This window comes from Myotis nattereri (genome assembly GCF_964212035.1).
Source record: "Myotis nattereri genome assembly, chromosome: 4".
NCBI classification, from domain to species: domain Eukaryota; kingdom Metazoa; phylum Chordata; class Mammalia; order Chiroptera; family Vespertilionidae; genus Myotis; species Myotis nattereri.
Window position 1 is genome coordinate 5,414,887 of NC_138079.1, and position 288,358 is coordinate 5,703,244.

Here is a 288,358-nt window from a genome sequence, read left to right on the forward strand (position 1 = left end):
ACTGTGCGTGTGTTCTGTGATAAATATGGACGGAGGGACACCCACAACGGGCCACAATTCTCCTCAGCCACTGGAAAGGACCCATTCTGGTGCTACCTGCTGTCATTATATGGGTTTGGGTTTTCAGAGGAAACTTTTTCATCAATTAAGTAATTAATTCACAAATTAATGAATTAACGGAAATTTGTTGAGGATCTGCTGTGTCTTCGTTTGCACTGTGCTGGGCATTGAGCTTACAAAGATGAGAGGGAATGGTCCTAGCTCGTGATCACACGGGGGCAAAGACACACAGGAACCGTGACAATGTCATATCATGACTTTAAGGCAAAGTATCATCGGGATTAGTCGCTTTAAGCAATAAAAGTCAATTTGGCTAATTTCAGCAGAGAAGAAATTGATGAAAGGCTTTAGAGAGCTCACAAAATATCTGGGAGAGTCAAAGAACCAAACATGGAGGCCACGAGACACCCTGCATCTCTATGACCGGCAGCTCCAGAAGCTGAGAGCAGCCCCTCCCTGGCCACCAGCAGCCCCAGAGCAGACGCACAGCAGCATCTGTGCCCTCACGTCCTTGGCTGCTGGTTTACAGGCAGAACTGAAGCCTGTGGTCAGTTGCAACCACGCCCAGTTCATGTGCTGGGACGTAGCCATGGGTAGGAACAGGCTCTGCCTCAGAGAGTGGGGTGTTCCCCAAATAAAGGAGGGGGTTCTGCTGCTGGGCAAGAAACACACACACACACACACACACACACACACACACACACACACAAGGATGCCTTAAGGAAGAAGCCCCAGGAAGGGTAACGTAAAGGAAGTCCACTTAATGTGGTAGCAGAGAGTGAGTAGGAATGTGCCAGACCAAGGAGCCTGGAGAGCGGAGAGGACATTTCCAAGAGAGGAAACAGCATGTTCAAAGTCACGGAGCCATGACAGACTACGGAACATGTGGGAGTGACAGATACCCTAGGTGATGTCTCCTTACCTGTCTCAGCTGGAAGCAATTGGGGGTTGGTGTTTACTCCTGAAAGTCAAATACAGGGCACTTTCACAAAAAATAATAGGCACCTACCTGTAACACTTCATTTTAATTAAAAACGTATGTCTGTAGGGCCATTCATCAATCTTCTGGTCCAAGGCCATGGCTGTTCCTTTGAGTGATGGGTCACTGATTATAGTTTCATGCTGCCTAGAATTCTTAGGGAATGCACCCTATAACACATCCTCTGATCTTTGGAATTCTGCTTTTTTTTTTTTAAATGAAAAAGATCTTTCCAAAAAATCTAAGTGCAGTTGCCTAACTTTCAAAGACACCTGCTACTCCAATCTTCTGCCATCACCTTTCCAACCCTATGCTAGCAGAATTCTTGCAATCTGCCTTTATCAAGTCTTTTCAAACCATTCAAGATTGTTCTGATCAACATCAGTCTTCCTTTATATACCCATGTTTCATCAGCTTGCATCACAGCATTGCAATAGCAAGTACAGCTGGCCTACATAGGTTTGGGAACATACACGACGGACTGTACAGGATACACAAGAGGACAGCCACGTCTCAAGGTGGCCCCTTAGTCTGATGGCCCCTCCCCAGGAAACTGAGGGCCGGTTCTTTGTCTACTCTGGGTAAAGACGTGGCTGTCCTCATGGAGAAAATGGCAAATGCTGGGCCATTTGGCAGGTGGCTGAGTGGAAACCATCGGCGGGCATCTACTTAGCTGAGCAGTGGCTGAGATGACACTTGGCAGAACTGGCGGGGGCCATGGCTAAGCAGCTGACATGCCAGTCTAAGAGTTTGGATTTAGTCTGCAGGGGAAGGGGGTACTTGGGAGAATTTTAATCAGGGGTGTGGCATAATAAATTCCCAGGGTTTATGGAGGAATCCTAATGTACCTTCTACTTACCCCTCATGTCCCCACACTGACGTGTAATTTCCTAATTTGTCTGATTCCCCTTTGAACTTCTAAGCACTCTGGCAGAGAGGACAATGACTTATTGAGATTGATGCCAATTGCTAAACACGGTCTCTAGCATCTAGAAGACAGGCAATCATAAATGTGGAGTTAATGAATCAACCATTCGTGGATGACATTGTATCTGTCCTTGTGTTTCCTGATGGCCATTCAGGATCGGAGCATGCCAGGCCAGGATGCTCAGGCAGGCAGAGGCAGGCACTGCATCCCTGAGAGGATAGTACATGTGCACTCACGTGGAAGAAGTCGGTTGTCTTCCCCATCCCCAGCTGCACTCTTAACCACTGTGACCACAGAAGTGGGGAAGCAATAGGGTGGGGTGGGGTGGGGTGGGGTGGAGCGAGAACTTTCCAAAGTTTCATCTCTCTGATGAATATCTGCATTGTCCTTTTGTTTGTTCATGTATTTACCTTATTCTAGATCAACTTCTACTTCTGAATGTTAATGGTTTGCGTCATTTGTGTGGGATTTGTGTGTAGCTTGCAATGAGGCAGCTGTTCAAAGAAAACAAAGCCTGGTGAGTCCACAGAATACACTCACACTCCTCACGACACGGGTAAATACCCAGGGCAAATAGCACGCCAAGTTCCTGCTGTTTGAAAAACAACATTTCAGTGCTGAGTTCTGCAGGAGCATTTGCATTAGTCTGGTGGCTCCTCCCCGGGAAATTGAGGGCCGGTTCTTTGTCTACTCTGGGTAAAGACTTCTCATCAAGGAGAAGGACTTGCAGGGGCTCCGAAGGACTTTTCCTTTTTACTACATATTAGTTTCTGCAAAGTCTAAACTGTGCTAGTCATCAGACAGAAATGCAAAATAACCAGGAAACATTTTAATATTAAAATAAAGATACTGTTATCCATTGACAACAGCACAATAGTAACTTGCTAGCCTGAATGTATATTAGAGAAAATACAGTAATCTTTATTATCCATCTGACCAGTAGGTTGGATATAAAGGTACATATGTACTCAACAAAAGAGGCATGGGAGGCTGAGAGAGCAAGTCAATCTTCCTGGAAGATTGAGTAAAGCACACATGTCAAACTCAAAGGCTAACACGGGCCAAATAAACAAGGTTTAAGTGTATAGGGCCACAAAGAAACAATTTTCAGAGAAACGTGGGTTTATTTTGATAGAGACATGCTGAATATAAAGGGCTAAAATAAAGGAGTCATTGTTAACATGAAATAATAGAACATTTTAATAAAAATTAATATCTTTTCTTGAACGTTAACTTACCAGACACTGAATAACTGCACAAATTAATAAGCATAACACAAATAAACCTATTTTTCTTGTTCTCCAAAAATCAAATATTTCCTGTGCGCACACCAAACAAGTCAGTCCAAGACTAATGATGTGGCCATCGGCTGCTAAAATATTCGCTGCTGGTATTAGTGGAGAGAAATGGTGCGCCTGCGGTAAGGCGCTTAAGGAACATAAATGCAACGCGATTATAGTCATCAGTCATTATCGAACGTTGTACTTCATTATTAATAATTATGTATAACAGGATATTGTAAAAATTAAGTTATAAAAATTTTATAATGGTTTTGGTTTCTTCCATACCATTATATTGGCTGGGCCACAAAAATATTCCTTGTGGGCTGCATGCGGCCTGTGGGCCCCGAGTTTGACATGCTTGATGTAAAGGCTTTAACTTGTAAATTGGGCCTTGAAATATGAGCTAATGTAGTGAATAACGACTTATCTAGTTACTGTTTCAACCCCACCTAGGAGAACTGTAATTCATTCTGGCCCTACCCACCCAGAATTAAGGCAGACACCACAGGTTCCAGGGCAAGATCCTCAACAAGAATTCTCTGACATCAGATGCTACTTCTTACTTGGGGGGTTCCCAGGCCACTTGTACTTCTGTATTAGTCAGGTTCTCCAGAAAAACAGAACAAATATTGCGTTGGGGTGTGTGTGTGTATGTGCGTGTGCGTGCATGTGTGTGCGTGTGTGCGTGTGTGTGTGTGTGTGTGGTGTAGAGAGAAAAGCGAGCTTTATATTGAGAAATCAATTCATACCACAGTGAGGGCTGACAAATCTGATATCTACGGGCAAGCTGGCAGGCTGGCATCAGCAGGAGTTGAATTTGCAGTCTTGGTCTGGATTCCACAGGGCAGGCCAGGCAGGCTGGACCCTCAGACAAGGTTTCTGTATGGAAGTCTTGAATTTATAGCTAGCTGGTTAAAATGCAGGTCCCCGTGACCTCCTCAGTTTCAGGATTTACTGGAATGACTCACAGAACCCAGGAAAGCTCTACACTTTCAATTACAGTTTTATGATAAAGGATATAAACCAGGAGGACCCGCCAGATGAAGGAACACATGGGAAGGAGTCGGAGGAGAAATGCTGAGTGCTCTCTCCTCTCCTCCTGGAGTCCAGGAGGGTCACCCCCCACCACATCCATACATCAATGTGTTCACCAACCATTGAGCCTCCATGTTCAGAGGTCTTATTAAGGTACACGATACAGATGGGCTTGATTGCGTCACTGTCCATGGGCCTGAGCTCCATCTCCAGCACCCCTCTGCTCTTCAGGAGGCGGGCTGGCCCAAAGTTCCAAGCCTCTAAGCAGGTGGTTGGTCTTGCTGGTGCCCAGCCCCCATCCTGAAACCAGCTAGGTGCTCCTCACCCTGAGTCGCCTCCTTCCCATGGTTTAGTAAACCATGTGGATTTAGTCACATTATCTTCTGATTAATTTCCCCTCTACTACGAAGCAAGAAAGTACCTGCTGTCTGTGGTCAGTTCACTGGGCTACGGTAAGGTACACTCCAAATTACAAGGAAATACTAGAGCCCTCACAGCAGCACTAAAATTACACTGATATTTTTTTTCTTCTTCTTCTTTTTTAAAATATATTTTTATTGATTTCAGAGAGGAAAGGAGAGGGAGAGAGAGAGAGAAACATCAATGATGAGAGAGAATCATTGATTGGCTGCCTTCTGCAGACCCACACTGGGGATCAAGCCAGCAACCCAGCATATGCCCTGCCTGGAATTGAACCGTGACCTCCTAGTTCATAGGTCAATGTTCAACATTGAGCCATGCCGGCCGGGCTACACTGATATTTTATATGCAGTGAATGACAGAGGTATATAAAAGCACACTGTAGAGATGAGCATCGCCCCCAGGCAGGCCCGGCAGGGCTGACCGCGATGATTTCACTGACAAGCCTAATGAACACAGCTAACGTGAAGAGTGTGTCTCTCCTATGGGCTGTGAAGAGAGAGTTCAGAGAGGGCCTTTCTGTTAGTCCTCTCCAGGGACTATTGGCCAAAGAGTATTATGGTCTCATTGGCAAGATGAATACGATTAACTGTCAGCCTAATTTCATTAAATACTCAATCTTCATGCCCTTTGTTCTGGTTCCAATGGCCAAAGAACCTCATAATTATAATTAGCTTTCCAACGAGAGATCTGACACTAGGGCAAAACTTTTCTCACTTAACAACATGAATAATGTGTTCCAGTGTGTGTGAGAGGACATAGCCACAATCCCCACAGAAAGACCTCAGTTCTACACTTCTCCAACCTGGCCAAGAAATATCTCACTCCATGTGGGCTACCCAGACCACCGAGCATGCCTCTGTGGAAAAAAAAAGGGGGGGTGGGAGGGAAGGCAATGGGGACTGCTATTTCAAGCGTCAGAGAAAGCTATTTGTCCACCAAATTTTGTGCTCTCCTGATTTAGATAGGTTTTCACTGGCAATAAGGCTTCCTGCCTGGAATTATCCTTCCCAGCCTCCTTTGCTCTCAGATGTAAACATGTGACTAGTTATCATCCAAGCAGAAGTGATGGGTGTCACTTTCAGACCAAAGGATATCATCAATCACAAAGCCCTAGAGATAGCAGAACCACAGAATGAACCAATCTGCCACCCGGAATCACTTCATGAGGGACGATGAACAGCAGATGCATGACGCTATCTCATGAGTGAAAAATAAATGCAATGTTGTTTTGTTCAATATCATTTCATCATAACATTGATGAGACGCTGTGGGAACTTAAATTTTGTTTCTATCAATTAGCCTCTGGTAGAATCGGTTTCATTATGTCATTTCAGTTTAAGTCACAGAACCGAACATTAAGTGGGGACTTACTATATTGTGTTTGAGCTTTTATAAATGTGAGGGTTTATTTGTTATATCAGGTGGCATTACCCTAACATACCACATGTACATTCTCTTGCACTGCTTAAGAGTATCAGGGAATAAATGGCTAAAAGCCACCTTGAACTGAGTGCTACACTGTCATTCTCTCACATCCTCCAGCCCAGGTGAGGTTCGGTGACCTGGTCTCAACAAACATGAGAAATGGATTCTCCAGGGCAGATTAATGACTTGGCATTGCAGTTTTAGCATCAGTGCTCTGAGCTTGCTCAACTGAGGTCTCTCTTAAGTTAGAGACCAACTCTCGGTGGGCTGACACAGATCTTTGAGTCCAGAAGATCCGCAGGACTCAGTCCTGGACTAGGAGAAATGTTCTGATGCCACCATGCAAGGCCTCTCGGAAGTGCTATTGCTCTCCTAACCGTACCTCCGAACCTGGGAGGCACAAACGTTGCGTTGTATTTGATGCTTCCTTTATACTCTATGACTTTAAAGACAAGAAGAGGATGGCCCAGCTGTCAAAAATCATAAATTATGATGGCCAACCAAAGGTAGGCAAATAAGCTAAATGCACTGCAAATGTGCAAGCTGGTATATCTCTACCCTTGCTACTCGAAGTGTTATTTGAAGACCAGAGGCATCAACATACTGGGAGGTTGTTAGACTGAAGTTCTGACCCTTCCCTCCCTCCCCCGCACCCCCACACCAGACTTCAGAATCAGAATTAGCATTTTAACAGGATCCCCGTGATCTGCGTGCTCCTTAAATTGTGAGAAGCTTGGCTTTTTCCTTCCATCTCCTCTCTCGCCCTCAGCTCTACATTTTTTCCAAGACAAAGGGCCTTGGAAAATGTGTGTAATCAACTTACAGACTTTCTTGTATCCTGAGAAGCAGTTATGAGGAAGAGAAATGGGTCTGAAAGCCGGGCATCAGCTGCCTCGTGGAGGAAACCTAGAATGGGTTTAAAAGACTAAAAATAGTGTCAAAGTCCTGGGCTTCCCTGCAGCTCCAGAAAGTCTTCCGGGTTCCAGTAGGCACTTCCCTTTCCTCGTGCCTTCTCCTCCATCCTCACGGCCTGATCCAGCAGGTGTGCCCACTCCCGGAGAGCCCAGCTTCCGACCTGGTGGGCCAGCTGGTCTCCCCCACCTTCCTTTCCCACCTGATGCACTTATGTCCCCTGTTGATGCACGTGTGGGAATTTTCTGAGTTTATAGCCCTGTTTTAAAATATTAAAATAGCCCCAAAGTCATTAAGTTTTAGAGGAAAACCAACTTTATTCATAAAGTATTCACCAAGAGAAACATTAAAGCAAACTCAGGAAATTCTACAGTGAGACATCCCTCCAATCCTTTCATTATCATCTCCTGCTATAGACTCCAAAGACAGTAAACCAGGGGAAGGTGTGGGGAGCAGCTATGGTTACAACTGTGAGAGGAAGAGCTATAACAAGAAGCGCATTAGTTCCCTAAGAACTACCTCCCAGCCCCACTACAAATGGTCATCTTCTTTCCTTCCTTCCTTTCTTCCTTCCTTTCTCCCTTCTTCCTTCATTTCTTTCTTCCTTCCTTCTTCCGGTTCTTCCTTCTTTATTATTTAAAAACATATAAATATATCCTCAGGCATTTAAGGAAATGAACCTGTTCCAGGTAATTAAGTAAGATAACTGGAGATCTATTGCTTTTACAATTCCAGATGGTTCAGAAACTTTGGTTCACACCTTATTAAAATCTAGAGCATTGGACTTCTTTCAAACTCATCCCACTCTCCAAGAGTCCCTGATTTCCAAAGGAATTAACAGACAGAAGTCATAATCTCCAGGATTTTCTCATCATTAAAATGAAATAGGCGTCGGTGTCAATAGAAGCACTAACACCAGCGTAATAGTTCAAAAAGTCTTCTTCTGAAACCTGAGGAGGGTAAAAGGCAAGGGAAAAAGAAGGGAATGGTGTCAAAATAGGGGAATCACAGTAGAGCATTTTACATTCTTCCTGAACTATTTCCTGTTGGGCTTGATTCGCCCCTGGCAGGTAAGCTGGGTCAGGTGAGTGGGGGCTGGCTTGCCTTCCCTCCAAGTGGGCTCTCGGAGGCGGGGCATCTGCAGGAGCCACCAAAGACCTGCCTGCCCACTGGCCAGCTGCAGCTCCCCCAGGGCCATCCCATGTTTGCATTCAGATAAAAATTACTATAATGAAGAGGTGAGCTCCTCAGGCACACTTTCGGCCACTCAAAGCCACTGCATGGCTGGTGGCTGATGTCTTGGAGAGAGCAGACATGGAACATTCCCATCTTCACAGGAGGCCCTGCAGGGCAGCCCTGCTCTGGAGCATACTTTCTGTGAGCATACCGGTGCCTATTATTAATACTGTAGAGTAGAGCAGTTACTAGCTAAGGGAACAGGTAGGGAAAGGAAGGGAGTCTAGACCACACACCTCGGCAGGGACAGAACAAGAGAATGGGACACGTCCCAGGGTCCTTGGGCATTGAGGAGTATGTGACGTGATGCCTGGCATCCAACTGCAGGGCACAGGGACTAGCCTGTGGGAGTTGCTAGAAGGCAAACTCCCCCAACTTCTCAATTAGCCAGGATAAGTGTGAGTGCTTCATGGTGGCCCCCACGCCTCCTACAATGGGCAATGGAGTTAAGAGCAAAGACCCAAAGAGCAGGAGTCAGCCCTAGGCTCCATCTCTCTCTCCTTCACCTTAACCTCCCCTGTTGCTTAACACCAACCCATAAAGTAATACTGTTCCCCACGGGCCTGGAAGGGCCAACTCGTCTTGGCTGTCATCACAAGGGTTTTGTGGGTAATTACAGTTTGTTCTTTTAAGAGCATGAGAGAGTACAATTTGAACAGGGCTTTATCATTTTCAGCGAAGAACTTTTATCACCTGTGACTGAAAGGTCACCCAAAGAACATTTTTAAATGGTCCAAAAGCACCATCTGGGAGGCAAATTTTCAAAGAAGTGTGACATGTAACATGTTAGCTGATAAGAAGAAATAGATTTGGAAAGTTTAAGGCTGTTTCATACAAACCTACATGAACTTTCTTATTGCATGAGTAGCTAATGTTTCAATATGTAAATTGAGGAAATTCTCTTAAATCAGAACCATGTCAATGGTGAGGCACAGTTGAAACGGAAAACATGACAAGGTTGGCATATAAACTAAATCAGTGGTTCTCAACCTTCCTAATGCTGTGACCCTTTAATACAGTTCCTTATGTTGTGGTGACTCCCAATTTCATTGTTACAAATTGAACATAATTAAAGCATAGTGATTAATCACAAGAACAATATGTAATTATATATGTGTCTTCCGATGGTCTTAGGCGACCCCTGTGAAAGGGTCATTCAACCCCCAAAGGGGTCGCGACCCACAGGTTGAGAACCGCTGAACTAAACTTAATGGCTTAAAACTTCTCCATCTCTGGTTCCTAAAAATGATGTCCTAAATATTGCCATTAGAGATGAGTTCTTGTTTTCAATGCATGAAAACTTACCACTGGGAGCTATGTATAGCTGTTTAAAGAAAACATTTTTAAATTTATATGACAGATATCTTGGAAATTCTGCTTTATCATGGTTTTTTCAGCATAATTGCTATTCAATTTCTATTTTCAAATACTACCAAGAGCTGGGCCAGAGTGACTCAGCTGGTTGAGCGTCGTCTGTGCACTGAAAGGTTGCCAGTTCGATTCCCGATCAGGGCACATACCTGGGTTGCGGGGTTGATCCCTGGTCAGGGCGCATACAGAAGGCAATTGATGTTTCTCTCCCACATAGATCTCTCTCTCTCTTTCTAAGCAGGTACTCGGATGAAGGTTAAAAAAAAAATACTATCAAGATAAGATTTACATGTAGGAACGCCTCCCTATCTAGAAAGTAACTAGTGTTACAGTTATGCAAATAAAGCACTGTTGACTAAGAAGTGGCCTGGAACTGTTTTAAAGGGCATGTGGGAAATTTTTATGAACAGCATACTAATTGCATGTATATGCAACTAAATATCTCCATGTACCTGTAGAGCACATATGAATGTAATGAGGTATAGCCCATATAATTCTTTTCAAATTACTGAAAATGGCCCCCCCACACACACACCTTTTTTAGTATAGATGAAACAAAAGTAAATTTTCACTCAGACTCTATCTAAATGAGCTCAATTAGTGGAGCCTGAATTAATGGTAATTTACTATGCTCACTTTGCAGCTTCAAAGACAAGTAAATGGATGTTGAATGATATTGCTAAATGAGATTTTAGGCATGACTAAGTATGAAACTTGTGGGATGATGTTTGAATTCCCAGTTTCCTTGGAAATGAAAGGAATGACCTGGGTTTGCTCAGGCAATGCCCGACACTTGGTAATGGCCTACGTTCCTATAGCACTTTATCCCATCAACCTGGAAACAGGCCGAGGCTCCCTAGGACCCTGGGCGAAGCAGCCACTCGGCCACCTGGCATCTTCTCTCCCTTGAGGTCCCCGTGCTGAAGTCTCTCTCAGAGCACAGATTAGCATCAGTTCTGCAGGTGGCCTGAGCGTTTCTAGGAGACCAGCAACTCAGACCTTTCAAGTTCAAGATCAAGATGTTCCCAGAATCAACACCAGCCTCTGAGTGCCAAGCATTAAGGTCAGTAAAGAAAAAGTTACTTGAGTCTTGTAATGACAGGATCACCAACTAGACACTCAGATCTCGCTTCATTTCAGGGGCTTCAGCTCTGGGTCCTCATGAACTGACTACAGAGCTAGCGCAGGAGGAAACAGGAGATGAAGGATAGTTCCATGGGCAGCGCCATGTAACGCTGGGTGGAACCCTTTGCACATTTGAGCTGCTTGCCCCTGGTCCAGTGCGAGAAGCAAGACCAGCAGCTGGAAGTCCCTGGTGCTCACAAGAACTTTGGTGAAACAGAAATGACTGTTAATACTCCATAGAAATAATAAGTAAATACATTCCATTTGTGATGCGTGGGGAGAAGAATCTAGAACAAAAGAAATAGTCGATTACATGTTGAGATGGCCTTTCCCCAATGCAGTATACCTTTCTGGTGGTTGCAAGTTCCTTTGTGGAAGCCTCGCCCCTGGCCGGCTGGCTGCTCATGTTTGCAGGGCGTTCCCTCCCAAAGAACACCTTCCACTCTGCACTGGCTTTGGCAGAGCAGGTGTGAGAACCAGACAAGCAGCCATGCTATTCTCAGAGAGGAAGAGCTGTTTCACCACAGCCTCTCACCGCACCCTGAGAGGGCAGAAAGGCCGCCGCTCACACAGGCTTCTCAAACCCCCATCAATCATCTGCTCAGGTTTCTCAACAGATTCCACCCAGCATCTGTTTTAGAACCCTTACTTTTAGGGGATTTGTTTCGTGGGGGCTTTTTAATCACAATAAAAGAACTATCTCTCTCCAGCAACGTTGTGCAGTTTTCATATAAGCAACTTGGACAAGCAAAACTGTGCTTAGAGAGATTGGCTTTCAAAAGGAGCAATTACACATAAATAACATTATTCGCAATCTATCAGATCCTGGCGCCTGTGTTTTTCCTGGAGCCAGAAACATTTCTAAAATTTGAAATGCTGTTGCCTCTTTCAACAAGGCCTTAATTTAAAAGAACAGCCCGTAATTTCCAGGAAAGCAAGTTTGATGACTAATCTTGAAAACTGGAATTTGTGAGGTTTTTCATTCTAAGCCCAAAAGAGATAAGCGTAAATCCAGAAAGGTATACTACTCAGAGGGTGTTAGTAGAATTTCGTGAAGGGGGAGGAGAGAAGGCACCCACACACCATCCAAGAACACATTGGTTACATTAATCTCTCCACCTGATTAAACACCAGCAGAACGGACGTCATCCCTAGGCAGCCTGATGCGGGTTGTTCTTGTGGCTCAGTGAAGCATCCGCATTGGCCAAGAGACGCGAAGGGCCAACTGTCTGCCTCCAAGAATAGAGGGGGCTTTCCTTGCCTCGTCTTGATAGATTTTCTACCTTCAGCAAATGTCCTACCTCGTTCCTCAACACTCTGCCATGTGAAGGGCTCGCACAGTCCTGGCTGCTGACGCTGAATGAGACTCAGAGAGGGGAGTTTCAGTACCCATGCTTTCCGCCTCTCTGATCGCTTAACAACCATGGGCTGTGAGTTTGGTTTGAAAGCCAGTAGTTTTGTTTGCATTTATTCTAACTCAGTGATGGCGAACCTTTTGAGCTCGGCGTGTCAGCATTTTGAAAAATCCTAACTTAACTCTAGTGCCGTGTCATCTATAGAAATTTTTTGATATTTGCAACCATAGTAAAACAAAGATTTATATATTTTTTAATATATTTTTATTAATTTCAGAGAGGAAAGGAAAGGAAGAGAGAGATAGAAACATCAATGATGAGAGGGAATCATTGATTGGCTGCCTCCTGCACACCCCCCACTGGGGACAGAGCTCGCAACCCAGGCATGTGCCCTAACCGGAATCGAACCCGGGACCCTTGAGTCCGCAGGCCAATGCTCTATCCACTGAGCCAAACCAGCTGGGGCAAGATTTATATTTTTGATATTTATTTTATATATTTAAATGCCATTTAACAAAGAAAAATCAACCAAAAAAATGAGTTCGTGTGTCGCCTCCAACATGCGTGTCATAGGTTCGCCATCACTGTTCTAGCTCATTGCTCTACTGCCAAGGATAGAACATGGCACATAGCAGAGGGTCAAGTAATACTTTCTGATGGGATGTATTTTCAACCTAAAACCATGATGCGTGCAAAGTCAATCTGCAGCCTACGTAGAGGGGCCCAGCCCAACATGACCCCCACACATGCCATCAAGTCACAAAGAACAACACACCATCCTCCAAAGTGCTACCAGGGTCTGGGAAGAAATCCTATCCAGGTTTGAATGTCTGTGTTACGATCAGCCCCTCGGACTGGCTGGAAGAATTCTGCCTCAGTCTACAACTCATCCCAGTGGGTCTTAGATTTCCCATTTGCGTTATGAATGGAATTCCAGCGGATGTGAACCAGAGGCTGAGTCAGGGTCCCCTCCATTCTTGCCTAGGTTTGCCTTTGGGGGAGTTAGAACCCAGATTCAGCATGATATTAGTGGCTTGTTCTGACCAAACCTGACTCTCAGAATTTTTACATACATTGTTCCTGTTTCATAAAAAGCTGCTAATTTCTTCCTCTTTTCTTCTTTGTTTAATTCCTATTTGGGGTCCAGGCCCAAAAGGTAAGGTTTTCAAAAGGGTTGCTTAGGAAACTTTCTTGTGTTGGATCTTCTGACCCAAGTGCTTACGTTTTAAATTGATAATGGAGTGATGTTTAAATTGTGCAAGTTAAATAAACCAAAAATAGATCCAAAAGTATTAACAAATGATTTTTAATGGCCTTTCTCTGTTCCTCCCACTAGGCCAGAAATCACAGATGAGTCTCAGAATAGGAGAGGCGTGATCCTTGCCTGTAATCTTGCTACGGAGGGCGAGAGGCCGTTGGTGAATCCTTGCTCGTGGGCTCAGACCAACTCTGCTAGAGGGGCGGTGACTGAATGTGACCAAATGCACTGTGAGGCACGGGTTATCTAAGATCTGAGAGCTCTGCCCTGGGCCCCAATTAGACAGGAAGCACAGTACAACGGGGAAGACGAAGCTGATAGCTGCAGCCCAGTCCTCGTTCAGAATCACATGCTAACTCTACCGCCCAGTTAAGCAGAGCCATGAGTCATACCCAGAATCAAAGACAGAAATCTATCTAGAGCAGTAGGCTTGAAATCCACCGTGTCCAGGAAACTGGGGACCTGGCTGTAGCCACAATCTGCATAGTGCAGGCTCCATAGAACATGGGTATCTCTTCTACACATTTCTTCGTCATTTCTTCCAGATTTCTACATCATTTCTATATCCTCCCTCATGACATTTGGCATCTTCTGACCTGCCAGCCTTGATAGAAGCCTAGATAATCAATCCAATGGAAACCCAGACTTGTGTAATTAATTCCAGGGAAAGAGGAATTGTAGAGAAGTTAAATTACAGTTAACTACTTAATATCTTTGTTTCTGCCCTAGAGCACGCTGTTGGCATGGGAGAAACAGTGGGATGAACTTGAACTCAACTATAATCCTGGTTTTGAGCTGATGTTTAATCACTTGGAGCCATGAGGCTGTACCCAAGGCCCTGGCCCCCAGTTCATACATTTAGAGCTTCCAGGCGGTTCATATCCTCAACAAAAATGTCCCTCTTGCAGCCTGTAATGAGGGTGAGAGTTTAGCTTCTCAACAACAAACAAAGTCATTGAAGGTGTCCCCCTTAATACCTGCTATAATTCACCTCTGAAAATATCTACTTCCACCATTTTTAGGTCAATGTATATCCTGACTTCAACTTCCAAGTCTGAGAAATAAAAAGTAAACAAGTGAACTGATACAAAGCATGGCGGTTATGTTCAGACCCTCAATCCAGAGTCACTTAAAGATATAAGATCTTAAAAAATACCATTGTCCCGATCCATGTCCCCAAACCAGGGAAAGAGGAGAGAGAAGGGGGGGGGGGGGCGGCGGGGGGCGTGTCCCCGAGGAAAAAGATAGACTGGTCATTACGCCCAGCACTGTAGCCAGAGGGCTGGCGAGTGCTTATCTCTGGCCCAGACACAGAACACAGCGCGAGGGCTGTAGCTCAGCATCTACTTCCCAGACGCTGAGGGTGCCTGTGCGCAGAGGACTTCCCCGGGGAGCTGCTGGCACATGAACGACAGGCATGGAGCCGGGAGGAGAATGCTTTGAGCCACGAAGCATCAGGAGGGACAGTCTGCTTTGGAGCATGGCTGTGACCTTAGTCTGTGTCACACCGACCTCCCTGTGCTGGTGGGAACGTCAACGCTGTTGACCAACAGCCAGGAGAGGAGGGAGGAACAGTCCTCCAGGCGAAGGCTCGCTGACATGGTCTGCGCGCTCACAGGATGACACGTCCCCACCGTGGAGAGCACAGCCCAGCCTCAAACGTCAACCACAGAAGCACTGAGAACAGTCCTGGCCCTGCTGCTCAGGGAAACGGCCCCCCGCCTCACACCAGCCTCTACAATGACCCCAAAATGTCATTTTAAATCCACTCCCCTAACCAAAGCTTCCCTAAACTGTGGTCAGAGAAGCAAGATTTGGTTATAGAATTGGGGGCAAAGCATGGTCTCCTTCTGGTCCCCAAATTGGGACTGAAGCACTTAAACATGGACAGTCATAAAAACAGGAATCCTCCACCTAGAAATGAACCGTCTAAAAGGAGGTGAAGATAGGCTGTGGGTGCCTGGGTGGGGTTATAGTGAAAATTGTCCCATTTTTATCACTGGCCAAGGAAGACACCTCATGTTGATTGGTGTCATACCAATCATATCAGCCTGGCTCTAGGAGCTTTTCAGGTTTGATTTCAACTCATTTCTACTTTAGAGCTAAGGAAACAAGCTCAGAGAAGTTAAATTACAGTTAACTACTTAATGTCTTTGTTTCTGCCCTAAAGCACGCTGTTGGCATGGGAGAAACAGTGAATGAACTTGAACTCAACTATAATCCTGGTTTTGAGCTGATGTTTAATCACTTGGAGCCATGAGGCTGTACCCAAGGCCCTGGCCCCCAGTTCATACATTTAGAGCTTCCAGGCGGTTCTCATCATGATGATGAAATACACATCGGTGTCGATGGACGCGCTCACCCCTGCGTAGTAGTTCATAAACTCCTCGGGGGTCACCTGCAGGGGAGAGTTAGAAACAGAAACAAAACTTTGCTTCTGGCCGGCTCAGCGGGGCCCATCTCCAGGACCTGCCAATGAAAAGGATCTTCCAGTCGAGGGAGCTGAGGAGTGGGTCTGAGACGCTAAGAACAAAGTGAAGTGAAGGGCGGTGGGTGTGGGAGGCACAGGGGAGAGAGGAAGAAAGGCTTGCAAATGTTCAGATCCGTGGCCTGAATGGAAAGTGAGATCCGGTTCTCTCTTTCTGTGCGAGCAGAAGCCCGTCTGTTCAGATAAGTGAGCCTGAAACTCAGAATAAGAATCAAGAGTGTTTAACTGCAGTTGATACTTTCTCTCTGTGACACACCAAAACAACCCCTCAGGCCCTTGTTTCAGAGCGAGTAATGTTTTACCTTTCAAAACGTGGAGTTCTGTCCTGTGGGTAAAGAAACCATTTCGAGTTAACCATGGTTAGAAAATTCATAAAATATGTTCGGGTTATCTGCATACACTCTGTAACATCCTTACGGTATTTAAAATTATGAGAAAAAATTTCTATAGGAGATAGACTCATAGTCCCTCAAAGGCCAATGTCATCCAGAGTTTCAAAAATACTTATAATGAATATAACATTCACATATGCACACATGGACACTTCAAAACCTCAATATTTAAAAAATAAGAAGTGAAAGTCTTCCCCCAGTCAGGGTGGGGTTGAGGGGGAGAGTCGGGTGAGGACGGACAGCTTCACACATTATTTGGTGGCTTCTGTGCCTCCACCCAAATGGCTTCTGGCACCAGGCTGCCCGAGAGTGGAGGGTAGGGTGTGGCTGCAAGACCTATGACATCATTCCGTGACTGCGGCAAACCCCAGTGACTTCATGCTACGTGACAGCTGAGCCTAAGCTATTAAAAGCTCACCAAGTTGAACATCAATCTTGGCTAAGGAGTGCACCAACTTTCTTGTCTGATTCTAAATTCTTATTTGGATACCAACTTTATTTTTTAAGCATAACTGAGAAGACTGGCTTCAAGGACAGCTATAACTTCACCAAAAGAAGTCTTAGTGTGTAAAACAACTCAATTTGAAAACGATGAATTAGGGGCTAATTGTTCTCTTTATAAAAGAATTTACCCTGGAGTTCCTTGACCTCGACAGGTCCTTGTGTGTTTAAAATATGACTCAACGCACAAAAGTTTAAATCACACCTCACTTTTCGGACACATTTTCATTCTGTCTAGTCAATCCCTGCAAAGCCCTTAACACAATGCCCCGTAGATAACAAGTGCTCAACAAATGGCGCCCTGACCCATAGTTATGCTAAATGAGATTAGTGTGTGCATTACAGTCAGCAGTTAAACACAGGCACTTCTGAAGCTTTTAGAGGCAAGAATCTCAAACATGAATGTGAATAAGAGTTATCTGGGGCACTTATCACAACTGTCAATCCTTGCTTGAGCTCCACCACGGCCCTCCCCGCCCCGAAAAAAAATCAGATTCTGTCGTTTATGCCATGCAGCCAGCAATTTGCATCATTAATAAAATAAGTAAATAAAATAAAAAGAATGATGACCATGCACAGTCAGAATGGAGTAGCAACACAGGGTCTGTGACGGTCAGGTGAGTGAGCGCTGGAACTGCTGCAAACCCCAGTGACCTTTCTGGGCTTACCATGCACGCTAAGGCAAATGTCAAAAGGGAGAGGGGTGGGAACCCGAATCAGCTGAATCACAACAACTGGCTGCGCTGACTGGGTTAGAGCCCAGGGCAGCGAGGTTTCCCGTGGCAACGAGGAGGAACCACCTGCAGAAGGGAGGCGAGCACCCCCGGATCCAGGTGGCGTTGGGCTAATTTGGGGAAACGGCAGTTGACTATTTTTCCACAGATCAAAGAGCAGCGATATTAGAAGAAAACAGAGTTCTGCTATCTCTGTCCCCAAGCATTTGCTCTATGGAATCTGGGACCCTCCCCCCTTGTTTTAATCTCCCCCTGCAATCCCCTGAGTCTAACGTGGAGGACACGTCTCTGTCCCCGGCAGGAAGATGCCAGTAGAAAGACAAGAACGTGCTCGCTCCTATCCCACTCACCCCTGCTAACTGGACTCCCCAGGAGGCTTCGTGGAAAAGGTTGGGGAAAGTCCCTTCGAAGGGGAGGCTAGTTTCCCCTTCCTATCACCGCCATCTCTTCTTCCCGCCCACTGTCCCACTAATCCTTCTTGTGTGGCACAGGGTTTGGGGTGGCCTCCCCAGGGGTCTGCCCCCACTGACTATCAACCCAGGAGAGAATGCCCTTCCCCCAACACCATGGCCTTCCAGACACCTAAGAGCAGAGCTGGTTCTGGGTCCCAAAATCCATTGATGGCTGTGGATAAGACTCATGGCATTTTGGTCTCAGTCTAAACATAATTATAAAGATATAATTCCTGCCCAGCCAGTGTTGCTCAGCAGTTGAGCATCGACCCAGGAACCAGGAGGTCAGGGTTTGATTCCTGGTTCAGGGCACATGCCTAAGTTGTGGGTTCGATCCCCAGAAGGGGGTGTGCAGGAGGCAGTCCATGGATGCTGTTCCTCTCTCATCGATGTCTCTGTCTCTCTCTCTCCCTCTCTTTCTTCCTCTCTCTCTACAAATCAATTTAAAAATTAAAAAAAAGAAAAGCGATAAGTGCTGAACCTACCAAGCTATGCATTTGTAACTTGAAAACAGGAGTTAATGGAGAGGGGGTGGTTGCTTTTTTTTTTTTGTCTCTCTCTTCTCTCTCTCTCTCTCTCTCTCTCTCTCTCTCTCTCATTTTTATTGAATGCATTAGGGCAATGTTTGTTAATAATATAGGTTTCAGGTATATCATTCTACAACACATCATCTGTATATTGTATTGTGTGTTCACCAACTCAAGTCAAATCTCCTTCCATCACCATTTATCAGCCCTTTACCCTCTTCTACCTCCCCCCACCCCTCTTTCCCTCTGGTACTCATCATATTGTTATCTGTGTCTATGAGTTTTGTTTTTGTTTGTTGTTGTTTTTTGGCTTAATTCCTTCACCTTTTTCACCCACCCTCCTCACCCTCCTTCCCCCTGGCAGCTGTCAGTCTGTTCTCTGTATCTATGAGTCTGTTTCCATTTTGTTTGTTAGTTTTTTTGTTAATTAGATTCCACATATGAGTGACATCATATGGCGCTTATCCTTCTCTGACGGGCTGATTTCACTCAGCTTGAAGTTTACTGTGCTTTAGAAATGCAAGCTAATTACAAAGTCTACTAAAGATGAAATCAGAATAAATGCTGGCATTCCTTTCACTAAAGCTTCCCTTAAATGCCATTTCCGCAGAGCAAAGTGTGACAACAAATGAGAATGTGTGTAAAACAGCAGTGTCCTGAAAAGCCCTGTAAAAAGCCCAAAATATTGAATTATGGTCTCATTAAATATGTTTTTATAGTCTAGTTTGTTGGAAAGTGTCTAGCTGTGTGTAGTACATATGGTAACATGAAATGGAATGTTTAATCCAAATACCCCATTCTCCTGTGGATGGGTAACTAGCTGTGGGCAGATCCCCTACTGACATATGTACACACACACACACACACAACACACACACTTCTTACTACTGTAGTCTTCAACTTTCTAGGTAGTCACTAAGGATATATTTTACTTCTATTCATAGCATCTGTAACATAAGTATTTTTAAGGCTTTGAGCCTACTTCCTATATATTTACAATTCCAAATTGGACAGAAGAAATTCCACTTGGATTACGCACTTACTTACCAATCCGTCTTTGTCATAGGGGGAATCAAAGTTATCCAGAAATTTCCGGAACACTTGTTCCTCAGACCAGTCTCCGTTCTGGTACTTGGGATGGTGTTTCACGTTGTACACCCCCCGGAGGTCTTCAATGGTTATGACGCCGTCTCCAGTCTTATCTAACTTGCGGAACGCTTGCATAATCACCTCTCTTCTGGCTCTGGACATTGGGGGCTGGGTAAATAGAAAAGGCACGCACAGACGAACACAACCAGAGGAGCTCTTTTGTACCCCACGTGATAAACTATTCCTCTCCATGATGTGTAATTAGAGGAATTAATTAGCTGTGTGCCATGACATGGTTTGCACATGAACGCCCCCCAGGTCCCTAAGTCTGCTCTGCCTCTCCCGCCCATCACCTTCACAGAGCACTCCCCGCTTCTAAAAACAAAACCTCACGCTGGCCAACCCAGACCACATGGAAGTCACACTGGCCAGGCCCACTGGCTCCTGGGCCACTTACTCTCAAGGTGAGCAGAAACTCATTGAAGTCTATTGTTCCATTTCCATCTTTATCGAACCTCCGGAAAAGCTCCTCTGCCTCCTCCTTTTCCATGACCACCGCATAGTCATTTAACCCTTTCACGAATTCTTTGAAATCAAGAGTTCGGTTATTATTGTCATCCATGATTCGAAACACTCTGAAGAAAATACACACACACAATTTTTTCAAAAGTCACAGAGCACAAGACTTATAAAGAAAACCACTCTCAGGGCTTTTCAAGGTGAAATACAGAAGTCTTCGGTTCTTCCCCGTGCCCCCCTCCTGAACCTGGCCAGCCTCTTCCCAGCATTTCATAAAAGCAAAAAAAAAAAAAAAAATGTACTTTGGGGGGAAATGTACTGTGTAATTCCAAGTAAATGACATTCTGGCAAAACTATAAAAACAGTCAAAAGATGGGGGAGGCAACAAAATGGGTGAAGCATGGGGGATTTTACAATGAAACCGCTCTGTGTGGCATATGGTGGTGGATACATGACATTACGCATTTGCTAAAGCCCATGAAAATGCACAGTACAAAGAGTAATCGGCCCTAATTGGTTTGGCTCAGTGGATACAGTGTCGGCCTGCAGACTGAAGGATCCCAGGTTCGATTTCAGTCAAGGGCACATCCCCAGTAAGGGGGTGTGCAGGAGGCAGCTGGTCGATGTTTCTCTCTCATCGATGTTTCTGACTCTCTATCCCTCTCCCTTCCTCTCCATAAAAAAATCAATAAAATATACTTTTAAAAAGAGTAATCAGTAATGTATATGGCTTTTTAAAAAATACTCAAGAGGCCAGGGGATCCCAGACAGTGACCAGTGAATCTGACTGCACTATAAAGGTTTGAGACAAGCTCACTGAAGGGCGGGTGGGTGAGGGGCTGACTTAACCAACTCTGGAACTGAATCGAGTCGGTAAGACTACAGGGGCAAGGAGCTGCACACAGCCCTCCCCTCTGCTGATAAAGGCACTTCCCATGGAGATGAGCTAATGACTGGGCCCTGCTGTTCGGCTGTATTGGAATTGAACAATTAAGTAAATGGATGGCAGGTGGGGGGAGCCAGGTTTCTCACTGTGGGAAAGGGCATGAATCGATAAGCTAGGGGAGGAGGCCAGAATGATCTGATTCACCTGGTAATAGGTTAGAGTTGGAGACATCCGTATGAGCTCCAGTTTAGTTTGACATAAGCACTGATGATTACATATAACATTTATAGAAATATAGATAAATAGATAGATTAATATACACATGTATATTTCCTTGTTCTGTCAGCTCAGAGGACCTAGAAGTGACACGCCAGCAACAAGAAGCACCTCTGGAGCCTAGAGCTTGGTGCCTAATACCAGTCTCCAATAACCGGAAGTGGGCTTCTTAGAGAAATTGCTGACTCGAAGATGGGGGCAGAATATATGTGAGATGAGCTTCAGTATCTCGTACCCGAAAGTAAGAAAGTGCCCCAAACAAACACACAAAACCCTACATAGATGTGGATACGTCAATGGGGCCCAGGGCCAACAGAAAGAACTCCTAAGATAAAACTAGAATAATCTGAGCAATAAAATAAAGTAGTGTTGGGTTGTAACCTAAAGTATGAAATAAATACCCATGAGTCCATATTGGTGTAAGCAAATGGTTGAATAAATAAATGTGGGGGAAGAGACAGCTTGCTCTTAAGGAAGAATTCCAAATAGATTCTGTTCACGCTCTGCCCTCGAGGAGGAAAAGCATAGTCCCCTCTGCCTACATTTTAGGGGCTTCACATAGAGACTTCCTTCCAAAGAACACCATAGGCAGAGGGAGGGGAGCCGGACAGACACTGTCTCAGGCAGGTGATCCAGGCCAACACCAATAGTGAGAAATCAGGTTGACACCATGCATCCTTGAGAGGATACTGTGGTCCCAGACAACCGTAATCCCGTCTAATCGTGAGGGGAAAGGGGGAGGGACCCCCACTTGAGTTGAGGAAAGATTCAGGGAAGGGCAAGACCAGTAAACGGGGAGGGGGCAGAGGGCACAGCCCAGCAAAAGGCCAAGGACGAGATAGTGCCTGTTCACAGTAGACTGGCTCTCAGTGGAGGGGCTGGTAGGGTGTGGGGTGGAGATGGCGGTGGCAGCAGGAGGGACTGGACTGGATGGCCCAGGAGAGGAAGAGGGGGTGGTGGCCCTGAGGGGTCTGTGCCAAGGACAATGAGGTGGACCCAGGATGAGAGATGCCAAGGTTGAAGGGATATACATGGAAGGGAAGTGGGCGGGGCTTCCCATTGGACTGTGACAGCCTGGCCACCGGGTCCCTATGCCCACAGACCTGGGCTTAGGTGAGAAAGTGGGACTGTTGAAAATGACACTCCCGGCGCTCGGCACCTGTGGGAATGAAGCCGCCCACAGCCTCCAGGTGTGGGTCCCTGTGTAGTGACTCTCGGCCTCCTAGTCCAAACTCCTCATCAGCCCTGGAAGAGCCTCATTCCCATGGGAGTCCCCGTGAGTCACCTGTGAGTCCCCGGATGTGCACAATGCCCAGGGCAGGCACCAATCAGGGGGGCTTACAATCCTTCCCGCGGGGCTTCCCAGTCCCAGGGACTCCTCGCTCTAGCAGAGGGCCGAGACCAGGCCCTACAGAGCTGGGGCCCGCCTGGCGCTGAGCTGAAACCATCCCACGGGCGATTTCAGGGCCCGGGCAAGTGAGCGAGACAGGACCGCCTGAGAGCGAAACCACATTCTACAGCCATGTCTCAGTCACTGCCCTCCCCCTCCTCCAAGGCCCTGTGGTCGCAGCTTCTGGAGCCGCTCCCTGTGCCGCACTTTCTCAGCGCAGACATGGGCCCGGCCGAGTCTGGGACTAAGAACCAACCATGGTCCAAGGGATCGGTTCTCCCACCCTTGGCATTGACGAGGCGGGAACCGAGAGCCCAGGAAGAAGAGGCGTGCTCAAGGCCACACCGATGTCCGCCCCGCCTGGCGTGTCCCGCCTTTCTCCTCCATGTCCCACCACCGGGCCCGGGTCCTACCTGCCAAGTCCTTTGATGCCCGCGGAGCCCCGGGCCAGGCACTGCAGCCGGAGCCGCTCAATGGGGTCGGTGGCCGTGGTGAGCTTTTTCTTGGCCTGGACCGCCATCTCTCGGTCGTGGCGCGCTGTCCCCGCCATCTGAGAGGGAAGCCACAGCCCATCAGCAGAGCGCCGGCCTTGTCACCTGCCTCTGGCTGGACATTTATCTCACTCACTTCCCAAGGACACCCTCCAACCTCCCAGATTTCCCAGGCTTAGGTGTGCCTGTCACCTTCTTACTTACTTCTCTGGTCCTGAGGAATCTGATTTCTCCAACCTGGACAATAGCTTCAAACATGCGGCCATTCCTCCGTATGTTTTCACCTTTCTGAGCTCCCTGCCACCCCTTCCCCCCACCCCACCCCCAACCCCCCACCCCCACCCCACCCCCCGCCACCCCACCATCACATGCAGCCCTTTTCTCTCAACTCTTTTTGAGCCAACCTTCTATGCTGTATGCTTTGTTGTCGTTGTTGTTAATCCTCACCCAAGGACATTTTCCCATTTAGTTTTAGAGAGAGTGGAAGGGAGGGGGAGAGACAGAGAGAGAAACATGCGGTGAGAAACACATCGATTGGTTGCCTCCCACAGGCGCGCCCTGACCAGGGCTGGGGGTCCAGCCTGCAACCGAGGTACGTGCCCTTGACCAGAATTGAACCCAGGACCCTTCAGTCTGGGGGCCAATGCTCTATGCACCAAGACAAACTGTCTAGAGCTATGCTTTATTCTTTTCCTTAGAATTCTCCATTTTTCCTTTGACTCCACATCTAATTTTCTCCTTTTTGGTCCAGCCGTTCATTGTTGTTGCTTCTGCCTCCGCTGAGATTCTCAACACTGATTCCTCCAGCAACTAGTATGTCTTCCTTGATTAACAGGTTAGTGTCCATTTAACACCTGACTGGGTTCTCAGGACAGAAACAAGGTAAATAGACACCATCTCTCTCCGGACAAACAGATTTATCTTTTTTTTCTCCTGTTTTGCTTGTTTTAAATATGCAGAAGTGGGAGGGAGGGTGGGTGTGGCGAAGCTGCAGCTCTTTGGGGTCCCTGAGCGATGTACAGAGTCCTGCAGGTGGGCCTGGGTTCTGAGAACCCCCACGATAGTGCAAACCCCGGGGCTGGGAGCCTGGAGACCCGGGTTCTAGTTCTGAGTCGTGCACGAAGGCACCAGGCACCAGGGCAGGAGTCTGTCCCAAAACGTATCACTGAGATCACAGCACTGCACACAGCTTCCCTGACTGCAGAAAACCCTGTCCGAGCACCTGGGAGTCTGCGTGGTCACAACAGATCCTACCCAGCCAGGGCCTGCCAGGCCCGAAGATGCTGACCCTCCGAGGCACGTGGCCGCAGCGCCCCCTGGTGCTGGCATCGCGTCTGCGCACCCCCGGGGCCAGGCGCTCTGTGGGTCCATTGCTTCAACAAGTGTCTGCAAAGGCTCAGGGCGTGCAGCGCCCGGTGCTGGGGCGGGAAAGAGCCCGTGAGGGACGTTGCCCAGGGCCTGCAGGAGGGGGGGCGCCACCCACCACTGAGCTGCAACACGTGGGACCAGGCGGCCACCCGCTGGGAGTGGGGCTTTCTGAAGCCTCAGAGGAGGGGTCTGCCTTCATCCTAAGAAAGGGGGAGCTCTTCGGGCTGGGGTCCTGGGGAAGGAGGAAGGAGGGGCAATGTGTATTCCCGAGCGCAGGGGCAGTGATGAGAAAATGGCAGGATGCAGGCGTGTGAGTGGGACTGGAAAGTTGGGGGGTGGGGTCCTGGGCGAGAGAGAGTCGTGGAGATGGGGAGCGGATGTAGGGAGGGGAGGTGGGAAGGGGAACTGGAGACAGGGGAGCCTGGGCAGATCACACGGAGCCTGGGCACCGGGTTGGAGTTTGGGTTCTGTGCTGAGCGATCTTGCTGGTGGCTCCCCACCCCGCACCCCCACCCCGTGGCCGGTGCACAGGGACAGTCACGGAGCGATGCAGTGCAGAGGCCTGGAGAGGGGGGTGGCACAGGCTGGAGGGGATGTGCCATTTCAGTCTCACAGCCAGGTCCCAAGTAGAGAGAGAAAGAGGAAAACAGCAGCACAGCCCAAGCACCCTTTGTGGCATCGCACCAGGTCTCCGTCCCGCGGTCCTGGGCGCAGCTGCCTGCACTACCAACGCCCGCTGCCTGGTGTGGAGAAGCACTGTGGGCCATGGAGATCTGACAGTTCGTGGAGGCTTGTCTTCGTGACTCAGCAGAGTCCATGGGAGTCCTCTTGCTGAATTCAGGGGCAGGTTACTGACTGGGAGAGGGGGAACCACTCAACCCCCAGGCTGCACTTTATTGGGTTGTCTTTGGTGCCTCCTAGTGGCAATGAACTGAATTACACATTCTAATCTCTGCCTGCCCCCCTCCGCCCCCCAAGGCTGGGTTGAGTCTACAGCCAACAACCTGCAACACAGAGGGTGGTCTTAGGGCCAAAGAGGGCGCCCCCCAGGCATCCATAAAGGGAAAGCACCCCAAATCCTCTCTGATGCAAAATCCAAAGGAAACCTCTCACTCCGCCCTCTGAAGAACACCCCACTTTGGTTTCTCTGACACTACAGCCCAGTTTTCCTCTCTCAGGAAAAGACAGGTGGTGGCATGAAGGCGCTGAAGCAGGTGTGGTGAGTTCAGAGGAGGGTTGGTCTGTGTAAGGGCAGGGGGGCAGGGGGAGCACAATTAGGAATCAGGAAGGCACTGCAAGCACGTGGGTGCGGGAGGGAGCCAGGTGAGTCCTGTCCACCCAGTGAGGAGGGAGAGCAGGCTCACCTGGCTGGGCAGGGAGGTCCCTGAGCAGCCCTTTGCAGGCCCTGCTTGGGGTGCTGAGATAGACGGGGGCCAGCGTGCACTGGGAGGAAGTGCCCTATTGAACAGATGACATAGCCCCGCCTGTGAGAACTACCTGCAGAGCAGTCCAGTCTCCCCAAGGCCTCCCCCGCCTGGAAGCCATGGAGCCCATTCCCCCACAGCCAGGCCTTGCAATGCTTTCCCTTCACATTTTCAGGCAGCACCTGTGCCATTGCATTAGCCATTTCAATAGCCAGGGCCTGGAGTTGCTGTAATAGCACATGTGATCTCAGAAAACATTCTGCTCTTTACAGAGAAGAGAGGAGAGCGCCAATGTAAAGAGCAGGTAGCTACTGATCGCACGTGCCAGGCCTCACACCGGTCCCCCGCAGCAGGAAATGTTTTTGCTGCAAATGAAGTTCACATCCAAGTCAGCACGATTCCCGCCCCTGCTGGCTCTGCCCTGACCTGCGCATAGGGCCCAGTCCCGGGGGACAGCCAGACCTGCGGGGCTTTCCTCTTTCTCTCTCTGCTTGGGACCTGGCTGTGAGCCTGAAATGTTGACTCAGACTCAGTGGGGTTTGTTGTACTTGAAGGCAATGGCTGCCACCTCTTCTGACTCAGTTCGTTCAGTAAGTTAGCTATTACTACACGGTCGGTGATGAAAACTGGGGGGTCCGTAAGGAGTTTCCCCTGAGACAGGGCCCCTCTGGAGTAAACATTCGGACCCAGTGCTCAGCGTGGCCCCGCAGGCGGCGAGGATGTCCCGGTTCCGAGTCGGAGAGGAGAGACTCAGTTTGAAAAGAGGGCCGGTTTCTGCTGTAGAAAACTGGAAGCCCCAAAGAGATCTACGGGCAGGTGTGCGTCAGTGTCCACATGGGAGTTCCTCCATCGAGCCCCCCTGTTCTCACTGTCATTCGCTAATTAGTAATATCAGTTAGTAATACCAATAATGAAAAACAGCAAGCGGGAGGCCAGACGTTCTAAGCGTGGTCATCCGGGCAGCGTCCCCGGGTGACTGCAACTCTCACGCTCCCCAGGGAGAGGCGGGTCCATTCCCTAAGTCCCTGGGCGGAGGGATGGCACAAAGGGGAGATGGGCACACGCGCAGTGAAGTCCAGGTGGCAGAGGGGTGGGGCTTGCTGTCAGTCTAGCCTGGGAGCTCTGGGGGTGGGGCGGGAGGGTGGACCCCATCAGGATCATCAGCACATCACCTCATGGGGTGTGTTCTATCAAAATTGACGCCCTATTATGGGATGTCAACAGGGACCCCGAAAGCCGGGCCACTTGCCGGAGAATGTGCCACAAGGCAGGGGCCGGGTCAGGACTGACATCCAGTTATAAGCGGTCGCACTCGGCAGCTCCGCAACGTGCTGGCAAATCGCTCTGGGAATTCAGAGAAGGTCCATGAAATGAGAAGAAGGAACGAGCCGGCTTCAAGGACGAGTCTGCCTGGCGTGCCGGGAAGATTTTACCGCGGAGAGAAGTGGGGGACATGAGTGCAGAGCAAAGCCTGACACCCACAGGCCCTACACATCCTAAACATGCCCCCCACACCCCTCACCTCGGGGTCCTTCCTTGAGTTTCCAAAACCTTACGGCTCACTGTGGACTCTGACTCACTGACTGGGCAATTTCACGTAGTCTCTTCCTCTTGGAGCCATAGCTTTGGGTTTGTTTGTTTGTTTGTTTGTTTAAATAAAGTGATGTGTCCTGTGTGTGTTTTTAAACTTAAACTCAAAGTTACTGTGCCGATTATCTTCTATTCGTTTATTCTTTTCCCAAACGTCATTTCAAACGTTGTTTCTGCCACGTGTAAATATAGGAAAGATTTGGTTTGGGCTTGGCTTGCCAACTCCCACATAAGAGTTAAGCATGGCTCTATGTCGTCTATATTTACCACATAAGCTTACTGTGGAAATAAGAAGTCACTGAAGTCCGGCATCTCACCAAAATTTCCTCTGCACCCAAGTGCGTTTTCTTAAGATGTTTAAAATTCAGGTTTCAGCCATGTCGATATGCAGGTATTCCCAGAGCCCATCTCTGTGAACTGTAGTCTTTTATTCTTCCCACTGATCTTTGGAATATGAATTAAGTCCTTATTTTAATGTTTATGATATGGCCCAACTTAAGAATGTTTCATTGATATCGTTGTTATAAAGTATTTACTTCATACAAGTTCTGGATATTTCACATTATTCATTCAACCAGGGGTGGGACTAGACTAGGTAAGGTAGGTGCCTAAGGCACAATGTTTAAGGTGGCCCTCAATCTCAAGATTGTGCAAATGGCGGCCTTGCACTTGCCCAAACCTGAAAGTGAGTGTTTTCTTAAATAGTTTACCCCAGGTACCTACCACGCCTCCCCCAAGTCCTGGTACTAAATTCAATATATGTTTATTGGATGCTTGTTATGTGCCACACAATAGCAGTGAATGAGACAGCCAAGGTCCCGGTCAGGCGTTTACCCTCCTCAGGGTAGTCTTAATTGTGTTGAATTTGAATTACAAACGTGTTCCAGACACTGCCAGCTGGCTGATTCAAAGGCCATGCCAGCCTCCTTTCTTCGATACATTCCCGTTTCAGTTGGAGGCCTCGTGAAACAAGTTCTGGCCAAAGAGATTCACCTGGAAGTTCTGAGGGCTCAGGGCAAGTGTTCCTATCGCTTTGCTTCCTCCTGCCTTGAACAAAAATGCAATGTCTGGAGCTGTGGCAGCCTTTATGCAACCATGAGGGAAGAGCCAAGAGAATCACAGACACCAACTTAGAGGCCTCGTGTCTCTGAGCGTCTGAGTCGGTGTAACCAGCTGCCTAAGGTCACACTCCTGTCACGGGAGAAACACAAGCTTCTATTTGTTGGCTGCATTGTTGGTCGGGGCCACTGTTACTTGCAGCCAAAGGTTTCCCTAACTGTAACAATCGGCAAAGGCTCCCTCCTGCGGTGTTTGGGTTGGCCCTGGTGACTGACCTTGGCCGGTGAAATAACTAGCAACCCAGCGTGGGGAGAGGTTCAGCCCCCTCTTCTCTCAGTGGCATTTTATCCACATTTAGGAGCCTCTCGGCATTTCTGGCTACGAAAGAGCGAGAGAAACTGCTTAGCATGGTACTCAGGGACCCACACAGCTAACACAATGTGCTACAGACCCAGGTTTAATAAAAGTCAGAGGCCCGGGGTGACCGGTCTTTGTCATGATCTTCCCCTGGGTGTCTCCTGCCCTAGCTGCCTCTCCTTGCCCTCCCCCCACCTCCTTCTTCCCTCTGCTCTGCCTTCAGTCTCTAGGGTTTTTCCCAAGAAATTACTGGCAATCTATTTTGAGTCAGGCAGCCAGGCAGGTGGAAGGTCTTAAAGAAGCAGAGTGAGAGAATATCTAAACTGCAGGAAGGACGCACGGCTTAGGCTGGGTTTTTTTTCTGAAAAAGAACAAAGGAACAGAGCTCGTCCTGAACTTGCAGGTTTCATGACTAAACTCTCACAAACAACCAACCCAGCAGGTAATTCCAAAGGCCCCGTTTTGTTCGGGGTCCAAACCTGCTGAAAGGACAAACCCCACTGGGCCTCGTCCTCCACCAGCAGATGATGGAGAGCCACAGCTCTGGCTACCATATGGCTTCTGCAACATGAATCACCACAATAACCTATGTGTAACTCTTTTACAGTCACTGGGAATTCTCCTTTTGGAGTCACTGGTCTGTTGAATGTTTATTTTATAGCCACTTAGAAACCCAGTCCATTGTTTGCATCCTTTCTGCTCTAAACTGAAACTTGCAGAAAAAATCAAGAAGTGCTACACAGCAGCGAGGTTCTGGGGCTCCTTGATTCCCCTGGCCTCCCCTGCTCCCTTTTTCCACTGGCCTCCCCAAGACCGTCTCTTGCATTTTGTCACCAGCCAAAGCTGGTCTCCTCTGAAAGCTCAAAATTCAGCCTCCAGCTCCTGCCACCGCTCAGTGTCATTCTCCAACCACAGGTGCTTGTGACCTTGGGAACTGCTAGACTCCTGAGCCTACATTTTCATCACAGCCATTGCCTGCCTTGTTCCTCCTCCCCTCCCCGTTCTAGACACTTGCGTGCATCATTCTGACCACTCCTTTCCAGCACCTTCTCTCTCAGTCTTCCCTGTGAGTCTCCCTCCGTCCCTCATTTAACCTGCCTGAGCTCAGTGTTATCAATGGTCACCCAAGCTGGTTACGGCAGTTCCCCCACACACTGCACACTCCAGTACCCACCACACAGGGGCTGCTGAGTGATGTTCATTTCCTTCTCCTTCCCCGAATGAAATGCATGACTGTACACCTGCATCTCACACCTCTTCCCAGAGATGAGGCCGCCAAGAGCTCGCATCAACCTTTAGAGTTTCTCTTTGGAAAGTACCATCTATATTATTATTATTATTATTATTATTATTATTATTGCTATTATTGTTATTATTTAGCCAAAACAAAATAAAAGTGATAAAATCAGCATAATAAATTTGTAAAAGTTGATTTACCTTAAATGCTAACCTGTTGCCACCAGTTGCTTGGAACTGAAACTATGGACGCTCTCTCCTGCATCTGGAAGACAGGCCCCTCCCCTCCCCTTTGCCTCCTCCCTCTTACCTATCCTCACACCTCCTGGCCTGCCCTCTCCCTGCCCATTGGCTGGCCAGGAATACCTGCTGCAGACTCACAGCCTGAGTGGCTCAGCTCGCTGTCAATCCTTAGTCGGGCCTGGCCTTTTCTCAAGTTTACAGTGTGGTTGCCTAGGAAATCCAGGGGCTGTGAGAGTCTGTTTGCCCTAAGAGAAAAGCCAGTGGGAAGCTTCAATGGCAACTGTTTGGTTTCTAGAAAGGCATCGGAACTTGCCTCCCATGTTTTATCAGAGAACTTTCAGCAAATTCTCTGACTTCTCTTAGGCACCCCCTTCCTGGCCTCCTGTTGTCCCCGCAGGGCTCACTGCCAGGCTGTGTCAGCAAGCAGCACACGGGGGAGCAGGCAGGTGCAGTTACAGGGACTGAGTCCTCCCCCCCCCCCCACCGCCCCCCAACACACACACACCCATCCACTCGCCCATAGGATGTCGTCTCCCCCTGTGCCGACCATAAGACTGCAAAGACTTTCTTTTAGAACTTTTGTAGGCTCAGCATTTATTTTTAGATCTATGATTCGAGTTAATTTTCGTGTATGGAAAGCAACAGGCAATGTCACCTGTGTATGTTATTTAGATCAAGTCCCATTCTGATATACTATTGTTCCAGTACAATTTGCCGGAAAGATTTTACTTTTCCCACGGAATTCTCTTTGCATCTTTGTCAAAAACCAACTGAACATCCTCATGTGGGTCTGTTTCAGGATTTGTAAGATGTGTCTGGAGCGGTAACTAGACACAAGTCAGAGGGGCCTTGGCTTCCATGGGATGGAGCCACCAACGGAATATTCCACCTAAAGGAATATTCTCTACCGCAGGGGGTAGGGGAGGTGGCAAGTGGCATGTTTCCTAAATCAAGACGGTCTGGGGCACCACCACGGCCCCCGCACCTGAGGCCCCAAAGCCTTCCGTGTGGGCTCCAGGGTTTCTGTTACCTCACCTCTGACCATGGGAACCTGGAGAGGGGACCTGTGACCACTGGGACACAGCATCGCCTGTGGAACCAGGCAGGCCCCTCAGGACCAGCAAAGGAGGAGCTTCGCAGGAGGGGACTTGGGGCAGAGACGAGGGGGGTCCTAGGAGGGGCTGTCCCTGCCTCACTGGGGGAGAGGACGGGCTCTCTGAGCTTTGAATGAGATGAGAAGGAGATGCAAGAGGTTGGTCCACAATGGAAGAACTGGCCAAATAGCTTCTGTCCTATTCATCAAAAGCATAAAAAGAAGAAAGGGGAAATAGAAGTCCCTAGACAGGGGGATGAAATAGAGCACTGAGTCTAGGGACAGGGAGTGCGGAGGAAAGGGGGCTGTCTGGTGATGGTTTGAGCCTGAATAGAGGGGTTCATGGATGAGGGGCAAGTCAAGAAGCCAAGGTCAAATTCATAGACATAGGAAGTAGAACACAGGTTCCCAGGGGCTTGGAGTGGGGACGGGGAAATGGGGAATTATTGTTTAATCAGGGCACAATTTTAATTTGGGAAGATGAAAAAAGTTATGGAATTGGATGGTAGTGGTGTTTGCACAAATATATGACTGTACTCAATGCCACTGAACTGAATACCTGATGGTTCAAATGGTCATTTTTATGTGATGTATATTTTACCATAATTTTAAAAAAGAAGCCCAAGATTGCTGCATAAGACTATCTAAACAGAGGCAGGAGAGAGCGAGAAACCATTCTGGTGCCATGGCCCACGTGGGGGTGAGGGAGACCCCAGGGGAGGCCTGTGCTGGGGGAAGTCTTCAGAGAACCAGCGGCTCCCCAGCACCCCTGCAAGTCTGCTCTGCGCATCAGGCCTTCTTCAGCTTCCTGGCCCCACACAGCCCCCAGGCCACTAGGCCCAGCAGCTTCCCACAGAGCCACACGGTGCCCAGGGCGACCCCCAGCAGGAACAAGAAGATGTCCAGCAGGTACTGCTCATACCACGGCTGCTGGAAGGCGTGGGGCTTGAGGTGGGCCGCTCCCCCGGTCTGAAGGATGTGGTCGATCCAGCCCACCAGCCGCTGAGCAGGGGTCAGGGGGTGAGAGCGCCTGATGATGCTGGCGGCCACTGCTGCCGACTTGTAGCTGTTGGCAGATTCGCACACACACACACACACACACACACACAATGTGCAAATATATATATTGTATATATATTTGTGTATGTGTATATACACATATAAACTTATAATATACACATGTTCTGTTTATATAGACCTGTATATATGCATGCTATATATACACACACACACGGGCATATACATGTATATGTATGCACACTATATACATATGTATGTATATATGCACATTCTGTATATATGCATATGCATATACATGCTATGATCAGTTTGAAGGAATGTCAAAGGTCAAATGTTAAATATTCCATCAATTCTGAGGCCAAAGCTGATTCAGACTATCACAGAATAAATTTCTGAAGGATTTCCAAATTGGACTTTTCTTGAAATTTTCATGTCCTAAATGAATTTTAAATCATTAAAAAATAAATTTTAAATTAGCAAGGTCTTTGGATTATAAATCCTGGAACAATAAATAATTCTATAAACTTGAATTATGTTTGTTATTTCAATTCTTATTCTTCCTTGTGTTTGTTATTTACATTTTTACAAACTTTGAATGAAAGACACCTAAATTTGGGGCCTGATAAACAAGAAAAATGGAGTCACAATTTACAACATGGAGATTTGAGCAGCAGGCTTAAGGGTGTTGGGCGCAGGCCAAAGTTGCTGTTTGGTCATGGTAAGTTTAAGATGCCTGCTTGACAATGAAGAAGAGATGCCAGTTAGCAGGGTGATAAGATGTACTGCAATTAGCAGAAAGGTTTGGGTTGCAGATAGCAATTTGGAAATCAGCATAGGTCTATAGAGGGTATTTCGAACATGAGACTGGGCAAGAACCCCAGGAGTTAAGCGTAGATTAGAAATGAGTTGAGACCCAAGGCCCAGGCCCTGGTGAGGAGCCCTACAAAGTCTGGAGGCTGTGGAGAGGAGGAACCAACCAAGGAGACAGGGAAGAGCAGCCACTGAAGGGAGGACGCTGAGAGAGGATGGTGTCTGGGTCAACTGCAGTCACCGTTCAAGGGCAGGCAGTGACCCGCTGGGTGAATGATGCTGATGAGACTTGAAAAGGCGTCCCTGGCTTTGGCGGCGTAGGAGCCACTGGTGACCTGGGTCAGAGCTGCTTGGTGGAGTGAGGGAGCCTTCCTGGAGCGGGCTGATGAAAGAATGCGAAGGAGGAAGCGTTGACAAAGAGCACAGGCTTTACAGGGAAGGAGAGCAGAGATTGGGAGTATATCCAGAAGGCAAAGCAGTGTCAGGATGGTTTGTTGTAAGTCGAGGGCCCTTCAACGGTGAAGTTCTGGACTCTGATCATTGTCCTGTGGCTCTGTGGGAAAGTGCTTCGTTCATGGGAGACACAGGCTGAAGTCTTTAGAGGTAAAGTATTATAGTGTCTGCAACAAATTCTCAAAGGATGCTGCCATTGATACACAGGTATAACGTTCGGCGAAACACAGAGAACAAATATGGCAAAATGTTAATACATGTTAATGTAAGTGAAGGGTATACAAGTGCTTATTGTATTATTCTTACAACTTTTCTGGGAGCTTGAAACTTTTCAAAATAAAAAGTTGAGGAAAAACAACTTTTGAGAGTTATTATAGCAAGTCGCTTTTCAGTTGGTGAAAGTGTTCCTAGAGAAAGAGAACGGCAATCATGCAGGAGACAGTGGGGCAAGTCGCAGAAGCAAACGCTTTGAGTGGGTGAGAGGATGTGATCCTCTGCCCCCGGGCAGGGCCTGGTCTCCACAGGGGACACACAAGAGCGGGCGGAGTAGAGGGAGGCAGCCAGGGAGGCAGCAGGTTTGGCACGTAGGCTGGTAAATTTGGTGGTGCGCACATGCTGGTGGCTTCTCTTTTTTTTTTTTCAGTAAAATAAAACAAAGAAGAGATACACCAGTGATGGCGAACCTATGACACGCGTGTCAGAGGTGACACGCGAACTCACTTTTTTGGTTGATTTTTCTTTGTTAAATGGCATTTAAATATATAAAATAAATATCAAAAATATAAGTCTTTGTTTTACTATGGTTGCAAATATCAAAGAATTTCTATATGTGACACAGCACCAGAGTTAAGTTAGGGTTTTTCAAAATGCTGACACGCCGAGCTCAAAAGGTTCGCCATCACTGATGTAGACTAATTATGAAACACATTATGGAGGGAATCATATGGCATAACTGGGGTTGATCAGAGAAGGCCTCTCTGCAGAGGAGATATGGGAGGTGAGAGGGAGAGAATGTTCAGGAACAGCTAAGGACAGAGGCCAGTAGAGGAAAGAAATATGAACATGAAGAGATAAAAGGAGTCCCCACACACCCCACAACTGGTTAGAATTGCATATTATGCATATCAAGAGAACAAAAACTCTAAGAGAGAAACTCTTGTAAAGTTTCTTTTAAAAATAAAATTCTCCCTATCATCTGTCCTAAATCCCTCTTATCGAAACCGAAACAGAAGGCTCATTTGTCTACCTTGGCGTTCAGTGGAAATAGGTCCATTGGCATCTTAACGCTGAGTTTAGTTTATTCGAGGGGAGGGGACCCTCTGGCCAGATCTACCACATACCTCTTGTCTCCGATGACTTGTTTCATCTTAAGAGCCAGGGTCTCCGCCTTGAGCTGTTCGATTGGGATGGCGACGCCTAGATGTTTGGCTTCTACTCGGACTAAGTTTCCAGGCTGGTCTACAAAGAGAGGAATGCCCACCATGGGCACGCCATGCTGGATGGATTCCATCACACTGTTCATCCCTCCGTGGGTGACAAACAGGCGGATGCTGGGGTGAGCTAGGACAAAGAGGAACGAGAGGAAGGATAAGGCCTAAGAAGGAATTTCCAGAACTCGGGACCGCGGCATTGTCAGGGAAACGTGATGAGGGAATCTACAGGCATCTGGGAACCAATGTGAAGAGGCAGTTGCCTGGGAGACGCTGTGAGCACCCTCAGAAGCATGGGTCTAAGACCTGAACCAGAGACCAGCTGCAGCCGAGAATGGGGAGACAGAATTAAGCTCAGCGTCTCCCAGCGCTCATCCATCTACCCGTGCGGCCTCCCTCCACATCGTCCTTAAGCAGGGAGTGTGCCTTATGCCTTAGCAATGCCAGTCCCAGTCCTACTGTCCCTCTCGCATTTGGAGCAAAATAAAGTGTTGAGGAAGCATTGATCCAGCCCGGGAACCCGGAAACAATGTGCTTTTGTAGAGTGCAATGCTCTGGCTCTACCCCAGGCCAGCGAAATACATGTGCAGGAGGAGAACCAAAACCTGTATTTCTAATTCACCAGGACACTCAGATCCCACCTGCCGCTATGCACAGGAGGTGTCCCCAGAGGGCAGCACAGGCCAGAGAGGAAGCCCCTTGGTGACTGTCAGGACAACTCAGGACGATGAGGGATACTGTCACACTGCAAGGCCACCTCGGGTGAGGAAGAGTTAGCTCAGTGTCTGTGTGTAATGAGCAGGCGGCTGGAGCCACTGTGCGGCAGCGACTTCCCTCCTGTGGGCACAGGTACATCCCAAAGGACTATGGGCGCTTCTTGGGGGGGGTGGGGGGGGGTTGGCTGATCTCGATCCCCTGCCCATTGCAAGTCACCCCTCTGGAAGGTGGCTAGTGGCTGTAGATACCTGGGCTGGGCACAAATGAATGAAGCGAGCCCAGAATGCCAAGCTTTCCTGGAACTTGGCCTTTCGCTAACACACGCTTTCCTTTCACGTGATGGCAGAGTGCCCAGGGAGGGGTAAGAGCTGCAACAGGCCCTAAAGAGCAAGTAACCGGAGCGAGAAAGGCAGACATGGCAGCTGCCAGCAGAGAGGGTGCCCTTACCCAGGAGGTCAGTCTGAGGAAGCCAGTCCATGATTTTCACATTCGCCGCCAATTGGACGTGTTTGGGCCAATGAGAAGGGCTGCACTTCCATATCACCCCGTGGGGCAGCTGCGCAAAGGCCCTGTGCATCTGCTCCAGGGCCTGCTGGGACTGAGCAACGTTCACTATGGAGCCCAGGGCCACGAGCACGAAACCCGCCTCGCCAAACTGGGCGATGAAGTCCTCGAGTTCCTGGAGAGAGCGGAGACGTCACAGCAGAGGCACCCTGCTCACGGAGCACACCTTCCCCGTGAGCTCTATGTGCCTCCCTGTGCGGGTACACCCAAGACTCCCCTTCCTACGGGTTCCCATCTACTGCGGCTGGATGGGCTGCAAGAGAGTTTTCTGAGCCTCAGTGTCTCAGCACCACAAGAATGGTCCATCCTTTCTCTCCAGGCTTTGGAATTTGATGAGTTAAATTTCAAGTTCTCCTCTCAGGGGTCAGGAAGGAAGACAGGAGGTGGTTGTGATAGCACCCTCCAGAGGACCGTGCTAACCTGCCCTCCCCCTGCACTGTGGGCTCCCCCAGAGGAGCCTGGGAGATAAGCCGGATCCCCACGTGGTCAGTAGCTGGATCTCTTCTACCCCTGCTGGGGAAGCAGCAGAAATACATGGGGCTGGAAGATGGTTAGGGAGAGAGACTCAGGATCCGTGAGTCACCATTTACACAGTGAATCTCAAGTGCTTCTCCATTTTCTCAGTTCCCAGTGACCTATGTGGGCTATGCCATAGGCAAGCTGTGAAGTTCAAGGGTATCTGTGCTCCCCTCAACCTCCACTCCACCCAAATGATGTTCTCAGAGTGGGCTTCCCAGAGGGCCTTTCATCACTGTCTCTACATTTCCCTGCTCCCACAAGCTACTCCTCGAGGCAATGAAACTACTCCTTTATCCATTGTGGTAGTAGCTATAGGGTAAGGGAAGGCCTGATTTGGGGGGGGCGGGGGGGGAGGCGCTGATGGTAGATCTCTAGAATGCATAAAAAGCTACAACCCAGCTCAGAATGTAGAGCATCAAAGACACAGAAGTAGCCGGTCCTGCATGGCTCAGTGGTTGAGTATCGACCTATAAACCAGGAGGTCAGAGTTTGATTCCCAGTCAGGGAACATGCCCGAGTACAGGCTCGATCCCCAGTGTGGGGCATGCAGGAGGCAGCCGATCAATGATGCTCTCTCATCATTGATGTTACTATCTCTCTCTCCCTCTCCCTTCCTCTCTGATATCAATAAACATATATGTTTAAAAAACAAATAAAAACAAACAAAACCCTGAAACTGGAGGCAGCATTTGGAGCCACCAGAACAGCTCACATAAAAAGACCAACAACACCACACGGTGGATGTGGAATATTTGAAGCTCTGGTGCTACTGGGGGCAGCATAAGACTTGTATGGTCGCCTTGGAGAAATGTTTAGCAACTTCTATGTCTGTGTACAAAGGATTTACTTACTTGAGGTATAGGTTCAACAGGTTTGGCCATCAGACCTCCAACATACACAGTGTTAGGAAGCAGGGGCCGGGCAAAATCAAAGGCGAAGTCAGAATTGACAAACCACAGCTCTGCTTTCTGTTGAAGATGAAATAACACTGGCCTAGAGCCTGCTGGGAAATTTTCTCTGATCGTGCTATCAAACTGCGCATGGATGTACCATTGCCTCAAGGAAGAAATAAAGAACATCAGAGAGTTCGTCACTCGGCCCCAGAAATCCATGCGGTCCGTCAGGGAGGAGTGGAAATCTGGAACGTAGGACACAGGCTCGGGCAGCCCAAAATTCGTCACCCCAAACGTGGTGCCGAGGACGGCCACAAACGGCCTTGCCAGCTTCTCAGCGATCAGGAAAGCGCAGAGATCTAAACCGTCCACCACCACCAGGTCGAAACTCGCATTTTTTAAGGAGCCCATGAGATCTGTCCTTCTCAGCAAATCACTACACTGATTGGCAAAGAGCTTCATTATGTTCAAAAGGTTTGTAAGTGGGTTCCTGAGAAAGAAAAAGAAGTGAGAGATGTTCAATATTCATGGCAAGTGCTCATCTGAAAAGTCTCGAAAAATCTGACTTAGCACAGGAAGAGGAAGCACGTCTGGCAGCCGCCTGCCCGTCATACTGCTCGCCCGAGAACTGCCTGCTCCAGATCTGGCGTTTTTATGGCCTCCAACTCCACCGTGCCATTTCCTTGTTTTTGTCTTTGCTACAATTCTCTCTGATGCTTAGGATGTTTCTGCTCTCTTCCCTCTTGCTTTCTTCTCCTCATTCTACCATCTTTTGGTGCCGTGCCTGCTCTGGGAGATGTTACCAGCTGTGGCCTGTGGCCCGGATCTCTCTCTCCCGGCTGAATGCTGAAGCTCATTGATGATGCTCTGTATGACCTTCAGTTCTAAGGTAACCTTGCTCTCAATGTGCCCATGGACGGGACTTGTTTTCCTGGGGATGTGAGCATCTTAATGACATGAACACACATGGAGGGACAGCATCGCCCACCCCTAAAAGCTGTGTGCCAGGGGCATCTGCCAGGCTCTGGCTTTCAAAACTTGGGCCGACAGATGTCTTCACACTCCATTGGCAGAAAACCCTGCAAAAAGGTCACTGTGGCCTGGCTCCCCTTAAGGGCCAGTGAATAAGTACTTTTCTCCACCCCTAAGGCCTCTCCTGTGACACAGATTCTTAAAACCCCACTGAGGATTCACGTCCTATGTCAGTTTTGACTAGAGGTTTTACTTTGTTTTATTGGGAATCTATTTACTTTTCTTTTAATAATCAAGGGTTACAATTACACAGCACTTGGCAAATGCCCTAGCTAAGGGATCTCACACTGAAGATTTCATGGCCCAGAGTATTGGCTGGAAAGTGCTATTCCTGCTTCCCAGGCCCAGGAGCTAGGCAGTCACTTCACGAACTGAATGATGGGCAGTCAGCCGTGTGACCTCCTCTGGCTAAAGCGAAGGCCCCACCTAGAACCCGCAGGAGAGAGCCCTGCCCTGTGTCCTCTGGAGGGGAACTGGGGGAGGGAGAGGCAGAGACATGGCTTGGGCAGGGGCGGTCTCTGCCTTGACTGTATACTTTCTGGGAAGCTTGCAAAGACACCTATGGCTGTACTTCACCATAAATACTTTACATAAGCCATTCCGAAGGTGGGACGCAGACCTAAGCATTCTTTCAAAGCTCCCCGGTGACTGCAATGTGCAGGCAGAGCGAGGATTTCTGTTCTGGAGGCAGAGGGACGGCGAATGTGCATTTTCCCCGCATAAGAGCGCAGGGCATACCACCACTCACACGTTTTAAAATTAAATGGTTCAGCTATTCTTAAAGCTGAAAGAAAGAAAAAGATGGAATGAACTAATGTTGGGACAAAAGCTGTTACGATGTTTGTTTCAGTAAAGACAATCTTTCCCTTGAGGATAATTACTGATCATTATTGGGGAGCAGTGAGAGGAAGTTTTGTTTTTGTTTTAGGGTTTGTTTGTTTTTTTGTCATCTGAGCAGAGTGATGGGCAGGGCAGACTTCTTCGAAAAGGACATGAGACTGTGAGGGGAAAACGAATGTGAGCAACTGCACAGGCAGCTCAGGACACAGCAAATTTGACGAGGCGGTTCTGATTGGATCATTTCAAAGACCAAATACAAACATATATATATGTTAAAGAAAACAGACAGCTAGTTTAAGCCAGAAAGAGAGTAGTCTAAGGAGGCTTCTTGAATTCAATGCTCAATTTGGGATAATTTTCCTAATTATTTATGGGACAAATCAAAGGTTTCAATGCCTGTCAAAAGTTAATCAAGAAAGATGTGACATATCTCGGTCTAGTATTTTTAGTAAATCTCCATCTTCAGGTAGTGCCATGAGGTTGACCTGTGGCTACTGTGCTTCCACGTGCTGCACACTATGGCAGCGTCTGTGGCTCCAGCAGCAAGCAAGGAAAATATGGCCTTCGGCCTCACGGAGTTTACAGTTTAACAGGGAAAGCAGGTGTTCAGCAAATCATTACAAATAATAAATTAAATATTAATAAGTTTTCTAAGTATTTCAAAGGAAAGAGCTAGGCATTGTGAATGTGTAGAAACAATCAAACTAGTCTAACAGTTAGCACGGTGGTTCTGTCAATTTAATATAAACCAGTGGGGGTTCTTTAAATTCAGCTTTAAAAAAACACAACCACTTCAGGTAACACATGGGGTAGTCTTGAGAACTGAGGGCATGTGTTATAAATTTTTGGAAATTAGCACATGCCAATATCAACATTCACTAACATGGGAGAGAAAAGACTTGCAGAGACACAGTGCGCGGGCCTGTGGGACGTGCTCTGAAAGTGTGTGTTCCCTGCACAATCTAGTCGGAGGAGGGAGCAGAGGGCGGAGTTGGGGTGGCTTGGTTTGTCTTTTCAACCTCTTTCATTCTCTGCTCTGTCTCTAACACCTACATTGCCTGGCACATAGTAAGTCCCCAAAAAATCTTTGTAATGAAAAAGACAAAGCACAAAATTAAGTGGTAAGACAGTGGTATAGAGAAGTTTGGAGGAAGAATTGGAGTAAATGAAATAGATTTTATGGAGGAGGAAGTATTCAAAAATGCCTTCACTGGGGAGGAGCATCATTTAGCAGAAATGAAGGAGGAGCAAGAACATTCTCATGAACTCAGACAGGCATGGCTTTCGTTTCAGTGATTTCGTGCTTAAAGTGAGCAGTTTCTTGTTATTTTGAGTTTCAGATGAGTGGCCTCATGACTTACTCTCTGTAAGGCTGAGAATGAGTCCCAGAGTTCTGCATGGAATGAACCGTAAATAGCCAGGCTCAAGTTCTGCAAAAATCAATCTTTGTAAGTGATCCCATCATCAAAATTTATGAGGACAGAAAGGAACAGAAGGAAGTAAAATTGAGTTTCTATGACTTTATCCAGCGATGAAATGGTGAGTTGCCCATCACTGTCCCTGAACTGGAGAGATTAAAGGTAAAGGGAAGCATCTTTTAAAATTTATATTTCTACTCATTCAGGCTTGAAAACTGAACATGCTGGGAATATTAACCAGAGTGCCATATCCCCAAGACTGCCTGAAGTGATTGATTCAGTGATGATTGAGATATTTCTATTCATTCATTCATTCATTCATTCATTCAAATTTCTCAAATAATAATTGCTTTACTTTAAAAAAAAAAAAAAACTATTACCTTCCCAGCAAAGCTTCCTTTGTAAAGAAATCTAAATTTTTCTTGAATTCCTGTTGAAAGTCTTCAGGAGGAGACCAATGGACAGTTTGGTATGTTTTCTCTCTTTTAAAACCTAAGAAGAGAGAGAAGAGAAAATTTAGTCATGCATGTTAAAAGGAATGTTGAAACCCCAATTTTAGTCCTTTCACTTATTTCTCAGGATTTTTTCTCTAAAACATCTTATTGAGATATAATTCACATATCATAAATTCCCCTTTAAAAAACTTTACAGGTTTTTAGTAAGTCTGCAGGGTTGTGCAACCATAAGCACAACCAATTTTAGAACATTTCTCATCCTCAAAAGACATCTCAAACTTATTATCAGTCACTCTCATTGTTCTCTTACTTTTATTTTGTTCTTTACGGATCTAAAGTCTTTGTCTAGTAAATCCATTGTCTGGGCTTCCTCGTGGACAGTTTCTGTTCACTGCTTTCTGTTGGCATATTTTCCTATTTCTTTGTATGTCTCATAAAGTTTTTGTTGTTGTTATGATTTCCCCCATTCCCAGTTTATTCTTGTTGCTGTTCATCGTTGATGTTGTTGTTACTGCTGTTTAATGACTTTCCTGAACTAATTCTGTAAAACCTATTTTGCCTGTCATGTTTAGTGATGGGAGTCTCTGATCAGTTAGTGGTCATCTAATCTAATTAGGCTGAAATTTCCTCAAATGACGTGCAACTATAAGTGCCCTAACCCTTGCCAGGGGGCTCTGTGTGTGTGTGTGGTGGGCACACTTTCACTGCTCTGGGAGGAAGTTTATGACGCTGCCAGAGCCTTCATCTCCTGCCTGCTCAGAGGCTCACAGTGAGCCACTAGTGAGCAGCTAGGACCTTCTCCTGAGCAAGGCACATGACCATCTAGATCCCCAGGAATGAGTCAGAGCTGTTCAAAGCGGCATCTTCTCAGTCATGTCGCAATATTGGGTTAAACATTCTGAGTTTACATTAGGATGACTGTGTAAAAATTATTCATTTTTAGGCCAAATAGTATGTCGTCATGTGATTTCTTTCCATTTGTGTCCTTTCTTGGCCCTAGAATTAACAATCACCTTCCTTTTTCATTTGTTTCACTGAGTTTGTTTTCTTTTGTTTTTATGCCTGTTGGTCAGTCTCAACTCCCTCCAATATTCTCTCAATACAATTTTCAATTTGGTCAACTTATTGAATAAATTTTTTCCAGGAGACGTTCCTCCTAGATCCTCCCATTGATTAAAACCAGACAACTGCTGACCATGCCAACAGCAAATCTTCCACTCTTCTGTTTTGCCAATTCTATTCTCTAGCCCTTTGCCTTCCTCTTTCGCGGTTCACCTGTTGTTCTGATCAGCCTAAATCCTGTCGTTACTTCTACTTTTTGAGAAACTTAAATTTATATGAAAAGGAAAGCCTTTGAGATTGTTTTATTGCTAAATCTTGTTGGTTTTCTGGGTGCAATACCAATGCCAAAAAGTTTGATGTCATTCTGAGTCTTATTCATTATTGAAATATATGAAAACGTTTAGGTTATTTTTATTAATCATTGGTATTCTGAAATTTTGCCATGATTTGCCTCGCCATAGGTCTTTATTTTATTAGTCTTTGTGTTGGGGCCCTTCAATATAAAGACTTGTGTGTTCTAGTTCTAAATTTTTTTCTTGTATTGATTTTCTGGTAAGTTTCTCTTGCAGTTTCACTGCCTTTTTTTCCCCTGGGATTCTTACCAGTCAGAAAAACATTTTGATCCAATCTTCACAAACTAGAGGCAAGATTTTGAGCAACATAAATAAAGCAGCATTTTATTTACTGAAATGTGTGTGAAGGGTTTGCCTGAAGGGGCTGCGGATGCAGTGAGGGGGTGAGAGATAGAGGAATACAGATGAGCAGAGCCAATAGCATTTCAGACTTCCTTTGGCTAAGGTCATGGTCTAAGATGGACCTAAACCAGTACCCATATCTTTCTTCGTTATAGTAATTCAGAGGACTAACATGAAGTTTTGCAGGACATTTAGCATGTACAAGGCACTCACAGCTTATCATCTATGGAAGGAGGGTCCAAACACTACTGTCCAGTGTGGTCCCCCTTGAGCACTTGAAGTGTGGCTAGTGTGAACTGTAAAACACACATCAGATTTCAAAGATTTAACATAAACAAATGTGAAATGTCTCGTGAATAATTTTTATAGTGTTTACATGTAGAAATGATATATTTTGGATATATGGAGTTAAATAAAATATATTATTAAAATAAGTTTGACCTGTCTCTTTTTATTTTTTTTTTTAATTGATTTTTTACAGAGAGGAAGAGAGAGAGATAGAGAGTTAGAAACTTCGATCAGCTGCCTCCTGCACATCCCCCACTGGGGAAGTGCCCACAACCCAGGTACATGCCCTTGACCGGAATCGAACCCGGGACCTTTTAGTCCGCAGGCCGACGCTCTATCCACTGAGCCAAACCGGTTTTGGCTGGCCTGTCTCTTTTTAATTGTTCATGTGGCTTCTGGAATTTTAGCAATTACATTATGGAGCTTGTATTTGTGGCTCACGCTATAATTGAATTAGACAGTCCTAGTCCACAGAATAAGATGATACCTGGTGGGAAATGAAGGTCACTCTGTTGAAGGAAGCTGACATCGTGCCCATGATCTTGAAGAATCTGAGACACCCGGTCCATCAGTAGATAATGGCTTCCCCCTAGGAGCAAGGCTTCCGTTTTGTGAGGTGCATGGAGAGAAAAGCCAGGATGGTGTGGTAGGGGCTCAGGGGAGCTTCCTGGCTGGAGGGTGGGGCCAAGGAACACTTCCTTCCTTTCCTCACTTCCTCTGTGGGCCTGGCGCTCAGGACCCTCAAGTCCTCATAGAGTGTGACTCCCACTCTCTGAGGCCCCACCTCTAGCAACCCTCCTCTAGTTCCCCTGTCCTGTGAGGACCTGCCCATGGGACTAGCTCAGAGCATCCCTCCTCCTAGGAAATAGTCTCCATTTTATGAAGGGCCATGTTCCTTACTCATGCCCTGTGTGCACAGGGTGGTAAGTCTGTGGCTTCTCATAGCAGACACATCAGGGCTACTGTTGAGACCCTCCTCCCTGGCAGTGTTTGCCACAGAGAAAAGCAGAAAATGGCTAGAAGGTGACTCCTGGAGGCAATCATGCGGGGAGGGACATTGAACTAGAAGGTCCTTGAAGTGTAAATATGTTTGGCAAGAGTTACTGAAGTCAGGCATCTTGGGATGCCTGCAGCCCGCCCACCAGGCCCCTGGGGAAATCTGCGGGCCCTGATTTGCATTAAGGAACAAGGAGGGATCCCCAGAAAGTTGATCCTAGGACTGCGGCCCAGGTAGGCGCGCTCCTGTCTTCCCAGCTTGCTCTCAGCTTCAGGGAGACCCCTTGCTTTCCTAGGGGCCGCTTTCTGCAGCCGACCTGACAGCCCTGGGGAGGAGGGGTCCTCTGTGGCCTGCACCCAGGAGCGCGCTCAGACACTCACCATACAAGACCACGGTCAGGATTCTGGCGCCTTCCAGGAGCGGGAGCCAGGACCCCAGGAAGGCCAGCAGCAGGGCCCGCTGCCCAGGCATGCTGACTCGGCCGTGCCCAGCGCAGCCGAGCTGCAGGCAGCGCGCCCACAAACAGGCTGACCTCCTGCTCCCTCGTCCCGCACAGCGAGCTCTGCAAACTCCTAGCTGGTGCGCCCAGCGAGCGCGGTGCCTGCTGCTCCGGGATCAGCGCTCAGAGCTCAGAGCCAGCGGTCGGCCAGGCTACCCCGCCCCTTCTCGGCCAGTGACCCCTGCTCTGCCGGCCTGTCCCCTGGATCCCGCCTGGGAACCCGGGCTGGGGAGTCACGTCCATGACACGCCCCGCCTCGGAGTGGGCGGGTGACAGCCCTGCGGGTCAGCAGTGCCACGTTAGGACGCCCAGCCTGCCTGCGGTATTCGCTATTCCCGTCCTCTTTTCTGGCTCTTTCTCCCGCCCTTGGGGTGCCCCACCGAGAGCCCTTCTTACTAATTCTTGGAGTGACACACACCTTATCTCCCGCCCGCTCCGCCTCCCGGGAAGGGACCTGGAGGTGGTGTTATGACAGCTGGACCAGGAGCGCGGGTCACTGCGGGACGGTGACCGCCATTCACCACTTACCTTCTGATGCAGCACAGACTCACTGAGCACCCGCTGGGGTCAGGCAGGTGGCTCTGCGCACATTCCCCCGGAGCTCCTGTCGGCCTGGGGAGATGAGCACTGGCGTGAGTTAGAAGTTAGGTCCTGCTGCGTTCCAAGGCGACCTCCAGGTAAGGACCTGGAGGAGCCCGCGCTGCGGCAGGCGGGTGCCTGGCGTTTCTCAGGGAATGGGCGCTCCTGTGGGCAGCACTATTCCCGGCATTTCCAAGCCCATGCCTTGGTCACCGCCGCACTGCCACCCTGAGTACTGTGTTGTAAGCCATCCGCCCCTCCCCACATTCTCTTTTCAATAAAACCGAGTCTGGTGTTGGTATCCCAAACACCATACTAAGAGATGCCACTTTATTAGCAATTCCTTTTTTTTTTTTTAAGGTAGAAGAGAACTTGTATTTAAATGGTGCCCAAGGGCGATGCATGTGTTTTGGCACTGATTTCCTCCTGTTCTGTTTTCTCACCGAGGAAAGGATAATAGCCCTAACCTTGGAATGCTTCTGCGTGGCCCTCGGGGGCTCCGTCTGAGCTCTGCCCTGTCCTCTGCATACGAAACGGCCTGTGCGTGCAGCTACTTCTCAGCCGGCGTCTTCCCTGTAGAGCATGTAAGAACCACAGGCCTCTTCTCATTGTGTACCGTCTCGGCCTCCCTCAAGGAGTCCAAGCCAGCGAGCAGGGTTTCTGCTACTACCCTTCTCTTAGAAGCTTGGAGCTTCCAGTTCATTTTATTGGGGTTTATGCCATTAGAAAAGCCACCTCACAAATTGTTTTCCGATAAGCTCTTCACCGGGGGCTTCCTGGAGATGCTGTAGGGCAGGGCCTTTAAAATTCTTACATTCTGAAAGTCCTTATGGGGATTTGAGGCACCATGTCAATGTTTCTACGGTCTTAGGGGTTTTATCAGTCTTGGCTTCATGCTTAGACCATGTTTTCCTGGAACGCCCTAGATTTGATGTTATCTTTATCATCAATTCTAATAATTTGTGTATTTTTGGATCACCCACATACATAACTATGTCATAATAAATAAAAACCTGTTTCTTCTTTTGGCCTTTTTTCTTGTCTTATGATTACGGAACATACAATGTTGAACAGAAGTGGTGATGGTTGGCATCCTTGCCTTGTTCTGGATCTCAAAGATAAAGACTGGAGCATTAAGTCTCTCTCTTTTCTTTCTTTCTTTGTTTTTTTGTATGTCGTTGTCCACCATCATTTGTTCAAAACACTCCTTCCTTCATTGAATTGCCTTTATTCCTTTGTCAAAAATGAATTGACCGTATTATGTGGGTATATTTCTTGGCTCTCTATTCTATTGATTTTTTTCACCAATCCCACACTGTCTTGATTACTGTAACTTTATACTACGTCTTGAAGTTGGGCAGTGTCAGTCCTCTGACTTCATTCTTTTCCTTCTGTGTTGGGTCTTCTGGGGTTTTTGCCTCTCCATGTAAACTTTATAATCAGTTTGTCAATACCCATTAAATAGCTTTTGGAATTACATAGAATCTATAGATCAAGTTAGGAAGAACTGACATATATTTTTTTTCATGCAAAAAAAAAATCAAATTTAATGGTCTAAAGTGCAAAAGTAGAATAAATTTTAAAAAGCAAAAGAAAATTAACAGAACCCCAAAATGTCAAGGCAGTTATGAAGATAACTTTGAGAGTTAATCTTTAAAACTGTAAGTCAAAAGTCTTGTGTGCTTGTTGTTAATAGATAACTGGCAATAAATAAGTACTTTTCTGCAGTGTCCACACGAAAGCAAAGTTTCAAAACGAAATCTGACTAAAATAGAAAAAAAGTCTAGTGCTCACAAGAAGGGATGTGAGAAATACAATAGTCAAATGTTTGTGTAATTTAAAAAGAGCCGTTTTATTCATTTGAACTATGTTACATGTTCTTGGAAATTGAAGGATTATGAACAATAGCGTGGGGCACCATGCATGCAATGGGTGACAGGCATTTGGGATGTCAGGGCAGCAACACTTGCCCAGGCGTGCCTTGAGCTTAGCTCTGACTTGGGCATATATGGAGTTTCCTTGAAACCCTGGGGTCCATTCCCATTGGCTCCTGGGCTTAGGAACAGGTTCATGTCCTCCTCTGGGGGGCCAGGCCCAGCATGTAGCCCCCTTCCTGGTGCTGGTCCCCCTCAGGCAGGCCCGTGGACGTGTCCGGGACTGAGTGAGCAGGAGGTGGCAAAGGGAACTACCTGGGGCAACAACTTACTGCCAACCAAAGTAGAAATCTCTTAAAACGTGGATGTGGTTGAGAAAATGCACATTCAGCATCTAAGAACTGACAACCTGACAATTTTGAGTCTTGCTATCCATGAACATGGAATCTCTATATTTAGTTGATTTCTTTCATTAGAGTTTTGTGGTTTTCCTCTATATATCTTACATCCTTTCTGTGAAATGTATACCTAAGTTTTTCATTTTAGGGGTTGTTCATGTAAATGCTGTGTGTTTCTAAATGTCAAATCCCACTTGTCCATTGCTGGTATATGGGAAAAGGATTGACTTTTGCTTAGTAACCTTGCATCCTACAAACTTGGTATAATCGCTGATTAGTTCCAGGAGTATTTATTTTTTGGGGGGGATCAATTCTTTTGGATTTCCTACATAGACAATCATGTCATTTGCAAACAAAGAGAGTTTTATTTCTTCCTTCCAAATCTGTGTACCTTTTATTTTATTTTCTTGTCTTGATGTATTAGGTAGGCTATTGTAAGTGGTATTGTATTTTATTTCAAATTTCGATTGTTCTTTTTGGTATATAGAAAAGCAACTCTGTTTTCTTGCTCAGCCTGACCAGAGTTCATCATTTTTATCTATCTTTTCAAACACTCAGCTTCTGGTTTTGTTGATTTTTCCTGTTTTCAATTTCGGTGATTTCTGCTCTAATTTTTATAACAATTACTTATTCTAATTATAACCACAGGATAAAGTAACATGGAATCTAAAGTATATCTTAAAACATTTTTTATAATATCTGTTAATAGTTTTCTAAGAAACAAAGAGTGCTTCAGTCTACTTACAAGAATTTAATCTCAAAAATGGTATGGTGTAAAATGCATAAATAATTAGCAAAATTCTTAGTAACTTGTAGAAATGTACTTTATTTCATGCAAAGCTACATAATTTTCTATATTTTAACAGCTATTCAATTAAACATTTCAAAAATCATTACATCACAATAAATTAAAATACTACAGAGCAATTCCAAGTCCATGAGTTTGTCAAAATCAAACTGAGAAAACCTTATACATAGATAAGGCCAAACAGCTAATTTACTTATAGGTAGCACTTTGCCGCTTTTTCCAAATCAATTTGAAAATGCAGTGATTACCTGCAGAGAAAAACAGTGAAATCTACAATCCACTGATCAGATAGAAAAACATTTGCCACTACATATCAGGTAGTAATGGCTGATTAAGGATTATTTGGCATCATGCACCAAAAATGAACATAATGAACATTTTGAAAAATTATGATCAGATACATATTTGAAAGACTTATCTTTTATTCCACCTAATCCACTGAATTAGATAATCAGCATATACTTTATTAATGCAACACAGAAATTAGGCTTTTGGTGTACTTTGCTTGGGTACTTGTATATATTAAAAGAGACTGAAGAGATATAAGAACATTTCAAATTCACGCTGGACTACTGAACTTTAGAATATTGCCCTAAGGAAATAGGTTCTGGGCAGAATTTATCTGGGAAAGATGTTTTAAATTACTTAAAAGAAATATTACAATTAGTTACTTACAAAAACATTTTATAAAAATTAAATACCAGGAAGTAACAACATCAATATCAGAACTTTTTAACGCTATAATTTATAAATATATATTAGATTACAGTAAAAGACAGTTCCACATGTTCCCTACCTTCTAAAATAAGAAAAATTCTTCAAGCTTGTTTTCAAAATATGGAAAAAAACAAATCCATTGGATTGCTTTTAAAAAATACATACACAGTCTCTCCCCTACAATTTGGTGTAGCAAGTAGGGAAGATGCTAGCCAGCATTCTTTTGAGAAAGACAGTTCAAAGTGACAAGGTTGATAAGATTTATGTCAATTACATCAACTCTAAATGTGTTGTATGGTCAGATTAATACATTTTTCCCTTCATATGTCTGCCATAGAAAATGATATTGTGTTTCTAATCTGAAATTCCACTTTACAGGAACTCTCTTTTTTTTGCACTAAACACAGTAAAATCTCTTTTTGCAAAAATAATTTGAGATCAAGATAACCAACCACAAAAGAAAATATTTTCAGGAGAAAACGTTAATGCTCCCCAGGGAGTGTATCAAAAACAAATGTCTTTTAGAATATCAATATGAAAAGAGGAACGTGCCATTATCTTTGCTTTATTCACAAACTTGAAATTATAACAAGGCTTCCATCAACCTTAATGGACAAATCTTTTGAAAATGAGAATAAAATTTAGGGAAATCAGGCTGAGCATGAAAGGAAATGGAGGTGTAAATATATTCATCCTTGTGATTTTCAGACATGGTCCATTCAAATCACAAGCATAAAACTCACAAAACTGAGCAGTGTGGATTATAATCACAGAGCTCATTTTTCCTTTAAAATACTATCCTAGAACATTCCCTAAGCCTATTACAGGTATAAAAAGTGAGGTTTGCTATTGTACATAAATGAAATTCCTTCATTAATATGCTGAAATACACTTACGAAAACACACATTGCCTTTCCCATCCACATTTACTTTCATTTGGGTACACAAAAGGCATAAATATAAGGACCGATAATCTAATCAAACAGCAGACTCCCAAAACAAACTAACTGGTGGCATTTCTTCCCAGAGGTTGGGACTGCCAGATTCTCGGATCTGTTTTTATAACTAAAGAACTATCGACTCTTTTGATTTAGCTCTTGTAAAACGAGGGGGCTCTTGCGTGATGACATTATCCCAAAGCCCTTGTATTCATTTGGTGAGAGAACAAATTCTAATAATTAGGCTTATATCTTATTTCTTATTTTAGTGATGATTTTTATAAAAATGCTCTATGGATAATAATACATTATTGATGGAGTAACAAAACTTAAGTAGAAACTTACAAGTGTTTCACGAAATTAGATTATTAATTACTTTCTGCAATGATTACTTTGAATTACCAGCTTACTGAATATGCTTACCTAACAATTATTTAGAAAAATAATATAGAAAATTTAATCAGATTATCTATTATTATGTAAGAAAGACATCTGACTTCAAGAGGTAATTGCCAGAAGTAACTCTTCAAGAAAAGTACTTTGCGAGTAAAGTATATTAACTTAGTAGTAATGTTTTACAGTAGATGCCATTACATTTTAATAAGGTTCTCAAAAAAGAACTCTCTTGTACTTACTACAGATTTTTATATAAGGTGGCTTACTTAGTCCCCCAGCAATAAACTGTCTTCAGAGATTAAATCATTACTTTCTGAACTCAAATTTACCAGGTAACCTTCCTATCTGATCATATATAAAATCCTGTAAGATAAATTCTGCTTCAAAAATTGAGTACTTTGGATCACGTAACCAAAATTATTGGGAAAATAACTCAGAAGTCATAAAGGGATCTACTGTTCATGAAGTATAATACTTTGATTATTCAAATAATAAAAAAAATAATAATAAAGGAAAGTAGTACATTCCCTTACATTTTCCTATCAATTTATCTTAGGTAACTGTAAGTTATAAAAGTAACTGGATAATTTCTTCTCGTTTTCTGCTTCAGCTTCTAAAATCACATCTGAGTTTTATGACAAAACCTGACAAGAAACAACGTTATACTTAAGAGAAATATTCCAAAGAAACCCTAAAACTAAATAATAAAACAGTACTATTTTCAGAGGACTTTTGGTGAATTTCCCAAAAGTTTCCACTGAGGGAACTTGTGGGGTTCTTTGTAATAATAAGAAACTGGATCCTTTTGTGGGGTGATCATTTCCCATCCAACACCTTCAAATAGACTAGGAAAAACAGGACAGCGAACGACTGATTTTGTTCTTTTTAAACTCCACCATATCAACATCAACTCAATACCCTCACAATAGCTTTGTGAGGTAGATCAGTCGATAAATAGCAAGTATCATCTTTATTTTGCAAACGAAGAAACTGAGGCAGCAAAAGGTTACATGACTTGCCCAAGGTATTCCATGGTCAATCATGAAATTACAAGCAGTATTAAATTATCTCTGCTCCTGGCCAATTTTGCTCTAACCACACTTCACAATAAAAGGCTGTGTATGTGTGATCTCAAATGGACACTCTCTATGACCTTCGACTGAGAGTAAAATCTATCCATTGATAATTATGTTAAAGGGCAGCTAATCTCAAAAAATCATAAAAATTTAAGAAAATTAGATAAATAGGGTGATATACTTTCAGTATCTGCATAGAACTGTGTCTTTACAAATTCACATGATAACACTAAGTAAAGAGGAAAATTAAAATAAAAAATTATGATTCAGGAAGGATTACTTTCAAGGAACATATCATCATATTGTTAGAGTGACTATATAATTCATCTTTAAACTGGAATGCTTAAGAGTGAATGTGAGCACAGGACAAGTTCCCCTGGACAAGAGGTTTGTAACTGAGACTGCATGGGCAAGTTCAAGTACAGTCACCACTGGGTGAACCTGAGCATGGGTCCTTGAAGATGTGCGAACATTTCAGGGACATAAAAACCTCTCTGTAAACATGTTTTGCTCCTTTATATTCAGTGAGTAATGTGATGATTTAAAATATAACACCTAACTCTGACTTAACCACAAAGGTTAAAAAAATCAATTAAAAATAATTAGCATGTTTAAACCAACAAGTTATTACATACTAGAGATCCGGTGCATGAAAATTCATGTACTGGAGTGGGGGTTCCTCAGCCCTGCCTGTCCCCTCTCATGGTCCGGGAGCCCTCAGGGGTGGGAGGCCACCTGGTGATCAGGGGAAGGCGATGCCCCATCACATCTCTGCAGCTGCCACTGCCGGCAGCGCAAGCCTCGGCCGGTCCTGGTCACCTGAGCCTCGGGTGGCCCTGGGTGGCTGGGCAGCCGCCATCCAAGGCTTGCTTGTTCCTTGGGCCGGCCCTGGGCGGCTGGGGGGCTGAAGGAACTGGGCACCGCCAACTTGTGGCTGTGGGCGCCACCATTTTTGAGGGTAGGGCAGTCAATTAGCATATTCCCTCCTTATTGGCTGTGGGTACCACCATCTTTGCGACAGCATGAGGGTCAATTAGCATATTCCCTCTTTATTAGATAGGATTTCCATTCTAATATATAAACATAACTCATTTTATTGCGCTATGCCTTATTGCAACCTAGAGATGTTACGGTTTGGGGTTTTTTTTGTTGTTGTTTTATTTTTTTTACAAATTAAAGGCAATACCCTCCACCAGCAAAAGTATTAGACTCACTTTATTGCTGTGGTCTGGAACCGAATCCACAATATCTCTAAGGTATGCCTGTAGTTTTCTGTTTGCTAGAAACCACAATTGAAGTGTTATTAGTAGTAATAACAGAAAATGGATTAACTTTTTGCCTTTGAATAACCAGATATTCTTTTTCAAAAAGCATAAATATGCACCTTTAAATATTAGAGAATTCTGTGGGACTCTTTGGTTATTAAAAAACAACAACACTATTTACCATTATGTGTATGATTCTCCTTAAATGGAATAATCAAGACTTAAATCAACATGCTCAATGAGAAAGGTGGACACTTCTCTCCGAAATGAACATCTTTTACAAGGCATAACAAAGCACTGGCAGCTTCCAGTTACTACCAAAGACTAAGAGTTACACTTCGCCCAGTTACCACACACGTGCTGCAGACACCAGCACTGTCACTGAAGTCTAGTCTGAACTGTACATGCCAAGACCTCCCCAACACGCATACAGAGCTGGAAAGGAACTTTTTACACCTACTTACGTCTGGTAAACAAGCCTTGTTTTACAACATGGGTTTTGTAAATATGGTTATCGTGGTCTTCAATTCTTTGGGAAATACAAGATTAACATATTTTTTAGAAATAGCAAAAATGTTAATCAAAATAAAGTGGTATAATATTATAGTTTGACTTAGGGCTTCCTTGGAGCTTTAAATCAACTTTCCTGAAAAAAACAATATGAAACAAATTAAACTACATGTTCTCAACACATACTGATCTTTATCATGAATTAAATCCCTCCATGAATTAACTGTACTCCAAACTAAGGCAGACACTTCAGGAATGGTATGTAATAAATTCTATTAGAAAAGATGATACTCTATTCAATGGAGCATGAACTATTACTAAGATGTGACTGATTTTCAGTGCCTTTTGTTTATCACCAAGAGTACAGTGTACATTTTAGGGTATACAGATATTCATAAAGACTGAACTGATTGGCTGCGGTTAGTTATTCCATGAATTCTTTCAGACTTTAAACATCATCAAATATTCTGCTGCGAGACATCGAGAGGTATCGTCCACCGGGCTGATACCTGAAAGGTGGATAAAAATATGATCTGAGATCAAAATAATAGAGGAGAGAAAAACGAGGACACATTCAAAGGAAGTAACTAAATAATTTATAAGCACCGTAATATCTATTCAGTAGCTGAAAGTAGAAACCTATTTTCCAAGGATATTATCCCAAAGGGATTTACTTAGTTATACATCAATTAACAACTGTCTGTTTAGAGCCTAGAATGCATGAATCACAGGCTGAGAGATGTAAAAGGAAAGGGGTGGAGAGATGTAAAACACATTGTGGAACTTAAAGCACTTAATAACCACTCTTGAATGTTAAATGAATATCTTCATGTGTATGATATTTTGTTTTTATCTATTTCCACATAGTATCATGTCTAAAAGCACAGAGTCTGTAGCCAGAGTCCTAGGGTTTGAATACCTGACTTTGCCATTTACAAACTGTGTGATGCTGGGTAAGTTACTGAGCCTCTCTAGGTACAAATCCAATTGGATATACAACCATAAAATACAATATAATTGTAAAAGTGCTTAGAATAGTGTCTAACACCCAGTCATAGCGAGGAGGCTATTGTTAAATATGATAAATTTCATAAATGAGATTGTCAGAAATAGATATTGTTAAGACTCTTACTATCAATGTGTAATGTCATTAGCAGTTTATTAAGATTTCAGTTACCATCACTGGACGCTATAATTTTAAAAATAGAAAAACATTAGAAAGTATAGAAAGGCATCAAAGTTTGCTTAATATGCTTTTAAAAATATTTTTATTGCCCTAACCTATTTGGCTCAGTGGACAGAGCGTCGGCCTGCGGACTGAAGGGTCCGGGTTCCATTCCAGTGAGAGTACATGTACCTTGGTTGTGGGCACATCCCCAGTAGGGGGTGTGCAGGAGGCAGCTGATCAATGTTTCTCTCTCATCGATGTTTCTAATTCTCTATCCCTCTCCCTGCCTCTCTGTAAAAAATCAATAAAGATATATTTTAAAAGTATATATCTTTATTGATTTCAGAGAGGAAAGGAGAGGGAGAGAGGTAAAAATGATGCTGATCATTCATCAGCTGTCTCCTGCATGCCCTGTACTGGGGATCAAGCTCACAACCCTGGGCATGTTGACCGGGAATCAAACCATGACCTCCTGGTTCATAGGTCAACTCTCAACCATTGAGCAACACTGGATGGAATGAATATGCTTTTTTTAGTAGTAAAGATGAACATTTTCCTTGTATATTTATCTCATCAGGCCAGTATGTTACTAAGATTTCAGCGGCATGCTGGAGCCAACATGACACAGCTAGAACTTACCTTCCTGATTCAGATTCAAGAGGATCATCAGTAAATGCTTCTGCATTAAAATCCAAAGGTTCTACATCTTGTAAGAGTTCTATTCGATCCCTTTCAGTCCTATTATTGGCCCTCGTATATTTAGATGCTGCTGCAAAAGAAGAAAAAATAATATGGTTATTTTTCTATTGTCTTTATAGGTCACAGTCTATGAATTCACAGAAAGAAAAGTCAAAATTATAAAAGATCTTGATTTTGATTGTGACAACAGTATTAGAAAATGATAACTACATGGTTCCTTATAATCAGATTAAAATGATAAATAATATGATAGAAAACAAGGAAAAATCCAGCCTTATCGCTAGTCTAAGCTCAGAAGCAGCTACAGTGCAAAGACTTAATTACTATGAAGGAGTTAATATTTAACAATAGTATCATAACAATAAAATTACTCATAATCAAATCAAGTTTCAGTTGGTTTCACAGTTGGTTTTACAGGGGCTGCTACACCTCATTTCTTGGCTAAAATTTTCTTTAAGGTATACTCAACTCCAGCTTTTTTTTTTTTTTATTGAATTTACTGGGGTAACATTGGTTAATAAAATTATACAGGTTTCAGGTATACAATTCATAATACATCATCTTATATTGTATTATGTGTTACTTGACTTGGGGTGGTAAAAACACACTCAACTCCAGCTCTTTAAGAAAGGCCTGAACTATGTAATTTTATTAACTAATATCACCCCAGTAAATTCAATAACAAAAGAAGAAAAAAAGAAAGGCCTGAATCTTTTCCCCAATAGAGCAGCAATGTCCAACCAAAATGAAATGCCAGCCCCATATTGGCTTTTAATTATTCTAATAGCTACATTAAAGAAGTAAAATGAAACAGGGGAAATTAATTTTAATATATTTAATCTAACTAAATATATCCAAAATATTATCATTCATCATGGAGCACCAGCCACACTGCAAATGCTCGACAGTCACATGTGACTACTGGTTCCATCCTGGTCGGCACGGACCCTCGAGCACTAACTCTCTGTCCTGCGTACTGAATGGGTTTTCTTCACTAACAATAAACTGTCACAGTGTAGCTCTGAGCAGCCCAAGAGCTACGATAGAGTTCTTTTTGATCATATCTTTCATTTTTGTCATCTTGGACTCAACCTGTCATCTTTTCTCTCATTCATTCAGCAAATACTGGTTGCCTACCACATGCCAGGGTCTCTCTAACCATTCTCCCACACTCTCAGATCCTTGCACTGCTGACTCCTATTCGATGGTAGGCAAGCTTCCAAATCTTTTTGTAAAATCCTCCCTTTATTCCTAGCTTTAACTAAACTTTAGCTCTTCCCTCTTCTTTCTACCCTAAGTGTCCTTCAAATCCATCCTTTCCTCTTTATCTCCAGGGTCTCTGCTCATTAGGGTCCCAGTATCTCTGTAGCCTCCCCTCTTGTCAGGCTCCTCATACTTAGGCTCTAATCAAAGAAAAACGTGCATTTCCCCAAAGGTTCTCTCCTGTCCCTCATCAGTCCTTCTGCACCTTTACCTGGCTAGAGTACTATTCATTTGTGAACACTCAGTTAAGTACTTCTTTATCACAGAAATCCTCTCTCAATAGAGAATTTCTCCCACCACCTGAGCTGAGTTCCCTCAGCATCTCCCTTAAAAACAGTGCTGGTTCTGCACAAACACAGGCTTCCCGGCACCTTTCCAGGGGCAGATGGTAGGATTAAGGACGTAGTGAGGTTTCTTAACTCAACCCACTGACAAATGTCTCTGGCCTGGCATCAGTCCCTCAATACATTGTGAGCACCTGGGAAAGTGCCCGACATATATGGGCCAGTCAACTATTATAAACACTAGAGGCCCGATGCACAACATTTGTGCTAGGGCCTCAGCCCCGCCCACCATGGCTTTGTCCAGAAGGACGTTCGGTTTAATTAGCACATTATGCTTTTATTATTATTATAGATGACTGAATTGAGGCTTAAGTCTACTAATAGAAAAGAAAAACATCAAGCCTGGCTGTCTGGCTCAGTTGAGCATCAACCTATGAACCAGGAGGTCATGGTTTGATTCCCAGTCAGGGCACATGCCTGGGTTGTGGGCTTGATTCCTAGTGTGGGGTGTGCAGGAGGCAGCCAATCAAAGATTCTCTCTCATCATTGATGTTTCTATCTCTTCCCTCTTCCTTCCTCTCTGAAATCAATAAAAAATATTTTGAAAATAAAAACAAAAAAAATCTAGGTAAATAATGGAAATCCATATCTGCCTACGCTATGCCTGGGAATAAGTACTATTATTTAGGATAGTACAATTACAAATGCTCATCTATATTCCAGATGTCCCCTTTTCCTACCAGAATGCACATTTGAGGCTCCCTCCCTCTAATACACCAGAGCAGCGGTTCTCAACCTGTGGGTCGCAACCCCTTTGGGGGTCGAACGACCCTTTCACAGGGGTCGCCTAAGACCATTGGAAAACACATAATTACATATTGTTTTTGTGATTAATCACTATGGTTTAATTATGTTCAATTTGTAACAATGAAATTGGGGGTCACCACAACATGAGGAACTGCATTAAAGGGTCGCGGCATTAGGGAGGTTGAGAACCACTGCATTAGAGGATGGAAACAGAAAGTCACTGCAGAAGCACATCTGAACAGATGTCACCGTCCTCAGTCTACACAGGCAAGAACAAGAAAAAACACACAGACAATAAACTACTCACATCGGGTCGTACTCATTTCTGAAAAATTTGACTCTTTTGGGTCAACATGAACATTTCTATTTCTAGTGGAATCTTCTCTATTGTGTCCATATCGTTCTTTCCATTCCTAGGAAAGAAACACAGATGAATATATAACAAAAGAACTCACAGGCAGAAAATATAATTTAATTATTTTCATCAGAAATTCATCACATAATCAGTATAACCAGCATAGTGCCTTTAAAAATCATAGGTCAATAATTTTTCTTATCTCTACATGATTTTAAGTTTCCAAACTTAACTTTTACAAATGAATTTGCTAGCTATTGATTATTGTGTTATTTAATTCTCCTATCTAAAATGTCAAAACAATATTATACCTACAATAAACTTACCTTGACAATGTAGAAGTTATGAGAACTCCTAATAACTAATGAGATGTTAACAAAATTTTCTTCCCCCTGAATTAACTATGAATTTAGAGCCTCTAAATAAATGTTTGATAGCAAAATTAAAGCTGTAAGCAAAGATAATTAGATAATGACTCACATGGCATTGTATGTGGTCTGAAAGTCGCTAAAACCATAGTAACTAGGAATCAACTCTTTAAATTCTTAGACTTGAAAGGGACGTGGGAGGTCACCTAATTCAGCCTCCCATGCAGTGCAGGGTTTCATTCTAAAGTAGCCATGCAGATGCTTTTCGGCCCTCTTCCTAGGTGACATGAGATGTCTATGCATGATCACTCCTGGTAAACATGAACATTCTCAGAAGTGAACTTCATCTCCAGTAACTTCCACTCCTTGGTTCTAGTCATGACTCCGAAATAAAGCCCAAGTCTCCTTTCTCACAACACACACTCAGCACGTGAAGACAACAGCATGTCTCCGCGCCTTCCCCTCTCCAGCTCAGCACACCTACGTGCTGAAAATCTGTCGTGACTGGAACTGTTTTCTCATTTTTTGCCTTTTCACTCTCTAGGAGGCTAATTAGCCTCAGCAAACAGAAGACTGAAGAAAAATTAGAGATGGATAAAATTAGTGTCATATTATGAAATGTATAATTTTAAATCGATCAAAGTTACTTTCAAAGTAAGACTGCATGAATGTATTCATTCATTTAATAAAAAATTATTTACTGAGCATCTACCTTATTCAAGATACTGCTAGATGTTGGACATGAATTTATCACTGATAACTTGTTAAAACATGTCTGACAGGGCACCTAGCATGTATATCTGAAACTAGTAAAATTACCTTTCTTTAAAAATGTATCTCACGTCTTTTCTAACTATTCTCTGGTCTCTAGCCAATTATTCTAAATCAGTATGATTTTTTTTTGATATTTCACATCAATGTTTAGGTTACAGCAATTTAATAAGTACTGTACTTACTCTTCTTCGATTTTCACCTTCTTCTTGCCTTTGCCTTTTTCTCTTCTCTAGAGAAGAAAAGTAATTTCAAATTTGGTATAACATGACTTAATTAGATGCAGAGTAACTAAGTAAAGGTATCAGGTTATGACCAATTTTCCTTAAATTACTACGAAGTCAAAGGTAAAAGGTTATGAAGGAAAGGGACTTAGAGATCACCTAACTCCACAGAGAGCACCTTCTCTGCTCTTGCTGGAGATGGCCCTTTAGGCTGTCCAGTTTCAGTGAGAAAAAGTTCTTCTCCATGGTGATTAGAAATTTGCTCCTCTGTAACTTCTCTTTTCTTTATGTCCTATCTTCTAAATTAAGTTCATATTTCTTTCTGCATAAGAGTCTTTAATCTTATTTTATTAGAGGCGTGGTGCACGAATTTGTGCATGGGTGGGGTCTGGCCGGCCTGCCGCGATTAGGGCCGAATGGGGCTGGGCCAGCTGGGGGAAGGGGCCACAGGAGGTTGGTGCCGGCCCCAACTCAATCAGAGCCCAATTGGGGTTGGGCCAGCAAGTGGGGCGGGGCTGCGGGAGGTCAGCAGGCCAGGGATGGAGGGAACCTCATGGGGAGCGGGGCTGGCTAGGGGGAGGGGCCGCAGGCAAAGCAACCGGTTGTTGCAGCATTCCAGTCACTTGGCTTTTATATATATATACTAGAGGCCCGGTGCACAAAAATTTGTGCACTCGGGGGGGGGGGGGGGGGGGGAGAGGGAGTCCCTCAGCCTGGCCTGTGCCCTCTCGCAGTCTGGGACCCCTCGGGAGATAATGACCAGCTGGCTTAGGCCTGCTCCCGGGTGGCAGAGGGCAGGCCCAATCCCTAGGTGCAGGCCCTGGTCGGGCTCAGAGCAGGGCCAATTGGGGAGTTGGGGCGCCACCCCCCGTCATGCACAGACCAGGGCGGATTGGGAGATTGCGATGCCACCCTCAGTCACGCTCAGGGTAGGACCAATTGGGGGGTTGGGGCACCGCCCGCTGTTACACTCAAGGCAGGGTCGATGGGGAGGTTGTGGCGTCACCCCCTGTCATGCACAGAGCAGGGCCAATCAGGGGGTTGGGGCGCTGCCCCCTGTCACGCACAGAGCAGGGCCCATCAGGAGGGTTGGGGCTCCATACCCTGTCACACACAGAGCAGGGTCAATCAGGGTGTTGGGGAGCTCCCCCCTGTCACTCACAGAGTAGGGCCGATAGGGGAGTTGGGGCACTGCCCCCTGTCACACACAGAGCAGGGCAGATCATGGGGTTGGGGCACCGCCCTCTATCACCCACAGAGCAGGGCCGATCAAGGGGTTGGGGTGCCGCCACTGTCACACTCAGGGCAGGGCCGATGGGGAGGTTATGGCTCTACCCCATCACACACTGAGCAGGGCCCATGGGGGGGGGGGGGGCGGGTTGGGGCGCTGCCCTCTATCACCCACAGAGCAGGGCCGATCAGGGGGTTGGGGTGCCGCCACTGTCACACTCAGGGCAGGGCCGATGGGGAGGTTATGGCTCTCCCCTGTCACACACAGAGCAGGGCCCATGGGGGAGAGTTGGGGCACCGCACCCTGTCACACACAGAGCAGGGCCGATCAGGGGGTTGGGGAGCTCCCCCCTATCAGGCACAGAGCAGGGCTGATCAGGGCGCTGAGGTGCCTTCCCCTGTCACGAACAGAGCAGGGCGGATAGGGAGGTTGTGGCCCCGCCCCCTGTCACACACAGAGCCACAGGGCGATCAGAGGGTTTGGGTGCTGCCCTGTCACGCTGATCCCGGTGCCGGGAGGCCTCGCAGCTCTGCTGATCCTGGTGCTGGGAGGCATATTACCCTTTTACTATATAGGATAGAGGCCTGGTGCACGGGTGGGGGCCGGCTGGTTTGCCCTGAAGGATCAGGGTGGGGGTCCCCACTGGGGCGCCTGGCCAGCCTGGGTGAGGGGATGATGGCTGTATGCAGCAGGTCACACCCTCTTCAGGGTGGGGGTCACCACTGGGGTGCCTGGCCAGTCTGGGTGAGGGGCTGAGGGCTGTTTTCAGGCTGGCGGGTGACTGAAGCTCCCAACTGCTCCTTTTTTTTTCTTTTTTATTCTGGGCCAGCTTTAGCTCTGGCTCCAGGTCTGAGGTCTCTGCTGCAGAAATCAGGTATCTGGTTTGTTTGGGTTCTATAATTGAAACACTGTATCAACTCCAGCTCTGAGATCCCGGCTGGCTGAAAGCAGTTTTCTGGGGTTTTGTTTAGCTTCTATATTTGTAACAATGTTTCAAACTGCAAGCTCAGAAGCTGGCAGCGGCAGGCGGGGAACACTGGCTTCCTCCGTCACTGAAGCAAGCAAGCCTCATGTTAGCTTCAAGCTGCCTGGCTGCCGGCCGCCATCTTGGCTGGCAGTTAATTTGCATATCACCCTGATTAGCCAATGGGAAGGGTAGCAGATGTACGGCTAATTACCATGTTTCTTTTTTATTAGATAGGACTAGAGGCTCGGTGCACAAAATTGTGCACTGGAGGAGGGGGGGGGGTCCCTCAGCCTTGCCTGCACCCTCTCGCAGTCCAGGACCTCTCATTTCTTACCTTCTGCCTGCTCACTGCTCCTTACCACTTGGCTCGCTGCCCCTTAGCGCTGTCGCAGAGATGAGAGAGGCTTCCGCCACCTCCACTGCGCTTGCCAGCCATGAGCCCAGCTTCTGGCTAAGCGGTGCTCCCCCTGTGGGAGTGCACTGACCACAGGGGGCAGCTCCTGCATTAAGCATCTGCCCCCCTGGTGGTCAGTGCACATCATAGCAACCAGTTGTTCCACCGTAATGGCCGCTTAGGCCTTTATTACATAGATATATGGCTTTTATATATATACATGGCTATATATTCAGTGGTTGCTTGTTGTTGTTTTTCTTTTTCCCATAAGAAATGCTTTACAGACTACTAATTCTGTCCTCTAAATACCTTCTGATTTACCATTCTTACTCTTGAAAGTCTTACCCAGGACTGGATATGATCCCCCAGATGTGGTCTAATTAATGCAAAAAGCAACAGAGCTATTATGTTAACTAGACACCCCTCCCTATGAGAGCATGGAAGGCTACCCAGCTTATTTTAGAGCCGTAATCAATTTTGGCTTACATTCAACTAGTGATCACATAAAAGCCCAGACCCAAGTAAGGAGAGTACCACTGTCCGAAAACTTAAGTTTTACTTTTCCTGTTTTCCTATCCTACCATCCCTTGAACATCAGGGAACTTGATGCATTCAGTTTTGAGATTAGCTTCTAGTAGAGGGCCATATATTCTAACAGGCTGGTAATGATCACCCACCACATTCTAAAAACCACCCTTGGACTGAATGATCCCTATTCAGTCTTAAGCTGATGATTTTTTAAATTAATAAGCTTTACAGATGTACTAAACTTGCATATCTGTCTCAAAGCAAACCTGAAAATGACTCCAACACTGTACAAGGGCATTTTTTAGCTGCAGACATACTACATAATTTCTACTGCAAAATTTCCTAAAGACAGATGAGAAATCATTTGTTTTCTAGTTATTTTTACTATGAAGATTTTATGTAGGTTTTTAGCTAAAAACATTAATTTGCAATTTCCCAAGATAGAATAAATATTATAAATTAACAAACATTAATTCTAATTCTGTATTTGGAGTCTTGCACTCTTCCTCCATTTATTTAAAAATACAAATCTTACCTCGCCTGATTAATTCTTTTCCTTCATCAACTAAGTCTGAGGTCATATCATTATCTCCCATGAACTGCTGGAAACCAAGTAGATTCAAACAACGAGTTCCCAAACTAGTAAAAAAAGGAGATTTTTTTAAAAAGCATTATTTCACAGTGTAACTGCTTAGATAAGCTGTTTTTTAGTGCTGTCACCCTCAAAGAAGCCTATGTTTTATTATTAATTATCACAGCAAGTTATACAGAGTTTCATTTGTCTTTAAGAAGTACTTACTTCCCTTTCTAAGAAGCTTATATGTCCAGTAGTCCACTGACTAGGGTATGCCACATACCCAGATTTCTTAAGAAAACAAAGCCAGTTAGACCATTAGCGTATGTTAAGAAAAGTATTATAAAAGGATGCTAAACAATAACTATAATATAAAAGCAATTTATTATTTTCTTATATTCAAACAGCAACTTTAATACTACTGATTCCTTATATTTAAGATTTTACAGTTGAAAAAGCACTATCCCACTCATCTATTACTTGATACATATCATAACCTCATAAGGTAAGAAGAAAGGCTACTCTTACCAAAACAGCTACTAACATGAGAAGAAATAATTTGTACATCACAAGCTCTAATGTTCCATTAATAGTTTTAGAAACTTTTTAAGTGACTAAGCATACAATCAGCTTAGTTCTGGACAGCCAAAGGATGACTGTTTTCTTCCTTTAGTACATGCTTTTCACAGTATAAACCTAAGTCTTTTCTACCTAACAGCAAAAACTCAAAACAATAGATTTATTGTCAGTTCATATTAACAGTGTTATCTTAAATTATAAAAAGGTACAATATAGATGTTTTTGAAAATCCAATAGACAATTTATTTCACACAATATTGTCTATGTACTCATTATCCTAATGTGAGTACATACATATTATCTGTAATAACCTTATATTGGTATTAGAAGATTTAAGTAAAAAGTCATGGGATGCAACTTATTTTTGTTAGAAAAGCAAACTGATTAACATCAATCAAACATTTTTTAAAAAGCAGCACTTGTGGTATGTCATGGAGCATTCAAGCAGTGAAGCGGGTAGACAGAGTACAGGAGGAGGGCACCTAACATGTGGAAGCAGGGCAGACAGTGCTAGAAGCCAAGCACACCTGTCCTTTGAGTCTAGGTCTTACCTCTAAGAGTCTATCAATTCTGCTAATCCTATGAAAAGAGCAGCCTGTGTACTTCCGAGCCTTACACGTGCTGCCTGATTGCAATCACTCTTCACTTGACCTTCTGGGCTGGCTATGATCTGAAGCATCTAGAAACCCAGGAATGATTGTGGGGAAAGCTCTATTTACGTTACTGGTCAGAAGCCGAGTGTGGGGTGTTTTATAAGCTACGAGTGGCCCGGTGCACGAATTTGTGCACACTGAAAGGAAATTATATATAAGAAATATTTTAATATCGCTATTCACCCTTTCTCTATAATAAAAGTGTCAACCAAATTCACAATTGACAATGACAGATGGAAACACACGTGTGCGATTGGTGCCAGCGAGAGCTTTATATGTATCACACATGCACGAGTCAACTTAGCCTTTTATAGATATAGAACAAACTTGCTAATTAGACCTGCTTTCTGATTTAGCTAAACTTTTTCCAGCCCAGTGAAGCACCCCAACTTCTCTTTCAGGTAATTGTCAGCAACACAGCAGTAAATATTAACATGAAGAAGATTATTATTGTAGATCATGCAGGGAGAACAAAGGGTAAAATATTTAACTGCAGGAGTGTTTGACTATATTCTGTGCAGTGAGAAAACCTGAAGTCATTTTCAAGGTCCACCATTTCTTACTTTAAATCTCCATTTTCCAGCTAATGAAAAGAAAATAGGATTCCACCAAGTCTCCTATCTACCTACTCCAGGACTTTTGTGAGGATCAAATGAGATGAGGCATAGGAAAACGCTTCACAGACATTTGGTTAAAGTGTGAAATGTTTCTACCTGGCTATAAAGCAAGTCATGTTCCTGGGCTGAAGAAACTGCAAGGAGGCTAGTCGCTAGGGAGAGGAAGCCGGGCGTTACTACATGATGTCATTACCCGGATGGACCCTTACCATATTAGCTTTTTATATATATAGACTAGAGGCCTGGTGTACAAAATTGTGTGCAGGTACGGTCCCTAGGCCTAGCCTGCGATCAGGGCCACCTTCCCCAGCTGCTGGTAGCCGGCCCCGCCCCCCTGCTGCCAACCACTTCGGTTCCCCGTTCGCCATCAGCGATAGGAGCCTGCCGGCCGGGTGGAGGGGCCAAGAGGTTGGCTGTTCCGCCCGCTCGCCAGTCCCACCCCCACCCCTGGGTCGCCCTCTGTGTGTGGGGTGACCGGTGGGGCAGGGACCTTGGCCTGGTGCCACCCACATCCTCGGCCACTCACCCCCGAGTCCTCGTTCACCATTGGGCTATGAGAGCCTGCCAGCCGGGGAAAGGGGCCAATCGGTGGAGAGTGCACCTCATAGTGACTGGTCCAGCGGTCATTCTGCCATTATGGTCGCTGGGCTTTTATAATATAGGATACTTGGCTGTCAGTGTTGAAGGCCAGGGCTTCAAGTTAACACTCTGTAATTAATCCTATCACTTGTAGCCTAAGTATTTGTAATGAATAACTCTACCTCTCTTTTCCTGAAAATATCTTCATAGAAAATGCCTTACTTCATCACTCAAGCAATCCTTTTAAACTATCCCCAACATCCCCAAAGCCACAATAAAACAAACAACCAGAACCCAAGCAATAAATATTTAAAAGAGTTGTAAGAAGAAACGATACCCAGATACGGCTAAGAGTATGTGGGAAAATAAACGATGCTAATTTTCTTACCTAAAATAAGTAGCAATGCAGAGAATTACTACCAGCATAGGATAATATATATAGAATCCATCTGCAATAAAGGATAAAACTTTCATGGAACCCATAATCTGAAAAGAAAGGCAAAAGTAGAAAAAAATAAGTTAAATTAGTACAGAGTAGTCCCCCTGATATTTTATTTTTTCCGTCATTAGAGAATTCACACATAGCCAGTTATATAAATAAACACGGGCTTTTGAAAAAGTATAAATAAAGCACTAAATGAACTGATTTTTAAATTCTTATCACAAGAAAAGAAATTGTTATTGAGGTGATGAATGTTAACTAAATTGACTGTAATCATTTCTCAATATATGTATATTTCAAACCATGATGATGTACAACTTAAGCTAATACAATGTCATGTGCTGATTATACCTTAATTTGCTTACTTTAAAAGGTTTTCCTCTAAAGAAAGTTAATATTTTATAAGCATTACTGAACATTATCATATACATTAAGACTAGAGATATAAAAGTCCCTATTATTATAGGTCAAGTCTATTAATACTACCAGATGATCTATGTAAACCAGAAAACACTTTTTTATAATAAAAGCAAAATCACTTTCATCCAGTCATTAGCAATTATATATATAACATTTAAAAGACAGTTTTAGTTATTTTAAAAAGATCCAAATAATGCTTTAGAACTTTTCTGAATTAAAAATTTTATCAGTGCCCTGACCAGCTTGGCTCGGTGGATGGAGCATCGGCCTGCAGACTGGGGGGTCCCATGTTCGATTCCGGTCAAGGGCATGTACCTGGGTTGCAGGCACATCCCTGGTAGGGGGTGTGCAGGGGGCAGCTGATCAATGTTTCTCTCTCACTGATGTTTCCAACTCTCTATCCCTCTCCCTTCCTCTCTGTAAAAAATCAATAAAATATATTAAAAATTTTTTTATCAGTAATAACATCCCATATAGACTATGAATCTAAAGAACTCTGCTTGCTGACCATACTTACAGATGTATAAGCAGTTGGTTGCGTATTCTGGTGAGAGATGGAGGAATCCATATGGGTCAACCCCAAGAAATTAAGACATAAAGGAGGAGTCAAACGGCAAAATAACCTGCAATAAGAATTTATAAACAGAATATGTAAAAAGAAAGTAGCAAAATACATTTTATACTGAAATGTACTGAGAACATTTCAGATCACTGTAACTATTACTTTCATCTATCTGTATTATATATCTTTTGAATTATTAAAGTGAAACTCCCTTACTTGGAAGATATTCTGAACATACTATTAATCACATCTTCCTTAAAAATATCAACACCTACAAGGCAAAACTCCAGTCTCAGGCTGCCCGCTTTGGTAATGTTTGCTGCTGCTTTATCCCAAGAACTAGTGAAGTGCCTTTGGATGCACCTCGTCCAAGTCTACCATCTGTGCCATCTCTCAGTGGCATGACGAGGACGGTAACATCCTCAAGGTGAACGTGCTCATATATGAAAGATCTGAAGCTGTATCAAAGTACACAATCTGGTAACTTAGGTATAAAGAACTGTTAGAGTTCAAGCTGTCCAGATAAAAAGAGAACCTTACAGAACTACAGAGTTGAAGAGAGGAGAGAGGAAAATGAAGGGAGAGAGCGTGAAGGGATTAAGAAGTACAGATTGATAGTTACAGAACAGTCACAGCGATGTAAAGTACAGCACGGGGAATATGGTCAATGTTGTAATAACTACATGTGCGGGCCAGGCTGTACTTGTAATATCAGGGGGACTACTCTGTAGAGTACACGATTATCTAACCAGGATGCTATATATCTAAAACGAATACGGAATAATATTGAATGTCAACTGTAATTGAAAAATAGAGAGGTAATATGAGGGATGTGGTGATAAAATATAGTGTCCCCAGAAATGTATACACACACTTTCAGAATTATAAAGGCAGTGTTTATTAAAATACATTTTACTTTCAAAATTGAGCTATCAGATGTTAAAATGTATATAATTTTGGGGGGGTGGGGCAGTTGTGTTATAGGAATTTACACAAACACACACGAATAAAGGATAAAAATAGTGAGAATTAAATAAGGTCTGTTGTCTAGTTAGTAGTAATGTATAAATGTAAATTTCCTGGTTCTGATATTGTAGAACAGCTATAGAAAGTGTCCCCACTGGGGAAAACTGGAGGAAGGTTGATAGGAGAACTCTTTGTATTACATTTGCAAGTTCCTATGAATTTATAATTATTTGGGTAAAAAAGGTTAACAAAAAAGTCTTACAGATACTTTCTTTAATGATTCCTCTGCAAACCTGCCTAGTCCAGCCCTTATGAATACCCAATATAACTAATTTAACATGGTGCAACCTAGCCCAAGCTAAAGTTCTCTCTCAAAACTCTTGCTAAATTTCTTGGCACAAATTATTCCTGTTGGTTTTCTCAGTCCTCTACACTTCAGTTTGAGGCCACTGAATCTCAGAATACCCCCTAGGTCTGATTTAGTCTCTAACCTCTCTCATGTTCCTATATTTTACTAATCTACTTATGCAATCTCTAATTGGTAAATCCAGGTTCACTATGCCTTTCTTTTTCATCCTAATCTAACATCCCCATTTTAACCTGAAGCTTCAAGCAGTATTTAGCTAGCAATCAACAAATATCTAATTAATATTTAAACTTAATTAGCTCAGAGAAATACAGATGTTAGTGGAAAACTGATAAATAAAAGAGAACTCAATAAGGATGTATGCCATAAAGACACTTCCCTTGTTTCTAAATACAATCTACTTACATGCCACTGAAAAGAAGGCTGTACGCATCAGTCTGGTGATGTGAAGCCAAGTAGTAATAGTTAAACACACGAATCCTGAACACAGTAGAATAAACACAGATACTTAGGAAGAAGATGGAAAGGAAGCAAGCAATCTGAAAACAAAAAACAAAAACAGATTAAGACAATGGACTCTATACCCTGTCACAGCCTTATCCTTTATTTCTGGCTAACATTTGACATTCTAAAATTTAAATACTGTAACAAATTTTTTAAAATATATTTTTATTGATTACAGAAAAGGTGAGGGAGAGAGATAGAAATATCAATGATGAGAGAGAATTACTCATCGGCTGCCTCCTGCACACCCCCTACTGGGGATCAAGCCTGCAACCCAGGCATGTGCCCCGACCGGAAATCGAACTAGGGACCTTTCAGTCCGCAGGCCAACACTCTATCCACTTGAGCCAAACCAGCTAGGGCTACTGTAACAGATTATTTTTTAGCTATTTAATAAAACTAAAGTATGTGAAAAATTCTACATCTCAACCATTTTCACATTTTATCCCTAAATTTCAAATCTACCTCCTGAAGTGAGCCTGCTCTCCCATTCCCTGGGCAACTCCCTCACATGACGACTATAAGCTATGTGGCTTCGCTGGCATAAAAAGAATGCAAGTATTCCCAAAAGGGTATTTTGCACTAGTTTGTATCTTGTCATCTGTCCTGAGATACAGTTCTTATAGTTTTTATAGTCTGCGTAAATCGATGAAGCTTTTTTTTGGAAATGTAAATTAATAACTTCACTATTTGCATTATTGCTAGAAGAAATATATGGAGAAAAGATACTACAGTTAAGGGTTATACTACGAATGGACAATTATTAATAGCAGATACAAACTGACCTCGATATAAATATAATTATATGTTTTTTCAGCCAGCTGTATGAAGACTGCAAAGAGGGATAAGACAGGTGTCGTGCTAAAGAACGTGCACTCTGACCACACGACAATCACAGAGAAGACAGACAAAACCACAGCCAGTATTCTGTAAAACCATGGTCGCAAAAGACACTCCCAGTACCACTCTGAAAGAGAAAAGAAGAAAATTATTATGGAAACCATAAAGGAGTAATGGTGTATTTGCATTGTTTCAAAATATCTCCATATAAGATACACAATTGCAGAGAAGAAAACAGTAGTTTTACAGTGGAGGGAGCAGGCAGACACCACCCAACCGAATGATCACCAATAATGGGACCAACATCTCAGGTGCCTCCTGCTAGGATGCACGATGAGAAGACAGTATCGCTGCTGCAGGGTTCCTGCCAACGTTACAGAACCGCATCTAATCATGAGAAAACTTCAAACTCAAACCCAGGGGCTGGAAAAAACAAAACTGGCCTGTGTTCTCAAAAACAACAATGTCACAAAACACAGACGGAACCTGCTCCTGAGGAAAGGAGATGGAGGACAAGACAACTGACTACAATGCCCAACCTGATTTTGACCACTGTACTTGGTTATGTTAGAAAATGTCTTTATTTATAAAAAAAAAAAAAATACACACAGAAACATTTCTGGGTTAAAAGGCATCATGTCTGGATTCAACCTTGAAAAGATTAAGGAAAAATATATACACAGAGAGAAAGAGAAAAGAAAATAATTATGGTCAGATGTTAACAAGTGGAGAATCTGGGTGAAGGGTACATGGAAATTCTTTGTTAATATTCTGGTAACTTTTTGTTAAATCTTTCTTTAGGTAAAAATAAAAGTTTTTTAAAAAAGAAGAAAACTCACAAAACTGAAAAGGCTGCATTTCACTTCATTCATTGCACATTGAGTTCCTGGCTCACTCTAGATCTTTTCAACTCTGTTCCCAGCATAATTAATTCCTAGTGATTTACAGCCACACGGACGATACTCCCTTCAAAACTCTGGTCTTCCACTTCCTTCACCTCCTCTCCTCCAATGATTCTGTCCTCCACCCTACATCAACTGCTCATTCTCCAAGCCTTTGACTGCCAATAACCCCAACCCTCCCTTGTAATCTCATTACAGCATCCCTGTGTCCAAGCAACACCTTCATCTAGTATTCCAACTCTACTGACTGTCTCTGCCTGGACCAACAGTCCATTTATTCTATCACCTTTTCATTGCCACTTAACACCTGATGTCCTTTATTGCTTTCTTTACCAGCTCAGACTCCAGTCTTTGAGGCAACCATTCCCCAAAGTCCCAATCCTTTTGCTTCCTCTTACTTCCTTATACTTGCTGAACTAGGCCATGCCCTGGCTACCAACCCCGTGGCTACCCTGAGCCGGCAGCTGTGGAGCAGGTCACTGAAGGAGGAAGTCACACAACTTTGTTGGCTCGCCTCACTTTAAATTCTTAATCACCAGCTTCAAGTGGACCCTGAACACTGCCTGGCTAGCCTACTGCAATCCACCAATTTTCTCCACGCACAGTCTCCTAAGCAAATATTCTGCACCTTCTCTTCTTTCCTCCAAAATCACTTACTCCCAGAACTTCACTGGAAAAATAGAAGCTGGCCAAAGAAGACCTCCCCAGGTTCCACCGTTACATCTTCTCATCTGCTCAGGTACATCTGTGCCTTACCTCCTAAGGCCCTCCTCTTCATTGCTCACTGTTTCCATTTCATCTCCCCTGCACATGAGCACTGCCCCCAGCATTCTCCTCTGTCTCCTCAATTCCCTCTTAGATGCCATTCACAAATGGCGTCTATAATATCTCTTGACCCTGCCATCCTCCCTTGGCTACTACCTCTTGTTTCTATTCGCTTTTATGAGGAAAACATTTTGAGAGTTTTCTATTCTTACTGCTCCTACCTGCTCTCCTTTTTATTTTTATTTTTAAACTCCAACCTGGCTTTTTATACCCTTACCCGACCTCACCTCCCTGAAATGCAACGGGCAAGTCTTAGTATTCATGATACTCGACCTACCTGCAACATTTGAAGAGGTGCTTTATATACCCCTTTCCTCAAGACTTCACTGTCCTAGTTTTCCTATCTCATCGACCCCTCCGTTTCTAGTCTGTTCTGTGGGCTCCTCCTCATCAACCCGATGCCTAAAGTCTGGAATGCCTCAGGCTTGGGCTTCAGACTATCTCTTCTCTCTCCCATCACTTCTTCACTGGTTTATCCCCACCCATGGTCCACCTACCCATGGGTGACCCTCTCATTTACATTTTCAGACCAGACTTCTGCTCTGAACCCTGATTTCTATAGCCAACCACCTACTCAGCATTGTATTTATATCTTTATGTGTATATTGACTATTTTTCTCATTCCACAAGGGCAGAAATTTTTATCTTTTCTATTCATTTGATATATATCAAGCACCCAACAATACATAGGATATATGAGTTCAAATATTTGTCAAATGAATGAAAACAAGTGTCACATCATTCCCTCATTTAATTAGGAAAGATCCTCACTGAAGAAGATGTCTGAGAGATTTATTATGACCACCATTATGTGTTCATACTGAAAACCAAACATACAAAAGAGAATCAAGTGAACATAAGCATTTATTTGAATATCTAAGGTAAACAGAAGTTTTAATACCATGACACTGGTATGTTCATTAAATTCTTCATATTAAACTCCATAACACTGAAGAAAGTGTCATAAATAATCATAAGGGAGGATAGAATAATTGAGTATAGGTTTTGAAAATAGATTAATAAATGTAAATAATCAAAGAGTACTTCTTACAGGAATATTTTTTGTAGTATGTCAAGATTGAAGGAGTGACCCAAGTTTGTGATGCGAAACTACTTAGAATTCTAATTACTTTAAGTATATATATATATACAAAATATGCTTGATATAGCACACACATTTTCGCTAGAATTTTGGTTGTCTGTGAAGTAACAGTGCAAAATGATAGATTATATGTCAAATGAAAAGTAAAATAGTTTTCTTTGGGGGGGAAAGTTTACCAGATACATAATATTACCACTTGGCGTAAGTCAAATAATACAAATATAATTCAACTTCACATTGGTGAAAATATATACATTTTTTTCTTCAGAAAAATTATCATCATTAAACTTTGAAATTTATATCAAATTACATACCAACTGCAGGACTATAAAAATACTGGACAAATCTATTTTCCGGTTCTGGCGATTGAAAGGTGTGAACAAACTGATGAGTAGCACTAGTTTCATTCTTTGCTACATCTTCTAGATAAAATGCTTGTTCCAGAAGGATCTGCCATTGTACTTGAGTTCGACGGTGCCTCTGAACTGAGTAAATAACCTAAGAGAGAGAATAGGGGTATATCTGTCAGTATTCTGATCCAACTGTGTTCAACTCCCCGTTAAGGAGCACGTTTTGGTTGTTACAACAATGAGAAGTGCTAGTGGCATTTCCTGGATGGGGCCAAGGAAGTTAACATTCGGTAGTATAGGTAACAGTTATGTTCAGTGAATAATTCTCCCTTATTTTCTGTGGGCAGTAATTATAAATCTGACTGAAATATCATTAAGTAATATAGCTTTAATTAATAAAGTTACCTGTTTATGTAATTTCACCAGACTTTTTTCACTTGGATAGGTATTATGCTTTTCATCAAAATCTTCATAATCATCCATGTTCCTACCCATTTTTTCCTGATACTCTGTAGGGCACTAAAGGGAACAAGTAGATTTTTAAAAATCTTATTTGCAAAAAGATAAAAATTTTATTTTGTTAAAAATCTTTTATTCTGAGGCATTTCTAATTTTAATTTTCTCAAGAATATCTTCCTTTATTGTCATCTCTAAATAGTTGGAGGTTTTGTTGATAACATTTTTTTGAAAATGTTTTAAAAGATGCATTGAGCCCAGTGGCTCAGCTGGTTGGATTGTTGTCCCATACACCAAAATGCTGTGGGTTCACAGGCATATGCCTGGATTGCAGGTTCCATCTCCAGTTGGTGCATACAGGAGGCAACTGATCAATATTTCTCTCTCACATTGTTGTTTCTCTCTCTCTCTCTTAAAAAAAAAGAAGATGCACTGATTTTATTCTTACCTTACCTCTATTAATATTAATCTTTGCGCTCAGAAAAACTAGCTGGGGATGAGTAAGACAGAGGAACACTGCCCACATGAAGCACCTGGTATTTAAAAGGATCTTTCTAGGTAAGCACCTAATGAAACTGTCAGTTATTTTCCCAGCTAAATAATGAAGAAAAATCACAAAAAAATCCAAGATGTTGAATTTTTGAAAAGAATGGTAGAGAGAAACAAATACATGCCTTAGAGTTATCTGCCCTGCTATTAGTCACCTATTATCTATACGAACTTGGACAAGTTAGTTAACTTCTCTGAATAGGTCCCAAAAAGTATCAAATATGAGAGGAATGATTAGAGAATTGATTCTCATGACTATTATCTTAGCCAACAGAACACTAGCTAATACTCAGTATAATAAATTTAGCCTATAGGAAAAGAGATAGTTCAGTGGTTCTGTAGCTGTAGAGAAGATATTTGGGGAACTTATGTGTTGAATAATCATTTTTGAAAGTACATGAGTACTCTTAGTGCAATAACAATACAGTAAAATCTTAATTGTGTGGCTTCTTATATATCGTGTTAAATATGTCATTTATTTTAGGAAGCTGATCAAAACAGATTATTAAGACCCTCACTTATTTTCTTACAGGAGACATGCCTTTAGTGACCACATTCAATGACACTTCATCACTGTGCTATGGCAGTTGTTTCTCATACATTACTAAATGTAACCTCTATATCCGCATTTCAAAGCAAAACATTGCCAATAATGTTAAACTTGTAATGCAAAGGAACAAATTCTGTGTACACATTACTACTGATTTATGGTCAGTATTTCCATGAAAATGAAAAGCAGTTGCAAAGACTTCAGTCATAGGCTGTTTTCATACTTTCCTGATGTTTTTATTATAAAAAGTTATATTTCAAAGGAAAATAGATGCCTATATGATTAATTACCTTTTTAAGTATTGTGTCAACACATTTTCTCAATGGGTGGTTATACTTGATGCTTTCATTCACTTTACGAACCTCCTGTACAAATAGTGAGAAAAATGAAAATATTTCCATTTTTATACATTGGCTGTTTCAAATCAGAATGCTCTAGGTACCATATAAATATATATATTCTCATAAGTTTAACTTCAATTCAAAGTATTTAGCATTTACATGAAGTTCCACGCACTGAATAAAAGTTCTTAAGAACACAAGTAAAAATACATACAAAGTTACACGAAGTGGGGCAAAAGTAGGTTTCAGCTGTGAGTTTAATACAATAATTAATTAATAATAATACAAAACTGTTTCACATACTCACAACTGTAAACCTACTTTTGCTCCACCTGGTATAATAGTTCTCTGTATATCCTCACACTTCCTACTATCTTCTAGGTTTACTCTCTTATCATTTTCTTACTTGGCACACAAAGATGAATAAACATCATAAAAAAGTCATGAAGGATTAAACAAACTTTGAGTCCCGAAAGAAAAGGACTATGCTCCTTTACCTTGCTTATCAACTTAATTATCTCATTATCTAAAATACAGTGAAGAAACCAGAGGCAGCAGAACAGGTCCCGATGTCACAGAGCACCCACTCCTTTCCAGTGGGAGAGCACACAGCTCATGATTCACCCCATGTCTGTCTATCAAGAGCACACTACAGGCCAGCACTGTGCAATGTGTAAGGTCACCACATCCCACACCAGAGAGTGGGGTGGGAAGACATGGAGTCATAGCTGTTTGACTAAGATCAGAGTCTAGTGATAAAATAATTAAATAAGCAATTTTATGAGTATGAAAGGCATAAAGGGGTTAGGGAAAGGAATCTTTAGAACCAATAGTTCTAAGAGAATCATAATATTCTATAATTTTAATAACATTTTGTAAAAGTTGGAACCACTGTTCTAGATAGAATAAACAGCATGTACAAAGGCTGGGAATCAAGGAAGAACCAAGCAGAAAATTAAAAAGAACATTCTGATTGTCGGGTAGAGAATGGCCTTAAGGGATACAATACTGGAAGCAGGAAAACCATCTGGCATATAAAGTTATGAAAAAATATTTGTGACTTATATGACAAAAAATTACTATCATTAATATAGGGAGAGTGCTTGCAAATCAACAGGAAAATGGAAGAATGCAGAAGAAATGCAATAGGCTGATAAATGCCGGAAAAGATATTCGAGCTCACTAAAAACAATTATGAATTTTAAAATGAGAATGATTTTCTCACAAAATCATAAAAATATGTGGGGAAACCAGCCTCCCTATACACAGTAAAATGTGGGAGGTAATTTAGAAACACCCATCAAAACTTTACACATGCAGACCCTATGAATAATCCATATCGAAGGACACTGCTCCTGTCGAGCTAAATGAGCTTGAAAAAGCATTATTCAAACAGGAATGGGGAGGAGACTGCTGTATAATTTATGATGGACTGATTATTATATAAGAAGCATGAGTAGGCATCAGCCCATCAAAGGAAGGGGCAAGGATAGTCCACACAGAGGGGCAGCATGTACGGAGGCCTTGAAGGAGAAAGGAACAGTTTCAAGGAACCAGGAGTCCAGTGTGGCCTCGGGGACAGGAAGAGTGAGGGCCTGAGAAGCACTGGGCCTGCTGAAGAGTGACTCCAGCAAAGCACTTCTGCTGTCCTCAATGACACTTTATTTTGAGATCAATGAGTAAGGGCTAAACACAGGGTAATGAGATGAGACTTGGGTTTTTAAAAGGTGCCGGAAGCATCATTATATTACAATTTTTCATTACTACGCTGCCTTAAAGTTTTCTTGACTTGTTAGTAAAACTTGAATATGAACTAGTTATATATTTACATCTGAAATATTACATATTTCCTTTACATTCTTTCATCATATTAAACCACAGTAAGTACTGAAACAGTTAACTATGGGTATTTCCTATATTTGTTACAGAAGTGAGTTTCCTTCAAAAGTTTATAGTTTTTACAAAGTGTGGAAGGTATTTGAAATATTAGCTTATTTTCTTCACATAAAATAACATAACTTTGAGCTCTGTCATTACTGTGCCTAATCGATTCTTTACTACGCAGGCCAGACAACATGCATGAAGTCAGGCTAACAGGCAATTTTCAGCAGAAATAAGTAGCTGTTGTTCCCTCTCCCAAATCCGCTTCCTTGAAAAATGACAAAAGGTAGAAGTGACTTCTTTGGCCAGGTAGCAAATACCCTTTGAATAGTTTGACATGGCTTATAAATTTTATTAATGCTTCAAAGAGAATAATACACACACGAATGTAGTATACATTCACTTCAGAGAGAAACATAAAAACACTAAACTGGTCTTTATAAAACTGCGTTTGGAAGATTTTATAGGTAGCTGACAAACATAATCACTAATTATAAAACAACAGGTGACTGACTGTATTCGAACCAGTGTGCTTTCCCTCCAAGTACACGACACATATTCATATTCTTGTTCCATGCTCTACTCTGCACACCTCCACCAGACTGGCCACCCTACACCGCAGGATCATGTCTCCTCCCTGCTTGCAAGGTGCAACGATTCCTCACTGCTTTCAAAATATGGTCTGGCCCTAACTGGTTTGGCTCAGTGGATAGAGCGTCGGCCTGTGGACTCAAGGGTCCCAGGTTCGATTCCGGTCAAGGGCATGTACCTTGGTTGTGGGCACATCCCCCGTAGGGAGTGTGCAGGAGGCAGCTGATCGATGTTTCTCTCTCATTGATGTTTCTAACTCCCTATCCCTCTCCCTTCCTCTCTGTAAAAAAACAAAAACAAAAAAAAACCCAATAAAATATATTTTAGAGGAACAAATGTAATAATCTGAACAATAAAGATTTAATTAAAAAAATATATATATGGTCTGGACTTTTCAGTGTGACAGTCAAGGCCCTGCTACCTGCAACGTGTTTTTCAAACCTTACAAGCTTGATCTAACCAACACAAACCTTACGCTCAATTAATGTGGTTTTAAAACCTCCTGATATCTAACCAGGATGCTGCCAGTTATAGAATATTATACTCATCCTTCCTGGCCCAGCTCATATTTCACGCCTCCTCTGATCACTATTCAGAAGTGAGACCTCTCTATACTAGAGCATTTCCTTTGTATAATTCACATCACATTCACCATCTATAATAATAAAAGCATAATACACTAATTAGACCGCACATCCTTCCGGATGACCTTCCAATACAGCCAGGGCTGTGAGGGAAGCCCGGGTCCTGGGTGCCTGCTGGCAGCCGGGGGAAGGAAGGCCTACTCTTGCACGAATTTCGTGCATTGGGCCTCTAGTATAATATAAAGGACTGTACAGTTCTCCAATGCTGGATAGTTAGTATCCAAATGGAGAATGAAGTAGGAATTAGCTGAAGAGAGTGGAGAAAAGAGCATTGCAAGAGCTTGGGAATAATGTGCTTAAAGAGAAAAGAGGCAATGAATGCAGTGGTTAAGAGTAGGGGTCAGAGGCCTGGGTGGCATGGCTCAGTGGTTGAGTGTCAACCTATGAACCAGGAGGTCATGGTTTGATTCCCTGTCAGGGCACATGCCCAGGTTGTGGGCTCAATCTCCAGTAGGGGGCATGCAGGAGGCAGCCAGTCAATGATTCTCTCTCATCATTGATGTTCCTATCTCTCCCTCTCCTTTCCTCTCTGAAATCAATAAAAATATATTTTAAAAAATAAAGAACAAAATTTAAGTCTAACATCCATCCGTATGCTAACAACAAGAACAACAAACTAACGGTGTATCCAAAAGGAGATGCAGCATGCTGTGGATTGCAAGGTTTAAACTTCTTACCTCCATGACATCTTCTAAAGTCTCTTCTGCATCTGCTTTCTCTGTCATCAATTTGGCTGCCTTAAAATACGTTTTCATCAGTAGATAACCTCTTTTTGCTCCATTCCAGTATGACCGAGGGATTTCCACCAAGCCATACCCCAACAATAACACAAGAAGAAATAGACCCCATGTGTTTGCAGCAGCGATCCCAATCGTCTGAAGCTGGTTCCTAAGAGGACAGAAGCAGAGAGCTGTGATAAATTTCCCAACAAAACAGTAGAATGAAACTAACTAGTGTTAAATAGTTTTTCAGAGAACAATTACCCTAAAGGATGGCTAACATTTTATATGAAAAAATTAGACCTTCAAATCCTCAACTAATAGTGGATGTTATTCCATATTTTTCTTCTTAGTAATATGGATTATTCAGATATTCTTTTTGAGGAATCTATAAAGCACATAATTTGTTGTGTTTCTTGATGAAATGTGTTTACACCTACAACTATGAGATAAAAATTTTATAAAATGGAAATACACACAGAAACAATGTTTCTTACCATTCTAAGTGCAAGTGTGGGTTTACAGCTACATAAATTAGAAATGCTCCAAAAATCAGCAAGTAGGTGCCATAATAGATCGCATTCTCAATCAGTGCGGTTTTGATCTTCCCAGTGATGGAGAACCCTCCTGATCTTGCATATGACTGCATAAAAGGTAAGAGAATCCTAGACAGTTGGAAAAAATATGATTAAAAACACTTGATATGTCTTTGTAATTTCAAATACCAGAAATATGTGAATTTAATTTTGGTGTATAGTTCTTTTCACAAATATGATTTTGAGTAATCATTAATACCAAACAAACTTGAATATTTTTGTAATATTAAATACAGGGGAGAACAGAGCACATTCCTGGCAACAACGGAGGCCACAGTAACCAGCAGAAGATATAACAGTGAGCGATTTATGATGAGTCTAATACAAAGGCTTGAAAGCCTTTATGAAGAGTTTGGACTACATCCAAAGAGTAAAGAGTAACCATTTTCTTGAACTGAAAGGAGACATGATCAAATTTAGTTTCCTAAACACTGATAAGGCTTCAACATGCAGAATGCACTTAAGAGAAACAAAACGGGAACTATTTTTGTGGTAAAGAACAGGAGAGGAGAAGACTCGTTGTCAATACACTGATTTTGAAGTTCCTAGGACACATCCCCAAGGAGCTGCACAGGAAGTAGTTGGCTATCCAGCTTCTTAATTCAGGAGCAGGATTAGAAATACAAATAGATTCAGAGTCCTCACCATATCAACGGTACCGAAGTAACATCAGTACATGAGTTCTGGAAGGGCGAGTATGGAGACTGAGGAGCAAAGGACCGAAGCTGACCCCTGAGCAGTACCTAGTTTTAAAGGAGGGTAGAAAGGCAAGAAGAGGGGAGGCCAGCAAAGGAGACTCAGCAAGAACAGCAGAAAGGCATGAAAGAAAACGAGGAGTATGTGCGGCGCAGAAACCAGGAGGAGCACGTTTTACAGTGGAGGGAAAACAACAGACTCAAATGCTGCCGAGAGGTCAGGAAAATTAAGAAATGTGTGTGTGAGTAGAAAAATGGGGGCAGAAAAGAGCTCAGTGAATTGAGGAAAGAGCAAGCAGTGAGCAAATGGAGGCACTAAATCACACTAATTCATTTAAGAAGTTTGGGCTGGGTAGGATAAACGATGATATATTCATAAAATGGAATATTTTATAGAAATGAAAAAGAATACTAGTACACATCACACAACAGAAAAGAATCTTCCAAATATATAAGCAAAATGAGAGGCAAATGTATACTGTATACTTCTGTTTCTAAGCTCAAAAACAGGCAGAACTCATCCCTGGTGAGGGAAGTCAGAATCATGGTTCTCTTCGGGAGGGTAAGCCTGGGGAGGGGCGGGTATGAGGGAAGCTTCTGGGGAGTTGGTCAATGTTCTTTATTGTCATCTGAGTGCTGGCTACACGGCTGTGTTCACTTTGAAAAAAAGTCAAACCAAACAAAACCTGTGCAGTTTTCTACACTAATTTATACTTCAATTACACAGTCTCCAAAAAAATATAACTGCTGTAAGGAATAAATCATTAAGGTGGAAGACAGAAAGTTGGAGAGGGTTTGAGGAACTTTTTGTTTGTTTGTTTATTTTTTATTTGTTAAAGGTGAGAGAACTGTGCATGCTTTGCCAAGCACAGGTGAGTACAGGTAACAGGAGCTGGAGGGAATGGGTCCGTATTTCAGGAAGAGGGATTAATGTTAAGAGTGGGGAAGGAAGGATGGGGAGAGGAGTGGGTACATTTGTTGGTGAGAAGCTAAAAGAGCTGCCATCTGATGGCTTTTATCTTTACTGTGAGGTTGATAGTAAAGATGGTCAAGGAGAGAAGGCAATGTTTCTAGGATATGAGAGAGTCACAGGGGACAGCAGAGGCTGGAAACGACTGGAAAGATCTGTTGTGAGAAGAGCAAGCAGACTGGAGAAACAAAGGAACAAAGTCTGGCAACGCTGAGGGCCCGGCTGCGTTCACTGAGCATCAATTTACAGGGGCACGACTCTCCCCTGCGGCGTGGGTTTGCTCTTGGATGTTTAAGACCTCTCGCTTTAGAGCTCAGTTGCCTGCCGACTTTTTTAAATGTTCAGTAGGCAGTGAAGTGTGAGTGTGCAGCAGAGCCGAAGGACAAAGCTCTAGCAGGTAGAAAAAAAAGATTTGGAACGCATCGCAGGTCAATGAGACCATGGCTATAATTAGAGCTATGCAGACAGAGTCAGGTAACACGATGACCACATGCGGGACCCTAGGGGACATTAACATTTAGGAAATGGACACAGAAGTGGAGCCCAGGAAGGAAATGCAGAAGGCTGGGCTAAGCAGAGGGTGATGATGGCCTCCCCAAGAGCAGTTTCACACAACAATGGGGCTAGAAACAGAGTGAAATGGATAGAGAAGGCCAAGAGAGAAAGCAATAACTAGAAGGGAATAGTGACAAGGAAAATTATTCTTTCTAGTTCCTATTTATTGTTTGTGTTTTTCTTTTCATTTCTTTTCTTTTCAGATGGGAAAGACTTAAACAAGCAGAAAGGGAAAGGAAAAAAATTTAAGGAAAAAAATAAGTAACATGAGTAAATCCTAAAATATGAAGGTTCAATGAAAAATAATCACTTTTCATTTTACTCTAGCCAATATCTTAAAAATTTTATCCTTCACTACCACTTACCATGTTAAAAACTGCGATGTCCAGTATACTACCCTCCAGAAAATTGGCATGATTCCATCAGGAATGTAACTCCATGGCTTGAAACACGGATGTGGACTGTTTGATAACAATTTAAAGCAAATTAATCATAAATGATGACTAATTAAATGAATTATACAATTAATTTGTATATGGCAAAGTTTATTTGCATTCAGATTTTAAATTACTGACTCTAACTTGTAGATTTTTATATAAAATTCAAAGCTAATTGTCAAACTAAACAGACACACACAACAGGAACAAAACAGTTTGGGACACAATGTTCACCCAATAGACTAATAATGCAACGGTATTTCAGAACAAATGCATTGTGAAATTAAATCTCTGGTATGATTCCTTTAAATACTGATGATTACCTTTAAAATACACACTCACTCCATTTGTGGGGCTGGTTATTTTGGGGAAGGGGAGTGGGGAAGAGAAAGACATTGGGTGTTTAATTCCTGGAAACTGAAATGCTAACTAATCAGTTACTCTGGCATAACTCCTATGGAGACACATGCCAGCATCTATACACCATTCAATTGGAATTTTCTGACGATACGTGTATCTGACCATAGATCAGTGATGGCGAACCTATGGCACACGTGTCAGAGGTGACACGCAAACTCATTTTTTTGGTTAATTTTTCTTTGTTAAATGGCATTTAAATATATAAAATAAATATCAAAAATATAAGGCTTTGTTTTACTATGGTTGCAAATATCAGAGTTAAGTTAGGGTTTTTCAAAATGCTGACTCGCCGAGCTCAAAAGGTTCGCCATCACTGCCATAGATCCTTCCATTAACAGTCTTCCTAGAGTAGACTGTAAGGGTACCCTTTAGTCCCAGGGCTTTCGATATGCACAACTGCTGCTGATCTATGTCCAATTTTTCATGATGCTTCAAAGGCAAGTGCCTACATTTTAAATTTACCCTTATTCGAGTTAGATTTAAAAAATAAAATAAAAGTCACACAAAGAAGCATGCAAATACTCCTTAGAGCATTGGCAAAAAACACAGTCAACATTTATTAGCTTTCACTCTGAGCCAGTGTGCACTTGAACAGTACACTACCCATGCTGCTGGGAGTTAGCCATGTTTAGCCAGTTGTGTAATTCTTTCGGGAAGGTAACTGCTACGAGCAGAAGAGCGCTGACAATTTTCAGTGCAAAAATTAGAAGGCAACACTGAAATCAATGATGAGAAACTAATGTTACGCTAAAATATTTTCCTAAGAAAGCCTGCCATTCTTTGTCTTTTCTATTATGCGATTTCTCTGCTGGATTTTATCTTTTACAATTAAATGTGTTTTTGTCCTATGAGCCACCATCTACTTTAATACTGGCCACATGTTTTTAGATTCTCTTCAATAGTGTATCTTGTGGGTTGAAAAAAGTATGCAATACAGGCATAAACATATACATCTCTCCTACCTTCCACATAATTTTCTCAATAAGACCCATTTGTAAAAACATGTTTAACATTTTTTGAAATAAAAAATTCATCTTAGAGTTGAAGGTAAACATACACACACATACACAAAAAGACACTAGTTTTTTTGCTTGGAAAATTAATATGAATTCAATAAAACCTTTTGATAATTTGAATTTTATTCATTTTCAGTCTAAAACTCCAATGATTTCAAATGATGTGCTATATGAAAGAAATATCCCACATATAGAATTACCTTCTTGTCCTTTAATACTCGACCTTGCATATTAGGCAAAAGAGAAAATGCATGCCCCATTTTTTAGAACCGAGAGCAGCTGAGATGAAAAATAGCTTTTGGAAATCACATTCTAAAAGGGGCTGAAGCCGGAATAAAAAATCAGGCCTTCTCTGAGTTTCTCATTAGCATCTACTGAAAGGCCTTGTGCACAACAATAAACATTTACAATTGATGTGACATTTAAATTTAAGCAAAATACGACGTAAATAAAAGTCTACCAGCAAAGGATGGTGGTGGGAGGAGGGGGTGAGTAAAGAATGAGAATAAACTTTTATAAATGTAAAATACAGATGGTAAACACTAACAATTTTTGAACAATTTGCCTTCTACAATATGTAAGGAAGAAAGCAAGGAAAGAAGGGAGGGAGGGAGGGAGGGCGGTAGAAAGGGAAGGAGAGAAAAAGAAAGAATACCTGGGAGCTGGGGTGGCCGTGGCGTACACGCCTGTGATGTTGCTGTTCTCAGGGGGGCTTGAGTTGGCAGCGGCATGCTTGCACCGGTTGTATATTGTCTAAAGCAACAAATACATGGTTTAAAAATGAAAATCAAAAGGTTACCACGAACTTCCGGGATATTGGAGTGTACTAACCTATCTACCCAAATGATCTCCCTGGCTAGGCTTTTTAGTGATCGAATTCACATAACGTTTAAATTGAAAATAAGTATAACCTTACATAATTTAGTAGTCTTGGCTCTAACATCTCTCAAACAGGCTGTATGATTACAATTGTCTTTTAAATTGTGAAAATCAGCTTCACCTCTTACCGTACTAACGTCCAGAGGCAGAATGAAGACAATAAGAAAGCAGAGATACCAAGCTAGCAGTGTTCCGACAATTACAAGTCTGTGCTGCTTCTTAAAGTCTCCATATCGATGAAGTAGAAATAATGCCAGAAAAAAAACAAAAACAATCTCGAGTCCCAAGGCTGCACCACTCATTATTGAACGTTCACTCCGACTAACCGAAGTAACTCAGTACAGGGCTGGATCATATCTGTAAACTGAGAAAAATAAATAAATAAGTGCAGTATTAACATAGGGCACAACCACTTAAAATTTCCTAAATACTGTTTATTAATGCATGAGTACATTCTCTGGAAAACTGCCAGGCTTTACAATGGACTACGAATAAGGTAGAAAGGATAATTCCTACTCTCAAGTTCTTATATCTTACTTTTAAAGCATATCTTGAAATTTCACATAAGTTCTATCTTCAAGAAAAAAGATATTTTAACAAAATTTACATTAGTTCTAAAAACATTACAAACTAAGAATACTAGCTATGAAGTTTCAATACAGTGTCATTTGGAGCTTACTGCTTAATGTTGTAAGTCCTAATAGAGAATTTTATACGAATTTACTACTGATCCTAGGGAGTTAGATATTTTATAAAATAAAGTTTTCCAAGTCATCCAAACCCATTTTCTAAAAGAGGGAGAGAAAGAAAGAGAGATGAAGAGAGACTATTTGAAAGTAACATTTCTTTTGTTTGAAACAGTATTTTTCTTTATTGCTAATCTTATCTAAAAACTTTCAGAACTTGAAATTCTTAATTCCTTTACTGCTTCACAAAATATACTTACCACTTTCCATATCTATATAAATCTTATTTTCTTTTTAAAAAGTTACTTTACTTATTTTATATGCTTAAAAACTTATCAATGACTATTGAACAATCATACATTAAAATTATTTTTATTATAAATGCTGATGATAATAAGCAAATAGTTTAGTTAATAGAGATAAGCAAATAGTTTATCTGCTATCTATTTACTCATAAAATAATTTACCTTGCCCGGCCAGTGTTGCTCAATGGTTGAGCATCAACCCATCAATCAAGAGGTCACATTCCTGGTCAGGGCACATGCCAGGGTTCTGGGCTGGATCCCCAGTAGGGGGTGTGCAGGGAGCAGCCAATCAATGATTCTCTCTCATCATTGATGTTTCTATCTCTCCCTCTCCCTTCCTTTCTGAAATCAATAAAAAAAATATTTTTAAAAAATAATAAAATAAAATAATTTACCTTTACTAACTGAAGGCAATATGTACTTTTCACCTTTGTAAAATCAATGCTAGGAATTTTTGTTTGTCTATGGACTAACTAAATATTCCAAGGAATTGATTAATTCATTAATTAACATAGAAAAAAGATTGTGATGTCACCCACCAAAAGATAATAAGGCAGAATTAATAAAATACTTCAAATCAACAAACATCTCCAACCAAAACTAGTTATAAAAAGAACAAAGAACGTTTGGGTACTTTACAAGCTAAACTTAAATCTATGTGAAAAAATCATAAAAACATAAAAGTGATATTTAATAAACTATTTTCTTATTTCTTTATATTGTTGAAGTAGTTTCTTTCTATTCCTCTGTGCATTTCAACCAAATTTTCATTTTTCTTAAATATCTAAAATTGTAACTCTTTTGTCACTATCATCATATCCTGCTATATTTTTATACTAAGCACTTATCCACCTGATGTAACATATATTCTTTATATTTATTGTCTCCTTATAAGCCCTCTCTCTTCCCCCTCCCCACTCATACACAGATTCTATGAGAGCACAGACTTTGACAATTTTATTCAGTACTATATCCCAAGTCTCTAATATAGTGTCTGGCATGTAGTAAATATTAAAAAATATTTGTTGAATGAATAAATGAATAAAAAACATCACTAGCCCTGACCGGTTTGGCTCAGTGGATAGAGCATCGGCCTGCGGACTGAAGGGTCCCAGGTTCGATTCCGGTCAAGGGCATGTACCTTGGGTGCAGGCATATCCCCAGTGGGAGGTGTGCAGGAGGCAGCTGATCGATGTTTCTCTCTCACCGATGTTTCCAACTCTCTGTTCCTCTCCCTTCCTCTCTGTAAAAAAATCAATGAAATATATTAAAAAAAACACACATCACTATTTACTTTAGTATATACACTTTTTATTACTGCTGACTTCAAAGGCAATGTAAAACTTGTTTTGGTCTCCAAAATTGATTTTATAAATACTTATTACAACTCAAAAGGCTTAAAAATCTATTCATTACTACTATTCAAAATTTCAAAATCAAAAAATGTACACCAGTACAATAAAAATAAGTCAGATCTTATTTTTAAGCCAAGAATAGATTAAATGGTTGGTTAGGCAATATCTCAACGTAGGCTGTGCTGATGAAACCATAACCATCTTCAAGATCCAGCTTTCAAAAAATTGTAATTCAATGTGAATCTAACATAATTATTACCTGAAAATTTCCTTAGGGTTTGACAGATATTTATTTGCCTGAAATTGTCCAGTGCAAGGAATATAACAATCATAGAAAAAAAGACTCACTATCAGAGATTATCAAGGAAATGCTAAATAAAGTATGGCAGAATCAAATAGAATATTACTGAAGTATAAGAAATGCTTGTTAAGATTATTTAATAACCTTAGAAAATTACCATAACATTAACTGAGAAACTAGATCCACACATTTTTACATAACATGCATAAAAATGATAAGGCAATGAAATATATGCAGATTTCAATAATAGGTGGTAAGATGAAGGGCATAAACAAACAACAAAACCACAGTTATAAACACAGAACTTGCTAATATTTTTTTACTATGACTGCTTTTTTAGTCTGTTTCATCACCAGCATTTTATGTTATGGACGAATACACAGAATTACGAATCTTTTATTCTAGTAATAAAGAAATGATCTGTTTCATCTCTTCCCATAGTCGTTACCTGAGTCTCCTACTGCTGCTGTGAACAATCACTGACTCCTGGCTTGCAACAACACACCTACCTCACAGTTTATGTGGGTCAGATATCTAGGCACAATGTGGCTCAACTGAGTTCTCCAACTTGAAATGAAGGTGTCAGCAGGTTTGTGTTCCTCTCGGGAGACTAGGGAAGAATCCATTCCTCAGTTCATTCAGGCTGCTGGCAAATTCCGTTTATGGTTACAGAACGGAGATCCTTTCGGGCTGTCAGTTGGCATCTGCCCTGAGCTCTCGAGATCTCATTCCAGCCTTTGCATGTGGCCCGTATCTGAGCCAGCAAAAAACACTCCTCAAGTCCTTCTCACTCTAGGAATCTGACTTCCTCTTCCGCCCTCAGCTGGGAGAAAGCTCTGCTTTTAAAGGCTCGTCTGACCTCCCTGGGCTCGCCTACTTCCAGGGACTTCGGTAGCGCTATCCTTCGGGGTCTATTACTGTTTACCACAGCATCTTCCTGCTCAGGGTGAACGCCTGTTGCCTTGTTATGACACAAGGTTCGGCCTGGTCCCATGAAATTGGAGGTAGGAACTGGGTTTTCCCTAACCTGTGATGAGGAAAATACTAGTTTTAAAGTCTGTATCTTGACCTTGTGCCTAAATTCAAGTGAGGGATTATTTTTTGCAGTCCAGAATTATAGCACTTTCTAAGGTTCCTTATGAATTCCTGTAGCCTGTCTTTATTATTTCAGCTGAATAACTTCCTGCTCAAAGCTAGGGATACCTCCTTATTCTCCACCTGATATAGTTATTTGCATATTAAATTCATAAAATAACTTCATTAAAATCTAATAAACAGATTGGTCAACTCCAGTTTGGCTTATTAAAAAATAAACCCTCATTGCCAGGAAGGGCAGCAATTTGTCAATATGTATCAAAGACCTTAAAAAAGATATATACCCTTCATTCTAGCAATTCCTCTTCGAATAACTTAAAGAAAAACCAAATGGGAACAAAAATGTATATACAATGTTACTTTCTACAGCAGTGAAAACATAGCCCTGCCAGTGTGGCTCAATGGTTCAGCATCGACCTGTGAACCAGGAGGTCAGGGTTCAATTCCCAGTCAAGGCACATGTCTGGCTTGATCCCCTCTCCCTTCGTCTCTACATCAATAAAAATATCTTTTTAATTAATAGAAATTAAAACATAGAAACAATTTAAGTGTTTGTACTAAATAGTCCAGGAAGTCTTAAAAATATCCATTAGCCTCATCGTGGTCCATTGCCTTTTTGAGAAAAACAGGAAGGGTTTCATAAATCATTAACCCTGCTAACTTGGCATGACTGATGGGAGCAGAGGTCTGTGCCTGGATCAAGGACTGCCTACCAGAACCGCTCCACTGCGGACAGTGACTGAAGGAGCCCACCAGATCCCACAGCCTAGAAGAAAAGGAGGCTCAGAGAGACACTGCAGAGATGTCAAAAGGGACCTGGGTGGGATCTGAGGGAGAATATATACCAGAAACACACATATATGCATGGACAAATATACATCAAAATGCTAACAGTAGTTGTCACAAAGTAGTAAAGAGATGACTTCTACTGTATTCTTTGTGCTTTCTTACGGGTTTTTAATTTTACATCATGAATATGTATTATTTTAACATTTCAAAATAACTTAAAAATCGATATAGTAACATGAAGATAAAACATATGGCAACTAGAAAATAAAAAATTTTGCTGCAGCACTATTACGTGCCTAAAATTACAACTACTTTAAAATACAAATGTTTTATTATACCATGGTAAACCAACTCTAATAATAACTGTAACTTTATGCAAATGAAACTGTTAACCGTGACCAGGTGGCTCAGTTGGTTGGAGCATCATGCTCTACACCAAAAGGTTTCAGGTTCGATTTCCGGTCAGGGCACATACCTAGGTTGCCGGTTCAATCCCTGGTCGGATGCATACAGGAGGCAACTGACCGATGTTTCTCTCTCTCTCTCTCAAATCAATAAAAACATATTCCCAGGTGAGAATTAAAAGGAAAAAAGAAAAGAAACTGTCAAATGAGGATAATCATCTCACAAGAGTTGCTATGAAGATCAAATGAGATATAAAAGTAAAACACCAAGTAGGAGTTCCAGACACAGATTAGGTCTTCAATATATTCGTGTTACTAATCTCCACCTCCTTCATATCAAGTGCTTCTAGAACCTAACTAGCTGCCTCAAAGGTCTCAAAGCATAAGCTTGACCCTATGTGCTTTCTCTCTCACACAAAAAAACTATGCTTTTTTGCTTCACATTCGCTGTGGTTATCACAGCCTGGGCCCATCCTCATTCCTTTCAAATAAAAACTGATCTTCACTCAAGAAATTGCTCCCCTTGCCTCACGTGACAAACTGGGAGTATGTCAGTAGGTCTGCAAGGTAGCCCAAACACCCCTTGGTGGGACCCTGTGGACAGTGACAGAACGCCTCTCAGAGCCATGTCGAGCAGGTGCACTGTATACCAATGTCACATAGGAAGATAATGCCATTCTTCTGTGAATATGCGCAAAATAGAGTAGATCAAAACGGATCATTTGCTGAACTGTACACAGGTGCAAAAATAAACTCAAAGGCAAAAGACGAAATATGCCTCTGACCACAAAATTGGTCCTTCTAATATTAATGAATATAATAAAAATGACAAAAATAAAAGAAAATGCTCAAATTTGAAGGCAAATCCAAATTCAGTCCCATCTGATTAGAAATTTAAAAAAAGAGACTTAAAGCTGTCATTGGATGGCATTAACACCACAGCAGCAAAAGTAGATTTTACTCAAACTCAAAATGCTAATTCATTCATTCAATCAAATTTAAGTTCCTGATATGTATGCACAGTCTACCTTTCAAAATACCAGTCCTGAAAGTCTTCAACATTTAAAATCCAAATAGGTCTTTTACCAACCAAGATACTATGTACAATATTTCTTTCAAATGCCTTTCATAATTAGCATGTTAATGTTACTGACTTGGAGTACTGTTCCCTAAGTACTTTATGGTTGGTGATGATTTTCCAGGCTAAATACACTTTAAGTGAAACATTTAGAGGTTAAGACAATTTTAAAATTTGAAGCATTCCAAATATTTTTTAAAAAGAGAGATAAGGAAAGGAAGGAAGGAAGGAAGGAAGGAAGGAAGGAAGGAAGGAAGGAAGGAAGGAAGGAGAGATTGAGGAAGGGAGGATTGGTAGCAACTGAACACAAAACTTTTATCAAAATCTAAGATCCTAAAACTGAATGAAAACTTTCCAACTAGAACCCAAGGATTCATCAGAATCGGACTGCGTAACCTTAAATATGTATCTCTACTCAGCTATGTGAACTAAGTAGGAGCCACCTCAAGATCCTAATAATGAAAAGGAACTAGAACCAGAAGTGCAAGGAATGCAAGTGAACAATTCTCTACCCCCAACCAAAGTTTTCATTTCCAAAGGTAAACATTATTCTCATGTTTAAAGATCCCAGGTATGGGGAGAATTCAGCTTAGAATACAAATAGAATATAAGAGAATGTCACTCCCACTTTAAAATGTGAAAGAGTCGTAACTGAGTTGGCAAACCAACCAGGTGAATTGAATTCCAAAGTGTGCAAGCCATCTGAAGGTGGATGGACACATAAAAACTGCTTCACCTTCGAAAGGCCTGAGGAGGCAGCAACATTGTGAGCAGGTAAGAGGAAAACAAAGGAACTGTAATGGATTCTTAGAGACTTAAGTAAAGAGATCGGAGGACTTACTTTGATAATTAAAGAATGAGCCTTAGAATCCTCCCTAATAACAAAATATTTTTTTTAAAAAAAGGAGGAGTTAACATGTAGTGTGTTTGGACAATTGAATGAAACCTCATGGCTCAGTAAGAAAGGATGTCAGTAGCCTTGTCTAATAAAGAAGAAAAATGGCAGAGGTCAGCGCTGGGATTCAAACCCAGGCATCCTGACTACGGAGCCTCGCTCACAATTAGGGTACTACACATTCTCTTCTCCAGTGCAGACGTATCTTCTGAATGCAACTTAAACTGTTTAAATAATTCATTTTGCTCAGTTTTCATAGTGAACCAATTACAGGCATTCCCTATGAGTTACTCCCTTAGATATATCAAAGTAGATGCTAAGAAAGCCACGTTTAATATAGAATTCAACTAAGCCTTTCCACCTCGCAGGTAATGCTGCCATTACCTAAGGATGACATGACTCTAATCTACATGGGAAAAGTAGAAAACAGAACAAACTAAATCGGGAAAGAACCCTTCTTAATCTTTTGTTTCCTCTAAGCTAAAGAACATTAAAAAAAAAAACACTAAAAGAATCTTAAGATTTACCTCATGCTGTGATGGAGCTAAGGAAAAAAGCACACCGGTCTTCTATTTCAATAGAATCTTTTTTCATATTTGATGTTCAAGAACACCAATACACTACTAAATACTAAATACAGGTACACCTTAGAGCAGCGGTTCTCAACCTTCCTCATGCCGCGACCCTTTAATACAGTTCCTCATGTTGTGGTGACCCCCAACCATAAAATTATTTTCGTTGCTATTTCATAACTGTAATTTTGCTACTGTTATGAATCGTCATGTAAATATCTGATATGCAGGATGTATTTTCATTGTTACAAATTGAACATAATTAAAGCATAGTGATTAATCACAAAAACAATATGTAATTATATATGTGTTTTCCGATGGTCTTAGGCGACCCCTGTGAAAGGGTGGTTCGAACCCCAAAGGGGTCGTAACCCACAAGTTGAGAACCGCTGCCTTAGAGTCAAGTGTAATTTCCAGTCCTTGTTGGCCCCTCCTGTGCACTGATCTTGTAACTATGTTCTTCCCTCTTTGTCTGATAAACACATTACCAATTTACAAAGTCACTTTGTATTCTATCGGAAGCTTCCACAGAGGGCCAGAAGTTACTCACTCTACGTCATTTTTAGATATGAGAGAAAATTATAATTCATTTGTCCTAGATACCGATCTAGTAATTCTAGTTGTGGAAAGATGGTGTAGCTGTCTCACTGAAGTGGGACAACGGGTGTGTTGAGTAAGATTAGAGGAATAGCTCTAGCCGGTTTGGCTCAGTGGATGGAGCTTCGGCCTGCGAACTGAGGGGTCCCAGGTTTGATTCCGGTCAAGGGCACATGCCCGGGTTGTGGGCTCGATCCCTACTAGTCGACTTGCAGGAGGCAGCCAATCCATGATTCTCTCTCATCATGGATGTTTCTATCTCTCTCTCCTTCTTCCTTCCTCTTTGAAATCAATAAAATTAAAAAAAAAAAAAAAGATTAGAGGAATAGCCCTGGCTGGTTTGGCTCAGTGGATGGAGCGTCGGCTTGCGGATTGAAGGGTCCTGGGTTTGACTCTGGTCAAGGGGCACATGCCCGGGTTGTGGGCTCCATCCCCAGTGCGGGGTATGCAGGAGGCAGCCAATTGATGATTCTCTTATCATTGATGTTTCTATCTCTCTCCACCTCTCCCTTCCTCTCAGAAATCAATAAAAAAAATAAGATTAGAGGAATAAAATTAATCAGGACAATAAAATAATCCACAGCAGTTGCAATCACAATGCAGATCTTGAAACCAGCAGACATCAATCTGTGCCTAGGTAGTAATCTCAAGTCTTCAATGGATACAATTCCTTCTACGAAATAGAATCACGTGTACCAATTTAAACTTTTATTTAACATATATAGAGAATAGCCATGATTAGAAGGAATGCAGAGGAAAAAAAGTATTCCCATTTTTAGCAAGCTAAAGTATTTCTGTTACCAGGGCAAAATACTAGTGAAATATCTACTCTAGAATTTGAAGACTGATTTTCGAAGTTGACGGCCTCTCTCTGAAGTCCTATGTGGGATCTCATGTCCACCAATTCAGACCTTTCAAGTTCTCTGAGAACTGGAAATGCTCCCTCGCTCTCAGGCACTTACAGCACAAGCCTATTTCTCGTCTTCCAATTTAGGATCATCCCATCTGCTACACCTCTCTAGCTATAAGGGCGGTATCTAAAATGGCCTCTCCCAATTACTTTATATGTCAAAACATTGCTTAATTCTCATCATGGCGTTTTAAAGTGTTTTCTTGCTTATCCTTTCTCCACCTTTAGCTTATAAGTTCCGTCTTGTTCATCTTTAGCTTCTAAGTTCCATCTCGTCTCCTTTACTGAAGGAGGCTATCATTTTTTGTTAAAAAAAAATGTTTTCTCTAATGACTTGCAATTTTTAAGGGAAAGGATGTAGGCTTCAAGCTAAGCCAACTGCTTTCCCCTTAGCCAAAGTAGCATAAAGGTAAGTTTGTGTAAAAAACAATCCAGAATACTTCATTTAAAAAATATTTTCCATATAAACCATAATTTAATGAATGCTGAACAAGCGGCCTGGCTATTCTTAGCCTAGTTTTCGATCCAAATCACTGTGTGAACAGATCCCCTGTTTGCACCGATGGCTCCTACTTTCAGGAACAAACTAAAGGCTCGGGAATGCATGTCTCTGTCAAGCTCGGCGACAAACCTGCATCAAACGCGTACCTGGGCCGGGAGGCTGAGCGCCAGCACCAGGTGAATCACTGTGTCGTGCGGCTCACACATGTGATTTCGGCGATGACGCTGGCCTGCTGGCTGGCCAACTGAATGGATGCCCTCCGTGTCCATCAGGGCCGCAACGCACTCCCCCTCTCCCCGCTCGTCTCCCGGGTCCCGGTGGCAGAGGCGCTCGCACAGCGGATTTCGCCCGGTCATGCAACCGGGAGCAGGGCACGCTCCCCGCTCTCAGCGCCTCCACGCTCTTCTCGGGGACCGCGGCTGAGAGCAGCTCCCTTCCGGGCGGCGATGCAACCAGAGGCAGCGGGTAGAGCCAACGCCACCGAACGGCTCTGCGGGGGGCCCTGGCGTGGCACAGCCACCTTACCCGTCCCGGGCTGCGCGGACGAGCCTGGTCACGGCTGCACCGGGAGGGGACCCGGCAGTGGTCTCCCGCTCCCCTCCACCGGAACCACCGCCCGTCCTTCCAGCTGCGCTCTATCCGGTCGGCCCCTCGCTCGGAGCCTGGCAGGCGGGCGTAGCGCCTGTTTCCCCAGCGAGGACGGGATCTGTCCACAGACCCGGTCCCCAAGGGCCGCAGCTGCCGGGCGGGGGCAGAGCAGGTGCGACGCCCGTGCCCGCAGCCTCCCACCTGGCGGGCGAGCTGGCCCCCGCCTCCCCTCGGGGCTGCGGCCGCGGGCCCCTCTATCTCCGCCGGTGCTCGGCCCCCAAACCCGCCCCCCCCCACCCCCCCACCCCCCCACCCCCCACCCCCCCACGGGCTTCACGCTCTTCCCCACGGGCTCACCGTCCGATCTCGCCAGGCAGCGTCTGGAAGGACCGGGACACCCCGCCTCCGCCGTCCAGCGTCGGGGACCCGCGCTCCCGGTGACGGCGGCGACGGTCACCAGAAGGCCTGCGGGCTCCTGGGAAAGGGAAGCCCGGTCCCCTTCAAGCGGCGGCTGACATGTCCGAGTCAGCCGGAGCGCCGCCCGCTTCCGCCTCCCTCCCCGCCTCCCCGGGGGGCGGGCCCGCCTCGCAGCCGCGGGGGTTTGTGGGTACCTCGAGGCTGGCCGAGCTGCGAGGAAAGGAAGTGGTAGCGAGCTCGCCGGACTACGAGGCGGGGCAGGAACTACAACTCCCAGCAGGCAGCGGGGCCGCAGACGGCGGCCGCTGAGATGCAGCTGGAGCGCCCCGCGCGCGCGGAGGGGATGGAACGTTGATAGAGTTGGCGGGTCTCGCTCCAGGCGGCAGGAGCCTCCCGCTTCGGCCCGCTGCGCTCCTAAGCGGGAATCCGGGAGGCGGGCAAGTCTGCAATTAGTGCACATATTTTAAATCCCGGAATCCGTGGACGCCATGCACCGGTAAAGCGATTACAAAGAGGGGCAGACTTGAATGGACCTTCTTAATTCATTTAGGCCACGAGTCTTGCTACTTTCTGAAATTGTTGCTAATGCTGCAATGGGAACGGGTTCTCAGCCCCTTTTGGGGAAAAAGCGTGGGTGGATGGATGGATGCTTTAGTGCGGTGGTCAGTGTGTGGTTTTATTTGTCTTTCTGTATTGGGCTTTCCTGCTCTTGCTTTGAATGGCTGTATGGTTTCCCTTCACTTGAAGAAATCCTTGAGGCCTTTTGCATGACCAGAATCGTAAATCAGAAAGCCTTTTTGATTTGCTCCGTTTTTTTCTTCTCTTTCATTCTTGGGAACTCGCCGCCGGCATGTAAAAAATGCAGTCCTGTTAGCTGCATGACTACATTGCATAACTTGCAGTTTCCTTTAGGCCTCTGCCAATTACTTATGGGTGTGTTCTCAAAGGGAAGGGGCTATTGTGCATGTTTGCAGGAAACACCTCCAGGAGATTCCTGACCAGTCGAGCAACGTGGCCACCACCAGCTTCACTTGGGGATGGGATTCTAGCAAGACTTCGGAGCTGCTGTCCGGCATGGGGGTCTCCGCCCTGGAGAAGGAGCGGGTGGACAGTGAGAACATCCCCCAGGAACTGCTCTCCAACCTGGGCCACCCTCAGGGCTCCCCAAGAAAACGGCTGAAGAGTAAAGGGAATGACAAGGACTTTGTGATCATCCGCAGACCCAAGCTAAATCGAGAGAACTTTCCAGGTAAGGTATGAGGGTAAAAGTGTCAGTCATGGGAGGGCTGAGGTGAACTATTTTGCTGGTAAACCTTTGTTCTGGGATCTTTAGGATGGGGCCCTTTTAGAAAACACCTAATTCTGAAGTTATTTTCCAAAGAAAATAACTCATTGTCAGTGAAGTGTATAGGAATCTTGGCAGGTATATATATATATATATATATATATATATATATATATATCATAGTGCTCAATTGATTTTTAACCTATGTGAAATTTTAACCCATGAGAAGACATCCCTACCTTTTTCCCTAGAAAGTGATCTGCCTGCTTGAAGGCCAGCTCGGTGCCACTGATAAATGGGAACAAAGGCGATGATCTTCTTGTTGGACTCTCTTTTATTTTATTCTGCTTCCTTGTGCCCCTGGTTGAGCTCTTCGCCATAATCACATTAGTAATTTGTCAAAGGCTTGCTAAAGTGGATGTTCAACTAAGTGGCGGAGACTTAACCAGGTCCACTCCCCAACGGGCTTTTTGTCTTGTGGTCTGTCTCCATTACGCATTACCTGTTCGGTCACGCAGCCCAAAGACCGAAGGCCAGTCCCATTCCCGCCATCCCCCAGCATCCAGCCAATGACTGAATCTTCCCTTCCGGTCTTCTAAGTATTTCTCAAGCTCTCATCTTCTCTTAACTGAATATTGGAATAGACTCATTATTCCAGCCTTTTCCTCCCCAGATCCATCCCCAGAGCTAAACTGGGCTGACTGAAATGTAGAACTACCCTCTTAATAGCTTTCCACTCCCTTTCTTAAGCAGGCGATTGATTGAGTGCCTCCCAGAGCGGATCAGAACCGCAAGAGTACTCAAATCCATAGTGCACTGACCTGGGGTTATCCGTTTTTCCTTGCTAGTAGACCATTTGAGACATTAATGCAGCAGTGTTTGCTGAGCACATACTGTGACTTGGCATTCATTCTTCTGGGGAAACAGCAATGAACAAAACGTAAATATTCCTATGCTCATGGAGCATCTGTTCTGGAGAAAAGACACAATGAACATAATAAATATGGTATGTAGTGTGTTAGTAATAAGGGCTGTGGCTGAAAAAAAACAAAGAAACTTTGAACAAGCCAAGAGGGATTGGAAATCCTGAGGTAGGGAGATGGATGACAATTTTCAACAGGGTATTGATGGAAAGCCTCACTTGGACAGTGAGCCTTAAGCAAAGGCATAAAGGAGGGAAGGGCATGTGCCATGCAGATATCTTGGAGGAGACAGCCCTAAGCAGAGGAAGCAGCCAGCCCAAAGACCCTGGGGCAGAAGCGTGTCATGTTTGTTGAAGGAACAACAAGAAAGCCATATTCTAAGTGCGGGATGAGCCAAGGAGAAAGTAGAGGAATAGCAGGCTAGAGGCGCTGGCTTGTTTGCTGGCTTGTTTTGCTTTTAAAAATAATCTGTGTTGTGTGTTTTTTTGGTTTTTGATCCTTTAGGAAAGAGAATCTTCAGATTATGGGAATCTACAGTAGGAGTTGGATTAGAAAGGCAGTACAGGGTTATGGTGAAGTCAGGCAAATCTGGGTTTCAGTCTGCCTTGCTGTTCTCAGCCTTGGGAAGTTATTCGGGCCCTCTAGGCCTTCGTTTCGTTGTGAAATGGAGAAATAATACCCACCTCATAGGTCGCTGTGAAGATTAAACGGAACAGTGCCGTGACGCTCTTAGCTCTTAGCATGCTGCCTGCACGTAGCGCTAGTAAGGAACCCAGTTCATTTGGCCACATCCACCTGGGAGGCGGCTTCACTTTTTCTTTTGTCCCTGAAGCGGTTGGTCTGACCCTGTCCGGGTAGGGTTCTTTCCCTTCAGAGTTTAGCGGCGCTGCTGCACCGAGTGTGTGGCGTGCCGCACTAGCAATTTGGTGCTTGACCACCCAAACGTGGTAAAGACCCTCGGTGCCCAATGAGAGGATGTGGACCAATTTGTCCAGCACCGGGAGCTTTTAACATGGAGTGTGATTGCTGTGTCCTTCCACGTTCACACACACGCACACAGATGTATAGTAAAAAGACTTCTTGTTTCATATATATATATATGATTGATTTCAGAGAGGAGGGGGAGAGAGAGAGAGATAGAGAGAGAGAGAGAGAAAAACATCAATGATGAGAGAGAATCATTGATCGGCTGCCTCCTGCACTCCCCCTACTGGGGATCGAGCCCGCAACCCAAGCATGAGCCCTTGACCGGAATCGAATCTGGGACCCTCCAGTCCACAGGCCGACGCTCCATCCACTAAGCCACACCAGCTAGGGCTAAAAGACTTCTTGTTTCTAAGTGAGGCACTCTGGGAACTGGACAGGATGAAGGGGCGGTTGCTGTCTGCTAGGCAACTGCAAGTCCAGTTGAGGAGCACAGACAATACACAAGAAGAGGAGCTCACAGCGAGAGGCGAAAGCCAGCCACCGATGTGTAGGCCAGAGGAGGACTTGATTGTTCACGTGACCTCAGATATATAGGTCTGAAGTGAGAAGCGAGGCGGGGAGGGAAGCAGTCGGGTCCATTGTACTGTTGGGACTGCACGCAGTGCAGACTGGTTCGTTGGTGTGGGGCGGCGTGGAGCGGTGAAGTCACTGATGGGGGTTGAGGGGCAGCTGGTGTGGAAGGTCCCAGCGGGCCTCCCGGAGCCTGGGCCTCCCGCGCACCGAATCGTCATTCCCGGGAGTTCTGTGTGCAGTTGTCAGGACAGGTGGCTAACAGCTCTGCCAGGATTAGGGTACAGCAGGCCACACCTGCTTTCCACAGAGATCTGATGCCAGTAGCCCTGGACTGTGGGTTTTTCTTGGTTCTGCTCTCAGCAGTCTCTCTGCAGGCCCCAAGCCAGGCTCCCATCTGGCAACTAAGACCTCTTTATCTGTCTACTTCAGAAGATAAAAACTATGTGACCAGCCCGTCCCAGGACAGCTCTGATTGGCCCTTGGCTTGAGTGTGTGGAAGGAAATTAGGAGGAAATGGCCAGCAGTGAGGTCATTAATGGGCAGAAAGAGGACAACTGCATTTTCTCTGTGGGCATTAAATGCCTGTCCGGATCTTTTCTTCCCCACTTCCCCCGCCTCCCTCCAAACAGGATGCATGAAAACACGGTTGAACTAATTTGTTGATCCGCTCTCCCATGGCGATTAAACTGCTTGAAATTCCAGACCCCACACTGGTTTCTCAGACTGGAGACTCCAAAGTTTAGAGAATGCTGATATCCCCAAGGAACCTTGTTCAAAGTGCAAAATTCCTGAGATGCTGATCCAAGAAGTCCTGCCTTGAAGCTGGGAATCTGCTTTAATAGCCCCAGGCACACATAGTTCCTCCAATTTTTTTTTTTTATTTTAACCAATAAGAAATATATTTTACATTGCAATCTTGGGTGTGTACCTGAAATATTCCCCCTTACTCAGGGATTTCCTATTCAGTTCCATTCCATTTTTCAAAAACAGTGCTGGTCAGCCCTGCCAGGGAGGCTCAGTTGGTTGGGTGTCGTCCTGTGAACCAAAAGGTTGCTGGTTCGGTTCCTGGTCAGGGCACATGTCCGGGTTACAAGCTCAGCTGATTGAGGTTTCTCTCCTACTGTCTCTCCCTTCTTCTCTCTCTAAAATCAATAAAAATATATTTAAAAGCAAAAAAACAGTGCAGGTCTAACTAGACTGACTTCATGACTCACCAATGAATCTCAGCCTGCAGCTCTCAAAACAGCTCTGTTGGAGTCTGTAGAGGACCCTTCCAGGCACTTTCTTTACTCTGTAGCTTCCATTCATTCATTCATTCAGCAAAGATTTATTGAGCACCGTTCTAGAGATGAGGAATACAGCAGTGGACATAACAGGTAAAAGACCCGGCTCTCATTCAGCCTATATACCAGCCGTGGGCAAACTGGCCCGCGGGCCGGATCCGGCCCGTTTGAAATGAATAAAACTAAAAAAAAAAAAAGACCGTACCCTTTTATGTAATGATGTTTACTTTGAATTTATATTAGTTCACACACACTCCATCCATGCTTTTGTTCCGGCCCTCTGGTCCAGTTTAAGAACCCATTGTGGCCCTCGAGTCAAAAAGTTTGCCCACCCCTGCTATATACCTGATTCTCCAAATCCCAATTTCCATGGCTTGCCCATTGCTCTTACCACACTCTGGGGGTGAGCATGTCTCTCAGAAATCTAGGGTTGCAGGGTGGAGGGGATCATTGAAGACCTCTGGTTTGGTTTTGCTTTTTTTCAGTTTTGCCTACCTAGCCAAAAAAAAAAAAAAAAAAAGAAGAGCTATTTGATCCAGTGTTTTCTCTTTGCAATTTGTGCAATTTGTGGAAGAGGAAGGAACACTTATCTCAGATGGTGGAATCAATTGTCTCTTCCCAGAAAGGAAGCCTGGGTTGTTACCACTTAACACAATCTAGCAAAGACAAACATGCATTGAGCCCCCACTCTTAAAAAAAAAAAATACACAAAAAATAGCAGGTGTGAGCAGCAGGGCCTGCCTACCCTTCAAGTATCATTTATCTAAGAGGGGCAGTTCTAAGAGTCAAGGTCTCATTGATGGGTAAGATGACTTTGGTGTGTGACGTTGAATGGGAGTATAGGTGATGCTCCCAGAAAGAAATATGTCGAGTCGGAGGAGTCACGTATCCTGCAAAGATCTAATGCATAGATTAGCTGTTCCTCAGGCGCAGTGATGAGGTCAGCGCAGTGGACGGCTGGGCTTGCACCTCAGGACCGAGTGGAAATGGTGGTGCCTGCCGGGGATGGTGGGCAGGGTGGTGAGCCTGGCCACCGCTGTCAGGGAGTTGAAGACCAGAGGCCTTGGGCTGAGTAATTGTTTCCCTGACTGTGCAGCCCTGGGCGGTTTAGAAGGGGCCCTGGGGGAAGGACCTGCTCTGGACTTTCTCATCCGCTCGGGGCACACAGGCCAGGCAGCAGTGCAGTCAGGAATCCAGGAAACAGATGGCCGCTGCTTTGAGAATTAAATGTGGCAAGTCAGGTTACATTCTGCACACCCCAGGCCGGATCCCAGCACCGGAGCAGCCACACGGAGACAGGCTTCCGCCCCCTCTGCTTGGGCAGCAGCCAACTTCAGGCTGCGACACCCCCGCCCAGGGGCCCTAGAATCTCTGTCACCCTGTGGTCAACGGAGTGGGGTCCTGGGGACTTGGCTCTGGCGTGTTTTCTCGGCCATTGCTCCTTCCATCTGGCAGCATGTCCTTGACAGCTCTCGGCATCATTGTTCTACGTCCTTGACAACAGCTCTCGGCATCATTGACTTACTCCCTCTCCACTTCTCCCTCCCAGCCCTGGTTGATGTCTTTTTTTTCCTCTATATAAATTCAGATTTAATTATCTCCTTAACTTGTAGACCATCTAGTACTCAGAAGAAGGAGAGTATGGAATCATAGAGTGTCCTAGGGTAGAAAGAGGCGTGAGTTGGAGCCAGACCTGAGTTTGAATTCCCACTGTGCCCCCCGCTGGTTCTGTGCCCGGGTTCCTTTTATCATAGCTACCTCACCTGAAGCCCTTTCCCCAGCTCAGAGGCCACTCATGTTCTGACAGGTCATTTCCTTTGTGTCCTGATGTGTCTTCAGCCTCATTCCCCCTCCCCCAAACGCCAGCAGGCAGTTCCCTCTGCCACCTGGCCAGCCCTCCAGCGGCCACCTCTCGGGCTCTAAGCCTCTCCTTTGGGGCGTGGGGTTGGGAACAGACAGAGCAGAGCCACATTTGAGCTTTGGCTGTCGCCTTGGTGAGGCTCTTTGGCCACGACAGGTTTCCTCATCTGTAAAATGGGCTAATACGACTTAGTACATGGGAGTGCTGCAAAGATTCGGTTGCTTTCCTAACTACCTGAGACTTTTTAGGCTTTCAGTAAATGGCAGTTTTGTTTGTTTGTTTTCGTTATTAATCCCTACCCGAGAATATGGTTTTTGATTCAGCTCATTCGCAGTTTTCACGAGGGGAGAGTGAAAGGCATAATGCACCTAGCGAAGATTGAGCAAGTGCTTGTAAGTGTGCGAGGCGCTGGGCCTGCACGTCTGGGCAGGGGGCTATGAAGGAAGGAAGGGCATTTAAGTCAGGATCTGAGGGATGCTTGCGAGCTGGGGGTGAGGAAGGAAGTTGCGATGCAAAGCCCTTTAACGCTAGGCTTCCCTTGCGTGTGTGGCTCCCTGGCCTGGCTTTGCTGCCCTCTGCCGACCCCTGCATGCATTGCTATGCCAAGTTTTCCTCCTGGCATTGTAGTTACCTGTCTGCACATCGTTCCTGATTCCTTATGTCTTCCCAGTCAAACAGGAAGCACCCAGTCTGTTCACGTCTCCTGCCCTGTACTGCTCAGCAAGCCTCTCATTTTCCTCTCCCCTCTTCCTCCATCTTCAGTGCCCCACCCACAGCCCCGGGAAGCTCCCCGTCCCCAGCGCCTTCGCTTGCACGCAGATGTGCTGTGAGTTAGCATCCCTCCTAGAAGCCCCCGAACAGTGACTGCCGGCAGCCGGCAGAGGCAGCGGCAGCAGCCAGGCCCTCGGCTGGGACACCTCTGGGTGCTTCCTGCAGTCCCCAGCCCACGGGAACCCGGTTGCCCATAGCAGTAACCCCCTCGTGAGCATGCCCAGAGCTGGCCTCCCTCCCTTCCGCAGCGCTCACCACTCCTTCCAGGGCTTCCCGAGACCACTTCCCAAATAAACTCCTTGAATCTGAACCTCCAGGCCTTAGAGAGAGGGTGGTTTGGGGGTCGAACGACCCTTTCACAGGGGTCGCCTAAGACCATCAGAAAACACATATATAATTACATATTGTTTTTGTAATTAATCACGATGCTTTAATTATGTTCAATGTGTCACAATGAAATTGGGGGTCACCACCACATGAGGAACTGTATTAAAGGGTCGCGGCGTTAGGAGGGTTGAGAACCACGGCTCTAGAGGGAGTTCTAGGCAGCTTGGAAAGAAGCAGCCCCAAGAAGAAAAGGTGCAGAGTCCATGGGGAAAGGACAGGAACGGAGACACGAAAGAGAAAGGGGCGGGTAGACTCACTGCTCCACCTTTCCCCAAATATCACACAAGTAATCGTCACAGCGATCCACTTGGCCAGATCCTCTCTCTCCGCTCCTGCAGATGAGGAAACAGCCCCGAGGGAGGAAGTAACCCGCCCAAGCTCACGGAGTTGGCGGCCGCGAAGCTGGATTCTGGGCAGAGCTTCCTCCATCCAGTCGGGGGCTGGGGGTCGGTGAGGGGTGGGGGGTAAGCACCTGTGGCCAGGATAGCCTTTGCAGATCATAGTCAAATCTCAGCCTTAGATTTGGAAGAACTAAGTATGTCATTTTCCTGCCAAATCAAATGCTAGGATCTGATCTCCAGATACCAGAGGTCGGGGGAGTTCAGCATTAATGGGAGAAAACCTTCAGGAGAACCTGTCCATCAACTTCTTTTCCTGTCAGGGGAGCCGAGCAGGAGCCTGGTTGGAGAACCTTTGACCTCTGTGCACTCTGACCTTGAGGGAACTTTGTGACAGTGGCGCCACCGTGAGGAGCCTCAGGGTGACCTCTAGCTGCCTCTGCGGGTATAGGTCGGGTCAGCGCTGATGACCTGCCTTCACCCCCCCTACCCCGAGGATTCAGAGCCTTTCATTTTGTCCTGTAGAGAGAGGCGCAGGCATTAACTGAGCGACTGCACACCGCCGCCTCATTCTTCTTCCGGAGGCTTCCCTGACCACGCCCCCCCTCCCCCCCCACTGCACAGCACAGCACCCTGGACCCCCCATTGCAGCCTGTCATGGTGCTTCATTGAAATCTCTCCCTTGTCTGCATCTCAGACTCTGAGCAGGCATTCCTTGCTCATCTTTTTATCCCTAGAACAGACCCCAACATATATGGTGCATGGTTAATAAGCATATGAATGGAGGAATGTTTCAGACATGGTGCTAGTTCTTGGAAATACAAAGATTTTTTTTTTTTTAAATAGTTCTTGTTCTCAGGAACTTGCGGTCTAGCGAGGGACCAGGCAGGTGAGAAAGTAAGTAATCAGTTGGAAGAGTGGCCTGCTGGTGGTGCTGTCCTGGAGGTTTTCCATAGGCGTGGGGGCTTTAATAGCGACTGGATTTTAAAATAATAGTGGGGTGCGGGGGACACAACGTATACAGGCCCACTGAGAGGGAGCACAAATGACTCATCCTGAAAACCACAAAGTGCTCTGAGTGTGCTCCGATAGTGACCACAGACAGTGAGCATGCTGGCTTCTAGGTAGTGAACAGAGGAACATGTTGGCCCTAACTGGAACGCTTTGAACTTCCTGCTAATCAGTACAGACTTTAGGCTAAACATTTGGGGGCGCCGTTGCAGGGCTCTAACCGAGGGAAGGCATGCTTGTTTGAGAAAGATCGAGAAGATTGCCCAGGAATGCCGCCCGCCCTGTGTGTCACCTACTCCCTCGGGCCTCGCAGAGCCTGGTGCCATCAGTATGCTGTCCGTGCAATACTGGCACCTTTAACTGGGGGAGGACAAGAGGGGCTGTATGTTAGACGGAGACACCGGGCAAGTAGGAGACCAGTGGAGATTGCACAAGGAATCGGCTCACACAGTTAGGAATGGTGGAGGCTGGAATGTCCCAGCCTGCATTCCTGAGGCCTGAGAACAGGGCCAGCCCAGGGTGTGGGTTCCAGCCCAGGGTCTGCAGGCGGGCGGGTGCCACGCTCCCTTAATTAGCCTCTTCCAATCAGGCCCTGGATTGGTGAGACCTGCCCGCAGAGGGAGGGCACTCTGCTTTTCTCTGGGTTGGGTGTCAATCTCATCCTGAAACACCCTCTTGGACACGCCCACACCACCAGGCCCAGTCCAGCGGGGTCACAGAAGAGGATGGCTCTAGAATTGGTGGGGAGCAGTGGGAGGCAGGGAGAGGCTGGGAAGGCCAGTTATGGAGGGAGTCTGACAACTCTCAGTATCTCTCTGGTGCACACTTGTCTCCTTGGCCATCGTCACATTGCCCTGGTCTGTGCATTCCTGTGTCAGAGTTTGCTGCTTGTTAGGAGACTAAGCAAAGGGGTGTTCCTGCATCTACCTTTTTCACCCTCGTTTTTCCGGAACTCAGCAGCTAGCGTGATTTTTTTTTAAAAAGTACATGAGATCAAGATTTCACTCCTGTGCTCAGAACCCTCCAGTGCAGTGGTTCTCAACCTTCCTGCCCTTTAAATACAGTTCCTCACGCTGTGACCCAACCATAAAATTATTTTCATTGCTACTTCGTAACTGTCATGTTGCTACTGTGATGCATCGTCATGTAAATATCTGATAGGCAGGATGGTCTTAGGCGACCCCGTGAAAGGGTCGTTCCACCGCCAAAGGGGTCGCGACCCACAGGTTGAGAACCGCTGCTCTAGTGGCTGCTCAGCACATTCGGAGCCAGAGCTGAGGGCCTCATCATGACATAGAAAGCCCTGCATGGCCTCATCTTTTCCTCCCCCCCCCCCCCCTGCAGTTTTTTACACTGTGTTCCTTGCTGTTCCCCAAAGCAGAGATGCTGTTCCTTGCACCCAGAGCACACCCCAGACACCCATAGGGCTGGCTCCCTCACTTTGTTCAAGCCTCTGCTCAGTGATGGCCATCCCTGTAAGGCCTTCCCCGAGCACTGTGGTCAGACTTCGAACACCCACCCCCTGCTCCCCATCCTCTCCTTCACCCTGCTTGACTTCTCTGCGTAGCACTCGTCAGTTTTCACATAGCATGTCATTCACTACTTGTTCTGTGTCTGTGAGTATCCATTTCTTCCCACACGTGTGCAAACATTTTGTCTGCCTTGTTTACTGCTCTCTCCCCGGCACCTAAAATGACCCCTGGCCGCTGCCTACTTGTTGACTAATGGATGAGGACACCCTTGATGTTGCACGTCTAGGTAAATTGGAAGCCTGGGAGAATAGGGGGAGAGTGCATTTGCCTTGTAAATAAGGTCACCATGAAACCAACATGTGGGCTGGTTTGAATCCAAGTTCGTTGTCTCATAAACTCGAAGGATGAAGTCTCTGTTAAAAACAGTTTTTTAGTGGAAGCGACATGTATTGACAGAAATGGTTCCAAAAGCAGGCGAGTGGCCAGAGCTTCTGCCCCATGTTGCAGTCGGGTGTGGTTCGGGGAAGTCTGTTAGTCCATGTGCAGAGTCCCACGTGGCCCGGCTCAGGGAGCATCCCCGCTGCAGCAGCCAGGAGCCTAGGGCCGCAGGAAGAGACAGAGGTAGCCGGCTTTTTAATCCAGGGGGTGGCTGCAGCCATGCTAGCTCCTGATTGGTCCTTTCAAAGAATTCTGCCTCAGCAACATCCTTGGGATTGGTTGCTACGCCTTACTGCCATGTGATTGGTTATCTGCAGGCTGGGTGTCTTAGCAACAGTCCATACATTGTAAGCCTTACCCAGCTGGGTTTCCTTAGCAATTCTGCCTAAGTGGGTTCCTGGTTCTATTTTCTCTGCCCACCCCCCTAACTCCCCCCACCCCCATCCTGTCCCGATTCCTGCCGTCCTAGCTTCTCCGTCTCCTCAACTACTTGCTCCCCTGAATCCTCAGTGACCAGATCAGTGATGGCAAACCTTTGGAACTCGGTGTGTCAGCATTTTGAAAAACCCTAACTTAATTCTGGTGCTGTGTCACATAGAAATTTTTTCATCTTTGCAACCATAGTAAAACAAAGACTTATATTTTTGGTATTTATTTTATGTATTTAAGTGCCATTTAACAAAGAAAAATCAACCAAAAAAATGAGTTTGCGTGTCACCTCTGACACGCGTGTCAAAGGTTCGCCATCCCTGGACTAGATGGCCAGGATTCCTTAGCCCCTGGATGACACCTGGGAGGGCTGTGGGCTGGCTCTGAATCTTTGCCGGAGATTGGCCTGCGGGTGCGGAAGAGAGTGTGTCGGGAAAAGTATTCTTCGTTTCCCCTTTTCTTTGCCAAGAAAATATGGTGCTTGCTTCACGGGGCCTACACTGTGAGTGAACAGAAAAACAACTGAGTGGATAATTAAATTCCTGTTTCAAGCTGAATGTTGTGTGTCCTTGATGGGTAAGAAAAACGTCAGTATGTTGTAGGCGGCTGCAGGAATGGCACCAGGTGTCTGACCGGCGGGTCAGACCGAACCTGGGTTCAGCAACCTCAGTACTTGGGTTCTGGCTGGGAAAGAATTCAGAGCAAGACCCAAGCTGTAAGAGCACATTTACTTGGTAAAGCGCAGCAGTGGGAGAAGTGATTCCTAGAAGACATGGGCTTGGGAAACGAGTTACGGAGGCAAAAGAAGGGCCCGTGGAGCTTGGGAGTGAGGAAGCTAATAGTAACCTGCCCGGGGAGAGTGGGGGGCGGGGGGCACACGGGGTCCTCTGTCCTAGGGGTTTAACGGTGGAGATTTTAGGGGAGGTCCCAGGGAAAGATCCTAACAGAATATTCAGTAGCCTGATGAGCTTCTGTGCCTGCCCCATCATCCTTGCTCTGCTCATGTCTGTCTAACTGGCGGTTAAAAGAATGGTGATGGGAAAACACATTTTTTTCCTCCAAGGTGTTTCCTGGGACTCGCTTCCCGACGAGCTGCTCTTAGGCATCTTCTCCTGCCTGTGCCTCCCGGAGCTCCTGCACGTGTCCTGCGTCTGTAAGAGGTGGTACCACCTGGCGTAAGTATTGTTCGCCCCTTTGGCCCATGGGGGCGAGGGGAGAGGAGGGTTATTCATTCATGGGGTCTGTTGAAAGGAACAACCGAGAAGAATATAGCAGCACACAGCAAACTGAGTACCTCCGTGTTTCTGTGAGTACTTGGTGTCTCATTTCCCCGCGAAAGGGAGGGGTCCCTGGAGGTGAAAACTCCCCCGTTAATGAGACCCCCTGCCCAGGATCCGGGGAGGGGAGTCCCAGGTGAGGCACAGCCGCCCCTCACCCCGGAGAGCCGGGCGGTGAGTCAGGGGCCAGAGGACATGGGGCCCTGGTATTGGGTCGGGTGTGAGCCGGCCCGGCCACTGAGACCCTGGGTGACCGGAGGAAGGTCTGCGTCGCTTTGAGTGGGAAGAATGGCGCCTCTGGGACAGGCCAGTTAGGAGGGGAAACGCACACAGATGCCGCGGGCAGTGCCTGGCTCGCGTGTGCAGCACGGGACAACCCACGGGGGTTGGGGTTTTGTTGGTTCTGGGGATGACACCGTTCCGGTGTGGACAGTGAGCTGGGCACGGAGAGTCGTGGTGAGCTGGGAGGCAGCCACAGGCCAGGAGCGGCGAGAGAGGCTGTGTTTATCAATGTGAACCTTTTTCCACCTTCACCCCTTCTCATCCCCACCCGCCCCTGGCCAGCCGTGTCTCCTTCCAGCGTCAAGGACTCTCACTGTGACCGCAGGAGCCCCTCCCTCTCCACTCGGGGTGTGCTCGGATAAGACACCTTGTATTTAGTCTCACTCATCCCCCCCCCCCACCTCACGGACCCCATTTTCATTGTCTTTTTCTGCCAGCTGACCTCATACAGAATCTGTTACTCTTCATCTCAGTTGTTGCAAAAGTAATAACAGACATTTATTAAGCACTTATGTGCCTGGCACAGCAGTCCTGCCTTCTTAGTAACAGGTCAGATAACACATGGACAGTTTCTTTATGCAGAATTATTCCACAGCTCTCGCCAGTGGTCTGCTTATTTCAGGCAGTGTTAAAAAATAAAATTTTGTAGGCTTTTATTATTTTTTTAATATATTTTTATTTCAGAGAGGAAGGGAAAGGGAAAGGGGGAGAGAGAGAAAAAAACATCAACAAAGAGAGAATCATTGATCGGCTGCCTCCTGCACACCCCTCACTGGGGATCAAGCCTGCAACCCGGCATGTGCCCTTGACCAGAATCCAACCTGGGACCCTTTAGTCTGCAGGCCGATGCTCTATCCACTGAGCCAAACTGGTCAGGGCTCTTGTAGGCTTTAAAAATGTGTGCTCATGCGTATGACCTTGTGTTTGCTTTCTTGTTAAATTGAATGACTCTGTGGTTGTTAAAGTTCCCTTATTGTGTTCAGTATTGGTACCTCCTTCTTGCATTAGAAAGACTATCCAAAATCTAATATTTTCCCTTTTCTTTCACATTGTTTCATATCTATCTATCTATCTATCTATCTATCTATCTATCTATCTATAAGTCTAAGTGACTGGTCAACCATTCAACCATTTGACTGGTAGCTGTGAGGTGCACTGACCACCAGGGGGCAGACACTCAATGCAGGAGCTGCCCCCTGGTGGTCAGTGCACTCCCACAGCTGGAGCACTGCTCAGCTGACCAACAGGTGCCAGATGTTGGGCTCATGGCTGGCACAAGCCTCTCCCATGGGCACTCCCCCTGCACGCCCCTCCCCCATCCGGACTGGGTCCAGGATCAGGACCAGTAGGGCCGGGATGAGTGGGAGCACCGAGCCTCTAGTATCTACATATATTTCTATGCATGTGTGTGTGTACGTGTATATAAGCTTAAAAGGTTTTATAAAACAGCTAAACTAAACATTCTTTTTTCTAGTAGACGTCAGAGTCATAATCACGTGATAGAGCAGTGCTAACTTTCCTGCCTTTAGTGTATTGACAGTGTGGTCACCTGTTTCTGGGTAACAGAAATGGCAAGTGAGGTTACTGTGGCCATTGGAACCTACTCACCTCGTCAGTAGTCAACTAAGCAATCTGAGCAGCCGTTTTTAAAGTTATCAAGTGGACTCGAAGGCTGGAGTTCTGTTCTCCGGGCCCAGGTCCTTGCATTGCTCATGACAGCACTGAGCCACCTACATTGGAAGTCTGTAGAAAGAGGAACAGGGAAGCTGATCCATGATGTGACCAAGTTCAATAGTGCCTTTAGAATGTCATGGCTAATGTACCGTCAGCTTAAAAACAAAGGTTTCTTCGTAAGTGGCTTCCAGGCGATGTATTGGCGGCGTCCTCCTCGTTAGCATCGGTATTGGGAGCCTGCAGGATCCAGTGCCCCAACTTACCGATCGAGCCCCCTCTCTCCCAGGTTCGACGAGTCCCTGTGGCAGACCCTGGACCTCACCGGCAAAAACCTGCACCCGGACGTGATTGGCCGGCTGCTGTCCCGAGGGGTGATGGCCTTCTGCTGCCCGCGATCCTTTGTGGACCAACCGTTAGTTGAACATTTCAGGTAAAAAAAGAAAAATCCCGTGGAGAGACTGTGTCTAAATCTTGAGGTGGAAACCCTCAAATCCCCATCTGCTCAGTCCTCCCCTTCCAGCAAGCTCCCATTCCCAGTGCCCTAGAAATGTCCACACAGGAATTCCCTCCACACACCTCAGTATCAGCCTGTCCCCCATGATGCTCAGCCCCATTACTTCCCTCCATGCACCTCAGTATCAGCCTGTCCCCCATGATGCTCAGCCCCCTTACTTCCCTCCACGCACCTCAGTATCAGCCTGTCCCCCATGATGCTCAGCCCCCTTTACAACTTGCTCTCCCTATGGGAGTCAATGCCACTGCCCTCCACCCCCTCGTCGCCAGAAGCCATCATCGACATCACATCCTTGTCACCCACACCCAGCGCATGCTCACACATTCATTTCTAAGAGGGGCTATATGGGCAGCGACAGCTGGACCTGACAAAAATCCTCTTGAATCTTAAAATGAAGGAGGATGGGACTTCGCTGGGAGCAATTTGTCGTATGGCAGAAACCATAGCGAATCCTTGAAACGTGCACGTAGCGTCCAGCTTGGGATGGGGCGCTCACTGGGGCGTGGGCAGGGCGGTGTGGGCTGGGTGGACCTGAGCCGCCTTGCAGAGCCCCCCTCTCTCTCTCTCTCTCTCTCTCTCTCTCTCTCTCTGTCTTTCTCTCTCTCTCTCCCGCGTCCAGCCCTTTCCGCGTGCAGCACATGGACCTGTCCAACTCGGTCTTCGAGGTGTCCACCCTGCAGGGCATCCTGTCCCTGTGCTCCAAGCTGCAGAACCTCAGCCTGGAAGGCCTTCAGCTCTCGGATCCCATTGTCAAGTGAGTGGCAGCAGAGCCTGTCCCCACGGCCACTGGTTTTAGGTGTGAATTCTGTTTCCTGCGTGTAACTGGGGTGCCCTGCTGTCCACAGCCGCAGGGACTGCGGGGATACCCAGCGCAGGGTTTCGGCTCCTGAGAAAACATCCCAGGGCTCACCCAGGCAGCCAGAGTGTGCACGCCGACTGGATGCCAGGCCTCGGGCTGGGCCCTGGGGAGGCACGGATGAATGTGGGCCGGGCCCCTGCCTCTGCCTGGGAGAGGCAGATAATTACAGTGCAGCGCGTTTGTTCACAGCGAGACCCAATTAGGTGTAGGGAGGGCCGCCTTCTTGCAGGAAGTGACTCGTAAGCTGAGTATTAAAGACGCCTGCACACGACAGGGCGAAGGAAGCAGGTCCAGCTGCCTTGGCTCTCACGGGAGCATCAGGCTCGGTGACCTGAGTGGTGGGAGGTGAGGCTCATCAGGGATCAGACTTCTTTTTTCCCCACTCATTTTATTTTATTTTTTTCATCACTTTTTATCCCCCATAGACCCTCTTCACTCATACGTAGAATCTAATGGACAAACAGAACTAACAAGCAAAATAGAGTCAGACTCATAGATAAGAGGCCTGGAAGACAGCTCCGGTCGGGAGTGGGTGTTGGGGAGGTGGGGGATTGAACGAAAAAGAAAACAAAAAAAAAGAACGAACTCACGGACACGGACAAAAGGGGTCCGATCTGAAAGGGCCCTGCCGTGCTGCTAGCAGAAGTCTGGATGCCGTAAACTGTAAAAGGGGAGTGTGGTGACCGGCGGGCTTCTGAGAATGAACGAACTTGGCAGAGTTGAAACTTAGAAAATCAACTTGCTGCCCACCTCAGAGGGTCAGTCAGACATGGAAGAAACGAGACTAGTTTTATATTGACTTCGCTGTGTTCATTCAGGTGAGAACTTATGAAACCTGCTGTAAAAATGGAACAGTAATAGCGCTAACATTTAGTGAGCGCTTACTACATGCCAGATCCCAAGGTCTTTGTAGGTCTTCTCATTCAGTTCTCTCAGCAATCCCATAAAATAAGTTCTTAGTGTTCCCGTTTTACAGATGTGGAAACTGAGGCACAGGCTGAACAACTTGTCCAAAGCCACACAGTTGTAGGTGGCAGAACCGACATTTGAACCTGGCAATGATGACCCCAGACATGAGGCATTTGGGAATGTAGGGGAGAGGGCAAATGTGAGAGATATTTAATTGACGAGAACCCAGTAACTGTTTAAGTAGGCGTTTGCCTGCACCTTAATTCCAATTATAGGTGAAATGGAAATGTGTTTATTCTTTGGCTTTTTTAAAAACTTACCTTAAAAGTACAGTGACGAATGTTTCTTGTGTATTTATGCGAAGCCCCTTATTACCTTGTATTTATTATTTAACTTCAACAGCCCGACCAAGCGGGTGCTGACACCTCCGTTTCACAGAGGAGTAACGGAGGCAGAGCGCATCCTGTGTCAGACACGTAGGGAGGCCTGAATTTCTTTCTCTTCACATTTTAATTTTCATAAATTTTTATTTTAGTTTTTAAAGTTAAATGTACTGGGGTGACTGGTTAGTCAGGTTGATAGGTTTGAGGTGTACGATTCTAGATACATTGCCTGCGGGTTGCACCGGGTGTTCGCCGCCCAGGTCCCATCTCTGTGAGACGTGAATTTAAGCTCTCCGACTCCAGGCCTGTCGGCGCTTACCCGCCTCGCGAGCCTGCTTTCCTCGGAGTGCTTGACGGAATAAGAGCGTCTTTTATTGGTGATCTTCTGACGTTTTTCTCTTTTCCCAGTAACCTCGCTCAGAACTCAAATTTAGTGCGACTTAACCTTTCTGGGTGTTCCGGCTTCTCCGAATCCGCCCTGAAGACTTTGCTGAGTAGCTGTTCCAGGTAGGCGAGACCTGGGACCTGATTACAGAGCTGTGGTTTCACACCGAAATGGAATTGGGAAATCCTTTGAGCGATTGCCAACTCCGGGCTCTTGATGGAATGAGGCCATCACCTTTGCCCGCTAAACTCAGGAGCCAGATGCAATGAGTTTGCAGAGCATGCTTGTGAAATAATCCCTCTTGTTGTTGTTATTTGCAAAAGGGAAACGTTGATCACAGTGCGATGGAAAGAAAGCCGTTTGCACCTGACTATAGTTAGGTTCTTTCCCCTTTCCTGTCTGTAGACCTAACTGAACCGCTCCTGGTCTTGTACACTGTGTTAGTCAGTATATGAATACAGGCTACAGAGATACAGGTATCACTGAGAGGACACGGTTCACTGAGTACACAGCACACACCAGGTGTGCTGTGTGTGTCATTTCTGCAATCCCTTGGTCTCCGCACGTATCTCATTGCGTTGTGCCAGTGTTTCCGTAATGACCTGTTGAAAGTAGGTTGCCTTTGGATCAGAATGGTATCCGTGAGATGAAATGTAAGCCCCCCATTTTCTCAGGAATGAGGGGTGTGCTGTAATGGTTGGACCTTTCCTCTGAATGCCTCATTTGCTCAGAGGCCACGTGAGATGAAGCAGTTTTTTGCAGCATCAGTGTCTCTTTATCAGGAAGCAGTTGTTTAAACATCGCAGGTGATTGTTCAAGTCTGTGTGGCTATTTGCTAATAATCGGGGTGGTTGAGAAAGAAACAGGCTGGAATTTCTACTCCCCGTTCTGGAATGAGATTTGAGCCCTCAGGAAGGGAGGAGGGTGCTCCCCTTTGTTGCCACAAGGGGGCAGCATTCACTCAGGCCTTGGCTCAGATTCCCTGGCGACTTTCTGGGGCCACCTGGAGCGGGGGAGTGTTGGGGATGGGCCGGGACAGGTTCGGGTGGACTGAGGCAGCTGCTTAGAGAGGCCGAGGCCTGGGCATGGCCTGGTGAGGAATCGGGGGGCTCCATGAGCTCGCAGCCAGAGGCAGTGCTGCCTGGAGCACTCGCTCCTGGCTGGTGGACTCACGCCGTCCCCCTTGCCCCCGGTGTGCAGGCTGGATGAGCTGAACCTCTCCTGGTGCTTTGACTTCACTGAGAAGCACGTGCAGGTGGCGGTGGCGCACGTGTCCGAGACGGTCACGCAGCTGAACCTGAGCGGCTACCGCAAGAACCTCCAGCGGTCAGGTGAGAGCCGCGGCGCTGGGCCGGACGCGGCGGGCGAACCTCCCGAGTGCTGTCCTGCCCGGCTTGCCCCGTTGCACCCAGTGCCTGTATTGTTTCCACCTTTCGCAGATGAGGGAGCCGCTGATCAGAAGGGTCAGGTACAGGCAAACAGCTAGCCAGCATCAAGGTGTGAATTCAGAGCCTAGAAGTAGAAACCTTTATACTCTCAAACCTACTGTTGTACTGCATGTGGAGAGCGGCTACAGTGTTTGGACAGGGTCACGCCTCGGACTGATGAGAGGGCACAGTCCTCCCATGGCCACGTGCAAGTCCCAGCACAATGATAGCCAACAGCTATCGGTGTAAGCTTGAACCTATGGTCCGAACATGCGGCCCCACGTGCCTGAGTGATGTGGGCTTGACAGAGTTCAGGTGCATGTAGTTGAGTAGAGAATGCTGTAAACATCTTGACCACGGCCTTACTTTGCCTTGTGGAATCTGCTATAAAATAAAGACACGGCTTGTAGTCCGTGGCGCTCTCTGTCCGGGAGCAGCGTCCCAACCAGACCCAGCTCATTCTCTTGTCTGCCTTTTCTCCATCCTTCACCGCCCCCTCTCAGGGTCACTGAACCTGGCTGAGCTGGCGTGGCACGTAAGGCGCCCAATGTGGGGCTGAGTATGCCATGGCCGTGCCGGCTCACCACAACTGCAAACTTTTTATAGTAGAAACAGGGGTGGGGAACCTTTTCTCTGCCAAGGGCCAGTTGGATATTTATAACATCATTCGTGGGTCATACAAAATTATCAGCTTAAAAATTAGCCTGCTGCATTTGGTCAAACATTTAATTAACTCACCTCTAAGGCCTTGGCAGGGCCAGACCAGACCAAATGATTTCAGCCCACGGGTCGGACATTCCCTACCCCTGCTCTAAAATAACACAAAGTATAGTCATTTATTATCATTATCAAGTATCGTGTACTGTACGTAACTGCAGGTGCTTTACTTTCATGCGCAGGAGGTTTGTAGACACAGCAGCACCACTAACTCATGAGCAGTGCGTTCTTATTCAGCGTTTACGAGGGCTGGGTCGCCAAGTAATGGGATTTTCAGCTCCGTTTTAACCTATGGGCCCTTCTGTGTACAGAGGTGCGTCTTTGAAACGTGGCGCATGCCTGTACAGAGTGGTGTTTGGTTTGCCTTTTGCTGTGTGAGGGGCATTTTTTCCCCCCGTTTCTGCTGATACATCGGCTATGGCAGCGATTCTCAACCTGTGGGTTGCGACCCCTTTGGGGGTCGAACGACCCTTTCACAGGGGTCGCCTAAGACCATCGGAAAACACATGTATAATTACATATTGTTTTTGTGATTAATCACGATGCTTTAATTATGTTCAATTTGTCACAATGAAATTGGGGGTCACCACAACATGAGGAACTGTATTAAAGGGTCGCGGCATTAGGGAGGTTGAGAAGCACTGGGCTATGGGTTGTTGCTAACCATTCGTTTTGCACAGTTCTCTTACTATTTCCAGTAGTTTTCAGGTGGTTCGTTTGAAGCTTCGGGGTAGAAAACTCTTCTATACCAAGGCGACACTCATGTCTTTCTCACAGTTCGCACTCTGGTCCCACTGATCTGAACATGCAGCGCAGCGGCAGTGACAGGATCAGGAACAGACGCCCTTGTCTCGCTCCTTAATAGTGACCGTCATTTTTCTTCTTCTAGATTTCTCCACCTTAATTGGAAGATGCCCCAATCTTGTCCACCTAGACTTAAGGTATTTCTTCAAGTATTTATTTTAGAAAAAATAAGTGAAAAATCATGACTCCTCATGGAGTGAGGAAAGGATCTTACTGTGTTGAGGGAGCTCAGCGTGGACGGTCTGTCCTCCCCCCGGCACGGCGGGGTGGCTGTGAGTCTCTCCTCTCCGTTTCAGTGACAGCGTCATGCTGAACCACGAGTGCTTCCCCGAGTTCTACCAGCTCAACTACCTCCAACACCTGTCGCTCAGTCGGTGCTACGATATAATACCTGAGACTTTACTGTGAGTATGTGGGTGTTTCAAAGCCAGTGGAAGGCAGGGACCAGAACAGATGTCGCTGGCTGTTAAATCCGTTGTATGAGTAGCAGATGTTGAAAACGTAAACATCGACATTAGTGTACTGCAAGCTGGTTAGGGAAGGCCCGCAAAACCGAAAAACCAGGGCAGAATTGTTTTGCTCAACATACCGGGTAACGGTGGGTTGACTGAGGCCTAGCTGGTTTGGCTCAGTGGATAGAGCGTCAACCTGTGGACTGAAGGGTCCCGGGTTCGATTCCAGTCAAGGGCATGTACCTCGGTTGCGGGCTAGATCCCCAGTCCTGGTCCGGGTGCATGTGGGAGGCAACCACTTGATGTGTCTCTTTCACGTTGATGCTTCTCTCTCCCTGTCTCGCCCCCTCCCTTTCGCTCTCTCTAAAAAATCAATGGAAAAATATCCTCGGGCAAGGATTAACACCCCCAAAAATAAGATCCCTTATGAACACCACGCATGTTTATTTGGGTAGTACTTTTACTTTTTAAATCGCCCTTCACGTTGAGTTTAGCTAATATATATTAAATATCGTTGTTTACGATGCTTTGTTGAGTGTAGAATAAATACCCTTAGAGGGAAGACTGGGTGAGCGGTCGACATGGGCGGTCTGAAGGGGAGCTGAACGGTTTGGGTTTCATGAACACCAGGGAAGCACCGAAGGCCTTGGCACGGGGCAGTGACATAATCAGAGCAAGGCTTTCGGAAGTTGCCTTGGACGCTGGTAGGAGACTAGGCTGGAAGGAAGGAAAACCAGAGGCAAGGTAAGGTGGTCGTTACTATAAGGAAAGTTTGTCTTAAGTAACTGCTGGTAATATGAGTGTAAAAGATGCTTCTCACACCAGGTCACTGATGTGCTCATTGATTTGCAGTGGGATTTTGATGGAATTCCAAATCAAACATTCCCTCTGAGACTTTGTACTGTGTCCCAATCCGGAGCAAATACAGATCAGAGATGGATTTCTCAGCACATAGGCCTGGGTTAAAGAGAAAGAATCATTACCAAAAAGTATCGACTTTGGCCCTAGCAGGTTTGGTTCAGTGGATAGAACATAGGCCCATGGACTGAAGGGTCCCGGGTTCGATTCCTGTTCAGGGCAGGTACCTCAGTTGCAGGTTCCCGGGCCCTGATCGGGGTACTAACAGGAGGCAACCAATCGATGTGTCTCTCTCACATTGATGTTTCTCTCTGTCTCCCCCTCTCCTTTCCACTCTCTCTAAAATCAGTGGAAAAATATCCTCGGGGGATGGTTAAAAAAAACACAAAGTATTGACTTTGGGTAAACGAGCTCCCTTTTTTTCTGAGCCAGAATGTCACTGTTGACAGTTATATTTCACCTGGGAAACACCAAAGAGGATTAGCTGATGTGACGTGTGATATGCAGAGGGAAGATGGCCGTTGCCCCCTCTAAGGGCATGATTCCCCTTCTCCACCGTACCCGACTACCTACCCGTCTGAAGTATCTGGGTGCAGGCACTTAGGTTCCATCACACATAATGGGCTTGTGGACTGTTAACCAGTACAGTGGGGCCTTGACTTACGAGTTCAATTCGTTCCGTGACGGAGCTCGTAACTCAGATTACTCGTATGTCAAATCAAAAGTGAACGAGTGAGACACGTGGTGCTGGACTGATGTTGTGTTCACTGTGACGTTCGCTGCGCCAACTAGTGGTGGGGTATCTGAAGTTGGCTCGTAACCCGAATTTTAGCTCACAATTCAAAGCAAAAATCAGCCGAGAGACGGCTCGTACCTCGAAAAACTCGTTAGTCGGGACACTCGTAAGTCAAGGCCCCACTGTATTGAGAAGTTGTTGAACCAGCTGACATCTTTTGAGATGGGGAACCTGAGGCCAAGTCCATGTCCTTCAGGTGCGTGTAACCTTCCGGTGACTTCCATCCAGCTGGTGCCACAACAAACATGTACTCTTACCATCACCAGCTTGCTGGCTTGTCCTCACCACACAGCAGCACCTTCCAGGATAAATCAAGAATGGAGACAGGAAGCAAATAACGGCTGGATTTTAAATAAACCGATGTGGAGTGTTTTGCTGGTTGGAAATTTAGCACAGCGCACTGGCCTGTTCCCCAAGCGGTGGCCTGTGCTTTGCCGTTGGGTTCATCTTTGCTATTTTCTTAAATTGTGGGCTGCAGAGTACGTTTTCAGTTTGCATTTTATAGGGTCTGATCCGAGTTGTTGAAAGTGGGTCATGTCACTCTAGTGGGACAGTTTCCATAGATACTGAAAGTCTCTCTCTCTCTTCCTTTCCAGTGAACTTGGAGAAATTCCCACACTGAAAACACTACAGGTTTTTGGAATCGTGCCAGACGGGACCCTTCAGCTGTTAAGGGAAGCCCTGCCTCACCTCCAGATTAACGGTTCCCACTTCACCACCATCGCCCGGCCGACCGTGGGCCTCAAACTCCACCCGGAGATCTGGGGCATCCGCTGCCGACTGACACTGCAAAAGCCCAGCTGTCTGTGAAGTGTGCTTTGCAAGGTGCTGTCTCCTTTTTCCTTTGGGTCAGGGAAACGGGCAGGGAGCCCGACCGCTAGAGTGCTCGGCTGTGTGAATTCTCGGTTTTCCCTTTGCCTTCGTCCTGCGAGTATATTAGAGAAGCATTTGAGAGAAAAGTAGGAAGTGTTGCTCTTTTAAAATGACAGGAAGAGCTGTCACTGCTCTGCTCCTAGGAGCCTAGTCGTGGGCCTTCTGCAGTCCAGGAGCACGAGCCTGTGATTTCAAGATCCACTGAGAGCAAAATTTGAGCCGCCTCTCCCAAGTGCCCTTCTTATTAAATCTATTTAGAGACAAGCTTAAGAATCACCAGCAAGCAAATCCTTTTCTTGATCTATATGCTAACTTAACTTTCTTCTATTTAAATATTCAGTATTGCTTTGTTAGACATAGTTGGGAAAAATGATAAGCTATTCCTATTGTAGGATGGTCGGTTTGAGGCAGTCATTCTGGGGATAGAAAAAGGAAAATGCCCATTCCAACTCTGCCTTTGCACTGGCAGTTAGGTTCATGGAAACAAGTAGTCCTGGGCCATTCACCTTACAATCTACACTTAAAAGAAGAGCCACGCGGATACAGAACGTGGAGGCTCTGGAGGCGGTTTCTGTGACAGGTCCACCTGAAGTACGCGCTGCTGCGCGTTGAGGAGGCACCCTTTGCGCACTGTACTCCCAGAACAGTGAGGTAGCTGAGGAGATGTGATTGTGGTCTTCTAACTTTATTAACTTTATGAGCAAATGATGTTAAGTGGGTTCTTTAGCTTTGAAAATGCCTCGCCTTGTTTTCGGAAGGTGCTAGTAAACGTCTCTCTTCTTGAAATGTGGGATGGGGTGCTGAACTGAAGTTGCCTGCGCTTGCCTGTATTGCTGAGGTTCTTGAAGTTATTTTTATAGTACTCTAGAATCACGTGTTTTAAATTGCTTTTTTTTTTGTCTTCCACAATCCCTGTTTTTACCTACCCACCCATTTTATAAGGTTACTGGACCTAACGTTCCCTAAGAACTCCCTGTTCCTCTCAATCAGAAATACCAGAAGCAGGTGTACGTGCCATGGTTTCAGAGCAGTACGCACAGCTCGCACCTGCAGAAAAGCTCACTCAGGTGTTTAGCCTTTGACAGCGTCAGTGATATTTTTCAATGGCACACAGAAGCAAATGGACTCAATACTTTAGAAAACACACTAATTTCTTATTTAAATTGATGGCCTCCCCGTATGTTCAAAATGGAACAGAAAAGCCAAAACCCGTCATTTCTAATAATGTTGGTTTTTAAATCACATTTTTCAAATATTAGAAACAATGGTATGAAGTGCCCTTACCTGTCTAGACCTAAGGAAGAACATTTTAAAGTATTATACCAGAAATGATTATGTTTCAATCTTGTAGTAGCTCAAAAGTGCTAAATACTACTTGAGATTATTGTTTACAGATTAGTGACAAGGGCTGGGGACAGGATCCTGTTGGATTCTGACTTCCGGGTGCCTTCAAACACGTAGTACTTCCAAACTCAAGTCCAGTCAAAAGCTATTTTCCTAACACGTCAGAGTAATCTGTATTTTTTTATGTGATTTCTACTTTTATAAACTTGTTTTAAATAAAACACATTTTTATAAAAACAAGTACTTCTGCTAAGTTGTGGTCCTTTTTTTTCCTCCTTTAAGCACTGTAGCTAAAATTGTTTAAAGTACTTTAAAAAGAAATAGCACTTACAAACTTTTAAAATGTAGGTGATTGATGGGATAGTGCAGTACTATCCAGAAAAGTCAGCTACTAGCATTTTCATGTTCACATCTGCTTCTGGCCTGGATTCCTCTTCTATCCCCTAGCCACAGTGGCAGAGATATGAGGGACACTCTGGCTAAGTGTAAAATTCTTATTTCTGGATAAAGTGACAGCACTGTGTCTCTTCTATCTGGTGCACTCAGTTGCAATCCAACATTTACTGCAGATCTACAGTGAGGAGGATGTTGTGTTTGAACAGCAGCATGGGGAGGGTACTGACCATATAAGGAAAGGTACCAGTTTTGGGGGCTGGGGAAACGAACCCCTTTCCACTGGATACCTAACCCTGAATAAGCAAAAAAGCAACCTCCTCTTCTCTTACCACTGCTCTCCCATGACTTGCTTTACTGGGGCCAGAAATATCAGTGTATATGGGGCATCAAAAAATACTAAGTCAGCATTATCTGAAGAGTCTCTACACCAGCGGTTCTCAACCTGGGGGTCGAACGGCCCTTTCACAGGGGTGGCCTAAGACCATTGGAAAACACATATATAATTACATATTGTTTTTGTGATTAATCACTATGCTTTATGTTCAATTTGTCACAATGGAATTGGGGGTCACCACAACATGAGGAACTGTATTAAAGGGTCGCGGCGTTAGGAAGGCTGAGAACCACTGTTCTATACTAAGGGTAAGCACTTCATCCTCGATTACATAACCAATCATGGTTCTGTGCAGAGATTAGCAGTGAAGGAAGTCAACAAGGCCAAGAGTAATGCCCACCGGTGGGGGGAAGACTTCTGAAACATAACATTTGGGAAAGCCAGGTTTTCAAATAATGACCCCAAGAGAATTAAGGATATAAATGAAATAAAAAGGAAGAGATAGCAATAGTTTAATTTTATTCACATCTTGTTGCCATTAAAGGTTAATTCAAAAAACATTTTTGCTATTCTAACATCCTTTGCCTCTCATCATCTCTTACAAATAAATCCCCACCACAGAGCAGAAATATTAGGAGTTATATTGCAAATGGAGCACATTAAGCAATTTTTAAACCTTTGAAATATGGCTTACGAACAATTTTACACAGCAATTTACCTATTAATATGTTACATATTAACAGATCTATGGTACCACATGGACAGATTTCCTTGATATTAAAGATGGAGTTGGCATTTTTGTCAAGAAGGCATTTTAAACTTACTAAGGGAGTTTCTATACTGTGGAATTTCACTTTATAAAGTAGATTTTAATATATCACTTGTAAATCAAACCAGAAACTAGACCAGTTCTGGGAAAACACTAATATTTACTGAATGCATCATGTTAACTGTTTGCTAGTGAGTATACAGATACTCTTAATTAGGAAAAGAAAAACATTCTGTTCTGGATATACATCAAAGCCTAGATTACTTTTGTGTAGTAACATTTATATTAAAAGTTTGACAAGAACATGTTAAATGTTGGCAAAACCAAGAGTACTCAATTTGATTGTGCATCCTCACTTTTACAGAATTTACTTCTGAGCTCACTGGACTCACATTCTATCAGGATAGTCCATTCCAGTCATCAATGAATACCCAGCAATTGAACCAGTACATGGGACAGAATGGGTATTCAATAAATATTTCAATGATTGAATAAATGGCATGAGACTACCAAAGATTTCAAGATGCACCAATAGGTGCTTTTTGTGAAAAGTCTAGGGTTACATATAAGTAGGTCAAGAATTAGAAAAAAATAAATTCTCATGGGGGGACAAAAGGCCATAACATTTTATCCTCCAAGCTAATGTGAAAACTTGGAATATGAGCTAGGTGAAAACTACCATGGTATTAAAAGTAGATAAAAATAGTTTTGAGAGGTTTGACCAAACTCCTAGCACAATATGGCTAATCAGTTCATCCTTTTGTCTTTGAATCCATGTTAAGAGATTTTTAAATATGGAAGAAATCTATTATACTCAAGTCATTTTTTAAAAAATTGCCTATCACCTAAAATAGCTATGGGATAATAATTTGTAACAGCATCGTGATTCTATCCAGTTATATGTACTTCACCCTGCATTGTCAAAATTAACCTGAAAGTCAAATGAAAACTATAAATAATTTTAAAAATGATTGTTTGAACTTCTTAAATCAATAGTCATAATAATAGTGTTCTGAAATTAGAAAATTCTTAGCACATAGAAAAACACATTTACCTACTTCAATTAGGTCAATGTCAGGATTTATCAAAATTCTCCATCAAAAATTTCTTTAAATCTTGATTTTTAGGTGCTATAAAAAATATATACTTTGAAGGTGATATACTAATGATAGGTGTTGTTCTGACCAATTCCACAAAGTTAGGAGGAAAGGGAAGGAAACATTTAATCCTTTATTTTGAACCCACCTCTAAATTTAAAAGATACCAAGTACTCTTGAATACCACTCATAAGTAATATAGAAATTTCACTGGTATCAGTTCTAAAGTTTAGTCCATCCACTTTCTTACAGAGTGAACATCTTTTCCCTCAGAACCCAACAGAAAAATAATACAAATCTCACTTTCTTAGTCACCTTTGAGCCCAGGGCCAACCAGTCTCAACAGTAACCCAAAGATGTAGCTTCTGACCGGTAGTCTGTTTTCAGCAGTGCAAGTATTTTTCTGGTAATCAAAGTCTCGTCTGAGGAAATCCTTCACTGTTCTAGAAGCACAGTTCGAAGCTCATCTTCTTTATTGATCATCATTGAAGCAATTGCTCCATCATTAAACTCAAAAGAAGTGCCTCCATCCACAACCATACAGGCATCCCAACAACGAGAACGGACACAAACCCTAAGCAGAAAGCAACATCTCATTAAATAATAAGTTTTCTTAACTCTAAATAAGGTTTCTTTAAAACCCATAATTTTATCTAAAGTGGCAGGTGTGGGAGGGAAAAGACATGACTCCTACTCTAAAGGTTTACTGCTACACAGGTAGGTTTTAGTGTTTGTTCTGCTTTTATTCCACAGCACAGGAAAAAAGTTGCTTTCCAGTCAGTTTCTTTTAAAATGATAATATAATCTTGTTGTAGTCTAAATACTTTAGAAAAAAAAATCTGCATCGCCCAAGTACCTAACTATGCCCCTTCCATTCATTTACATTTCAGTGGTGCTAAAACGGCACATTCAGTTAGAAAGAGAATGTCATTTTAGCCAGGTCAGCAGTCCCCCCACCAGACTTAGTTTGAGATAACTTTTAACATAAGGGTAACTACAAGGGGAGAAAGCCTCACACTCAGACTTTGGCAGCTTGCTTACTTGGAGGTGAAACAACGCTGACGACTGCTTGAGAAAACTCTGTTTGCTATTGGTTCTCGAATACTGAAAAGTATTTTTGGTTCTTCCGGACTATAGAGCAGCGATTCGTTATATTCGTTTGTTACTATGGAGAAAGAAGAAACAAGTATTAGCACATTCAATAACAGATGGTCACTTGAGAAGTGCAAAATGAAAAATGGATGCTATCTCCAAATCAGAGGCAGTTCTGTTCCACAGCTGTTTAGTATCAAGTACCTTGGAACTCACTACATGTTCCATTAAAAAACAACATCAAACCTCAGAGGGAAGGTAGGGGAGGGTGGGAGTAAGGGGAGACATCAACCAAAGGACTAGTATGCATGCCTATAAGCATAACCAATGGACACAGACACCAGGGAGGTGAGGGCATGAAAGGGAGTGGGGTGGGGGGGCAATGGGGGGATAAGGACACATATGTAATACCTTAATCAATAAAGGAAAAAAAAATAATAAGAGTGCATTAGATCTCCAGAACATTAAAAAAACAACTCATAAATGAGGATTAGGCTCCAAGATTAGTCCACAGAACCGTACATCACTCACAGTAAAGGAAATAGTTACATTTTGGGGGGGGGGGGGGGAATTCAAAGCTAGTAATTAAACAAAAATAGAGGAACTAGTTGATGGCACTCAGAAATGGAACTTGAGTTGCCATATTTCCCCTGCCAAGTTCTTTTCCAAAAGATCATGTCAAAGAGTTCATAAGTATAAGTTAATAGTCTTGATATAAAATGCAATCTCAAAAATGATAGGCAATATGCTTTCACTTCTGAAAATGCCATTATTCAAGACAGTTTTAGAGATTGCTGGGACCTGCGATCTCTCTAACAAGAGGCGCATCAGAGTTGGCAGGCAATGCACAAACTGGTTCAAGACAACTGTACGACGAAATCAGGCATGACAGAATGATCAGTTTAGTAGCATATTAAAGACCATCAGATAATCTGTATTTTCCAAAATTTCATCTGAATTTTTGGGTTCTTTTAAAAAAACCTAATTCATGTTTTTAAAAAGAATTTGCAAAGTACGTGCTGGCTCTGAAGAAAGTGGGTCCAGAGTGTCGAGTGACCGCGGCCCTGGCACTCACTATTGCTTCTGAAGACAGTCAGATCCTCAAAGGAATAATGGTCATTCACAAAGCAGTTTGTTTAACTAACTTAAAGACAAATCATCTGCCCAATGAAGGAATTCTTGTGTAGAAATCCAGACATACAAATATATGAACTGACACTTTATCATGTATTGCTAAATCATTTTAAAGGCAACCAACAAGAATGAAGTTACTCTAATAACTCTCAATTCAAGTGTGTGTTTATGGATGGATGACAGTTTTAATCTCATATGCGTTGATATCCACTTTGTGTAAGTATTTTACTTGGGGTTTATATGTTAAAAAAAAGAAGGTAGTTGTAACTATAAATATGTTTGGGCTTTTCGTTGTTTTTTAAAGGAATTTACACCTTCATATCAAAGGATCCTCTTCAATTAAACACACAGTAAGAAAAGCTTTAGTTTGATGTCTACAACATTGATCCTGATAAATGAGTGGACTTTAGTGTGTTAAAATTTCATATGTAAATCAAACGAATGTTATTTTTCAGAATTTAAATATTTTTTAAATAAAATTTAAAGAACAAAGCTGAAGAGTCCCCAAGCACCAGTGATCTGCCTGCCCTCCTCCTACAGCAGAGGGAGTGGAGGAGTGAGAATCACAGTCCCGCCCATCGTTTCAGTCAGGCACTGGTTGGTCTGGGATTGGAACCCAGATCTTTAAATTCCCTGGTCAGTATCCTTTCTTTCAACAGGACTAGTTCTCTTAAAGGAACCCTGAGGTAACTGGGCAGGAGCAGGCAGGAGAGGGTCAAGCAGAACATGTTAGTGAATGTGAAGATAAGCATTCACAGCTCAGTGAATTCCCCTCATTCAGAGGATATGAACGGCACACTGAGTTTAGGTGTGCATTTCCTATTTGCCACATGTGTATTTTTCTGTATTTTCCTGTTCCCCAAGGCTTATTTGCAGTTATGCTGTTTCTGACATAGACAAAATATTGTAATATAAAAGTTATATATTATGATTTTTGTCGTTTTAAATTTTTATTGTTTAAATATATTTACTAGTAAAGGGATATTAAACATGTTTGAGACAAAAAAGTGTTGTGCTTTGCTAAATAGACAAGTACACATCACAATAACATCCTAAAATCAATACAGAACTTAAATGAAACTTAGTAATTAAGATCATTTGTCACTGACCTTTTTCTACCAGTTCTCTGTTCAATGGAATACTTAAACTTCCTTGTCGTTTTGCTATTGAAAAAGGAAAGAGGGAATATATATTGATTAAATAAAATACTTTGTATCATGTAATAGCTAATACAGCATAAAACATATGCATTCTATAGTATAATTACAATGTATAATAGCTATTTTTGTACTCACCAATATTTAAAACATCTTCCACAGCCTGAGTTGCAACCCTGTTAATATTGAATGACCTAGAAACAAACACCACATAAATTCTTTGTTTTAATTCTAAAACCATACTAAAAGTGAGAAAGGAATAATCTACTTAATACACAAAGAACTTTTAGAAATTATCAGAAAAACACAACCAAAGACAACAGCCACTTCACCCAGTTTTAAAAAGTGGGCCAAGTACATGGACAGTTCATAGACCTGTATGAAAAAAATGCTCATTCTTATTCATATTTAAGGGAATACAAATTAAAACATACAATTAAAACAAGGTTTTTCTCAGATGTGCAAAAATTAAAAACTGATCATGTATTGGCATGGATATGGGAAAAGAAGTATAGGAGTTGCCATCAAAGAGCAATTCTGCACTGTTTAAATTTAAATAGAATATATTCTTTGATCTAGTAATTTATTGTAAGATATACTTGCATATATAATACACAAGGACACACAAGAATTTTACTGAGACATTGTTTATAATAGCAAACCAACTATATGTAGTAAAACTCAAATATATGTAGCAACAGGAAGCTGGTTAAATAAATTATAGCTATTCAGCAGAGTACTATGTAGATATTAAAGAATTAAATAGAACTAAATGTGTTGATATGTAGAGATAACCAATATATTAAGTTAAAAAACTGAAAGCATTATATAGTATATATGTTACTTTCCTGTTTTATTTATATTAAAAACACACACACAATTATACATATATTTGGTGATTATGCCTGGAGATTAGTACTAGAAATTTGAAATTAAAGAGAGACTAGCTTTTCATTATATACTTTTTTGTACTATTTAACATATTTTTAACATGTAAGTATTTAAGTCATAAAATAGTTTCCTGAAAGGTGAGAAATCCTTTGCTAGTATGATACCTAACTTAACCACTTACAAACAGATGTTAACACAAGAATAACTTTTAAAAGTAGCTCTGTCCTGGGGTCTATATAAAGCAAGTTTAAAAAAAAGTTCTTCTAGAAACTTAGAATTATTCATACTCTTCTCACAGACAATCCTAAGGAAAAGGAATAACATAAGGAGCCATACAACTCTAACCCAACTCAGTGACTCTGAACTTTTTTGAGGGGGGGATAATAAATACATATCCCATTCTAACCCTATCTTCTATACATTCTGAAAAATGTGAAAAGTTTCTGAACAATCTTTTACGAAAAATGCATATACACAAATTTTTAAATTAAAAATTTGGGGTCATTCACAAACCAAATCCCTCTGCTATAAAAATCTAAAATCTGGCCCTTGCCTCTTCTTCACTATTACCTGCCCAATTTCACATTCTGACACACCAAGCTCATTCTCACCTGTGTGCCTTTGCTCATACCTGCTATCTATATCAGTGGTCGCCAACCGGTGGTCCGGGAGGTCCAAAGGTTGGCGACCACAGATCTATATATATAAAAGGCTAAGCGACCGTCTAACCGTCCAGTAGGTATAACGCACACTGACCACCAAGGGAAAGGAGCTCAACACAGGAGCTGTGGAGCTGCAGTGACTTGGCAGCGGTGGTTCTCAGGTGATGCACCCTGGAATCAGTGGAGGGAGCCCGATTCCGGGGTGCATCACCTGAGAACCGCCCTCTTGCAATCTGGGACCCCTCAGGGGATGTCGGAGAGCTGGTTTCGGCCCGATCCCCACAGGCCAGGCTGAGGGACCCCGCCTGCCAGAGGGATCCCGCTCACTCTGCAGATGCCCTTCGAGCTGCAGCGCTGCCCCAGGTGCGGCCGGTGGGGGAGGGACCACAGGAGGTTGGCTCCAGGGCGTGTCTGGCCCATCTCGCCCAGTCCTGCCCCACTGGCCACCTTCTAATTACTTTCTTTTCAATGTGCAAAAATTCGTGCACTGGGGCAGTAGTTTGGTAATAAAGCAAAATAGTTGAAGTGTCCTGACTGTCTTATTGTTTAGTGTAAGTTCCCAATACCTACCTCACATCACACGTACGAGACATAAACACCTAGGGCACTACCTGCCTATGGCAAGAACTCGGCACTCAATGGCAATGCCAAATGCTAGGGACATGTATGTTACATTCTCATTCCTGTGAATATCACAGTTTTCGAAGATACTGTTTTAGAATTCTATTTTAAATCTAAAAGTCACATAAAAATGACCTATGTTTAGTAGGGTTCCATTGAATTAAATATATATAACGGACAAAATATTTTAGTAAGTAACATCTCCTTATCATAGTTAAGATTTACCTTAGAAGAACAAAGGGCTAAGAAGACTTGCTATAATATTCCTAGATTTCTATTATTAGGAATACCACTTTCCTATTAAAACCAACCCAAACTAAGTCCTCTGAATTAGGATTAAATTAAGACTAATGTCCTGTGGCTAGGACCTGAATCTCAGCCAGTTCATCCTACCTTTAGAAGTGGTTTATATTCTACGAAGACACACTATATGACTACGCAAGTGTTAGCTAGCACATGATCACTTTTTTTTTCTATATCCTTTACCATACTAAGTTCCCATTTGAAATCAGACATACCTTGTACTAAAGACAACCAAACTGAAAGACAAATTGGGTCTCATATCTTCATTGGCTAGCAAAACTTTCTTCACTTAAGAGCACTCCTCACCCTTCCATCTGCGAGGACAGAATGTATGGAGGACTGGAGACAGTCTTAAGAACTAACAGAAAGGTATGATCCCACTCTGCAGTACATCTCCCAGTGTATGTAGCAAATCATGTCCCCCAGTGGGAAGGTAGCCAAGATAATAATGCAACGATTCAGACACACCTGCATACCCCTACTGGGGACCAAGTCTACAATCCAGGTATGTGCCCTGACCAGGAACTGAACTGGCAACCTTTTGGTGCACGAGACGACACCCAATCAACTGAGCCACACTGGCCAAGGCAACCAATTTTTTAAAATGATACTTTTCATTTTTTCCCCAAAGGTTCATTTATTTGACTAAGACTGGGATTTTTTAAAATATGTTAAGTTACTGACTACTTATGAAGCAAGTGATATGATGTCTGAAAATTTACTTCCAAATAGGTCTTTAAAGCCCTAGCTGGTGTGGCTCAGTGGATAAAGCATTGGCCCACGTACTGAGGGTTCTGGGTTCGATTCCAGTGAAGGACACATGCCTCAGTTGCAGGCTCAATCCTCACCCCAGTCAGGCATGTGCAGGAGGCAACCAGTTGAGATGTGTCTCTCTCACATTGATGTTTCTCTCTCTCTGCCTCTCCCCTTCCCTTCCACACTCTCTAAAAAAAACCAATGGAAAAATATCCTTGGGTGAGGATTTACAACAACAACAAATAGATCTTTATAAGATGAAAGGATATATAGGGGAACAGAGAAAACACAAGATTGGATATGGGGATTCATTATACTATTTTCCTATTCTTGTATATATTTAAATTTTTTCACAATAAAAGGTTTTAAAAAGTAACGTTGGCCCTAACCGGTTTGGCTCAGTGGATAGAGCGTTGGCCTGCGGACTCAAGGGTCCCAGGTTCGATTCCGGTCAAGGGCATGTACCTTGGCTGTGGGCACATTCCCAGTAAGGAGCATGCAGGAGGCCGTTGATCGATGTTTCTCACTCATCGATGTTTCTAACTATCCCTCTCCCTTCCTCTCTGTAAAAAATCAATAAAATATACTTTAAAAAAAGTAATGCTGAAAAATAGGAACTAAAACTCCATTTTAAATGACCCAAACTTCAGACCATAGTTTCATAAGCACTATTTGTGAGCATGTAATCTTTATTCAAAAAATATCTGCATGAATATGTGCTAGAGACTATGATGTGCACACAAAAAATTAAACAAGGGAAAAAAGCAACACTAGGCACCATCCTAAATGCCTCAAGTTGTTCAAACTAGCTGGGTATGAGCTTACTAGACCAGTGGTTGCCAACCTTTAGGACCTCACAGACCACCAGTTGGCGACCACTGTACTAGATAACTAATAATGTGGTAAGTGCTATGAGAAAAAGTGCTAGAGAGGACAAAAAAAGGGGTTAATTGTGCTCATGAAAAAAAATCTAGGTCCTAGTAGTTTTCCTACAGAGAGAATGACATTTGAAGACTGGATTTTTCAGCCAGTGGATGGAAAATGGAGAGCGTTCAAGTACTCAATGCAGAAAGAAGTTGCATTGAGTTAAAACAAAAGCCCAGAGAGAACCTGGCTTGTGCTGAGAATTCCAAGTAGCCTGCAGTGTCCCCTGTGCTGAGGATTAGGGCAGAGCAGTGGCAGGCTGGTAAGGAACTTCAGGTCATAAAGGCCCTTGTACGACAGACTGAGTAATCTGAACATAGTCAGGAGTTGATGAAAGTTTTAAAGCACAGACGTGGTACAGTCATATTTTATCTGCATTTTAGAAATGACATTCTATTGGTAGGATGAATGACAGCCTGAATAATAAAGGGCCAGGTACAAAGACTACTCACTAAAAAGTGGGGCCCAGGCTAAAGAAATGGCAGTAGAAATTGAAAGGGGGCAGGGGGTAAGGATTTCAGAAGTGCCACTGACTGGATTTAGAGACTGGTTTGTGGGAGACTCAAAGGTGCACTCAAGGTTTGGAGGAACAATGTTTTTTCTCTAGAGCATTAACTCAGGGTAAACAGTGATACTATTAAGCAATGCAAGGACACAGGTAGAAAAACCAAAGACAGTAAGTCCAGTTTTAAACGCACTGAATTTGAAAAGCTACTACCACTCTACCCACAAGGTAATTTTAGAACAGGAGTCTGTCCTCAGGAGGGGAGGCTGCTGCAGGGAGAAGTCTGGGAGCATCGCGTGTGTGCGACGTAGGAAGCAGAAGAGACTTCCCAGAAAGAGGTTCCAGGCTAAACAAGACCCTGGAGCCCAGGTTAGCTCTGATCAGACCTTCAATGCACAAACCTCCAGCACCTGGTTTTTGTAACGGACTTTGTTTTCATTTCTTTGCTATTATTTAAAATATTCTTCATTTTTAAGAAATATGTAGTACCTAGAAACACTGCTCATCTTCTTTTTCCTCTTTACAAATCTAGTGAGGTGGGCCAAATAATGCCCAGAGCTAGGCTGCACTGCGGTCTAAGAAGTCAAGGCAAGACTTCCAGACCCAACCCATGAGTGAAGCAGAAACCGAGCCGCCCACACAGCCCCACTAGGCTGCCTGCTGTGTATCCGAGGCCTCAGATATGCCGACAAGAGAGAACGAATATATCACGTTACTTAAAATATTTCACAAAAGTCGATAAACAGCATCCCAAGTGACTCACCAGGCCTTTGATCCCGTTCCAGTGCACAAATTGAGCCCTGAACTCTTCTGTTTTTCCCAGGGACCATCATCAATTGAAATTTCATAGTAGGAAGCCCTATGAATTAAGAATATAAAACTGGATTTGCTGAACTGGAGGCTCACAGTAAATAAGACATCTTTTTCAGAACTGATGAAATCTATGTAGGCCAGCCTGACTTAGTAGGCACACACATCATGATGCTAATGCTCATATTAAGTGAAAAAGTTAAAAAAAAATCTGCATGTCTACGTCCCTCTCTGATCTATGTGCTCCTTTCTATCAATACTTCACATTCCAAACAGGGCATCTTCTAAGGTTTTTACCTGGCATTGCTGCTGCTGCTGCTGCTTTTACGGAGTCAAAAACAAACAGAACCTCATTTCAGAATTCAAAAAGAAAAACCATTCTCTGCTGAGTGTCTTTCTTGGTGGCTAATCCTTGATATACTTAAGTCTATTTCTAATCCTTCGAGTTACCAGGAGTTTCTGCTACGTTTCTGTGGAGTTACATACTATTGTGCCTTTTGAGTTGATAGTAAGCAAACAAGTTCAAAAGAAAATTCTCAACCAGCACTGAACTACTGGGCAGAACTAGAGATTTGTATTTCTTACAATTATTTCATCAAATGGGTTTTCTGGGTACTAGCAAAAATGATACTATTCTTTAACTGCATGAAAGTACAAGTGATTTGCAACTATTCAAAGAACTTTTGAAACACGTAAAAGTCTATTTTGTAAACAATAACTTAAAATAATGTTGTCACTAATCAACACTGGATTATTTTTCTCTAGCAAATAAAGTTAAAAAAAAAACCCTTAATAAAATATAGCTTTTCAAAATTAATTATTAGACATACTTGCAAACACTAACACTCAAGGGATAATTTAACTCTTGCTCTAACCCTTTTAATCTCTCCGACCAAGCTTTGGATCTGTGAAGGTTTTATATGATACAACTCCTTTTCATTTTTTCTCAGAACTCAGCATTCTTCATAACAGTAAAAGATAGCACACTTAATATTCACATTTAATCTACTTCATTGCTTTATTATATCTTCTTAGAAAATTAGGGATTTTAGTCTCATTAGGAGCTCGTTATGTACAGACAAGCCAGCCAAATCACTGGAATGGTTGCTACTATGCCAGAATCACATGGAAACAAGAGATTAGAGGTGAGTGGGGAGAAAAGTGATAGTCAGGTGAGAGATAATGAGCAAATTTAGTGTCATTCTTTCATACAGGTTTATCAAGATTAGTCAACTCACAGAATTTTTGTTTCAGGGAATTATTTTTTTAAAGCAGCAATAAAACTCACAGTCCCTTTAGAGTGGGTATACTTCTTCTTAAACTGTCCACTGCTACAGCCCAAGAATATGACATTCTAGGTTAGAACAAATAGGAGAAAAGAAAAAAATGGGCTTTTAAAATGTTCTTAAATTTAAGAACATTATAAGTGAGGCAGGAATAATACTGCTGCACTTCATATTTTTCAAGCAAGGCACTTAAGTTCTCAGGGCACAGTGAAGCCTAACACAGGATCTGGAATCCGTTCTGATGCTGACTAGTTATATGACCTCGGACAAGTTCCATGAACTCTCCAAATCTTTATCTCAATTTTTCCCCTGGTAAATACAACTCCCTTTCTCGCAGGGTTGCTATGAGCATTAAATGTGATACAGGCACAAGATGCAAGTGCCTGACACATCGCAGGCATCTAATAAGTGGTCGTCACTTCCTTTCTGCCTGAGGGTCTATATCATAGCATCTTTCCAAGTAACCTCTAATACCATCAACAGGGAAACCTCTTCCAATAGCATCCAAAGACAACCCCTGCTGTCCTTATCTTAGTAAAGACGTAAGGTGAGGCATCAAAGAGCACAAAAAGCAGCAGCGTCAGACATTATTTAGAGATAAACCAACCAAATCACTACCGCCACAGGAAGTACAAGCATTCAACCAAAACCTCCTACTGGGACTTCACTGAATGCCCAAAGTCTATCCATTTATCCCAGTTTCCCTCCTTTCATACGTTATTTGGTTTTTAGTAAGTACAAATTATAAAGCAACGCTAGCAGAAGCTCTCAGAAGTTACAACCTTTAAAATATACAAACATGATAATATAAGCCATTAAATGGCTTCCCTAGAGTAAAAGCATAAACTCACAAACCATTTTTACCTTTGTCATCTATTCATTTTAATAGACTTTCTCCAATCTCATTTAAAGTTGTGGTTCTCTTATGTCTTTAGCAATAATACCAGATTATATCACTAATTAGTTACATTTTCTTCCATCTCCCTCTTACTGCATAAATGTACCCATTATTCATTTCCATATTGCTTCATATTTGATACACAAAAGAAAAAAACTTTACATACAGTATGTCTATGTTAAAATAAATATTTTTACACTTTATTAAGTTTTTTAAAGAATATATCTTTTATTACTTTGAAGAATTTTACTTTTAATAATTTTTTAAGTTATGCATTTTACCACCACCCTCCAAAAAATTAAGATACCATGACCTTTATCTTATTCATCTTTATATTCCTAGTGGGTCTCATAAAACACACAGCAATGCATAATATATTTCTGTTGAATAAATTTAAATTTACATTAATCCAAATAATTACAACTACTCAGGACAACTGTTCAAGTCACTCCTGTTGAATCAGGCTCTGTTCTTGCCAGTACTACCTAAGTGAAATCCCTGGCTAAAGCATAGGCAGCTTTTTGAACTAAGACAAATTTACACATACAAAAAGGAGAATGCATGTTCTAAAGCACTACCAAGAGCTAAGTTAATTTCATATTATAGCAATCATTTCATAACTAGTAACTAATGACATTTTATAACTGATAACGAACACAAAGTTTTGCAAAAAAACTCGACTGACAATTTAAGCGTAAGTTATATTCAACACCCACAAAACAGATTTTATCCATAATAAAACTCTTAATAAAGAACGTTATTAATCTTAATTTTTCCCTAATAATGGTTACAAATCTTAACCTGGCAATATACTTGCCTTATGATGTTGAACTAAGAAGGACGCAGTTATCACTTACGTAGTATTCCTGACAAAAATGTTTAGGCTGAATTTAATCATGCAGAGGAAAAAAAAAAAAATCACACAAATCTAAAATAAGGGCTATTCTGCAAACCAACCGGCTTAGACCATTCAAATATTAATATCATGAATGACAAACAGGAGTGAGGCTAAGGACCTGTTCTTAATTAATTCGAAAGGGCCATGACAGCCACATGCAAGGCGAGATCCTTAATTGGATCCTGGATAAAAACAAGCAAACAAACAAATCAGCTTTAAAGAACATCATTAAGACAAGTAGGTAAGTTTTAATAAAAGTTTTATATCAATTGCCAATGTATGCCTAGTAAGTATATCATTCTCTTAAGCATGCATAGATGATAAATATAAATGCACCTGTATGATGGATGAAAGGTTCTGGGAAATACTGCAGTCAAGAACCTGAAAAACTTTGTTTAGCCTAGGGCAGTGGTCGGCAAACTGCGGCTCGTGAGCCACACGCGGCTCTTTGGCCCCTAGAGTGTGGCCACAAAGTTTCAATCGCACTGTGCGTGCGCGCCCAAACGTGGTATTTTGTGGAAGAGCCACACTCAAGGGGCTGCAGTTTGCTGACCACTGGCCTAGGGTTTCACAAACTTTTTGGGTCATAGAACCTTCTTTCTCTTTAATATGTATTAACATGTATGAAGGTTTCAGAAATATTTCATTAAATAATTCATTTCTGTTACTTAGACAGTATTAATTATTCACAAATCTTAGGTTGTAGAAATTTAATAAATATGTGAAAAATACTAACACGTTCAATTCCAAATTCAAGCTCACAGGTTTAAATGTACCTGGATGACAGGCTCTCCCCAATGAAGACTTCATTTAGTGCTCTCACTGGCAAAAGCTGGGGTCCTGAAGCCTCAGGCCCTGCAGGTAATGAAGAAACAAATCCAAGACAGCTCTTAAATTTTAGCAATGTTATGACATAAGTTTTATAAAATTAAAATATTCATATTTTGTTGTAATAGAATCTATACTTTAACAGTATTAACATATACAGTAACTCAAAGTATCCTATATAATAAAAGGGTAATATGCAAATTGACCCTAACAGCAGAGCAACTGGGAATGACTGGTCACGATGACACACACTGACCACCAGGGGGCAGACGCTCAATGAAGGAGCTGCGCCCTGGTGGTCAGTGCGCTCCCAGAGGGAGAGCTCTGTTCAGCCACAAGCCAGGCTGATGGCTGCCAGTACAGCGGTGGTAGTGGGAGCCTCTCCTGCCTCCTCAGCAGCACTAAGAATGTCCAACTGCAGCTTAGGCCTGCTCCCCGCTGGCAAGTAAACATCCTTCGAGGGCTCCCGGGCTGCCAGAGGGATGTCTGACTGCCAACTTAGGCCCGCTTGGGCCTAAGCCAGCAGGTGGACATCCCCCAAGGGGTCCCAGACTGCGAGAGGGCACAGGCTGGGCTGAGGGACCCCCGCCCCAAGTGCACAAATTTTTGTGCACTGGGCCTCTAGTTCATAATATAAACCTCAAAGTCATCTTATATTACAGCTGCAATGAACTTTTCTTACTCTCCAAAATAAACCTTAATTCTTCTTGAAACAATTTCTCAAGAGTGGTTAAAATATACTTATCCATCTCACAAGATTCTTATTGTCCCACTTAACTAGGTTTTACTCTGGAAACTTCAGAGGTGAAATGACCAAATACCTCCAAAGGAGAGGCACTTTGGATTTAAGCAGACATTACATGCCTGGCTCACGCTGGAAACCAAATCAGTTGGTAGAAATCAGACCTGTTTTAAGTTTTTGTTTTTCTTGTTTATTCATTTGTTGCTTCCAGTTTTATATCCCACATGTGAGTGAAATTATACGGCTCTTAACTTTTTCTGTCTTATTTTAGGGTCAAATATATGGTGATGAAGGTGATTTGATTTTAGGTGATGGGCACACAATGCAATATACAGATTATGTATCTTAGAAATGTACACCTGAAACCTAAATAATCTTATTGACCAATGTCACCCCAATAAATTTAACTTAAAAAATGGGCTCAATACCAACTAACACTTTTCTATCCAAAAGAATGGATTAAAATGTGTATTTTTAAATATAGAATTTTTATACAGTAGTAGAGACAGGGACTGCTACACAGTGCAATTCTCTCACACTGCCATACTGGTAGACTATGTTCTCAGGCCGACTCACACTGGAGATACACATGGGACTAGCAACAGCCTATGGAATAGGAGCAAAAAAAGTACAAAGGCCTGCTCCTAAAACTTCCCTTAAGGCTCTCCACGCTTTCCCCCCAAGTTCCTCTACCCAGGATCCAATAGAAGACTTAGAGGCCCTAGGTCAGTGGTTCTCAGCCTTCCTCATGCCGTGACCCTTTAATACAGCTCCTCATGTTGTGGTGACCCCCAATTTCATTGTTACAAATTGAACATAATTAAAGCATAGTGATGAATCACAAAAACAATATGTAATTATATATGTGTTTTCCGATGGTCTTAGGCGACCCCTGTGAAAGGGTCGTTCGACCCCCAAAGGGGTCGCGACCCACAGGTTGAGAACCGCTGCCCTAGGCGATAGGAGCCACTGTTTGGAAGTTGCTTGAACACACCCTGGACTGTGAGTGAGAGGAGCTAGAATTAAACCTTCATTAAGTGAAGCCACTGAATTCTGGGACTGTTTAGCATATCCATTCACTTATCCAAATTAACAAAAGCAGCCTTGAAAGTAAGAAAGTTACTAGGTTTACATGATAAAAAATGTTTAAAAAATAATAAATAAACTAACTCTGTTCCTTTGACGGTATATAGGTAACAAGAATGAATTCTTCATTAATTTTTACACAAATACAATCTAGCTAAGGGCAGATTATACTACATACAATGAAAATTTTTGTTTAAAGTTACATCAGACCTTTTTAAACTGAAAAGTCAAAAAACCTATTTTTTTCCCCCCTGTAATCTTTTGTTCTAAATTAGAAAGCTAAATAAAGGATCAACATGGTGGTATATATATATTTTTTTAAATATATATTTTATTGATTTTTTACAGAGAGGAAGGGAGAGAGATAGAGAGTTAGAAACATCGATGAGAGAGAATCATCAATCAGCTGCCTCCTGCACATCTCCTATTGGGGATATGCCCGCAACCCAGGTACATGCCCTTGACCGGAATCGAATCTGGGACCTCTCAGTCCGCAGGCCGACGCTCTATCCACTGAGCCAAACCGGTTTCGGCAACATGGTGGTATATTTATAATCACAAACTTACACCTATATTCAAAAATCCCAAGTGGCAGCTTACTAGGAAATGTTTCCTGCCAACATGAAAAGAATTTAAATAGGAAATAGGAGCTATACCTTGAACTGTTTCTCAATTTTGTCTCAGAAAATAAAGCTATCAAAAATCTCCAGTCCTAGCCAAAACCGGTTTGGCTCAGTGGATAGAGCGTCGGCCTACAGACTGAAAGGTCCTGGGTTTGATTCCGGTCAAGGGCACATGCCCGGGTTGCGGGCTCGATCTCCAGTAAGGGGTGTGTAGGAGGCATGAGGTTTCTCTCTCTCCCCCTTCCTCTCTGAAATCAATAAAAATATATTTAAAAATAAATACATAAATAGAACACTCCAAACTAGTTCCTAGACATGATAAATATCACATAATTATTAATGATATCAACAATATTAATAACTACCTCAATAATTAACACAATCCCCCATATTAACATAAAAAATCTGAAACTATTCTGATTCCAAATTCTTTACAATGTAATAACCTACTCCCATCACAATCACCACCACGACCACTCTCACTCCTGCTCTGGAAACCTGCAGGAGTTTGTTTTATCCCTGCAATCTGGCATACCTTGTGGGGCCTTTTAACATAATTATTCAAGTGGTTTGTGGGTCCTTTTAATTCAAAGACTGATGCTTACGTTTTATATGAACGCCCTGGGTACTACTCAACTTACATGTAATTTTGCTTCTCTATATAATACATTAACTTAAATTATGAGCTAAAAACAGTGAACCTGACATAGGAGTTTGAGCAATGAACCTCTGAATACCAATCTACTTCTTTCCTATAAGACTGGGTGAAAAGAGCCGAACCTAACCATCTTCTGGTGGGAGCAATAACTTCTGGTGTGGGACAAAGTAAAATTTCTAGCTAAGATTTTTAAATCTTAGTGAACAGTTGCTGCAGCCTTTCAAAATCAGTAATGGGATTTTATATGCATGCAATTACTTAAAAGATTTCTAAAATCAAATGATTTTTTTTGTTTGTTTGGGGAGAGAAGGAGCATCTTTAAAACATGACATGAACACACACACAAGTTAGGAACATGCTAAGCTCTAAAGCTATAACCACCATGAAAACTCACAGAGCGGGGGTGGATAAACATTAGGTACCAAAAGACAGAAACAGACACAGAAAGCAGATATGTAAAGGCAGCTTTTCCTGTTCGTGCACCATGACAGTCTTAGAGCTAAGAGAAAAGTAGGAAAATGTACCAGTAATCCACAAATAGGCTCAAAAATGAGAATTCACCTTAACTATTTATAACAAAAAGCTGCCTATCACCCTATGCTAAAATTCTCTTAGCAGCTTACACAAATATTTGAAACAAATCTGAAGGCTGGAATGCAAAATTTCCCAACATAAATGTTTTAATCAGTAACTATAACTATAGTAAATATGTTTAAATGTAACTATATGAGTATATAATTATTATGAAATCTTCCACAGATTAGCTTGTTTTAGTTCTACTGCTTTATTTTTCCTTTTTGACCTTTTAAAGATTAAGGCCAAGAATCTTTCCTTAAATATCATCTACCCCCTTGGACATTTTCAAACCCATCCTAGAAAACATTTCTCTTAGAAATATGCTCTATTTCTTACTTCAGTGTCTAATCATAGTAAGTTTTACACCTGAAATAGTTCACTGTACTTTCGTAAGTATTGTCAGTACTTTCGTAAGTACTGAAGTAAGTTAATTATAAAGTATTACTTTTAGAAATTAGACATCAAAAGAACTATAAGTTAAATATTGACCCAAACACATCTAACCCCCAATCCACCTACTGTCATCATGAACTCTGTCGACATTGAAGGCTCTACTGTGTTGATTCAAACTCAGCTGCTGTTCGTGAAGGTCCACAGGAACGGGGTTGATGCCAGTCCCTTCAAGGTATAACCTGATACGCTGCCTCCATAACCACCTGGGAAGAGTGAATGAAAAGCAAGTTATGTTAAGACAGAATAAATTAAACTAAGAATTAGACATTGTAATTGCACCAAATTAAAAATTCATTTAAAAAACCTACTTGTTCCAGGAACAAATTATACTAGAAACACCTAAAATTCACAGGTTCCTGCTAAAAGACAGATTTAGAAGTTTATTTCTTTGTTCGATCATAATGGAAATATCTATGTGTACAAAATGTCCCAAATAACTTGAATTAAAGTCAAATTCTTTATCAAGGTAGTCTGACCACTGAACAAATTCAGTGAAAGAAATATGGAAAAAAACCATCTCCATTGTTTAAGAAACACTAATCTATAAGACAGGGATACCAAGAATCTCAGCAAGGGAGGAACTCTCAGTCATTCTGGGTGGGAGAAGAGGATAAAAAACATAAAATCTCAGGAGGTTTGAACACTCAGTTTTAACCAACAGTTTTTACTATCTTTCTAAGACCATGTAACAAGGCTAAGAAAGTAGAGACATGGCGTATATCTCACTGAAGGAAAAAACCCTCTATTTACAATTACATACAAGCCAAGTGGCATGTGTCAGGGATTCTCTATATAGTTCTGATTGGACTAGAATAAGGTAAGTTAGATGTGTTCGTGACTCAGCTAGTATATTACGTTTTATGGCTACTGTTATAACTGTGGACTAATCAAATAGTATCTAATTCTGTTTAACAGTATTTGAATGATACACCTTTATTAAGATATTTATATAACAACAGAAAGAAATTCCTACCTGAACTCACCACGATAGAACTTCTGTAAGGCTTCTGGGAAGGAATGTGTATAGCGAACAGGAAGACACAAATGACCCTCAGACCTTCATTTGAAAAGGAGTTGGGGGTGGTGTAAAAGGAAGAAGAAAAAAGCTTAATTCAAAAACCAGATATGAATTTTTTAAAATTTCAACTCTATACTTAATTTGTTTTTGCCACAAAATTGTCTATTTTCAACAAAAACAAAAAATAGACATAGTTTAAATCCAGCTTTACTGCCACAATACATAATACTACTTAATTTCCACATTATAGTGTAACTGAAAATAACAGCATATTTGCCACAGACTGACCACCTTGCAAAACTGTCTGATGGTACAGTGGTGTTTGCATCTTACCCTGAAATTATCTAACTATTAATTTTGGGCAAGTCACCAGCTTCTTCATCTCTATGCTATAAACCCACCAATCTACAAAGGTTATTCTGAGGATTCAAAGTATTGATGTGGAAGTGTTTTGAACTATAAATCCCTTTTAAATTAAACATCATTTAAAATATTCCAAAACACTAAAACTCAGTTTAATCCAATGTACTGTTTCATTTTCTCAAAAAACCATATCAGGATGAACTCCTTCAAGGAGTCAACAGCCTGATGTAGAAGACAGAATGTTTTTATTGCAAACTGCAAAGTGTTAAGATTGCCTAGAAGCTGCTACAGAAAGATGAGAGAATATAGCACCTAATGTGATGAAAGGTGTCCGGGAAGTGCAATGATTATCAGTCTTGAAAGAAAGATGGCTTCAATCTTAAAGGAAAGGTTGAGAGTAGACTTGGCAAAACAAACTCTTGGTAGTACTGTAAGTTAACGTGTAAGTGTGAAGAGCAGAAAACAAGGTTTTCATGAAGTTGTGACTAGTCAATTATCTGAGAGGTCAACACTGAGGTTAAAAAACGTTATGTTCACTGCAATACTTTATTTTTTTTTTTTTCAACCAATGATACGTTTTTTTTTATTGGTTTTAGAAGAGAGAGGAAGGGAGAAAAAGAAAGAAACATCCATCAGTGCCTCCGGTACACGCCCTGACCCAGGACCGAACCCACAACCTTTCAGTGTAGGGACAGCACCCCACCCGGCAGCCACCCGGCTTTTTGGGAACAAAGTCGGTAAAGCAAACACCAAGACCGCCTGACGGCTGGGGCTCGGGCTCTGTGTGGGGCCCGTCACAGCTGCGCGCCTCACGCCCCGTTTCTCGCGTGGGTGTTCTTGGAGCTTGAGGGACCTGCCTGCTCGCCTTCCCAGCAGTGCAGGGTCCAGGTGGCACCAGGACAGTCGTGCGCACACGTTGGGTTTGGGTCTGGGCTGCATTCCAGAGCGCAAGGCCAACGTGGCCGGGGAGATGTCGGGGGCCCTGGGCCGGACCCTCTTCCTCACCTCAGGCCTGGGGGACGCAGGTGGTGCCACCGTGGGGCTGGGCGCCCTCTGCCGAGGCGCCTGGGAGGAGGGGACCCCACTCCTGGCTCTGTGGCCCGGGGCCATGCTGTGCACCCCGTGTGAGAGTGAAGGCAGGGCCCAGTGTGTGTCGGGAAGAGGACGGACCCCACACCCCTGGCCTCAGCGCGTCTCTGCTGGGGGCACAGGAGGGAGTCAGGGCAGGCTGTCGAGGAAGCGCGGGCACACCTCGGTGCTCAGAGTGTGTGCAGAGAGTCTGTGGACACAGGCCATGTGGGCTCTTGAACGACAGGCCCCTGGGAGTCCCAGGGAAGCTGGGGCTCCTGGTGTCACCTCTGAGGGCAGCGTTGACCGGCAGACAAGTGGCAGGCCTGGGACGGGCACTGCTGGTGTTGGGCGGGTGTCCTCTCGTGGGTGGTGTGCACTGCAATACTTTACATAGTGCTAAGTATATAAAAGGTATTAACAGTCATTTGATAGAAAATACCTGCTGAGGTCAACTGCAGGTCTGAAACACTCAGGAGAGGCGATCCCTCATGAGGTTAGTCAGATTCTCAGCTAGCGAGCTAAGCATCGGAAAGCTTGACTTAGCCTGGAGGATTCTCTTTCAATGTGGCTCACGCACATGGCGGGCAAACTGGTGCCAGCCGTTGGCAAGAGGCCTGATTCCTCTCCAGGGAGCCTCTCCAGGGGGCTTAGGTATCTCACACCATGGTGGCTGACTTACCCCAGAAAGAGCGGTCCAAGAAGCTGCAATAGAAACTGCAATACCAGTGACAGCCTAGCCTTGGAAGCCACACACAGGCATACCATATTCCACGGGTCAGAGGCCAGGCCTGATTGCATGTAGAAGGGGGAAGGAAACCACATAAAGGTGTAGACACTAGGAAGCTGCTAACTTGGAGGCTGGCTACCATATGCCCTCGATCACATTCTAATTATTAAGCACTGAAATGTCTCAGTAGAATGGGTGCAGAATACAAAAGACACGAACAGAAATTACGCATTTCATTTAGATGAGCCCATGTAAGTGAGCCATCTTAGAAGTAGATCCTACAGCCCAAGGCAAGGCTTCAGATGGCCTGAAGTCCAAGCGCATCTGACTATAAATCCCTCAGATCCCAAGCCAAACCCACCCAGCTGAGCTGTCCTGAATTCCTGAGACACAGAAACCCTGAGAGATAATCAGTGATGATTGTTGTTTTACACCTCTAAGTTTTGGGGAGATTTGTTATGCAGCATTTGATACCTAATACAGAGAAAAAGAAACTTAAGTTGAACAATAACTTCTGGGCTTACTTAAGGTTGTGAGGGACCACAGTGCTTTAAAAAAAGTCAGGCAACCTGAATTACTGAACAAGCCCACAGGCTTAATCCATTTCTACCTAAAGAAAAGGGGAGAAACAACGGACTTCTAAAACCTACTATTCTAGGTAAAAATTAGAGGCAACACCATCTACTTATAGTTTCAAAATCCTCATAAGATTATGAGCATTAAGTCATCTTTTTAAATATGTTTTAATAAACTGTACAAAATACCTAGAATCTCTTACTTTAAAGATATAAAAATAGTTCATTAAAAGTTCTAAAATACATACACATCAACAATGAAGTTAATAAAAAAATAATCACAGAACCAATGATCTCAATTCCTTATGCTCAGGGAATATTAACTCAACTAGGATAGGGACCTAGCCCTGCTCCCTGAGATCATTTAATTAATCATTCATTTCAATGCTTATTGCCTACTGACTATATATCCTATCTAATAAAAGAGAAACATGGTAATTAGCATATGACTGCTACCCTTCTCATTGGCTAATCAGGGCGATATGCAAATTAACTGCCAGCCAAGATGGCGGCCAGCAGCCAGGCAGCTGGAAGCGAACATGAGGCTTGCTTGCTTCAGTGATGGAGGAAGCCAACATTCCCCACCTGCCTTGCCGGCCCCTGAGCTTGCAGTTTGAAACATTGTAACAAATACAGAAGCTAGACAAAACCCCAGAAACCTGCTTTCAGCCGGCCAGGATCTCAGAGCTGGAGTTCATACAGTGTATCGATTATAGAACCCAAACAAACCAGAAACCTGCTTTCAGCAGCAGAGGCCTCCGAGCTGGAGCCAGCGCTAAAGCTGGCCCAGAATAAAAAGAAAAAAAGTAAAAAAGGAGCAGTTCAGAGCTTCAGTCACCCGCCAGCCTGAAAATAGCCCTTAGCCCCTCACCCAGACTAGCCAGGCACCCCAGTGGGGACCCCCACCCTGAAGGGTGTGTGACCAGCTGCAAAGAGCCATCATCCCCTCACCCAGGCTGGCCAGGCACCCCAGTGGGACCCCCACCCTGATCCATGACACCCTTCAAGGCAAACCAGCCAGCCGCCACCTGTGCACCAGGCCTCTATCCTATATAGTAAAAGGGTAATATGCCTCCCAGCACCGGGATCAGCGGAGCCGCGAGGCCTCCCGGCACCGGGATCAGCGGAGCTGAGAGGCCTCCCGGCACCGGGATCAGTGTGACAGGGGGCACCACCCAAACCCCCTGATCACCCTGAGGCTCTGTGTGTGACCGGGGGCGGGGCCACAACCTCCCTATCCGCCCTGCTCTGTTCGTGACAGGGGAAGGCGCCCCAACCCCCTGATCGCCCTGCGGCTCTGTGTGTGACAGGGTGCGGCGCCCCAACCCCCGCCCCCACGGGCCCTGCTGTGTGTGTGACAGGGTAGAGCCATAACCTCCCCATCGGCCCTGCCCTGAGTGTGACAGTGGCGGTGCCCCAACCCCGATCGGCCCTGCTCTGTGGGTGATAGAGGGCGGCGCCCCAACCCCCTGATCCGCCCTGCTCTGTGGGTGATAGAGGGCGGCGCCCTAACCCCCTGATCCGCCCTGCTCTGTGCGTGACAGGGGGGAGCTCCCCAACCCCCTGATGGGCCCTGCTCTGTGCGTGACAGGGGGTGGTGCCGCAACCTCCCCATAGACCCTGCCTTGAGTGTGACAGGGGGCGGTGCCCCAACCCCCCAATCGGCCCTACCCTGAACATGACTGAGGGTGGCATCGCAACCTCCCGATCCACCCTGCTCTGTGCATGACAGGGGGCAGCGCCCCAACTCCCCAATCAGCCCTGCTCTTAGCCCAACCAGGGGCTGCACCTAGGGATTGGGCCTGCCCTCTGCCACCTGGGAGCAGGCCTAAGCCAGCAGGTTGTTATCTCCCGAGGGGTCCCAGACTGCGAGAGGGCACAGGCCGGGCTGAGGGACGCCCCCCCCCCCCCGAGTGCACAAATTTTTGTGCACCAGGCCTCTAGTCTACATATATAAAAGCATAACATGCAAATTGACCAGACAGCAGAACGACCGGTCAGCTATGATGCACACACAGGATCAGGGCCTGCCAGCCAACCGCTCGGTCCCTCCCCTGCCAGCTGGCAGGCTCCAATCGCCTGATGGGGAACGGGGGTGGGTGGCAGCAGACGGGGGCAGCGCCGGGGCCCCAATTGCCCCACTGGTCGCCCCACACACAGAGGGCGACCAGTGGTGGAGGGCAGGGCTGGCTGCCAGCAGCCAGGGAAGATTGGCCCTGATCACAGGCCAGGCCTAGGGATCCTACCCGTGCATGAATTTCGTGCACTGGGCCTCTAGTAATACTATAATAGTGATAGAGAAAGTAAAGCACAAAGTCCTGAACTCAGGGAAATCAGTCAAATGGAAGAAAGAATCAAGCAGAAATAATAGAGAGATAAGTACTGCCTGTCCAGGGACTTGCAGTCAGAGCCCAGGAGAGGCACCAGTGTGGAATGAACGAGAACTACTCCAATGAGAAAGAGGTGTAAGGGCACTTGAGGCAAAAGCACACAACGGCATGAAAAGAACACAGCCGTGTGGAAAACTACTTATTCTCTCAGGTCCTGCTACCTCACATACCAAAACAGCTCCTCACTAGCAAAAGGCCTCCACATGTGAGCCTCCACCCATGGTGTTAGCAGATGCTCAGGCATTACATCTGCACTTAAGAACAGCCTTTACAAACAGTCCCTGACAAGACAGGATGAGTTGGTCACCCCAGTATAGTAAGTAATTAGATTTTATTCTGAGTTAATGGCAATCACCATAAGATTCTGAGCAGAGAAGTCACAAAATAGCATCAAACTTTCATAAAATGATGACTCTGGCTGCAGTGGGGAGGAGAAATATAAATAAGAGTAAGAATGGAAACAGTCAATGTTGGATATAAGAATTTTCGAGTCACCAGGATCTAAGTTAAAACCATAGATATTAATCCGTTATTCTAGAGACAGTATAGCCCAGAGGATAATATGTGAAAACACCAGTATATAAGCAGTGACCAAAAAATAAGATCCATCAAGAGATGGTGAAAAGAAGTAGCCATAGAGGTAGAAAGAAAGGGGCATCATAATGCCAAACACGCACAGGTGCAAAAAGGGGGCAGTTAGCACCAAAAACTTCCCAGAAATCAAGTCAAACAAGAGCTAAGTGTCCAGTGGGTTTGGTAACCAGGGTATCATCACTTTATGAGGCAAAGGCAACACCAATGAACTGGTTGGGGGTGAATCCGGAGAAGACTGCCAAGGTTTAGAAAATAGCTGTGAAGTGAGAAAGCGGAGATACGCAGCTTTGGGATAGAGGAAAGGAAAGGGAAATAACAAGAGCGTGACACAGGGTAAAGAATTGATGAAAATGTCTTGAAAGATGGGAGTCTTAAGTGTTTAGCCTAAAAGGAAATCATGTGTGAGGGGAGAGAGGAAAAAAGGGAACAGATCAAGATTTTCTTTAAGCATGAGAAAAGCTGAAGTTCTAATCCAGTGACTTCCATTTCCTTTGTGAGAGAGGAGCAGGGTGTGCTGAAGGAGAGCAGGGAGGACACGGAGTTGAAGAGCCACTCTTGAAGGAGCTGCCACAGGGAATGGGGAAGAGAGAGGACTTGGGCCAAAAAGGAAGTTAATCGAACAACTGAGAGTACAGTTCTAAGTGCTAGAAACTACAAATGGAAAGTAAATTTGGGCCACCAAGGCCAGTGTCTATGATTTTTTTTCCCGGATGGTCTCAACAGTGGTGATACAGGAATAGAGAGGATAACAAACTGATTTGGATTAAGTAGAACGATAACAATACAAAATAATTAAGAAATTTGTCAAGAAAGTGCATAAGGGAGAATTAAATGAAGGAAATAGAGAGGATCAACTCGGTAAAAGGCAAAGGCAGACTTGAGAGACGGGAAAATTCTAGATGATCATAAAGCTCAGGTGTGATCACGGCTGTGGGCAGCTGGAACAGAATGAGGGTGAATGTCAGCGAAGCTGAGGAAAGAAGGAAAAAAATTATAACCGGATTTGGTCTCTTCACCAGGTCAATGAAGTCACCAGAAAAATCAGTGGACGCATAACCAGGATTGTCGCTGAGAACCATTAGAAAGGACAGAAGATGGAACATTAACTCATCACTCCTTGCAGCAGCACACCCAGCAATGTGACCAGGTACAGACAATTACGAGGAGCTTCCAAATGTTAAGATTTATCACACACAGATACTACACAAAGAAAGCATCAGTGTTCTTGTGTATTACACTAAAAAAAAAAAGAACCAAACAACATGTTTTTCCTTACCGTTCTGGATCAGTGTTCACTCCAATCACTGGCTTAAGTCTGTCCAACACTTTACTTGCTGCCAGAAGCATTGTGCCATCACCTACAGGCCAGAAGACAGACCCAAACTTGTTATAAAACTGGTTTCTAACGTCATTTGAACTCCAGTACTTTCAACAATCACCGCCGCCATCCCATCCTGCTGACTGTCACAGTCTATTCCTCCTCCTCTCTACCCATCGTCCCTTTGCATAGTCTCTCCACTCTCACTTAGGATTTCTCAACAGTGGCAGGACTGACGTCTTAACCCAGGTAATTCTTTGTGGTGGGGAGCTGTCCTGTCATTGTAAGGATGGCTAGCAGTAGCCCTGGCCTTCACCCACTAGATGACTCCCTAACTGGGAACCCTGCTCTAATCTTATCACTTCTATTAGCTGATTCTCTTTTTTTCTCTCATAACATCAGTCCAAGTTCACAAATTATTTTAATGAGAATATGTCCAACCAAGTGTCCAATTTCAGAATTTTCTCTCCAACAAATGCTGTCAACTTAAAGCTTTAGAAATAATGTTCACTACCTTAATAATAAAGCTCGGGGGGGGGGGGGGGGGGAGTGTATGTATATTGGGGCCAGAGAGGGATGGAATTTATCTAATCTCATTAAACTCTTAAACAACTTTAATTTTTTTTCAAAATTGGCATAACTAACCACTAATCCTCTGAATCATACTTGAAGTTAAATACACACCTTGAATAGACACAGAAATATATGCATGGAACCTCAAAGTAACATCATTCCCTAAAAAAGGGACATGCTATGTAAACAGATCCTAAAAACCCACCACCTTATCTTATGGCAGGCTTCAACCACTGCTACTGGGAAGCAGGCGTCCTAAGGGGCATCTTCGCATCCCCCAGCTTTATCTGTAAAGCTATTACCTCCTGCAGCTATGACGGCATCTGCCCATCGAACAGTTTCTTCATCATATTCTCTCCTCTTTACTAGACGGACCTCAATTCCCTCGTTCCTAAGGTAAAAAGTGAAGGTTATATAAAAGCTCCACTAATAGCATCACAAGGATGTTTTCTGAGGCAGATTATTACAATGAAGATGTAAAATAAACTATTCTGTTTTACAAACAAATTTATGATTAGCTTTGTAAGGTTAGCTTCATTTTCTTTTAATTGCAACAGCCAATTAACTATAAGTCATGAAGCATATGAATAAACTGAAAGTTAATGACTATCCCAATCTCTTTAAAAACATCTTTTATAGCTACTGACAAATGAAAGACAATTTTTAAATTATAAAACTGAACAGCCATTATTTTAAATCCAATATATATTCATTTGAGTGCCAGACCCTGAAATAGTGACTACTTTCTAATTTGCATGTTCTTACATTGATTCCCCTGTATACACATCAACTAACTAGATTTACCCCAAATTAACAGGTTTCTATAATGATGATTCTTAGGCATTCAAAGATTACAATGAATACCCAAATAACCAACCCAGTATTTTAAGAAACAAAACATTACACATACATAAAAAAAAAATAACGGGAAAAAAACAAACCAACAAAAAACAACAACATTACACATACAGTTGAAGCCTATGTACAATTAACCCTTTGTAGAAAAGGCACTTCTTGGGCAGACCAAATAATAACTGAAAAACTGGGAAATTTTCAGAGTATAATAAAAATTTCCTTAGAAATACTACAATATCAGATCCATTAACCACAATATAATTTTCTGAAAGTGATTTTATAATGGACATCTTTATTTTAAAATCTAATGATTAGTTGCTAGGTAGAGAAAATTGGAATTCCTGAATATAAAAGTCCGCCCAAAATCCAATCACAGACTTACCGTAAACTATCTAGAATATGCTCTACATTTTTGGTGTGAATATGATGTCGTTCAAGCAGTCCACTGTAGCTAGAGCCTTTCAATGCAAGCTACATAAAAATAAAACAAGTGTTCTTATTACATGATATAAAGTACATATTACATTTCTTTAAAAAGCCCTATAGAAAACAAAATGCAGTTTTTATTTGAAGGCACATTTTAATGACTACCTGTGAAGCTTAAGTCTAAACTGAACTAGGAAGTCTGATTTCAGAAAAATCACAATTTTATTTTAATACCATATACATCATTAAGTTTCCTGAATCATCTAGTCAATTGGATCTCATCATTTGCCTGTTTTACAGTTTGAGTGTTTATTTTTTAAATGGGTTTATAATATATTGCATATGGCTAATTGAAGATCAAGGATGAACTAATATTTTATCAGGCAGTTGACTTTCTTCCATTTGGATTTGCAGCTCGCTTGTATTTAGATTTATGAACTCTGGTATTTACCTTAATCCAAACAAAGGCTGGTTAGCTCTCAGAACAGATAACTTTTAGATATAAAGACATGTATCTTTCAAGAACTCTCTCTCCCAGTCCATTGGAGTGACATTTTATAATGCTACTATCTTACCATTTAATACTGTCCTTTTAAAGCCTGTCTTCTAAATAATCCATTAAGTAAAATGTTAGAAGTTTAGAAATATCCTCAATAAACGTCCATTTAATCAGGAAGGAAATTTATCCGCTAGAATTAAAAGCCTGTTAGTCATGGCCGGTTTCACTCAGTGACTGGAGTGTCGGTCCAAGAACTGAAGGGTCGCAGGTTCGATTCCAGTCAAAGGCACATACCTGGGTTACAAGCTCCCTCCCAGGCCAGGTCGGGGCACATGTGGGAGGCAGCCAATAGATGTGTCTCTCTCACATTGATGTTTATCTCTCTCTCTCCCTCCCTTCCACTCTCTCTAAAAATAAAAAAAAAATCAGTGGAGAAACACATCCTCAAGTGAGGATTAACAACAAAAAAAGCATTATTATTTTCTTTCCTTATCCAAATTCCCTTATACCTTGCCTCTTTATGATACAAAATCAGTTTTAAGTACCTGTCTAAAATGCAATTTTAAATATATTTTTGTTTTAAATCATTACTTACAGATTATAAAGTAAAACCAATTTAGATAGACTTTTAATGTTTTTTACTTTTGTAAAAGGTTACAAAATGATACAACATGGAAGATGCATATATAAAAAAAATCTTAATTCAATATAATCTTATTACTCTAGGATGATTTGTATTAATTATATTTTAATACCTAACTTCCCAATCTTTTGTTAAAAGTACTGAGTTAAGAGTTTTAAAATAGCCTTGGCTGGGTGACTCAGCTGGTTGGAGTGTCACCCCAAAAGGTTGTGGGTTCGATTCCAGGTCAGGGCACATAGCTAGATTGCGGGTTTGATCCCTGGGTGGGGGTATCTAGGAGACGCAGCCAATCAAAGTTTATCACTCACATCTCTCTCTCTCTTCAATGAAAAGAACAGGTGCAGACTAGCTTAAACGTGTTATCACTGAGCAAAGAGACGAGACAAAGAAAAAGAATGTTTCACTGTGTTGATTTGTGTGTATAGATTATTTCTGGAAGCACACATAAGACAAGGATTAATCAGAAATGAAGTTCAACAGGCAGACAGGAGCCACTTCGTGAAGGGACTTGTTGGGCACTACAGATAACGAAGGCTCATCCATAGCAGTTTCTCAGTGTGATCCCAGGATCACTTGCAAACCTGGAGAGCATGTTTTTTGGGTTTGTTTTTTTTAAATATATTTCTTTATTGATTTAAGAGAGGAAGGGAGAGGGAGGAAGAGATAGAAACATCAATGATGAGAGAGAATCATTGATTGGCTGCCTTCTGCATGGCCCCTACTGGGGATCAAGCCTGCAACCCCGGCATGTGCCCTTGGCCGGAATCTAACCTGGTACCTTTCAGTCCACAGGCCAACGCTCTAACCACTGAGTCAAACTGGCTAGGGCAAGAGCGAGTTTTTAAAATGCTGAGTCAGCAGCTTTAAGGGTTTGGTTCAGAAAGGCAGTCTGGGAGGTCTCCACCAAGTCAATCAGAATCCGAGAGGGGTGGGGAGACTGAGGTCCAGGCATCTTCATTTTAACAAAGCCCCTAGCTGACTCCACAGGTTATGGGGAGCTTTGGAGGCGTTCTAAGCAGAGCATGAAGTGGCCAGATGTTCCCGTTAGATAGACCACGCCGGTGCCTGTGTCTGGAAGATTGAGAGGAGTGAGGTTTCCGTTAGGAGGCTCGGGCAGTACTCCAGATCACGTTCTTTATTTTGACAAATACACATACTGCATACACTGTACTCATTGCACACCACGTGGCAAAAGTATTATGTGCCCAAGAATTACAACCCAGGCCACACCACTGTTCTCAGGAAACAGAGTAAGACAAACACAATCCAAGGCACTACGTGTCCCAAAGCTATTAACAAGGCAGTATCTAGGGGCAGTTTAATCCTATAATAGAGGGGCTGCTAAATGCAATTATTCTATCCCATTTGGAAAATATATCTTAATACTATAAATGAGAACCACTAAAGGGGGTTGCATCTGAGACTGTTAACACCTGCAGTTGGGGGAGAGGAGAGTGGAAACTGCTCATTTCTTATTTGGTATAGATCAAAATAGTTTTCAATAACACCTTCTTTTTTGACCAATAAGACATGTTTATGATGTCAAAAACTTTTCCAATCAGCTTTGATTCATCTAAAGGTCTAATTTGTGAGACTTTTGGATTCTGTTACTAAAAGTTCCACATTTGCCAACATGTTACATTTCATGATATAAATTGTAACAATAGCTTAATTAAACCTTGCAAGGTCATGAGCCAGTAGAGAGAAAATCCTTGACTAGAAATCCTCAACTCACAGGAAGTCATTCATCAGTGTCATTCATCAGTTAGGGCAGTGGTTCTCAACCTTCCTAATGTCACGACCCTTTAACACAGTTCCTCGTGTTGTGGTGACCCCCAACCATACAATTATTTTCGTTGCTACTTCATAACTGTAATTTTGCTACTGTTATGAATCGTAATGTAAATATCTGATATGCTATATGTGTTTTCCGATGGTCGCGATCCACAGGTTGAGAACCGCCAAGTCAGGGGACGGGAAAAGCAAGACTTAAAAATTAAGCAATGTAACCAATATGAAAGAGTAACTGATGACATTTGAAGGATGTAAACCTATTTTGTACATGCTTTATTGACTAAAAAGTATTTCCTCTAGTTGCTTATGTTTCTACAAAGTTAGAAAACCACGAGGCTCCAGGACATAAACTTGTACCGGTATTCCACCCTCATCTTCCCTTTGCATTCTTACAGGTAACCTAAGCAGCCTAACAGATCTATTTGCAACACAACCACCACCATAGAGAAGCCTCTGATACAAACTCCAGGTTACCATGACACTACAGACAGCAACCATGGTGCCCAACACACACCTAAGCACGTGGCTACTCTCCTTTACACCCAATTCACATGATTTGTCTACCTCAGTATCTTTTACCCCCAACAAAACAGCAAAAAATATTAATCATCTTTCCATTCCTAATCCAGAATCAAACTGTCAAACAACTTCACCCCGACTAGTATTCTTCGGCCTATTCCTGATCTCTGGCCTTAGTAGAAATGAGAAAACTAACCCAATAACACTCCACTGAAATAAAAACAACTATTTCAAAACTGTGTTCTATAGTCCACAAGTTTTACTTCAAAGTTTTCTTACCCCAAACAGCATTACCCAGTGATCGACAAATATTTACCTAGTAGAGATTTCTCTTCAGATACTGTGCAGGGACACTAGGCGGTTGGCTTTTACTGATTTGCCTACATTTAAAAAGTTTTGATGAGTGGCAATCCAGTTCAGAGGTCCAATAATTAATCTAATTGGGATGCCACCCATTTTCTCGAGGCCGTGAAAAAGCTAACCCGTTTCAACATGCCAGTCTGTCTGGGGTCTTGGAGGCTATAGTCCAACCCTGGTATCTCTCATGCTGAATTAGGTAAAAGCACGCTGAGAACTGCCAGCACTACACAGAGAGTATTGTTTCCGCCCATGGGTCCCAGATAAGTTAAAAAGGCTCAGAGGAAGCAAGTTAACCACACTACCTGGGCCTAAGGACTCCAACCTCCTAACCCTCACAAACCCCGCACTCTGAGCATCCCAATCGAGTGTACTATTTGAAATGGGCGTGGGAGGTTTCCATAAAGTTGTATGAAGAGCGTACTAGTGCTTATGGGTGCGTGGCATTTCACATTTCTAAAAAGTAGATCTCGTGAAATCAGGAGTGCCGCCCATGGGACATAGCCTTGTCCCGAAACAGAAACACCTGCTTCTGATCCTGTTCCCTGCCTCACCCGCCCCCCCATTTCACACCCCAGCACAAACTTTACTCCAACCCCTGCTCCACCGGCTTGCCGACTGCCTCTTTTAACGGAGGCAACTGTTTCTATCCATTGCTACTGTGTTCTGTTAATTGCAACTGTTTTCTATTCGACCACTTAGGAGAGGAGAGAAACCAAATCTGCACCCGGCACTCCTCCGACCCATGAACGCAGGGCCCCTCTTCAACGAGCTGTTCGAAGCGTCAAGAACTTTAACGCTGAACACAGATTCAGTGCTTCAGCAAAGAGAATTCACAATTTTACCTGGACACCTCCCACAAAACATCACCAAAAGGTTTGCTGAAGATGACAAGCCAGGCGTTCGGAACGGGCTGCCTGCCCGCGCACAGAATTGTACACGATGAGGGTCATAGGCGATCAATTCCCAAAGCCTCTCCTTGCAGGGTCCATGGTTAAGAGATCTGCAAAGGAGATTTCTGCAGACCAACTGCTCCCGGGAGCACCCTCATTCCCCTGACCCTAAAACGGGCGATGGGAGCACGAGTTGCAAAGGGGAGTGCGAGTCTTCAGGGCCGCTTCCTCGGGCGGACCCACATGCCCTGCACGAATATGAATCAACACCGGCACCCCGCGCCGCTGTGTGATGGACCGGGCTCTTCCGCACAGAACCGCCGGGTCGGCCCGCCCTCTGCCTCGACCTTACCACTCAGTAACATATATTCAAAGTCAGGTTTCCTCCCGTGCTCTTCCCAGCACCAAAGCCACGTGTGCTTTCAAAACAAACGGCCGGAACCGGGCCGGACCGCCCCGCGCCGCGAGGAAGAGGCTCCCCCAGACGGCCCGGGAGCGCCCGCACGGCCCCGCCGAGTCCCAGGGGGTGTGTCCGCGGCGCCTGCCCCTCGCAGCGGCCCGGACCCCGCTTTCTCGGGGGGCGGGGGAAGGCTGGGGAGCTCTCTGCAGAGCGCCCGGACGCCAGCCCCAAGCCAGACCTCCTCGGGGGCTGCTGCTCTACTCCCAGTGAAGGGGGGGAGCGTCCAAATGAGCCCCAAAGCCCTCCACTGGGGAGCCCCCGGCCCCCACCCCAGGCTTCCAGGGGACGCCCCGCTCCGCCCCGGGGTCTCTGCACGAACAGTGACCCCCCCCCCAGCCCCTCTCTCTCCCTCCCCCGCCCCCCAGAGGCAAGGGGGGACCTCGGAGCGAGGCCAGAGGGAGTGGGGCCGCGAGCAGGGCGGGCGCAGCGCCTGGGGCGCCCGGGAGGGGGTCTCGCCCCGGGACCCACCAGCTGCTTGAGGTCCTCCTCCGAGAGCTCCGCATAGCGGTAGCGCTGCTGCTCGAACTCGTAGCGGGTGGTCTTGGCCACCACCACCACCCGGGACGGCCGGAAGCCGCCGTCGGGGCGCCGGCCACAGCCCGCCAGCTCGCGCGCCTGCCCCTGCCCCTGCCCCAGGCGCCGCCGGGCCCCCCCGTCGCCGCCGAGCCGCGGCCGCGCGCCGGGGCCTCCCGCGCCCGGAACCCGCAGCGCCGCCGCCCGGCCGCCCGCGACGCGACGACAGCTGCCCAGCAGGAAGCCCCGGTAGCAAGTCATCGTCCGCCCGGCGGAGGGTGCAGGCCCGCGCTCCCGCCTGCGCCCGCGCCGCCCCGGCCTCTCACTGGGCGCCGGGCGGCCAGAGGTTAAGTGCGGGGCCCTGCGCGGCCCGCGCCGGGAGGGGGACGCGCCCGGACGTTGAGGGGGCGGGGCCAGCGGGCGATTGGAAGGGGCAGAGCCCACGCGCGGGAAAGGTGGGCGGGACGAGCCGCGGGCCTCGGCGTGGTGGGCTGTGTTTGTGGGTGGTGGCGTTTCCACCCGCGCCTGCGCAGACGCCGCCTAGCCGCCTGCGGGCCAGCTTCTCGCCCCACCCCTTTCCTGCGGGCGCGCTCCCGCCCGAGCCCGCTCTCTCCGCCAATCAGCCCCCTGCCAACTCGCTCGGCCAATCGGGACGCGCTGCGCCCGAGGAGCTGCGGGGATTGGCGGCGGCCGGGGGCAGGGCTGGGATTCCATTTGGCGTTGGAGCTGCCCTGAAGAATCCAGCTGGAACCGGTCGGAGGCCACGCCGCCCGCCGTGGCTGCGGGCTGGTGTTTGAGGGGCTGCTGGGAAGGCCTGTGGGGGGCGTCTTGCAGCGGGTCTGCCCCTTTTCCTAACTGCACGGGAGACGAGGCCACCGCCCTGGCCCGCTGTGCTCAGTGGAGTGAGCTCGGCCCCATGCACCAAAAGGCACGGTTGGATACCTGGCCAGGGCACAGGTTCAGGTTGCGGGTTCGAACCCCAGTAGGGTGTGTGCAGGAAGCAGCCTGTGGATGTTTCTCACCGTCTCCCTTCCTCTCTCTAAAATCAATTAAAAAAATTTTTAATCACATAAATGTAGATCTGTTCATTATTCCTCATAGGACTAGACCCTTTTTTTTATTATTCATTCAACCAACACTTGTTGCATGGCTGATACTTACAAGGCTGGTGTAGGGGCTGAGGAGACCTTCCCAGGACCAGCTGCATAATTTGCAGGGCCTGGTGCACACGGAAAATGCAAAGCCCCTTTCTTAGAATTGGTTCAGCACTGAAAGAGAGCAGTAAGCTGAGCGCGGAGCCCATCTCAGCACAGGGCCCTGTCGCAGTCCCTGCTGACCACCCAACAAAAAACTTAGCTCAGCGGAAGAAAGAGGTGGGCAGCCTTTGGGAAAGTTAGTGGGGAGAGGAGCCTGGCCAAGTGCAGACTTTCCAGATAAGGTTGGAAAAGTAGGACGAGACCAAAGGGTTAAGAATGTTAGCAATTTGGACTTTATTCTATGTATAGGTAGGGGTAGCCTTTGAAGGCTTTTACCTGGACGGTGGGTCCTGGAAGCAATGTTTGATGACTGTTGATCTGGCGTTGGAATGTTGAGCACATCGGAGGGCAAGGGGGAGGAGGGAGAAATGGGTGCTGTTGGCAACAGTTGCACGTGGACCGGGGCTGGGGAAGTAGTTATGGAAATGGAGGAAAATGCTCCTGTTATAAGAGGAGACGCAATGGCAGTGCACACCCTCGTGTTTATCCATCCTGCTGCTTAGGTCCACTTGCTCTGGCGCCCTCTTTGATCCTCCGCAGTCCTAGCACTATCAGTAGCTGGCTTTTGGACTTTGGGCAAGTTACTTCATCTTTCCTGGCTCCAGGTTCCTCGCCTGTAAATGAGGGAGCTGGACTGCAGTGATGCCAAGGTTCTGTCAAGCCCAACGTGGTTCTGAATCTGCGACCCTTACTTCTCACCTAGCTGCTAGCAGCTACCACCAACCTAGCACCTACCACCAACATTCATTCGCGGGTTCGCTGAATATTTACCGAGTCCCTGCTGTGTGGCAGGTCGTATATTAAGCTGGGAAATACACCAGGGAGTCAGACAGATGTCTGCTTTCAGTAGTCGCTGATCCCTTCTGGCCAGGAACTTTGCCTTACAGCAGCTGCTAATGGTGACCTATAGAAGAAACTTGAGCATAGCTTTAAATATCTTGTGGAATGTTATAACTTGAACATCCTCAAGGTCCTTGCTAATTTTTGCTGTTCTATCACTTTGTAACCCCTTAGATATTAGGCAAGAAGAAAAGGAAGAAGTCACATAACACCGGTTTGAAGTTTAGATGTAGTGTGGCGTGTCATTGATCCACTTGACTGAAAAATGAATCCAGAAAACCAGTTTGGGATCAAAGTCTTTGAGTTTGGTCTTGTTATATGTGAAATTTCAGACCTCTTTCCTTCCCGTTTCACAGATAAGATCTCAAATTTTTGGATCTCCCCATTTTCACATACAAACTTACCCACATTGACATCTTCTCAGTTAGAGTAGCCCTTTGTTCTCTGGTATCTTTGGACCCCAGCCCCCCTGCCTTCTCAAATTCTCACTCTACTGGATTTTCCTCTTCATTATTTAAACATGCTCATATCTATAACATCTTGATATTTTTCCCAGCCCTTAAATGACTTGGCCTTTATGCAACATTTGAAATGCTTATCATTTACTCTTGAGATTTTTTACTTTGGCTTCCAGCAAACCAGTCTCTAATGGTGTTCCTCCCATCGCTCTGTCCCCTTTTGGGTTCTTCCTAAGTTTGTCTTCAGGATCTATTCTTCCCTTCCCTTCCCTTCTTTTCCCTTCCCTCCCTTCCCTTCCCTTCCATTCTCTCTCTCTCTCCACTCTTCTGCATGAGTTCATCCAGTATTGTGTAATGAAAAGAGCTTGGACTTTGGATTTAAAGACCTTGGTTCAAACCCCAGCTTCACCATTTATTAGCTTTGTCAACCTGGGACTAGTTCTGTAACCTTTCTTATTCTACTTTTTCATTTATACAATACTAGAGTTCCAGTGCACGAATTCATGCACCAGTGGGTCTCTTGGCCTGGCTTGTGGGATCGGGCTGAAACCAGCTCTCTGACATCCCGAGGGGTCCTGGATTGCGAGAGGGTGCAGGCCAGGCCAAGGGACCCCACTGGTGTAGGATTGGGACTGGGGAGGGATGCAGGAAGTTGGCTAGCCAGGGAGGGACCATGGGAAGGCTCCAGGGCATGTCTGGTCTGTCTCAGTCCCAAGCTGTCGGACCCTAGCAGCAAGCTAACCTACTGGTTGGAGCATCTGCCCCCTGGTGGTCAGTGCATGTCATAGCAACTGGTCGACCAGTCAACTGTCTGCCCCCTAGTGGTCAGTGCATGTTGTAGCGAGTGAGCGGCTTTAGCATATCATTAGCATATTATGCTTTGATTGGTTGAACAGATGACCAGACACTTCGCATATTAGGCTTTTATCATATAGGATATTAGCTACCTTGTAAAGTTGTAAATATATGTACAAATGCCTAAACATGTGCCCATTATAAAGTATACACTTGGCAAATAGTAGCCCCTTTCCCCTTACATGACTTTAGCTACTACCAGCATCTTTAGCCCAGACTGCCTCATGTGCTTCAGATCCCTTTTTCTAACTTTCTGTTGAGACTTACGCATACAACACATGTCAGTGGAGAGCAAATTATATTCGGTCGCTGCTATGGGCCAGGCACCCTACTAGGGTAAATAAAATGTTAAGTAAAAGGTATCTCACTCTCCCGCACCCGCAAGGGGCACAAAGTTTACACACAGAATTCTACAAGAATCTGGAAGGTTTTAACTCAGCCTAAGAGGAGTTAGGGAAAGCTTTCTGGAAATGTCATGAGCCAAGCCTTAAAGAATGGGTTAGTATTCGCGAGAATGAGCAAGGGTGAGGAAGAAATTCCACAAAGGTACGGAGCAATGAAACACCAGCTCTGAGTCCCTAGAGAAGGAGACAGAAACAGTGGGAGGGGAGGCTAGAGAGGTAGACAGGGAGAAAGACATCAAAAGTATTACATCCATGCTTAGAAATTTGGCTCTTATCCCATATAGGCTGGGAAGCCACCAAAAGGAGAAAATGATATGCTTTGCAAAGATTATGATCAGGAATTTCTTGGAAGAAACACAAGCAGGAAATAAATATCTGAAAGATACTGAACCTTATTAGAAATTAGAAAAATACAAATTAAGGTAATAGTAAAATAGCCTTTTATGTCCACTAAATTGGCAAAAATTAAGAAGTCCTGGTAAACTTCTAATTCTTGAAAACTACACACCAAGTCTTTATTAGGCTAAACACTTACCAGTTATTACAATAACTCCTCCAATGTCATAGTTTTCAAATATCAACACATGTTCAGAAGTCATTTTGGAGTTGTAACTCTTATTCCCTGGTTATACACTGAATGTTCTCAAGAAATTTATATGTTGAAGCTTTACCCCTCCCACCCACCGATATGATAGTATTTGGAGATGGGGCTTTGGGAGGTAATTAGGGTTAGATGAGAGCATGAGGTGGGGGAGCCTGGTCTGATGAGATTATAGAAGAGACCCCAGAGAGCTTTCACGCCGTCTCTCTCTCTCTCTCTCTCTCTCTCTCTCTCTCTCTCTCTCTCTCTCTGCCATGCTCCCACAAGAGGAGATCACGGGAGCACACAATGAGATGGTGGCCCCCTGCAAGCCAAGAGAAGAGGCCTCAGAATGAACCCACCCTACCAGCCTCCAGAACTGTGAGAAGTAATGAAGTTCTGTTGTTTCAGCCCAGTGCGTGGTATTTTGTTATGGCAGACAGAGCAGACTAAGATGCCGCTAACGGGAATTGTTTAGGGGTCACAATCTAAAGTCATTTTTAAGCCAGGGATGATCAAACTGGACTGGAAAATGAAATATGGCTCTAAGTACTGAGACTAATTTTCTTGTGTGACACATTAAGTGTCTCTGAAACAAAAATTGAAAGAGGGGCATCAAAACTCGCTTGCATGATTGTTGAAATTACTGTTGAATTTTTGAGAAAAATTTCATTTGGCTATTTGTGATATATTTGTTTTAAAAAGGTCTCTATACAGCCACACCCACTCAAATAGTAATGACAATTACATAAATAAAGCAAAGGACAAGTTAAATTATTTCAGTTTTTGTATACTTACTGTTTTGATACATAGGTAATGTATTTTATACATTCCTTCAACAAATATTGGAGGCTGGCTGTCAGTCAAGAATATACAAGGTACAGTGGATACGCGTCTAAGAACAAATACTCTCTTTAAAGGAATACATGAGTACATAATCTTACAGTATTAAGAAGTCCAAAGGCTAAATGAAAATACACGTGTCTCAGAAGAAAAACATGTTTTAATGAAATGTTATGCAGTTAGAGTGGTTTTCAAAGAAATGACTGGAAATATTATAAAATATTTGTTTTATGGCCACATAATGCATGACTGAAAAAATAAAGATTTTACTTAGCTATTTATCAAATCCAGCAATTTATCATTTTAACTATTATATCCATCAATGTGATGAATAGTCCAAATTAGTTATCAAATCCTATTCTAAGTTAACTTCTCCAAAAATGACACATTTTGAACTTCCAAAGTCCATGTATTTCTTAAATTCTGTCATTTTCTCCACAATAATCAAAATGTAAGACCTCAGAATTACCAGACTACATAAGAGAAAAACTTCAATTGCAACAAATATATTTCATGAACTTTTCTATTAAAACTCTTCAAGGGATGAAAAGGATCTTCTCGTTTAGTTAAGATGGCTTAGTATTTTCAGTTGGTGACCAATCTTTGTGTAGATGTCATGTTATAGTAGGTGGCACTCATGAACAGGCAACTGACTGTCGGTGGGTCCATCTAGAAGGATCTGTGACATAAATTTAAAATATTTTATTACACAATGTTAGATTCAGATTTGATTTAATATTGAATTCAACTGAACAGGAATACTCATGAATATGCTTACTGGTGTGGAAATGAAATATAGAAACCTTATATTTTTTTAAGTAACATTTGGAAATGTTGCTTAATGTTAAACATGACATTTTCAAATAATTAAACCCTTCCTGAAATCATGAGCAACAGAGTTTCAAAAATTAGACTTTTTATCACTTTCATAACAGTTTAGCATTTGTATGCTACACCTCTTGGAGAAGGTACTAAGTGAAAGGGGGAAAGGAGAAGGGAGGGGTTCATATTATTGGCATTATTTCCATTGTTTCTCATCTTATCTAAAAATAGTTGCATATTAAAAACGGCAGATTTCTATAAACAGGTTATTTCTTGATGAAACTTTTGCAATTTAATCCTTCTTTCAAGTTAACATTTCAGTGGCTACCAACTCATTTTCTAATAGACCCCATTTTATTGTTGACAATATAAACTTTATAATATAAAAGATAGAAATTTTATACATTTTATACATTTCAAAGAATAATAAGCCATCTGTTTAATAATAACAAGAGAAATCATATTCACTCAGTTCTCTGAATCACTGGGACAAGCAATTTCTGATGCTGATCTGCATATTCGTCTTGATTACATTTTTAGTATTAGGCAAAGGAAGATATTTCATTGAGTTCTGCACATGATGGATTATTAAATTATGTATGATTAAAGTAGCTTTAAGATTTAAAATGATTAAAAGTTGGACAATTGTTTATCTTTGTAAAAGTATATCCCTCAGTCCTCTGTAGAGCAGAATTCAAGGCTAAATGAAACTATTACTGAAAATATTTGGCTGAATTTATTAGATACTTACATCTATATAACAAATCTCATTGTTTCCTTGACAATGGTTTTCTCCAAAAATAATGATGAACTTTAATTTTACACCCACACATCAGGATGAACACCTAAAAGTCTGTTTCCTACTGGTTCCACTTCTACCTCACTCAAGTCATGAATCCTGACACAATAAAAGAAAGAATTCAGCCCTAGCTGGTTGGGCTCAGTGGATAGAGCGTTGGTTTGCGGACTGAGGGGTCCCAAGTTCAATGCTGGTCAAGGGCACATGCCCAGGTTGTGGGCTTGATCCCCAGTAGGGGGCATGCAGGAGGCAGCCAGTCAATGATTCTCTCCATTGATGTTTCTGTCTATCTCTCTCTCTCCCTGCCTCTCTGAAATCAATTTAAAAAAAGAAAAGAAAAGAAATAATTCATTTGCACCAGGCAAAGAAAGTCTTTGAAAATAAAGCAGTCAGATTCTAAAAAGGGAATAAAGAGGGTTTTTGATGCTTGCAGCCAGATTTACCTGGTGGCCCCACTACAAGTATTTATAATTTCTCCTATCATGGCTAATAATAGGAGAATGAGAGCAAGTGAAGAGAAATATGGATAAATGGTTAGTTTCAGGGCAGCCATTAATACTTTAAATTGTAAAAATGGTCTTTTATACCATTTATATGTAAACTAGAGGCCCTGTGTATAAATTCGTGCACAGGTGGGGTCCGGCCGGCCCCGCCAATTGGGGCCAATCAGGCTGGGCTGGCCAGGGGGATGGGCTGCGGGCAGTTGGCGGGCCCTGCCCCTGGTCAAACTCCTGGTTGAACTCCCCATGGAGGGGACAATTTGCATATTAGCCTTTTATTACATAGGATGATATGCAGCATCATGATGAGGCTGACTTGGGTAAAATCCCAATGAAGGCCCATTTAGAAGACAGATTTTTAAACCCACTCCCTGGTCCAAACAGCAAGGGCTCTCATGCTGACCACTGTAAACAAATCAGTAAGTTCCACTTCTTAAAAATCGGCTTCATACATTAGGATTGTGCTTAAGGTTCCTATCTCAAACCACTGACCTACCAGAAGGTAAGTCCTTTACCTGATCTATTTTTAGTGCCTTGGGTGAAACCATCCTCATCCTCATCACAGCTGTCGCAGTTTAGTTGTGGGAGGGCTGCTTCTGCCTGGCTCTCAGCTTGATTGACATCTTTCTGCTTCTCGAAGCTTCGAAGAGCAACAAGACGATGATGTATGGCTGCATACAGCGATTCTGTGTCTTTGGCACTGGCCTGCATGGGGAAAATTCTGGGGTTAAGAATAGAAATAATAATAGCCACATTATAAGGATTTTTAATCTTTCACTGTTAACAAGGAAGGAACTACATGGCATAAATCTAGTATGTAAACAACCCTAACCACTAAAGGGTAAAAAGTCCATTTATCTTGAACCAAACTGAATCCTAAGGCAGATAGTTTTGTAAGAGGTCCCAATTTGTGCATTTTAAATGCAGAAAATGAAATTTTGTGATTGGAAATTTCTTTTTGAATTTAACTTTGTAATGACCATCCTTCCTCCACGATTTTACCCTGTAGAAAACTGTAGAATTGGGGGCGGGGGGGAGAGGAGGGCGACTCCATTTCCTTTACATCACTTTGCGTGGACATGCCCTGCAAGCTTACTAAAGACAGTACTTGTTTTCAGGACTTTTTGCCCGTGAGAAGTACTTGTTTTCAGTACCTTTCTGTGCTATTTTTATGGTTGCTACAAATATCAAAAGGAAGGTAACAATGCCATTTGTATAACAGTTATTGTTATTCTATTGTTACCCATTTTTTACAATAAAACTGTGGTTATTTATCCACTAATAGGTGAGGAGAGGACGGCTCACAAAGGTGCAATGACTTATTTGACTTTACACAGCTAGTTGGCAAATTGCCTGGCCCTTCAATCCCAGGTTTTTGTCACCTAACTCAGTGATCTTTAAGGTAACATGGCAGTAGTTTGTACGTTTGTATCTTTTCACAATTTCAAAGAAAATCCGGGACATTTTTTCTCTTTGCTAACCTTCCAGAGAGTTACCAAACGTTTTAAAACTGAGAACTGAGGGTTGAGCCAACTATATGCCAACTCTTGGGAGAAGGGTTTTAAAGTTGTTGCTTTTTTTTATATGCATGTATTTAAGTTGCCTTAAATACTTGTGGGTGGAAAAATTTAAATATAAATGAAATAAAATATTTTTGTTTCTTATATTATATTTGATATTACAGAGTAGTTGTTGAATAAATACTTGTTGACTAATTTAATTTTTTATATTGTGTGCAAAGGTGTAATTTTCTTTAGTAAGCTAATTACTAACAAATATTGAGAGTATTTGTAATCGAAATATAAATGCTATTCTGCTTCCTTGACTTTCTTGCATTAAATTTGTAATGTTTTTCACTAGCCAATATATCTATTTCCTTTGGACAAATTCATTCAGATGTTTTCATTTAAGAAATTCCGAAGTTAAAATAACATGATATATTTTTGAATAAAAAATTTGCAAGGCTTAAAAAAATTATAACTCTGAGGAAGTACCATAAAAAAATGCTGGTGAGAATGAAAACCGGTTCAGTCTTTCCGGAGACAAATTTTTCATGACAAGTCAAAACTTGTTCCCAAGAAAATTAACACATATGTACACAGAAAGTTTCCTGCAGCCTCCTTAAAGAACCCCATATAATAAAAGAGAAACATGCATATTAACCGTCCCTCCACTATGCTCAAGCCACTCCCACAAGCCACATCCACCAGCCAATCAGGAGCAAGTACACAAATTAACCCAACTAAGATGGTGGTGGCCATGGAGCTGGAGCGAGTAGGAGGCTTGGGTTGCCCCCACAATGAAGGAAGCTAAGCTTCCTGCCTGCCCTGGCCAGCCCTGGGCTCTGCTCAAGGCTACAAATTTTCAATTATAGAAGATAAATAAATCCCAGAACAAAAAAAAAAAAAAAAAAAAAGGAGAGGCTGGGAGCTTGGGTTGCTGGGGGGAGTGGCCAGCCTGAAAACAGCCATCAGCCCCTCATCCAGGCTGTCCAGGCACCCCATCGGGACTCCCCCACCCTGAAGGGGCTGTGGGCAGCCTGAAAACAATGCTCAGCCCCTCACCCAGGCTGGCCACACCCCCATGGGGTGAGGGTCCCCACTGGGGGGCTTGACCAGCCTGAAAACAGCCCTCAGCCCCTCACCCAGGCTGGCCAGGCATCCCAGCAGGACTCCCACCCTGAAGGGGGTGTAGCCAGCCTGAAAACGACCGTCAGCCCCTCACCTAGGCTTGCCAGGCACCCCAGCGGGACCCCCACCCTGATCCGGGACACCCTTCAGGGCAAACCAGCCAGCCCCCACCCATGCACCAGGCCTCTATCCTATATAATAAAAGGGTAATATGAAAATTCACCCTAACAGCAGAACAACTGGGAATGACTGGTCACTATGACACACACTGACCACCAGGGGGCAGACGCTCAATGCAGGAGCTGCCCCCTGGTGGTCAATGCACTCCCACAGAGGGAGCTCTGCTCAGCCACAAGCCAGGCTGATGGCTGCCAGTACAGCGGTGGTAGTGGGAGCCTCTCCCACCTCCTCAGCAGCGCTAAGGATGTCCGACTATAGCTTAGGCCTGCTCCCCGCTGACAAGTGGACATCCCGTGAGGGCTCCTGCGCTGCCAGAGGGATGTCTGACTGCCAGCTTAGGCCCAATCCCCCAGGGAGTGGGCCTAAGCCAGCAGGTGGACATCCCCCGAGGGGTCCCAGACTGCGAGAGGGCACAGGCCAGGCTGAGGGACGCCCCCCACCCCCCCGCCCCGAGTGCACAAATTTTTGTGCACCAGGCCTCTAGTTTATAATAATGAAACAGTAAATTACCTAAGTATTTTTTTACCTAAGTAATTAACAAAGTGGAATTAATGGAATAAACTATGATGCACAATACAATAGAATTCTTTTCACCTGTTAAAATAATTTTTGAAGAATAAACTATTTAATGTCACAAAAACACTCACTTCATTGATAAGTGAAAAGAAGGCTACATGTATATATTTTAGAATCAAATATTAGCTATCTAATCTTCTCAACCACTTTATGAAGTATATTATTCTCTTCATTTATCAGGTGAGTAAAAGCAGGAGGCTAGATAACTTGCCTGAAGGTCATACAGTATGTACAGTAGGGCACATATGTATTATATATGTGTGTACATATGTTTATATATTAAAATACAGGGTAAGACCAAAGTATGAATAGTGACCATTTCTGGGAGTGGAATTTGGAGTGATTTTTATTTGCATTTTGTTTGCTTAGCTCTAAAAAAATCCTACAATTTAAAAAGACTGCATGAGGCCAGTGTTGAGCAGCAGAATCCAATCCTAGCTGACAGTCTCCAGCAGGCTGCGTGGCCATTCAAAGCCAGCGACCTGGCCCGGCAGAGTGTCCTCTCCCTCCATGGTGAGCAGGGGTGGGCATCATCTTACTCTTCTCATCACTCACAGCTAACATTGTCCTCACTGTTCATTAATAAAACCTTTGGTTTTTCATCAGTGGCCACTTGCCAGCTTCTTTCCCATTGGTCGGTGAAGGCCACGCCACCTGTACTGCTGCTTCTGCCGAGTCGCCTGCGTCCTCAGTTTCCTCCCGGGCCTCAGCCCACAGGGGAGACCCAGCCTTTGTTCTGACCTGACTCCTGCCCGCTCTCTCTCTTGTGCCTGGATATCGTCTATTTAAGGTCAAGCGTTCCTTCTGCAGGAAAACAGCTGAAGCTGTGCTCCCATCTGTTACCTTGGAGACTGACTCATGTCCAGAACTGGAATTTGCTGCTGGACTGGCTAACTCGCTAGCCCTGTGTTTTTCCATTTCTCACTTATTCCTTTCCCATGATCTCAAAGACTTCTCCATCTCAGCATTCAGTTTGAGCATCAGGCTGTGGATTTTGCTAGCTTCTTGACAATAGTCCCTTTGGTAACTTAGTAAGATTGTTGAGGTAATTTCAATAGTAAAGAAAAATGTAGAGGTTCGATGGCTTATATCAATAAAAATGTCTTGGGACAGGTACCAGTTGATTACTCTAGATTTAGGTGTTAATTTCTAAATTTCATGTAAAATGTAGGTCTTATATTAGACTGTAAACAACCAAAGTGAATGGCTGATTTTTTGCCAATGGTACAGGTTATCACAGTAAAATGAAAAAATGTAATAAACACCAACACAAATGAGTAAATGCAGAGATCTATAAATATAGCAGGGTGGGTAATCCTCTATCACTGAAATTTATTACTTACCTGAATTAAAAACACTTTGATGCTATAGTCTTCTAAATCAGTAGCTGTTATTCGTAAATTTCGGTGGTTCGCTCTTTGAATTTCCATTTGAGTCCAGAGTTTGCTATTGAGAATCAGCCTCAGGCTGCCTTGGTTGCGCATAACTAAAACGGGAAGGTGAATACATCAGACTACAGAAGAGTTGATTTCTTACCCTTCCAGGGGAATTCCCCATTGGAAAGCAAAGTAAATCTTGTACTGATTTTTCAGATTGTATTTTCACTATTAAATTTGACTAGATTATAACTTGGTTTTCAAATTGGACTTTATTACGTTAAAGAATTTTTTAAATTTATTTTTTGGTTAAAATGCTGGAATTATATATTTTTACTATATTAAAAATGATTAAAATTTTAGAATTCCTTTGGGGACCTACTGTTCTTAAGAATTTACCCAAAAACTGTTTAAAATAGAGAAAACTGAAATGGAATTAAAAAATGGAATGAGTTAAATAAATGATGGCACAGCTAGTCAAGGTATTATGAACCCACTGAGAAGACTGAAGAGACCAGCTGGCGTCCACCTACTGAACTAGGAGGTCACAGCTTGGTTCACATGCGCGGTTGCAGGCTCCCTCCCCAGTAGAGTATGCAGGAGGCAGCCAATCAATGATTCTCTCTCATCATTACTGTTTCTCTCTCTCTTTTCCTCTCCTTCCTCTCTGAAATATATTCTTCCTCTCTGAAGAAAAGAGAATTATTGATGTAGAAAAGTGATCTTGGTATATACTATGTAAACAAGAAGAAATCCAATTGCGAAGCAATATAAACACCACGAAACACACCTTTTTCAGTATATGTATACCTTTATGTAGATAGAGAACGAAGTCTAGAAGAATATGTATTGTAAACAGAAGCTATCAAAGGAAGATAGACCTTTCAGTGATTTCTGTTGATCCATATTTTATGTCTTCTATAATGAACTTGTATGTCCTGTATAATTTTTTTTTTTAAAAGGGTTGTTTTGTGTCTCTTTGGCAGGTGGTGGAAGGAGTAAAATTAAACCAAAGTAGAAAAACAACCAGTACCTGCCTTGGGAATAATACTTAGAAACCTGTTTGCCAATTACAGAACTGAAGACACTGTTTCTATTCTCTTAGTCTGAATTCTATTCCGTACCCATTTGTTGAGCTTGATATCTGAAACTCAGCAAACATGCATACACTTAGATCCGACTTCTATTTGTGGTCTTCTCCTCCACAGCTCGCTCACTGGCTAGTACTGACCAGTCAACCAAACCTATCCCCCACCCAGGTCTCGGCGTGGGCTCACTTTACGTTTGGGCCTCTGAATGAGGGCCACTGTGCCTTTCGGATGTCTTTCAGTGTGACTGACTCCAGGTTCCAACCAGCACTCTGCCTGCAGGATTCAATAACCACACACCTTTATTTACTTGGAAACTGACCCTTCATCCCAACCCACACACCAGGCTCTGAATGGCATTGTAAATTATAGGGCAGATATTCTTTTTTAGGAAAACTATTTTCACTTTTTAAATAATTTGTGTCATATTTCTTTAAATAATAATGGGTTGCTATTTAGGTATGTGGTGGGCTCCTTCATGGGTACTTTACATGCATTATTATCTCACTGAATTCTCACAATCATTAAGTGACGGACTATTATTACATTTTCATTTATTGATTTTGAGAGAGAGAGAGAGAACAAGAAATACCAATTTGTTATTTCACTTACTAGTATTTATTCGTGCACTGGCTGCTTCTTCTCTGTGCCTCAACCAAGGATCAAACCTGCAACCTTGATGTGTCGGGAGACCAGTCTTACCAACTGAGCTTCCTGGCCAGGGCCATTATCCCCATTTCAAAATGGCAACTGACTTGTCTGAGGTCACCAGGTAGTCAGTGGGGGAGCCAGAACTGGGACCAGTGTCCTCTGACATAAGGGCCTACTCTAACCAGGAAGCTCCTCGGGCACACTGGAAACAACATTGTTTTCAACAGTCTGATTCCTCGACATACTTCATGACACATCTCCAGACAACGGTGCACCTGTATTGGAAATTTCCCCCTGAGACATGGCGTCCTGCGTTACCAGCGGATCCCTTACTTAGTCTTGACTGGAAGGCCCCACGGTCACTGCCAGCTGTGTCATTCAGCCTCAGCGCTCCCCGGCCCCTTTCAGTCCAGGACCGGGTGGTTTTGTTGAACACAAAAAGCTTGCAGTTGACCTGAAGGGCAATATTTTAGAATGTGAGACATATAGAAAGTTTCTTCAAATCCCTCTCTATACTTTTGTTTATTTGATCTTTTACCAGAATAACCTTTGTTAATGATTTACACATCAGTTTTAAAATATTATTTAAACTTAAAGATTATTTAACTTTATGAATATACAAGTTTTGAATAGTTCAAACATCAAAAATCAAGAAGATGGAAGAAAAGGGAGGACTTATGTAATACTTTCAACAATAAATATTTTTTAAAAAGCAAGATGTACAAAGTGAGAAGTCCCTCCCCAAACCTAGTTTCCCATTTGTACTTTCTACCTCCTGTATCAGTAATCACTATTGCTAATAGTAATTCTCCCATATATAAGTATATATATGTATATATATATGACAATACATATATATGTTCCCCCTTTTTTCCTGTAAATGGTAGAATAGCATACTCCTTTCTGTATCTTGCTTTTTCATTTAACAATACATAGTGTGGTAAAAGTAGGTTTACTGTTGTGAGTACATACATGAAATAGAGTTTATTCTTATATTATTACTTATTAATTATTGTATTATTTTCCATATGGACAACTATAAACCTACTTTCGCCCCACCCAGTATATCTATATAAACACCAACTTTTAAATTAAACTTCATGCTATTTGAGCTGTGTAATTTATTTGAAGGTAAAGCAATGATGGAAATAGTTGTATGCTTTAAATATTTTAAAGAATAGAGCATGAGAGCTAAGATGTGACACCAGAGTGCCCTACTGGAATTTAAAATACCAGTGGCTCTCAAATGTCACTGTTTGTGAGTCACCTGGATGACTTGTTGAAAATACAGCATCAAGGAAGGGTCTCACCCGTCACAATTACTTCCATAGTCTAGGGTTAATCTGATCCGAAGTTATGCTTGGAACACACTTATATAGTAAACGTATTAGCAGATTGTGAGGGAGGAGAAGAGGAAAGGAGGAAGAGCAGATGTAGACAGACAAAGGGAAACCCGTGCCTTGTTGAGAAATGATCAAGTTGTAGTAATTACACTTCATATGCCTGGGCTGATACCTAGACCACATTCAAACCGATGGTGATACTGTAGACGCACTTGTGAAAGTTTTGATTTATATGACATTCAGAACTTACAAACTTTCAAAAGAGAAACAAAATTCTTTTACTCTCTAGAACTAAAATCAATTCATCTTATCAGCACTTTAAAACCTTCCATGTAAGTTAAAATTTTAAATCCTATGATAATGGCACTGATTGTACAAGCAGGTTGAACAGTGTACAGAGGTCAAAGTTATATTAAGAAAGTGTCCTGCCCTAGCTGGTTTGGCTCAGCGGATAGAGCGTCAGCCTGCGGACTGAAGGGTCCCAGGTTCGATTCCGGTCGGGAGCATGTACCTGGGTTGTGGGCACATCCCCAGTAGGGGGCGTGCAAGAGGCAGCTGAATCGATGTTTCTCTCTCATCGATGTTTCTAACTCTCTATCCTTCTCCCTCTCCCTTCCTCTCTGTAAAAAAATCAATAAAATATATTTAAAAAAAGAAAAGAAAAGAAAGAAAGTGTCCTGAGCTGTCTGCTTCCTAAGGGACTAATGTGAATGGCTGTAAACCCAACAACCCATTTTTCCTGAAAGTTACAAGCACAAATGTAAGTATACAACAAAATACTGCTTTAATTTTTGGAAGTGTCCAACATTTTTATTTAAGCAACTCAGCTTTCTTGAAAAGTATACTTCTGCCTTTAAAAAAAAAAAAATGTCCCTGTTGATGATAACTTTATATCTGCAAGGGCTACCAGAAAGAGCAATATATGATATACAGACCTTTAACACATTATATTCCGCTTCTTCCCCTGTTATTACATCAATTTTCTTCAGCAAGCATTTTGGTGATGATTTGGAAGAGAGAGCAGCAGCTGATTCAATCAGGGATATATTTTTAATAGTGTCTGTTCCTAAGAGAAAATAGGGGGGAAAACACACAAAAGGCCCCATTTTTTCTAGTGTGAACGTCCTCTGTTGCCCCTATTAAATGCTAGTACATCTCTTCCACTTTTTTATAACAATGAGTGTTTCCAAAAAACCCAAGTTCTTCAGGTTAAGAAAATCTCTTTAATGACTTGCCATGTATTTAGTCAAAAATTTTAAAAAGCGTCTATATCATGTAACCATATGTATATGCTTTATTCTTTACCAACAAATTTGAAAATACAGGACTATTGCTTTTGTATTTTGTAGAAGTTAAACAAATGACATGGGAAAACAGGAAATAAACTAGTCAAACCAAATGTTTTACAAGTGAAACAATTCTTACTTGAGCTTGGAGAGTTGATAGGAAATTTTAGAGTGTATTTGAATGGCTTTTCCTTGGCATAGGAGTCATTTTCAAGTTGAGGCTGGGTGAGTTTTTGCATACCCTAGGTGGGGGGAAAGATGCGTTACTTAATTTTACCCTCTTATATTTGCAGTAAGCCAAAAGATATCTTTGTTCTTCTGTTTAAAACAAAACCAACTGCTGTGTTTTTGTTTGGGCTCCCTCTGTGCTGAATAGGAAGTTGCTCCCTCTCCTTGCAGGACCTTGGTCCTGGTCCCCAGGAAGCAGAGCCCAGTGACCACCAGCCTACTTGGGTGGGATCCGGTTCCAGGGACGATGTGAGAAGTTGTAGAGGCCCCAAAGGAGGTGACAGCTGTTCCATGGGACCGCCAGACTAACCTGATACCTATGAGGAGGTGCAACTATTATCTGCTTCAAGGTATTTCAGTATGCCCAGCAATCCGCTGTTCTATCCACAGCATTAAAACATCATCATAATAATGGCCCTGTCTGGGTGGCTCAGTCGTTCACTTCCTAGTCAGGGCACATACTTAGGTTGCAGGTTCAATCCCCTGTAGGGGCACGTATGGGAGGCAAACGATCAATGTTTCTCTCTCACATTGATGTGCCTCCCCTCCCTGCTCTACTCCTTCCTCTCTAAAATCAACGAACATATCCTGTGGTGAGGATTAAAAAATAAAAATAAAAATAATAATAATAATAATAATAATAATAATAAAATTATCCAGAGATCCCACTGAGCTGTCTCAGAGATCATCTTCATAGAAACAATCATTTTTTTAAAAAAATACTTCTTTATTGATTTCAGAGAGGAAGGGAGAAGGAAAGAGAGATAGAAACATCAATGATGAGAGAGAATCATTGATTGGCTGCCTCCTGCACACCCCCCACTGGGGATCGAGCCCACAACCCAGGCATGTGCCCTCGGCCGGAATCAAACCTGAGACCCTTCAGTCTGCAGGCTGACACTCTATCCACTGAGCTAAGCCGGCCAGGGCCATAGAAACAATCTTAATTTTCCTCCCATCAGCTTTTGCCAACAATGGGTCTTTGTACATGTGTTATAATCAAGGCCTGTGTGAAAAGGACTGAGTAGTTCCCTACCATTTATGACCCTGTATAGCCCCCTGCAGAACAGGGAAAACTGGAATGATTCTCAGGTTTATATCATTTCCTTTATAAACTGTTCAAGGTTTGCTCACAATATTTAACTGGACATCAAGAATAGTCTGTTAAAATCGGTAGACACGAGTATATTTATTTCGAAGGGACAAAAACAAACAAAAAAAAACCTTAAGGCACAGAAAGCTTAATGGCTAACTCAAAGAGCACATGGTCAGCTAACCAGTCCGAAGGATATCCGGGCCCCCAAGTCACTAGGCCACGGGATTACAGGATTAACTGAAGACAAATACAAGTTTTCACCATTGCTCCTATCTGTAGGATGTTATCAATTTAAAGAGAGAGGAAGCGCAGATTCTTTTGTAAACCAAATGGGAAGTGCCCAATAGGAAAGCACACAAGTGCCTCCTCCAAGTACATCGACAATCCTGATTAGGTCCTTTGTACAGGTATCTCTCTGTTTCATGCAGTTTTCAAGCCTGGCTGTATATTAGAATTGCCTGACACCTGGCCTTAACCAAAAGATTCTGAAACAGTTGGTTTAGGGAGATGCCCAGGCACAAAAATACTGTGAAGGCTCACCAGATAGCTAGTAGGCAGGCAAACTGAAGACCGACACCAATGCTTTATGTATCATAAGAACACAATACCTTTGTTACATTGAGTTGAATGCTAATAAAATACCTTATTTTTGTTGGTGACATCTCACAGAAGCTAATCTGGTGTCCAATTTAGGATTAAATGTTATGGAGTAAATATCCCTAAATATATTGCCTGGAATTTCATTCTGGAAGTTGGTCCATTCTGGTTCAGATGCAAAGTTGTGCGTCACCAGCTCTGGGATTGCAGGTGTTGACCTTCGTTTTGGGAGGGACCAAAGAACACCTCTAAACTAGAAAGCTATGCCAACTGCTCTCGGGGTTGGGGTTTGGCCTGAGGCAGGTATGGAATAAACGAGATCGAAAAGTGACTGATTGGTGGAAGCCCTAAAAATCTTGGAATAAACTGGCCTCATGAGTTGGTCCTTCTATTAATCTAAGCCTGTTCATGGGTTTTTAAATCTCTACAGCATCCTTGGGTCCTCCCTGTAATGAGCAGCCTACAAGGCAAGCTAGCCACCGAGGCCTATCTTAGCCAAGATTCTGGTCCGGGTCAAAGCTGGGAAGAGCATGAAGATGTGATGGACTAGATTACAGCACAGGCACACCTGCTCCATAGCGTTCACGTTGCTGTATAAGTCCCCCCCCTCCCCACCTCCCTCCTGATGATGCTGTCTTAGAGACATCCCCTAAGGAGGGCAGAGCAACAACTGCCTCACGCAGGATTCTCAATAGTGAATGAAGAGGGCAGTAATGATAGTTCTGGGTCTCAACTTGGCAAGTATATTCCCCCAGGCAAGTGATTTTCCCCTTAAAGCTAGACGCAAGTAAGTTACAGTAACACTTTTCAAAGTAAGACCTTGAAGGGAAAGGTTGTGGTTAATGAGAAAAAATTGGCAAACAATTTTAAAATCATCTTATTACCAAAAATGCTATTGAAAAACGATATTAAGATGTCATTACCAGTTGAGCTTATCTAACTATTGCAGCTAATTCTGGGATTTCCTTGGATACCTTTGGGTTAACGCAAGTCAAGAACTATTTAATATTTCTCATCAGTAATACTGTTATAATTATACAATTTTCTTCTTCTGTGGGTTCTTGTCTATTATTCCAACAATGAAAACGAGCTTCCCAGGGGACTCTTCCCAGTTAAAGAAAGAAAACGAGCCTTTGAACCCAGGAGTTAAAGAGTGTGCTCCGATGTAACATTGTTTTAATTAATTTGTCTTCAGGAATTTGAAGTGACAGCTCTCTACATAATAAGAGAAACATTTGCCAAAATCTTACCAAAACTCTTTCTACCATGTTTTCTCCAAAAACGAAGTCAGAACTGCAGCTTTTAAAAGAATACTTATCTTCATTTGGTTGACATCTAAAAAAAAGAAAGAAGCATTTGCTATTTTATTTATGTGTGTGTGTGTGTGGGGGGGGGTGTGTTTAAAGCTTCTTTTTGCTATAACTATTGCTTTTTCCTCCTTTCATCAACGATTGACTTATTTTTTACATTTTTTAACTCAAATTTTTTTTTCAATTATAGTTTACATTTAATATTATTTTGTACTAGTTTCAGGTATACAGCATAGTAATTAGACAATAATATACTTTACAAAGTATTCCTCCTGATGTCTCCAGCACCCACCTGGCACCATACGTAGTTATTACAATATTATTGACTGTATTCCCTGTGCTGTGCTTTACATGCCCATGACTGATTTGTAACTACCAATCTGTACTTCTCAATCCCTTCACTGTTTTCACCCATCCCCCAACTCCCCTCCCCTCTGGCAGCCATCGGTTTGTTCTCTGTAACTATGAATCTGTTTCTGTTTTGTTTATTCATTTATATTGTTCTTTAGATTCCACACATAGGTGAGATCATATGGTATTTGTCTTTTTCTGACTGACTTATTTCATTTAGCATAATACCCTTTAGGTTCATCCATGCTTCACAAATGGTAAGATTTCATTCTTTTTTATGGCCTAGTAATATTCCAATATTAATGACATTACAATATTAGAGACATTTTGAAAATCATTTTAAACTGTGTTCTTCATAAAATCTTCTTTCAAACAGAAATATTGACAATTTATCTCTATGATGTCAGAAAATTACTTTCCGTAAATGGTTATAACGATAAAAGAAAGCAACAATGAAGGAACAGCACTCACCCTACTGATGCAGCACCCAAAGGAATCTGGTTGGTAGACAGCTGGATTGAAACTCCAGCACTTGGCAAATGTTCACTTCGCAAAGAGTTCTTCTCAGAAATCTGAACGAAAAGAGATCCATCAAAAAGTTCATTTAAATTGCTTCCTATGGTGGCATCAGATAAGGAAATAATAGTTATAGTTAAATGTATTGAAAATTTGCTGTATTCAAGTCCTGCCCTGAGCATTATATGTACATTATCTCATTTTCTGTTCACAACAACTCCATACACTTTGTACACCTATTATTTATTATCCGCATTTCCCAGATGTGTGAACTAACCTAACGCGTTCAAATAACTTGGCTAGGCCTGGACAACCAGGAGTGGGGCTGATGTTTGAACTTGGGTCTGTCTGACACCAGAGACTATGCACTTGGTCCTAATATTTCAGAAATCCCACTCCTTTTGTTCCTTTTTTAGCTAAATGGAGTTAATTCTCATTTCTAGGTTAGTAAATCTATCTTTCAGGTTTATTTTATCCCTGGAAGCAACTAAGAGCTTCACCATCACCACCATCCAATCAGTGTGGGAAGAAACTCCATCTCTTCACCTAGGAACATTGGACTGGTAACTTAATCAACAGAAATGTACATATGTACGTAAGTGTTCATGTATAAATGAAGGAGTGGGCACTTTTAGAACTGGAAGGAACCCTAGAAAGATCAGATCTAGTGTCTCCAATGTTTTGTGGACACCTTCCTTCCCCTACCAGAGATGTAGTAGGGAGTTCATGTCTTTAAAGGCAGGTGGGCATGGCCAGCATGGCTCAATAGTTGAGCTTTGACTTATGAACCAGGAGGTCATGGTTCTAATTCTGGCCGGGGCACATGCCCAAATTGCAGGCTCAATTCCCAGTGTGAGGCGTGTAGTTCGTAGCCGATCAATGATTCTCTCTCATCATTGATGTTTCTATCTCTCCCTTCCTCTCGGAAATCAATCTATAATAATAAAAGCATAATATGCTAATTAGACCAGATGTCCTTCCAGACGACCTTCCGGACAAAGCCGGGGCTGAGAGGGAAGCCCAGGTCCCAGGTGCCAGTGGGAAGCTGGTGCTGGCAGCTGGGGGAAGGAAGGCCTACTCTTGCATGAATTTTGTGCATCAGGCCTCTAGTAAAAATATATTAAAAAATAAATCCCCAGCCCTAAGCAGTTTGGCTCAGTGGATAGAGCATCAGCCTGCAGACTGAAGGGTCCCAGGTTTGATTCTGGTCAAGGGCATGTACCTGGGTTGCGGCACATCCCCAGTAGGGGGTGTGCAAGAGGCAGCTGATTGATGTTTCTAACTCTCTACCCCTCTCCCTTCCTCTCTGTAAAAAAAAAATCAATAAAATATATTAAAAAAAAAAAAAAAGAATGACGGCCAATCTTAAAAAAAAAAAAAAATCCCCAGTGTAAGGCATGCAGAAGGCAGCCAATCAACAATTCTCTCTCATCATTGATGTTTCTATCTCTCTCTCCCTCTCTCTTCCTCTCTGAAATAAATAAAAATAAAAAAATTAAAAAATAAATATTTCCATCAAACAAATAAATGAATAAAATAAAGACAGATGGGGTCTGTTTCTACTTTAATCTTATGTCAACCAATAGAAATAATTTTGAGTAGTTCCCTATTATAATAGAATTTGAGAGCTGAGAAATATATATCAAGAGAATATGCATCATTGGTTAGCAACAATCAAAATATATGTTCATGACTCAGTCACGCAGAGGATTCATCACTCAGCCAAAATCACAGATTTTACTCTTAATGTTGCTTAAAATAGTTTTTATTAGGCATATATGGTTTAAATTATACACAATAAGTGACCACTGATTAATGACAGGATGTATAAAAATATTTCTGATTTTGATATACAAATTAATAAGGAACATGAAAATAATGGTTCTATAAAATTCACCTAGAAATAATTTTCACTAGATCTATAAATTACATATATTTTGTCAGAATTCTTACATAGTATTTAGCTATTCTTTAGATGTTAAAAGATCATCATTAAATAGAAAATGATGGGCATATCCAATTAGGCTTTTCACTAATGAAGAGTAAGTTCTATTCATAACCTTCATGAGTTGTTCAAGTAGAAATGCTTACAAACAATAGCCTGAAAATTTTCCTTATGCTTAATCACTTAGGAAGAAAATGCAAGAAATATATTATATTTTATTATTTAAATATGCAATTAAGATTTTTAAAAACATGCCGAAGAAGAAATATTGATCTATTTTTGATATCATAACATGTAATAAAAATTTTAATCTATAATTTATGGTAATGCTGTTACAAAATCAAATGCAATATAATAACATTTTAAAATTAGTCAACACATATTTTTTCTTATAAACTTTTTAAAAACTATATTTTATTGATTTTTTACAGAGAGGAAGGGAGAAGTATAGAGAGTTAGAAACATCGATGAGAGAAACATCAATCAGCTGCCTCCTGCACACCCCCTACTAGGGATGTGCCTGCAACCCAGGTACATGGCCTTGACCGGAATCGAACCTGGGACTCTTCAGTCCACAGGCCGACGCTCTATCCACTGAGCCAAACCAGTCAGGACTTCTTATAAACTTTTAAAAAATTAACATGCATCACTTCATAAATAAATAAATAAAAGCTTTTAAATAATATGTGATGATTATTAGAAATGAAACTTTTAATAATATACTGATTTAAAATTTAAAACATGTTACTTAAAAATCACATCATAAACCATGCATAAATAAAAAAATGTTTTTTTTTTAATTCACAATGGGTCTCATGAAATCAGATTTTACCAAAAAAAAGAATTAGAAATATAAAAATGTTGGCAAATGTTGACTAAGTTGAACTCCCTCACTTCACTAATAGAAAGGGAAGGTTGGGTGCTTTTTCCAAGAATGCAAACATAGATAGTAGCAGAGGTAGGATTACTACCAACTTGATTTCTTTTCATTGAATTAATGAACTCACTGTTATTTTTAACACTCCATGTGTTGCTATCCTTATGTTCAGTAAGGAAAAACAAAACAAAATGAGGTGGACCAACCCTCAATAGTTTAGCTGGAAATAAATGACTGATGGAAGTAACTCTTAAATTCCATCTTGTGTCTCATTCCTCTGAAGTGCCCGCTTCTGAAGGAAACAGCTAGAACTATAGCAAGAGACTGTCCCAAACCCATATCTGCATGGCCTGAGCAAAATGAGTATGTCCTTTAAAAGGCCCATGAAGCCTGATTCAGCCACCCATAACAGTCCTTAGCCCACAAGCCCACTTCCTAGGAAAATAACATATCACAATGGAAGAGAGAATTCTTGTCATCTCCAGAGGCTTCCCAACGTCCCCCTTCCCCTCCCCCCAGCTACACTGTGCAGGTAGTTCCCTGCTCCTGTTATCCATGAAAAGGTCCCTGGTGTGACCTAAACCAGCAAAGCCACGCTACGTTTGACTTCCGACTCCCAGCCCCTGGCACCTCATTGCTTTCCCTATTCTTACATGGGCTCAGGGCACGGGAACAAGACCACAAGGTTTTCAGTCCTGTAGGACTCAGTTTTGCAGCTTCAGAGAGATCACAACACTTGGTCCTGGGAACAGCTCTCCAAGGTAAGAGGGCATGTGGAATGCGGTGATGAGGGCTCTTCGCTATCTAGGCCAGGTTCTCCAGCTCTGCAGCTGATTCTGCAACAACATAAAGCTCAGACGACCCCTAACGACTCCTAATGCTCATGACTGGTGTGGGGCCCACAGCCACCTACTAACGGACGGATGAGGGACTGCGGTCAGTCCTTCCACGGCAGAGTTTTCTTACCTTATTTTTTGTTTTTTCTTTAGTCTTGCAGTGTTCCAATGCATGGTGTCTTACCTTTTCACAACTTTGAGCTCGAGGTGGCTGCAAAATAGCAGGTCTTAGGACATGTTCAGAATGTTTCAAAGGACCTTAATGGAACAGAATTAAAGAGTCAACATATCTTAAGTGAATGAAATACTTCTTCCTCCATATTATTTGACTAATTTAATGATTATGATTAAGTAATCAAAGTCAAAATAGCCAGTGAATTGCTTAGTACTTACTTCCAGCCAAGATTTTACCCAATAAGTATTTATTTTGGCCATGGGACCTGGCTTATTAAATACACTCTTTCACGTTTTGTCACTCAGCCTTACCTCCATCCCCCCAACACACACACACACACACACACACACACATACACACACACGCAGATTAAAATATAGATGGTAAAATGTAATTTCTGAGGTTTTCGTAATAGAGAAACTACATACTTTGTTCTGCACTGTTCATGTCAACACTCCTTTGCACAAGAGTTGGTGTCATAAAAACATTGTTTTTCTTCACTGTAAGAAAAAAAATATTTAGAAAAAATTAAGTCTAGGAGAGTGGGTCTGTTTCTGTGCGATTTGGGTTCTAACAGTCTCGCATGGAACTCACCAGTAGATGTCAGTGTCCGCACTAATAGGGTAGGAGGCAGTGCACGGGAGAGCGCTGACTGCTAGAAATGCGTGGTGGCAGGATGAGTTGTGCTACATAGTTGTTTCCTCTCATAAATGTAAGTGACAATTAGGTCATTAACAGAATAGGCCGTCTTTAGAATCATGAAATGGAATACTGAGGCAAATTCTACAGATTATAAAATCTAAATTGATAATGAACTCTTACAGAATGTTAAAAAATTGTTAGCAAATTCTGTCCCTCTCCCTACTCTAATAATACCTGGAGACAGCAGTGAAATCATTGTGATACGTTATTTTCCTAGGAAGTGTGCTTGTGGGCTAAGACTGTGGTGGTGGCTACAAGTACAGAATTACTAGACATTTCAAAGTGATCACCTCCTGGTTGCAGAAACAGGAGCCTTGGAGCATTTGAGTAATGGAGATGAGAAAAGAATAAGAATTGCTTTTTCAAAGTATTATAACCTGCTCCAAATTGGGGGTAGAATTGCTTCTGTAATTCAAAATTCAATTAAGTGGTGTTTATTATCTTCATTCTTGAAAAGCAACAATGAATTGACCATATAAAATTATGCAATTTTTCTCCGTTGCAATACCACCGATATTCTGCACTACATACAAAGGAATGGTGCTTACTGATATGAAGGTTTCTTTATTCAGTCTTTCCTTTTTGTGTAGCTGACTTTTTTTGGTCTGATTGAAATAAGAAGAATTTAGCAGTTATCTCGATAGCTCAAAGCCATCCCTCTGAGATTAGGACCCCATTCCTCTTACTGTCTGTAACGGGTCAGTGAGGCTTAGAGGGGCTTGCTGAGTTAGAAGCATCTCTTCTGTATCTGAAAGGTGTCTGACATCCTGTTGCTCAGTCATGCTTGGAATTCTTAATAAGAATATAAATTCATTAATTTGAATATGCAGTGGTTCCCAGGTACATAAGGATCAGTGAAAAGAAAGTGAATAGTGTGTGGGGTTTTTTTTTTATTTCTAGTGGCAAGCTTAACTTGGAAAAGGCAATTGGTTGTTCAGTAGAAACAAAAACACCCAAGAATATAAATCATAATTTTAATGTAGAAAATGTTCCAACCATTTCAAATCTTTAATTAAAATAAAATAGTTTTTATTAAAATAAAAGTTTTTATAATGCTTAGCAAAGCATTATAAATTTCAAATAAAAAGGAAGTAATGTTTTAATTAATGAAAAGTACAAAAGGATTAATATTCTAAACTTTAAAATATAAATCTAAAGCATAAACTTTAGAATAAGAATCTAAAGCATAGTTGTATATCTTGTATATACAACTATATGTATTATAAACCATATACATGGAAAATAATAAGTAAAATAAAGCAAATTCTTTTATAGGGCTGCCGTATACAGTATATTGCTAACATAAACATGAAATCCTAAAAAAAAATCATCAAGTTCAAACTTTCTGCCGAAAATAAACAGATATATTGTCTGGCTTTGTAAAGTTCTTAAGGTATTCTTCTGTTCATACTTCGTTAAGACCTCTACTTTGTTTGCCACTAAAATGTCAGTATTTTATAGCAGCTGAGAAAGAAAGATCATCATTAAGGAGAATGGATTTGGAAAGGTCAGCGTGACAGGCTCAAAGTTCTAGAAACTCTTTGAGGCTCACCGTGTTTAAGATACTCTATCAGGCATGACGATGATCTCAAGGCACTTACAGTGGAGGAGACAGACATAGCATAAACAGCTGTATTACAAGGCAGAGAGCAATGCAATCAACGGAGTGCGTTGAGTGTAGAAGAGAGGCAAACGAAGTCACTGATTATTCAGAACACAGCACTATATGATGACGTTCTTAGAACAAAGTGTCTTTTTAAAAGGTGGACATCTTTTATTTAAGTAGGTGGTTGCTTACGAGAAAATGGCTGTTTTCCCTACAAAAACTAATACATGCTTAAGGCAGAAACTTTGTAAACATCGCAAAATACAAAGAGGGAGCTAAAAAACCAAACCACTCATAATCCCATTACCTGAAATAACCATTTCTAACATTGTGGCTTCCGTCCTTTCAGTCTTTTTTCAATGTTGACCAATTGAATGCACTCACCGTATGGTTATATGAAAACAATCTGCTATTTTCATATAACCATATATTATAAGCACTATCCAGTGGGTAGACTTTTAAAAATTATCCATTTGAAAATTTCTTAGAAATTTTATACTCAGACTAAATGTAACAGAGAAACACTCACAGTCTACACTATACCTACCTCCTTGGGACTGAGAATCTGTAGTTTGCAAAGAAAAAGATGAAGACCGTATGCGCTTTCTTGAAAAACCATTACATTCTGCAAGAAATTCAATGTGAAGGATAAAATTGCTTGCAATAACAAATTATCCTCAACCGATGATATGGGGGACAAATAGAATTTCCTTTTGTCTATACAAATTATCATTGGGTAACACATTAACTTCTGAAGCACAATTTTAAATATTGGGGTTAATAGCTAGGTGATTATGAACTGATAGTCATATCAACAGTTGTGAAACTATCAGACACAAGTAGTTTCAGCAAGAAATTGCATATGAATTCCGAGATTGTATGGAGAATGTTTTGGGTACGTGGAAACAAAGGCAGTAGAGAATCATGGGATTTTAGAGTTGTGAACGTCACTGATTTCAGGGACCCTCACGTCATCTCTCAAAACAATAGCCAATCTACTTTCTTGTTTGTTTCTTTGTTTTTAATTTTATTTTAATTTGAAAATATTTTCAAATTTACAGAAAAGTTGTAAAAATAGTACAAAGGATTCTCATATGCCCTTCAATCAGTTTCAGCAGCTGTAAACGTTTTGCCTCATTTGATTTATCATTCTCGATTTACATACATATTTTGCTGAATCACTTCAGATTAAACTGTGTGTTTTATGTCCCTTTCACCTAAATATTTCAATGTTCATTATTTTAGAATAAGAAAATCTCTCATATTATCCCAGTATGATGATCAACTGCAAGAAATTTAACATAACATACAATATTCTGAACTAACCCACCAACCATTATTTTGTCCATTGACTAATAATGTACTTTGTAACATTTTCCACCCAGTGCAGGATTCAGCCCAGAATCATAGACTGCATTTGATTGTCACAAGTCGTCTATCTCCTTTAATCTGAATTTTCTCCTCAGGCTTTCTTTGTTTCGAAGAATTTATTTCTCATGTTTTAATAATTTTTTTTTTCATTTTGAGTTTTTAATGCAGTTTGAACTACATTTTCCTGTTGAAATCTTTTTAAATTAAATTTATTGGGATAGCATCACTTAATAACATGATATAAAGTTCCAGTGTGCCATTTTATAATATGACATCTGTATACCCTATTCTGTGTGAGCACATAACACTTTCATGTTTAAACACAAGAAAAACCATCAAGTTTTACATAGTCTGTGCCACATGCTAAAATGCTTGTGCCTGCTTACTAGTATGTTCTTTGTCTAAAGGTTGATTTTGAAATACAAGATTTAAATCGTTACCAGGTTCCGCTGCTTCATGCAGGGTCTCTTCAGCAGGCCTCTGGAAGGAAAGGAAGCTGCCAGTGAGAGTTTTCACACCAGACTTCTCCCCTGTCGCTTTCTAAGAGAATTCTCCACAGCCAGGTCTCTTGAGCGAGGCCAGGACACAGCTGCTCACCGTTAGTCATGAACATGCATTCAAGAGCGAGCCAGTCCAGCAGAGCGGGTCCACTTTCCAGTGACTGCAGAACCCCTGGGAGCTTCTGAAACTCCTACTTAGGATTCTGAATGGCTAACCTGGGCTGGGGCCCGTGAATCTGGTTTTTCAACAAGGGCTTGGGGGGTTAAGATTTCTTTAGTTAACTTTGGGGGTAGTGATGTACAGTGGGGCCTTGACTTACGAGTGTCCCGACTAACGAGTTTTTCGAGATACGAGCCATCTCTCGGCCGATTTTTTGCTTTGAGCTGCGAGCTAAAATTCGGGTTATGAGCCAGCTTCAGATACCCCACCGCTAGTTGGCGCAGCGAACGTCACAGTGAACGCCACAACATCAGCCCCGCATCATGTGTCTCACTCGTTCACAATTGATTTGACATACGAGTAATTTGAGTTACAAGCTCCGTCACAGAACGAATTAAACTCGTAAGTCAAGGCCCCACTGTACATTACCTGCGTAAGAATGAATAACAAGGAAATAGTAAGATAAAGTGAGAATACTACTAGTAATCGTATTGTTTGTCTTTTGAAGCAACTATGATGCTGATAAAAAAGACAGGGTTCTTCAGATCCCTTTTTAAATCAAATATCGCAGTTTACAACTTATTTAATACTCCGTGTCAGGCTGGATTGGAGGAGCCTTAGCCCTTCTGATCTCTTTCAGTCCCTCCCACCCAAGTCACTCGAAAAATGTATAATTTAGTGGAGATTCAAGACAAGGTCACTGGCTTCCCATTGCAGCTAAATTGCTGTCGGTAAATCCCTACTATATAAATATTCTGGAGGCACTACTCTGTAAGTGAAGAATAAGAAAATAAACTTATTCAGCAGGGATATATCGTTTAGTGTAGCTAGCTTCTTTCAATATAATTTTCTTTGTCAAAGTAAAAATCAAACAAAAAAGTCACTTCATCTTACCTTAAAAGATTGCTCTCTCTTTTCAAAAACAAATATTGGTTGAGCAATGACAGATTTTTCTGTAAAACAAAAAGAACAGAAAAGAAATAAAACCATATTTTGACATTTCTAATGCCAACTAAAAATATTTGAAGATTTTGTTTATTTATTTGTATTTTCTTTCTGCCTTTGAGTAAAATCCAAACTGTTTTACATGGATGCTATAAATGGAATATTTATAAATAATTTTAATAGTTAATTACAGAAATAAATACTTGGGGGAAAGTGACAGTAAATATATTTCCACAAATAGAGTGATCATCCCATTAAAAGAACATGTGTTAAGGGTTTAAGAAAAACAAAATATAATTCCCCGCCTTCAGAATCCCACCAAGACAGAGTGATTAACACCTATACTTTTAGAATAAAAAGTTTCAAGGGGTGAAAAACCTCATTTGATAATAGAACTCCTCCTTGGATCAGATCTGAAGGTATAGATGTACTGCATTCCAGCTTTAAAAATGATCTAGAAATAATCCATATGTCCTTGACTAGAGTAGTCATATACTAAGAAATGCTTTCAATATTTAGACTAAGAATCAGTGTTCGTGTTATAAAGCAGCTAAAGTTTGTCATCAGCCGTACCAACCTTACTAATCTTTTATATTTTCCTATCTTAGGTAGGACAAAGGGAGAAACTCACTGACTCTACGGTATAAATGGGTGATCACTGCCTTAAATATCAGCACTCCAGCATTCTAAGGGAAAATTACATGGTTCTTAAGAGCTTGGGGTCTGGAGTTAGGAGGGCATGTGTTCGAATACAAGTTTCACTACTAACTGGCTTTAGGAAACTGACTATGTCTGTACCCATTTCCTCATCTGAAAAAAGAAAGATTATGACAGTACTTACCTAACAGTTTATGTGAAGATTAAATGGATTTTTAGATCTAATTATTAGATTTTAATAAAACAAACAAAAAAGAATAGTAAACATGTGGCATGCCACCAACCCCCATTTGGAAACTCATAACCAACATGGCTAACTGATGACACACTTTCTTGAGGAGCCCAAATATGAGCTCAGAACTTTGCTCCCGATAGGTTTCCAGAAGCCATTACCAACATTCCGTGCTGCCATACAGGCTGAGGTCACCTGGCACCCCTAGGCTGCATAAATCACCTCTAGCCGGGGCGTTTCAAGGAACTACCACACCTTTCAGATGCCAGAAAGGGTTCTCCAGCTCCCCACAATGTTCTCCATGAGAGAGTGTCACAAACTCCGCCAGACGACCCTTTGCTGAGCTCCTGTGGCCACGTGAAGCTGGATGCCTTCTTTCAGCCCAATGACGTACACTACTCACTTCTTATGCAAGTGCTACTGCCCTGGCCGCCTTGGGAGCCAAGTGAGCCCCAGCACAAAACATGCAATAGTACACTGGCAATCCCATCCACATTAGACTATAGCTCAAGCCTTTGCTCTTTCTCCAACAAGCTCCTTCCCAGCAGTTACTTTAGATGTAAGAAAGGAGCTCCCTAGTGACTTTGAAAGGAAACTGTCTTTGTGGATGTGCAGGGGAATACTTATGAATCCCAGCAATGAATGGGTCTTTTCTCAACTGGACTTGGATAGTCATTCTTAAAATAGCATGACTTGGCCTCAGCCAAGACAAACTACATCACTTTCCTTCTATCAAAACATTCAGCTAAACACGGGCAAAAGCGATCTTTAATGGCAGCATTAAGGAGGAAATCCCACAGGGTTACTCGCAGCCTGGAAGGCATATGGTAAAGTAAGAAGGCCCCTTTTATTAGTTAATTCAACAAATATTTATTGCACATCTTTTGTGTGCCAGCCACTGTGTTAGGACCCAGGCACACATTGTCTGATTGAAGGTACATTAGCCTCAGGCAGCCGCCTACTCAGCCTGACATGGCCCAGCACATTAGTTAGAAAGCAGATAATCTCCTACCCTCCACTTCCATCTAAACTTTCTCCCTCTCTCCCACGCATTTATCTGGGCTCCAAGACAAAGACAAAGTAAGCACTGATCCAGCCACTGGGTTCATACCAGCTTTCGCACCTGACCCAGTAGGAAAACCCTATATAATAAAAGGCTAATATGCAAATTGTCCCCTCGGGAGTTTGACCAACCTGGAGTTCAACTGCTCGCTATGATGTGAACTGACCACCAGGGGACAGCACAGAATGAAGGAAGGCCAGCAGCTGGCAGCTGGGGGAAGGAAGGCCCCAGTCAGCTGTTGGGGCTGATTGCCAGCCAGGCCTAGGGACACTACCCATGCACCGGGCCTCTAGTTTGAAAATAAAAGCAAGGTCCTTGAAATTATATTTTTAAAATTTTATCCTTTATTATTTATAATGTATTTATTATTCAAGCCATTTACCTAACAAATATGTAGTGATGGATGACTGTGTATGAGATAGTTTGCAAGGTGAGAGAGAGGACAGTGGTACAAGAGGAGGCCAAAGACCAGGTTGGAGCTTTGGGAAGCCTGGTAGGCTGAGCCAGGAGTTCTGTTTTCATTCAAAGGAAAAATGGGGAGCCAGTAAGAGATTTTACTCTGTGGAGTAAAAGGTGATTCACTGGGATATGCATTTGTTTTTTTAAGATCACTCTGCCTGCTGTGTGGAAAGGGGGCCAGAGGAGGAAGGACTGAGAGAGAGGAAATAATTAAGAGGCTAGGCTAAATTCCAGAAGAGACCTGGCTAGGTTGCTCTTTGCTTCTTTGATCATCTTGCATCTCTGATGTTTTGAGGCAAATGGAATAATTAAAAATTTAAAATACAGTCTTCTGTTAAAAGGAATGAAGATGAAAGAATGGGGAGGAGAAACTTAAAAACTTAAGGATTAATTTTGATGTTTTGCCTGTTTTAAGGTTCATATAACATTTAATGATTCCCAATATTCATGGTTGTTTTCTAAACTACTTCATTATGAGAAGAAAGATGTTCACTTATCCCACACATATATTTAAGTACCTGTTATATACAAGAAAGGACACAGTGAACTATTGATATAACTCAACCTCAGTTCCCCTGTCATTCTGCCCCACAATGGAAGCAACCAGTGGGCAAAGAGCTTTTATCCATCATGGTGTCTACTTTAATTAATCACTTTGTGGGTTAAATATGCTTTCTACCATATTTACAGATGCTTACTTACTAGTACAGGTGGAGAAACCAAGGCTCTAAGGCAGGGGTCCTCAAACTACGGCCCGCGGGCCACATGCAAATACAAATATTGTATTTGTTACCGTTTTGTTTTGTTTTGTTTTGTTTTACTTCAAAATAAGATATGTGCAGTATGCATAGGAATTTGTTCATGGTTTTTTTTAAACTATAGTCCGGCCCTCCAACGGTCTGAGGGACAGGGAACTGGCCCCCTGTTTATAAAGTTTGAGGAGCCCTGCGCTAAGGGATTTGTTCAAAGTCATGCCACTAGTAAGTGGCAAAACCATTCATTAAACCCAGGCCCCTCCTACAAATTACTGATTTTAACTCCCACCTGTCATACTGCGATATCTGATACAACCTCACCTGTAAAATATCATGTTCTACATGTATAATATGTACATTGTTGCCACCAAGAAAAGAGAGAGCAAAGGAAGGGGCAAGGAGGAGACTGCTGGTTTTTCCCAAAAAAACCCTTGTAGAACCATTTGATCCTTCAAACCATATGAATAAGTAGAACTAATATACTTTTTAAAAATAATCCCTTCCTACTATAGTGTCAGACACCCATAATTAAAGGACAAATCTCAAGCTCCTTGCCCAAAATAGACTTCTTCTTGAATTGCACCACCTAGCAGGCAGGCATCCACTATCTTCTTTCTTGGCAGATTCCAGAACGATGGAAATATCTATCTATATAAAAGCCTAAGTGACAGAATGACTGAACGACTGAACTATTGATTGACCGGTTGCTATGATGCACATTGACCACCAGGAGGCAGACGCTCAATGCAGGAGCTGCCTCCTGGTGGTCAGTGTGTTACTACAGCCAACCTCCCATGGCCAGCCAACCTCCTGCAGTCCCTCGCCCCAGACTGAGCAAGACGGCCCCATTGGCTCTGATCTTTGGCCAGGCTGAGGGACCCCACCCAAGCACGAGTTCGTACACTGGGCCTCTAGTATGGAAATAAAGGTGAGAACAAGATGGAGTCACTGAGTTTGGAATGCATGTTTGAGAGGCATCTCATGTTCTTGCTCTTCACCTTTATTGCAAGTACTCCTCCAAGCCTCCAGACAAGAATTCAGCTAGAAACTTATGCAGATATGTAATAACTTAGTTCTTCAGGATTCTAAAGTGTGAATAGTAAATATAAATTTCCTTTTCCCCCTGTTCCACAATTTCCCCCAAATCTGGGGTGGGTGGTAAGGTCTTGTCCCTCCTCTATTTCATTGGCACTCAGTCTCTGATAAACAAACCAATTTCATCGAGGAAAGTAACTGGAAAGTTTTCTTGAGGAATCATCTCAATGGAGGAGGTTTGAATGGATCTACTGAACCAAAAGCAGATCCAGAAGAGGAGGCGGGGACTGAGAACAGACCCTATGGCTCAGATATGAGCATGTGAGAGCCCCTAGTCGAGTTGCCTCTTCAAACCTTTTTGGAATAAAGCAGAATATCCATCTACCTATTTCTCTCTATCCATCCGTCTCCCACATAGACATATATATCTCTCTCTCTATCCAGACATCTACACCCATATGCACATGTACATATACATACATGCATACACACATAGCACTCTGTCAGACTGCAGGTTGCACAGGAGACACTGGATAAAAGCGAGGTACCCTGCCCTCGCTCATTGATCGGCTGCCTCCTGCACTGTCCCCAGTCCTATGTCATATGCCGACACCCTGTGACTCCCGTCGGCTGGAAGAAATGCCTCATTGCTCCACAGAGGTCTTTCTCGTTCCTTTCACTCATCACTTTATTCTTACCCCTAGCTTTCTTCTCACTTCCCCTGAGCTCCCGTTCTCTTATTCTTTCGTTTGTTTGTTTTAAATATCAGGATGTTTCTGAATTCAGGCTATGGCCCATAAATAGCTGTAGAGATCCTTGCTCTCAAAGTGTAGTCCAGACAGACCAGCAGCACTGACTGGGAGCTTGCTAGAAATGCAGAGTCCTAGGCCCCGCCCAGACCTGCTGATTCAGAAGCTGCATTTACAGGCTCCCAGGGGACTTGCATACATATCTGAGAAGCAACCCCAGGTTTCTTTCCACTGAGACCAGGATTAGGAAGATGGCAGTGGAGACTCTTGGGGTTAGTGACTAAACCTCCAGATGTTATTAATGAGAAACTATGGTGATTATGACTCAATGAAAAGTGAAGTCAAGGGCTACTCTGAAGACTTAAAAAGAAATACCTGTAGGAAAGATGTTGAAATAATATAGAAGTTGATATTGAAATCAATCATTCAGATATTCTGTGAAGCCACAAATGATTTCCTCTCTAATGCAAAAGTTTTTATAATATGTCTGAAATCTGACTTTTCAAAAATGTTTAGCAAATATCTCTGCTTGTGATTATTAAATGCTAGTTAAAATGGTCATTCCTGCGAAGCAAACACATGGCCTGGAAACCTAAACTACATAAAAAACATTTGTTGTAGAACTCAGATTCTTTTTTTTTTTTATGCAAAACACAGACTTTATTTTTGTATTATTATTTCTTTATTATTATTATTATTATTATTATTATTATTATTAGTTAAGGTATTACAAATGTGTCCTCATCCCCCCCATTAACCCCCAACCTCCCCCCCGCCCCCCGCCCCGCACACTCATGCTCCCATCCCCCTGTTGTCCATGTCCATTGGTTTGGCTTATAAGTCAGATTCTTTAACAAGAACTTGAAGCACTAACGTCCCAACTGTAAATGATATCTTCTGTAGAAAATACCGACACATCACAGCAGGTGAGGAGACACGAAGTTCCTGAATCACAGTCTTGATTTTTTGAAAAAAGGACAAATATCAAAACTAGATGAACATGTTCTAAGACAGTTTTAAGAAAGGGCAAAGTGTAGCCCAGAAAATATAAAAGGAATCCGGGTCAATTCATGAAGGAAGCACAAACATGAAACGTTCTGTACTTGGTTCTCACCAATACGGAGGAACTCTGTCAAAATGCAAGAGAAAGGAAATAAACAACAAATTACCCACCAAAATATAAGAAGGATTTCTTTACAGAAAGAGGAGGTAGGGCCACACAGTGACAGGATTAACTGTGAAGGGACCATCTTGATGCTAGTTTATGGGACACTCTGTACCGACCAGAAGGTGAAATAACTAGCACCCTGGAGGGAAGCAGGCGGTTCGCACAGGAAGTTTCCAGGCCGCCTCACAAAGCCCCAGTTCAACTCGAGACACAAGATGAATGGAGCCTGCTGGGCTGTTTCCAGGCCTGGCCATCCCTGTGTAAGCTCTAAGCAGTTTGTGTACAAGCGTGTTGTAAAAAACACATGTGAAGTAAAAGGGGAAAAACACTCGACCTTTTTAATCCAATTCTAAATTTTTTGCACTGCTTTAAGTTTTCATTGGAAATGAAATGAACTGCCAATTCTAAGAAATCTGGCATTTCTAGGGTTTTTTTTGTGTACAGAGAAACAGCAACCGGACTATCAATCCCCAGAGGGAAAGTAGGGGAGGGTGGGGGTAAGGGGAAGAGATCAACCAAAGGACTTGTATGCATGCATATAAGCCAAACCAATGGACACGGACAACAGGGGGCTGAGAGCATGAGTTGCAGTGGGGGGGGGGGGGGAGCTTGGGTGTTAATGGGGGGATGAGAACACATTTGTAATAACCTTAACCAATAAAGAAATTTATAAAAAAAAATACATATAGTTTTATTGATTTCAGAGAGGAAGGGAGAGGAAGAGAGAGAGAGAAACATCAATGATTAGAGAGAATCATTGATCGGCTGCCTCCTGCACGCTCCGCAATGGGAATCAAGCCCACAACCCAGTAATGTGCCCTGACCGGGAATTGAACCGTGACCTCCTGGTTCATAGGTAGATGCTCAACCGCTGAGCCATGCCGGCCAGGGAGACATTTCTAGTTTTGATTCCAGGTCTGGACCAGCCTGGTAGAGCTGTGACCCAGGCTGCGGGAGTTGTCCTGAACCTTGGTTTTGCCATCTGTAAACACTGCAAGGTGCTTCACTTCCTCTTGCCATTTTCTCTTCATATTCTGATTCTAAAGAAGTTTGTTCGAGAATGTCCGCAGGCCAATGACATGATGAGTCTAGCAATTGAAGATTTCCTTATCAATTTTTTCCAGCCCCAGGCAAAAATAGCTCAAAAGAATGTGTTCCTTTGGACAGAGCGTATCCATTTCTCCATAAGCTGAAGGTCTTACTAGGTCTGTCCATAAACGCAACTGTTGTGTGCTTCTGTGGCAGTCACTTGCAATCTGGGATTACTGGACTATGTTCAGTGGCAGCACTTGTGGGCTCCCTGGCTGCTGGAAAGAGTGTTTATGCTCTTTCTCTATAGTTTCCTTCATTCATGCGCACAGGGTAATAAAGATGTGCTTGGTCAAGTTGGGACCATTTATTTCATTTGCCAGCATGTATAAATCACACAGTTTCCCCTCGAATGACCTGCAATGTGAAAATGCTCCCACATAGTGGACGTGCTGGAGGAGGAGGACACCGATGCATCGTCTAGGTCTCAGGGCACACTGAAGACCACAGTGTGCATGCACCTACTGAGCGGGTGCAGCACAGGTTTAAGATGATCTCAGAGTCAAGCTGAAGTCATTGCCTTGTGTTTTCATACTGCTGACATTAAGGAGGTAGTTTTGACACGAAATATCATGTTAGACAGAATTAGACCAATCTTCACAAAGACCATTCCCAGGGCAGTGTGGCCCAAGCAGAGCTTTGTGTCCTGAACTCCGAAACATGGAAGCCCTTCCTCTTCGGTGAAGAAGCGCACGGTCTGCAGGTCCTTCCTAGGTTCCCAGGACACGGGCGAGAGGGAGGGGCTTGACTGCAGCGGCTCCCAATTCCACGTCTCCTTTGTCCTGAGCCTTTGAGCGAGCGGGAGAACAGGCTCCTGGCTTTCCCATTTCCACAGGAGAAAGTGGATGCTGCTCCACTGAGAACAAGACCTGGGAGGCGAACGCAGGAAGGAAGGCGAGAGCGGCACCCAAGGCCGGAACCTGGACCGCATTCTCCTCCTGGGACCAGGCAGAAGCTGGTAGCCTGGCTTTCATCTCCACCGAGGAGCCCTGCTGGGCCCGGGGCCAGACTGCAGCAGGAACGCCCTGTGCCCGTGCGGGTGGTTCTGCGCCCACACGAGTATCGCATTGATGTAGAACCAGTCTGGGAGAAGTCAAGGCCAGGGAGCAACTCGTCAACCTCACCAGAAACATCTGTCCAGCAGGCTGAAGAAAATTACAGGAGAAAAACGTTGACTTCTTATCCAATGGATAATCTCATATGACTTGAAAAATCCTCAAGAAAACTGAACACAATCCTTTCTGTTTATTCATTTCCTTTCTTTCCGGCTTTCATGATCGTTGAAGTGTTATAAGTCAAGAAGAAAGGAGGAGAGGAGATGCTGTAACAATGCGAAGTCTTCTTTTTAAAGAGTTTGTTTTTTGTTGTGGGAAGATATGCCTAACATGAAATTTAGCATTTTAAATGTATAGTTCAGTGACATTAGTATATTCACATTGATGTGTTAATTACTGCCACCATTCATTTCGAGAACTTTTCATCATCCCAAACTGAAACCCTGTGCCCATTAAACACTACTAATTCCAGTAACACTCCCTCAGCTCTTGGGGACCACTAATCTACTTTCTGACAGTCCTGGGTACCTCATCTGGGTGGAATCATGCAATATTTGTCTTTGGGTGTCTGACTTATTTAACTTAGCATAAAGTTTTCAAGGACCATCCATGCTGTAGTATGTATCAGAATTTCATTCCTTGTTAAGGTTGAATAATATTCTATTGAATGTATATACCATATGTTGGACCTTTTATTATTAAAAATCAGCTTTTCCTCATTTGCTTCCTCCTCCTTTCTTTGCTTTCATTTGGCCCCATATTTCTCTCTAACACCACCTTTCTTGCCTTCCTACACATTCTTCCTCTCTCCACTCTTCCCTTTCTCTTTTCCTCCTCCCTTATATACTAGTCATTTTCTTTACATGATTACTATTAGGATCATTATACACCAAGTAAATCTTCTTTTATAAGTATTTTAAAATGAGGAGAAACTCAAGGTTATCTAGTTTTAATTTTCAAAGAACATTTAAAATATTTTTAATCGTGATGGCCCTTCTGCCATACAATTCTTAGGTAGATGTAGATGGCCGTGTAGTCCGAGATTTCTGCATTAACTACTAACTTCTCTACTCTGTGTAAGGTTTCAAATATGTAAAATCAGCTGCACTGTGTGATCTGTGAAGCCCTAACATTCAGGGACTTATGAATAACAGTCACTTGGATGAACTTTTGGGGAAGAAAATATTGATTTATTTAGTAAACATTATTTGCCTGCTGTGAGCAAAGTAATGGACAGTAACAATATTGCGAGTTTAAGCCTCAACATGTGAGAAACGTTTACAAAGCTAGAAGGAAGTTTGGCTCCTCTATTATGGTGAGTTTGTGTTTTTGAAGATTTGTTTTTTTTTTCTTTTTTTGTCATTAAATTTAAGGCTAGTTGTTTTCTACAAGTCCCTCTAAACCTATTTTGTTTCAATCCACTATCAAGACAATCTGATTAATTTTAGCTTATTCAATTTTCAAAAAGAAAAAAAAAATAGCAAGTAACACCAGAGCTGGAATCCGTACTTGAGAATGAAGCACCTTATAATAACATTGGTCTTGTTACTCAAACAAAGCCTCATCATCTATATTGCTAGTATGTGTCTGACCCATGCCCCACTTACAAAAACTTACATATACATGAATTTTTATCCGTAACTTAATTTCTTTGCAGACAACTCAAGTTTCACACAGCCAACCCCAGATTTAAATGGTCTCTTTCCAACGTTCAAAGACTTTCTCTTTATTCTTTTCTCTCTAGAAGGCAACATCCCTCCTTGTTACAAATTACTACCTCTTTTCTCACAAGAGAGGATACCAATGACTGAAATCAGATATCACATAGGTCTGAAGTATGGTTTTCCATCTAGGAGGATCCCTACTCCACAGCGATGATCAAGTTATTGCGCTGTAGTTGCTGGAGGTCTGGTGCTTTGGTGTTTTTTTTTGGTTTTTTTTTTGATCTGCTGATAGAAGAGAATTTGTGCCCTGGGAGCCTAGAGTCCTTTTAGGACCTGAGGACCATCCTACAGTGATACGGGGCACTCACAAAATCTCGTTCTTTTCCCTCCTATTTGAATGTATAGGTCAGGTCCCATCTCCTCAGCTCCAATTTAACCCCTGTCCTCCTCCTGGCTCAACTCCCAGATGCCCATTTTACATTCTTTTGGTGTTGCTTTAGTCAGTACCAAAAGACATCTTCAGATTATCATCCCTTCTTGGAAGTCCAGCTCTTACCCCTATGGCATCTGGCTTGTTTACTATCATCTACAGAGGGTGAGCTATCTGGTCATCGGGTAGAAGAGGAGTTAATGATTTAAAATAATAGTAGGGCCAGCACTTTAAGGAGAGTCCTTAGTTTAAATAAAAAGGTGATTTATAATAATGACTATTATTTAGTTCCTTTTGAATCTGAAGTTAGGGATACTGCTTGTTCCCTTTGTTAAAACCAAGCCATCTCTCCAAGGCCACACCAGCCCAGTTCCAAAAGTGCTTCATTGCTATCTTTCACACTCCATGCATCGTAAGAGATGTAGTCTGGGTGGTTATTTAAATGTCAATGAAGACGGCTAGCCCAGGAAGCAGGCCACTCGCTCTGGGCTGCTGTTTGCATTTATACAGTTTCATTTTCACACCTATTTTTTTTAAGCGTCAAATACACCCTTTTGGGAGACAGTAGGATGTGGTTAGTAGTTTGTATGGAAATGAACTGGTAACTTTAATAACAACACATTTTTAAATGACTGAACCACAAATTAAATTCAATGATCAGCCACTCAGGCCCTTTATAGGTGCTTAGCTGAGCATGTATTTTGTGCCTCCCTCAGAAGCAATGAACATGGGTTAAAAGCACAGGCTCTGGTGTCAGGTTTCTAGGGTTAGGATCCTGGCTCAGCTGTGAGGTACTGACGTTATCTACATCATGGGGCTGGTGTAAAAAAAAATGAGCTAACACATGAAAAGTGCTTAAGTGTCTGACATAGGACAAACTGCTTTGTAAGTGTGATTTGTTTGTAAGTGACATGTTAGCACTGTGGTGTGGTCATGGTGTAAACCCGGTTTGCTGCTCTCAAAGAACTTGTACAACACAGAGGCGGAGACATCACCAACATGAATGAAATAATTATAGGCAAACCATAGAATCATAGTTCTGCAAGGGATCTTATAGGTCTCCCAGTGGAACCTACTATGCAAGTTGTCTAGAGCATCCTCAATAGATGGCCTTTCACAACACAGCATGTCAGCAGGCTGACATGGATGCTATTGCTGGAGCATACCAGCCCATGGTGTGTGTGTTACACGTGTGCCAGGATCTTGGTCCTTCTTCCCATAGGGTCAACCTCCTGTCTTTATCCCCAAAGTGCGTACACATTTGAGTTCAAGTCTGAGGTCACGTAATTTAGTAATTCCTTCCTTCCTACTACTGGGTAGTTTTCCAGTGTATGAGTAGACTACAAGTTTCTCATCCATTTTTTACCTGCTTACATATATTTGGGTTGTTTGCATATTGGCACTCATAGGAATGAAATTGCTGTGAGCATTCTTGTGCAACTTTTTGTGGACTTATCATCTTCATTTCTCTTGGGAAAATACCTAAGAATGGAATTGCTATATCATAGGATAGGTATGGATTTAACTACATAAGAAACTGTGAAGGTCTTTTCCAAAGCAGTCACACCACTTCACAAGAATGAATAGGAGTTCTGGTTGTTCCACTTTCTTCTCAACAAATAATATCATCGGTATTTTAAATTTTAGCTATTCTAGTGGCTGTGAAGTGGTATTTCACAGTAGTTTTTATTTTTCATTTCCCTACTAACTAATTAGGTTGAGCATTTTTTATGTGCTTCAATTGGCCATTTGTATATCTTCTTTTTGAAGTATCTGCCAGATCATTATAGATGTAATATCAGATAGATGTTATAGATAAATGGATTTAAAATGTCACGGAAGAAGCTATAAGACAGCAATGAGTGGGGAGAGGAGCCTACTGGACTTCTGTTCTCAACTGATGTAGCATCTGCTACCATAGAGGTAACGCCGTGTGGACCAGAAACCTCAGCTGAGGTGGCTTAGTTCAACTTTCATACCCAGCATCTGACACAGTGCTTTGCACAGTCATCGTCCCGATAACTGCTATAGAATAAGTGACTTTTATCTAGAGGAATACCCAAACGTACTTTTTTTATGAGTGACGAGGTAGAAAGAATTAAATACTTCAGTTAACATAAAACACTTCAGCATACAGTATGAAGGGTTGGAAAAGATGTGTGTGTTGCTGTGGCTGGTAGCTCAGTTTGTTAGAGAGTTGTCTTGATATACTGACTGAGGTTGTGGGTTCGACCTCTGGTCAGGACACATACAAGAATCAACCAATGAATGCATAAATAAGTGGAGCGACAAGTCACTGTATCTCTCTCTCTCTCTCTCTTTTCTCTCTCTCTCTCTCTCTCCCCTCCTTCTCCTCGCTTTAAAAATCAATAAAAATTTATTAAAATTTAATTTAAAAAGAAAAGAAAGAATGCATGTGTTGAACCTGGTCACGCCTCTGAAGAATTAAATGTCAATTAATCGTGGTCTTTATGCTAAATAAAAGAGCTGGAACCTTGGGCTGGTTGCGGAGAGGGCAGAATGCCTCAGTGAATGAATCCAAGCTAGACCACAGTCTGAAACATACAGCTTTGTTTCCTTGGACTTTTCTGAACTTTGCATAATAGCAAGGTTTGAATATAGCTTAGAGGAAAAATCAGAGCCCCTGCACCGAATGAATATTTTTAAACTCCAAGACCGTAACTGGAACACCATTCAGCAGCCTAGCAAACACTGCCCAGGTTCACTTGTCAACTCAGGTGTCTGGGCGGCATTTGTTGGAACAGCCAGCTGTCAGTCTGGATTGCATTCGTGCGCTTCACAACTCTACAGCTTGTGGTTGATGTGGGCAGGCATTTCGAGACTCGGCTGTGGAAGAAGATGGCTGCTTTTAAACATCCTAGACCAGTGGTCAGCAAACTCATTAATCAACCGAGCCAAATGTCAACAGTACTTCTTCAAAATAGACTCGCCCAGGATGAAAACCGACTTCTGCGCATGGGCCACGAAGTTTCAATCACACTGTACGTGTGTGCCTGCACGTGGTATTTTGTGGAAGAGCCACACTCAAGGAGCCAAAGAGCTGAATGTGGCTCGCGAGCTGCAGTTTGCTGACCACTGTCCTAGGCCAAAGCTGCAGTCTGAGAAAGGAGACAGACTTTCAGTCTTGTTGGTGTTTTGGGAAGAATGCCATCATAACGATATTTCCAGGCTGCTCTGAATATGGCCAGTAAGGGAGAACCTGTCAAGACAGCCTGCCTTCAATTAAAACAGCAGTGGGATCCTATTTTCTACTTGTAAAGTTGGGAAAGAGCTTTTTAAGCAATACCCGGTTTCCTGCGAATCTATTCCTACACAGCTGATCGGAGGGCCATTTGGCCAAAAAACCACACACAAAAAAGCAAAACGTTAAAACTATGCATATTCTTTGACCCCGCAATTTCACCTCTAAGAATGTATCCCACGAAAATAAGTTTATCTCTGCAATGATTTATCCATTAGTTTATATTAGACACAGTGTTGTTTGTAAGAGTAAAAAAATAGTAATCGATGAACTATCTAACAGTAGGGAATTGCCCAAAGGAATTCTGCTACATCCATAGGAAGGAATAGTATACAACTGTTACAAATAAGGTGGTCGGAGAATATATGAAGATGTGGGCATTTGTTATGACCTATTTTAAGTTAGAAAGCAGTTTACAGAGCACCATGTACAAAGTCTATTTTTGTTTAAAAATCACACAATAGAATAATCTAAACATGTGCATAGAAGAAAAGGCTAGAAGACTATACATTCAAATGTTAATAGCAACCATCTTTGGGTGGTCATTTTTATGGATGATTCTTACCACCCTCTTTATGCTCCCCCCCCCCCCCCAGGAAGTCTTATATAACAAATATTACACCAGCAGTTGGGGGAAGGCAGCTCTAAATATTTCAAGCAAAACGAGCAGCACACAAGAACCCTGTGCTGAATTTGGGTTGCCTACTGACAGGGGAGCTAGGACGTTTTAGTTCTGTGCTCAAACCCAGACACATGCCAGGACTTTATGCTCCAAAGCAGTTAGTTCAAAATGATTCACACGAACCCTGATGGCAGCGAACGGTCTTACGAGTTTTCTCTGTTTTCATTTAACATGAAGTATTTCCTACCCACGCTACGCTAAGCCTGGTACAGCATCAGCCCACATTCAGGGAGGCGGCCTGACACGGTCACACAAATGCTAGCACACAGACGCTACCTTGGGAAGAGGGGCGTTTCAGTCCGTTCGCCTACACTCCCCATGTCACTGAAATCCCAAGCTGTGTCTATGGAAGAAGAAATAGAGAGCTTGTAGCCTAGACTGATCCATAGCCAGATCCATCACAGGTCACTGAGGAGAAGCTATAGATGTCTGGGGGAAATCCTTCATCTGGGGGCGGAGGGGGGGATGATGTCATCTGTGACAGCACCCGGACTTTTCCAGTGTCCTTTGCTGTCCCGGACGGAATGGATGGGCGGGATCATCCCATCTGTTCATGTCAATCGCCTGCCATGGACTGATCCAGCTGGCAGGACAGTGGACTTGAAACTTTAAAAAGCCCGAGGGCGAGGATGGCTGCGAGGTAGCGGGCTTAGTCTGAGCGAGTGCCCACGGGGTGAAACGCGACCCTTTGCTCTGCCCGACTCCAGCTGTTCCTGGACCGTGAAGGGAAAGAGTCAAGAATATATTTCATTTGCCCACAAAGGAATATGGCAGAGAGCCAGACAAAATTAAGCTTAAACTCGAAGTTAGAAGTGCACGACTAGTAGGACAGGGAGAGAGTCCCAGGCTAACTCACAGCCACTCTCAGCAGCCCCCCCCCTCCCCCGCCCCCCCGTCCCCCCCCTCCCCCCCCCCCCCCCCCCCCCGTCCCCTGCAGCGGATCCAGTCTGGCCCGCTTGGGTGCTTTCAATGACACAACATCGGGCAAACTCCAGAAGAATGGCAGCGGCCAGATGTTTAGACGCATGAGCTCCAGAATGACAGCTCCAAGGAATGTGCGTGTCTACAGTCTCCCAGAGTCCCTTAAACACCAACAGTGAGTCCAGGTTAACCCACCCTATGCATCCCTGTTAGGACTATTCTCAGGGTTTAAAAATACAAGATTGCCAAGCATTTTACAACCAGAGATTCCCAGGCACTTCTCCAACCCCCCCTCCCCCGCCCCCTTTCAGGAATCCAATGGCCTGGAGCTCACAGAACCCACAACTCATCAACCTGCCGGGCTCACCTCGCTGCTGCGGGTCCTCGGGGAGCCTCAGCCTGCAGGTGTGCAAACCGCGCAGCAGGTGGCTGCCGCCTCCTCTTGGCACAGCAGACATGGTCCCGGCGGTATCACCACGGCTCCAGGGTCTCTGGGGCATCTCCTTCCCCGGGCCAGTCACCCCGAAGCACAGAGGGACGCGCGGATCCCGTCCTCGCGTGTAAACCATGTACTTCTCTAATACATTCCCAAGTGTTTCCTGGTCGTGATTCTGAAAATAAGCATTCCCCGCTGTGACTGCCCCCACAGAAAAAGATGCTGGTGCACTTGGATAAAAACACAAAGTTCTTCTTTCATTTCAGAGCATATTGAAAAGTTTCCCCCTTCAAGTGTAAAAGCCTACACAGTAACTGTTTCCAACAGATGACAGTCTGGGCCGTTTGGACTCCCTCTGCTGACATGAAATCTAATGCCCCGCGTATAGAGAGGGCTGCTAGAGTAATTACACACAAGCAGAAAGAAGTGCAGCCGAGTTAAGTCAAGTGATTTCTGAGCCTGGTCGGAGTTACCCTCTGGGACAGCAGACAGGGAAGGGTTCTTAAGGGAGGCTGGGAGGAGGAGGAGCCGTGGGCTGGCTGATTAGCATAAAGACGCAGGCAAGACCTGGCAGTGGAGCTGCTGTGAATAACAGTGACCGAAGCAGGGATTCTAAAAAGATGCCCTGACATGACAGTACTCACACACCTGACTTCTGCCGCTTTGTTTGGAATGAAAACAAAAGCTCGACAAAGGGGCTTCTGCGGCCTGGAGATTCGTTTGTACATGCGAGATCTGAAGGGTGGAAGGGGAACTAATAATGAGCTCATGGAAATGTACTGCTGAGACTCCGTTTCTGTAAACAGCCTCCAGTCTTCAGAGATGGGCAGTCATAGAGCAGACCAACTGCCAAGGTAACTATTTGGAGTTCTGGAAGAAAAATAAGCACACAAAACATTATCTTTCCAGAAATCTAGCTCTGTTCGCCCTAAGATTCTCTATTGGTACTTCTAGGTCATAAGACAAAGCTGTTTCCTGTGTGTGTGTGTGTGTGTGTGTGCACTGAAAAAGCATATATCTCATTGAAATACTAAAAGTAGTTCATATTTCATTGAAATAATAGCGGATTCATTAATGTTTTAAAATAATCCCAAACACCTTTCCTTTAACTTGGGAGCTTGCGACCTCTGAAGTTCTAGTGAAGGCTGGTAGACCCTGCCCTTCGAGATTCACGGCTCTTTGTAGATTCAGAAAGGAGGTGGTGGGCAGGAATAAAGGAGAAAGGCCACACTGTTTAGCCTTCATGTCTGGATCCTGCAGTTTCCTCTGCATCTTTGGAAGTTGGTGCTGAACGTGACACCCTAACTAGAAATGTGCTGCCTAATCTGATGCGGCGGGGGGGGGCATCCTCATTTGACTCTGAGGCGTTAACCATTTCCCAGGTATACTCTGAGCTATGAGAACTCTTATGAAATATGTGATTGCTCTTCCATAAATTTTTTAATGATTTATTAAACTGCTTTTATTATTTAACCAGAGGCCTGATGCATGAAATTCATGCACTTGGGGGGGTCCCTCAGGCCGGCCTGCACCCTCTCGTAGTCCGGGACTCTTCGCTCCTTAGTGCCCGCCTGCTCACTGCTCCTTATCACTTGGCTCGCTGCTCCTTGGTGCTGCTGGAGGTGGGAGAGACTCTAGCCACCACAGCTGTGCTTGCCAGCTGTGAGCCTGGCTTCTGGCTAAGCAGTGCTCCCCTGGTGGGAACACACTGACCACCAGGGAGCAGCTCCTATGTTGAGCATCTGCTCCCTGGTGGTCAGTACATGTCATCATGACCATGCGTTCTGCTGTTTGGTCAATTTGCATATTAGCCTTTTATTATATAGGATGGTCTCTCTATAGCAGCGTTAGGCCCCTCACAGTGTAACAGGCTGTAGACGTCCATGGCTCCTTTGAAAGAGATTCCATGACTAGAGAACCATGGCTTCTGCTTCCAGTGGCTGGGATTGAGCTCCTGTGTCACAGCGATCCTGGTGGAAGGCCGAGGCCCCTTCTCCCTGAATGGGATCCAGCTATCAATATTCTGTCCAATTGTGGGCCTCGCTAATGAGCCTACTACAATGCAGGTAAAGCAAACAACCCACCAAGCTGTAAGCCAGCCCTTGAGAGAAAGGGATTAAAATGTTCTATGAGAATTTTTATATACACATGTGAATTGGTAGAGAGAATACCACCATAAGCCTCGTGCACCCATCACTTGGATTTAATCATCGACTCGAGGGACAATGTGGTTTCGAATCTGTGTTTCATCACAGTCACTTTCCCCTCCCTTCACCCTTGGCATTAAAGCATCCCAGACATCATTACATTCTCAATACGTATTTCTAAAACTCAAGGACTTTGAAAAACAGGACCATGCTAAAACTGTCATCTTTTAAATCCTTGATGATTCCTTAATGCTATTAATTATCCAGGTGGTGTTATTTTTCAGATGCCTCACAATTTTTTTTTTAAGTTTTACTTTTTGTTCAAATTGGAATCCAAAGGTCCACACATTGTACCTGGTTGATCTTTCTCTTAAGTCTTTTTCACTCTGTACATTCCTCTCTGAAAAAAATGTTGCATAAGGATTAGTATCTACATGTACCCTAATTTGTGTCTGATTTTCCAGAGACACCCACTTTTCTCTCTCACCCATGGATGTAAAGCTAGTGGGAAAGGGAGCAAATGGAATGGAACAGACCACAGAGGCTAAAGCAGCCAGCGTCTGGCACTCCTGTCACTGCACCGTGTGGCCTGGAACCAGGTGGAACCATCTCGGGGTTGTGTCTTCCTTTGTCAAATGAAACCCATGTTTGGTAAGCAATGAGAGAAGTTACTCAACACTCATTCTATGAATGTGAAGACCTGGGAAAGGAGAGACTATTCTGCTTTGTCATTGGCTAAAGACTGAGGAGAAAGAAATAGATTTAAAACTAAAAATCTAAGTAAGATTTGGGAGTGTATTTGAAAATCTAGGTCCTCAATTCTCAAATCTGGACTCACCTGGGGAACATAGTAAAGACAGAGATTCCTGAGACACCACTGCACAGTCTGAGGCCTGAACTATATACATTCTCTCTTTTTAAAACTTAACTCTCCCTCCCCTCAGATTTATCGATATGTAATTGACACATAATATTGAGTAAGTTTCAGGTGCAGTGTGTATTTGACACATTCACATTGCAAGATGATCACCACCATAGCATTCACTACCCTCCCCATCCATCACATGGACCATTTCATTTTGTGGTGAGGATGTCTAAGATCTACTGTTTTAGCAGCATCCGCGTATATGGCACAGCATTATTAGCTATAATCGCCATCCTATACAGTCAAGCCCCAAACTTGTTAACCTTGTAACTGGAAGTTTGTACACTTTGGCCAATAACTCCCCATTTCTCCCACCTTCCAATCCCTGGTAACTACCACTCTCCTCTGTTTCTCTAATTTTGACTTTTTTAGGTGGAATATATATTTAAATATATTTTCATTGATTTCAGAGAGAAAGGGAGAGGGGGAGAGAGAGAAACATCAATGAGGAGAGAAAATCATTGATCGGCTGCCTCCTGCACGCCCCCTACTGGGGATTGAGCCTGCAACCCAGGCATGTGCGGTTGACTGGAGTCGAAACTGAGACCCTTCAGTCTGCAGGCCGATGCTCTATCCACTGAGTCAAACCGGCTAGGGCCTATATATTTTTTAAGTCCTCTTGTCAAGGTAAACAAGTATAACCTGCTCAAACAGATCTGGTTTGCTCCCCTATTTCATTCATTCCACCTTCCTAAAGCAGTTCCCAGTGTCGCCACGTCAGGGCATAGAGAGGCTTCCAGGGGAGGCTTGCTGCCCAGTCCCTCCATGTCCCACGGTTGTGCATCCCTGAGTCATCCCTGGACAGTGGCCCTGTGACTGAATCAAGGAGACTGCTGAGGTCTTACCCGCATGTTGAGTCACACTTCTGCTCTGGGAATCAGCTCGTGTAGCAGAAAGCAATATGTTACAAGAGCCTATAAAATAACATCAGATGCATCAGCCACAGGAAGTATCAGCTACAATAAGCCATGGCCCTTCCTTTTCAGAAACACCACCAAGTTAGTAGTCCAGTGTGCACAGTGTCCTGTGCTTCTCGCTTATAAATAAAAGCAAGAAGTCGGACAGCAGAAGGTGAAGACTGGTTGTGTTAAGAAACAAGTGAATAATATTTTGGCATTTTTACTTGCAATTTGACTCCAAATTAATTAGCATCCTATTAAAGCCAAGCTTCTTCCCTTATCAACTCTGTGATGCCAAAGAGATTGCACTGGTTTCCTCGGTCGGGTTCTTCCTTCTCTCCCACGTTCCCTCTGCGATTTGTAAAACACGGAGACGCAATGGTTCTATTAGAGACTGTTCTGCCGGGACAGCTGCTCTGTGGCAGCACAGCATCACATGCGTACTGATCTGAGGGGCCGCTATCAGAATCGCTGCCTTGATCTTTAATTTGGTACAGCAGACCAACATTTTGGTCTTGGGTCTCAGAAATATTGCCTCACTCCATAAACTTTGGCCGTTCAAACTCATGTTGGCCCTTTCTTGCAGATGAGCCGCAGGTTTGACGGCCACAGGGCTCCCGCAGGCCAGCAGTGTCCCGGGTCAGCTAGTAAAATAGCCTCACAAGTTAACCCCTGTCTTCTCATCCAACGCCCAGGAGAATGGTCAGCTAGTAAAATAGCCTCACTAGTTAACCCCTGTCTTCTCAGCCAATGCCCAGGAGAATGGAGGCTTGTACTTGCAATATCAGAAAATGATGACCTGTACCTGAGACCGTAGGAAAGTCACTGATTGTTCTCCCATGGGTAACATTTGATCATGGCTGTGTGCAAGCAGTTAATCTCCGCAGCTTTACATTTTTCTATCTTTATTGGAGCCTTTTGGCCAAAATGAAAACAGGACCAAATAAAACCAAAGGTCAGAAAAATGTGGAGTTTATTTTGTTTGTTTTAAGTGGCAAGGAAACCCAGAGTCCAGTGGTTCTGTTTCCATAATGTCCGCCATCTGGGTAGGATCAAATGATGCTAAAGAGCCTGAATTTCACCTAAAAGTGTTTGACGTACAAGGCATCAGGGTCAATGGGTTTGCAGCAGAACTGAACACTGAAGGTAAATACTTATTAACTGGGATCATTTCCAAAGCAAAGCAAATTAACTTGCACCTGATCAAACTTTTGTAACTTGAGCTGAATTTGCACTTGCAGGAATAAAATAATAACCAAACTACATTTCTCCTTTTCTACTTCCCTCATATCTTCTTCTTTCAGTAGTTCCTTCCTCTGCCCTTCCTCCCTCCTTCCCTCACTTCCTTCCTCCCTCCCTTCCTTTCTTCCTCTCTCTCTCCTTCGCTCCCTTCTCTCTCTCTCTCTCTCTCTCTCTCTCTCTCTCTCTCTCTCTCTCTCATTTTCTTTTACGTTAATTAGGTGGAGTATAATGTAATTTTGATACATTAAAAATGAAATTGTTCTATATATGGAATTGCCTTCAAAATAATTTGGGTGAGGAAGATGCGGAGGGTATAGATGAAATAAGATTCACCACAGATCAGTAATTATTAAACTTGAGTGATGAGTACATGGAATTTATTATAGGTTCATGTCTACTTTTACATATATATTTAACTTTCCATGCTAAAATGTTTTGAAATAGAATTACTTTTAATGAATCTAATTGAAAAGATAACAAGGAATCGGCAATGTGCTAGACTTAGTAGGATGTGGAGAAACTCTTCAAATTTCCTATTTTATTACTTTTTACTTCATATATTATAACATATAGAGAAGGCGAGAAAATGTGAACAGTAACAATGTATTCGTGGGGCAGTACCTGAATGCAATGTATAAACAAACAGAGCAACTGCACTGAGGCAGGCTCTCAAACACCTGCTGTGGGCAGGCGTGACCGCCAGGTGAGACTTGTGGTGATGAGGAAGGGACTGATGCAGCCGTGGGCAAACTACGGCCCGCGGGCCGGATCCGGCCCGTTTGAAATGAATAAAACTAAAAAAAAAAAAAAGACCGTACCCTTTTATGTAATGATGATTACTTTGAATTTATATTAGTTCACACAAACACTCCATCCATGCTTTTGTTCCGGCCCTCTGGTCCAGTTTAAGAACCCATTGTGGCCCTCGAGTCAAAAAGTTTGCCCACCCCTGGACTGATGTCAGGATGGCACACTTTTTTGAAAGAACCAAGCAGACATTTTACTTATTACCTCTGAACTCTACAGAGGTTCCCTTCTATACCATATTTCTAAAACTGCATTACTATTTTATTATTTCTAGTTCTAAAAATACAATTAGGTGTGTCTTCGTTTATGCTGCTGTAACAAAGTACCATAGGCCGAGTGGCTCATAAGCAGCAGAAATTTACTTCTCACAGTCCTGGAGGCGGGGACCTGAGATCAGGGGGCCAGCGTGGGTGGGGTTCTGGTGAGGGTCCTCGCCTGGTTTGCAGCTGCTGACTTCTCACTGTGTTCTCACATGGCGGAAAGAGGTGAGGAGCTCCCTGGGGTCCCTTTTACAAGGGCACTAATTCCATTCATGAGGGCTCCCTCCTCGTGACCTGATCACCTCTCAAAGGCCCCACTTCCTAATGCCACCAGATTTTGAACCTATGAATTTGGGGGACACAAACATTCAGTCCACAACAGGTTGTATTTTCAAGGATGAAAGCGAGTTTTTAATCCAGCTCCTTGGTGGGCCATTGAAGAACCAAGTATCGATGAGCTCTCTGTGTCCCCACATGTATGACTTCAGAGGCCTGCCCTCAATATTGAATAAACATCAACTACCTTCTTATTGCAGAACTACAACCACTTCTTGCCCCCCAACCCACAGATCTGTGATCACGTCTTGCCTCCCACCCCCACCCCAGTACTATACCTTATTTCCCTGACATTCCTAACTGGCATTTGAGGACCAGGTTTTGGAGTTCAGACATTGTTCTACAGCTTCCAAAAATAACCAGAGTACCCAGTGGGCTGCAGTGGGAAACCCTAGAACAGCCGGGGGCTCCTTGACCAGTTACATCAGCAGCAGGGCCACTCGCACTGTCTCAGGGTCCAGAGGGGTGACCATCTGAGAGTGGCACAGGGTAAATCAAGAAAGAATCAACCTTCCACTTCTGATCCTTTGAATTATTTCTCACTTAGTAAGAGCTTGAAGTTCGCTCAGGAACTCTGAAATCTAGATTTAAATGTTATTGGCACAATTAGATAAAACTAATTTTATCTAATTAGTATGTTTTTCTGCTCCTCTTCCCTGTATATTACACATATTAGCTACATCAGCAAACATATACTTCTTCATTGTCACCTTTTCAAAATAAGCCTGTATAAAGCGTTAATCTTAAATAGAAATTTAAAGAAGGCAAAAGAGAAAAGGTATTTTTAAATTACTTATCAGAAAGACTAATCAAAATAATAGGCTGAGCATAGGCTTCCAAATCTATTCAAATGTATGAAAGGTTGTACAGATATAAATAAAAATATGGACAATGTACTTTAGAAAGTTATGTATCTACCATCATTGGACAAAAACTTATGAAAACTTACAAGAAGATAAAAAGGAGATGGAATCTGAACAGTAAGAGTGAGGTAAGCCATAGTAAGGGAAGAAGTTTGGAATCAATAAATAGAGGCAGCATGGGCAAGCACCAGATATTAAGGGAAAAACACCTGGGGAACAGCAGTGTTTATCCACAGGATAAATCCCGACAAGTATCCTTTAAGAAAGTGAATTATCTGCTGGGAAAAGGCTTTTAGACAGAAATTAGAAAGAAAACGGAGCTGAAATGCCCTGTGACTACGTCCCTCCCACCTCCTAGATGGGAATTCGCATGGAGAGAGACTAGAGAGAAACCTGATTCGCTCAGGAAAGAAATACACAAGAGCCTTCCATAGCCAAAGTCAGGTCCTCTTTCGTGGTAACTGGAGGCTGTCTTCAGGCTGCCTGTCTGTTCTATATCCATGAGCCAAGTGAAGTCTGTCAACACAGCCAGGGCACTTACACAAACACACAGTCAACCATCGGGAGAAGCCTGCTTCCTGGGGGAAAGACCCACACAGCTGCGGAGGGAAATCATGCTAACTCCTCATACAAATGTTAACTCATAAATATGAATGGCAAATGCAAGATGATCAGATATTTGAGGAAGACCAATAGAAGGAAAGGAACTGGATGAACGAACAGAACTGATCACCCTGCAGAAAATAGAAATAACCAGAAAACTAAAAAAAAAAAAACCTTTAAAAAAATAATCATCTTAATGTGCTCAGAGACAGAAAGAATATTACATCCACAATATGAGAATAGATGGCTGTGGTAAGAATGAGCTACCAGGGCACTAGAAAAAAAAATATGATTGCCAAATAAAGAAAAAGAATTCACTAAAAAATTGAACTGAATAGTGAACATGATTAAAGATAGAATTAGTCCTATAGAAGGTAAAATCAAGGAAATTTCAAGAATACAGAGCAAAATGACAAAAATGCATGAACAAGTTGAGACATGGAAGGGTCAGTCTAGGAGGTCCATCTACTCCTCCACTTACTAGCTGTGACCTTGAGCAAGTTGCATTGCTAATATCAACCTTAAGTGTGTGTTTACACTTACACATATTAATTCACCGAATCCACTCAACAGTCCTCATCTGTAGGATACCTTTCCATCTGCCATGATCTATTACTTCCTTGATTTGAGAAACTAGATGCTCTGCAGTATTTTCTCCTAGTAAATTAGTCTCTTTATAAAGTATCAAATAAATGACACAGAGAGCCCCCAATCTACCTTTCCCCCCTCTTTTCAAATGTTGGCCAGGGGTCCTCTCTCCGCCTCCCTGCAAATATGGCTGTGCCTGTGGTGGAGGGAAAGCATGAGGCCCAGACGTAGAAGCCTCCAGTCATACAGCCAGGAAGTGTTGGAGACAGAAGCAGTGCCAAAGGGGCAGTGGTTATGCGCCAACATGTGATTTTGGCCTAAACAATAGTCAACCGTTTAAAAAAAGACCTGTAAATTTTATATAACATTCTAAATTTCAGGTTCTTATGACAGAATTGAAAGATTTGCTCCCTGCAAAAAAAGGTAACAAGTCTACTAGTTAGGAAAGGCTGTTTTATCAATACAGTGCCTCAAAGGAGATGAAATTTCTTTCTTCCTCAAATAATAGTCCAGGGATAAGCAAGTGGTTCAAACTGGATAGCTGGCTCTATCTGAGGTCATCTCAGAACCCTGGTGGCTTCTATTTTGTTGTTCCTAAGAAAACATTTTTATTTAGCATTTTTTTAAAAGACAACCTTTACCAGAAAACAAATGTTTTGCCTTCTGTAGGTATTCAGGTATTGAATAAATTAAGACAAATTTAAATCTTACAGATGATGAGTAGAAATTTAACAGCACTAATATTTACAAAGCACTGTTTTTGAAGATTATAGATAAATATACAGTAAAACAAAGCAAAAACTAATAAAAAGTTCTCTGCAAAGCATTATATGTCACCTATGATAATGTGTATTTTTGCTAAAGAAGAGAGAAAATATGTAATGCTCCTCCTTCATTAGTACAGATGCCTCATTTGTGCTAACTGCAAGTGTCAATCAGATCCTCTCCTCATACTCTCATTCACTTTGTAGCAGACATTGTGGAGTGCTGCCCAACAACCATTTCCACCTTCTTCTTTGTGGACTGAACTCTGACCTGTGCAGCCACGAGCTTCAGGGGAGATGGGCTTCATCTCCATCATCAGGGATTGGTCTTGCCCACCAGGAAGACCCCATTCTCCTTGCACTAGATATTTGTGAGAAAAACCAATGCTCTGCCATACAGCCTGGCTCACTTGTACCGCATAGAACGGCCTTTATAACAAACAGAAATGCTCCTGATAAAAATTAAGCATTGAGAATCATGATTTCCAGGAGAGAGAAATCATTCCATCATCACAGACTGGCCGGGCGCCATCCCTGCAGCTGCCCCACCTGTCATGACAACAACATGGAGAGCAGCAGGATGCGTGTCTTCAGAAACAGCACACACGTGGCCAATATCAACACAATACTTGTTCACCTCTGACCTTCCCACGCCTCGGTTCCTCTTCCTAATCTTGTATGGAGCGGTCACTAATGTAGGAAACTGTAGCCAGTGAAGACGCTGCCCAGCTTTTCAAATTCCGTGCTCTCGTCCCACGTCACCCCTTCTTCTGCCTATTCATTCTTCAAGAATCCAGTCGAGAGTCTTTTGTGTGAAAGATTCACTGGCCCCACCCTCTTCAGAATAATCACACCCTCTTCTGGACTGGAACTGTCCAGTATTTTGAATATATTTCTATTATGGTACATATTCTATTTCCTGATAATTATTCCTGTAGGCATGCTTCTTCTCACTAAGATATGAGTACACTGGGCCTAATACAGCTTTTAAATTAGGAATGAAGAGAAGAAATGAAAGGAGATACTAGCAATAAAAAAGAAAAGAAGGAGAAAGGGGAGGAAGGGAGGAGAAAGAAGAATGTTATGGTTTCTTTCTTATTTTCTCAGTGGGAGCGTGATGAACAACCCATCTGTGGCATGCTTAGATCCTAGCAGATTTTTCCCCAAATTGGGAAATTTCTGCTCCAAATGGGGGGGGGGAAATTGTATTCAAATATTTTTGAAAAATTATTTGGGAAAAGTAAACTAGATGACCTTAAAAAAGTGATTGACATCTGAAATAAATAGAAAGAAAAAAATGCTACTGACCCAAGAGGCAAAGATAGACTTTCATTTCATTTCGGTGAGATCGAGACCGCTGAACTGGAAGAGCTCTGCCATCAGCAGGCCTGCAGGAACCAAGCTTCGCCCTTGCTCGCTGCATGACCTTGAGCGACCTGCCACCTTCCAGCTGGTTTCTGTATCACACAGAATGAGTACAATTATGCCTCTTATTGATATGTAGTCTGCATTGGGTAAGGTCAATGCCGGAACAAGCCATTGAGATGTTTAGATCTTTGCATGCATAGTAAGCACTAAATTAGAATATATATTTCTTCCCACTAATATATATACTTATACTTAGTGTATATATGTATACTTGGTGTGCATTATATAAACACATATAACACTTTTGTATGTATACTTAGATATATAGGTATACATATACTCAGAACAGATATATACTATATGTGTGTGTGTGTGTGTGTATATATATATATACACACACACACACACACATATAGTGAGTTGGAAGTGGGGATACTGAGTGGTGAGGAAGAAAGGAGTTAAGATTATTGTGTCAGCTTGAACATATTCTGATTTATACTCTGTTGTGATTTGTGTAGGTTGAGTCAACTCTCCAAAGAGTGAACATTCCTGGGCAAATTGCCCTTTCTCTTGCCTATTCATTCTTCTTGCCTGTGGACTGCAGGGACCTCAACAAGAGGACACGAGGACTCTCTGAGGTCAGGGATCATGTCTCATTCAACTCTGGGTCCAAGTGTGGAGCACAGAGACTGCCAGCAATGAGCTTCATTGGAAGAACGAATTCATGAAATCACACCCAGTCCTATTTGAGCCAAACTGCGGACATGCACATCAATAGCAGAGCCCAGAACTCCTAGCAGAACTTTGTTTTGAGGACATCATTAAAAACCTGCTGCTACCAAGGAGGAAAGAAGGAGGGCTTCCTTCTTCCTGGACTTTCCTCACATTCCCATTTTCTCTCCTGTGCAGGGAAGCCTTTGACAGCTCTGTGGCTGAGACAGCCAGCCGTTCAGCTGTGGGGATTTTCCAGCTGCATGAGAGAGCTTCATTAGAAACCACCTCAAAAAATATATAAATAAATAAGAAAGAGAAGAATATTAAAAATGATAGTGACTCCCCAAAACAGATGTTTTCTTTCTCTTTTCCTGATTTTATTTTTATGGGCTATTAACTGTGTGTTTAAAATTATGTCATTTTATGATTTATAAAGTTGTAAATAAAATACTACTTACAACTGCATGCACAAAGCACAGAAGACATGAACTAAATATGATGGAAAGATGGAGAGAGCTGCCCAGTATGAACTCAAGAGGAGAATCCCATTGGGAGCCAACTAGCATGATTCGTGTAATCAGCATTTGGCAGCCCTGATAAATTACAAACATAGCAGATATCAAGTTAAATTATCTGCAGTACATTTCAGAGAGCCAGCCAGGCTTGGTGTAAGAAATAACAATTTTATTTAAGGGGATCTGAATTACGAACTAGAGTTAAGTATGTAGGTAGGAACTGTCAAAAAACTATTAAGTAAAAACACATGGTTTTCCCCCTTTGAAGCTCATTTGAAACAAACTTTATAAGCTTCATTTTGAGTTTAGAAGTAGGCAAGCATTTTGTAGTTTAAAGATATTTATTCACTTAAATTCCAAAAGGCTGACAGAAGATGAAGATGCCTGAATTTTCTAGCAGAACGTGCCAGCGAGTTGGTTGTATAATAGTTTCAGGTGAGGTATTACGTTCTGAAAAAATACCTGTGGTTTGGGAAGCTGCCTCACTGGCTTTGGAGTCAACCTGGTGTTATGCTCCAGGAGAAAAATAGTCCCAACAGTCGTAAAAGAAGTGACGCCAACAACCCAATGTGATGTGCAGCCTGGCCCACCACAGCCAGCTGCCGCACCGTCCTGGGATGGTTTCGTAGTGGCACACAGAGTCCCTGAACACCTGCAGTGCAGAAAGAGCTCACCGACCAAACATCCCTGTGCCAGAGCCTGCCCCAGGGACTCGGGATTTGCTGGGGTAGATGAGAGACCATGGAGAACAGAAGCAGAGACACTCATTCGCCCAGGGTCACTGGTTGCCCACTAAGTCAGTAGTTCTCAGCCTGGCTGGCATTGGAATCATTGGGGGAATTTTAAAGCATTCCGATGCTCTGGCCCCACCCTCTAGACCAGTGATAGCGAACCTATGACATGCGTGTCAGAGGTGACATGCGAACTCATTTTTTTGGTTGATTTTTCTTTGTTAAATGGCATTTAAATATATAAAATAAATATCAAAAATATAAGTCTTTGTTTTACTATGGTTGCAAATATCAAAAAATTTCTATATGTGACACGGCACCAGAGTTAAGTTAGGGTTTTTCAAAATGCTGACACGCCGAGCTCAAAAGGTTCGCCATCACTGCTCTAGACTGCGAACTCCGTGAGAGCTCGCTCACTTACCACTGCTCATCTCAGCATCTACTGTCATGCCTGGTCCATGATGTGTGATAAATATCGCTGGGGTGAATGAAGTGTAACAAAAAACAGAGGGTTCTCTTCCAACCCAAGATCAGCAATCTTTCTGCCAGTCCTCCTTTCTGTGTGTCCATCCAGCGGGATGCCCCCACCAAAAGGGACTTATTTAACTAGGTCCTTGGTAACTTGCATAGTACCTTCCTTCGACCTGGTTGGGGGGTGAGGGGGAGGCTCGCTTTGGAGTGCCTTCCTCCACACTGTCTGGGTCTCTTGGGATGGCGGTGTCCTCTGGGCATGGCATCCTGTACCCAGCACAGAACCTTTCTTTCTCTGTTCTCCGCCTTGCATGTGGCTCAACCAGATGCCTCCAGGAGCTTCTAGACTCAGGCCTACGGACACTGGTTCCAGAAGGGGCAGACTACCCAGTCCAACACATACTTCTCACATGAGGACATGCGAGAATGGGCTGCTGGAATTGTGCTGACATGCCAATGGTGGGTGACTCAAGTTATTTAGATGGACAGGTCCGCACAAAATATACGTCTGGGTCTTGCATAACCTTGGGGTAGCTGTGCCTAGGACAGTGGTCGGCAAACTCATTAGTCAACAGAGCCAAATATCAACAGTACAACGACTGAAATTTCTTTTGAGAGCCAAATTTTTTAAACTTAAACTATATAGGTAGGTACATTGTTATTAACTTAATTAGGGTACTCCTAAGGCTTAGGAAGAGCCACACTCAAGGGGCCAAAGAGCTGCATGTGGCTCGCGAGCCGCAGTTTGCTGACCACTGGCCTAGGATATTGATTCTTAAGTTTCTTAGAAATGAAATTGTATGTGTTCCTACACTGAAAAGATTACCACATTATAAACCTCATTTCTTGGGGTGGGGGGGAGGGGGAATCCAAAAATATTTATGGGGCCAAATCTGTTCTAAGCAGTTGGCCGCAGTTTCTAGAAGGTTAGCTTATTTACATAGGCATTTCTGCCTGAATTTTTGCAAATAGATTGTGAGAAAATTTCCAAGTGTCTAAAAGGAGAGAGAAAAAAAAGTAGAAATAGAAGGTCCCCCTTACCCACTCTTTTTCATTGTCTTCTCAAAGCAAAGTTATTTTCAACTTTTAAGAACCAAATACATTTTTTAAAATAGTTTTTTAAGTCAGGGAGGAAGAAAGACTAGCTATCTGATTAATTTTTCTTGGAAAGTTTATCCTCATTAATTTTATTAATATTGATTAAATGTTGAAATGAAAGCATTTTGGATATGTGAGTTAAATAAAATGTTATACTAAATGCCTTATATTATAATGTTATATTGTTATATATTTTATATTAAATGTAATATATAAATATATTATTAAAATTGATTCTACCTCCCCACCCTTCTTTCTAAAAATTAATTAAAATTTTAGTTTTAATAATTTTGACTTAAAATTTGATAAAAATTGATTTATATTATAATTTGTAGTTTGCCTTTTAATTTTAATAAATAAATTAAGATACTTTAGGATAAATCTTATTTTAAAATGTAGGTAAATTTTTATTTATATTGCTTTGTATTTATTTTAATGTAATTTTTAAAAAATACATCCAAATTTTACACACTTTGAATATAATTACATTTTATTTTTTAATTCTTTCAATCATTACTGACACACGAATACAACTTATGGGTGAGAATTTTCCTGCTATAGGATATATATGGGCTTGTAAAAGGGCACCAATACCAACAGGAAGTGAGCTTTGTATTTGCTGACATTTGACTTGCAGTTTTCCAATGCAGACCTCTTGCTGGTAGCACCTCACTGGCGAGTAGCGACCTTTTGAATGGGAGAGATCAGCAAAGGTAGAAGGATGGGGACTATTCATTTCTTGCCTTAACACGTAATTTGTAATCCTGGCCATGCAGTGGAATTACCTAAGAGCTTTAAAAATATTCCAATTTCCTTGTCCTACCTTAGTACAACTGAATCTAGATCTCTGAGTAGAGGGCTTAGCATCTACTTGTTATAAGAACAATTCAAGTGAGTCTAGTGAGCAGCCAGGGTTGTAACCCACAGGGCAGGTGTCTGCCAGTTTTGTCCGTGTTCCCAAAGGCTGGCAGATTCACCAGTTCCTGCTGCATTCTTTCTTCTCTCCCGTCTGTGTTGTCCAGGTCCAAATCCTGTCACTGATTAGGTCCTTTGCCTTAGGTGCCTGCACAAGAGCTTGCTAACTAATGGGTGTGTGACAGCCATATCAATAACCTGGGGAAATTAGTCTGCATCATGGCCAATTAGCCTCACTGTTTCTACTTTAATGAACCAAATCGATTAAGAAGAAGACTGTACTGGAAAATTCCTGGACCTGCCAGGCCAGCAGTCCTTGGGTTATGGCACCAAATCCATTTGTTCAGTAAGCATATACCAAGCACCGACTGTGCGCTGGAAACTGGGAATGGGGAAAACATAGAGAAAGCTGGAGCCAGCATATGCATAGTATATCATATAAAACACATGCAGCATTACCAGAAAATCAAAATTAAAAATACCTGGTACTTTGACTCAATTCTCTTAAGCCAACAAGAAATTCTTAAAGTTGCATTTTTTTGACATCTAAATTTAGTATTCCAAATTGTCTCCTAAACCCGGAAATGAGATAAAAATCCTTGTTGGAGTCATGTTCTCTTTCACTCATGCTCTTGGTGGGAGGAAGGAGGAGCATATATTCACCAAAGCTAAGAAATCCTAAAGATAGTAAATCTGATGGAAAAGCCAAAAAATCAGTAGCTTCAAAGGCAGACCTATACTGAGAAATATGTTTGACCTAGTCTCCTCTCTTAGCATTCTACATCACTTTATGATGATCACATATATGAAGATTAAAATCCCTAAGGAGATTATGTATATACGCTACGAACCTGAAGTCAAGATCTAATCTTCCATCAGAACTGATGACTGCTTAGGCAGCCATGATGAGCTACAGTCTTCAGTTAACATACTTGGTGGTCTGGGGGTCTCGTTCCTCCTATGCTCTGAAATGACACAGGAACTGTTTTAAGCCTTCCATCAAATGTTTTCATGATAAAGCTCCTAGGATTCACACGGATCATGCTTGTGGATCTCAGCAGAAGCCTCATGGGCCTAGCTGGCTCTTGGGACTCAAGTCTAGAAGCATTATTGGCCAAACCAGGGTCAAATTCTCCCAAAAGAAGGAATGAAAATCTTTAAAGTTCTGGAAGCAAAGTCTAGGACAGCATTTAACTTTGACTAATTTGTATGGCAAAACAATAACAAACCCATGAAGACACCAACATTGTCAATTCTACTAGAAAAATATGTTTTTAAATATGTTCTTTTTGTTCTTTAACAAGGAGACCTCAAATGTATGTGTTCACACATTAATGCCGCCTGCTATGTTTTGATGAGCAAACATTTTTAGTTAATACTTTTTCCTTACATCTTTACCAACTTTAAGAGCATTTTCTAAACACATTTTCTTTTCCTGGAAAAAATAAGCACAACTTTTATCTTTGTTTAATGTTGCAAGCCTGTGTAATATGCCAGCATGGCTGTTGTTATCAGCAAAATGTAATAAATTGGATTCTAAATAACAAAGTAAGAAAGACTGTAAAATAGAGAAGGATCTTTACACAGCTTGCAACGCACGCTGCCCTCTTCTTGGGGGAGGGGCCAGACCTTCTTCTTCATCTTTCTCTGGGTGCTAACCCAGACCAGGAAATACAGAGATGTGTGAAAAATTTTTAATGCTAAAAGAAGGGGGCTACACAAATGGTGTCTTCTTAAAAATATTTCTGAGCAAATAAACTTGCATTTTATTTGAAAAAATTTCTCACACACCTTCTCAAAGAAGTCTTAAAAACCCATTCTAGGAGAGATAATAATCTCTGAAAATGAAGTCTTTTGTTTGTTTTCCAGCTTTGTTGAGATATAATTTACAAATAAAATTGTGAGGTATTTAAAATGTACGATATGATATACAGATATATTGCGAAAGGATTTCTCCCAATGAGTTAATTAACACATCTATCACCTCACATATTCACCATGTTTTGGTGAGATTAAATACATGGATTAACCATCACTTTTTTACTTTCATGAAGTTCACTTTTCAGATAATATCATTATTTTAATGTTTACTTTGTCCAAATTCAAAGACATGAAGACATTCTAATAAAGCGATTTGCTATTTTCCTCTGCCCTTGGTTTGTATTGCCACTTTTGTACATACATTCATAGAATTTACCTATAATTACCAGAATTCAGTTTGTATCAAATGAAGTGTGTTGATACCAGAAATAAGAAAAATAAAAGCTTCTTAGAACCATCTTTCTACTATTTTTCCAGCTGACCCTCTGAGAACCGACGGCCCGCTGCTTGGGACAACATTTTCCTTCCTGTGAGACCCTGAGATGCTGGGTTTGCTGTTTGTTTATATATTCTTTTATTCAAAACATCAAGGACTACATCTTAGGGCAATTAAAAGAGCTGAGGGGAGAGCAGTGAGCCCAACAGAGCGCCTGCTCTTCGGAGCTCAAGCTAGGTGAGGTGTGTGAGGAGAGTGTACGTGATGGGTCTCAGGTTCGGAAGGGTTCCTTGCGCACCCTTCCCCACCTTGGGGAACCTTGCAAAGTGGAAGGACCAGGTCTCTTAGGAGTCTGGCAGGTGAACTCTGGATGAGTTGGACTCGGGCTGGGGCCTCACCTTCCACAGCGTGGCCTGCGCCTCATGGGGGCGGGACCAGAACACGGACAATCTGGGCTCCGGTGGGCTTCCTTTATCCTGTCTCTGCACCTTCCTTTCTACCAGCCTTTGCCTCGTGACTGGAGGAAAACTTCCCTCTTTCCTTTGACTCTTCACTCCCCTCTTCGTTTCGTTACATTAAACGTCTCGATGACTGTTGAACATGAGAGTGATGTGAATAGGACATTTCATTGAGCCTAAGTAAAGCCCTGTGTTTGAAATAAAATGAGGTAAAATTAATGCAGTGACAGCCACCTCTCTACAAGCCCTTCCAGGCACTTAGAGAGGCTTCCGGAAGCCTCCACCTGCCTTCACATCACATTGTAACGAACCTCTTCTCTGTAGCCCCGTTCCCTAAGCTGAGCCACTTAAAGGAGCCTGTGGAGGGAGCGACTCCCTCCCTCGTCCAGAACAGGACCGGTTGAGGCCACAGATGGAGGGATCTGAGGAATTCCAGCCACACTCCTAGTAGCCATGTTTTACTGCTGACTAAGAATAAACACCACTAGGCTGAGGTCTGGGAATGTGCATTATTATTATTGTTGCTGTTTCTTTTAGAAGACTCTTCCAATAGCGCCAAGGCATGCCTTCATTTATAAGCTATTGGAACAAAGACCATCTGCTTCAGAAACTAACTACTCAGCATCAGAAGACATTTCTTTAAAAAGCCAGCTTCGCCCTGGCTGGTTTGGCTCAGTGGCTAGAGCGTCAGCCTGCGGACTGAAGGGTCCTGGGTTCAATTCCTGGTCAGGTCACATGCCCAGGTTGTGGGCTCGATCTCCAATAGAGGGCGTGCAGGAGGCAGCCAATCAATGATACCCCCTCATCGTTGATGTTTCTATTCTCTCGCTCCCTTTCTCTTCCTTTCTGAAGTCAATAAAAATATTTTTTAAATAAATAAATAGCCAGTTTCTTGGGCCTCATATCACACTGTTTAAAGTCTCTAGCATTAGGGCCTGGAGCTCTGTATTTTAATAGCTCCTCGTGCATTTCTGATACACATTCAAGTTGGAGATCCTCAGTCATCCCAAATACAGTTCAAACATATACTTTTTAAAAAATTGTTGTTTTGTTTCTCTGAGTAAATGGGACCAGAAGAAGAACATTAAATGGAAATCCCTTTTTAAAATTACTCTCTAAAGAAATTAGTATTGTGAAACTTCTCATTCATGCGACTGGAACTTCAACACTAGCAGCGTACCTTCCCCATGTTTGCACAGTTAATGCAAGTCCTTCTTTACACCTCACCCTAAACTTGGACTATGACATGTCATTTCTACCTGATTCTACAGAGCAATTATTCATGTATTTATTCAGCAAACAACTGTGGGGGGGTCCTCCAAGGGCTGGGCCCTTGCAGGAACTGGGAAAGCCTGGAGGATCTTACAGACTAAGAGAGTGTGGTAGAGGGAGCTGGGGAGTCAAATAGGTAACCAGGAAACTATGATACAGTAAGGCACGCATCATGACAAGATGTGCACAATCCCAAGCAAAAGAAACTACAAAAAAATATGCCGTTTTCTCACCACAGCACCCATCTTCAGACTTCTGCAGCTGCAGCATCACCCAGCTGTGGGCGCGGCCTGTGGTTTCCTGCCCCAAAGCATCCTCAACTCAGTATCTTTATGGGTAAGCCTTCAGAAAAAGGAGTGTTTATCCTTACACATAAAAGAGCAGTGTAGACAGAATTGTAACTGGAAGAAAACATCTCCAATTTTCAGGGACTTTTTCTGAACAGAAGTACAAATATTTCTACATTTTAAAAGTTGGTAGGCGTAATAACTGTACTCAAAAATCAAATACGGGTATGTTAAAGAACGTTTGCTGGTTTTATAGTGCTCAGTGGAGTCGTGGCATAAATGGCCATCATCAGCAGATCGCCTTCATCAGAATCTGGATTGGCAGACTATGCTGTGGTCCTAGTTTGGTTGGGGTGGGCTGGAATTCAACCCAGGTTTCTCAACACCTGCATTACTGGCATTCTAGGCTGGATTATCGTTTATTATGGGAGGCTGTCCTATACATTATAGGGTGTTTAGCAGCACCCTTGGCCTCTACCCACTAGATGCCAGCAGAACCTCCCTGCTCAGCCATGACAATCAAAAATGTCTCCAGACATTGACAATGACTCCTGGCAGAAGGGAGGCAAAGGTGTCCTCAGTTGAGAACCACTGGTTTAGATAGATAAACTGCTCGGCACTAGAAGGTAATAGCACTGCAGGGATGTTACCCTGGCATCCAGGGCAAGGGAAAAGGGGGAGGCAGCTCCCAGCAGCATAGCAGCAGGCCTGGCTGGAGAAATTCCCAGTGATAGGGAAATCCATGGTTTTATAAGAAGAGTAATACCTAAGGAAATTTGCAAATTTCAAATTGTTTTGTGCTGAACTGAAATTTCTCTTCTTTTTTAAAAAAAAATCCAGTAAAATTTAATCGCTTATATAACAATAGAGAAATTATAGCTTCCTCCACTCCCTCCCCTCCCCTGTCCCCCTGGAAAAGTCAGTTGGCACTGCTTTCTAGAAGTCTAGGCACTGGCCAATAGGGAAATGAACAGGGACCCAAGACGATCCTAGGAGCTGTGGGTAGGGGCCAGAGAACAACATAGAAGCTGCACTGATATGCAGGTTTGAAATATACTCCTCTTTCTCCAAACACTTCAGGAAGGAAGGTAACCACTGTGGAGAGGAGATAGGCAGACACAAGAAAGAATAACTCATGGCAGTAAATTGTGTCTTTCTCTTTCCCAGACACGTCTTCGAAAATGGTAGCAAGTGACCATATTTCAGAAGGATTAGGCCCCATATTCTGTGTATGTATGGGAGAGGATTAGAAAACCTGTTAGAAGTTATTTCTAAATTGATGATTTTAAAGAAAGACATGAATATCAAGACAGTAAAAACTAAGTACTTTATATTTTAATTATTTTTAAATAAATGATTAAGATTTAAAAACTGTATTTACTGAGAAAAAACTCTTAAGAGCATACAAATAAGTCCTTAGACTTTTTTACTCATGATTGAATTAGGATGGTGGGATATGGGTAATCCTTTCTTTAGCTAATTTATTTTTCAAATGTGTTATTACCTTTATATATATATTTTGAAAATGTTAGTACATTAGGTGATCCCATTACATTTAAAAATTTTAAGCAAATGGCCCGGCTGGCATGGCTCAGCATTGACCAATGAATCAGGAGGTCACAGTTCCAGTCCTGGTCAGGGCACATGCCTGGGTTGTGGACTCGATCCCCAATGTAGGGTATACAGGAGGCAGCTGATCAATGTTTCTCTCTCATCATTAATGTTTCTATCATCTCATTTTCCTGCCTCCTTCCTCTCTGAAATCAATAAAAAATATATTGTTTTTAAAAAGAAATTTCAGCAAATGATTCAGTGTAAGTCAGGTAATCTTAAAAGAATCCATAGCCAGTAAAATATCAGACATATGTCGTAGTGATATCTTTACCGATACATCCCCTAGGACAATGGAAACTAAGGAAAAAATAAACAAGTAAGACTACATCAAAATAAAAAGCTTCTGCACAGCAAAAGAAACCATCAAGAAAACAACAAGAGAGCCCACTGCTTGGGAGAAGATATTTGCCAATGTTACATCCGATAAGGGTTTAATCTCCAATATTTATAGGGAACTCACACAACTCAACAAAAGGAAAATAAAGAATCCAATCAAAAAATGGGCAAAGGACCTAAATAGACACTTTTTGAAAGTGCACATACAGAAAGCCAAGAGATATATGAATACATGCTCAAAGTTACTAATCACCCAAGATATGCAAATCAAAATGACAATGAGGTGTGACCATCTCACACCTGTCAGAATGGCTATCATCAACATATCAACAAACAACAAGTGCTAGCGAAGATGTGAAGAAAAAGGAACCCTTGTTCACTGCTGGTAGGAATGCAGACTGGTGCAGCCACTGTGGAAAACAGTATGGAGTTTCCTCAAAAAATAATAAAATGGAGCTCCCATTTGACCCAGTAATCTCACTTCTAGGAACATATCCCAAGAAATCAGAAACACCAATCAGAAAGAATATATGCATCCCTATGTTCATAGCAGCACAATTTACAATAGCTAAGATTTGGAAACAGCCTAAGTGCCATCAGCAGATGAGTGGATTAGAAAACTATGGTACATCTACACAATGGAATACTATGCTGCTATAAATAAAAAGGAACTCTTACCATTTGTAACAGCATGGGTGGAACTGGAGAGCATTATGCTAAGTGAAATAAGCCAGTCAGAGAAAGATAAATATCACATGATTTCATCCATTTGTGGAATATAATCTTATATAATAAAGAGATAATATGCAAATTTGACCATCACTCCAACACACAAGATGGCCACCTCCATGTGGACACAAGATGGCCGGCAGGGGAGGGGAGGTAGGGGCGACCAGGCTGGCAAGGGAGGGCAGTTAGGGGCGACCAGATTGGCAAGGGAGGGCAGTTAGGGGCGACCAGGCTGGCAAGGGAGGGCAGTTAGGGGTGATCAGGCCAGCAGGGGAGGGCAGTTGGGGGTGATCAGGCCTGCAGGGGAGGGCAGTTGGGGGGCGACCAGGCCTGCAGGGAAGGGCAGTTAGGGGTGACCAGGCCAGCAGGGAAGGGCAGTTAGGCATCAATCAGGCTGGCAGGGGAGTGGTTAGGGGGTGATCAGGCTGGCAGGCAGGCGAGTGGTTGGGAGCCAGCAGTCCTAGATTGTGAGAGGGATGTACGACTGCTCTCGAGGGGTCCCAGATTGGAGAGGGTGCAGACTGGGCTGAGGGACACACACACACACACACATACACACACACACCCTCTGTACACGAATTTCATGCTCTGGGCCTCTAGTGAACAACATAAACTGATGAACAAAAATAGATCCAGAAACATAGAAGCATCGAACAAACTGTCGCGCCTCGGAGGGGAGGCAGGAGAGGGTGGGGGGGAGGTTAAGAGATCAACCAAAGGACTTGTATACATGCATATAAGCATAACCCATGGACACTGACAGTAGCGGGGCAGGACATGTGTGCCGGGGTCCAACCCCAGCAGGTCCAGGGGTTCCCAAAGGCGTAGACGGAGTCGGCGAAGAAGGAATGACACGGAGACAGTGTTCAGTTGATCAGCAGCCTAGCCAGGATCTCCAGCCAAGTTCTGGTCTCGATCTCCAGAGAGGTTCTGCTGTTTATTGTTTTGTTACATCCGTATTTATCCCAGTTGATTTTAATCCTGTCAATTTCTATTACAAAGGTTAGGGCGTTTCTTATCTCCATTCCAGGGAGTAAAGATTATGTAGCTTAAGCATGATTGTTTGTAGTTGAAGTGATTAACTACCCGCCTGGCACTTAGTTAAGGAGTTTCATCCCCTCCCTAACTTCAGGGAAAAATTCCTACCTGGGGAAACAACCTTTCTAGGAGAGGCATCCCCTCCCTGACTTCAGGGAAAAGTTCCTACCTGGGGAAACAACCTTTCTCGGAGAGGTGACCTTGGTTAAAACACACAGCGCTAAGGGGAGCAAACATATTAAGAACAGTATGCTATATACGCCAGGTCCCTTGAAACATATGCTGTGCAGATGTTTCTTTCCTGCAGCGACTGTGTCAAGCAGCAAGGATGGACCGGCTTCCGACACATGTGCTGGGGGGGAAGCAGCTGGGGAGAGGTCAATGGGGGGAAAAGGAGACATATGTAATACTTTCAACAATAAAGAATTTAAATTTTTAAAAAAAGAGAGATTTAAGCAAATGGATTCAGTATCAGCCAGGTAAGATTATCCTCATGCAGAAGTCACTCTAACAAAGTAGGGTTTCTTCAGGCTGAATGTAGGAATAGAACCTGTAATGTTATCAAGACTTGAACAAATGTGAGAGGAAGAAAAGGAAGCCCAGCATTTTCTACTTCTATTAGTCTGAAGAGATGCTCTGAGACATAAGAGATGCTCAAAGTGCAGAATAAACACCAAAGTTTTCAAGCTTGTTTGTCATTCTAGGGGATATATTTTAAAAAACACCACTGTAGACTATCTTAACATCTCAAGAAAGAATGAATAAACAAAAATGTGTATGGTAGAGAGGGGGAAGTTGGCACGGAATCAAGAAAGAGGAAACCCCCCAAGATTAAGAATGTGTCAGTTACCTGTAGCACTGGGTATAGGAGACTCTGACTGATGATGCACATGAGTATTTCGGTTTGACTGGTAGGCACCTACTGGGTAGGGAGATGGGCATGCCAAGCCTTTTCAATTTGACGCAATAGCTGTTAAGATCATTCAGCTACTCCTCTGATTCCATGCTCAGCAAGCAGCCTTGTGGCTATGATTTGGCTTTCCATATAACTTTACCTGTAGGGAGAAAAAGCAATGATGAGGTTCCAGTGTGCTTGGTAATTACTCTTTGCAAATTATTAAATTAGCCTCTGGCAGAGTCTCTTGTGAGCTTCCTCAGCTGAGTAAATTCAGCTAATCCCAACTGCTTCGGGGAACTCTGGAAAAAAAATCAGCTCTGCACCTGCAAGAACTGGACTGAGCTTAGTTTTAAATGATTCTCTCCACGTACTCATGCCTTCCATTCTGAGGCCCAACTCCAACAGCCTCCTTTAGAAGACAGTTTCTCTTCATGTCTATTTAACTACAGTGAAATGACAAAGGTGAGTTCTTCGGGGAAAAGATCTTAAAATAATAACAAATCCCATTGCATAAACCTGTGCTTCTCAAACTGGGAAAATAGATGCATGGCGGAGAGCCAAGATGTGTGTAAAGCCCCAAAGCAAACGTGGAATATCTCCTAGGAGTATCCATTTTGTTCAAGCTAAAATAACATCTATATTGAAACAAGCATGGATTTGGAAGGAAAAATCCCCCTTAATTTTTAGGATAAAATGTGAAACATCAAAAATTTCACACTTGTATGAGGACACATTTGTAATACCTTAACCAATAAAGAAATTTAAAAAAATTTTCACACTTGTGGAAGACTCCTTTGGACTTTGCCCTCAAGACTCCCCTGGGAAGGGGGTCACGGCATGGGAGTAATCATCACCAACCTTGATGGGGAGAGAGTGGGTGGGTAGGAGTCATGGCTTAAGCAAAATTTAAAAGGAAAGAGGGGGAAATCTAACATTTATCAAGTATCTACCAGGGGCCAAGCATTTTAGGTAAATGATCACACAAAACTCCCAGTAGCACTATCAGGTGGGCATTTTAGACATCTATAAATGCAAAGGTAGTAACAATGATGGAACCAGAATTTAGATTCGATCTCGACCTCCACCTATGTGCTCCTGCTGCTACCTCAGAAGTGTTTTAAGTGCTGACTTGCCACCTGTTAGTTCAGGGCCTGCAAACTTTTTTTTGTAAAGGGCCACATGGTAAATATTCTGGGCTTTGTGGCCCCATGGTTTGCTTTTGTGTGCAAGAGTCATCATAGATAATATAGAAACAAATGGGTGACTGGGTCCCAAGAAGAATCCATGACACTGAAATGTCTTTGAATTGCTGCATATCACAGAATATTCTTCTTTTTCTCTTTCCTGAGTATTTAGAAACCACTCTTAGCTCATGGCCATAGTTTGCCAACTTCTGCATCAGTGAGTTGTAAAACTTCATTAAAAAATTTCCCAATATTAAAAATTTTTTTAAAGATAAAAAATAGAACAGAAAAGAAGAGAAAATATCACAATATATCATACTTGGTAATTGTTTCATGAAACTTATTTGTTGCCATGGTTTATCAAATCTGAAACCATTAATTATGAGAGACACTATTAATCTCTAATAAAGAAAAAAAGGCTGACAATTTTAAGTGTAAGATACCATCACTTGTAACATATATTATGATTTTACAGATGTTTGTGAAAAATTATGTATTTTATAATAAATGAAATGCAATTTACATACATAATTGTGTTTGTGTGCATATGTGTGTGTATGCACGCGTGCACGCTAATTGGTGATGTAAAATGTATTTTTCAATATGAGTCATAGTCAAACAAGTAAAAAAGCCACTGCCTATACAATGCCTTTTGAAATGAATAAAAATATAAAAACTAAATTTAAAAAGTGATTCGGATTATACCGTCTTAAAATAAATTATTTTCCACATTTATTTCCAGTTCTTGGAAAAATACATACCTAATTTTAACTTTGTTGTAATCATAGAAGAAAAACAATTTATATATTTTTTCTGTATGTTTCCAGGTTGCTACTTATTTTTCCAATGATCACTTTTAATGGCTGTATTATATCTAATGAAATTGATCATTTCCTATGTATAATTTACCAAGCCATTCTCTTATTTAACTGTCAGGCTGCTTTCTATTTTTCTGTAGGTCTACAATGAACACCTTTGGATTCCAGCCTTTCCTTTTCTTAGAATTTTGATTATTATGTCAAATGGTAGACATGTTTTCATGACTCTTTAGATGTACTGCCAAATAGTTTTTTAAATGGAAAGAAATAATTTACATGCTTAATACCTCTCAGCATTATTTTAAATTTTGAAAACAATGGCTTAAAGCAGCAATTTTCAACTGGCGTGCAGCAAAAAAAAATTAAACTCTTAAATGCAATACCTGACAATTTAGTCAGGGCACTGACCGCTTTCCCTTCGATTGTCAAATGAAAAATTACAACAGTAGTTCTCCAGTGTGAATGCCCTGTCTTGAACCATAAATATAGGTCATATAATAGAGTTGCATCTTATTGGTCTCATCACAAAATAAAGTTGCATCTGATTGGTTAATTTTGGTAACAGAAATCTTTATATAAGTATAGGCACCTACTTTTTAATAAAGTCACTTTGGAGAAAGTGTAGGTAATTACTCTTTTTTGTAAATAAATAAAAATTAAACCTATTTTTGTCAGATTGGCAAAAATACATATAGTTTTTGTTATGCCACTGAATTTTACTAATTAGTTTATGTGTGACATGAAATGGAAAGAGGTTGAAAATCCCTGGCTTAAAGAAATAAAATTGATGCTTATCTTATTAAAATAACAATGTTGACATCTGGAATTTTAAAAATAATTATTTCCTTTAAAGAAGTAAAGCTTTATCCTAGCTGAGAGAAGAATGGAGTGGTAGGTCATGCCCCCTCAGTTGATTTCACTCCACTCGTGGACAGAACAAGTCACAGGTGGAAACTACTCATGCCCTGTGACAAGGGACTATTCTTTTAGGGGTTGAGAAAGGCGAAGAGAGCAAAGAAGCAAATATGGCTTCAATAATGCCGCCCTGGGTCACTAGAAGAGATGTACTCTTTGTAGAGATGAAGAAATTGAGAGGAAAACCACTTTTGAGTGGGGAAGTGATTCCTCATTTCAGATATGCTGAGTTCCAGACTTCCAAGAGTGGCATACAGGACAGCAGTGAGAACAGACCTGGCTATGCAGTGGCAGAGTCATTAGCATAAAGGTGATGACAATCATATCTATGAGAGAGGCTTCAGCTCTCAGAAGCGGGGGAGGGCGGGAGAGAAGAAGCAGGGAAACAAAGAGATATAGATGGTATGAGAAGAGGGCAGAGGACAGAAGGCTGGGTTCTGTGGCTATCTGCCCAGCTTCAGGGATAGGAGGAACCAGAGCTGATGAAGGAAAGGGAGAAAGACAATCAGGAGAATGTACAGAACGTAGAGAGGAAAGGGTCCCAAGGAGAGCATAGCCAATGGACACAGACGCTTCTACAAAGTGAGGAAGAACTTGGCTGGCCAGGAAAAAAAGCTAAATTTGGCATTAAGGGTATCTTTTAAGAGTACATTTTTGGGGGTGGGGAAAAGAGAAGCCATGTCCTAGGAGGTATTCAGTTCTAGATGGCAGCTCAAGGACAGACGTGAAGAGGGAGCAGCAGGATCAAGCAGAATAAATAGTAAGCAGGAGCTACACGCTTAAAGGCTGGGAAGAAGAGGCAAGAAAGACCGTGTGCATGTATATATATATATGAATGAGAGAGAGACAGAGAGAAGGAATTGGCTGATGTGATTGCGGGGGTTGGCAAATCTACATTGTGCAGGGCAGGCCAGCAAGCTGGAGACCAGGGGAGAACTGATGTTGCAGGTTGGGACTGCAGGAAGCCAGAAGGCCAAATTCCTTCCTCCTAGAGAGACCTCAGTCTTTTCTTCTTAAGACTTTCTACTGATTAGATGATGTCCAATCACATTATGGAGGATAATCTGCTTTAGTCAAAGTCTACTGACTGAAATGTTAATCACATAGAAAAATACCTTCACAGCAACTTCTGGACTGATGTTTAACCAACTATCTGGGTCAAGTTGACACATAAAGTTAACCGTCACGCCCCTTACTAACCCCCCCCTCCCCTTTCTAGCCTCCACAAATAGAAGGACTGAGGGGTCCCTAAGGGGCTCGCTGGCTATCCAAGTACTTTTTTCTACTTCTATTAGCCATATTATATTTTTCCTCAAAAGGATATGTGGCTGTCAGTAAAATTCTTTGACTGTAGGTGTGTGCTTTTTCCTTCAGGACGTTGGAAACGATCCGTTCAAAAGCAGAGCTGAAAATTTCATACTGTGATTCTAATCATCTTTGCAGGTTGCACTGTTGTAGCTGCCACCTATTTCCTTTCGCTTCAAACGCTCCAAAATGTCTGGCACAAAGGAACAAGCGATGGGAGGGGGTGTATTTTTCATACTTGCACACCTATAGATTTCAATGTCCTTACCTGCTAATTGAGGAAATGGGGCTGCTATCTTCAAAATCTTTTAAAAATCCAGCCCACAACCATAAATGAGTCTAAACCCATAGTGAGTATAGCAGCCATCTGTCCTGAGGCAGGGAGAGCACAGGCGTGTGGGATGGAGAGGCACGCTAAGTATTTACACATGCAGTGACTCAGGACACCAACATAGGGCATCTTCTCTTTCGCCTTCGTCGTCATCATCCCCAAGCCCGGCCCTGCCATTCCATTGTGACTACCAAGAAGAAAGACACTAGATCATTAATAGCCAGGCTCAGCGGGGACCTTCTCAGGTGTTGGACAGAAGTGACTTGAGCAAACCAGATCTGATTTGTGACCTTTGCCACCAGGACATATTCAGAGAATCTGGAGGGAGGTGAGACTCTGGAGAAGTGGGCGTTGGTGGAGCTTTCCAGTGTTATTGAAGAAGGCAGGCGCCAAACTCTCCCAACCTCCAGTTAGTAACAGAGAATCCACCCAGAGAGACCCCCACACAGCTTCGCTGATGGCAAACGTCTTGTCTCCTTCAGATCTTTTCTTTTTTTTTTTTTAATATATTTTATTGATTTTTTGTACAGAGAGGAAGGGAGAGAGATAGAGAGTTAGAAACATCGATCAGCTGCCTCCTGCACATCTCCCACTGGGGATGTGCTCGCAACCCAGGTACATGCCCTTGACCGGAATCGAACCTGGGACCCTTCAGTCCGCAGGCCAACGCTCCATCCACTGAGCCAAACCGGCTTCGGCTCCTTCAGATCTTTTCAACAAGGCCTGCCCTGACCACATGATGCAGAACTGCATCCCGCAGTCACCCCTGCCAGCCCTCCCAATTCCTTTTGCTCTGCTCTAACTTTATTTTGTCACCACCTATCAAGCTATGTAATTCCCTTTGTTAATTCGTTCATTATTTCTCCCTTTGCCAGTTTGATGGGGTCAAGGATTCTGTCTCTTTTGAACAGTTTCCAACTTACCACAGGCAGTCAGTCAGTGTTTAACTAAACGGTGAGACAGGGTGAGGTGGCCTGAACTCAGGCTCTGCTGGGACCTGACTCAGTGATTTTGGGCAAATCACTTAATCACTCTGGGTGTGTTTCCTCTTGGAGTCTGTGAATTTCTAAAAAGTAATTGTTTGATTTCAAAATTCAATTGGGTGGTTTATTGTTTGCCTCTTAAGAATATACAAGAAAGTGTGTCAATCATCCCCTAGAACTATACTTTGCTCTTTATGTAGCTCGGATACTCAGATTCTTTGTTGTTCCAAGAACCATTTATTAATGGAAACACACCATTGAAAGATAAACCTAGTGGCCAGCACATGTTTGCCACACTTCCTCTATGAGCCTTCATGCTGGGGATTTTCCACTGCGAGGCTCCTGCTTAGGGGAAAATTTTAGAGCAGCAGGAAAAAACATTGATGATCTTCTGTTGCTGCTATAATTCATCTCGACTAGCTTCTCTAAGCACACTGGGGATATATCAGCTAGCACTGATTGTTCAACTTTTTTTATGCACAACATATTTTGTGAGTTTTGCTATTGTTTTAAATATACTTTGATGGTTTCACATGAACATGAGGAAAGCATGTTTTATGTACTCTATGAAAGTACATAGCTATTAGATAAACCTATCTGATGCATATACTGTATTTAGTGAAACAAACATCGATGGTAAATTGAAGTAATATTTTCCATCAGACAACCTGGTACTACATTATACAAATGTTGTTTTCTCCAGTTTCCAACAGCAAGAACTTCCAACCTCCAATAGGCTCCTTTCCATCCTTCCAGCTTCTAACCTACTACCTCATACACAACCAATCCCACATGTTTCCGTTTTCTTTATGGCCACAACCCACTTCTAGTTACCAGTTTCTGTGTCAGTTATATATTGCTGTGTGACAAACAACCCTAAATCTTAGTGACTTAAAAACTTTATTTTCTCATGATGTTCTGTGTTGACTGAATGATTCTTCCATTGTTCTTACCTCTTAGTCATCGAGGCTGTTTTTCTCTGGCCACCGAGCTGGGGCTATGGGCCAGCATGCCTTAGCTCTCCACGTGGCTTCTCCACGTGGCTAGTGTGGGCTTCTTCACATGCTGGTTTCGAGGCTATATTTCAACATGTATCTAACACTTTGCTCAAATGGCTGGAATGCCAGGAATCTCTCCCTCCAGGTGGTCTCTTTTGGACAGTAGCTGGACCACTGTACATGGTGACTGAAGACTACAAGAGAACAAAGACAGAAGCTGCCAAGTTTCTTAAAATCTCGGCCTTAAAGCCTAGACCTACAACTAGCAGTGTATCAATTCTGCTGCACTTATTGTTCAAAGAAGGTGGCAAGGCCAGATGTAAAGGGAGAGGAAAACAGAGACCACTTTTTGATGGGAGGAGTGGCTAGAATTTGTGGTCCTCTTTAGTCCATGAAAATGACACTGACTTCAAGATAGTGTAAGATCTTCCAGGGCTTCTTGATTCTTAGATTTTGCTTTGTATCATACATTCTACCTTCCACGGAAGACTTAATAGTTTTTTGAGAGCAAAGATGAGAAGAATAATTTATATATCCCTCTAAGTCTCTTACACAGACTGCCATATAATAGGTGCCCAAGAAATGATTTTTGGATAAATGTTGGCTGCATGAGATAGTCAGTGTGACTTTTGTAATGTGTATATTATTGCATTCTAAGACCATGTAGAATGGATTTTTATTGTTAAATTAATCAAATCTCATTAGCTAAGGTATTTGATTAACCAACTGCTGAGTATCCCCTGACTGATGGTTTGGCAATAATCTTACTGTAAGTAGGATCTTCTTTAGAAAATGGAACTTCTCACAGTCTCTAGGGTAGCAGTTCTTAGCCCTCATTGCATAAAAGAATGATCTGGGGTGCTTATAAAAATACCATGTTGGAGCTCTTCTCCTAGCCTATGATTAAATCAGGATCCCTAAATGCATTAGGCTTTGTCTTCAGGTGATCCTAAAATGCATCCAGGGTCATGGACCACTTTTCTAGAGCTAGGACTTTTGAACTATTTTGCATTCCAAGGAGGAAACTTTGGCCCAGTCTCATTCAGATCCAACCACTCTTGTCCAGCTTTTTAAAAAAATGATGTATGTTTATATTGTGAACAATTTAGTTCATGCAAACGATCTGATGCTAAGATAGAGTTGGAAAACACTAGGATGTTATGATAGCCTAAGACCCTGGGCTTTGTGAAATAGAACAATAATCATTGAAATATTTTTCTTGGCATTTTTTATGGCTGATCTATTTGAACAACTTTGAGGTTCTGATTTAAGAGGCAAGATCTGCCTTCCAATACCTCGTGTGTGTGTCTTTGGGTAAAGCCTTCTGACCACACTGCAGCACTGGAGCTCATTGGTCATCTTCTCTGTTTACCCAGCGGTAAAACAGGACCTAGTGTCTGTGTCCAGCAGATCAAGAGACCCTTTCCTGCCCCCAAAACTTGCTTTTCAAAGGAAGAGATGCCAACTCATTTTCCTTGAATTCTTGTGGGGAACTTTTACACTATAGAGGCCAAGAATTGCTATAAAGAAAAAAATTTAAAGGCATTATTTCTTTAAGGAATGAACAATGTTTTTAATAATCAACAGAATCAAGGTTAGAACGCTCTGTTACTTTGATTTTTCTCAAATCAAAGTGTGGCTATTTCCCACCCTGCCAGTCCGGCAGGTCAGTTCTGAAGATAAACCTTTATAATTCAGCAAGCCAGGCTCTTCAGGAATAAAAACTTATTAACAATGTCAGAGTAGAGTTCCTTTTTAGGGATCCTGTAAAGCAATGCCTGATCCTGTCCACATCTCCTCTCCTCCCCGTAGGTCCTAAATCTCCTGCAATCTGTGTCATGCTCACACCATTCCACTCAAACTCCTCCAGCAAACATTGCCAAATCAATTGTCCTCAGCTGGCTGCACTTCTCAGCTATGTTCAACCAGGCATCTTCTCTAAAGTCTTACTTCCTTGGCTTCTCTGACCACACACCCTGCTGTTTCTCTTTGGCCATTCATTTTCTATCCCGTCAATGAGTTCCTTGTCTTCTGTCCTGACCTTAAACATTGGGGATACTCAAGTGTTCAAGCTTGGCCCCCACCGTTCTCATGTTACCTTTTCCAGTTATTTCCTTCACATTCTTTGTTTTAACTATTAACAAGAACAGACAATTCCTAAATCTCTTAGGGCTCAGATGTTGCCTACTCTTGTACTCAACAAATATTTTGTACAACACAGCCACTGTGCCCGTGCGGATTGGTCTGGAAAGGCTCTTAGTAAAATCCACAGGTTGTGCTGTCCCCCTTTAACATGCTCTCCACTCCTTTCCCTGTCCCTGAACTTCATTACAACATCTCAGTGTGAGATCTAGAAGCTTGCAGCATGAATGAAAAGAGCTTTACAATAGATTCACTAGTGTCCCTTTTCTGACCAATCAGACATGCTCTGCAGGGTACTGAGTGTCTCTTTCTCAGAATTAACTTCCAAAATTTGATTTTCATTTTTTATATGCAAAAGGATGTTTTCAGGAGACATCTTTCCCTTTTGCTGTCTTTCAGTTTTCATATTGTCATACATTCTCCATGTCATTTCCAGCAACTATAATCTTACTTATTCAAGGAAGCTTGAGCTTTCATCATGGACTTTAATCAACATGTTGGTAGAGCTTCCTGTTCCATGTTAACCCAGGCGGTGAAGTACATTCCAGGTCTTGGCAAGCACTGTTTCAGATGGTGACTAATGTCCCCTGAAGGACCTGGTTACAAAAACACTTTATCTCTTCCTTGCACAGACCTAAATGATATTGATATTTAAGGGCTCTCTTGAAAATCTCAAATTGATATAAAACACTCATATGTTCTGTATCTTTCTGCGTTAGAGAAGTAGCTAGAGTTTTATCTTTACTGTGCATTCAAGATACTCTTTGCCTATAAGAGACCTTAGGTGTCAGTTCATTTCTGGTTATTTAAGATTATCCTTTACAAAATTAATGCTAAGAAATCCATGGCATTTCTTTACACCAATAGTGAACTTACAGAAAGTGAAACTACAGAAGCAATCCCATTTACCATTGCACCAAAAAAAATAAAATACCTAGGAATAAACTTAACTAAGGAGGTAAAAGACTTATATGCTGAAAACTACAGGACACTGAAAAAAGAGATAGAGGAAGACATAAACAGATGGAAGAATATACCGTGTTCATGGATTGGTAGAATCAACATCATCAAAATGTCCATACTACCCAAAGCAATTTATAGATTCAATGCAATCCCCATTAAATTACCAACGGCATATTTCACAAATCTAGAACGAACGTTCCAAAAATTCATCTGGAATAAAAAAAGACCCCGAATAGCTGCAGCAATCCTGAGAAAACACAAAGTAGGTGGGATCTCAATACCAGATATCAAACTGTATTACAAAGCCACTGTTCTTAAAACAGCTTGGTACTGGCACAAGAACAGACATATAGATCAATGGAATAGAATAGAGACCCCAGAAATCGACCCAAACCACTATGCCCAATTAATATTCGACAAAGGAGGCAAGAGCATTCAATGGAGTCAAGACAGTCTTTTCAATAAATGGTGTTGGGAAAATTGGACAGATACATGCAAAAGGATGAAACTAGATCACCAACTCACACCATACACAAAAATAAACTCAAAATGGATAAAAGACTTAAACGTAAGACGGGAAACCATAAAAATACTAGAGGAATCCACAGGCAGCGAAATCGCAAACATATGCCGAAGAAATTTCTTCTCTGATAATGCTCCTAGGGCAATGGAAACTAAAGAGAAAATAAACAAATGGGACTACATCAAAATAAAAAGCTTTTGCACAGCAAAGGAAACCATCAAAAAAACAACAAGAAGACCCACTACATGGGAGAACATATTTACCAATGATACCACCGATAAGGGTTTAATTTCCAACATATACAGGGATCTCATGAAACTTAACAAAAGGAAGATAAACAATCCAATAAAAAAATGGGCAACGGACCTAGATAGACACTTTTCAAAAGAGGACATACAGAAGGCAGAAAGACATATGAAAACCTGCTCAAAGTCACTAATTATACGAGAGATGCAAATCAAAACGACAATGCGTTATCATCTCACACCTGTCAGAATGGCTATCGTCAACAAATCAACAAACAACAAGTGTTGGAGAGGATGTGGAGAAAAAGGAACCCTTTTGCACTGCTGGTGGGAATGCAGACTGGTGCAGCCACTGTGGAGAACAGTATGGAGCTACCTCAGAAGACTAAAAATGGAACTCCCATTTGACCCTGTGATCCCACTCCTAGGAATATATCCCAAGAAACCAGAAACACCAATTAGAAAGGATATATGCACCCCTATGTTCATAGCAGCACAATTCACCATAGCTAAGATTTGGAAGCAGCCTAAGTGCCCATCAGCAGATGAGTGGATTAGAAAACTGTGGTACATATACACAATGGAATACTATGCTGCGGTAAAAAAAAAGGAACTCTTGCCTTTTGCAACAGCATGGATGGAACTGGAGAGCATTATGCTAAGTGAAATAAGCCAGTCAGAGAAAGATAAATACCACATGATCTCACTCATTTGTGGATTATAGAGAACAACATAGACTGATGAAAAAGGACAGACCCAAAGACTGAGAAACAGCGATCAGGCTATCAATCCCCAGAAGGAAAGTAGGGGAGGGCGGGGGTAAGGGGAAGAGATCAACAGAAGGACTTGTATACATGCATATAAGCCAAACCAATGGACATGGACAACAGGGGGATGGGAGCATGAGTTTGTGTGTGGGGGGGAGGTTGGGGGTTAAAGGGGGGGATGAGGACACATTTGTAATACCTTAACTAATAATAAAAAAAAAAGAGAGAAAAAAAAAAAAAAAGATTATCCTTGACCTTGATAAAGTTGCTGTTACAATAATTTCAGGTGGGCCTCTGTAAGGCAGTACTCAGGTTTGGCTTATTCATTGCTGTATCTCCAATATCTTGTACAGAGTAGGTGCTTGCTGAAGACTTGTGTTTAAAAATCTATGAATGACTATATCCTTACTAGAGACCCGATGCACAAAATTCGTGCAAGAGTAGGCCTTCCTTCCCCTGGCTGCTGGCACCGGCTTTCCTCTGACACCCAGGACCCAGTACCTGGGCTTCCCTCGCAGCCCTGGCTTTGTCTGGAAGGATGTCCTGTCTAATTAGTATATTACGCTTTTATTATTATAGACTAGAGGCCTGGTGCATGAAATTCATGCATGGGAGGGGGTTCCCTCTCGCATTCCAGGACCTCTTGCCCCTAACCGCTTGCCTGCCTGCCTGCCTGCTCGCCCCTAACCACTTGTCTGCATGCCTGCTCGCTCTTAACCACTCACCTGCATGCCTGCTCAGTGTGCATCATAGCAACTGGTCGTTCCACCGTAAAGGTCACTTAGGTTTTTATATATATAGATACCTCTCAGCTAATAACCTAGGTCCTCTTTGCTTATGATTGGTGAGGCAGATAGGACACAGTCTTTAGGCCACTGCGAGTATGGGCTTGGGAATTCATCTTGACACAAGACAAATTTTGATAATTATAGAGCAAGTGTAGTTGCTCACCTCTTGTTCTATTGTGTCAAGGTCACTTAGTCCTTAAGTTTTTGTTTTTTTAAAAAAATATATATTTTATTGATTTTTCACAGAGAGGAAGGGAGAGGGATAGAGAGTTAGAAACATCGATGAGAGAGAAACATCGCTCAGCTGCCTCCTGCACACCCCCTACTGGGAATGTGCCCACAACCCAGGTACATGCCCTTGACCGGAATTGAACCTGGCACCCTTGAATCCGCAGGCCAATGCTCTATCCACTAAGACAAACCAGTTAGGGCAGTCCTTAAATTTTTTAGGGAAGAGCCTGGCATTGTTACAGAGCACAACCTCCTGGGCTGGTTGCATAATAGCTTTACTTTAGCATTAGGTTATCCTGCAGTTCATTCATCAAAGGGAAGTGGTTCAAGAACAGATCCCAAAGGCTTTTTAATGGGAGTAGGAATTAGAGGAACCAGAAGCTGATTTCAAGTAAGCCTACAGAAATTTCCCTATGGCCTCAAGTGAAAACTGTGAGCAAGTGCCATAAAAAGCCCCAGTAATCAAGATGAATAATATGTGATTGCAACATTTTAAAACTCAAAATTAATATAAAAATCCACGCTAAGCAAAATATCTTTTAACTAAAGACAGTATCTATTGGGGTAAATCCCCTTGGAGGGGCCTCAGGGGGCCTTCTCAAGCTGGGTAACATGCAGTGAGTTACTCCACCTGTCTGCTCTTCATTTACAGAAGGACAAACTGAAACCCGGAGAGGTGGTCATTCCTTCAAGGAGCTATGAAGTCAGATTATCTTGGGGGGGGTGGGGGGGGGGGGTTAGGGATGGAGTGCAAGCTAGAGACTGGTAATTTTAAAATTTCTTCCCAGTAATTTTAATGAGTGCTGGGGTTGAGAAGAACTGGACTAGGGATAACTAATTGCAACTGATGGGTAAGTTGCTAAGAGTGGATGTCTATATTCCTCCTGCCACATGTTGTCAGCACTTATTTCAGGGCTCTATGGGACCAACGGAGGGTCATGGGGAAGGAAAGAGGACTATTTACTGACCTCCTACTTTCTCCCAGTCATCATGCGAGATGGATGTCATTCGGTTGAATTCCTCCCACCATCAGATGAGGTCAGGACAATCACCTCCACTGAAGAGATGAAGAAATACATGTCTTTTTTTTCTTTTGATAAAACAATCCAATCAAAAAATGGGCAAAGGACCTAAGTAGACACTTTTTGAAAGAGGACATATGGAAGGCCAGGAGACATATGAAAACATGCTCAAAGTCACTAATCATCTGAGAGATGCAAATCAAAACGACAATGAGGTACCATCTCACACCTGTCAGAATGGCTATCGTCAAGAAAAGCATGTCTTTAGATAGGGAGGCCTTTCATGACAACCCTACACTAGCCTCACAAAGAGGATTCAATCAGTGGGGTATTGGACGTACTCATTTCACAGACCGTCCAGAACTGCCCATGTGTCCACCCTCACGATGAACGTTTCAGCACCACGGAAATGCAGCTCTCTATTTAAATAACCGGGGAGCCCCACATTCTCAAGCAGCTTGAAGGTGATGGGGGACAGAATTCGTGAGAACAGAGGTTGAACTGGCTCTGGGGCCTGTGGAGGATGGGACGTGTCTGGACAGAGAGATAACATGGGGAGGTCTGCTTGGGGGTAAACTGGCTCCAACCCAGGTGATCCTGCTGAGAAAAGATCCTCATTCTCTTTTCCATGTCATTTCCCACACAGTGACAGTACTTCGAGCTCCAGCTCAGTGTCAAGCCTTTGCACAGGATATTGCGTTTAATCTTCATAACAATCCTAAGTGGTAGGACTTATCTCCTTTTTATTGACGAAGAAGCAGAGACTCCGTGATGTCAAGTAGTTACTGGCTTCTCACAGGCTGGTAAGGAACAGTCAGGATTCGAAGTCAGGTCTTGGTCCAGAGCCTGTACTCAGAAGCATGGTCTAAACTGCGCACCCCCTTCCTCTCTGGTCAGGAGCAACTACCTGAGAACTAGTGGGCTGTGCCATGCTTTTAGTCAGCTGGCCAGAGTGTGGTGCAGTGGCTACCACTGAGGACCCAATGGTTTTCCATTGGTAAATAACATAAAAGTTCCACCTTCTGGGTATTTTCCATTTAAGGAGGTAGCATATTTCACTTGAGTCAAAGGGTAGTTTACTCACAGCCCAAGGAAATGCTACAAATTAAGAACTCTACAGTTCTCTGACCTCAGCCCATAATTATGTGAGCTTACTTCTGAGCATACCAGTAACTTTCCACTTCAGTCTACACTGGAAATGTCCCCCATCTCCCAAAACCCAGCGTGTATTATTCTTGCAGCATCAGTAAGAAGGTGCAAAATGACAGCAAGCTCAGCATCCAGACCTTTACTTTTTCCATAGTGAACGCTAATGTGCCTTTCATCTTTTGGGCTTATTCCCTAAAACATTAGGGACCCAGAGAAGAGGCTTGAGGCCAAGGACTGTCTTTTATCCACCTTTGCAGCTCCAGCACCTAATATAGTGCCTGATGCAATGTAGCACCCAGGAAGTGTTTGGTGAATGCATGAACAGATGAATGAATGGTGTACTCTGAATGTGAAGAAGGTGCTCCTCAACCACCATCCAGAGGACATAGGTGGAGAAAACTTCTCTAGATACGCAGATGGATTTAAAGTAAGCCACCACGTCCGGCATCCTCTGCCTTGCTTCCCTGGTTTTTCTAAACTGCTTCTCTGCAGCTGGATTGACCAATATCCCTTTGTGCTCCCAGGATTACCCTCGCTGAGTCTGCAGTTAACCAAGTTGGGGACAGGAAGCATATACCAGTGGCTTCAGTCTCCACTACCTACAGGGGCTTAAGATTAGGACAAGGTCCCAAAGTAGGATTGTGCGTGCTCAGCCATGTCTGTTGGGCTCCCCTCAGATTCTCCTAAGGTGTCTCATCCAACACACACAACAATCCAGGAACACGGTGTGCCTGAACCCCAGCCGCAGGCCACTAACCAAACGAGAACTGGTGCCACCAGGGCTGGTCCTGCGACCTCCAGTGCCAGCAGGGTCTTGGGCCTAGTTTAGCTTTCACACCCACCGAGCTTAGCTTGTGGCTTTCCTTCACATCCCCAGGTAGCTGTTTCTCTCTCAGCATCCTGCCTGGGTTGCAGGGAGAAAATACGAAGAAAGGATAAGGGGCAAGAGCATGTGCCGGCTGGACCCACCCTCCCAGGGGTTTCTGCCTGTATCTTACCAAGCACCCCTGGGTTCTGGGGCTGAGTTGCTTTTCTGGTTTTTGTTTGTTTATTTGTTTTTATTTTAGAGAAGGCAGAAGGGAGAGACAGAGAAATATCGATATGACAGAGACAAATCAATTGGTTGCTTTCATACTTGCCTCGCCCAGGGATCAAACCCACAACGTTATATGCCCTGACCTGGAATGGAACCCAAGACCTTCTGGTGCATGGGACGTTCCTCCAACCAACTGAGCCACACAGACGAGGGCACTTACTGTTTTCAATCTATTACACTGTTTCTGAATAAAAAAATTAAAAAAAAAGATGAGGGTCTGCTTTATGAGGATGAAGGGCAAACAAGGCCGGTCTGTCACAGCATTTTGCCACCTGGGCTGACCGTTTTGCTGTATCCAGAGCCATGGAGCTATGGTTTTGAGGGTCAAGGTGCTTCCTCTCACCTTTGGGCGACCCAATACACAGTACCAAGCTGCCATCTTGCTTTCCCTTCCTTTACTCACTCTCCCTCAGACCTCAGTCTCCCTCCTGAGCTAGAGCCCTGCCATGAACCCCAGCCACTCCAAAAAGCCCCTTTCCTGCTTCTCCATCAGCCCTCTCACCACGAGCAGGGCCCTTGTGTCGGTGAATGGGATTTCCAGTGCTGGCCACTGTGCTGCCTGGCCCCCAACTTTAATCAAGGGATGACATCCTTGCCTGAAGTCCCCCAGCTACCAGGCCGGACCTCTTTGAACCTGAGATGGTCCAATTCATCTCTGAACTTGTCCAGGGATGACCCAGAGCCTGTTCCTAGAGTCAGGTTAGCATCTGTGCCCAGAGAGTTAGGGAAAGAGGATCGGATTTCCTGTGGTCAACAAATCCAGGCACACAAAGATCACAGGTATAGGGCAGCAGTCAGGAGGCTGGGCTTAAGGGAGCCAGGGGGCATGCAGCTACCATCTAGGCTGGCCGTTTTCCTGCATTCATGAGAAACTGAGGTCCAGAAAGGTGGAAGCAGCTTTTCTAAAGGGGGCAGAGCTGCACCCTCAGTGCGTCTGGGATCCCAGCCATTCAGCCCATGAGCAGTACGTGGGGGTAAGCAATTGAGTCTGAGACCAGCTGGTGGGATCCTTCCTGAAGCTTTCTCCCCCTCCTTCACCTACAGCTGCTGAGAAAGCAGAGGGAGGGTGGGGCAGGTGGCAGCGACAGGGAGCATCTCCCTATTCTGACCAGGAGAGCGTTTGGGTGGGGAGCTGGGAAGACAGGAGCTTCAGGGGAGTCACTGGCCGAGTGGTTGAATGGACAGAATCTTAGACATTAATAGCTCCAGGCACACGTAGGGAAGCAGGTCTGGAGGGATGTGGAGAGCGTTCAAGGCTGCTCAGGGTTGCAGTGACCTCGGGAAGAGCAAGGCAGCTAATACTCATGGGGCACCTACTATGGGCCAGGCACTAGGCTTTATCTAAATCAAGTGTGTTGATTCTTACAGCAGCCCTATGACCTTAGTTCCAAAGACTCACAGTCCTGTATCCAAAATCCTTGAGGCCAACTGTGTTTCTAATTCAGTATTTTTATTTTTTAGAAAAATAGCACAGTGCACATACTGCCGACTATGTCACGTTTCCAGGGAGGCCTGGGCAGCACGCAGCAAACAAGCACAGTGACAACTGGGCAGCAGGTGGGCTAGACAAAAACCTAGCACCCCCATGTCACTCTGGCCCCCAAATAAGTGTGGTGCCCCACGTCTGAGCAGCGGGGATTCTAGGGCTTTCGGACGGCTCCGATGCCCTCATTTTCCAGAGGAGAAAACGGGCCATCTGGCTGCAGTCTGTGCCATAGCTGTTGTGCCCTGCTGCCTGGTGCTAAGGCACAGCCATCATATTTTTTACCCGCCCCCCCCCCACCCCCATCACGATAATACACTAACCACAGCCAGTGCTCACAGCAACGCTGAGGGGAGGAGCAAGCACGGCCGCACCCAGGGACACAGGCTCAGAGAGCTGGAGTGTTGTGTCTCCTTCAAGGGCACAGAATGATGCCGAGAAGCAGAACCCAAACCCAAAGGCAGGTCTGCAGACTCCTGGCTGTCCTGGCTCCCGGGCCATGCCATTTAGGCACTTTCCTTAGGAATCATTTGAAGGAAGAGGCATGTGACCAAAACGCGACCATTTGTGACGCTTTCAAGAATAGGTCTCAAGTGGCAGCAGAACTGGAGTAGAAACATGAACCTGTGCTGACGCTTTGAACAACTTTAGAAGAAGAACGCGGGGTGGACTGCTCACCCCCCGCCCGCCAGTGCACAGAGCAGCCCTCCATTCACCCCAATATCCGCTCCCACCTACCTGCCCATCACTCCCCAGCACGCACAGGCCTCCCCCGCACCACTGACCAAAGGACTGAGTGCACCCTGTCCTCCAACCAACTGTTCTCAGAACGGCACCATCGATCTGGCCCAAGGTAAGTCCTCCCCGTTTTTGTACTTTGTCTCTCTGGGTGGCCCCTCCCATCCTGCTTCAAACCCCTGTCCTGAAAGGGATCCGACATGACAAGCTGCTGCACGTGAATGCTGAGAGGGGCTCAGGAGGGAGCCGGGGCAACCTGGGGAATGAGAGCACAAGAGTGCAATGCGGCTTCCCAGACCTTGTCTTCTTCAAACAAACGAATTTGGGGTGCGGGCAGATTTCTTGTTACTTCTGCTTTCCTAACCCTAACCCTAACCCACTGTGACACTTACGTTTGCTGGAAATGGTCAGCAATGTTTAAGATGGGATCCTTCCTAGGAAAACAGGAGGGAAAGCATTTCTAAAATAAGTCAGAGATCCGGGCATGGGCCTCCAGAGCAGGCATATTTGTTCAGGCCCGGGAGGCCTTTCCGGAATAATGAGGAACAGGATTATTAAAGTCCAGGGTGCCACTTGCTTGGTCCGTTTGCTCCGAACCCTTTACTTGAGTTGTCAGAGGGTCATTCTAGTTTAGGGTTACTGTTGTTTTTCTATTTATTTATTTATTTATTTATTTATTCATGACCAGATAACACATGTCTATGGCACAGAATTCAAAATATTCAACAGGTGACCAGGTGAAAAGTAAGCCTCCTTTCTCTTCCTGCCCACCCCGGCCACTGTCCTCCTGTAGGTGACCCCAAGGTCAGCTTCCTTAATGTCCTCCTTCCAGAGACAGTCTAGGCATTTAGAGTAAGCTTTAGAGTTATTCGAAATTTCTTTTATTGATTTATTTGCTTATTTTTTCAGAGATGGCACATTCATAAAAGTTAATAAAAAACCAACAAATGTAAAAGAAAATCCTTGAAAAATCATGCACCCAACCCTGTTCCCTGCCATCTCCCTGGTTTCCACCATCTGCACCACCCCTTCCCCACACCCCGTGGCTCACCACTTTTGTTATGTTCCTGTAAATTATTCCAGACTTCTTAAAGGCACATACAAGCAAAGTCAATTCCTATTCTCCCTCCCAAGGGACTCTTTAACTTGGGATTTCATAAAGATAACAAAAGGTTTATTTGAAAAAGCAAAATATGCATTAATGGAGTTAACTCCATGCTATTTATGATGCACTCAACTTAAGCATGAAAATGTAGGCAACAAACTACCAGGAAGGAACTACAAATTTCACTGCATGGGGTTCTTTTGCTTTGGGACATTGTGACCCCCGTAAAAGAGATCCCTCCTTTCAGAGATATTTAAAAATCAATACCTCCTGGGCCCAGCCAATCAGAACAGCTCCCAGCAGTATAGTCCACCACACCAGGGGCACCTGCACCCCTGTCCAGATGTGTCCTGCTGACAGTCACGCTGTTTGCCCCGGGGTCAGCCTGGGCAATGCTGTGGGCCAAGGGGATGTGTCACCTCTGTCAGCTCTGTGGTTTGCCTGCCACACATGGGGGTGGATTCGTCATCACTGTGGCTCCTGATGGGAAAAGGGGCCGTCTGCCCCGAGCCCCGCCATTCAGAGGGTACCTTTATTGGGAGATTCACATGTGCTCCCCGACTCCAGCAGCCTTGAACCTCACTGTGTCACTGCATTTTCTCTCGTGGATGGCTATGGCAGCCCCCACATCAATGGCCTTGTACGATACGGCCTTGTTTACCTACTTGAGAGGCCGACCCAGAGAAGGATGGCCCAAGTGCAGGCTCGGGAGCGTAGCTGCAACCCAGCTGTGTTTGCTCCTGCTGCTTCCTCCACTGGAATAACCTCTCCATGCAGCTCTATTTTTCAAAGTCCCACCCATCCTTTAAACCCATCCTGGTATCCCCTGGAAACAATCCAGACCTCCACTTGAATGCATTTCTTCCTTTCCTTGCCCCTTACTGCAGTTCCTAATATACAGTTACATTCTACTTATAGCGGCAAGTCCAGCCATAATTATAATTATGATTTCCCCACCATAGACTATAAATATTGTGACCATGGCCTAGCTAAACATGGGGCCTGGCAAACAGTTGGATCTCAACAAATATTTGTTAACAAAATTGAATTGTTTGGTTTAACCCTCACCCTTGGCCCAATTGGGTGGCATAGGGTGTAGAGGGAGAGGGGAAGTGTTGAAAATCTCTTACTTGATAAATGTGAAGAAGAAGCTTTCCACATGGCCAGTGTGGCAGAATGTTAAAAATGCAGTCTCCGGCCTGGGTAGGACCCGAATTCAAGACAGATTCTGCACTATTTAACTCCGTGACCTCAGACGAACCACTTGACCTCTCTAAGGCCAGGTGTCTGGCAGACAGTAAGCGTTCGGTTAATGTCACCGTCAGTAGATTTTATTTGGGTGACTGTGACTATCGTCCCTCTCTGATCAGAAAGCTTGGGCAGTCGCCGCCGGAGTTCGGAGCTCTTTGAACCACCCTGACGATGCTATTTGCTTGGAAGGAGGGAAAGGAAAAGGCCATTAATGAAATTTCAGCAAGCCTTCATCTCCCACCGGGAAGCCACTGAGTAATAATTGTGAATGTTTGTCCAAGTCTATTCATTAGTTCAAAAATAAACATTCCCATTTCTAAACTGACACCAGCACACAGAGCCACGGGCACTTTCTATTTGCTATTTGCACTGTTCACCAATGTTCTTAAAATGTTAGCTTAAAAATCTGTCCAATTATCTCATGATGGTCTCAATGACAAATGGAAGATTAACCTTAAATATTAGGAAGTTTTCCACCACGAAGCAAGCGGACACTTGGCTGACAAAGGGACGTGGAGATTTTACAATTTCAACAAAGTTTATAGGGAGACAGTAAACACTATAAAGTCTTGCAGAAGTTCAGGAAGCAGCGAGTCAACGACTGGAAACTGCTTGTCAGTTGTGCTGGAAATTTCCACTGCTTGTGTTTTTGGCTGTGGAAGGGGTTATGCATGGAGAAGAGCTGTGTGTATGTGTGAGTGTGTGTGTGTGTCCTATTCATAAACCTTTTCCAATACTATGTCATGTTCTGTTTGCCTTCCAGCATTCTCTGGAGGTATCAGGGGGCTCTCTCCTGACCTGTTTATTGTATAACCAATGCCCTGCTATACATGGTCTTACTCCCACTGTCTGATCTACTAATATTCTCATTGCAAAGACATTGTTGGTGATATCTGTTACTGCAACAGTTACTTAGAAAAATGCATTAGAGAATATATTGACTTGCATAAACAAAAGAAATATTATTCCAGGTCATTTGAGTTTATGAAGAAATGTAAAAGTCCAATCCTTTGCAGTGGTTCTCAACCTTCTGGCCCTTTAAATACAGTTCTTCATGTTGTGAGCCAACCATAACATTATTTTCGTTGCTACTTCATAACTGTAATGTTACTACTGTTATGCATCGTCATGTAAATATCTGATAGGCAGGATGGTCTTAGGCGACCCCTGTGAAAGGGTCGTTCTACCGCCAAAGGGGTCGCGACCCACAGGTTGAGAACCGCTGCTTTAGAGGAAAATAGGACCTAACACGGTACTTGAGCCAATGCCCCCCCACCCCTTTTTATTATAGATGATGAAACTGAGACACAGAAAAAAGAAGCAATGTTCCCAAACTCACACAGCTAATTACAAAGTCTGGCTTTAGGACAATGTATGGTCAACGACACAAAGGACAGAAATAGAACAGCTACCCACTGTAGTCATGACCTACAAATTGAGAAGCAGCATGGCCCCTAGGGAATCGTGTTTGGGAAGCAGAAATACCACAGGGCACATTCAAGTTCAATCTGTGATGCCGCACCACGGAAACTACTGCAAATTTAAATAAGTGTGGATGACTGTACACTCGAAATCTATCTAAACTTATTAACCAGCATCACCCTTATATATTCAATATAAAATAAAAATAAAGCTGTTCTTGAATTTAAAAAAAAAAGATCTGTAGGGAGGAGAGTAAAAATAGTAAGTGTGGATGAAAAGAATGGACATGCCTCCCTAAGGGTCTACCTTTCCTGTAGGAACATGCAGACCCAGGGGAGGTGACAGCTAAGTCACTGTGGTTGTGTCCGCGAATGGAGAAGGGAAGCATCCGGGAGCTGCAAGGCCTGGTCTGTCTAGGGTTGACCCTCAGGCCAATCTGAAATAGAACTGGGAGAATTTGACCAAGGCAGGAAAGAGGATAAAGGAAGGGCAGGAAGAGGCCTGCTTGTCTAGCTGGCCCACTATCTTGATCTTTGGGGGGATTTCTTGACAGGTCTGAAGAATTTCTGCCTCCCTCTCTTGGCAATCACTACACAAATGCTGGTTGTGTGAGACCGTCGCTGTGTCCCCCAACCCCTAAAAGCGTCCTGCTCCTGTGACACGGCTCCCTGGAGCTGGAGCTCCCCGCAGGGAAGCGGTCCTGGTGGGGGCAGCGGACTGGGTTTCCCGGGCCAGCTCTGCAGGGGTGCAGCGAGGGGGCCTCTCTGGAAGCACATTCAGAAGAGCCCTCCCTGGGTGAGCAGCTTGTGCCGGATCAGGCTGGTTCAGCACAAGAACGGCCCTGTGAGTGGTCCAGATTCTGCCTGACACTCCAGCTTCCACGCGTCCCTCGCAACCCTGTCAGGCTCATCAGCTCATCAGGAAGTGCGTGTGGTCTGGAATGGTAAGGGGCCTGCACGGCAACCTTTCTGAGCCCTTCTCAGACTTCCCCTTGCCACCAAAGGGGGGAAATATTCAAAATATTCAAAACATTCGCCCACCGCCAGCCGCAGCCAGGAGCCTGAACTCCCTTCCACCCCAGAGCTGTTTCCTGGGTTGTGTTTATCTCAGATTTCCAGAGGAAGAGACCGGAGCTCAGAGAGGTTAAATGACTCAGGGAAAGAATCAGGATTTGCATGTGGATTTTCAACCTGGATGTTAGAGTTTTTCTGTTTGCTTTGTTTTTCTGCTCATCAGGGCAGCTCTTATCACTTCAAGAAGAAAGAGTTTATCAGGTCAGCTCTGTGGCCAAGGTGGATGGTGGAGAGGCAGGGCAGGGACTCTTTTTTGTCTTAGGGAGAAGGGCATTGGAGCATTATTTCAGCTTAAACCAGTGGTTGGCAAACTACGGCTTGTGAGCCACATGCGGCTCTTGGCCCCTTGAGTGTGGCTCTTCCTAAGCCTTAGGAGTACCCTAATTAAGTTAACAACAACGTACCTACCTATATAGTTTAAGTTTAAAAAATTTGGCTCTCAAAAGAAAATTCAGTCATTGTACTGTTGATATTTGGCTCTGTTGACTAATGAGTTTGCCGACCACTGGCTTAAACTATAGTCAGCTGGGCTTCTGGGACACAGCAGAGTGGAGAGAGAATCCAGAACGTATCCAGTGGAGTACAATGATCGGCATTCCACCAGAATCGTATAGAATGGAGCTGAGCAGCTTTGCAAGGACAAGCAGATTGCTAATGAGACAGGCCAGTAAGCCAGGACAAGAGGAACAGGGAAACAGACAGACAGCTGAACACACTGGCTGAGCCATTTACAGCTGGTACAGAGGGCCACCTCCCTAGAGATAACATCTAGGCCTCCATTGTATTTCAGCTCCAGGCCCAGAAAAGCAGCAAAACCAGGTAGGCAATTCCACAACCAGTTGCAGTGACCAATGACCAGCTACCCTGGCACATGACCCTGAAAAAGTACATATAAAAAACCCTAACCGGTTTGGCTCAGTGGATGAAGCGTCGGCCTGCGGACTCAAGGGTCCCGGGTTCGATTCCGGTCAGGGGCATGTGCCTTGGTTGCGGGCATATCCCCAGTGGGGAATGTGCAGGAGGCAGCTGATCGATGTTTCTCTCTCATCGATGTTTCTCACTCTCTATCCCTCTACCTTCCTCTCCGTAGAAAAGCAATAAAATATATTTTAAAAAAAACCAAAACTGATTAATATTCTGCTAAAACCCTCCCCTGAGACCTCTCCTAAGATTCCCGCCTGCTAGAGAGAGATAAAAGCCTGAAGACAAAGGACGCAGCGCAAGCTCTCCCTGTGGGAGCATGCCCACACCGTTCTCCCACAGGCACACACTTCCTAAACTCTCTGATTGGCGCGAGACTTGCAACCAGGGGAGCCAAAAGCAATGAGAGCTCGTCCCAGGCCAAGCCCTGAACCTGTCTCTAAGGCCCTCTTTCCTCTGACTTCCAGTGAGCTGAGGCAGCCCGGCCTAGGCTCTCCTGTTGCTTCTATGCTAAGCCCTTCCTTGCCCCAGCTTTAATAAACATACTCTCAAAGTCACTTGGACTTGAATTGTGACATCTTTCCTGCACGAAGTCAATAACCCACACACTACCGGCTGGCCCTAGGCAGAGCCGATCTGGGGTCCCTGTCCAGTAACACTGCTACCATAGGCAGGTGCTGAGCTGTCCAACAGAGCAAATGTCCATTACAAACTCCCAGGGCAGGAGTCTGTGCCCGGGGGCTGTGCAGAGATAATTTTACAACCCGGCTGAAGACTCTGAGGTCCAAATCCCATCACGGCCAAGTAGAAGTCCTTAGGGCTGGGAGACCTGACTCCGTCACTAACTCTCTGCCACCCAGAGCCCACCGTGGTCTCTCTCCTCTCGTCTCCACCCACACATTGTGGGGGTCCCCTTTGAGCACCACATGTGCTCCATGACATTGCTTGTCCCCTCTTTTTGCATTTGCCTTAACTCTCCCACTGGATTTAAAGCTGGCATCCAGGCTACGGATTTATACCAAATGTCTGTTCAGTAGAAGCTTGGTGAGAAAGTATTCTGGACGTTAGGTAGAAAAAGGGTATGACTTTTTCCTTAGTCCTTTAAGTGCTATGTCTCCTTTCCATCCTCTCATTGAGTAAGTGGGAGACAGAGATAAAATGGGCCTGGTTTGGGGCTGGTGAAGCGGTGCAGTTGGAAAGAAGCAAGCAGTGACCTGAGCATGAGGAAGCCGAGGTGAGGGCCCACCCAGGAACCCATGTGGCACCGAGGCTTGCCAGTCTCTCCATGTCTTGGATTCTCTTCGCTACTAGTTTTAGTGCTTGGGGGCTTTATAATCGGGGGCTGCATCATCTTTTCCTGTTGGGGGAAGAGGCTTTTCTATGCATTGTTGGGAGCTGAGCAGCATTTCTGTCCTCCACTCACTAAATGTCAGCAGCAACCTCTGGGCCCTCAAATGTGACAACCAAAACTGTCTCCGGACCTTGCCAAATGTCCTTTGTGGGCAAAATGACCCCTGCCCTGTGAGCAGCCCCGGGAGGGCTGGTCGCTGCACAGTTATAGATACAGGCTTGGCTTCATGTTTCGGAGACTGGAAATAACAAGGGCTAATGCAAGACAGGAACTGATTTTTCTCTCACATCAACGTCAGAGCTGGTCAGGCAGCTCCATTCCACCAAGTTAACAAGAACTCGATTCTTTTTACCTTGTTGTTTCTGCCGTTCACAGGGTGTTTCCCATCTGGTTCAAGTTGGTCTGAGTTACACCCACATTCCAATCAGCGGAAGGAAAGAAAGAGGACAGAGATGAGGAGGGCTGCACCCCTTCCCTTTAAGGGTATGACCTGTAAATTGCACTGGTAACCACTCTCAGCCATTGGCCAGAATCTAGTCACGGGCCATATCTAACTACAAGTGAGCCTGATAAATATACTTTTTGTTACAGGCTGCCATAAAGATATGACTGTTCTTTTTCTTTTTTTTAATTTTTGGTTGGTGGAGAGAAGAGTATGGGAAATATATCCTTGCTGACGTGGTGGGGGTGGAGAAAGCAGAATCTACTTCCCTCTATGCTCTTTCTTTCTTCTCCTTCAACCATCAGAGCCCCGAAGACGAGCTGGCTGAGTCAGAGAATTCCAGGAATCTTGCAGATCTGGCCCTGAAGCTTGGAGGTGGTCCAGTACATACAGAGGAACACCTTTGAGGGTCAACTCTCAGTTTCTTAGTAAGAGGAGAGAGAAGTGTGTCACTGCTGAAGGTTCTGGAATGTGTCTGCAGCTGAGCTTAAACAGGCTTGTGTGAAGGAGAGATGAGATGTAAGAAGATCCCTGAAGTGTCAGAGATCCTGCCCAGCACTGGGTGGGGGCAGCTGGAGGCAAGTGGGGAAGCCAGACCTTTCGCACACTCTTGGGGCATCAGTGGCTTTGTCTCTGGAATTGTCACCTACTGACCTAGTTATTATCGCTTGCTTTTGTCTTCTAGACGCGGGAGTTGTATATGACACAGGGCTTCCCCTGTGTTAGCTGCAAACAGCACAGCAGGGGAAAGTTTAATATTCCTATTACTCTGTACTTCCTTGTGACACTTACTGCCGTTGTTGTTAATTATTTACGTAATTACATGATTATATGGGTTTACTCATCATAATAAATTACTACCTATTTGTAGAATTACCTAATTAATGTCATTTTCCTCTGATAAGCCGTTAAAAAAGAAAAACACCACTCAATATAGAAATAAAAGCGCTAATTTGAACTGCACTTCGTTCCTTGCCCGAGAAAGCCAGGCTGAAGGAGGAAGTGTTTTTCCCTCTTACACAGCAAAATTGGTCTTCTAAGTTAGAGTCTATTAATTCTCAAGCTCTTAATTTCACATTAAGTAGGCTATGGCTGCAGTGATCGCGTTTTTAAACGTTTTATTGTGAAGTGTCACATGCAAATAGAAAAATACAGAAAACGCCCTAACCGGTTTGGCTCAGTGGATAGAGCATCGGCCTGCGGACTGAAGAGTCCCAGGTTCGATTCTGGTCAAGGGCATGTACCTTGGTTGCGGGCACATCCCCAGTGGGGAGTTTGCAGGAGGCAGCTGAGTCGATGTTTCTCTTTCATCGATGTTTCTAACTCTCTATCCCTCTCCCTTCCTCTGTAAAAAAAACCAGTAAGATATATTTAAAAAAAAAAAAGAAAAAGAAAAATACAGAAACTGTAAATGAGTGATCAAAAAGTGCACACCCATCTGTCCCCCCAGGACAAGGAACAGAAACCTACCACCACAGCCTCACCCAGGCCCTTCCCAGGCACCACTCCGCGTCGGTGGCTTTCAGTGCGGTTTCTTTGGCCTATGTTGAGCTTTATATAAGTAAAATAATATATTTTCTTAAGACAACTATTTCTAGAAGCAAAAACTTGGTACTTATGTATACTGTGGAGACAATGAGATGAAATATTTGAAATAGGGACGCCTCAGAATCCACAACAAATGGTCGATGTAACTTTGTCTCCTTATGAAAACAAAAAGTTTATCTCCAGACTCTATGCTTGCTCCACCAGACGAAAGAGCAGGGCTGTGACTGACCAGTCCAAGAGAGCCAGAAGCCTTTCCTGAAACCAGCAACTTATTCCCCAATACAATAGCTATATTCTCCTGAAGAATCCAGAAAGTTTCCACAGACAATCTGGCACTGACAGATGGGACTTGGGGGGGGAGGGGGGAGGTGGTAAGAAGCAGAGGGAGGAGGAGGTGGAGGAGGAGGAGGAGGTGGAGGATTAGGAGGAGTAGGAGGAGGAGGAGGAGGAGGAGGAGGAGGAGGAGCGCTGAAGATAGAGATAGGTTTTGTCATTTTCCTAATTATTTTAGGAGAGGTCATTAAATAGAAGCACCCATAGTAAACTTGTATTTTTTTTTTTCCATTTGTTTCTAGATCAATAACTACTTGAACCAGGAGAGGGAGGAAGAAAATTGAAAATTAAAGAGTTAAAGTTTGTATTAGTCAGCTTTCACTGTGTGTTGCTGTGTAACAACTAAGTTCCAAATCAATAGCTTCAAACAATAAAGGCTTTTGCTTACTCATATAACTTCAGCCACAGTAAGCTGTCACTCCCATCCATGTGACTTTTTCTTCTGCAATATAAGCTTACGAGATTGTTCTGATCTGGAACATACCATTCCTGAAGCAGAAAAGAAAAAGAGATGGCAAAACCATTCAGTGGCTTAGACCTGATATATGTTATTTCTGCTTCTAGTTTATTAATGAAAGCAAGTCACTTAGCCAAGCCTGATATTAGCCCTTTCCAGGGAGGGCAAATAATTGGGGGGGAAAATGACTATTACAAGGGTCATTTTCTAATGAATATCAATCAGAAATTATAATATGAACATCAGGGGGAAAGAGAAGTAATTCCCCCAAATTCAGTGAATAGTCAGGATCTACCCACTTATAATGGATCATTCACATAAGAAAATCCACCGAATAATTAAACATGTATGTGTTAGATATGTTAGAAGCCCATACAGTCTTTGTGTGAACAATAACTTCTCTAGGAAACATCTTTTCCTCAATGGACTATGTTTCCAGTAAATTGTTTGCTTGAAAAGTTTGAAAAATTCTAAGAGTACAACTCAGCCGAAAGGGGGAAAAAAAGCAATGTCTGCTTTGTACCCAGATACCTCTGCTGATAGGCTGGGTTTTCAGTATCTCCTCTGTTCTATGATCCTCCTCTTTATGGACTTCTCTGTCAAGACAAATTCTTCATCTTCAACCAAAAGTTGACTGTGATGTATGTTCAGAAATTTCACAATGTCTGATCCTTGTTGACAATATAAATCCTGTCTTTATATTGAAAAAACAGGACAATAATTCTATTTCTTTAGCTGTTTTATGCCATTAAAAATTATTTTTTAACTCTGACAGCACTTTCTTCGCCCTTGTAGAATTTATTTCCTTGAAGTTCTTTGTTTCTCTTTGAAGCCAGCATTTTTGCCTGACTTTCAGTGACTCCGAGTGGTGGCGTATCTGCCGTGAAAGCTGAATCAGCAGACTTGCGTGTCTGGGAAGATTACAGCAGCAACTGGATCTGAGTCTTCAGAAATGCAAGCCTGACACCTTCTGGAATTCACGTAACTAGGACACTCACAGCGGTCCCCTTTGTCCAATGTCCAGTGGGCCGGACACCTGCCAGGGACAGTCAGTTGGGCCCTAGGAGCCTCACTTAGGAGCTCCTGACCTGGGTGGGACTGGGGGCTGCAGAGAAATTGAATGGGAAAAACTTGCATGTCTATTTCCATTCATTGCTATTTGAAAAATAGAGTTCTTCAATTATGAATATAAGCAATTAACTCTATTAGTATTATTAGTGATGTCAATAGTAGAAATTACAGATATTTTCTAATCATATTCTAATTATCTCAAAGTATTTTTATGCTCATCATTACTCTGCAATCACAATAGACCTGCCTCTAGATCATGTTGTTAGTAAGTAAGCACATATGTTAATATTTCATAATTTGTTTTTACATTTTTATTTTTGAATGTTTCAATATAATTGGCTTCCTTTGAAATTGCATGTATTTTATTTTATACCTTATAGGCTGTTTTGAGAACATGTTTTTACCAGACAGCTAAGGGTTACTGCACAAAAGATATTAAGAATGCCTGTTCTAAATAGGATGGAGGAGAATAAAACAAAGTATAGACTACTTCTCTCTTTTATTAAAATGATGATTGTTAGTTCTTGTCTGTAGAATGGCAAGAGTTCCATTTTATAAAAGAATGTCTTGATATCATATTTATCACCAATATACAAAACTTGTCTTTTTTTCTCATTAAACTGGACTCTAAAACAATGATGAGAAAACGCCCTCCTCCCTATCCAACCACATACACACACAGGCTCCCACACAAATGCTCTGTGTTCAGTTCTCTAAAAAGTATTTTGTTTTTAATATTTATATCATGTGATATTTTCTGAATTGCAATCAAAAAGGGAGTAAGAGGAGGAGACTGCAGCAAATTTCCCATTGTTCCTTGAACTGCTTCTCCATCAGGAACATTAGAAACATGCGGCGCTCCATGTAGCTTTCATCAAGGAGAGGAGCTGCCGTGGCACACAGTCGGCTGTGTGGGGCGGTTCATTTGACAGAATGGACTGGAGATGGGCTGCCAAGCCCGTGTGGGCTCCAAGTGCGTGGTATACACGCCAGGGATCCAATGGAAAGCTGGAAAGATGAATTTCACAGGTGCCTTTGTTCTCTCTGCATGCTAGGTCAGGCTCATCTGAGGGAGGTGAGGTGCTCTCCGGGAGGTGAGGAAGTCCCACAAGGCAGCGGGGGTGGCAGCCACCCCTTCTGCCTCTGGATTTCTCTCAAAGTGCAGTCCGGAGCCACCTGCATCAGAATCACTGGAAGTCCATGCAAAATACAGATTCCTGGGCCCACCCCAGAGTTCCTAGATCAGCGTTCCAGGATGAGACCTGGAATCCTTACTTCTGAATGAGCACTTCCTCCCTCAATCACTCCAATGCAGGCCTGAGCCTGGGAGTCTTGGGCTAAAGCAAGGCCACGTCTCAGTGACATGGCAGTTGATTTTTAGTAACTGGAGTCTGTTCATGCAAATAAGAAAGATTTTAAGTGGAATTGTCAATATTTATATAACAAAAGCAAGGGCATCTGCCAAGTGAGTTTAGCAGCAATTATATATAAAATCATGATAGAAAGATGGGATCCTGATGTTAGCAGAGCTGGCCCAGCAATGTCAGTGGGCCCCGGGACCAGCAGATGGATCAGGCGGGGGATGGGGTCCTGGGGTTAGCCTGGACCCATCTGGGAACTGGGGACAAAGTGATTTCTACCAAACTCAGTATGTCCCATGGAGTTTTCACTAAGACTCTGCAGATTGATTTTATCTCTAAAAGATTTCTGAAATATAAAACAAGCTTCCATCCCCACCCCCAACCTCCTTTACAAAAAAAAGAGTAATTTTATCTAAATTAAATAAACACTAAAATTCTTTATGGCTAAAATGTTACTTAGGTGAATTTAAAAGACAGTCCAGAAACTGAAAGTAATAAAAAAGACATTCCCTTTTTCCCTTATGGTTTTTAAAGAAAGCAAGAGAAATTCAAATCCTATCCCTCAGCAGTATTTAAATGCCCTTTCCCATTGTTCTTTCTCTCTCACGTCTCTTAGCTGCTCTTTCTCCTCACCCTGACTCTCAGTTCTCTCTCCAGAGAGCCTCTCTGCTTAGTGGGGCTGAAAGGTCAAGTGTAGAAGAAGGAACCCCACAAAACAAGACCCTTCAAAGAAATCATGTCCTGTATCCTTGGGAATTCTGTTCTGGGAGCCTGTGAGACCCACCTGGGACATTTCCAGCGTCTCTAGCGTGGAGTTTGCGCAGTCATTTCCATCACTGTGTTTTTTCCCTTTTCAGCCCACAGGGTCCTGCACATGTTTGACATAGATAGAAGCCACCAGACAGGCCACCAAGAGGGCAGAAGTTGATGAACAGAATAGCTTGGTATTTGCCTTGGATGATGGGATGGTTAATTTTATGTGCCAACCTCATGAGGCTAAGGGATGCCCAGAGAGCTGGTAAACATTATTTCTGGGTATGTCTGGGAGGGTTTTTCTGGAAGAAATTAGTATTTGAGTTGGTACACTGGGTAAAGAAGATTGCCCGTCCAAGGCAGATGCACTTGCTTTTCCAATCCGTTGAGGGCCTGAACAGAACAAAAAGGCTGAGGAGGAACAAATCTGCAGTGTCTGCTTGAGCTGGGACATCCATCTTCTCCTGCCCTCGAACATCAGCACTCCTGGTTCTCAGGCCTTTGGACGCCAACCTAAACTTGCACCATCGGCTCCCCTGCTTCTCAGGTCTTCGGACTTGAACTGGATTATACCATCCCACTGGCTTTCTTGGTTCTCCAACTCAGATGGCAGATGATGGGACTTCTTAGCCTCCACAATCATAATTCCTATTACAGATAGATGATAGATGATTGATAGATGGATAGATTGACAGATAGAATCTGTATCTACATCTCCTATTGATCTGTTTTTCTAGAGAACCCTGACTAATACAAATGGTAAGCAAACATTTTATTCTCTTAATTCCAACTGTTTCATTCAAACTCAGAGCACCCTATTCTGGTGAACTGTTTGATCTTATCGAACACGTGAAAAGACCAGAGAAGTAGCCAACAGTTGACAGGTGTCAGTAAACAGCCTCATTCCCAGATGAGATCAAAGAGCCTGGACTCTGAGCTCAAACCAGAATATTTATATTCTGTCTTACCGAGAACATCACTTGGAGAAGGACATTTGAGTCTAGGAGAAGAAAACGACTGAGTGATGGTGAGAATAACTTGATAGTAAAGGAGGAGCTAAAATGTTGGGTTAGGTGTTTCCAGCTTTGATTTCTTAAGGAAATATTGGTATCAGAGGCTGGGCAGATTTCCAACGAGGTGTAGGCCCATCCCCAGATCCCAGGCTACCGGGAGGAAGGTCTAACTCTCCCTCATGTACCACGCCTGGTAAACATGCAAAACCACAGATTATGTCTCAGTGTCCTAGAATGTCTTTACCATGTTGGCCCTAGGACTTTATCATTCTACATTAAGAAATCCAGATTTACAAAAAATGCAAATTATTTTTGAGGCAATCCTTCCATTTAGAGAGTTTCCACAGGAATATTTACAAATGCCTTTGAAAAAATATGATTCCAGGTATAAAACTCTGACTGACCCACAGCCTTTCAAGAACACATCTGCATCATGAGAAACATTGTAAAGAAGTCCCCAAGGCTCCAGCACTTAACAGCAGCTGAGTGGCCCATCTGGGAAGTAACTCTGGAACCCCTCAGACAAACTCACTGTGGCGGGGTGACCAGCAGTCACAGAGCCCCTGCCAGCTCATTGGCGGCCAGTATTTTTCACAGATGCTCCCTGGTGAGTAGCAATTTCCGGATATTTTTCAAATGATTTTCATCCTGCCAGCTGGGCACAGTTCAGGGAGCACAGCTTGGAGAGCTCGTCCAGATGGACCAATCAAAGGCAGCTCGCATGCCTGATTGGGATTAGACTGAGTTTTCTGAGCCTTGCCCTGAGGTTAGCACACCCCCCTGTTGATTTCTATCCTCCCCCTTCTTTCCAATTCTTTCATCTTCTTTGCCCCTGCTATGAGCTCACCCTGCCTCCATCCAGCCCCTTCCAACACCTTCTCCCCAGGCTGACACCACTAATGGGCAGGCAATTGGATGGAGTGAGAACAATATCCTAGTAATAGAACATTTTATTTTATTTTTAAATATAGGTTTTTATTGATTTCAGTGAGGAAGGGAGAGGGAGAGAGATAGAAACATCAATGATGAGAGAGAATCATTGAGGGGCTGCCTCCTGCATGCCTCCCACTGAGTATGGAGACCACAACCTGGGCATATGCCCTGACCGGGAATCAAACCAGGACGTCCTGAGTCATAGGTCAAGCTCAACCACCCAGCGATACTGTCCATGACTCCCTTTTAGTTAGGAATGTTCAGACCATCCTATATGGTTACTTTAAGTTTCTGAGTTTGTAGGGCCTGCCATTCAGAAAGAATCATTGACTGGCTGCTTCCTACACACCCCACACTGGGGATCGAGCCTGCAACCAGCCTGTGCCCTGACCAGGAATTGAACCATGACCTCCTGGTTCATAGGTCAATGCTCAACCACTGAGCAACACCAGCTAGGAATAGAACGTTTTAAATTGCTATCTAGAAAAGAGGAACAAATGTAATAATCTGAACAATAAAGATTTAATTAAAAAAAACAAACAAACAAACAAAATAAATTGATATCTAGTCCAAGTGCTGCCACTAATGAGCTACATGGCCTTGGCCAAGCTGCACAACCTCTCTGGGCCTCAGTTTCCTCTTTGTTAAAGTGGGAGAGTCCATCACTAGTCCCAGCTGAGTCATTCCAGGAAACTGTGCATCTGTGACAGCCTCCCCAAGATCTAAGAATGCTTTCTGAGGTACCAGGCCATAGGGTTTCTGAAGCCATGTTTGTTACATGAGCCTGCTTTCGTGACAGTTGGAGCTGAACATTAAATTAGGAAGAAGACAAGAAATCAATGATTAATGCTGGTTGGGCAAGAAGAAGCTGGAAGAAGTGCAGAAGCCACAAAAATCAATGGAGAAAGAGAATTTATCACCTTTCTGTGAGTCTGGGGTCCCAGGACTTTTCCTCCAGGGCCCCCAGATCCCAAATAATGAATAATGAATAATGAATAATGAATAATGAATAATGAATAATGAATCAAAAGATGCTCTCCATGACCTGATGCAAAGATGAAAGGATGAAGAAAAGAGAAAGTTTTGGAAAGTGTAACTTTATTATCGCACTCTGAATAAAAAATAATAAATACAGAAATATGGAGAGTACTGAAAATAGAAATTATTTCATAAAAGCACACAAAGATAACTACTGTCAACATTTTGGCTATTTCCTTGTACCCTTTCTGGTCTGAAATCTATGAAAATAGCTTCTTCCACTATTTTGAAGTATCAGTCTTATCCTGAATCATCCCAGCTCATGAAAATCTCTAAATCCTAGAGAATACAACTACAACCCTACCTTTGGTTTTCTTTCCTATAACTCACCCTATCCCAACATGAAAATAATGCTAACAGGTGACTATTTGACTAAGTGGCAGAATTGGGGGTAACTTTTGAGCATTTATAAACAAGCCTTCTATCTGTGTTTTGGTACAGGGTACAAGGCACTTTTCTCTGATATGCACTTTTTGCTCCTCTACTTAAAATTCTTCAATGGCTCCCCATTGCACTTTTGATGAAATCCACAGTCCTCGAGAGGACTTCCAGGGACCATCCTGGTTAGACGCCTACCTCTCCCTCTGGTCTTGGTTTGCACCACTCTCCCTACACTCTCTCCTCCACCAATATGGTCCTTTGTCTAGGCTGTCCCTTTTCTTAAAGCACTCCTCCTCTTCCCATTGCCTTGCTAATTTCTAATTTATTCATCCAGCTAGATTAGATTCTTTTGCTAGATGCTCCCTGTGTATTCTTCCCAGGTGAGCCTCATTGCATTTCATTGCTTTGGTTTATTTTTTGCCTTTCCTACTGGACCCTAAATACCTTGAAAGCAATGACTAGCTGTTTTGCTCACCACTGTTTCCCCATCTCTAAGCCTGGGCTTTTTTGCAAAATAAGTATTCAATCAACATGAGTTGAATATATTAATGAATGTCAACCTTAATCCACATTAATCAAGAAAGCTCTTCAAGAGAATATATATAATACTGCCTTTCAGATTTGGAGATTTTGTAATCAGTCAGCACTTTGAAGAGAGAAATACACTTGTACCGTTTTGTTTTGTTTTGAAACTCACAATACTTGGCTTTGGAGAGTTTATATTGAGCCCTTTATATAGCTTTGTAATTGCTGCTATGACTCTTACGCTTCTCCAGAATAGGACAGGAACTGGGGAGATGATCAATACACCAGTGTCCTATGACCCCAGAGAGCACCATTAACATTTGCATTCTACATCTTACCCTTTTAAAAAATAAACTAAAGACCTGAACAGATACCTCATCAAGAAGATATACAGATGGCAAATAAGCATATGAAAAGATGCTCTATATTATATGCCATTGGGGAGGTGCAAATTAAAATAACAATGAGATACCACTACATACCTGTGAGAAGGGCTAAAATCCAAAACAATGACAATCCAAATGCTGACAAGAATGTGGAGCAGTAGGAACTCTCCTTCATTGTTAATGGGAATGGAAAACGGTACTGTTGTTTATTTATTTAGTTTAATTTTTGTTCCGGTACAGTTATTTTGAAAGAGAGTTTGATTATTTCTTACAAAACTAAACATACTCTTACTACATGACCCAGCAATCCTTCTCCTTGATATTTATCCAAAGGAGTTGAAAATGTATGTCCACACATCAACCCACACACTGATATTTATAGCAGCTTTATTCACAACGGCCAAAACTTGGAAGGAACCAAATTGCCCTTCAGTTGGTGAATGGATAAATAAACTCTGATATAGCCAGACAGTGGGATATTATTCTACACTAAAAGGAATGAGCTATCAAGCCATGAAAAGACACGGGGGAACTTTAAATACATATTACTAAGTGAAAGAGACAACCTGAAGAGTCTAAATACAATGTGTATGACAGTCTGTAAAACTATACAGCGTGAAAGGATTAGTGATGGGCAGGGCTTGGAGGGGAGAGAGGGGTAAACAGATGGAACACAGCGCGTTTTAAGGCAGTGAGACTACTCTGTATGATACGACCATGGTGAATACACGTCATTCTACATTTGTTCAAGCCCAAAGAATGTACACCACCAAGAGTGAAAACAATGTAAACTATGGCGTTTGGAAGATAATGTAAGTTCATCTATCATAACAAATTTGCCACTGGTGCGGGATGTTGAGCATATTTGATGGCAGAGGATAATATGGGATTTTCTGCTGTTTTTCTGTGAACCTAAAACTGCTCTAAGAAAGTATATTTCTTAAAAATCTGGAATAAAGTTTTCGAAAAACATAACTTGTATGATGATCTGAAGTTTTGAAAGTTCTCATAAAGGAAAAGAAACTATGTTCCCTGCAGCTGAACAGGAATGCTAGCGTTCCTTCCTGCAGGTGGCGTTTGTGTGCTATGAAGTCTTCCCTCATTTGTTACGAAAAAATAAAAAAATAAAATGGTTACCAGGCAGTAAAACAACTCATAAAACTGCCCTGAGTAATTCCGGCAGCGGGGCTGAAATGGAAGGCTGCTCACAGCACCTGGTTCTCCGTGACGGGGGGAGTTTTATACATTAGGATTATAGACTTACCTGTGAACACTGGGACTCATAACTCAATTTACAGGTGCCTTAGAGCGGAAAGATCATTTGCAGAGCTGACTCTCTGGGATCTGTTTCAGGCACCAGGAACTTCATGAGCCATGGAAGTCCACGAAATAGTCCCATAGGAATGAGAGGTCTCAGACCTGTGTAGAGACTGTGATCAATTTATTCTGAGTCACAAACAGTTGCATTGCGGGGCCTATTTGAACTAATTTAAAAGTTTCTAAACTCAGCTTCTGCATAGTAGTCCCTCTGATACATGTTAAACACATGTGTTTCTGGACTTTAACCCCAGAGATCCTAACGTCAAGAGCATCAGTGGAGCACAGGAGTCTACAGTTAAGAAGCTTTCTAGAGTGGACAGTTACTCAGCCGTATGAATAGAACAAATTACTGGTAATCAACAACATGAATGAAACCTCAGTAACAATAATCTGAGCCAAAGAAGCCAGACACAAAAGAGTACACACTGAATGATGTTCTAGAATGAACACAACTAATCTAGTTGATAGAAATCAGGCTGATGGTTGCATAGGATAGGGGATTTTCTAGTACAAGGGCAATGTTTTATATTTTTATTGGAGTGGTAGTTATATGGATATTGAGAGTTGTCAGAACTTATCTAACTGTACAATTTAAATTATGTACTTTTAATTGCATATAAATTGTACCTCAATCAGCTTGCTGAAATGAAACACTTCCTAGGTGATTCGAATGTACATCCAGGTTTGGGAATCACTGGCCCTTTGCTAATGGACAATGAGCAGGTCTCAAGTGCACTTGAACCACACTGAGGCTTCTTTCTTGGCATTTATACCTCCCACACTGAGGGAATTTCTGAGCCCAGGACATCTTTGAAATCAAGTAGTCCGCCTCCTGGACTTTCTATGTGAGAAACTGGAACTCAGCAAGGCGGACTTACCCAAGGTCATGCAGTAAGTATCAGCAGATGTCAATCAGGTAAGATTCCAGGGCCTGACAGTTTTTTTCTTTTCTCTCAGTATCACACTGGATTCAAAGGAGTAAGAAAAGGAAATGGCTAGTAGATATGATATTCCTTGCTCTAATTAAGGTTCTTTTTTTTTTTTCATTTCCATTTATAGGTTAGAGCTACTTGGTCACCTGAGCCATAGAAACGGAATAGAATAAAAGCTTATAAGGAATGACTTAAAAACTGGTTTCAGTCTTGTTCACTTATTCAACTAATAAGCAACACATTTGTTGAGTGCTTGCTAGTCGTGGTTCTCTAGGCCTATGAAGTTCAATAATGAAAAGGACAGACAAGATCCCTGCCCTTGAGGAGCTTATATTATAGTCAACAATAAAGAAATAAGCAACTTCACGTTTAAGACAATTTCAGGTGGTGGAAAGAAAATGAGCAAGATGATTGACAGTAACTGAAAAGGAGGATCTTTTGAAGCTGAACTCATTAGCACAGGCTGCTCTGAGGTAGTGACACTGAGGAGCAGAGATGAGGCTGGAGATGGTGAGACTGCAGGCAGCTACCTTCAGATGCTTCAAGGGCGGTCGGGCAGAGGTGCACTTGTCTCATGTTGATTCAGAAGTGAAGCGAGAACCCATATGAGTGGAAGAGACAGAGGTTGTACTGAGATCAGTTTAGAGAAGAACTTTCCAACACAGTAGAAGAGAATATTTACTTTGCTATATGTTCTAGCTCCCTTGTTTGTGATATTTTGTTGAATTCTTACCAAAAACTCTGGGTGGCAGGTGGAATAATGTCCAATGGAAGGAGTGATGTCCCCACTCCTTGAGGTATGTACACTCAAGTGGAATAGTCAGATACTAGGGATTTGGGGAAAGGGATCATTCCCTTGAGTACTAGAGAATGCCTAAGGTTTCTTCCAGCTCCAAGCTAGTTTAAATCTGGATAACTTATGTTTAGCAAATAACGACACCTGTGCATTTTAAAGGTTCGTGTCTGATGGCATCTGCAGACCTACAGAACTCTGTGATCTTCCAAACAGTGACGCTGTGGCCCAGTCTAGGCACACAGGAGGTGCCCAATTTATGTTTGCTGAAATGAAATGAGCTCCTTGATTGAGGTAGAGACAGGTGAGTTGGGGTCCCCTGAACCTTGTGGCCCTCAACTCCTGCAGGTGCTGCCCTACTTATATCATAGAAACCACTGTAAAAAGCAAAAAAGACATACTGCAGATCCCAGCGCAGGTCAGGCCAGTTACTAAAACTTCTTGAGCAATGACAGGCGTCTCCAGTTTGACTAAACTTTAACCATGGGTTCTCAGGAAGGCCTTTCACTGAACATTCTCCCTGAGGAATGCAGCAGAACAGCAGTCCAATGCCTCCTTCAATGAGAAATCAGAATATGGCCAAAAACTCTCTCAAGGATAGAGATCAGCAGGACTGGAAAGGGCAGTGAGGTACCCGTGACCTAGAAATCCTGCCCGGCTCACTTCCACTCAGTAAGAGAAATGTTGCTCCATTTACTGCACGAAAATCAAGATGTTGTATGTGAGAAAGAAGTAGCCTTAACTGGAAGGTCCTTGAACAGGTGGAAAAGGGGGACAGAGGCGCCTTGGGTTATTTGGCCATTGACCTTCTTGAAGACTGGTGGAAGGAAGGGATGAGCTGAGCTCAGGATTCCTGGTGGATCAAGAAGAAAACTCCCCTGGCCTCAGTCCTTGTCTACATTTCCCACACCAAATATTGCTTTAATTTCAAGGACCAATTTACTCATTGTGAAAAAAAAGGACCCACAAGAAAACTAAAAGAAACTCTTGTGAACAGAATCTGAAATAAAGGATTCTGCTGCTGAGAGAGCTAAAAAGAAAAAAAGAAAAAAGCAGCCGTCTGGAAGTTCCATTTAAAATCAGTGTTTGGAATGGAAAGCACATTTTTTTTCACAGCAGCCGCATTATAAATGGTGATTGGGTTCCCAGATGAGCCCACAAAGGACCACTTAACGCAAAATGTTCCTATAAAATTATTCATGTTGACTTAGCCCTGTACAATATTTGCTTTTTAAAAAAACTGCATACATTCATTTTCTACCATACAAGCTCACTGGAGGAAACTTTAAAAAAAATAGAGAAAAGGATAAAGAAAAAGAATAAAATTCCCCAAATCCACCACCCAGAGATAACCATTTGAGTACATTTTATTTCAGGCATCTAAAAAATTTAACAGATTTACTGAGATATGACTGACATACAAAGGACTGCAATATTTAAAATGTATAATTTGGTAAGTTTGATATATGCGCATGCCTGTGAAACCTTCACCACAACCAAAATAATGAATATGTCCATCACCCGCCCTCCAAAAAAACCCAAAGCCCCTGTTTATTCCTTCCTCGGCACCCCCCTCCCACCCCTCCACCCCACCCCCAGACAAACACCAATCTGCTTTCCGCCCTATAGACTAGGTTGCATTTTCTATAATTTTATAGCCACTCACGGGAAGGTATAAGGAGTAGCCCTCATTCAAGAGAGAGCTAGGCAGCTAAACTAGAACCTGGGTGGGGACAGAGCAGATGGGCCCCTCCCAGGAGAACCAGGATCCAGAACTCAGTTCATTTAACTTACGGGAGTTGATGGAGTCGTTGTTAGGAGTATGGACGCTGAGGCCAGAGTCCAGGTCCAAATCCTACCACTGCCTCTTACTAGCTTCAGGATCTTTGGCAGTTTTCTCAACCTTTCTATGTCTCAGTTTCTTCAACTGTACAAAGGAGATATTAAGAGTGTTTATCTTATGGGTTTTATAAGGACTAAATGAATTACAGTAATGGGCGGCATAGAGATGTTTTGATCAATGGCAGACCACATATATGATGGTGGTCCCATAAGATTATAATGGAGTTGAAAATTTTCTCTCACCTAGTGACGTCATAGCATGATAATGTCACAGCACAATGAATTACTCGCATGTTTGTGGTGATGTCGGTGTAAACCAATCTATTGCACTGCCAGTCATATAAAGGTGTAGTACATACAATTATGCCCAGTACATAATCCTTGATAATAACAAAAGACTATGTTACTGGTTTCTGTATTTACTATACTATAGTGTTTATCATTATTTTAGAATATACTCTTTCTATTGCAAAACTTTGCTGTAACGCAGCATGCTGTTATGCCAGGAACAGCCTCATACATCTTGTGTTTACCGTATCTCTTGATGGCATCATTTTCTCTTGTGCCTGATTTAATGTCGTACTGTTTTGTAAATGTAGTGTAGCCTAAGACTACAGTGTTTATAAAGTCTGCAGAAGTGTACAGCATATCCTGGTCCTTCACATTCACTCACCGCTCACTCACTGACACCCAGAGCAACTTCCAGTCCTGCAAGCTCCATTCATGGTGAGTGCCCTACACCAGTGTACCATTTTTTATCTTTTATACAATACTAGAGGCCCGATGCACAAAATTCGTGCAAGAGTAGGCCTTCCTTCGCCTGGCTGCCGGCACCAGCTTTCCTCTGGCACCTGGGACCTGGGCTTCCCTCACAGCCCTGGCTTCGTTTGGAAGGATGTCTGGTCTAATTAGCATATTACGCTTTTATTATTATAGATATTAACTGTACCTTTTCAATGTGTAGCTGTGTTTAGATACACAAAGACCATTGTATTAGACTTTCCCACAGTGTTCAATACAGTACCATGTTCTACAGGTTGGCAGCCTAGGAGCAGAGGGCTAGGCCAGCCGTGGGCAAACTATGGCCCGTGGGCCGGATCCGGCCATTTGAAATGAATAAAACTAAAAAAAAAGAAAAGACTGTACCCGTTTACGTAATGATGTTTACTTTGAATTTATATTAGTTCACACAAACACTCCATCCATGCTTTTGTTCCGCCCTCCGGTCCAGTTTAAGAACCCATTGTGGCCCTCGAGTCACAAAGTTTGCCCACCCCTGGGCTAGACCATACAGCCTGGGTGTGGAGTAGGCTGTACCACCTAGGTTTCTGTAAGTGCTCTCGATGGTGTTCACACAATGAAGAAATTGCCTAACAACACATTTCTCAGAACATATCCTGTTGTTAAGTGGCGGCACATGACTGTACTTTTTTTAAAAACTCTTAGAATAGTGCCTAGCACATAAAAAACAATATGAAATTGCCCAGCTGGCATGGCTCAGTGGTTGAGCATTGAGACCTATGAACCAGCAGGTCATGATTTGATTCCCGGTCAGGGCACATGCCCAGGTAGTTGGCTCAATACCCAGTAAGGGGTTTGCAGGAGGCAGCTGATCAATGATTCTCTTCCATCATTGATGTTTCTATTTCTCTCTCCCTCTCCCTTCCTCTTGGAAATCAATAAAAATATATTTTTAAAAAACGTAATATGAAGTTAATAGCTAGTTATTATAATTATGATCTGTGTATTACAAGCTATGCAGGCCACAGAGATGGTATAATTCTGTGTCAGACAAGCTGTTTTTTAAGACACTTTAAGCTGCAAGAAACAGAAGAATGTTAAGACAAATGGCTTAAAAGGGAGGATACCTATTTTCCCAGGAACAAGTCCAGACTAAGATAGTTTCAGCAGCTCAAGAACATCATCGAGGTGATGACATAAGAAACGTCCAAACTGTAGAGAATTTTTATGAGTTTATTTGATCCAAACTGACAGTTGCCAGGAAACAAAATCTCAATGGATTTAAAAAAATGCTCTGGACAATGGCAGTTTTGAAGCTTATTTTATACATTAGAATCAAAGGAGGAAATGCAGGGAGGGTGACATGAAACCCACTGGTAGATTAATGGGGCGGGAGGAAGTAAAGCAGAAAAAATCTGCAGGATTAGACAAAAACTACAACAAAGAGAAACATTGGCGGCTACAGATAGTTAGTGATTAACCTTCACAGCACATAGAGATGGTATTGGGGAACGAGATAACCATGAGGGGTTCTGGGGACCCTGCTCTGGTGCTGAGGTTGTGCCCTGATGGGACTGGGAGAGAAGTCTGCTCTCACATTTCAAGGGCATGTTATCTCAGACGCACAAAGACAACAGACAGGCTCAGTTAGGGTCAAGACTGACCTTTGTCAAGGAAGCTACAGGCCGAGGATGTGACTACCCGCTATGACTCCCTTTTATTTTTTTTAATACATTTAAAAAACATTCTTTTGGTAATGTATTTTTATTGATTTCAGAGAGGAAAGGAGAGGGAGAGGAATATAGAAACATCAATGATGAGAGAGAATCATTGATTGGCTGCCTCCTGCGTGCCCCACACTGGGGATCAAGCCCACAACATGGTCATGTGCCCTGACTGGGATTCGAACCATGACCTCCTGCATCATAGGTCGACGCTCAACCACTGAGCTACACCGGCCGGTCCATGACTCCCTTTTAGTTAGGCATGTTCTGACCATCCTATGTGGTTACTTTCAGTTTCTGAGTTTGTAGGGCCTGCCATGCAGACCTCTCCACAGCTTGTCAGTTTTAGTATGTGGACCCTTTTTCATCAACTCGTTTTTATATTTCTTTTCTCCTTTGCTTAGTTGAGTGCCTTTTTCTTGGGGCTTGTCCTGTCATATATTTCAGATGGCTCTCAACATCAGAGCCTCCAGACAACATACAGGGTCATTAAGAAGGACTTTTATTTCCCAGTGTACCTTTTAAAGATAGAAGGTAACTTCCCCAGATGCCCACCATTATGCTTCATTCTCATTGGATAGATTTGTTTCACATGCCCATGACTAAACCAGTCACTGACAAGGGGAATGGGACTCAAGTTATTGTTACCGTCGCAACTAGCTAGCTAGTATTAATGATAGGAAAGGACCAAAGGGGAGGCCAGACATTATAAGAATACTAGAGGCCCGGTGCATGAAATTCCTGCACTGGGGGTGGGGAGGGGGTGGGTCCCTCAGCTCAGCCTGCACTGTCTCACAGTCCGGGAGCCCTTGGGGGATGGCCAACTGACGGCTAAGGCCCACGGACATCCTTAGCGCTGCTGCAGAGACAGGAGAGGCTCAGGGCTTCTGGATGAGCGGCACTCCCCGTGTGGGAACACACTGACCACCAGAGGGCAGCTCCTGTGTTGAGCATCTGCCCTCTGGTGGTCAGTGTGTGTAATAGCGACTGGTAATTCCACCATTTGGTTGATTTGCATATTACCCTTTTATTATATAGGATTATATAGGATAGTCATCTGGGAAGCTTCACTAGAAAGCTGCAGTTTCACACTCCTCAGGTCCATTCCCTACAGATCACTGAAGTCAGAGTGACATAGGGAAGGTGCTTGCCTGTCAGTCTCACCTGGAAACAAAGATCATTGGCTAGGGGGGCAGAGCCACTGCAAGCGCATGAAATCCTGAAGGCTTAATTGGTTATGCTCTGAGTTAAAATCCCCAGAAACAGAGAATTCTCTCTCTCTTCTGCTTGTGCTCCTGTTTCTTGCTTGCTCAGCGGCCTGTGCTAGCCTGCCATGTGGTCCTAGAAGCCGCAGGGTCCATGACCCTGCAAACCTACACACAATGGACTGCAGCTGCGAACACAAGCTAAGCGAGCCAGAGGCTGGGCTAAACTCTGCTCCAATATGGAGCTGAATCTCTGGGCAGTGGCTTTGATCCTAGCTCTGCTGAAGACAAAATGGGACTTTTTCCATGGCTAATCGAAGGGAAATGGGACCTTGGACACTCAGTGGTTTAATTCCACAGAAATAAAGCTTCCCACAGTACCTCATTCTCCTGTGGGGGCCTCAGGAAATTCTTATTCCTGTGCCACCCCAAAAGCCCACTTCCACCAGGAACAGGGGAGACACAGAGGACTCCCACCAATAACAGTCAGACCAGTCGTGACGCACAACTAGCAAACGGGGAGAGACCCCTCCTCTGGAGCACATGGCTGAGCTGGACATGCTGCCCACACAAAGTCAGGGTTCAGTTAGGACGGAGTCAGGAAGGAGAGAGAGAGAGAAAGGGTGGTGAGCAGGCTACCAAGCGTGACTGCTGCCATGGCCTCCCCAGCGCCCTGCACAGCACACAGCCCTTAGCCTGTGCTTAACTTGATCCTGGGTCCAGGCTGGCCACCCTGGACATTTAGGAGAGTTGGTAGGAGAGGAAGATACACTTTCCCATCCCATCAGGCATATGAGGACAAAAATAGATGTTATGCTCCTAGACCCCAAACACACACACACACACACACACACACACACACACACGCTATTAGGGGAGTGGTTGTCAGTGGAGAGGACTGTGAGGAATGGAAAACAGTGAGGAGAGGAAGGGGGAGGCTAGTGCTAAATAAATTGGCAGGTCAACAAAAGATGGAGAGGAGAACATTAGCGAGAGAGAAAAGGGATGGGAGCTGGAGAGTCCCCAAGCACAGAAGCTGGGGAAATGAAGGGCCAGATTCAGGAAGGAATGTCATTTAAACTGTGCACACATCTGAGGAGCAGAAAAACCAAAGGAGCCGCACAAAAGGCTCAACAAGAGCAGGAGCCTGGGAGCGGGAGTGAGGGGAGGGTTCTTGCAAGAACAAGTGTAAAACTGTGTTAGAGTTTCAACAGCAACGGCCCAGCATCGTTTCTGTTTTTTCCTTAATGTGAAACCTCTGCTGTTCCGAAATTACGTGGCTTTCAAACTGCTATTTCCACGAGGCAGGAACCGTCCATGGAAAGGAACCGAGTCAAGCAGATGCTGGAAGTCGGGACAGAAGCCCCTGGCCAGCGACACAGGGACACCCTCTGAATGGCTCCTGATGGGGAGGGGCGGGAGCTCTGTTTACTTTTTGATGCCCAGACCTTCAGGCGGTCCTTGTGGCTGTGTTTTCTGGGGCACAGGCCTCACTCCTTGAGAGCCACAGCGCCAAGGGACAGGAGGTTTTGAAATATCTGGAGACTTTTTGACCCTGAGTTAGTGGCTGCATTCTCTGATAAACACTTTTAATAACTGGACCCAGAGATGGCAAATTCAAGATGCTATGAGCATAAAGAGAGTCAGCAGAATACAGAGAATTTCCTGGAATTATTCTTAGAGAAAGCATGGTATTGCTAAGTCACTTAAGGTAAACAGGTGTGAGGTCACAGAAGATGCTCGACAAGCTGCTATACCAGGGATGGAGGAGAGATGCTTGCTGCTTCTAACGGGACGTAGAGCAGGAGAAACCCCCGAATGCCATTTAGGAGTTTCCCGTATGCCTCTTTCATTTTCCCAGTAAATTTTAGTTTTTCTTGTCCTACTAGACTGCTTCAGAGTGGAGTCTCAGTAAATGTTCAGGTTGCTGCCAGCGCACACTCAGGCACCAGGACCTGCGGGCCTTCTATATAATGAACAGGAGGCAGTGAGGGGTTGCACTCTGCCAATGTGTCCTCCTAGCACCCCCAAATGTTTAGTAAAAGTCTACTGAGACTCACAAAACATTCGGTGTGAGTGGGTTTTTTCTAAAAACTGGAACAGGGGCTGAATCTTGCTCCAAAGATGAAATGGGTGACGAAACAGCACATGTGGCCACGAGTACCAGAGGGACACGTCCGCTGACATTTGGAGTCACTTGGATAAAACACTGTCTCAGCATCTGAACAGGTAGGATCTGGGCAACTAACAATCAATTAATCAATCAATCATAAAGCAAACAAGGGGACTTCATTAAGTTCTTGCTCCGCACTGCACATATGACAGAAGCACACTGTGGGAAAGATATGGCCTTCAAGGGGCTTCACAACCTAACCTGGGCACCAAGCTGGAGCCAGAAAGGGGCCAGAACGTGAGACCATGACAGTGATTACCAGCGAGAGCAGAGAAGGGGAGCCCAGTCGAGTGGGAAATCGTTTTCGGAAGGAGGCTGGCTCAGAAGCACAGGCACCATCCAGCCAGAGCAGAAGAGGCGTGTGGAGCTCTCCAGGCCAGGGACCAACCCCGGCAGGGACGAGGAGGCCGAGGTAAACGTGGCAGACGTGAGGGAACTGGGCCGCCTCTTAACCTGGATGTCACAGGAGGAAAACGGGCCCTTCGGAGCCGAAACAGTCTGCGTCACCCAGAGAGCGAGGGCTCTCCCTCAGATCCGGGGCTTGAGAGGAGGCCCTGTCTGTGAGTTAAACTCTGTCGCCCTAGACACAGCCACTGCAGCCCCACAGCGTGCAGAGATAGGGTTCCTCGTAAAAATGCTGTTTTACCTTAATGCACGAGTGAGGGAAAGTAAGTCTGGGCCCACAGCAGAGATCCTCGGAGAGACCTCGGGTTTGCCCTCCTGCGGGGCGCCCGTCCCAGGCCAGCCTGCAGTCTGTTGCTATTCAGCTTCGGCCTCAGGACGAGGAAATTGCCGATTCCAGTCTCACACGAGGACTTAAAGTCAGAACAATGCAGTATTTTACAATCCAGTACAAGCCGCACTCATCCAGCGCTTTTCATGCATGGCATCTTAAAGCTCTTGATGACCCTTTTTTCAAAAAGGGAGAAGAGGGGGAAAAGGAATTTAGAAGAAAAAACCTTCTAAAAACACAACCCTCCACCCCCTGAACTAAATGAGCCATTAAGGGTGACTAGAGCTTAACAGTGGCCTCTTAAATGGGAACAGAAACAGGGAATCAAAGGAAATCCCAGCTCCGAGGGGCTGCACGGGCCTGAAATGTACCCCTGGTCCTGACACTGGGGGACAACGCCACCTGGGACTGGCACAGTGAGCTTTGGACGGGGGTCAGGTGATGGGGCTGCCATTCGCGTGCAGACAGGACCAGAATGTCACCTTTTGGCCCCAAGAAGGTCAGTGTCATCCTATTTGCTCTACCCACCCAGGCGTCACCCTCCCTGCAACCACTGCACAGGAAGCTGTCTGCCTCTTGCCTTTGGACTTCATCCTCATCCCAGGTCCCCTCCCACGCTCCCAGGGCCCGCGTGCTGGGTCGCGGGACAGCCTGGCCATGCCTGGCCATCTTGGAAGTGCCTCATGTTTGAGCATCTCCCCACCTCCTCTTGCTACCTCTCACCCTGTTCCCCAACCCCCAACCCTGAATCTCCCCCTGAGTCCTGTTTCCTGCACAGCCAGCCCAGAGGCCAGCACGGGTTTCTTCACGGACATGGGAAATGTCATAACTCGTCCTGAGTTGTTGACAAAGTAAAACCAGTGGCCTGTGAGTCAGTTCCTAGGCAACTCCGCTGCTTTGCACCGACAACTGTAGGTTGCATTTTGTGTGTCTTTTTTCTTTTAATTCCCCACTACCGAGGGGGACTGAAGTTCCAGACAAGATGAGGTTGATTATAAAGGAAATTGCCTTTTTTTGGTAAAGTTTGTCACTATTTATTTGGCTGCACTACTAAAGATGTTGTACAGAGTAAGGAGACCCCAGGGCATGGTGTCTGGCACATAGTAGGTCTCCAATAACTGCTGACCCCCACCTCCTGGCTGGCCCCTCCTTCTCTCTCCACCACGTCAATCCTCCATTCCCACCCTGTGCGGTCCAGGGCCCATCCTCCTGAGCCCCCGGGACTAGTCGGTGTGAGCAGCAGCAGGCGGCATCGGTCCAGGGGTCAGGAGGCCTGCATCTCGTCCTGCCTCTAACCCGCTGTGTGACTTTGGACAATTCACTTCGCCTCTCTGATCCTCCGCTCATGGATTATGATGCTACTGTTCTTTAAACTGCCCAACCCTTTGCATTTGAAGCACAAGCATTGTCTCCTCAACCCTGTGGGTAGGAAGACAAAGATCCGGACGTTAAGAAATGAAGGTCAAGAGCATCGCAGGCAACCAAATGCACCGGCATGCGTGCAGAAATGGCGTCTACACTGGCCACACGGCCGATGTAACAGAGGCGGTTACACCCGCCGGCTCAGTGTCGGGAACGCACTATTATTCCTCAGGGCTGAAGGGGCATGAGCCTCAGCGTCCGCAGACAGCTAGTCCCACGGAGGGAACGGAGGGAATGGAACTCGAGTCGGTGGAATAGTGTTGCAGATGCCCCCAGTCTGAGATCTGAGTGCAGCTCACCTTTGCTGGAAGGTTTCCTTCGGCCCCCAGAGCCCACTCTGCCGGGCACACAGCGGGCTGGAAGAGACGCCTGGGAATCTCCCATGATGGGCAGTTAGGGCAAGAAATGAAGGGACCACTGCAGTGCCAACCCCTGCTGGACAGAGCAGGGCCCAGATGCCCCCGCTGGCTGAGTGTCTGCAGATGAAAGACCCGCCTTCCCCGGCCCCGACAACACAAAGGCCTCTCTATGTGGTGAGGCCTGAGAAGCTACTCTGAGGTTTGCCCAGGGAACAGTGTAGCCGGAATAAAGAGCCACGCTGCAGGCCTGTGTTTGTCCAGGTGTCCATTCACATCACAGGCGCTTCCGGGGGCTGACCTGCCACAGGGGCTCATCCGGGCCTTTGAAGCCTGCATCCCCCTGGTCACCCAGGTGCCCTGCAGCCTGGGAAAGGGATGCTGCTCCAAGGGTGAGCCCCTGAGCACAACACAGCGGGGGGGGGGGGGGGGGGCGCAGTGTACCCCTCAGGGGCAAAGGAAAGCATGCAGACCTCCCTGTGTGGTTTGGGGTCCTCAGGAGAACCCAAGAGTTTCAAAAAGGCCTTCAAGGTCAAGAAACCGAGGGCTGAAACAGCTGAATAAATGCTGCCGGTGCCTTCACCTTTCGGGAGGCCCCAGGGGTTGCAGCGATGACATTGAACCTGAGGGTTCCTCATTGTGCCCAGGTCGGAGGTGCAAGGTGGCCTCTTTCCCTTTCTTCAAGGCCGCAGATGCCGATTGGGGGCCCACTTGTACTATCTGTGCGGGGAGCCCGCCCTAACCCAGTGTAGGAATGACTTTTTTAAAAAATATTTTTATTGAATTCAGAGAGGAAGGGAGAGGGAGAGAGAGCTAGAAACAGCAATGATGAAAGAGAATCATTGATCGGCCGCCTCCTGCATGGCCCACACTGGGGATCAAGCCGGAAACCCGGGCATGTGCCTGACAGGGAATTGAGCTGTGAACTTCTGGTTCGTAGATGGACGCTTTACCACTGAGCCACACCGGCAGGTCAGGAATGTCTTTTTTAGATTTACACAAGCCAAAGCAACGTTCCCAAGCCTCAATTTTAATAGACAGCAGTTACCAGGACCGCGAGTTGGGCTAAAAGCTGATGAAGTTTAGCATTCAAGTCAAATGTAGAAATGTCCATTTAAGCACATTTTTGTAATTCCCTGTATAATAAAAAGGAGAGAGAGGGAAATAATTGTACTTTTGTCTGCCTCTAAAGTGGCTCTCTTCGCTTCTTTGATTCTTCCCAGAAGCCAGACTGTGCTATGATCAGAGTAACTGGGGAGGCGTAGGTGACGAGGGAGCATGAAGTACCAGGTTTCCTCCACTGGGCAAGGCAGCCACCTGGAGGGAAGGGGGGACAGGCAGCGAGGGGTTCTCTGCTGAGCGGCTTCTGCCACCAAATTCATGGTGCCGTGGGCCTGGGAGGCTGTCACTCTGCCACTGACCATCCATTAAAGAAGGTGATCACAGCATGAGTTTTTGCTTCTCCTGATGGAAAAATATGAGTATTGTGTTCAAAACTAAAATTTGACCACTTATGAATCAATTTTATTAGGTGGCATTTATCAAATTAATTTGATTTTGAATATTAAAGGTCAAAGCTTTAACAAGTTAATGTTTGGTAAACAGTTTAATCTGAGCGATGAGAGGGTGTGAGAGAGGAGTGGAGTGAAGATGGTTTAGAATTCAGTCCCCCGCTCCCGGTAAAAGCCCTAATGCTGACAGCATGCTAGGCTTCGGGGTAATAGAATGGAGACGACACCGCTGCCCCTCAGGGAGCTTGCGCTCTGGTTAAGGGACTGAGACAAATCCCCAAATAGTGAAGTCTCACTTAGGCGATATGAAGACGCATAAGAGAATAGCCATCAAAGTGATATGGGAACATGAGAGAAGTAGAGATCACCTTCGTTACGGAAAATTCATACATTCATTATTCATTCATTCAACAAATGGTGTCTACTATGGCCAGGCACTCTTCTAAGACATCCATCTAGCGCAGCCGTGGGCAAACTACGGCCCGCGGGCCGGATCCGGCCCGTTTGAAATGAATAAAAGTAAAAAAAATAAATAAATAAGACCGTACCCTTTTATGTAGTGATGTTTACTTTGAATTTATATTAGTTCACACAAACACTCCATCCATGCTTTTGTTCCGGCCCTCCGGTCCAGTTTAAGAACCCATTGTGGCCCTCGAGTCAAAAAGTTTGCCCACCCCTGAGTGGAACAGACCTCCCTCGTGGCCCTTACCGTTTAGTAGGGAGAGACAGATCATAAACAGTAAGCACACCAAATAAGTGATTTCAGTGTGTTTTTTAAAGAGGTTTTAAATGCAAAGGGAAAGGGAGCCAGAACTGCAGAAGGAAGTGGGGCATCTGGTAGCCTCTGCAAGGACCCTGCTTCCACCCTGAATGGGAGGGATGGTTGGAGGGTTCTGAGCAGCAGAGTGACGTGAGCTGATGGACATTTTAATGGGATCATCCTGGATTGAGAACAAGTTCAGATGTTTGAAGAAAAGATTAAAACCATCACAGTATGTGTTAAGCCCACGCCAGACACAGATAACGAAGTATCACGGATTCTAAGGCATCCTCCTACCGACGCTGTGGGTAGATATTATGATTAGCCCCAGCAGACGGACAAGAGACCTGAAGCTGAGAAGCTAAACAGTTTGTTCACAACCTCACAGCCAACAGCAGGTACAGCCCCAGATCTGTCGAATGTTCGACCAGTAGCCTCCATGCTCCCAGGCAGTTCTATCTCATCAGGGATCGCGTTTTCCTACAATTCACTTTCATTATATGGGTTTCCTGGTCAAATAATGGATTCCCAATACTGGGAGCCCTCCTTTGGGGAGTTCATGTGCTAAAACTCTAACAAGAGCTCTCTGTTCCACCCAAGCCAAGAAATGCTAGACTGTAATGGTCAAGGCACTACCGCAAGGAGTACAAATGGTAGAGCGCATTGTGGTGAGGATTCTGTAATGTAATGCAGCAGACATTACAAGATTTATATCTGTGTTTAAAAAGTACATACAATTCAGGCAAACAGAAGTCATTTGAGTTTAGAACACTCAGCTCATTGTCCTTCAAACACGCCACGCTCATGTGTCAGCGGATGCCTGGCTCCTGCACACTGGCCCTCACACATCCTTTATCTTCGGAAGAAACGTAGAGCTAAGCACTGATTGTTATCATCCCCAACTGAGAGATGAAGAACCAAGCTTAGATATAAGTAATTGTCCAGGTTGCGCAGCAAGGTGGCATCTTAGACTCCAACACTAACATAGGGAAAGAATGGCTGCCAGCAAAGTTCATGGCCGCCTGAAAGCGCATCCAACTGTGTGGTGACGCAGGGTGAGGTGCCTTTTACCCAAAGATGCAGCGACTAAAGCCAGACTGTAAGTAGAGCAGGCTGAGTCAGAAAGGGGCCAGTACCCAGATGGATGGGATGCCGGTCCAAAACCAGGGAAGGATTTGGCCAAAACCTAGGTATGCAACCCGAAGTGTGATGCTTCTGAGACATACAGCAGTAGAAGAAACAGGAGGAATCCCGGGAAAGGGCTGGGAAGCAGGGGTGCTGGGCAGAGAGAAGGGTACATACAAAAGAACACAGAATGTCACTGAGGTCACTTGGTCGTAATTCTTACCCTGACGTATGAGGGAGGGCGACCGTATGTGAGGGTCTCAGACCACATGCCAGCTTCCTGTGACAGAACAAAACAACAGGGGCAACAGTAAGCCAGCAGGGGGTGGAAGACCTGTGCGGAGTGATCCCCCCCACCACCCCCGCACTCAGATGAGTCCAGGGTTGTCTCGTCCACAGACGCATGGGAGGTCGTGTGGTGTCCATGGTCTAAGTTCTGAGAGCTGATGCTTATTCTCCAGGGTATCTGACCATGCTTAGCCATTTCATATCATTATTTAATCCATCCTGTCCCTATGTTATAAGACCCTTACGGAGAGACTGGGTGATCGATTGGTCGATTTGTTTAGTAAACTGACGGGTCTTTTCCCTCTGAGAACCTTGCCTCAAAAAGGATTCTGTTGTATATATTTTATTTATTTATTTTTAAATATATTTTATTGATTTTTTTACAGAGAGGAAGGGAGAGGGATAGAGAGTTAGAAACATCGATGAGAGAGAAGCATCGATCAGCTGCCTCCTGCACACTCCCTACTGGGGATGTGCCTGCAACCAAGGTACATGTCCTTGACCGGAATCGAACCTGGGACTCTTGAGTCCACAGGCCGACGCTCTATCCACTGAGCCAAACCAGTTAGGGCTGTTGTATATATTTTAGATGAAATCTTGTAATATTTTTATTCAAGATTCCTTTCCTCGAGCACTGGATTTTGTGAGGTTAGAGGATTTAAAACATTTTCTTCAATGTCTACATTTTGCCATCTATGGAGGAGACGAGGATAATGAGGAGCAGGGTACATGATTCCTGTAAACTCATATTTCTTGTTTTTAAACATTGAATATTATGGAAATGTGGATTACATTTCCTCAACCCCACATGACAGAAAGTTTTGGTAATTATTTATTTTACCATAATCAAACCCATGCAGAATTCCCAAGAATGCTGTTTAGGAAAAAACTGTGTAAGGACCGATCCTTCCATTCATTATCATTGCATCTTACATCTCAAGCACGCTCTCCCTTTATCAACGGACCACTGCTGCTAGTATCCCATGTGACCTCATGGTAACCCCAGGATCTAGGTGGTGCAAATGAGCAAACTGAGGCAGAAGATGCCTGGCTGAAGTCACTCCATTTTCCCTTCATAAAAACTGAATGAGTATCCAGCTCTTACTCAAACATTAATATAATACAAGCTGAGGTTAGATATCTACCCCCTTCTAGCTGGGACAGTAAGCCCCCCAAAGGAGAAAACGAGAAGGGAAAGTTAAGGCACATTTAAATGTCAGTTTCTGGGAACATGAGGACAAGGCATGGACTGGAATCAAATTTGTCTATGATAACTTTTATCCTACATTCCTGTGTTATGACAGGCAGCTGCAGACCAATAATCCCTCATGTACCTCAAAGGCACATGAGGATTAAATAACACATGAAGCATTTCCTGGCAGGCCCGTCAGCCTTCAATTTTAGAACATGCAGGACAGGACTCAGGGAATCTAGAGTGGCAGGTCCAATGAGCGATATCACTCACATTCTGGATTTCATTAATTTTTAAAGGAAAACCTATTTCAGGCTTGAAATTTTTTATTTTTCATTTTACCGTATTTCACAGTCCAGAGTGGCACTGTCCAAATTGGCAGCCACTCAGTGGCTACTGAGCCCTTGAGATGTCACTCGTTTGCACTGAGATGTGCTCTAAATGTGAAAATTCACCCCAGATGTTGAAGACTTCATACCAAAGACTGCAAAATAGCACAATAATAATTTTTATATTGATTATGCATTGAGATATTTTAAATATATTGGGTTGAATAAAATATATCGTTAAAATTAATTTATCTGTGTGTTTTTTTCAGCTTTTAAATGTGGCTTCTGAAATTTTTTAAATTATGTGTATGGCTTCCATAAGTGGTTTGCATTGCAGTGATCTACAGAATGCTTCTCTCTCAAGGACTGTGAGGAGTTTGAGATTTTACTTCACTTGCAAACTAAGAAGTCACCAGCCAAAGTTTCATGTGCGCTGGTAGGAGATAGGAGACTAAGGAATGTCTATTACAGCAATAGCAGTGGCCAGAGTATGAGTATTTTTGCACAAGGTCACCAAACCTCAAATACCATAAGTGACGTGAAAAGGACTAGATGATGCCTGTATATGTAGTTTATTGAATTCCAGGAGAGGAACTTGGAACTTAAAGAACTTATAACTTTGATAAGGTACAGTCAGCAAACCTGCCGTTTGCTCTGAAAGAAGGCTCTAGCTCTACTTTTCCAAGGATGTTAACTATACAAAATCCTTGAAAAGAAACTCCAGAAAAACAGGTAGCCATGCATTGCTTGCAAGATGTGCAGGAGTGTGAGAGACTCATGGAGAATTGTCCATTGGTCTTCTTTTCTTAGACTTACATTTCTCTCTGTGAATGTTATATTTTTATAGACTAATTTAATATGTAGTTGAAAAGCTAACACTAGCTTCTAACTCACTGTAATTTTCTAAATGGTTTGTCACTTCTTTATTGAATTGTACACTCTGATCATATCTTAAGCCTCACGTCTCTTCTCTGACAAGAAACCATTTTTCTAACAGGAACAAGACAGGGATGCCCACTCTCACCACTTCTGTTCGACATAGTACTGGAAGTACTAGCCATTGAGATCAGACAAGAAGAAGAAATAAAAGGCATCCAAATCGGAAAAGAAGAAATAAAACTGTCTTTATTTGCAGATAACATAATACTGTACATAGAAAACCCTAAAAACTCCATCAAAAAATTATTAGACTTAATAAATGAATTCAGCAATGTAGCAGGATACAAAATTAACGCCAGGAAATCTATGGCATTTCTATACACCAATAGTGAACTTACAGAAAGAGAGACCAAAAAAGCAATCCCATTTAGCATTGCACCAAAAATATTGATACCTAGGAATAAACTTAACTAAGGAGGTAAAAGACCTACACGCGGAAAACTGTAGGACACTGAAAAAAGAGATAGAGGAAGACATAAACATATGGAAGAACATACCGTGTTCATGGATTGGTAGAATCAACATCATTAAAATGTCCATACTACCCAAAGCAATCTATAGATTCAATTCAATCCCCATTAAAATACCAACGGCATATTTCACAGACCCATAATGAACTTTCCAAAAATTCATCTGGAATAAAAGAAGACCCCAAATAGCTGCAGCAATTCTGAGAAAGAAGAACAAAGTAGGTGGGATCTCAATACCAGATATCAAGCTGTATTACAAAGCCACTGTTCTCAAAACTGCCTGGTACTGGCACAAGAACAGACATATAGATCAATGGAATAGAATAGAGACCCCAGAAATCAACCCGAACCAATATGCTCAATTAATATTTGACAAAGGAGGCATAAACATACAATGGAGTCAAGACAGTCTCTTCAATAAATGGTGTTGGGAAAATTGGACAGATACATGCAAAAAAATGAAACTAGACCACCAACTTACACCATACACAAAAATAAACTCAAAATGGATAAAGGACTTAAACATAAGACGGGAAAACATAAAAATAGTAGAGGAATCCACAGGCAGTAAAATCTCAGACATATGCCAAAGCAATTTCTTCACCGATACCGCTCCTAGGGCAATGGAAACTAAAGACAAAATAAACAAATGGGACTACATCAAAATAAAAAGCTTCTGCACAGCAAAAGAAACCATCAACAAAACAATAAGAAAGCCCACTGCATGGGAGAACATATTTGCCAATGTTATCACTGATAAGGGTTTAACCTCCAACATTTACAGGGAACTCAAAACGAAGATAAACCACCAAATCAAAAAATGGACAACGGATCTAAATAGGTACTTTTCAAAAGAAGACAGAAGGAAGGCCAAGAGACATATGAAAACATGCTCAAAGTCACTAATTATCCGAGAGATGCAAATCAAAACGACAATGCGATACCATCTCACACCTGTCAGAATTGTTGTCATCAACAAATCAACAAACGACAAGTGCTGGCGAGGATGCAGAGAAAAAGGAACACTCGTGCACTGCTGGTGGGAATGCAGACTGATGGAATCACTGTGAACAGTATGGCGTTTCCTCAAAAAATTAAAAATGGAACTCCCATTTGACCCAGTGATCCCACTTCAAGGAATATATCCCATGAAACTAGAAACACCAATCAGAAAGGATATGTATGTACCCCTATGTTCATAGTGGCACAATTCACCTTAGCTAAGATTTGGAAACAGCCTAAGTGCCCATCAGCAGATGAGTGGATTAAAAATCGGTGGTACATCTACACAATGGAATACTACGCTGCTATAAAAAAGAAGGAGTTCTTACCATTTGCAACAGCATGGATGGACCTGGAGAGCATTATGCTAAGTGAAATAAGCCAGTCAGAGAAAGATAAATAGCACATGATCTCACTCGTTTATGGAATATAATGAACAACATAAACTGATGAACAAAAACAGATCCAGAGTCAGAGAAGCATCGATCGGACCGTCAAACCTCAGAGGGAAGGTAGGGTAAGGGGAAGAGATCAACCAAAGGACTTTGTGCATGCATATAAGCCTAACCAATGGACACAGACAACAGGGGGGTGAGGGCATGAGTGGGGGGAGAGGGTTGGAAGGGTAATGAGGGGATAAGGACAAATATGTAATACCTTAATCAATAAAGAAATTTAAAAAAAAAAACATTTTTCTGAAACCATCACATTCAAAATTTACTCTCTGGGCCACTGGCAGTATTGTAGAAAAGTGACACGGGAATCAGAAAACTCATCTAAAACGGGATGATTCTCTGGGCACACACATTTAAGAAACATTTGGAAGCACTGGCACTTTAAAAATAACTTGTCTCAGTAAATAGCGATTGGGAGTCTCCTCAAAGTTTTGGCTCCGGAGTCTCAGTTGCCATGACAGCACACAGGTCTGAGCAGGCTCTGCCTTGCCCCCCGGAACACTGCACCTTCACAGCGGCTCACCAGCATCAAGTAAGCCATGTTCACACACAGAGGGGAGCCGATCCTCAGGTCCCATTATCCAGATGTGACGGCTTAATTCACCTGCCCCAGGCACTAGCAGGCAGAGTCAAAAGCAAGAGATGGAGCCAGACTATCTGGCCTCCACGCTAATGTTAACATCCGTGGACCATGTCTGTTTTTGTGCCTATGAAACCACCATTCTTTTAAATGCAGTCAGTAAGTAACAGCTCATTCTGTGACACTCTATTTTTATATACTGTTGCTTATAGACTGTTTTATTTTAGTTCTTTTAAAATTATCACTATTTCACTTTTAATTGTTTTTCATTCATTTAAATAGGTAACAGATGCACACATAAAACAAACCCCAAAAATGGGGAGTGTGGGACACAATGAAACATATTCTGCGTTCCTCCTCACCCAGCCACCAAGCCTTCTCTCTGGGGATGGTCCTCCAGAGACAGGCCACGCGCTGACAAAATTGTCCCTTATTTTCTGCGGTTGATATGCATGCTTTGCATACTTTTCTGCATCTCTCTTTTCTCACTTAGTTATTCACCTTGGGGATCATTTCATCAGTACCCTCAATGCATTATTCTTTTAACTGTACTACATTTTATTTAATCAGTCTCCTAGTGGGGGCATATAGGTTGTTTCCAATCTTTGCTACTTATTTACTTATTTAGCCAACAGTTACCCAGTGCTTGTCATGTGCCAAGCTCCAGCGAATATTTTGCACTTATTTCTTTAATATATATGTGTGTTTACATATAATATATGTAAAGCATGGTGTCTAATACAAAGTACTGTGTATTCATTGTAGCTCCAATATGCATTTTCCTAATTGACTGAATTTGAACATCTTTCCAATTGTCTGTTTCTATCCTTTGCCTGTTTTGTTGTTAGGTTATTGACCATTTACCTACTGACTTAGCAAATGTTTTAAAATTATGAATTATATATAAATTATAATATATATATCCTTTTTCTATGATATGAATTGAAATATTTTCCTAGTTTGTAGTTTGTCATTTCATTTTATTATTTTTCTCGCCATGTGCATTTTTTTAATTTATAGAATCAACTTTATTTTATATGGCTTCTGGGTCTTGTACTATACCCAGAAAAGTCTTTCCTATTGTGAAATAAGAAAAAATATATCTTACTTTTTATGGTACTTTATGATTTCTTTTCTTTACAGTTAAATCGTTGATTCATCTGCAAATTATTTTGTTCTCCGGTGAGGTAAGAATATCACTTTCTTTTTTCCAGATGTTTGTCAGTTTATTTCAATACCATAAAGATGATTTAAGGACAATATAGTTTAACTTCAGAAAGTTTTATAATCTACTAGTAGCACAAGATTCATTTTGCCCCATGTGTGTTCTATAGGAAGAAGACAGCATGTGAGGCCTTTTTCAACCAGCCTGTTATTAGTAACTAGAGACCCAGTGCATGGATTCGTGCACCGTTGGGGTCCCTCAACCTGGCCTGCGGGGATTGGGCCAAAACCGATCTCTGGGTCGGGGGTGCAGGTGAAGCAGATTCAGGGCCAACAGTACCCCAGCAGCAACCTAACCCATGGCTGATTCCATGAGGAATTGGGCTCCCTCCTCTACTGGTCACAGCATCTGCTCACTACTGGTCATTGCATGCCATAGCTACCGGTCAAACGGTCAGATAGTCACTTAGGCTTTTATATATATGCTAGGGGCCTGGTGCATGAAGATTCATGCACTTGGGGTGGTGTCCCTCAGCCTGACCTGCACCCTCTCCAATCTGGGAGCCCTCAGGGGAGCCCTCTCCAATCCAGGAGTTTCTGTCTGTCTTTGCAATCACATGAGCGAATTGTCTGAGACCCCAACCCAGTTTGGTTTGTTGCTCACAGAATAATAGAGGCATTTTTTTTCTTTGCTTCATTGGTGGAGATTTTCTGGAAGTTTTAGGATATCTTCCCTTTATTTTTTCCTAGACACTCTGATTTTACTTGTCTCTCACCTTTGCTTTCCCTCCATCACCCACCAAACAGTAACTTGCTCCAAGCTCACTTTGCTCTAATGTCTAGGAGATCCATCTGCCACCAGAACTACGATTCTCAGCATTCCTGGTGCTCCCCGCACTCTGGGCTTCTGCTTCAGGTCCTGGGGCTGCCACCAGAACTACCATTCCCAGAATTCCTGGTGCTCCCCGTGCTCTTGGTTTTCCCTTCCTGCTCTGTCCTTGTCCCATGGCCTCCCACTCTGCCAAGTCCTCCAAGCCACCAGCTCTCCCACTCTGCTCTCTGCCCGGCACCTGTGTATGCAAATTAACCACCATCTTTGTCAGGTTAATTTGCATACTCACTCCTGATTGGCTGGTGAGCATAGCAAAAGGCCAATCAATTTACATGTTTCTCTTTTATTATATAGGATAGATAAGTTCTTATCCGTAAGGGCCAGAGTATCCCTCGCCTACCTATTTACTAAGTGATGGATGGCTCATTCAGGTTCCCGGCAAAGAACACTATGAACCAGAAGCCACACTTGGAGGAACAGAGGCAGGTGTCAGAATTGGACCCCAGTGGTGATGAGGAAGAGAAAAGTGGTCTCCGTGGATTGTGTGGCTTCACAGTGGGTAAGGTTGTTAAGCAAACGTAGAGCAATAATGAGCTGGAAGCTGAAGGTCAGCATGGGATACTGGGAAAGGACTGGGCTTCATCACACTATAGATCTTGGTTTCAATTCTGTGACCACTTATTATCCATGATCACCTGTGTACTTTATTTAATCTTCTTGAGCGTCAGTTTCCTTATCTTTAAAAAACAGGAATAATAAAACCTATTGTCCAGGCCTAATTAGTGTAAGCATTCCAGGAGCACACGTAGAACCAACAAAAGTAGATTTATTAATCCATTGCAAAGAGGAAAAGCATATACCAGAGAACCATGAAATATGTCATCAAACAAAGGGAAAGACAGATTCATTGCAAGGTTTGGGGAAGGATAGAGTTAAGTAAAATTTAATCAAAGTATTATTCTGAAAGACTCCAAGGAGTCAGCATCAAGTCTGGGCTGCCATGGGGACCCAGGGCTCTGTTTGTCCTGTTTCCTTGGAAACTACAAAGTTAAGATGGATGTGAAAAGCTGAGTCCAGACAACTCTTCTCTCAAGCTCTGCCCCTGGGTTGGAAAGCAAGATTGCTTCTCTGTTTCAAAGTGACTTAGATCCTCTGGACAAGAGTAAGATCTTTTATTCTTAACCAACCTCATTTCATACAGCACAGTTTCTCAGTAAGGAAACAGCCGCCACTCAAAGAAAGGACTTACTATGGTACTTTGCAGGAAATCTCAAAATACAAAGAAAGAAGTTATTATAAAACTTTGAAACATGATCTTGGGAGAATACTGTTTTCTATTAATGACGCTCTAACCAACTGAGTCACCTACCTGTGTTTTTATTCCAGTCAGATGAAAGGCAGGACAGATTTTTAGCTTCCAAGTGACTTTTATTTTCTCAGTCTCACTTATTGGCCAAGGAAGGACCAATAATTTCACATCATTCTGTGAAACAGATCTTCACCATTGCCCAGGTTGCACTCATTATGTGCCTGTCTGGAGAGGTAGGCTTAAGTCAATCCTTTATATTTTTTCATGTAAGATGAGCTGTTGAGTCATTTGATATGACAACGTGGTAGCAGTACTTAAGACTCTGTAGATCACATATGTGAGCAGCGTAATGTACACAAATACAAAGAAAAAATATTTTATCAAAATTTGTAGTCCACTTGATCTCAAGGTCACGTAGGCTAACATGTATAATCAGTGTAACAACGTCAGTCATACAAACTTTGTCCTGAGGACTTGTTAGTATCTGAATTTTCACTTTTATTCATAGTTAAGTATCATAGATGTAACTTGATGTGAAACCTTCCTTGTGTGCTTTGCAAATTGAAATTCTATCAGCCAATTGAAGTTTAAATGTGCATATTATTTTTCCAAGAATAAAATATAACCATAATTTTACATGGGTGTATCCAACAATTCACCAGTAATACACTTTATTTTTGCTACATCTCAATTAAAAAGGAAGAGTGTCATTGAGAATAAGTGCCTTGCATAAGGTTATACAGCATTTTATTGCAAGAATAAAATGCGGCAAAAGATTTATTGTGAGACTAATTGTGGAAATGTACATACCTTTGAGAGTTCTTAACTGTTTGTACACATGAAAATAATAACACAAACAGTCAAGAAATTCCGCCCTAACCGATTTGGCTCAGTGGATACAGCATAGCCCTGGGAACTGAATGGTCCCAGGTTCAATTCCGGCCAAGGGCATGTACCTTGGTTGCGGGCACATCCCCAGTAGGGGGTGTGCAGGAGGCAGCTGAGCGATGTTTCTCTCTCATCGATGTTTCTAACTCTCTATTCCTCTCCCTTCCTCTCTGTAAAAAAAATCAATAAAATATATTTTTTTTAAAAAAAGAATAAGGGCTCTTTAAACCAAAAAAAATTCCAAAGATAAGTAAGTAAGGTAATAGGTTGTCAGTACACTGAAATTTTAATAGAGTATGAAAGCTGGCTAAGTAGTTGAATTATGATTTGGACTTAAATTGTCTGATTAACTAGCCTGCATGTTCAACCATGAAGTTTGTTGAATGAACACAAAATCCTATAGAATAAAAGGGTAATATGCAAATTGACCCTAACCATTGTGAACGACCAGTTGCTATGACATACACTGACCACTAGGGAGCAGACGCTCAAGGTAGAAGCTGCCCCCTGGTGGTCAATGCACTCCCACAGAAGGAGCTCTACTCAGCCACAAGCCAGGCTAATGGCTGCCAGCACAGCGGCAGTGGCAGAAACCTCTCCCGCCTCCGCCACAGCACTACGGATGTTCGACTCCCTGCGGGGAGCAGGCCTAAGCCATCAGTTGGACATCCCCTGAGGGCTCCTGAGCTGCCAGAGGAATGTCTGACTGACAGTTTAGGCCCAATCCCCCAGGGAGCATGCCTAAGCTAGCAGGTGGACATCCCCCAAGGGGTCCCGGACTGCGAGAGGGCACAGGCCAGGCTGAGGGACCTCTCGAGTGCACAAATTTTTGTGCAGCAGGCCTCTAGCATATAATAATGAACTCCTAGTTGACTGTGAATATCTGACACATACGCAGCCTATAGGAAAAGTTGACTTGACAGCATAATGGGCATAAGATGATAGCCCAGATTTATTGAACAAGAAATAAAAGTTGAGATATTACATTCAATGAAGAAAATCTGAAAAGGAAGCTTAACTTTCTCAAGGCTTTTATGTTCCCCAGAGGAAGCAATCACTGAGAGAAGAAATGAGTGCCCTTAAATACTTGAAGGTTCCCCAAATGCCAACTCAGGAAATATTATGCCTCAGCTTGCAGCTGGTCACACAACGTAACGGCTCCTGTGGGGCCACATTCTTGTGGTCAGGAAGGGCACGTTTTGATCTACCAAGTGCCTTTTTTTGCTGAATCTGAAATTGAGGAAGTATGTTTTTCCTTATTGGCATTCTTTACAATCTATTAAAGAGTCTGGAGTCAGGCAGACTCATATCCCCGCCCCTCACAGGCCAGCCTTCCCCAATGCCATGCATCCAGGGTTGAGGATCCTGAAGCTGACCTCATCGCTGACTGGAAGCTCGACCCAAGGTCTCACCAGTGATGGGATAAAGAGAGCAGGCTACCATCTGCTACATCCTGGAAGGTTCCTCATAAGGACAGTTTTTGGAACAAAGGCTCACCTGTTCACACTCTTCACAGTGTCACTCACCATTCCATCAAATGGCCCTGCTAGGTCTGCTACAGAAAATGCTTCCTACACACACACAGGTCGTGCCTTCTAGACCAGAGGATGACAGCCTCTCAGGGTAGCATGCTGACTCTTCTTTCACTCCTAGTGTGGAGGGGGGAGGGAGGGCAAAGGGAGAAGTTGAATTCTGAACAAGTTGAAGTCTGAACCTCCCATAGAGGGTGCTGCAGAGTGAGGGGGTAGCTGTCCTTCAGAAGGCAGGGTCTCAGAGAGACCCCAAAGCGACACACCTCTCCTGGAGTCAACTTCAGAGCAGAAGGAAGGGATGTGGTGGTTATAGCCTCATCACTAGCACCTGTGGGCCCTGGGCAAGAGAACAAATGGAGGCCACACATGTCATCGTTGTAACCAGTGTAATGCAGTTGTGAGGTTTCATCTGACCTATTCAAGTTATGTTGTTGGTGAGAAGCATTTTCTTGTTCAATGTAATTGTTTTGATCAGTGCTTAGAGACTTTTCCACCTATTAAAATGGCTAAATTGAAAGAAACAAACAATTACAGTGGGGCCTTGACTTATGAGTTTAATTCGTTTTGAGACCGAGCTCGTTAAGGAGCTCATTAAAGAGATCGTTAACTCAAATTACTCTATCAGCTCAATGCAAAAAATCGGCCAAGAGACAGCTGGTATCTCAAAAAACTCGTTAGTCGGGACACTCCTAAGTCAAGGCCCCACTGTATAAAAACCACCTCATCATACGAAGAGCTAGTAAGGATGCACAGCACGGGGAGCTTTCACACCCAGTGCATGATGTTGCCACAGGGTGGAAGAAAGCCGGGCTTGTCAGTCCTAGGATAACAGATGAGGGTGCCCCAGTTTTCAGAGCAGAATATGTTCCTGTCCTCTGGCCAGTGAGAAACAAGTCGTCCAACAGAACACGGACCAGAGAGCAGGGAGAGGGCTAAGCTCCTCTCTCCAGCTCCCGTCACTCGGATAA

General features: G+C 43.4%; 6 protein-coding genes across 11 annotated transcripts; 1 reads left to right on the forward strand and 5 right to left on the reverse strand.

The window, feature by feature from the left end:
• Positions 1-7,346: 7,346 nt before the first annotated feature.
• Positions 7,347-23,217, reverse strand: CAPSL (calcyphosine like). Its single transcript, XM_081090421.1, has 5 exons — positions 23,058-23,217; positions 20,031-20,208; positions 19,532-19,741; positions 15,685-15,788; positions 7,347-7,995 (listed from the first exon to the last, which is right to left on the reverse strand). The coding sequence occupies exons 1-4, from the start codon at positions 23,192-23,194 to the stop codon at positions 15,687-15,689; spliced, it is 627 nt and encodes a 208-aa protein (XP_080946547.1). The 5' UTR covers positions 23,195-23,217; the 3' UTR covers positions 7,347-7,995; positions 15,685-15,686.
• Positions 23,218-30,984: 7,767 nt separating this feature from the next.
• On the reverse strand, positions 30,985-45,169 carry LOC308517899 (UDP-glucuronosyltransferase 3A2-like; the record flags this gene model as incomplete). Its single annotated transcript, XM_081089404.1, has 7 exons — positions 30,985-32,571; positions 35,129-35,348; positions 36,383-36,614; positions 37,870-38,401; positions 41,582-41,693; positions 44,189-44,290; positions 45,079-45,169. 7 exons carry the CDS (start codon positions 45,167-45,169, stop codon positions 32,295-32,297), a joined length of 1,566 nt encoding a protein of 521 aa, XP_080945530.1. The 3' UTR covers positions 30,985-32,294.
• Positions 45,170-51,884: 6,715 nt separating this feature from the next.
• Positions 51,885-95,044, reverse strand: LMBRD2 (LMBR1 domain containing 2). Of its 2 annotated transcripts, none has more exons than XM_081089406.1 (18): positions 94,833-95,044; positions 84,527-84,762; positions 84,175-84,272; positions 82,012-82,107; positions 79,328-79,495; positions 78,789-78,999; positions 74,945-75,019; positions 73,505-73,618; positions 73,064-73,247; positions 69,866-70,047; positions 68,982-69,115; positions 67,199-67,304; positions 66,208-66,305; positions 63,353-63,456; positions 59,659-59,705; positions 58,287-58,392; positions 55,566-55,692; positions 51,885-54,267 (listed from the first exon to the last, which is right to left on the reverse strand). In XM_081089406.1, exons 2-18 carry the CDS (start codon positions 84,698-84,700, stop codon positions 54,207-54,209), a joined length of 2,085 nt encoding a protein of 694 aa, XP_080945532.1. In that variant the 5' UTR covers positions 84,701-84,762; positions 94,833-95,044; the 3' UTR covers positions 51,885-54,206. The 2 variants fall into 2 exon arrangements, with proteins under 2 accessions (XP_080945532.1, XP_080945531.1); XM_081089405.1 differs by having other exon boundaries at positions 55,566-55,695.
• Positions 95,045-95,168: 124 nt separating this feature from the next.
• SKP2 (S-phase kinase associated protein 2) lies at positions 95,169-147,791 on the forward strand. 3 transcript variants are annotated; one of them, XM_081089410.1, is made up of 11 exons: positions 95,223-95,388; positions 95,867-96,141; positions 107,654-107,765; positions 110,110-110,253; positions 110,957-111,091; positions 112,897-112,995; positions 114,074-114,204; positions 115,907-115,958; positions 116,118-116,225; positions 118,524-118,752; positions 147,401-147,791. In XM_081089410.1, exons 1-10 carry the CDS (start codon positions 95,381-95,383, stop codon positions 118,735-118,737), a joined length of 1,278 nt encoding a protein of 425 aa, XP_080945536.1. In that variant the 5' UTR covers positions 95,223-95,380; the 3' UTR covers positions 118,738-118,752; positions 147,401-147,791. The 3 variants fall into 3 exon arrangements, with proteins under 3 accessions (XP_080945537.1, XP_080945536.1, XP_080945535.1); XM_081089411.1 differs by lacking the exon at positions 147,401-147,791 and having other exon boundaries at positions 95,169-95,388; positions 110,973-111,091; positions 118,524-120,376; XM_081089409.1 differs by lacking the exon at positions 147,401-147,791 and having other exon boundaries at positions 118,524-120,376.
• On the reverse strand, positions 121,369-155,492 carry NADK2 (NAD kinase 2, mitochondrial; the record flags this gene model as incomplete). 2 transcript variants are annotated; one of them, XM_081089407.1, is made up of 13 exons in its annotated part: positions 121,372-123,314; positions 123,782-123,905; positions 126,076-126,129; positions 126,262-126,317; positions 131,549-131,644; positions 132,884-132,949; positions 135,454-135,532; positions 139,710-139,846; positions 140,617-140,700; positions 147,658-147,739; positions 148,575-148,663; positions 149,510-149,598; positions 155,187-155,492. In XM_081089407.1, the coding sequence occupies 13 exons, from the start codon at positions 155,490-155,492 to the stop codon at positions 123,176-123,178; spliced, it is 1,401 nt and encodes a 466-aa protein (XP_080945533.1). In that variant the 3' UTR covers positions 121,372-123,175. The 2 variants fall into 2 exon arrangements, with proteins under 2 accessions (XP_080945534.1, XP_080945533.1); XM_081089408.1 differs by lacking the exon at positions 132,884-132,949 and having other exon boundaries at positions 121,369-123,314.
• A 5,117-nt stretch (positions 155,493-160,609) lies between these two features.
• Positions 160,610-201,064, reverse strand: RANBP3L (RAN binding protein 3 like). 2 transcript variants are annotated; one of them, XR_013995960.1, is made up of 14 exons: positions 200,522-201,064; positions 184,883-184,941; positions 183,769-183,808; positions 182,505-182,582; positions 180,078-180,149; positions 179,605-179,732; positions 175,772-175,872; positions 174,890-174,974; positions 171,858-171,960; positions 171,368-171,498; positions 169,051-169,543; positions 167,318-167,460; positions 163,104-163,293; positions 160,610-161,146 (listed from the first exon to the last, which is right to left on the reverse strand). XR_013995960.1 is itself a non-coding variant. In XM_081090552.1 (14 exons), exons 1-14 carry the CDS (start codon positions 200,721-200,723, stop codon positions 161,103-161,105), a joined length of 1,443 nt encoding a protein of 480 aa, XP_080946678.1. In that variant the 5' UTR covers positions 200,724-201,004; the 3' UTR covers positions 160,610-161,102. The 2 variants fall into 2 exon arrangements, 1 of the variants encoding a protein (XP_080946678.1); XM_081090552.1 differs by having other exon boundaries at positions 169,423-169,543; positions 179,659-179,732; positions 200,522-201,004.
• Between the last annotated feature and the right edge of the window lie 87,294 nt (positions 201,065-288,358).

What these genes read in the sequence shown, in the direction of transcription:
- SKP2 (XM_081089410.1), top strand. An exon ending in AAATCGAGAGAACTTTCCAG is followed by an intron (nt 96,142 to 107,653) that starts GTAAGGTATGAG and finishes TTTTCCTCCAAG; the next exon opens with GTGTTTCCTGGGACTCGCTT. An exon ending in TTGCTGAGTAGCTGTTCCAG is followed by an intron (nt 112,996 to 114,073) that starts GTAGGCGAGACC and finishes CCCGGTGTGCAG; the next exon opens with GCTGGATGAGCTGAACCTCT.
- RANBP3L (XM_081090552.1), bottom strand. Translation starts at nt 200,723, where the DNA reads ATGGTTTACACGCGAGGACGGGATCCGCGCGTCCCTCTGTGCTTCGGG. An exon ending in CGAGGACCCGCAGCAGCGAG is followed by an intron (nt 184,942 to 200,521) that starts GTGAGCCCGGCA and finishes TTTGTTTTACAG; the next exon opens with AAAAATCTGTCATTGCTCAA. An exon ending in AGAGAGAGCAATCTTTTAAG is followed by an intron (nt 183,809 to 184,882) that starts GTAAGATGAAGT and finishes CTTTCCTTCCAG; the next exon opens with AGGCCTGCTGAAGAGACCCT.
- LMBRD2 (XM_081089405.1), bottom strand. Translation starts at nt 84,700, where the DNA reads ATGAGTGGTGCAGCCTTGGGACTCGAGATTGTTTTTGTTTTTTTTCTG. An exon ending in TTTTTATAGTCCTGCAGTTG is followed by an intron (nt 70,048 to 73,063) that starts GTATGTAATTTG and finishes TTTCTCTTTCAG; the next exon opens with AGTGGTACTGGGAGTGTCTT. An exon ending in ATAATTATATTTATATCGAG is followed by an intron (nt 69,116 to 69,865) that starts GTCAGTTTGTAT and finishes TTTTGTTTTCAG; the next exon opens with ATTGCTTGCTTCCTTTCCAT.
- CAPSL (XM_081090421.1), bottom strand. Translation starts at nt 23,194, where the DNA reads ATGGCGGGGACAGCGCGCCACGACCGAGAGATGGCGGTCCAGGCCAAG. An exon ending in GGCATCAAAGGACTTGGCAG is followed by an intron (nt 20,209 to 23,057) that starts GTAGGACCCGGG and finishes TATTTTCTTCAG; the next exon opens with AGTGTTTCGAATCATGGATG. An exon ending in CCTATGACAAAGACGGATTG is followed by an intron (nt 15,789 to 19,531) that starts GTAAGTAAGTGC and finishes TCTCCCCTGCAG; the next exon opens with GTGACCCCCGAGGAGTTTAT.